A 288,358-nucleotide genomic window follows, 5' to 3' on the forward strand; every position below is an offset into this window, starting at 1 on the left:
TCTCAATTAAAGAAAAGATACTGTAACATATTCACATCTAATGAAGCGCATTCAGCGCTGCCCACAGGATTGTTTTGTGTGTTTAGTTGCAAAATATGCACAGCAAAATCCATTTTGTTGTTGTTTTATGTCAGTGTGAATGCCAGGCAAACCAGGACCACATTCATGGGGTCTGGCAGAACTGCACTACAAGTGTGAACACAAAACACATTAGCAGCCACATACCAGTGCATCAAAAACCCTCCGAACATCTTGGCAACCATTTAATAATACGATGGCATTCTGGGATTGAGGTAAGTATGAGGTACGTTTTTTTTTTTTTTCAACTCTGATGAAAATTTAGTTTGATGACATGCAAGTGATCACACACTACCCTGTTTCTGTGTCTCAGACTGAAGAAGAGGAGAGTGATTGTGTCACGCTGGCTGCAGATTTCCAGCCCTGCCTTCTCTTGCTCTCTAACGGTTCCAATTGTTTATTTGTGTTTATTCTTTCCAGGCTCTGTGCAAACAGATGAGATAAGAGAAATCTGTGTGTGAATGTTTGTGTTTATGTGTGTGCAATTGTAATGAAGGCCAACTAGTGAAGTACTGTGCAAGTCTAATTTCACTCCCCTGACTGTCAAAAGGAGCTTTGGTGACATACGCTAGGGATAGACATGGACCGGTATAAGACTCTGATGGTATGATAACCTTGGATAAAAATATCACAGTATTGTGATTAGTGCTCTAAAATAAGTTATTTTTAAATGTCTGGGTAAAAAAAACATAAGCGTTTTTCCCCTTTGAACACAATATATATATATATATATATATATATATATATATATATATATATATATATATATATATATATATATTTTTTTTTTTTTTTTTTTTTTTAAAGATTTATAATATTTTGGAAGAGTAAACAAGTCAGGCTAAACAATTCAAATGAATCATTGACCTTTGCTGTCTTCATTAAAACGGCATCTTTGGATATATTTTTTCTTCTGGAGATACTGTTGTCCTAAAAAAATGTAACAAAAAATCTTACATGTACCTTAGGAACGGTATTTAAAACCTTGACTTTTCCAAACCTTGAAAATAGGTATTGTCCCATGCCTAGCTAGAGATCGCAGTCTTTGTGTAGGACCGGCAGGTTGTATTGGTGCCGTGACCCTGATGGGAGTGAGGTTTAGACGGATAAGTCTAGCAACATACACTTGGGACCGCAGTCTTTTTGTTGGACCTGCGGGTTGCATTCATGCCGTGACCCGGATAGGAGTGAGGTTTAGAGGTCTGAGTGTAGCAACATATGCTAGGGGCCGTGGCATTTGTGTAGGACTAGCAAGTTGCATTGGTGCCATGACCTGGATGGGAGTGAGGTTTAGATGGGTGAATGCAGCAACATACGTTAGGAGCTGCTGTCTTTGTGTAGTACTAACATATTACATTGGTGCCGTGACCCGGATGGGAGTAAGGCATAGAGGGGTGAGTGTAGTGACATATGCTAGGGGCAGCGGTCTTTATGTAGGAAAGGTGGGTTGCATTGATGTTGTGACCCTGATGCAAGTAAGGCTTAGAGGGGTGAGTCTAGCAACATAAGTTAGGAACTGCGGCCTTTGTGTAGGACCGACGAGTTACATTGGTGGCATGACCCGGGTGGATGTGAGGTTTAGAGGGGTGAGTGTAGCAACACAGGTCGCGGTCCTTGTGTAGGACTGGCGGGTTGCATTGGTGCCATGACCCAGATGGAAGTAAGGCTTAGAGGGGTAAGTCTAGCAACATAAGTTAGGGGCTGCGGTCTTTGTGTAGGACCGGTGGGTTTTCCAAACCTTGAAAATGGATATTGTCCCATGACTAGCTAGAGATCGCAGTCTTTGTGTAGGACCGGCGGGTTGCATTGGTGCCGTGACCCGGATGGAAGTAAGGCTTAGAGGGGTGAGTCTAGCAGCATAAGTTAGGGGCTGCGGTCTTTGTGTAGGACCAGTGGGGTACATTGGTGCCATGACCTGGATGGATGTGAGGTTTAGAGGGGTGAGTGTAACAACACAAGTCAAGGTCTTTGTGTTCGGACCTGCGGGTTGCATTGGTGCCGTGACCCGGATAGGAGTGAGGTTTAGAGGGGTTAGAGTAGCAACATACGTTAGGGTCTTTAGCCTCCTCATTAGAGCAACTAACTCCCATCCGCAGGTTTGATCCCAGCTCACAGTGAGGGCTGGTGTAGGACCCCGTGGTTTCACGAGCTTCAGGTATTTATGACATTGAAGGACAAATGTCCCCACAAGTATAGAAGTACCTTGTGGGGACACTCATTGATTTTCTTTTGAAAAGGGCTTTTAAATCCATCCAGGATTGTGTGTGTGTGTGTGTGTGTGTGTGTGTGTGTGTGTGTGTGTGTGTGTGTGTGTGTGTGTGTGTGCGCACCTGATATGCATTACATTGCGAGCACCAAATGTCTCCACAAGCATTAAAATATCCAGTTATTTGACCTTATGGGGGACACTTTTTTTAAGGAATGTTGCTCATAAATCATACAGGGTGAAGCATTTTTACAAACAGATGAGATAAGGGAGCTTTCTTTTTCTCTCTGTGTATTTACATGCAAGAAAAATACAAAATGTCGGTAGAGTAGTACCAGTAATTTCAGACCTTGTGTGAACATTTAGGATGAAGTATTTGTAAAAAGTAAAACTGCTGAATGTTTTTTGTGAGGCTGGGTTGAGGGAACAGAATATACAGTCATTACAGTATAGAAATAATTATATCTATGATAAGTCTCCGTAAGGCATGAATACTCAGTGCATGTGTCTGACTGTGTGCATGTTCTAAGAGTCTGAAAAATTCGGACCGAGTATTAATGTGATCCCTGTCACATTCCGAAGTGTTGGGCTGGAATCTGTGTATTCGGGAGGACAGGCTTGTGTTTGTGAATAGGAATGCATTGGTGGTCTTAATGAATGGCAGAAAAGCTTTAAGAGTGACACACATGAGTGAGGGATTGTGAGGGAGCGCTGGCGAGGGGAATGTGGGATGAAGTGTTTGAGATGTTTTGAGTGAGCGGATATTTGTGCAGGCAGAAACAAGGGCAGTCTGAATGATTTGTGTGTGTGTGTGTCTCTCTCTCTCTGTATGCTTGTGTGTGTGTGTGCGTGCATGTGTGCCTGTCTGTCTCTTTGAGTTTGTATCTGTGTCTGTCTGTGAGTTTGTCTGTAACTGTGTGTGTCTGTCTGCGTTTGAGTGTGTGTTTGTGTGTATCTTTATCTGTGAGTGCGTGTCTGTGAGATTGTCTATGACTGCGTCTGCGTGTCTGTCATTGTGCATCTATTGTAGTGTGTATCTGTGTGTGTATGACCGTGAGATTGTGTCTCTGTGTGGTTGTATGTGTGAGTGTGTTTGTAAAACTTTTTGAGTTTGTGTCTGTCTGTGAGTTTGTCTTTGTGTGTTTGTGTTCACATCTGATTTTGTCAGTGATTTTGTGTCTGTGTGTGTATGCATCTTTGTATCTGTGTGTTTATGTGTGAGCGTATGTGTTTGTGTGTATGTCTGTGAGCTTGTGTCTGTGTCTAAGTTTGTCTCTGAGTGCAGGCGTGTGCGTGGGCTGTGTGAGCTCTGTGTGTGTGTGTGTGTGTGTGTGTGTGTGTGTGTGTGTGTGTGTGTGTGTGTGTGTGTGTGTGTGACTGAGTTTTGTCAGTGAGCGTGTGTGTGTTTGTATCTCTCTCTCTCTCGGTGTGTCTGTCTGTCAGTGATTTTGTGTCTGTATGAGTGTACTCATCTATGTATCTGTGCGCGTTTTAGTGTATGTGTCTGTGTGTATGACTATGAGCTTTGTAATTGTGTTTGTGTGTGTCTGTGTGTACGTTTAAGTATGTGTCTGTGTGTATCTCTGTGTGTGTGTGCCTGTCTTTGAGCTTCTGTATGTGTTTGTCTGTCAGTAACTTAATGTTTGAGTGTCTGTGTGTGTGTCCAAGTTTGTGAGTGGATTTGTTTGTGTGTATGTGGGTTTGTGTGTATGTGTGTGTGTGTCTGTGTGTATCTCTCTCTCTCTCTCTCTCTCTCTCTCTCTCTCTCTCTCTCTCTCTCTCTCTCTCTGTGTGTAAGTGCATGTGTGTATGTCTGTGAGCTTGTGTATGTGTGTGAGTGTACTATAAGCATCTGCATATTGTGTGACTGTGTCTGTCTACGAATGTGTGTGTGTGTGGTCACATCTAAAGCTAAACTGACTGCTGTGTGGTCAACTCTTGAGTTGGTCAGATGTTGTATAAATGTGTGTGTGTGTGTGTGTGTGTGTGTGTGTGTGTGTGTGTGTGTGTGTGTGTGTGTGTGTGTGTGTGTGTGTGTGTGTGTGTGTGTGTGTGTGTGTGTGTGTGTGTGTGTGTATGTGTGTGGCCCTGAGTGTGTTTTGTTTGTGCGTGTGTGGGACTGGGCAGAAGTGAGAATGGTGGTGACTCACGGCGAGCTGTCTGGAAGACGTATGAGAGCTGGGCCTTTAAGTGTGTTCGCTTGTGTGTGCTTTTGTCTGACAAATTCCCCCTTCAGGGACGTCCTTAAAGGTAATAAGCAGAGAAGTAGCAGTGTGATATTATGTATTAGCTGCTTTGTTTATCTTGGCCATAGTGCACAGGAAGAATGTAACTATCCATGTGAAATGACAGAGACGTCTGCTAACTATCTGGAAACGGGTAATTCAATCTGATTAGTGGATGAAATTTAGACCTACACTCCTGATTTTATGTCAGATTTGTTGTTTGAAAATGTTACATTTGCATACTACATTGATAAATAAATATGTAAATAAATAATAATTGTTTTAATTAGGGTGGCACAGTGGCTCAGTTGTTAGCTCGGTCACCTCACAGCAATAAGGTCGCTGGTTTGAGCCTCAGCTGTGTCGGTTACCATTTCTGTGTGGAGTTTGCATGTTCTCCCTGTGTTCGCGTGGGTTTTTCCCACAGTCCAAAGATATGTGCTATAGGTGAATTGAATAAGCTAAATTGCTCATAGAGTATGTGTGTGAATGTGAGCGTATGGGTGTTTCCCAGTAATGGGTTGCAGCTGGAAGGGCATCCGCTGTGTAAAACATATGCTGGATAAGTTGGTGGTTCATTCCACTGTGGCGACCCCAGATAAACAAGGAACTAAACTGAAGAAAAATGAATTGATCTTGAATTAATTAATGGTTTATACAGCTATGGAAAAAATAAGACCACTTAAAAATTCTCTAGAATTTAAGTATAGTGTCAGTATATTTTCTTTATATAGTTAGATTATTGTGTCAGTGTTAGTATGTTTTCTATATATTAGTATATTGTGTCAGTGTCAATATTTGTTCTATTATATAAAGAAAATGTATTATTTATTTAAATAATTTCTATTATATATTATATTCTGCTATTCTGCTCATTTTATTTTCGAAATTTCAAATGATTATATGGTCATTTAGAGGATTTTTCCACTAAGTGAAGTTTCACAAACTCATTTCAAGAGGTGCATGTGATATGATTGATCGCAGCTGGTCCCTCATCTGTAATCAACAATAATCTAATCAGATTTGATCAAAGCCTACAATAAATAGACAGATTTTGCCCTACTACCTTATTTTTGTTTTGGAAAAATCACCCCTTCCACACCATCTCCACCTTTTCCTCCTTTACCAGGGGTAGCTCTCGAGAAATACCTGATCTCGGACCCCCTTACATGCTAATTGACCAGGCAGGAGCCCTGGGCTCAATCGGCTCTATGCACAGCTAGTGTTTTCCAGCCAATGAAACTTCCAGTGAAAGCTTAATAAGACTATTTTCAATTTCATAAGTTTGATTTTACAGCATCAATGTTGAATACATTCAGCTAAGTAAACTTAAGCATTTATTTAGTTGTTCAAGCATAAAACAAGATAAAAGACCATATAACCACTAGCGCCGTTAAAATGATCTCAGCTAGCGAATTAAAATATGCTGTAAAAAGTGTAGGCTGATAACTATTATATTTTGACATGATTTGTCTAACCAGAGGAGAACTGCACAATGTAAAGCTGCAATTGATGCAGTAACCTTGTATAAGTTGATTTTTAAGAGTTGATTCCGGAGTTGATTCCACAGGCTTCGAAATTTGAAGTCAGAATTATTGACTCCCCTGTTTAGTTTTTCCCCCATTTCTGTTTAACTGAGAGATTTTTTTTTCAACACATTTCTAAACTTAATAAAAGTTAAACTTAATTTCTCATTTCTAATAAATTTATTCATTTTATTTTTGCCATGAGGACAGTAAATAATATTTTACTAGATATTTTTCAAGACACTTCTATACAGCATAAAGTGACATTTAAAGGCTTAACTAGGTTAATTAGGTTAACTATATAGGCAAGTTAGGGTAATTAGGCAAGTTATTGTATAACAATGGGTTATTCTGTAGACTATCGAAAAATACATATCTTAAAGGGGCTAATAATTTTGCCCTTAAAATTAAAAAGAATAATAAATCTGCTTTTGTTCTAGCCAAAATTTAACAAAAGACTTTATCCAGAAGAAAACATATTATCAGACATACTGTGAAAACTCCCTTGCCTTTATGAACATAATTTGGGAAATATATAAAAAAAAAAAAAAAAAAAATATATATATATATATATATATATATATATATATATATATATATATATATATATATATATACATGGCTTCTATAATATTATAATGGCTTTAATAATGTAAAACCACCAAAACATAGTATTAAACAATAGAAGTCAATGGGAAGTCCCCACCACAGTAGAAATGCAAATATTTATGTGTGTGCGCGAACATCTTTTGTGCAAAAGCTCCATGTGGGTGGCTTAGTTGTGGTATTGTGTGCAAGCCTGGCAAAAAAAAAGGAGAACAAATGATGTAGAAATCATGATTGAAGTCTTCCAACAACAGAAAAAAGATGCTCAAGTTAGCAAGGAAATGATGAACCACACTGCGACTCATTGTTCAAAAAAGGCACTTTAATTGTTGAAAATGACACCTCAGACTTACATTTCAACGTCACGGATCAGACACTGTGTAAAATTATACCATAAAGAGGGAGAGTGTGACCGATATCAGTACATTCTTACCAAAGATGCAGAAGTAACATTGGTAAACAGTGCATAATATCTTTCTGTAAATGGAAAAAAGCCCCTTAGATTGGTGGTCTGACAATTTAACAAACCCTTGGAAAAAGAAAAAAACCTCTCTCTGGAAAAGGAAACACAATAGTCTTTTTGTTTCTTTTGACAGTTCATGTTGCTCACTGTATTTCACCCTGTTCTGCCTCCCTCCAGTTTTCACAGCAGTCCTGTAAAGTCTCCGCACTGATTTAAAAAGTACAGGCAAACCATCACATTCACTGCTTTACAAAGCAGTCTTAATTTAAAAAACACACTCTTGTATACGGACACCTAGCAAACATTGGTCTCCCATGTTCACATTGTGGTTCAGAGGGCAAGTCCTGCTGCAATCGGTCTGGATCTGCTGGAATTCCGCCATATTTCTCCTTCTTGTCCACCCCTCACCCCACCACGACCTCTGCGCCATGCAGATTGGTACATATTTCAACTTGTATACACATGTGCACATCTCACACAAGACCCTGGATGGGGTCTTTTTGACAGATTGACTGGGATAATGAGCTCAGTTAGTGTGAATTGCTCGGATTATGCAGACTCCTTTGGGAAACGTTGTTTCAGACTTGTAGGACTGTGTTTTTTTCTGTGGAACGCAAACGTGGAAGGCTGTGTTAATATTTTCATGTGCTAATCGCTCTTTTATTGGCAGTGTGTGAATAGCTTGTGGAGAATTCGAAAAACGAGACCTTTAAAGACTCTTCACGAGTTTTATAGGAAGGATTGAGACGTTATTGTTGGGGAAATCTGAAAGATTTGACGTTTATGGGTTTTCAAGAGCCTCTCTTTTGTTTTGACATATGAAACGGATGTGTTTAATGTATAGGGTATTGCTGAAAGGGCTATTTTGTGCTGTAACGTCATCATGTGATGCGGCAGATTAATGCAGTTCTAATTTGACAGTAAATTTTGATTCAGTTTTAGCCTTAGTCTAATTTGTCTAAATTTCCCTCCATAAATATTTTCATGGAGGCACGGTGGCTCAGTGGTTATCACTGTGGCCTCACAGCAAGAATGTCACAGGTTCGAGTCACAGCTGAGCCAGTTGGCATTTCTCTGTTGAGCTTGTATGTTCTTGTGTATGGGTGTTTCCCAGTACTGGGTTGTGGCTGGAAGGGTATCTGCTGCGTAAAACATGTGCAGGAATAGTTAATAGATAAATACTAAGCTGAAGGTAAATAAATGAATAAATTTCATTTTGTCTGTATTCATTTTTGTCATTTAAATCTGTTTTATATTAAATTTTTGTCTAGTTTTAGTAAATAAAAATGTATAGTTACTGTAGTTATTGGTTGAAAAACTATAGTTATCATTAACATTATCAGCTTGAAAAGAAAATATATTTTCTGCTAATAAATTATGACATGATTTCTGTTTGTTGATCTTCGGATAGATCCACTCCTGATTTGTGGGCATTTTATTTTTTTAATGAGGCTCAGAAAAATTCACATCAAGATCAGCCAAAATTGCAGATGTACCATCATTTCAGGGTTTTTAATCTTTAATAAATAGAACAGTTCAGAGTATTGACAGGAAATTTGAGGGTAAAGGCTCTTGAGCTGTGAATTGAACTCGGGTCACTGTGAGCACCTCAGTACTAATTATGTGTCAATTAGGCATGGGAATACAATTCTGACGGTATAATATTCTTGTACAAAAACTTCACGATTTGAGAGTATTGGGATTACTGCTCTAATATAAGTTCTTTTTTTATTTCAGGGTAGAAAACAAAGACTTTTTTAAACATGTCAGGCTGAAAGATTCAAACGAATCATTGACTTTGCTGTCTTCTTTTGTTTCAAAAACACAGATTTCATTCTTTCTTCTGGAGATAATGTCCTAAAAAAATGTAAAAAAATAAAATAAAAAAATCACACACATACCTTAGGAACGGTATAGCAGAAAATTTTGACTGTTCTAAACCGTGGTAAACCTTGAAAATGGTTATCGTCCCATGCCTAATGTCGACACACTTAACTACTAGGCTGTTGGCGCCAACGTATGATGCTTACTTAACTGTTTCATGAGTGTGAGCATCAGTTAACTTCGGGTTGCAGTTCATTAAATGACCACCAGTGTCACTAATGCTGGGTTTACACCAAACACAAAGAATTTGCCTCTATTTGTGTGTAATTTCCTCACGCCGCAAATATTTAGGGTGCGTAGGCCTTATTGGAATTGCTCTCTTCCTTACTATTCTTCTTCTCTAGGATGAATCGTATTTTTGAGGGTCTAAACATGCCCGAAAACTCACAAACCTTTGCACACATACTAAAAGTGGAACTAGAACATTTACGCTTGTTATAGGTTTCGGAAGTGGGTGTGACAGCGCCACCTATGCACATTTAACAAAGTAGCCCCTGAGCAACATTTCATGCACAAACACCAAAACTGGCACACATGTCAGTTGACACACGGCACACAGGTTTGATAACAGTCCTGACCTGAACACGTTTACATGCCAATGTCCAGTTAAAGTTATAGCGCCACCTGCTGGCAACAGGAATGGACGTTTTACACTGTAACAAACTCCTCCTACAAATTTTATCCTATCGAATTCATGTTCCGTTTCATCCAAAGGCCTTTTTGGTGTTAAATTGTGAAGATCTAGAGTTTTCGCCAAATGGCGTGTCCGTGGCGCACTGACAAACTGCAGTGCTTCGCAATGGAAGAGGAAGTACTTATACCTCAACCACACAATTTCTGATCTGCCTGAAAATTCACAGGTTCAATGAGATTCCTCTCCTGAAGACATCTATATGCTAAAATTAAGTCACAGTCATAGCGCCACCTGCAGGCAGAAGAAAGTTTGGCATAAATCAGTGATTTTTCTCCGTTTTTTTTTTTTTTTTTGGTAGATATTAGGTTAAATTATTATTGTCCATTGTTCTCATTCTAAGCCCACTGGGGGCAATGAGCCTGAGTGCGAGGTCCCTTTCATCGCTGCTTGCAGCTTTAATTAAATTCACATTTAATGTGAACCCAGCAAAATAACAACAGTTTTTAATTTCTACATAAACAAATGTTTTTTCCACACAATAATAAAGACAGTCCTACAAGTTTGAAATGACATGAGTGCATCTTTTTTTTTTTTTTTTCGTGAAAGGATGATGATGTACAGTGTCTCAGTGGGCTGCGAAATAATGCGGTTAATGTCAGATGCTAAGCACTAATGAGATCATACATGACTTCAGCGGCAATCGCTTTGAACCTCCCTTAACACATGATAAAAGTTAGCGTTTAGATTGAGATCAGTGCATAACGACCAAAGGCACTTTACATGTAGTGGTATCTGACATCACATTCCCTTAAACGTAAAAAAAAAGCACCCTGTATGGGGAATTTTTGGCTTGGCGGCACATCATACCACTTGCAGCAAAAGCATTAACCTGCTGAAGCATAACTCGCTCTCCCTTTCTGGATTAAATCAATGTCCACGCTTTTTTAATCCAGACAAATTGCAGATGAGAGTCAGACGGAGTGAAGTTTTGTAACTAACATTATAGCTAGCCCGTAGCTAAATGCCACAGAGAGCATTGGCTTGGCTCGATCGCTCTCGCAGTATAATGTGATTTAAGGCAACATCTTGGCAGCGGCCCTTCAGCTCGCTGACTTTATCAGTAAAAACTGGGGCAGAGTCCAGCGAGAAGAAAACACGCTTGTGCTCCACAATGAAACCCAAGCGAGTGTTTGTGCTCGCTCTCAGAAACACCATTGTGACAACACTTGATCATTTACAGTGGAAAGAAATCACCCCCGCCCTCTCCTCCTTCAAACAAACCATTTTTCCACAGAAAATCAGACTCTCAGCGCCGCTTCATTTGGACAACGTCATGGGGTTTACCTTTACAGCGGGAGGCTCGGTTTTGTGGGATTTTTATTAGGAGAACAACAAAACGCTCGTACATTCAATTCCAAACCTCATCTATTTTCAATTAAATACAATATATACACAGGTTGAACCACACACACAACACACACACAAAACAGATGGATGTACAAGCATGAAGCGCCACTTATCAGAAAAGTGTGTCGCTCAAGACAAAGCATTATATGGGCGCGACGTTTCAACAAACCGTTTAGCGTAGTGTTTGTTTAACCTTTTGTATGACCAGGACCGCGTGAGCTCCAGAGCACGTGTCTCTTCCTGCCGGGCCTGACAGCAGAGGGAGACCTGTAAAAGTGATTTGTGTCGTATGTGTTTTAATCTTATCGCCATGTTGTGGAAGCCATAAATATGCAAGAGCATGAGTATCAATGCAGCAGCCTGAATTCCTCTTTGTTTATGTGTGCCTGTTTTGTTTTTTAGGTCCTTTTCATGTCAGGGCATGTTGCTCCGCAGGTCCGACAGGATGGGTTGAATTCTGTAGCCTGCCAGGATGCTCCTTTGAGGCTGGTAGAGCCACATATTTCCCATCTCATCTTTCTTTCCTCCACATTCCCGCTGTCATCATTTTCTTCTCATATCTCTGCTTTTAAGCCATTTAAGATCCGCGGCGCACGAAAAATATTCCCTTCAAGCAAGTGGAGTTCGCACGTCAAAACCACCATTGGCACAGATTCACTTTCTGTCTCTCCTGTTTTGTTTTTGCTACCGTTTCCAAGATTCACATCTTTGATGTGATTTGTAGAAATATACATACATTCCTCTGTCTTTAAAAAGAAATAACCGAAATGTCTCTTGCATCCTTCACATATTCACATATTCAGTCTTAAAGAAAGGAAAGTTGATGGATGTTGAACGAAACTTTTTCTCTGCCAAAATGATACTCCCGCTCTATTTTCTCTCTTACAGATCCAATCGGAAAGCTCCGAAGTAGCTAGAAGAGTCCTCGCCGTAGACCATTGTGGGAGATGAGACGGACACGAAGACCTCATCGCCTGCTCGGAGCTCGAACAGGCCGCCCTGGTACACCGAGTGCAGGGCGTATTCTGCGTCCGGAGCCCAGCATTTGGTGCCCACTCCCTTTAGCAGCTGGATGGGGTTCAGGTAGGAGGTTTTCTTGTAGATGCACTGGACAAGCTGGTGGCTCACGCTGGACTGGTCGCTGTCGCTGGGAGAAGGGTAGCGGAAGTACACCTGTGAGTACAGGTAGTAGCGGCCGTCCTGGGGCACACGCAGGCGTCCGTTGGTCAGAGTCATGTTGTAGAGGTGGGCACCGAAACTCTTGTTGGCCCAGGTATGCACAGGGTGACGGCAGGACTGGTGCAGATCGAACGGAGGCTGATGCATATCTGACTGAGGCCTGGAGTTGTCTGAGGCACCTGAGGAAAAAGGCAGACTTCAGGTTAGCATTAAAATGCAACTTGTTTTATATTGATATGTTTAGATACAAATACATAAAAGTGTGCAGGCTAAGTTCCCCAATTTTTACATTTGGATCACCTAAGCTTACTGAAAGTTAATTTTCAAGAACATTATTAATTTGATAACATTGTTTATACATTATGCCATATTAACAAATTTTAAAGTGTACATTGATAATTTCATGACAATTTGTAGTTTATCAGTTATCAGTCATATATATATTAGTGGTGGGCCGTTATCGGTGCGTTAACATGAGACTCTTATGGCGTGATTAAAAAACATTTCGCTGTTAATCTATTCTCAAAGTTGGGTTGCGAGCTGGGTCTGTTCTACGCAAGTTATGATGACCTTTAGATTGATAGTTTAGCGCGGATGTATACCTGACCGGTGAGCCGTCCGACAAATAAGTGCCCTTCTGAATCAAATCAACAGGATGCCTGACTTTAACTGCAGTTCGGCAGTTTCACTTTAACTCAAGAACATTTAATTCATGCCCGTGACAAACTGGGGCATTAGACGCAAATAAGGAGTAAGGACTGGTGAGAGTGTTACAGAATTTAATAATGCACGCCAAATGGAAAGAAAAAAAACTTCCGCGTTTTGTGATGTGTGTGTATCTTGTCAGATAATATGGCGAAAAGTCCTACATAACGGTAATAGTTTGATTGCGGTGTTTACTTCAATAATCTCACTAATATCTGCATACTCCACATGTCTTAATTTCATTTCTGTTTAGTTTAGTTGTGACTTTAGTAGAATTAGGGGGATCAAAAATCGCTGTTTGGAGCTTATGTAGGCTTACAGTTCAAAATTCATGTTAAAGTGAATAAACAGTTAGTAAACACAAGTACATCGTGTTGAACATCATTTATTTTCATCACTAATTATCATACTAGAACAGTTTCTCAAGCAGTTTCTGATCCATTTTGGAAACCGAAGATGAGCCCCTGGTGCAATGCGCCATCTGGCTTGAGAAACCCGCTCTCAAAGACTTATCATTTGGGTAGCACACAAATTCTGAATGCCTTTGGCACAATTCTAATGACCCATTTTAATCTAGAATAATCTAGATTAAAATAATTAATCTATGCCCACCAATAATATATATTCACATTCATTCATTCATTCATTCATTCATTCATTTTCTTTTCGCCTTAGTCCCTTTATTAATCAGGGGTCACCACAGCGGAATAAACAGCAAACTTATCCAGCATTTGTTTTACGCAGCCGATGCCCTTCCAGCTGCAACCCAACACTGGGAAACACTCATACACACATTCTTATTAACTCTTAATAAACAGCAAATCACTAATTCATTGAGCTAAAATTTTCAGGTATCCGTTTAATAATGTGGATTTTACATTTAAAATAGAGTGTGACCTAAGAAAAATGTGAAACAAAAACAGACATTTTTCAATTTTCCAAATGCTAATATAGTGTACACTAGGTGGTATGGTAGCTCAGTGCTTAGCACTCTTGTCCCACAGCAAGAAGGTCGCTGCTGAACCAGTTGGCATTTCAATGTGGAGTTTGCATGTTCTCCCCGTGTTCATGTGGGTTTCCTCCAGTCCAAAGACATGCACTATAGGTGAATTGAATAAACTAAATTGGCCGTAGGGTTAATGAGTTTGTATGGGTGTTTCCCAGTACTGGGTTGTGGTTGGAAGGGCATTCACTGCATAAAACATATGCTGGAATAGTTAGCGGTTCATTCCGTTGTGGCGACCCCTGATAAATAAGGAACTTAGCCGAAGGTAAGTAAAAGAATGAATGAATAATATACACTAATACACTCCCATAGTTTGCTGTAATACTATATATATCCATGCAAAGATCTCCTAAGCTCATCCAGTGATTAATGTTTTATAAATCATTACAACCTATCCTGTGGAACTTAGACCTGGGTACAAATCTATAAATATACAAAATCATAACTTATGATAAGATATCGATAAATCACGCATTGTGCATGAAGTAAAAGCACAGCTTTGATTTCATGTTGACTTAAACCATATACAGTATGAGCTCCAATAATTCAAGACGAAGCCCATGAAAGCAGTAGTAAAAAAAGAAGATGTGAAAGACGAGGAGCAGGTGGCGATTTGAGGCTCGGCGCATAATTCACAAGGCAAAGGGAGGAATGAAGGATTGGCTGGATTGTGCTAAGAGTACAAGAGAGATCTGAACAGGAAGGTACGGCTGCGCAGGAGAGGAAATCACGGACAGACTGAAAAATCGAAGAATGAAGGAGAAGGCGGCGTGTTCCTCCAAACACAATGAGCCACATTCCTCACAGCAGATCAATAAACGCGCCAGGCTCGCTCTCTGATTTACTGCTGAGCAAAACTTTTAAGAGCGCCCTTTTGTCTGAGAAACATTGATAAAGAGATCGAAAAATGCATATGAAGTACAGATGTGTGTGTGTGTGTGTGTGTGTGTGTGTGTGTGTGTGTGTGTGTGTGTGTGTGTGTGTGTGTGTGTGTGTGTGTGTGTGTGTGTGTGTGTGTGTGTGTGTGTGTGTGTGTGTGTGTGTGTGTGTGTGTGTGTGTGTGTGTGTGTGTGTGTGTGTGTGTGTGTGTGTGTGTGTGTGTGTGTGTGTGTGTGTGTGTGTGTGTGTGTGTGTGTGTGTGTGTGTGTGTGTGTGTGTGTGTGTGTGTGTGTGTGTGTGTGTGTGTGTGTGTGTGTGTGTGTGTGTGTGTGTGTGTGTGTGTGTGTGTGTGTGTGTGTGTGTGTGTGTGTGTGTGTGTGTGTGTGTGTGTGTGTGTGTGTGTGTGTGTGTGTGTGTGTGTGTGTGTGTGTGTATAAAAGGTTAATATAGATGTTAGTCGAAAGGCAGACTTTTAGAAGTGAACCGTTTTTGCAGCGTGTGTATGTGATCCATCATTAAGCGCTCTGCAGACAGGTTTGTGAATAATGGGTGAATAACAACAAAAAAAACTTCTCCCTTGCAGATTACGGATTAGCCTCACCACTTATTCCCCTGAAACAAAGCTGGTTTGACTCGGTTTCATTTCCTTTAGAGATGCGTGACTAAATATGTTTCTTTTTTTTATGTTTCCTGGCATGCATGAAATGAATAGGACTTTGATCCGAGCAGCTATAGTGGAACTTCAAAGGAGCAGACAAGATTTGAGGATGTTTGGTGATATTTATTTTTTCTGCTCCTGCTAAATAACTCGATCATTTCAGGCTGTTTTATAATCCGTTTCTTCTTTGCAGCTGTCTGCCAGACATACTGTGGCAGGATGGATGGCTCATTTATGTGCATGATAGGTGATTGGATTGGTTACAGTACTGACACTAAATATGTTTTAAAATCTGAAGTGAATTTAAAATTGTATGTATCTGACTCTTGCTGGCTTTGGGAAACGGACACCATACATTCAATGACTTGTAGACACACTTTACTTTTATGTTCCAAAAACACCTGCGTATCATTATAGGAGACAGATGAAAAATGTGTGTTATATCGACTTAACATGTTAAACATGTTTAATACCCTCAGACTACAGGAAATCATAGCGTGAAGTGGAAAAAACGTCAGAACCCATTTTACACTATGTAGTTTTTTTTGTTTAACTGGCGCTGAATTTTATCAGCTAGCGTTGATTCCTCAAGCCTGGGCTGAAGCCATGAAGTATAGCGCAGGCTGAAATATTTTGTTTTATTATTTATTTACTGCTTTGATGATTCAGTGCTTAAACATTTTGCGGGTATTCAGGTTATTTGACTCTATTTGTTCTATTAGTTTTGAATATTTGTCATATATATAGTATATTTTTTGTTATTATTTTAACAAATATAAATACAAAAATATTTTAAAACAGCAACAAACTCAGGTTTGCAATAACAATAATAATACACATATGTATTATCAACTTGTTATTTGTTTATTGCTCTTAAGTTTATGGATAAATGATCTATAAATGTAAAAAATATTATATTATTATTATTGCATTCTTTTAATGTTTTTAGATATTATTATTATTATTATTATTATTATTATCATCATTATTTTTAACACACAAATACTTTCCAAAACAACAAAGATTCCAATTATTATTATTTTTATTTTAATTGCTCTTAAGCTTTGATTAAATGCTCAACAATTAAGCAATTGTTGTTATTATTGTATTTATTTTATTAATATTTTAGTTATTATTATTTTAGCAAATATAAATATAAAGCATCTAACTCAGTTTTGAAATAACAACACAAACCCAATAACAATAATATTATTATTATTATTATTATTATTATTATTACGATTTTATTCTATTAATATTTTTAGTTATTAATATTATTATTATTATTATTATTGTCGTTTTTATTATTATTTTAACACACAAATATTTTCTACAACAACAACAATGACCAATAATAATGGCTTCATGATGGATTTTTTGTTATTAAAATATTTTTTTATTTTAAGTATATTTATTGCTCATAGACTTTTTTTTGCAATTGTTACCATGTTATTATATTTATTTTTTAAATATTTATTATTATTATTATTATTATTATTATTATTTTAGCAAATAAAAATATAAAGCACTGAGTTTTGAAATAACACCACAACCAATAATAATAATAATAATAAATAATAAAATTTATTTGTATTATTATTGTAATTATTATTATCATCATCATAATCATCATCATTATATATTTATATATATATATATATATATATATATATATAATTACTGTTGTCATTTATTATTATGATTATGATTATGATTATTATTATTATCATTATCATTGCTATTTGTTATCAACATTTCTTGCCAAATTTACTCATGCTAATGTTTGCTGAAAAAGTTAATGACAGTAAACTTGATATATTGATAAAACATAAAAACAGACATAAACAGGCACACACACACACACACACACACACACACACACACACACATGGCCATACATACAAACAGACTCACTGCTGAGGGTCAGGTGGGCTGATGGCCGCTGCATCACTGTGGTCATAAACTTTGACCCTGTTGTATTATATGAATGAGTTTGTGTTCTTGCTGCTGAAGGACAGACAGACAGAAAACAGTCAGCACATTCAAAATACACCATAAAAATGAATTGCTATTGCACAAGAGATTTTAATGACTTCTTTGAACTGTGTTGAATTGTGTTTTTCTGTCTGATGGTTCCGGGTATTTCCAGCACGGTACATTCTGCAGTCGTAGTGATAAAAGCAATTGTTAAAAATAACAATGACTGACTGACTACTCACCATGTAAAGTTTGTTTAGAGATGATACTGTCCGTAACCTGTGACAAAAAAAACAAACAAAAACACTTCCATCAGTCCAGAAACTGAACAATCTGATGACTCTTCAAATTTGAAAACGTGAAACTGGATGATTCAGATTCATCAAGTCTTTCCTCTTTTTTTTGTTTTGCTCAGGCGTATGACTGTGGTTAAAGTTTACCTCAAGTTACAAAACAGCAAGTTAACCATCTGTTTTATACTGAAAGGTTTCGCTATAAAAGTTTTTAATTAATGAAATGTTTAGGTCCAGCCATGATGTTAAATGACTAAAAATTGTTTTTAAAGGAACACTAAACTTCAGTTTTCACAACCATTCAGTCAATATCCAGGTATGCCAGAAGAACTTTTACATTGTTTAGCATATATAAGTACACCCCTAACAAATCTCTCTTTTAAATGAATATTTTCTATAGGAAGCTATTATATTTGTGCATAATATACATTAGATTAGTGTAAGCCAAATCTGGAGCTTATTTAACAAAATAACTTATAATAACAGTCTAAAAACTAGTACAACCAATTTTATGTTATAGAAAAAAAATCAATACAAATTTTTAAAAATAGGAAAAATCAAGAGAAGCAAAAAAAAAGGAAAAATTGAGTTGAAATTTTGTAGATTGTGATTTTTTTGCAATATTTTGCTTGAATTTAATTGTATTATCTTTCAATTTTTAAATATGTTTGATGACTAAAATATTATTTTAATAAATATATTTGTTTTAAAAATCTGTTTTGTTTAAATGCACCAAAATACATTGCCTATATTCACTGAGAAATGGAGAAAAATATTCATTTTCAAAACAGGGTGTACTCAATTATGCTGAGCACTGTAACTTCAATTTATTCAATTAGCAGACACTTTTATTTTGAGCTACTTACAAGTGAGAATAAAAGAAGCACCTCAAATAATAGTTGCAGTATATAAACGCCTGCAATATATGACACCTAGCTTAGCATAGGTCATTAAATCTTATTAGACCATTAGCATCTTGCTTAAAAATGACCAAAGAGAAAACAATCCTACTTAAATCTTGACTCTTGTATTTACATTATGTATTAAGAACGGCTGGAAATGAAAAGTTGCTCTTTTCTAGGTCAATTTAAACCTAGAACACTATACCCAAATTCTGATGTAACAATCAAGGAACTTTGCTGCCTTACCATGGGTGCAGACGGCACAGTGATATTACACAACACATGAAAATTGGCTAAATTCCACCATTATGAACAATTTGACCACTTGCTTGCACAGGGATTATAACAGTCAGTGGTGTAGAGCAACAAATTACAAATACTCAAATTACTCTAACGGAGTAGTTTGTCTCAGGAGTTGTAATTTACTAAGTAGTTTTAAGTTTCTTCTACCAGTGATCACTGCTTTATTTTCTTGTCTGTGGTGATTGGCTAAAGTAGAATGTAAATCACATCATACAGAACAACCGCAAGACACTGGCTCCTCATAAATGCAACAAACCGTTTGGAAGCATTAAAAATGTCCAAGAAGATGTCCAAAATCTTTACAAGCAATAATCGAGAGACTTTATCGACTGCATGTCACTGATGAGAAGATGGATATTTACTGTATGAGGAAATGAAACCACCAAATGCCCTTAAATGATTACAAATGCACTACAGAATGTTACATTTACACATCCATGCATGAATTGCATGTAAACGCATGAGCCGTTCACATCGTAATACTCACTACTCTTGAGTACTTTTAAAAGGGCTACTTTGTACTCCTACTTTGAGTAATATTTATAACAGATACTGTTACTCTATTTGCACTACATTTTTTGGTGAGTAATGGTACTTTTACTTGGGTATGATTTTTCAGTACTCTTTCCACTAATGTGCACAATATATTGCAAAATTATTGTTAGTGCAATAGTAATATATGCAATTTACATATCGCAGAAGTGTGATCAATTACATTTATTTCATCCATTGGTTGTTTATCAAAAATTGACCAATCAGATGGGGCCTTACTATCTTTATCCCCACCTCCCCAGTAGTAGCTGTTTTTCTATTAGCTGGAGCAGCTCAAAAGTCAACCAAGAGCTGAAAATAAACACTAATGACAGGTTTCGAGACGAGGAAAGTCTGAGTCAGAATATCTGCAAAGGTTTTCACTTATTCATTGTATTTTAATGACTAAATCTTTGCACCTTGACAGTTTTTAGTCTGAATTAGAATTATTTTATTTATTTTATTATCATTAAATAAATTATTTAAAAATATAACTAATAAAAATGGCAGTTTTCGAGGAAAATTTATATTGTAAGAAATATCAGTAACGAAATGTCACATTTTTCCAGTTTCGTGCAGCCCTAACAGGGAGCATGCCTTACAACCATAGGGACATTTGCAGGAACCTGAAGAGCAGGGGTGCTCAACCCTGTTCCTGGAGATCCCCCTTCCTGCAGATTTCAGTTGCTACCCATATCAAACACACCTGCCTGTAATTATCAAGTGGTGTTCAGGTGCCAATTAATTGGTTCAGATGTGTTTGATATGGGTAGCAACTGAAATCTGCAGGAAGGTGGATCTCCAGGAACAGGATTGAGCACCCCTGCTGTAGAGTAACCTATAGCTGGGGACTATTTTCAATTCAGTTCATGTTTATTTCTATAGCACTTTTACTATGTAGATGGTGTTAAAGCAGCTTAACATAGAAGTTCTAGTAAAATGAAACCATGTAAGTTCAGTTTAGTTCAGTTCAGTGTGGTTTAAATTTCACAGCTAAAAGTTCAAACTCTGAAGAGCAAATCCATTGATGCACAGCTTCATAAGTCCCAAACCAAGCAAGCCAGTTTTTTAATACAACATAACTCTGAAAGAGTCGAGCTTTAAAGAGGAAAATTGCCAATACTCTTTGATTTCTTCAGCGTGATGCTAATGGTCTAATCCAATTCAATGCTCTATGCTAAGCTAAGCTAAAAGTGCTCCCGCCAGACTCAGAGAATAATGGTATGGTGAAACAGCAGTTTAACTCTAGGGGAGTTGTAAAATGAGCCCTTTTTTTAAGTGGAGTGTTCACCTTTGTCAAGGTCAGTTTTTCAGTAGTCTGTGACGGCCATATTTCAAGCAGTCAAAAGCCAGTATCCAGATCATTAGTCCCACTGGCTGGGTCTTGAACTGAAAACACTCTGATTACTGGCTCTTTTCCACCGCCTCAGGCCAGCGCTCAGCTTATGGTCAGTCTGATCCAAACATCTGAATCAACTAAATGAAACTAATTGAAAACTCTTGATGATTTGTGAAAAATGAAGTCACCAATTTAAAACCATTCAGCAAAAAACAGAGAACATCGTCAAGAAAGCGGTGGAAAAATACATCCCATATAGTCCATAAAGTTGTTCAGATTTCAGAAAATGTACGAAGTTTCGAGCCTGAACTCCCTCAGGATTGGTTCTGACCTCTCCACACATTTTCTTTCCACTCTCTTGAACGCTTCTTGGATGAGGGTTAACACTACTTAAACACCCAGAGTTACGACAAATATAAAGTTGGCCGTCTACAATATTTTAGTCTTTAAAATGTATTTCCATACATGATGTTGCGCTCAGTCACTGTGTGTTCCTGTCTGTGTTAAAATATGAATGGCTTTTTAAAGCAAACACCTTAATTTAAGCTTTCTGACATGTTTTCTGTGTTCTTTAGCAGGTTATTCGCTCTGTCGCTGCAGTCTGGCATCATCCATGAGTGAGTGTGTGATGGAGTCTCTGTTGTTTTTGGCTCTGTCTTTCTCTCTCTCTCTCACTTTCTGTCCATTCATCAGACAGCCGAGCGCCGGCAGGCTTTATAACGTGACATAATCTCACACAGGCCACAGCAGAGATGCATTTCTGACCAAGACTTTTTTTTTTTCCCCCTTTTTCACCATACTTTCTGGTAAATGAGCCTGAAATCAGTTCCACATTTCACATATGGAGCAGATAAAGACTCATATGTTCTTGTACTGTACATGCAGCATGTCGTACAGAAAACACAGAACAAGATGGACAGACTGAAATATCATATAATCATAATTATTATGATATTTACAGACAGACAGATAGACAGACAGACAGACAGATTTTTAAACCATATGAGTTTATTTTTATGATATCGATGACTATAAAGTGACTACATGGTATATATACAGTGTAGGGGTAATGAAAGCTGATGTCCACATGGTTAAATACGCTGTATTTGTTTTTATAGTCTTGAATTACTGTGTTTTATTGGACAAAATTGGGCAGGATGTAAAGAAAATTCAAAGCAAATACTGATTTTTTTTTTTTTTATCCAAACATAAAAACAAGAGAAAATACAGTTCAGCCAAAAAATACAGAGGTTTAATTATTTGTCTTTGTTTTTTGTTTGTTTTGTTTTTGCCACAGCCATATCACCCTGCAGCCTAAGAGTGGTTACTCATTGAAGATAAGTAGGGATAAGCCTGATCCGTACCTGGATATGGGGGACCACATGGAAAAACTTGGTTGCTGTTGGAAGTGGTGTCAGAGAGGCCAGCAGGGGGGAGCTCAAACTGCGGAGTGTGTGAGTCCTAATGCCCCCAGTATAATAAAGGGGACACATTACTGTAAGTGATCGCCGTCTTTTCAATGAGACGTTAAACCAATATCCTGACTCTCTGTAGTCATTAAAAATCCCATGGCACTTCTTGTAAAGAATAGGAGAGTAATACATCGCCCTTACATCATGGCCTCCCAATCATCCTCAACCACCGAATTGTCTCTATCACTGTCTCTCCACTCCTCCTATAGTAAACTGTTGTCCTGCGGCTGATGTCGCATCATCCAAGTGGATGCTGCACACTGGTGGTGGTGAGGAGAGACCCCCCTCATGATTGTGATGTACTTTGGATGTATGGCCATACATGCTAAATGCACTTTATAAATACACACATTCTGTTACATATAGCACAACCCTACAAGCTATGTGGTGCTCTGTGGGCACAATTGCCTTGTTGATGTCAGAGGTTAGAGGAGAATGGCTGGACTGGTTCCAGCTGATAGAGAGGCAACAGTAACTCAAATAACCACTCGTTACAACCAAGGTATCCAGAAGAGCATCTCTAAACGCACAACTTGACCAACCTCGAGGCGGATGGGCTACAGCAGCAGAAGACAACTCCGGGGGCCACTCCTGTCACCTAAGAACAGGAAACTTAGGCTATTCGCTCAGGCTTTTTCTGCTGCAACATTCAGATTATAGGGTCAGAATTTGGCATCAACAACTTAAAGGCATGGATCCATCCTGCCTTGTATCAACAGTTCAGGCTGGTGTTGGTGGTGTAATGGTGTGAAGGAAATTTTCTTGGCACCCTTTGGGCCCATTAGTACCAATTGAGCATTGTGGCAACAACACATCCTACCTGAGTATTGTTGCTGACCCTGTCCATGCCTTTATGACTACAGCGTACTCGTGTTCTGATGGCTACTTCCAGCAAGAATGCAACATGTCATAAAGCGCGAATCATCTCAGACTGGTTTCTTTAACATTGACAATCATGGCCTCAAATGGCCTCCACCATCACCAGACCTCAATCCAATAGAGCACCTTTGGGATGGGGTGGAACGGGAGATTGGCATCATGGATGTGCGGCTGACAAATCTGCAGCAACTGCGTGATGCTGTCATGTTCAATATGGACCAAAGTCTCTGAGGAATATTTCCAGTACCTTGTTGAATCTATGCCATGAAGGATTAAAGGCAGTTCTTAGGGCAAAAGGGGTCCAACCCGGTACTAGTAAGGTGTACATAATAAAGTGACCAGTGAGTGTATATTAATGTGTATATTAACAAAATGACCTATTCTTTGCCATAGGAGTAAAATGACTGAAGATATATGAAAAAGTCTAAGAAAAATGCTAATTTTAGATGAAAATCTCTAATGGCACTAAGAGGTTTTTCCATCTGAACTCTTCAGTTTTTCATCTTAATACTTCTTTTCCTCTTATTGCAATTTCAGTCTGTTTCTTCACAATTTCCTACAAGACCTTAAGAATTCAATAAAGTACTATATTTTTGATTTATCCACTATGATCTTATTGGATTCTCAGCTAATCCCATTAGGATCCTTTCGAATTCTCCAAAATTCCAATAAGCATCTATCACACGGGGCCAGGGAGACAGTAAGGCCCAGTGTTTGTGCAATCTGCTTTTTGAAAAACATAACAAGAGTTCAGGAGGTGGAGGGCAGAGAACAGACCCATACAAAGACCTCAACAATAACAATAAACACACCCAGCATTAAACCTTTGGCCCCTCGTACCCGTGTGCCAGAAGAGGCGTGCGGCTCCGGAAGATTTTCCCTCAGACGAAAGAGCAGGAAGAGAATGAGAGTGCATACATGCAGCGTGTGGAGAAAGCCATTAGCCATCTCTCCAGCTGAGCTTATAGTCGAGACGGCAATCCAATACTTTAATACAGCCAGAGCTTTCTCTGAGACGCAGTGTGTTCCTGTACTCCAGGAAGATTATTAATAAATAACTGTTGCTTTCCTCGAGGCGTAGAGCATCACAAACAATAAATCTCACAGCGCTAGACTCGGCTCGGTGTGACTCAGGTAAATGGCTAATAACCCACAGTACTGATACGCACGCACACACATAGACTATACTGTACACACACACACACACAATCTCTGCTGGATAAAATCAGTGCTCGCCTGTTATGGGCTTTTGAATGAATGGGGTGTGTGTGTATGCTTACAAGTTGTTTCCTGCCATTCTTGGCTGCCGTCTGAGGTCGGCCCCATTCCTCTGTTCCCGGGCCCCTTCAGCAGAGCCCTGGCCATTCCACTACAGAGCTCAACGTCTCCTGGATCTGACCTTAAGCCCTGTGAGAATTCATCTCTCTCTCTCTTTCTTTCCCTCCCCCTCACCTGGGGCTGCTCGCACCAGGTGTGTGCAAGTTACAATTTCTAGGCTGTGTAGTTGTAATAGAAATGAAAGCTTACCACTGAACTGTTACACTTAAATCAAACTTAATCCTTTGGGTAACCTAAATATTTATGAAATACTACAAGCAGGGGTATGTTATCTAGACGGCCTGCCAGTGATATGCGAGCGAGAGTGTGATATACTGTACGTTCATTCGCTATTTATAAACACTGTTTATTTTTAGAAACATGATGGACTTTTGTAGGTGCATTATCTCAAATGTTTCAAGAAATGTGCAAATCTAGAGAAATAAGCTATTTTAAGTAGTGAAATGGACTGTGTTCTCCTGTGTTGCCTTGCTAATGTCATTACATAGCACTGATTTTTCAATTTATAGAAAACCAGAACACACCAAAGACGCTTTAATATGTTGTGTGTTCACAGAGCTTCACAGACGCTTTAAAGAGCAGCATTATAGCAGAAACCTTAAATGTATTTAGTATGATAACAAAGAGCCATACCTGTCAACATTGGGATGTAAAAATAAGGCATATTATGTATTTATATGTAAAAGCAATTGCATGTGAAGTAAAAAAAAAAAACAAATTGATTAAATTTAAGTATTTTCAATGCTGGGAAATGAATAAATTATAAGCAGTTATTTAATGTAAGTAATTATAACAAAGGCAAATTATTGAATTATCATTGTTGATTGAATGTACATCAATGGGATGTGTTTAAACTATCAATATAGGTTTCATATATGCGCATATATCCTCATATAGTTTCTTTTCATGTGGGTATGTCCTGTAGGATGTAATGAAGATGACAACTTCCATGATTCTACACATCATCAAAATGCAACTTTGTTTGTTATGAATATATGCACCCCCTAGCGTCAAAATTTCCTACGCTGCCTTTAAATCTACATTCATTTAATAAGATGTAATCCAAACCAGAATGAGAGCGAGCAAATTAGAATTGACTTGCACCAGGATATTTGATACCTAAATGAATACCCCCAGCCCTAATGTTTCTCATCTATGGAAAAAAATAAAAGATTATTTGGAGATTGTCAATTTCAATGGATTTATGACTTATGGTTATGTGTTTAAGTGTGTTTGTTTTTGTATTTCAATACAATATTTTTTTTAGACGTGTAAATCAATTTCTTTACACGGTTTATACATATTTACACATATTTATATATACACTGTGTATTTTATTTTATGTGATGACAAGAATGGATTTTTAGCAGTTGTCACTTGTTTGTGGCTTATTTATGCAAGCCAAATAATTTTTTTAAACAATAAATTACTGTCGATTTGGTCAGCTTAGGGCGAGGCAGTGGCACAGTAGGTAGTGCTGTCACCTCACAGCAAGAATGTTGCTGGGTCGCTGGTTCGAACCTCGGCTCAGTTGGCGTTTCTGTGTGGAGTTTGCATGTTCTCCCTGCCTTCGCGTGGGTTTCCTCCAGGTGCTCCGGTTTCCCCAACAGTCCAAAGACATGCAGTACAGGTGAATTGGGTAGGCTAAATTGTCCGTAGTGTATGAGTGTGTGTGTGGATGTTTCCCAGAGATGGGTTTTGGCGGGCAGGGCATCCGCTGCATAAAAACTTGCTGGATAAGTTGGCAGTTCATTCCGCTGTGGTGACCCCGGATTAATAAAGGGACTAAGCCAACAAGAAAATGAATAAATGAATGGTCAGCTTATTGTGTCCTTCAAAGGGATAGTTAGTAGGAAAAAGTTTAAAGGGAAAGTTCACCCATTAATGAAAGCCCTGTCATTATGTACATTGTTGTTTCAACTATGTATTTGAATGGCTGCTGGTTTCTAATGTTCTCCAAATGATTTTCTCTTGTGTTCAAGGGAGAAAATAAATTCATAAAGTTTAAAACCACTTAAGTGTAAGTAAACGGTGAGGAAATTATCATTTTTAAGCGAAATGTCTCTTTAATGTCGATCAAAACCATAACACTTGTGTTCATATAGATTCAGGTGCCAATGCTTTGAAACAACTAAAAATAATGGTACATACAAAAATAAAAAGACTGTTAATATCTAGCTAGAAGCCACAAGACCCCTAGTGTGAACTTTATGTTCGCATTTAGATCTCAAGACTTACAAACAGCCGGTGCAACCCAACCCTACACGTCTGGGTTAGTTGTGTGTGTATTTGTGTCTCATCAGGGCTCTGTGCCACAGTGACACTTAATGGGGTGTTAAAAACCTGACAGTCGGTCTCTCTTTTACTGTGGCGAATGGGCTTGAAGACTTCCGAGGCTTTAAACCCGACTTAATCTCTCTTCTTTTCCTCCCTCTCTCTTTTTCAGACGGAAGGTCGCTGCGGAGCGCTCGCTGAAATTCGACTCTAAGTAATACCAGCTTTGAGAGCTCAGCACATATTTGGCAGGAGGCGAGCCATCGTGTATTCCACGCAGCGCAACATGAGAACACCAACTGGACCGGCCTTCATTACTTTATTAACTTTCCCCCCCCTTTCACCCCAGCAAATCTTGTGTTCGTTATTACCAAACCAACCAAGCTAGTAGTTTCCTGTAGACTTCTGGAACAAAACAATATACATATTTATCCAGACAAAAACCGCATGTAGTAAAAGCAACCGCACCATCTCATAACAACACAGTGATCATGAGGAAGATAAAGGTTGGAGGGCAGACAGAGATGGTCTTTGTGTTTGTTCTGAGGTTGGCGGAAAATCTGGCTGCTGGCGAAATGCCTCGAGTATGATCACTGCTTTCATCGTAAATCTGTTTCAGACGCCGGTGGTGATGCAGCGCTGCGGATGTGAGGCCCGAAGACGAGATGCTTCCTCATCTAATGAGTCATTAGGAGAATCCGAGACAAGCGGAGAACGGGGACAAAACCTCCCATTTAGCTCTGCGGGAAACTGAGGAGGGATTTGGGGATATTGAGAGGACTCGAGTGGCTGCTGCAGGGTCCTGTTCAGGTGCAGTCTGAGCATATTATATTCCTTGGAATGCTGATATTATTTCTGGGTTGGATCGTGTTCACTCTGGCCGAGATGTTGTAGCGTCTTTTGATTTGTTGACTTGTGTTTGGTTTCTATATGCGGGATTCTCTGCGGATGTTGGACATCTGTTGGATGAATTAACCCAACTCTTGCAGGGTTCGGCTTTTGTTAGCTGTGTAGTCATTTTGCATTATGCATCACATTAAAGCCAAAATGCCTTTCGTGGAAGGTTTGCTTCCTCTGTGGCCATATTTGCAAAGGTTCAGGTCAGCTGTTTCTTGCATACAAAGCCAAGTCCTACCTAGATGAATGGGGCAATCTTTAAGTTTCATAAAAAGAGATACACTCTCTACTACATTACTCTCCCCATGAAATCAAAATGTTGAGGCATTTCATATGAATATGTTAGGCTGGTATCTTTAATCTAGTGAGCTGACAAAATTAGCATCTAAACAAATATTTGAATTTAAAACCTAAGTTGCGTTCCAAATGAGACACCATGCACTTATACACTCACTAGTGTTCGAGTTTAGAGCAGGGGTGTCCAAACCTTTTCGTATGAAGGGCCAAAAACCAAATATCACAGAGAGCAGTGGGCCAATGTTAAATCTATCAAACTAGTTTACAGGACTTTTGACATGGGTAATTTCCTTATTTATTTTATAATATTTCAAAATAAATGGAAGATATTACTTTAAATTGTATTTTCTAATGCAGTTATAACTTTTAAAATGATAACTTGTAGCAATAAAAACATAAACAATCACAGTGGAGTTCAATGATGAATACAGTCAAGCAGAATCTGCCTTAAGTTGCTCAGCAAAGTCTCTGGATTGTCGGGTGACAGCGTGTCCATTTAAACAAAATCTGAATAATTTACACTGTTTAATTGAAACATTTAATTTCAGTTAGCTTATAGCAATAAAACAAGCAAACAAAGGGTTACATTAAATTTGAATTGACAATCTCTATACCATACCAAATTAAACACTTTTATTACAAAGCAGAAATTCAAACAAATTTAAATGTCCCTTGAAAATTAAGATGATTTTTTAGATGTTAGTTTCAGTCTGTTCGTTTCAGATATCTATAAGCTACACTCTCAAAAATAAATGTACAAATTCTGTCACTGGGGCAGTACCTTTTCAAAACATTATTGTTCTTAACAGATCCTTAAAGGTCTATATTAATACCTAAAAGCACAAATACGTACCTCACATATCCTAAAAGGTAAAAAATTTAAACCTGAAAGGTACAATTGTGTAGCCTAAAGGTACTTGTGTACCGTCTCATACCTTGTGTACCCTATATTGTGTACTCCTAAGGTACCTGTTTGGTACAAATGTGTACCTTTTGAAAAGGTACCACCCCAGTGACAGATTTTGTACCTTTATTTCTAAATGTAGTGTGCTCCCAAATATGTAGATTTAAAACAAATATAAACATGTAAAGCTTAAAGTTTTTCACATGTTTTCACCAAGCTTTTTTTTCCACCTCACCACATCCTACATTTTCTTATCAAATCTTGACCAATTAAATAGCATCTGACAAGTCCCGTCCCCTTTAAGACACTTTTCATTTGATGTGCTTGAGCTCAACAGCTCTCACTAGCAGTGCTGTGATAAAACAAAATGCTACTGGCTGTTTTCATCTCCCATCTTCTCTACATTTTTCAGTTGAGATTATGTCAAACATCGAAAAAAAAGGACATTTCAAAGCGCTTCACAGGACTTTTACATTTAAATTCAAAACAGCAACAACAAAATGTCAAGACAATATTTAACACTTTGTAAATCACTATTCATTCAACTTCCTTCGGCTTAGTCCCTTATTTATCAGCGGTTGCCACATCGGTATAAATCGCCAACTATTCTGGCATATGTTTTACTGACTTGCAAGTGAGGGTAAAAGAAGCACTTCAAGTCATCAGAGTTCCCGCAGTTAAATTCTATGACAAGTCAAAATCTCTGTGTTTTGTCGACTCCACTCATCTGTGGAGCGCACTCAGAATTGCACAATGTTTTCCAAGAAGCATGGGGTGCATATTAAAAGGAAAAGAGTGTGTACTACAGGTGATTTGTCTAGCCCACTCGCCTGTGTGAAGCACACTAAGACTTGCAAGATGTTTTTCCTGGAATATAGAATGCTGTAAGAAATGTGTCTGGTGCATACAGAGAGGACAGTCTGTGCCCTACAGGTGGTTTGACAAGCCCACTCGTGTGTGGAAGACACCCGAAATTGCACAGTGGTTTCTAAGAAGTATGGGGTGCTTAATAAAAGGAAAAGAGTGTGTACTACAGGTGATTTATCAAGCCCACTCACCTGCGTGAAGCACATTAAAGAATTGCAAGATGTTTTTCCAGGAACATAGAACGTTTATAAGAAAGTGTCTGATGCATACAGAGAGAAGAGAGTCATAAATACAACCCTAAACACAATCAGGAGGAGACATAATCAATTAGTGCAACACAAATAAAAAACAAATACAGTAATCCAACTTTTGTGCCAGAAAGCCCCTCCCATTCTGATAAGAAATGCAAATATTTGGTGTGAATGCACTACTTTTACTATTTATACAACTCAGTAGCATAGAATAGTGTATAGGTTTACGATTTGGGATCCACCTACAGTTTTGATGACTTCATTCTGCACTCCTTGTTGTCCAATTAAATGATCTCATGTATCCGAAGAGACTCGTCTCCCACAGCTGCTAGAGCTGCGGTTTAAATTGGTCACTTGCTAAACAACCATTGTTTGCTACAGCGCACACAGTGCACAATTTGTAGGCTAAACAAAGGCTGTGTAAATATGGTGTCCACTGGGGTGAATGAATTCTGAGTTCATGTTATTAGTGTCATAACTGCAGCGTGTAAAGACACTAGAGCACATTATCAATTATATGTGTGGACAAAACAGAATGTCAACACAAATAACAGTCTATGTAACGCTCTGTGTACCTCTAATTTACATATTTCATATCGGCAGCAATATCCAGCATGAACTGTGCCTTAAATAGACCTGCTGATAACCTGCATTTCAGTGGATCTTCTCGTGCAGTTTTCTAAAACCAGATGTAAATAGGGTCTGAAACTAGGCCCCTTTCCACCTCTTTCAGGCCAACAGCTTTCATACAGCTGGCACCCATGTGGTTCAATAGGCTTTGGGCCACTAAATCATCCCATACTGGACTGATTGTTAAATATATGTTACTATTTTCCATATGATATCCGTTCATTCAAATAAAATGTTTTGCTACAACTTAATACTATTTTTTGTTTATTTGAGAAACTGTGGTTTTGAATTAAATAAAATGAAAATAAAAGTGACAATAATAAAGTAGGACATGTTAAAGTAATGATGCAATAGTACAGTCAGAACTGACACACTTAAATGCTTGTTTTTTAGTATGGCATTTCATGCATGAAAAACTGCAATACAGAATCAAGCACGGTGCCTAAATTCATGTGTTAAAAGCATGTTTACATTAAAGATACAATGCAAAAGCAGTCAGGCGGAATGTAAAATCCTGTAATCAGCTATTCTTGTGTTTGATATTTTAAGTTTGCAGTGTGGTGACAGGCTGAAAGGAGCTGTAGTTGTCCGTTTTTACAGAACATTTACTGTTAATAATAGCCTGCTGCTGGTGTTATTCTTTCAGTCTTTTTGAATTGGAAATGCCTTGACTTTTTGGGTCAGCCTGAACAAACATTTCATCAATTGATCATTTTGCTCATATTATTTCTAGTCACGTTTGTGCAGTATTGCGTTCATATGTCATGCAACTTTTACTCTGAGATATTTGTTTTTGTGTTTACTCTGTTGGATACTTCATGTGGGCTGCACCATTGTTTAGCTGCATTCATAGACTTTTCACCCCACAGACTTCCATTCATATGCACGCGAATGCATCAGACTGGAAACGCAAGCTCCTGCGACAAGTTTCGCAGTTCTCTGACCAGCAAAATCGCATCACTTGACTGCGTGAGAACAATCGAAGATCAAAACATGACCTCTCATGACCTTTAAATTATGGACCAATCGCTCGCTTTCTAAATGTCCAATCATCTACATTGTAAATTGGTCAAATGGTGAATTTGATCATATAAAACTATATGATTTTATTTTTTTCATATTGCCAAGCCTTACACGGCATATTGTTGAAGTGCATTGGCCAGACAGGATTTATACCTGAGTTTGTTTTGAAAGGTGAATTTTCTCATTTTCCTGAAAACTGCTGATGGTTTGTAAGAAGTTTTACAGATGAGCTCTGCTTCGAGGCTGAAAAATGACACACATTCACACTAAAATTAAAGCAAGACATTAACATTTTACATCACTGTTGTCTAAGTTTATATAAATAATTAATAATAATAGTTCCTTACATTTATATAGCTTTTCTGGACACTCAAAGCGCTTTACACAATTTTATGGGGTGTGAATCTCCTCATTCTCCACCAGTGCACAGCATCTACATGGATGATGCGACAGCAGCCATATTGCGCCAGACAGCACACCACACACCAGCTGATTGGTGTAGAGACAAAGTGATGAAGCCAATTATGATATGGAGATAGTTGGGAGGCCATGATGGACAGAGTCTAGTGGGCAAATTTTGCCAGGATGCCTGGGTTACACCGGAGGGCATCCTGGGATTTTTAACGACCACAAAAAGTCAGGACCTTGGTTTAACATCTCATCCAAAAGACGGCGTCCACTGGCTGTGTAGTGTCCTCTTCACCATACTGGGGCACTAGGACCAACACAGACTGAAGGTTGAGTGCCCCCTACTGGTCTCACTAACACCATTTTCAGCAGCAACCTTGCTTTCCCATGTGGTCTCCCATCCAGGTACTCACTGGGCGCAGCCCTGCTTAGCTTCAGTGGGCAACCATGCGAGAGAGAAAACATGAAAACCTCTAACCATTGACTTCGATAGTAGGAAAAACAAATTCTATGGAAGTCGACAGTAATAGGTTTCCAACATATTTCTAAATATCGTCTCTTGTGTTCGATAGAAGAACAAAAACATTAAATGTTTTCTAACAAGTGAGTTAATTGTACTTTTTGGATGAACTATCCCTTTAAAAATGAAAAGTTTTTGTCACCTGAATGAGTTATGTATATTTAAAATATTATCTTGTCATATAGGCAGTTTATTCCGCTGTGGCGACCCCAGATTAATAAAGAAACTAAGCCGAAAAGAAAATGAATGAATGAATCTTATCATATAATCAAATAATCAGTGGCATAAAATGGTCTTAAAATGACAATAACATCACATATGGCAATCATTTCTGTGACTATATAGCAAAACAAAACAATCAGACCTATAAATGACAGGACTTATTTCACAATATTGTGCATTAAACTATCTCCATCCGACAGATAGCGTATCTTAATATATCTAAAACCCACGTTAAAGCCTTTTTAAAGTCAGGAAATGGTCAAGGGTTTGCGCATCCGCGCTCATACACCATTTGTGTGCTGAGTCCAGCTAAAGTCGAGAATCTGGAGGACGTAAGACTTTTTTTTTCTTTTTTTTTTTTTTTTTGGAGTCCTCCATAATAACTTCCAGGTGTTCTGGCATTCTCTGGATTCTGAAGGCCTTCGCTACAGAAACATGCATTTCCTTCATCTCTCACTGCTCCTTCACTGCGAACACACTCTGTATCCTTCTTATACGCTCTACCCTTGTGCTGACATGAATCTGGAAAAAAGCCTGAGGCCTCGGCGTGTGCTTGTCCGACTTGTTTCTTTCTCGGTGTGTAATCATCCAAATCTGAATTCGCGTCAACTTATTTGTATTGACGCGTGAACATGCATGCAAAAAAAGCATGCACACAGACATTATTGTGTCTCTTTTTCGCATATTACGGGACCAGTGTATGATCTGCCCCATGCTTTCAGGCAAAACTCTCCATTATTTGTTTATCCACTGACCTATCCCCAAGCATGTTCAGGGAATTCTTTAGCGCACCATAATTGCATCTCTCAGAAGTGGTGCATGTGTTTTTAATTATGAAGCAAATGCCTCTGTCTCTGAGTGCCAATAAATTGTTTGCAGCCTTACTCAATTAGTAGTGAAAGATTTGACGGTACGCACGGGCTGTTGTGCATAGCGATAGGAGGGGGGCAGGACGGGGTAGTAGACATGCTCCATAAAATCCGATAACGTATATTCCCAGAGCCGAGGGACTTGGGTAAACAAAGAGGTGGCACGGAAAATGAATACAAAATAAAAAACGCACTGGAAATTGCAACATTTCACTTCCAACGAAGGGAAAACGCACACTATTTGCTTTGTAAATGAATGTTTCCTGGTCCTTTTGTGAATGATTCATTGGCTAGGTTGCTTCAAAGAAAGAACTTCTGATTGCTTTTCTGCTGATGCCGCTTAATCTGTGTGAGCTGTTATGTTAATCAGCACCCAGATGGTTGTTTATTTAGTCTGACATTATGTAGGTATGCAAGTTTTATTAGTGGATGGTGGATTCATTTAGACAAAATAAATTTTAATTGTTATTGTTAATTTTGGTGGTAATCTGCCTTAAAATGTATATATACAGTTCAGCATATATAAGTACACCCCTCACAAATCTCTCTTTTAAATTCATATTTTTAATAGGAAGCTATACGATATTATATTTGTGCATATACATTAGGTTCGTTAGTACTGAAGACGAAATCTGGAGCTTATATAACAGAATAACTTACAATAATGGTCAAAAAAACTAGCAAACCCAGATTTATGTTATAGAAAAATATTAAATACTAATTTTAAAAAGAGAAAAAAATAAGTTTGGTGACTAAAATATTATTTGAATAAATATATCTGTTTAATAAATCGGTTTTGTTTAAATGCACCAAAATACATAGCCTATATTCACTGAGAAATGGATACAAATATTAATTTTAACAATGGGGTGTACTCATTCATGCGGAGCACTGTAGCTAGGAAATATATTAAGAGACCACTTGAAAATTCTCAGTTCCACTGGATTTACTGTATTTATTAGGAATGGGTTTGAGTTCAACATATTTGTTTTATTCTACAATGTTTTGATAATAATACTTCCAAATTTTTTTATTAAAATGTTATTTAGAGAGGGTATGTATGTGTATATGTAGGTATGTATTGATTTATCGATTGACTGATTGAAAATGGCAGTTGCTCATAATAAAATGGCAGTTGCTCATAATAATAAAATCTTTTGTTTTGATTAAATAGCAGGGTTAAAGCATTTCTAATGCTGAGACCTTGGTATTGCATTGTCTAAAAATAATTATTAACTAAAAATCTCACCTTTTTATTTTATATAAAGGATGCTCTAAATGATTATTATTACAAATTTAGGGGAATATGTCATTAGCAGTTTACAGAATTAAACAAATACTATGGTTTACTCAAGCGGCAACATCCTGCTCTCCTTCGAGAAAGCTAATGCGGAAGAAACTGAAATTGCAATTAATTTAAATCCCTTTAGTCCTGGCTCCAAAATAAAGCACATTTCTATTGACCCCAATGTTAAAATGATCAACTTTACAGCAGAAAGAAAGATGTTTACAGCCTGGGGCAAAAAAAAAAAAAACGATTTTGGTGTATACAGCTAATATTACCCTTCATGACAACTGTGAGGGGGTGAATTTTTTTTATAACTCATCCGTTTTGTTTTTGTTAAGTTATATTAAGTCTGCATAATTGTCACTTGAGTGACAGCTAGGTCTCGCTGGTTGCCGTAACGTCACCTCAGCTGATTCCGGCTGATTAGCTGCTGAACTCGGCATATACATTGTATTTTTGTTTTGTTTCATGTGGCTTTAGTCAGTCAATTGCCTTTTGGAATTATTTCCTACAATTATCAGATAATATAGCATGCTGTGTGCACTTAATTGTGCTCACAAACCATTCAAGTGGCTCAGTGTATTACAACAATGTTAACACTTTATTGATATAGTGTACAACCAAGCAGATGTGGTCAGAACAGAAAGGATTCACAGGTAATGAAGTATTAGGCATTTCTCCTAAAGAAAAGCAGTCTACGCAGAATGCTAGCAGGCATCTGTAGCTCTGCTCAAGCTCCACCTCTTTGCCCTTTTCCGGTTACCCCTAGTCGGCGCAATCAAAATGGTGATGGTTGGCCACGTCTACTAGTAGCTACATTTGTGCTTTTCAGGAACCTATGGGTGACTTCACGGATACTGCGTCCATATCTTTTACAGTCTATAGTTTTACTCAAACACATAACTATAAGTAATAAATCCAGAGAATATAAATTAATAAAAATAAATGTTACCACCAATGGAAAAAGTAATATTTATAAAAACGAAAAATACATTTAAAAAGTATAACAAAACATAATAAATTAGAAAATGTGTTTTTAACTGAAAGTAATTTACAATATAACATTTTACTGTTTTATTAGTGCAACCTTGGTCAGCATAAGCACAAACATAAAACAAAGCGATTTTAAGACGTTGTGTATTTCTTGTGAAGAAGTTTTTGACTTTGGCTTACAGAGCATCAAGCAGTAATCACACCTTTAAAACAAGACTTGTTTTAAAACCAAGCCTGAGGCTTCCAAGCATGTCGTTTTTATTAACGCCACAACCACTTGAAGGCTGTGAAGGGAAAAAGCTGGAATCTGAAGGGATAACCAGCCACGCCAGGGGAAAACCAAGCCATTTCCTTCAAATCTGAGCTCTGACTTCTAGACTGGTTCATGATCGGGACAAGAGGGTGAGTCACCCTCCACAATGCTGCATATACAAGCACAAATGCCTGAAAAACACTCCCATGACTCAACCATCCACTTTTCTTCCCTGAGGAGATCGCAATCACTTGCCAGGACACATTTATGGTAACAGCAAGTTTCTTCATGCTGTGAGGAACCTTCACTAGCAACTGTTGCCTCCAAAAATTGATGATGTGTGTTTTTAAAAGATGTTATTAAGAGACAGCTTGCCTCGACAGATATCCCAACAAAAAGAAGGCAGAGTGTTGTGTGACAAACCAAAACATGTACTGAACTCACCTTTGAAATATACGCCTTGATACCCTCGGCCAGCTTCATGCAAGGCTCTCCGAACAGTTGGGCCAGGTCTTCGGGAATGTCCTGATCTTTACCCAGAACGTTGAGCAAGCCCAGGCACCGCAGCTCTTCTGTAACCCCCTGACTCTTCACCTGCCAAAAGAATAGAAGTTAGAACCCAAATCACATGCTCGATCCCTATATTAAAATGTGGTTTCATTCCGTCATTCCAAAGAAACAATGAGAACTGCACTTTGATTTAGGAGGTGAACTGCGGACTCAATGAGGAAACAGTCCGAAACACATCAAAATGAGGGCACGTGTCCCTCTTGACCCTTGCCGGGAAAGTAGATGAGGACATCAGCAATGAGGCTTGCTATGGAAAGCCAATGGGGTACAAGTTCAGCTTGAGCCAGCTGGAGAGGTATGTCCGACATAATGAGGTACTTTCGAATGACCTTGCTCTAAACCTCTTGCACTGATTTTTTTTTTTTCTGTCTCTTTCTCTCCACGCTCAGAAACCCTGCAGCCTCTCCAAGAAATATATATGTCGCCAGTTAAGGATCTCTGTGTGCAATTTCGGAGTCTTGAGTCACGGTCCGCCAAAGCTCTTAATGACTCTCCAGTCGCCTGCGGAGCGTGGCAGCAGAAGGTGTGTTTCGTTAACTCTCGCCGCCTTACGGTTTTCAAAGCGAGTTGGGCAGGTAATGAGGGTCCCCCATGTTGAGCAGAGCTTGTGCTCACAGGAAGAGCTTAATACTGATCTGAGATCAGCGGTGTTAGTCCTGGAAGCACTTACTTTATATGTGGTGAAGGAAAACCCGTTTTGGTTTTGTCTCATGGGTCAATGTATAGTTGAAGTCAAAATTATTAGCCCTCCTGAATTATTAGCCCCCTTGTTTATTTTTTACCCAATTTCTGTTTAACAGAGAGAAGATTTTTTTAAACACATTTCTAACCATAATAGATTTAATAACTCATTTCTAATAACTGATTTATTTTATCTTTGCCATGATGACAGTAAATCATATTTTACTAGATATTTTTCAAGACATAAAGTGTCTTTTAAAGGCTTAACTGGGTTAATTAAGCAAGTTATTGTACATCGATGGTTTGTTCTGTAGACTATTGAAAAAAGCTTAAAGGGGCTAATAATTTTGACATTTAAATGTTTTTTTTTAATTAAAAACTGCTTTTATTCTAGCTAAAATAAAACAAACAAGACTTTCTCCAGAAGAAAAAATATTATCAGACATACTGTGAAAATTTCCTTGCTCTGTTGAACATCATTTGGGAAATATTTAAAAAAGAAGAAAGAATTTGAAGGGGGCTAATAATTCAACTTCAACTGTACATGAAGTATAAGGGTTTAGTTTGGTAACACTTTACGATGCAGATTCATTTGTATTATTTCCTGCATTAGGTTTAATGAACTAACAATATCTCGATATTGTCAACATTTTTACGATATTCAATATATATATCTCTATGTTTGAATTTGCTTTTCAACAACAGACAACATGATTTTCTTGTGCCCCCAATAAACAAACATTTACAACAGCTACTGTTGCAGAGTAAATACAAACTAAATGTTTAGTGCAGTTATGCATAAAAACAAGACCAAGTGTTCACTCACTGTAGGGCACCAGCACAATAGAACAGTACCTAAAAGGTTGGGACAAGATGCGCAGCTGAAAGTTATGGGTTTAAAGAGAATAATTTCCAAGACTTTTCACCTTCTTGTGGCAAACAGCCACATGACAAGAAGAAAAACATAATCTGCTGTTTGTTAACCTAGTTAAGCCTTTAAAAGTCACTTTGTCTCTTGGAAAAGATCTAGTAAAATATTATTTACTGTCATCATGGCAAAGATAAAATTAATCAGTTATTAGAAATGAGTTATTAAAACTATTATGGTTAGAAATGTGTTGAAAAAAATCTCTCCGTTAAACCGAAATTGGGTAAAAAAAGGGGGGGGGGGCTAAAAATTAGTCCTTTATTGTTCTTTATGAGGCTGTTTAAAGCCTATGTACACTGCAAGTGGTTTCGCTTTATTCAAGCATTCTCATCTGCTAGCCACGCGTCTATATTTGAAATTAACTAACTACGGCCTCGTAAAGATTTTTTTTCTTTCGGCCTCATAATTTTTTTTTCCCGATATATTGACTCATATATTCTACTTGGGCTCATATACATTATAAGGATGCACAATATATCGGTGGCCATATTATTATCAGCCAATAAATGCTATTTTTAATTCGGTTTGATATCAAAATTAGGTTGATATCTTTAAGCAGATAGATTATGTCATTGTACAGAATTGTCTGCCACTCAGTTTGTTATTTAAGCTATTATTTATATGCAACAGTCAAGTTGCATGTTAATTTGCTATGCAAAGTAAAGGAAGTAATCTATTTTGAATTATATATATATATATATATATATATATATATATATATATATATATATATATATATATATATATATATATATATATATATTCTATTGTGAATATAGGTCTACATAATCACCTTGCAATTTTGAAATTATTACTTTTTTTTCTTTGAGTAGGCTATTCTAAAATCAGTTTAAACTTTTATACATTGTTAAAATAAAATCAGTAGTTCACTGTATAAAAATATAACATTTTGAATTATTTATCGACTAATCTATTGGTTATCTGCCTCCAAATCTAAAGAGTTATCGGTTATCAATATCAGCCCAAAAATCCATATCAGTGCATCCTTAATAAGTTATTTATAACATGTCCTCCAACCTATACTGCACCAAGTTTCTCTGTATTCTTAGTGTGGTGTGTGAATAATTATAGCTCAAATGTGGGTACCTACTAAAACCTTATGAGTTATCTCATTAAACAAAATGCTTAAACGTTAAATTGAGTTTTTAGAAACATAAAAAATATATAAGTTTATATTGTCTGTCAGGGCTATGTAGGAGATACACACTTATGAAACAAATGTGTGAGAGAAATGAACAAATGAAATTTGCTGCGGATATTGCCCATTTATTCATTTTTATAACCACTACGAACAGCAGAAACTGGGACCTAATCTATTTTGAGTGTAAACGAAGTATTTCAACAGTGTTTTGTGACCACTCTAAAATTGCAGTATGTGTGTTTTTTGGGGACTAATTCATCATCTCCTCCCTTGACTTTTTCTACTGTGTTGTTTGTCGTCTTCATTCTGTTATTTGGAAATGTTTAGCCTAAAATAAGACCCTCCATCACTTCACGTCTCTTTTGCGCATGGTAATGCTTAAGGGGAACGTAATATTGGACGCATTCTTTTTGGGAAAGTATATGCTTGAATTTAAAATATTCCATATAATCGATATTTCTAAATTTTACATTGTTGACAAAATTATTCTGATATTATCGCTAATATTCAATGCATCGCCCACTCCTAAAGCAAGTTACTTTTTAGTTTATTTAACTGTATTAATAAATAAATTGCTGAACTAAAGTAGTCACAATGAACCACGCAGTCAATGAGAGAATGTGTTCATTATTTTGAATGCATCTAAGAAAAGAAAAAGGGGATTGTCTCAATGGACAGTGATTTTACAGTGATTGTGCTATAAGTAATACAAAAGTAGCAAACACATTGCTTTAAACTTTTAACCAACTGTATATACGGCATCTATAGCTCTGGGGTCAGGAAGTTCTCAGACAACATCCTAAAATATTATTTTTGGAAGTTCTGAAAGTGATCAAGCCTCAGCCAGGTCATTAAAAGCAATGCAAAAGTAACTCAAAAGTGACGTAATGTATTACCAAAGTAACTAAGTAACACAAGTTCCTTTTTTAGGGATTAACTCAATATTGTAATGCATTACCTTTAAATGTAACTTTCCCCAACACTGGTTTCTATAGATTTACTGGCTTTTGTTAGGTATGGGTTTGAGCAATATATGTTAATGTTATTTAATACAAAACAATAAATAAATACTAGATAAAAAATTGGGAAGAAATGTCATCAGTAGTTTGCCAAATAAAAAAAAAAAATTATGTTTTACCAAAACCCATAACTTCAATCATAAATAATGATTAAACCGGGTCTAAAACATTGTGAGCTTGTCCGCTTTCATCTTTTTCAGAGACAGTTGTAGACGCGTTCAGTCAGATTGCTTTCATAAGGTTAAATTCATTTGAGTCTGCAGTCACAAAAGGAAACCACTTTTGGTATATAATATTATGTTTTTAATATTATGTTTTAAACATTTACTGATTCAGAAGGCCTATCACCAATATAATGTTATGTGACTAGAACAGATAGCATACTCTTTGTTGCGAAAATAACTTGTGATAGTTTTAAAAGGTCATTGGAACAATAATTATTGTAAAAAAGTGCTATTTAAATAAACCTGCAAGGCATCAAACCACAGTTTGATGTTCTACATTTTGTGCCATCAGTTAATGTCATGTCATAATAACAATAGGCCTATCATACACCCGCCGCATTAAGGCGCAAGACGGCAACATTAATTTTCATGTTTTGCGCCACACTGTTTAAATAGCAAATCCATTTGCACCACTTTGTGGACTCATGGGTGTGCTGGTCTATAAGGAGGTGTGCTATGGTGTATTGTTGGTACATTGCTATTCTAAGAAGCTGAAATAGACCTCGTTGTTGACCAAGTAAAAGCAAGTCTAAAGTTAAGCGCTGAGTGTGTTAGTTATGCTTAACACACACAGAATGTACAGCAATACACAAATATTTCTACATATAAAAAGAATTGTCGGCACCAATAGCCTAGTGGTTAGTGCGTCGACACATAGCACCGAGGTGCTTGCAGCGACCCGAGTTTGATTCCTGTCTCGAGGTCCTTTGCTGATCCTTTCCCTATCTCTGCTCCCCACACTTTCCTGTCTCTATATCTCCACTGTCCTATCAATAAAGGTGAAAACCCCTAAAAAATAATTGTAAAAAAAAATTAATGGAATAAAACGTTACAAAAATTATTATTTATTACCTAAATATAAAAACCACTGCATTCATGCCTTCTACGTGTAGGAGGTTTTTTCAGTCTATTTTTGACAAGTTGCTTTTGTATATTATTATTATTATCAGTATTATTTATTATTTGCATATTTATGTTTGTTTTAATAAGGACAAGTTTAGATTTTTCCACCTGTCGGGTTTTGGAAACGTATGCATCACCATATGGGGCATAAGAATAGGACATGTGTTTGGATATAACTCCGTTTTTTTACCACATTTTGTTATTATTGTTTATTTATTCATTTGCTGGAAATTAGCACTGAATTTAGAAATAGTTTTGTAACAAATGTTTGCACTTAACAAACAAAATTAAATATGTAGGCTAATGTATGACTTTAGTGGAGTGCGTACAAGACTGTTTCCTTATCTCCATGAAAGTAAAGGAGTAAAGAGTAAAAGTAAAGTAAAGAGGCTGAATGGAGTAGGCTGATTCTTTATCCTTGCGCTGCAGATGGTCTGTTTATCTGTGTTCTCGCCAGTAAAGCAATAAGTTTTTCCACTTACAAAGTCCACCATGTAAATAGCAAATGCGCCATGGCACGACGCAAGTGACTCTTAAAGGGAATGGGAGATGAGAGCCTGATTGGTTTAATGCACATTATTCTCAAAACACACCCATAACTCATTAATTGAAAAAGTACAACCCTGTTAGACCATGCGCCATAGGGCAGAGCGTATTTTTCCATCCTTAAAATAGTAAAAGTGGATTCGGACATGGATTTAATGTTTTTGCGCTGTGCACTTTAGACTTTGTGCCTAGATCATTAAAATAGAGCCCAATATCTGAAGCAAATTTCATTTTTCCCCATTCATATTTCCATACATTTTTTCACATGAACAAATGGATTTTGCACAAAACCATGCGTTTTACTTGTGCTTCACATATTTCAGGTTATTTTAACATATAACGCACAAGCGATGGTCATGAAGTTTGTTCCTCGCCACAGTCACCACTGGCTTTCTTGGTTTGGTACTTGTGGAGCTGTGCATCGATGGATTTGCTCTTCAGTATTTGGACTTTCAGCAGTGAAAATAAAACCACACTGAACTGAACTAAACTGAACTTCAACTCTGAAAACTGGACTGACACAATTTCAGTTACTAGAATTCCTATTTTAAACTGCTTTGACACAATCTACAATGTAAACGCAATATATAAACACACATGGATTGAATTGAATTTCCTGTAAGAGCTTCTAAAAAAATAAAAGACTATCTGAAACAGGTAAATAAATAAATCCTGTTAAAGTACTGTTGATTTAAGGTTCACACCATGCTTTAATTATTGCTAACCAATTAAGTCTTCCTGTAAAGTGTTTTAAGTGCTGCAATTTACAGCCACCATCTCTGATAATGGATATATTTACCACCCAAGCTACTTTTAACAGGAAAACAGAAACACCCACTGACAGCTTACAGATAGATCACTATTATCTGATGCGTCATACATCTCGTGCTTGCATGTACACGTTCAAAATCTCCTTACTGTAAACAACGTCTTGCTCAGTAAGTGCCTATTTCCTGCCATTTCTCGATTAGAAATGGGTCAGTTGCTCATGACCTGGAATCTGAAGTATACTGTCCAGGGTGTGGAGAAGTGTGAGCCAGGAACTGATCATTTGTCATTGTGAGTTACACCAAATAAATGAAACGACTCCGGGTCAATGCCGCTACGCCCTAATACATGTAAACTACAACAGCATTGCTATTTGTAATGGTTCACAGATGGGTCGACTCACAGAAAAACAAGAGAAATAATGTAGCTCTAATCCTGGTGAAAGAAGCCAAATCGACATAAATTGAGTCACTGGTGGCACTCCGGAGGGTTTCTGATCCCAGCGAGGTTAGCAGGAAGTGGGGAACAATGCTTCAGTGTTAGCCCTGATTTCTCTAGCTGGGGAATAGAAGCCACCACTGAACTTTCTGCTTCACTCCACATCCATTGCTTTTTTGGGAAAGGATTAAATAAGAGAAACCAGGCGTGTAACTTAAATCCATGCCAGGGGCTCTCTGTCTCTGCATCTCACTATAACGTCTCACCCTTCCTCTCTTTTTTTGGCTGTCCCTGATCCATGTGTATGTTTTTTCTAGGTCCCCCCTCCCAACCACCACCACCACTGTGGTCTCAAAGAAAGGAAAGCTGCCTGAAAGTTGGTGGTGATCTAAATGATCTGCGAGAGCTCTGCATCTCCGGACGAGTTCCCAGAGGGCAACAGGTTTGTCTAAGCAGGTCTTCAAAGCAAATTCCTGCTAAATATTCAATTTGCGCATTTGGCAAAGGGCGAACTTTTGAGGAGATTGCTCTCTCGCTTCTTTTCCTTCTCAGGGAGACCACACAGAAGTCAAAACCTGTCTTGGCAATAAGCAAGCAATGTCATGGCCTTGTCTTTTTAAGCAATATATCAAGTCATGCTATGAAGGGAAAGCCCTATTTTCAGCAAACTCTTGAGTTTTTATTTAGACTCAGACAATGAAAAGTATGCAAACAAGTTCAGTGGGTGCTTTCCCTCCAATGACAAGTTTCTCTAAAATTAGCACATGTCTGAAAGTGAACCTTGATCTAGGCGTGTGACACAAACAATGCAATATGGGACACATAGTTAATGTGTTTACTAACATGGGCTAATAATGACCAATGCTTGTACAGCATTTATCAACTATATTTTGACATTTACTAATGCATTATTAAAATCCAAAACTATGATTGTATTTTCATTACTGAAAGTTAACAAACATGAATATATACTTTAATACATTGTATTGTAGGTATTGTTCATTATTTGTTCATGTTAGTAACTACAATGGTAACGCTTTACAACAAGGTTGTATTAGTTAATGCTACTTAATGCATTTACTAACATAAACAAACAATGAACAATACATTTGTTCATGTTTATTAACGTTAGTTAATGGAAATAAAGTTGTTCATTGTTAGTTCATGTTACCTCAGTGCATTACTAATCTGAAAAAGCATGATTTTGGATGTTAATAATGCATTAGTAAATGTTGAACTTTGATAAATAAATGCTGTACATGTAATTTTCATTATTAGGTCATGTAATTAAATACATTAACTAACATTAACTAAAGAAACCTTATTGTAAAGTGTGACCAATAGAGCTAACTAAGGCTTTATGGGTGCCTCAGTGTTGTGCTCTACAGTTGATGATAGTAATTGTAAAACAAACAAACAAACTTGCTATACACTTTTTATACACATATACACTTTTTTAACAAGATACTTTACATGCCAAATTGCACATAACAGCTGCACATACGGTTGAAGTCAGAATTATTAGCCCTCGCTTATTTTTCCCCTATTTTCTGTTTACTGGAGAGAAGATTTCTACAACACATTTCTAAACATAATAGTTTTAATATCTCATCTCTAATAACTGATTTATTTTATCTTTGCCATGACGACAGTAAATAATATTTGACTAGATCTTTTTCAAGACTCTTTTATACAGCTTAAAGTGACATTTAAAGGCTTAACTAGTTTAATTAGGTTAACTAGGCAGGTTAGGGTAATTAGGCAAGTTATTGTATAATGATGGTTTGTTCTGTAGACTATCAAAAAAAGGGGCTAATAATTTTGTCCTTAAAATGGTGTCTAAAAAATTAAAAACTGCATTTATTCTAGCTGAAATAAAACAAATAAGACTTTCTCCAGAAGATAAAATATTATCAGATATACTGTGAAAATTTCCTCGCTCTGTTAAACATAATTTGGGAAATATTTAAAAAGAGAAAAAAAATCAAAGGGGGCTAATAATTCTGACTTCAACTGTATAATACTATATATAGTAATATCCCTGTATATACACCTGTCAATTTGTATTTTTGCATTTGCTACTTATTTCTATTTTTAAAATATATTTATTATCTGCTTTCTGTCCTGTCTCTGAAATTCTGTCGTACTGCTGAAGCTCTGTCACGAAAACAAATTCCTCGTATGTGTGAACATACCTGGCAATAAAGCTTTCCTTTTTTTTAGAATCATATCGCAATGTGCAAATCTGCGATAGTCGCATCACAGGATCTGCAATGTTGAGTTGGGATCATAATAACAAGGAATCACATTTCAGAATGTAATTTGGGAAGTCATTGCAAAGTTTAACCCTAATAGAGTGAAAGATTAAACCAAGAAATTCATAAGTTTACAGATTTAACAAAGACTTATTGTATTTCATCATTTATACAATGAAGACTAGAGAGTTATTTTACATTTGATTACTATTGAACTTCCAAGTTCTCCTCCAGTTGCTCCGGTTTCCCCCATATAAATATTGAATTTCTGTTCATCAGTGCTGTTCAGAATCAGAATGGCATAAAACACCAAACAATTGATTTATTTTATTAATCTAAGCTTGCAACATTTTTTTCATACAGATATACTGTAAGTATAATTATGTAAAATAATGAATTCTGGGCGGCGCAGTAGGTAGTGCTATAGCCTCACAGCAAGAATGTCGCTGGATCGAGCCTCGGCTGGGTCAGTTGGCGTTTCTGTGTGGAGTTTGCATGTTGTCCCTGCGTTCGCGTGGGTTTCCTCTGGGTGCTCCGGTTTCCCCCACAGTCCAAATACATGCGGTACAGGTGTATTGGGTTGGCTAAATTGTCCGTAGTGTACAAGTGTGAATGAGTGTGTATGGATGTTTCCCAGAGATGGGTTGCAGCAGGAAGTGCATCCGCTGCGTAAAACTTATGCTGGATAAGTTGGCGGTTCATTCCGCTGAGGCGACCCCAGAGTAATAAAGAAACTAAGCCGAAAAGAAAATGAATGAATGAATGAATGATAATGAATTCTTTCCAAGTAGAGTTATTTAGGTCCTCGTTAATGAACTTGTAGTGGATGTAGCAGAAAAACTATAGATTGCAATGTTTTTTCCAATATCAGGCAGAGCCCTACAACTAACATTAGCTTTGTTTCCATCCCGAAATGTGAATTAGTTTCATGTGCAAAACTGGAATGTCACATAAAAGACGTGCAAATAAAGCAGCGTTTCCATCCAAAGAGGCAAAGTGAACAAAATCATCACTTCCTGATAAACTGGTGCCAAATATCACCAGTAAAAACGGAATTTGCTGCAGTAGGAGAAGCTGTGTGAGTCTTTTCTTTCTTTAATAAATGAGTTGCGCCTCAGAAGATGATGCCAACACAACAATGAATGCATGGAGGTGTTTAAAGCCATAAGACGCAGAATCTTTTGACAGTTCTGGAGGTCATTAATAATATAATAACACTAATACTGAAACGGTTAAGGTGTTTTATCATCACACGATCTCTTATAACAAAATCCCAAGACTTTTTTAAATGCGGATACTGGAATTTGTTCAGTAAAAGTGTTTCCATCGTAGTGCTCATCTTTTCTTATTGAATAAAAAGTTTGACATCTTGGCATTTCCATCAACTGATTTTTTTTATCTCCAAGATAGGTGGATGGAAACATAGCTACAGAATTAACTACAGTATGTGTTCTGTATTGTATACTGATATCGGTGCAATAAATAAACAGTGTTACTAACGGCAATATTTTTTTCAGTAGTTAAATAAATGACCGGTTTGACAATGTTGTTATCGTTACTGACAATAAAAGCTGTGCGTTACTATAATTGAGAACACTGAAGCTGTTTTCATGCGAGCAGCATCTCTCTCAGCCATAGGACCTCTCTTTCTCTAGGGTGGGTGTGTGTGTTCGGGGCTGGGGCGGGACACATAACCAACCAGTGATAATGATTGGTGTGTCTGTAAACGTGGTGTAACTGAGAACGTGATGATTGGCTTAGATAGAGTACATTTCCATTGTGTGGGTGTTCACACACAAGCACACATCAACGACCAGGAGTCAGAATGATGGCAGATCCAACAAGTTCAAAGGTAGCTTTTACAAACTGGAAATATAAGCATTACTTTCCCCTCGTTGAGTTGAAAGGCAAAAATATTTATGTATCTGGCAACTTATATCAAGAAAAAAGAGTCTCTCTGATTCGGTGACATGTAATTCTAATCTAATTTGACAAAGTAGGAGCAACTCAGTAGTTACTTTCCCTGGTAATAAGTTATTTTTATAAATATGCATAACTTACTAACTCAGTTACTATTTGTGAGAAGTAACTAGTAAATCTAACTAATTCCTCTTTTAAAGGAGCATAGCCAACACTGATACTAATACAGTGCATACTCTGCATGCCATCAGTCCTCTAGTACGCACCTGTACATACAAACATTCGCCTTTACAATGACCGGTTCCATTGTGTTCAGCAAAAATCTCCCAGTTGCCATGGGTAACAACTGTTCCCCTTCGGGGGGAACTTCAGCACTATAAGTGGATTTGATTGTAAAATCCACGCATTGGGGAGGTTCGGTTCAGAAGCTACTCGTCTGAAAGAGTATTGAACGGGCCAATTAAGAATGAATTGGCAGCGCAAGCCTGCGCAGGTGAGCGGCATAAGCAATCAACTGAGTATATAAGCTCACCTGGCGCAGCAGACGCCATCCTTTTCGCTTCAGAGACTTTCTGATCGAGTCGATGAGGGTTCCTCCTGCTGTGACCAGCGATTCTGAGCGAACGAGAGCATTCTCCCGGTCCAGAGTGTGTACACGCAGTGGCAGACGGTCGAGCTGGGTTTCTCCCTTGCCTGGCGTTCTTTGGGTCCGGTCCTTCAGAGCGGTGCGTATAAAGTTGCAAACTTCACAGAAAGAGCAACACAGTCGTGCAGCACGTCCTTATCAGGACGGCGCTCCGACTGTGCGTTTCTGGATGCGGTGGTTTCCTGTCCTCGGATGATGGGCGCGGGCACTGTGTTACATGTCTGGGGGTCCAGCATGTTAATGCGCTGCTCGCGGGCAGTTCATGTCGTCATCGCGATGCCATGACTGTTGCGCAAGATCGCGGTTAGCCTTTGCAAAAAGGCGAACCACCCCAGTTGTCCCCTGCTCTGCAGCGGGCACTCGGGCAGATCTGAGGGTTTCAGCGAGAGATAATCCGTCGCCCACGGGCCCGCGGACCTCCCGCTCCTCTAAGCGCTCCATCCAAGCTTCGGGCGGAGGAAGCGATCCGTCTAACAGATGGTAGCCCTTACGCCCGATGACACCGGAGACCAGATGTCCACCGCGGCATCGGAGGGTGGGCTTTCATTGTCCGATGATGATCCAGACCCGCTCGCCCCCTTCGGGCTGGTGAGCGCTGTCACTACGGATCCTGAAACGGACATGTTAGCCGTGCTTTCCCGGGCTGCTTCGGCCGTGGGTTGGAGATGGTTTATCCCCCAGCTCCGCGGCCGGACCGACTAGAGGGGCGTTCCCTTCTTCCCGGAGGTGCACAGTAGGCTCACGCGGTCTTGTAAAGCACTTTTTTCTGCTCGTGCTGCGTGTTCCTCCACCCTAACCACTCTTGACGGTGAAACAGCCAGGGGGTATGTGGCGATTCCTCAGGTTGAGTGCGCGATGGCGGTAAATCCGCGCGGCGCCTCTTCTTGGCGGGGTCCGCCTCGTCTCCCATCCAAAGCCTGTAAGTTATCTACCTCCCTCGGAGCTAGAGCTTACATAGCTGCGGGCCAGGCTGCTTCCGCCTTGCATGCGATAGCCACCTACCAGCGCTACCAAGCGCAGGCGCTGGCCGAGCTGCACGAGGGTGGGTCCAACCCAGGCTTACGAGCTTCGCACCGCCGCCGACTTAGCTCTTCGGACTACTGAGTCCGCTGCGTGTGCGTTGGGGAGGACGATGTCCACATTAGTGGTCCAGGAGCGCCACCCCTGGCTGATATGCGCAAAGTCGACAAAGTCCGCTTTCTTGACTTCCCCATATCCCCAGCCAGGTTCGGCGACACTGTCTGTGAATTCACCCAGGAATTCAAGGCGGTGAGAGAGCAGTTGGTGGGTGATGTCTTATCGGCGGTCCGTAGCCCGCTCCGCCCGCCGTGCCATTCATACCTGCTCCTCGCCGAAGGCGCCCGCCTACGAGAGCTGCTCCGCCCCCGCACACGCCTAAGGCGAAGCGAGCGCGTCGGGCACCTCGGAAGCAGGCAGCCCCCCTGCCCAGAACGCCGCTAAGTCCGGCAACGGACCGCGAAGCGCCCCTGGGACAGGCCATCTGGAGAAGAGGGAACTTGCTCTTTCCCCGCTGGAGGGCGGGGCCCCATTTCCAACGGCACTTTTTACTGCCATGAAAACATTATGAAAGGGCACTTTTCACTTCCCCAGATGTGACAGCCCGAAATCTGCCAGTCTGGGACGCTATGCTTTCTAGCTTGCAGATTCGGTGCGTTTCGCCAGTGGCTCACGAGCGCTGGGAGGACGGTCTCCTTTCTCCCACCCCTCGAGCCTCCCCTCCGGAGCTCGGGTTTGGAGTGAGAGCAAATATCTCACCTCCAGCTTTTCCGTGGGACCCGCGAGCTTCCCGGATCAGCACACCCACTCCGCGCTGCCCCACTGCTGGTACGTCAGCGATTGTAGCGATGAGTCCATTAGCGAGAGCTCTGCCTGCCTGGTTAGCGCGGGCCAGCTCTTCGCGGTGGCTCATACGCACAATCAGACTCGGCTATGCGATTCAGTTCGCGAAACGGCCCCCCAAGTCACGGGTGTGTATTCACCAGGGTCAGCCCCCTGTCCGCCCCTGTCTTGCGAGAGGAGATTGCTGTCCTCCTGGCGAAGGATGCAATCGAGCCGCTCCCTCCAGCCGAGATGGAGAGCGGGTTTTACAGCCCACGCTTCATCGTGCCCAAAAAGAGCGGTGGGTCACGGCCAATCCTAGATCTGCGCGTTTTGAACCGCTGCCTGCACAAGCTGCCGTTCAGAATGCTCACGCAGAAGCGCATCCTCCGGTGCGTTCGTCCTCTGGGTTGGTCTGCAGCATTAGACCTGATGGACGCGTATTTCCATGTCTCCACTCTTCCTCGCCACCGACAGTTTCTGCGGTTTGCGTTTGAAGGTCGAGCTTGGCAATACAAAGCCCTCCCCTTCGGGCTCTCTCTGTCTCCGCGGGTCCTCACCAAGCCCGCGGAGGGTGCCTCAGCGCCCCTTCGGCTCGCGGGCATCTGCATACTCAATTTCTTTACGACTGGCTGAATTGCCCTCTCTTTTGATTATGCACAGAGTTGATTATGCACAGAGACAAAGTGCTCTGGCACTTCCACCTGTGGGGGTTTCAGGTCAACCGAGAAAAGAGCAAACTCGCCCCCGTGCAGAGGATCTCTTCTCTCGGGCTGGAGCTGGACTCGGTCACCATGGCAGCGCGCCTCTCCGGAGAGCGCGCTCAGCTGATGCTGTACTGTCTGAGAGAGCTCGACAGTAAAATAGTGGTCCCACTGAAACAATTTCAGAGGCTCCTGGGGCATATGGCATCCGCAGCCGCTTCATGCCGCTCGGATTATTCTATATGAGACCACTTCAGCACTGGCTTCACGATCGAGTCCCCAGACGCGCATGGCACGCGCGCGCACACCGAGTCTCTGTTACTGCGCTGTGTCGCCGCGCCCTCAGCCCTTGGAGCGACCCCTCGTTCCTACAGGCCTGGGTGTCTCTAGAACAGGCGTCCAGTCTTGTTGTCGTTTCAGCAGACGCTTCCAACACGGGCTGGGGGGCTGTGCGTTGCGGGCATGCGGCTGCGGACCTGTGGAAAGGTACCCAGTTGCATTGGCATATCGCCTGGAGCTGTTGGCAGTGTTCCCCGCTCTCCACCGTTTTTTTCCGGTGTTGGAGCGGCAACACGTGCTGGTCAGGACGGACAGTACGGCGGCGGTGGCGTATATCAGCCGTATAGGGGGTATGCGCTCTCGCCGCATGTCTCAGCTCGCCCGCCGTCTGCTCCTCTGGAGTCATCCGCGGCTGAAATCGCTGCACGCCATTCATATTCAGGCAAGCTCAACCGTGCAGCCGATGCGCTCTCACGGCAGCCTTGCGTCCTGGAGAATGGAGACTCCACCCCGAGTCTGTTCAGCTGATATGGGCGCGATTCGGGGAAGCCCAGATCGATCTGTTGCTTCCCCCGAGATCGCTCATTGCCAGTTGTTCTTTCCCTGACCGAGTGCTCTCGGCACGGATGCACTGGCTTACAGCTGGCCTCGGGGCACGCGCAATACGCGTTTCCCCCAGTGAGCCTGCTCGCGCAGTTACTGTGCATGGTCAGGGAGGACGAGGAACAGGTTGCTGGTTGCGCCCCTCTGGCTCAACCGGACCTGGATGTCAGAGCTCTCCCTCGCGATAGCCCTCCCCTGGCAGTCCCTTCGAGAGAGCACCTACTCTCTCAGGGACAGGGCACCACCTGGCACCCTCGCCGATCTTTGAAGAGATTTTTAGACGCGAGGAAGACTTAGGTAACCTCCGATTGCGGTGGCTAATACCGTCACTCGGGCTAGAGCCCCCTCCCCGAGCGCGCCTATGCCCTGACGTGAAGTCTATTCACTGAATGGTGTGTCTCTCGCTGAGAAGACCCCCGTAATTTGCCAGATCAGCGTTGTGCTTTCTTTACGCCGAGAGAAGTTGGAGAGCAGGCTGTCGCCCTCCACACTCAAGGTTACGTGGCTGCCATCTCCGCTCTCATAACGCGGTGGCTGGCAGCACCGTGGGAACGCATAACCTCATCATCCGGTTCCTCAGGGGCGTTAAGCGAATTAATCCACCCCGCCCCCTCTCATGCCCTCTTAGGATCTCGCCCTCGCTACACAAGCCGCGTCAGATCCCTTCGATCCTCGACTCAGTATTTTCTGTCCCTGAAGACAGCTCTGCTGGTCGCGTTGATATCGATTAGAGGGTCGGGGACCCGGAGGCATTTTTCGGTCAGTGACTCGTGCCTGTAATTGGGCTGGCTTCTCTCACGTATGAGACCCCGCCCGCGATATGTGCCCAAGGTTCCTACCACTCCGTTTTAATACGAGGTAGTGAGCCTGCAAGCGCTGCCCTCGGAGGAGGCAGACCCAGCCCTTATTTATTGTCCAGTTCGCGTTTGCGTATTATCCGGACCGCACTCAGAGTTTAGATCATCTGAGCAGCTCTTCGTCTGTTATAGCGGTCGGCAGCAGGGAAGTGCCGTACCGAAATAAGTTCCCACTAGATTGTGGATGCCTTTCTTTCACTATCAGAGCCGAGATGAGCCGCGTCCCCCGAGAGCGCGTGCGCACTCCACTCGGAGCTTCGCATCCTCTCGAGCGCGCGCACGCGGCGCCCCTCTAACAGACATCTGTAGAGCTGCGGGCTGGGTGACACCCAACACATTTGCAAGGTTTTACAATCTGCGAGTGGAGCCGGTTTCCTCAAGGGTATTAGGTAACCCTTGGTGATTGAGGAAACAATTCGGTAGGGTGTTGAAACACGCTTGCTGCGCCATTCTCCCTAACACGGAGATACGTGCGCCTTTTTATCTGTCAGTAAAGTTCCCCGTCAGGTGAGCCCTGCAGATTCCTCCGTGGCCCCCAGCACTGACTCAGCGGAGGAGTCACTTGCTGGCCCACTACGTTGTAGGTCTGCCCGCTGGTCAGCCCGCGTTTTGGGTAAAGGTGCCTGCTATGCGTGGTCCCCACTAGGCGATCCCATATGCTTATTCAGCCACGGTTAAGTCCCCCCCCCCCTGGGCGGACCCGTGTCTTCCCTCCCCGCTAACCACTCTTTTGCTATGCGTACTCCCCCTTTTTAGGGCTAGTCCATATGTAAATTCTGCCATCTATCCCCCCTTGGGTAACGGATGGCCTCCGCAGCGTCCTCCCTATCGGGATTGCACGCTTCCCAACGTACTGTCGTATTTTCCTAGAATTATCTAGATGCTCACGACTTCCCAAAAAATATATATAAATCCGTAAAACTTCTGTTGAAGTAGGATAAATTAGGGCCAGGGACACGTTGGAGGACCGCGCCCCCCATGATGTGGGTGCGTCACGCTTGCTTGACTATCTCCTCATCGGGGGTGTTGGTAAGGTGCAGTCATTATGGCGCTTTCAATGGGCTCCCAATGCGTGGATTTTACAATCAAATCCACTTATAGTGCTGAAGTTCCCCCCGAAGGGGAACGTTCGAGGTTACTAAAGTAACCCTTCGTTCCCCGAGGAGGGGAACGGAAGCACTATACTCCGTCGCCATAATGACTGTCCCTTAGCTGTTGAAAGTCTCTTCAGCTTAAAAAGGATAGCGTCTGCTGCGCCAGGTGAGCTTATATACTCAGTTGATTGCTTATGCCGCTCACCTGCGCAGGCTTGCGCTGCCAATTCATTCTTAATTGGCCCGTTCAATACTCTTTCAGACGAGTAGCTTCTGAACCGAACCTCCCCAATGCGTGGATTTTACAATCAAATCCACTTATAGTGCTTCCGTTCCCCTCCTCGGGGAACGAAGGGTTACTTTAGTAACCTCGAACGTTTTTTCCCCTTATAATCACCTTTGTCTTGGCTCCCTCATTGGTTCATAAATCTCTGGTAAATAGCCAATGAAGACAGGCCTTATTAAGAGTCCATTGTGATGCGTTTTTAAAGCCCTCTGGGTGTTCTATGAAGTCTCGGGCCATCACCGTCCCGTTCTGCTCTGTCTGACTGAATGTTACACTCCTAGAATACTAACTACGTGCCTGTCAGTGCACCCCAGCTTCTTTCCCCAATCCAACTGGGGCCCCAACAGCCTAGAATATATAAGCACCCCTCAAGAAGTGCTTTTTTTCTTCTTCGTCTTCGGTGCACATAATTAATACAAACATTAAACATGACATGGACAGATTGGAGTAATTATGAACTTATTTTAACTCGAGTTACTTCACCGAATAGCCGTTTTTGGAGGTAATCGCATTAGAAAAGTACTTTATCATGTTCAGTTTGATCGTCATCAAGTACATTCGCTTCGCATAGTTTTCATTACAGCGCTAATGGCGCTAAATGAGGGGAGTAGCACTGTTTGTTAGCACTCCTTTTGGTGTAAACCAGGGCTTTGTTTGTCCCTGTAGACTCTGATAATAGTGTAAAACGGAGGTGTTTACTCATCTTTTAGGACAACACTGTTTGAGCATCCCATCTGGCCGGTGCACCAAGAGTGAGCACAGGATATTTATGTTAGTCTTGAAGAATGTTCATTAGGCAACAGCTGTGTGTGTGTGAGAAAGAGAGATAGATATATAGAGAGAGAGAATGTGAGTGTATATATGTATCTATTTTCAGTGCATTCACACTCAATATCTCTCAATTAAATGTCTTTCATTGATAGCCGTCCCTCTGGAAATCTGAAAGTCTTTAATCCTTCAGCAAACACCATGGTGATGTTTAATCCTTGAAAATATTTTCCTGAGGCTTTTATTCTTGTACAACAGAAACCTCCTCACAACTTGAGTCTCAAAAAAAACCCCAAAAAGCCTGGAGATGTTTCAAGACGTTTTCAGATTTATTATTAAAGCCTGCGTCTTGTGTGCTACACACAATTTACACAGAGAAATGAATTACTGTACTGGTGGCTCGGCCTAGTTTGATTTATTTAGGAAAGACAAAAACTAAAAAGCTCCACTGTGATCCCTAATCAAATTCAGCGCAGGCCGACAAATTATACAAACGTCTTAAATGGCTCAAAGTCACTGTCGTTTATCAAAGGCTTTGTCCTCATGTCAGTTTGTTTTGTGTTTAAGCTTTAATTTAAGGTCTGTGTAACGTTTGGAAGCTCTCCATGCCTTCTTCGGGCCTGGCAAATGTAACGTAACTTGAATCCGCAAAGAATTATCAGAGAAAAGCAACCACAATTAGCTGTAATTATATGTTCGGAATGACAAAAAAGCATGGGATTAAAGTCAGAACCAAAAAGGAAAGACAGAGGAAAGTTCAATATGAATAAAGATTGAGTTTGAAGGAGAGGGGGAAAACAAGAGGGTGAAAGAGTGAGACGTTGTGGATCTTGGCAGTGGAAAATGTCACAGGAGGTTTACCATGGGGAGCCCGAGAGGAGACAAACATTAGCTCGCAGGGTATTGCTTTACAATGAATTTCTGTTATCGTTGATGAGGACACTGTCTAGAACTACATGTATAGCATGTCAGACTGAGAGAATATGGCTGATTTAAAGGGATAGTCAACCCAAAAATGAACATTTACTCACTATTTAGCCTACTTATCCTTGAGTCGTTCCAAACATTTATGAGTTTCTTTCTTCTGTTGAAGATTAAAGAAGATATTCGCCTGAAAACCTGTAACCATTGACTTCCATGGTAGGAAATGTCAATGGTTACAGGTTTTCAGCTTTCTTCAAAATATCTTCTTTTCTGTTTAACAGATGAAAGAAACTCATCCATGTTTAAAAGAAGTAATGGGTGAGTAAATGATGACAGATTAAAAATTTTGGAGTGAACTGTCTCTTTAAATCTCCTATCCTAAAAGTAAACAGCAGCACCACCTTCCAGCTCAATTCGACGACTAATCCAAAAGCATTTTGTCAATCGCAGTTACTTATAAATAGGTCAGCCGGAACTCTGAACGGTGATGGCTTGTGTGGGAGCTTCTGCCGCCGTCCTCTCTTTTTTGTGTTTACAGTCTCGCAGTGTGACCGTGAATTAACCTCACTTTCTTTTTCCCTTCAGAGGTAGAGCGTTTATTTGAAACAATCTGTCTTATCTCACCAAGCCGTATCGTTTTACAGGCTTTGCTGATCGAAGGGCAGGTTTATAATTAGATTATTACAGCCCTATTAGTAAACGCAGAGCTTTCTGTTTCTTGTATTCGACCTTAAACAGATGCGGTTCAGAGTTTAATGTTCAACAGTGCCTACAGAATCCTAACTTAATCTTTCTTCTTAAAGAGATAGTTCACCCAAACCGAAACATTCTGTTATCGTTAACTCATCTTTCATTGGTCACAATCCTGTTTGAAATTCTTTCTTCTTTTGAACTCAAAAAAAGACGTTTTGAAAAATGCTGAAAACATGTAACCACTGACCTACATATTAATTGTTTTTCCAACTATGTAAGTCAATGGTTACAGGTTTTAAACGTTTTGTAGATTATCTTATTCTGTGTTCAACAGACAAGAGAAACTCAAAAAGGTGTAGAACCACTAGATGAAGAGTACACTAGAAAATGTTCATTTCAACTATTTCTTTTAGCATTTCGACGTGATTAGCCTTCAAATATACTGATGAAGGTTTGACTGTCTATTATTCAGTCATTTAATAAAAGCTAGAACATGACTGATATGCACTACATAACGACTTGTTACTGTTCAAATAACGTTTATTCGAAGATCTCAACTTTATGATTTTGATTCATAGAGTACTTTTGTTGTTGTTTTCTATGTAATGTTATCATAAACACCTGTTGTTATCTTTCTATTACCCTAAAACTTCATCGAGACGAGGCAGTAAACAGGACCTTTCGTGTTTCTAACAATGCAATGTTGCAAAACAAGTGCATTACTTCCTTGTCTGATTGTTTTGATTGGGAAATCGTGTTTTTGTTGGGTTCATGTGTGGTTTTGCAAACTTTTAATCTGCCAGCTTGCACACATTAAAAATAAGTTTGTAATAGTTATTATTATTGTTATTGTATTATCATTATTATTATTATTATTATTATTATTATTGCAATAGCAATTGATAATAATAATAATAATAATAATAATAATAATAACTATAATAAGTATTATTATTATTATAAAATAATAATAATAATAATAATAATAATAATAATAATAATAATAATTATTATTATTATTATTATTATTATACATTTATTTAAAATTGCAAAACCAAAACAAAATATTAAATATTTATAATAATAAGGTAACACTTTAGGTCACAATCCATGCGTATTGCCTGCCTATTATTAAGATATTAATTGTTCATTAGTAGTTATAAAGTACAACCTTATTCACCTAAACCCAACTACTACCTTACTAACTATTAATAAACAGCTAATTAGTAGTTTATTAAGCTGGAATTGTTGGATAATGGTTTATTAATACCTTGAATTGTGACCTGAACTAAAGTGTTAATAATAATAATAAATATAAAAAATCATTTTAAAAGTTATTATTATTATTATTATTATTATTATTATTATTATTGCTAAATGCACATTTCAAACGTGATTCAGTTACTGTAAACAGTCTGATGTGAATCATTGTGCTTGTTATTTGTAAATGAAAACCATTTAAAGCATCAATCCTCACAGAAAGACAATCAAGTAATCACATTAGGTGACAAGAAATGACCCATTTTCCAGTTCCAATGCATACTTCGCTTCCCCTTACAGTGTTTAATTCATCCTGGTGCAATTTATCTAGTCATATTAACTGATTTATCACCAGTCTGCAACTTTGCAAAAGTTCTCCTCGTTTGCAGGCAGGACTGTATCCCACAGCATAGTGAGCTGCCTACACTGATATCATTTTAGGGGAATATTAGCGAGTAAACATTGCTGTCTAATCAGCGTACGCGCCTGTGGTGCTCAAAAATACTCACTCACAAACTTTTAAAGTTCACCCAAAGATATAATAAGAGTGCAAACTTTGGCTCACCTGCGATAAAGACATGTTTAAGTAGACAAAGAGCCCCGTGGTGGACGCGATCTGCAGGACGACCACCACGATCACGACCATCGCGATCCATAACTTTGACGGCGAGTCTCGCCCGCGGCTGTTCGCCGGGACCATCATGTATGTGGTGGACTCGCTGCTGACCGACCTGTAGTAATCCTGGTTGTTCTGAGTGGCCATGGCATTCCTAAGACGTGGGTAGATACGCGGTTAGTGACAAACAAATTGAAATCAGCGACGGGACGCTGAATAAACTCCTTCTTGTTGGCTCAGCGCGCGGCCGTGGGAGGGTAGAGTCTGTCCCACACACACATGCAGCCACTAGTGCTGCTGGAAGACTGAAGTGTGTGTGTGTGTGTGTAGACGCTGAGGGGTTGAGTCTTAAGAGTTTCTCAAGGTAAGGCAACACGAGCTACAAAGTCTTCATGACTTCCTTAATCCTTTTCCTCATGCAAGATATCCCACTGATATCCTGTTATATTATATCCTGATAGGCTATATAGATGCGATATTGCAATATTATTTTAAAACATCATTAATATATATTTAATTCATTTTTTGTCTTATAATGAATAGCTGAATCTTTCAGCTGAGAACACAATTAGTCAGTAAAGCCCAGATGTGAGATTTGGTCCTTTTAAAATGAGATATTCTTCACCCCTTTGACTCCTCCTTGTCTGCCTGTTGACAGTATTATTCAAAAGCCTCGTGACTTTTCTGCTTGTTCATGATTTATTGAAAGAAAATTAAGTATAGTTGTACATTATTAAGATCTTTTCATCATACATATATTTGTAAATATAGTTTAAAATTTATAATGATTTATCTATCAAACTAGTTATACATTTTTATGAAGTTTTAAAATTGTATGATCTTTCAAAGAAATCCTCCGGCCCATAATTATAAAATCTTTACAAAAGTTTACATATATATAAATATAAGTAATTAGATTTATAAAAAATGTATATAAAAATTATATTATAAAAAATTTAATAAAATTGTATTATTGTTTTATTTATTCATTTATTCTTTTTCTTTTCGGCTTACACCAAAATACCCTTCCAGCTGCAACCCATCACTGGGAAACATCCATACACACTCATTCACACACATACACTTTTGACAATTTAACTTACCCAATCCATCCGTACTGCATGTTTTTGGACTCGTGGGGGAAACTGGAAGACCAGGAGGAAACCCACGCAAACACGAGGAGAATATGCAAACTCCACACTGAAATGCCAACTGACCCAGCCGGAGCTCGAACCAGCAACCTTCTTGCTGTGAGACGATTGTGCTTTCCACTGCACCACTGTGATGCCCTAATATTTTATATTATTTTATTTAATTTTATATTATATAAAAAAAATTCTATGGTAATTATTTTTTATAATATATAAAAGTGGGCATCATGGGGGCACAGTGGGCAGCACGATCGCCTCACAGTAAAAAGTTTGCTAGTTCAAGCCTTGGATGGAAGTTCTCCCGCTGTTCATGTGGGCTTCCTCCAGGTGCTCTGGTTTCCCCCACAAGTCCAAAGACATGTGGTATAGGTGAATTGGGTAAGCTAAAAATTGTCCATAGTGTATGTGTGTGAATTAGTGTGTATGGATGTTTCCCAATGATTGCAGCTGTAAGGGCATCCACTGTGTAAAGCATATGCTGGATAAATTGGCAGTTCATTCAGCTGTGGTGAACCCAGATAAATAAAGGGACTAAGATGAAAAAAAATTTTATGAATGAATATAAGTTAAGAGGGTGAATTAAAATAAAGATTTTAGATTTTTTGTTGAGTGGACCTCAGCCCTCTGGTTGAAAAGTGGAGGTTTAAAACCTCTCCAAAACTATATGTGACCATGTTTGGAGAACAGTTAGTACACCAAACCACATAAAGATGATTTAAGATGTTATTTTGAACATACAATCTCTAAAGACACAACTGCATGGGGCCAGATTCACAAAACATAAAAAAGGGAATATTTTGCATTCCTAAAAACCTTCTTAAGAATGTCCTCATCTTAAGATTGTTCTAAAGAAAAAGCTTAAAAAGAATTCCCAATCTTGAAAAGAACATTCTTAAAAATCATCTAAAAATAGGATGACTGTTGACTAGTTGTGTAGATCCCCAAATGTTTTATTCACATAGTAAACTTATTTAAACTAGCATACTTGGCTTATTATTTGTGTTCCAGATAGAAACACTATGGTGGTCAACAGCATTTGCCTTGTGACATCTCCATTTTCCTTGTCATCCAACCATGTCTAATTATTCAGGTAGTTCACTTTACCTGCAAGTAAATTCTCTTTATATATATATATATATATATATATATATATATATATATATATATATATATATATATATATATATATATATATATATTATATATATATATATATATATTTCTTTCTTTTTCCTTTTTTAATAAATGTTCAAATGTAACAATTCACAGACCCTATAACCCTTACCATAACAAAACTGCTGTCTATTACTTTGTCAATTACCTTAAACTGACATATCGACCATTTGATAGAGGCTGATATTTTCAAAATTATGGGATGTGCCTACAGAAAAAAAAACAGCTTAAACCAGCTTAGGCTGGTTGGCTGGTTTTAGCTGGTTGACCACCCTGGTTTTAGAGGGGTTTTGGCCATTTCCAGCCTGGTGTCCAGCCATTTCCAGCCTGGTCTTAGCTGGTCAGGCAGGGAGGTGACCTGCTAAAACTAGCTTGACCAGCCTAGACAGGCTGGGAGCCTAGCCAAAACCAGCTACCTTAAACCAGGCTGGTCAAGTTGGTTTCAGCTGGATTTAGCTGGTCATTTTCCAGCCCGGACAGCTAAGACCAGGCTGGAAATGGCTGAAAACAAGCCTGGAAATGGCCAAAAGACCTCTGAAAACATTTTGGTCAACCAGCTAAAACCATCCAACCAGCCTAGGCTGGTTTAAGCAGTTTTTTCAGCAGGGGTGTTGAAAAAATGCATTTAAGTGTTAATAGTGTTAACTAGTGATATTAGCCAAAAAAAAAAAAAAAAATTAAAGTTAAAGGGAAAATTCTTACAAACTTTTCATAAGAAACTTCTTAGGAAGATATTCTTGAGAAATCCATTGGAAATCTTCCCAAGTAATAATATTCCTTTTGTTTAATCTTCCTCCCTCACTTTTGAAAGGTTTTTTTCTCAAGAGCATCACGTCATCCTTGACATGAAAATCACAGGCTTTGTTATTATGTGTAATCTTATTGTATGGTTCTTGTCTAAGAGTTAAACATGCAGAGACATGTAGGCTATTAAATATTCAGGAAGGGAAAAAAACAGACACATACACACACCTCAAACTGATCAGTTTGTGTATTTCGAGCAGCTGTTTGTGTGACTGAAAGTCAAGATATCAAGGTTTGATGACCTTTACCCCACTGTGCCATATTGTGCAAATGTAAAATATATAACGTCAACAAAATAAGACTGATCAGACTAAAACAACGACATTCGAAAGACTTTTAACTGTGTCTAATAAATTACGTTGATCACTTCTACTCTTCAGCTGACATAAACATTCCTGTCGTCTTGAGATAAACGGTCCACAGTAAAACTGAAGGGACTCGAAGCTTCACTCCTCTCCTCACTCTGTAAATATATCTGTACCCTTTCCGTCTGTTTTAGCCATAAACAGCAGGAGACGAGCATCGTGTGTGAGCCCCGATGTATGTTTGTCTGTACGAGGGTCTGCTGGAGATGGAACACAGATGTCTGGTGGGTTTCTCCTGGTCCAGGCCTGTGGTTAGATGGTCAGAAATGGAGCAGAGCGATGTTCGCACCGCAGCTACGGATCATCTCTGGAAGTGCACCGGAAGGGGTAAGAAATGAATGGGCATGCAAGACAGTTCCTCAGGGCTTGATCGCTCGTGTCTGCTACTGATTGCCTGTCAGATGATTTCTAACGAGGGTGTTTAGTGCTGTCAACAGGGAGAAGAGCTATGCAAGATTACGTGCAGACAGTTGTCTTGCTTTACAAGCTTTTTCCAAATGAAGGGTTCATCTAAAACTGAAAATTCTGTCATTTTTTTTACTCGACCTTACTTTTTTCAAACCCACTTGAATTTCTTTCTTTTGTTGAACACATATGTTTTGAAAAATGCTGGAAAACTGTTAAACCATTGGTTTTTGTTTTTCCAACTAGTGATTTCAATGGTTACCGGTTTTCAGCTTTCTTCAAACTATCTTCTTTTTTATTGAACTGAATAAAGAAACCCATAAATGTTTGGAACCACTTTAGGTAAATAAAGTGTAATTCATTTCTATTTTGGGGTGAACTATCCCTTTAAATCTGAACAAATAGATTATTAGTGTACAGTACATTACCTGACAAAAGTCTTGTCACTTATCCAAGTTTTAGGAACAACAAATGATAACTTGACTTCTAGTTGATCATTTTGGTATCAGAAGTGGCTTATGTGAGAGGCAAAGGCCTCTAGATTAGGCTTATTTTACCAAAATAAAATATGATCATGCCTTGATTTTTAATAATTTAATTAGGAGGTCAGTAAGGTTTGCTTAAAAAAGTCTTGTCATCTAACAGAAATAATGTACAGTATAGAATATAAAGTCATGGTGCAGTGGAAAAAGAATTAATATTGTGTATGACTTAGGGTTGCACGGTTTGCCGGTACTATGGTAGTATCAATATACTATGGCTCCAAAATACTGCCAATGCCACTGTAGTTTATAAACGGTAGTATCGTCAATAATGGTTTATTTACAATAGAAAATGTTGCATGTGGAAAAGTCACGAAATGCTCACACATTTGTGCAAAAGTAAACCATTTCATTTGAATAGTCTGCGGAGCCTTTTAGGGTTGCAAAACTTTGTAGAATTGGCACCTTCTATGGTAGCCTATTGCACGTTTTCTAGCACTTCAGTTCGAACGCACATTTGAATCAGTTTATTTCTCTTCCTGTTAATATAAGTAGTTACAACAACCACGGCAATCTTTTAAAAAGAGTGACTTACAAAGTGATATTTTGAATTACTTTGGATTCTTACCTGATAAGACTGAATAAAAAAATAGATGAAAAACCCAAAATAGCAACAGGAAACATCAAAATTTTTGATTCATATAGCCTAGTTTTGTTGGAAAAATGCTTTTTTGTAAATAAATTTTGCTCTGTATAATTTGTATCTTTAATTTAATGTATTTTTGTTGGTCAGTTATTTACAAAATAAACAAAAAGAATGAATACATTTTAGGTGAGGTTGGGTGCAAATAATACTTTTTGGCCTTAAGGGGATTATAAATTAAATTTAAGTAGGCCTATTATAACATCAAATACAGTATTTCTGACAATTTTCTTTATTATTTGAGTTATGAATTACAGTATCGCAATACTACTTGGTATCGTGATACTTCAGCTGGTATAGTATCATAAGATTAATTAATGGTATCGACAAAAACCATAGGATTACTCACATGAGCTTGGACGACTGCATCTATAAATTTCTGTAATGACTCAAATAACTTATTAATAAAGTCATCAGCAATGGCAAAGAAATAGTTTTTTCAGGACTCCCAGAGTTCATCAAGATTATTTGGATTCATCTTCAATGCCTCCTCTATTATCTTACACCGGACATGCTCAATATTGTTCATGTCTGGTGACTGGTCTGGCCAATCCTAGAGCACCTTGACCTTATTTGCTTTCAGTTACTTAGATGTGGAGGCTGCAGTATGAAAAAAAGCGCTATCCTGCTGAAGAATTTGATACTGATTGTACCCCCAAACCATGAGTTTTCCTTCACCAAACTTGACGGATTTCAGTGAGAATCTTGGGTCAATGTGGTATTGAAGTTCCAATAAGTATTCATTGCTCTTACGATTGACATTGACAACAAGGCTTTTGTAAGGTAGTGTTTTTTTATAATACATTTCAGGAAAAGAAATAACACAATCTGACAAAATCAGATTTTTTATTTAGCACTGCCATATTAGAGTGGAGGGGATTTTCAAAATAAACTAATTAACAAAAAATTAATTTGACCAATTTTTAAGGAATTAATTGTGAAATATAGCAAGTGAATGATATATGAGCAGACTGTATAAAATTGTCACAATGTAGACTGGGGAAAAGTTTGGTGTATCATCAGTGCCTGAGAAATAAGACTTATTTTGGGAAAAAAAAAAACAAGTGGAAATTTAATAAAAAATTATTCACATATTCTCTCTATAGGGCGAAGCGGTGGCTCAGGGGTTAGCGATGTTAACTGGTTCAAGTCTCAGCTGGGTTAGTTGGCATCTCTGTGTGGAGTTTGCATGTTCTCCCCGTGTTAGTGTGGGTTTCCTCTGGGTGCTCTGCGCTATTGGTAAATTGGGTAAGCTAGTGTATGTGTGTGAATGCAAATGTGTGTGGGTGTTTCCTAGTGATGGGTTGCAGCTGGAAGGGCATCTGGGCGTAAAACATATGCTGGATAAGTTGGCGGTTCATTCCTCTGTGGCGACCCCTGATGGACTAAGCCGAAAAGAAAATGAATGAATGAATTCTCTCTATACACTTCTGTGAAATTTAGATTTTTATTTTCAGTAGTCTGAAAGAAACATTTAGCTGAAAAATTCAATATGATTAGTGTATGTGCATACACACACATACACACACACTTGTTCCTATATTCCAGTGGGGATAGATGTAATGATGTTTTTCTACTGTACAAACCATATATTCTATCCCCCTACCCAAACCCTAAACCCAACCCTCACATGAAACGATTAACATTTTTATACTTAAAAAAAAAACAAATGTCATTCTGTGCGATTGATAAGCATGTTTACTCATGAGGACGTCAATGTTGGTCCCCACAGTGAAACAAGTCCCCATGAGTTTGTGTGCATTCAAATTTAAGTTCCCACTAGGGTATAAGAACAAGTACACACACACTTACATTGAACTTGTTGGTTTATAAGGACTCTCCATAGCATGTATTTTATACTGTAAAACTGCTTATTTTTTCAGAGGAAACTGCATTTTTATATATTTTAAATAACATCATTCTGTGTGATTTTATAAGCGTGTTTACCTATGGGAACCTCAATTCTGGTCCCTACAGTGACACACTTTCTCATAACTCTGTGTGCATTCAAGTTTAAGTCCTTGCTAAGATATAAAGGCTAGGGAGAAAATATATATATAGGATATAAGGCCGCATTTATTTCATCCAAAAAAATATATATAAATATAAAAAAAATAACTGTTCAAAAGTAGTTTATCATTTAATTTAATCATTTGATTTTAAAGATGAATTTTCAGCTTCACTACTCTTTAACATTTAACATTAGTCTTCAGAGTCACATGATCCTTCAGAAATCACTCTAATATTCATTATTATTATTATTATTATGATTAATGGTAATAATAGTAAAAGCAATAATGACTGGACTGCTGATTTCATTTGAAAATACATACAATAAGTAATATATAAATATTTAACAATTTAACAGTTGTTTTTACATGGAATAAAGGCCGTCTTGATGAACAGAATAAAAATAATAATAATAAAATGACCCCAAACTTTTGACCGGTAGTGTAAATTTCTACACATTTACACAAGTAAATACACAGACCCAATGATCTGCTAAAAATCTGCGGATTTCTGTGTGAGCAGATTTTGTGTGGACCAAGCTATAGCTTATTCTAATATTTAGAAAATTGTCTCAATTTTCAAAACAATAAAGGTCAGTTGTCTAGTTTTGTTTTTGATTTACATTTTGGTTTACATTTACTTTATTTGTATAGGCAAAACAAACAAACACTAATAATATTAATAATAAAATACAGTTCAGACGATTTTCTAAATATCTTTTTTGTATGTGTACTTTTTATTTGTTTGTGGCTGTTTTTAACTTATTGTCTGCATGTTTTGTCTAATTTGAAGTTATCTTGACTCTGCATTGGAAGTTTGTTGGAGCCCTCAAGTGGATCCGGGCAATCCCGGTTTTCAGGTTGAGAATTATTAATTTAGTGTCCATAAACCCTATAAAACCAGCCAACAGACCTGTTTGACCAGGTTGGGAGATGGTTAGCCAAACCACAAGAAGTTATTTTTGCAGCAGAGCATGTAAAATGTTTTATATTTCTATAAAGTTTTCGGTTTTATTGATGTAGTCGTTTATAAATTACTGGCCAGACACATCTGGAGCTTGATTCACAAAAATCTCCATCCCGCAAAAAAGTTCACCCTAGAGATGAAAACTGATACTTCAAATAAATAAATAAATAAATTAAAATGCTTTTTGACCATGCTGACAAGAAGAAAAAAAAACACTGTTGAGACAATTCTCGTCTTTTGAAATGACATGATAGAGAGCAAATGATGACAGAATTATTATTTCCGAGTGAGCTATCCCTTTAATATAGTCTGACACACATCGAATCACATTACTGGGTGCAAAGAAAATGTCATGTTTTCCACACACTGACCTTATCTCCAAGATAGATGCGGCCTACAAAGAAGAAAATGTTCTTTGAAAACGCCGAACACATCCCTATTCTCCAGAGCCAGCATGTTAAATGTTCTGCGCTCATTTTATTTGAATTTATTTAATCTTTAATGCAGGTTTCCCCCTTCTCCGTCGGCCCGTTTGATCACATAAATACGAAGGATTGCTCGCCGTCCCTTTTGACTTTAGTCATGGGCGCTTCAATGCTTCACTGGGCTTGAGTGTTACGAATAGAAAATATATGAGTACTTTAAGTCTACCAGGCCTGTTTAGTGTAAGGAATTCCTTTACATGTGTCTGGCTCTCATTGTGGAGAATAAATCGATGCGTCATAGCTTGGGGGAAAAGATTGGGTGGGGGGTGTTGGGATATTTTCCAGAACCACCATGATCCATTTGACTCTATATGTGTCAGCTCTGTTGCAATCACTTCATCCCTTCTCTCTCTTTTTTCTTCCCTGCTATCTTTTTTTCCTCATGCATACTTTTTTTCGTCGTCTGATTTTTGGCAGCGATGGTTCCTCAGACATTGGAACAAACACTTCTCCAGATGTGTGTAACGGGGCTGGACTGAAAGCCATTGTGTGTCTTCACTGACACTGCAGCTGTGAAGTCAGTTCCCGTTGTGTGTGAGAATGTGTGTGTGCTTGGTTATGTGATTTATTAGGACACAGATTTGTGTAATGACATGGGTATGACCTAGGTATTAGTATGTTGAAGTAGTTTATGAGAACATGTCTTGTGTCCTGGGGGTGGGCGATATATAAAACCCATACTTGCACATCACAATTCACATTTACACAATCCAATTTGATAATTGGCAAACACAATGAATTGGATGTCAAATGAATTGAATTTGTGTATTTTTGAATCGTGTTTTGAATTTATGAATTGGATTTGTGTATTTATGAATCGTGTTCTGAATTTATGAATTGGATTTGTGTATTTATGAATTGTGGTTTGAATTTACGAATTGGATTTGCATATTTATGAATTGTTTTGAGCATACAAATTGGTTTGTGTATTTATGAATTGAGTTTTAAACTTGCAAATTGGATTTGCGTATTTCTGAATTGTGTTTTGAATTTACGAATTGGATTTGGGTATTTTTGAAGCGCGTTTTTAATTTTCGAATTGGGTTTGTGTATTTTTGAATTATGTTTTAAATTTACGAAGTTGATTTGCATATTTATGAATCGTGTTTTGAAATTACGAATTGGATTTGTGTATTTTTTAATCGTGTTTTGAATTTACGATTTGGATTTGCGTATTTATGTATTTTGGTTTGAATTTAGGAATTGGATTTGCATATTTATGAATTGTTTTGAGCATACAAATTGGTTTGTGTATTTATGAAATGAGTTTTAAACTTGCAAATTGGATTTGCATATTTATGAATCATGTTTTGAATTTACAAATTGGATTTGGGTATTTATGAAGCGCGTTTTTAATTTTCGAATTGGGTTTGTGTATTTTTGAATCATGTTTTAAATTTACGAAGTTGATTTGCATATATATGAATCGTGCTTTGAAGTTACAAATTATATTTGAATATTTTTGAATCATGTTTTGAATTTACGAATTATATTTGCGCATTTGAACTAACAAATTGGTTTGTGTATTTATGAATTGTGTTTTAAACTTGTGAATTGGATTTGTGTATTTTTGAGTTGTGTTTTGACTTTACAAATTTGATTTGCATATTTTTGAATCGTTATTTGAATTTACAAATTTGATCTGTGTATTTATGAATCGTGTTTTGAACTTACAAACTGAATTTGTGTATTTTTGAATCATGTTTTGACTTTTACGAGTTGAAAGTGCATATTTTTTATAGCTTTTTAAATTCATGAATTGGATTTTGAAAATTTGAATAGTGTATGTATGAATTTTTTTTTTTCATACAACAAAGGTTATACAGTGTGCTGTTTATTACAGAGCTCCTCTATTAAAAAAAGAAAAAACCCTGCAAGTTCTGAAAGAGTTTCCCAGAGATGGGTTGCGGCTGGAAGGGCATCCGCTGTGTAAAAAAACTTGCTGGATAAGTTGGTGGTTCATTCCGCTGTGGCGACCCCGGATTAATAAAGGGACTAAGCCGACAAGAAAATGAATGAGTTCTGAAAGAGATCAAGCCCTAGCCATGTAAGAGAAAGTTATGCATAAGTAACTTAAAATAATGCATTACTTACTCTACCACAAAAAGTAACATTGTTACCATAAACAATGCATTTTGTAAAACCACAATATAAATGATAGCGCATAACATGAAATTCTATACTTTAATTTTGTCCATATTATATATGATATCATGATATTGCACACCTCTATATGCATAGTAATTTAAAACTGTTTAAAATCAGTTAACATTTTTTTCATGGTTTCCTGGGACTGTTGGGTAAGGCCATAAATGTGCTTTTTACCATGTTTGTACAGTATAAAATAGGCCTACATTACGCGCCCACACTGAAAAAAAAGATTTGCTGCTTGTTTGAACTACTTCTTTAAAATGAGTCGAAACAACAGAAATTTTTAAATTTGAGATTTATGAAACAACTTAACTGTTTTATGTTTATTCCACTAAAATTTGTTAAGTTATTTAATCCATTTGTGTTGGAGCAACAGCATTTACAGTATATACTGTAAAAATACTGTTCCACACAAATACTTTTTTTTTTTTTTACTAAAAACATAACACTAAACTTAACACTTGTTTTTTACTAAAACAACACAATTTTTTTTTTTTGCAAGAACTTATTTGTTTTAAGTTCAATCCACTTAAATTTGTTAAGTTAACTTAATCGATTTGTGTTGGCACAACTGCATTGTTTACAATGTACACTGTAAACATGCTGGGTATTAAGGTATTATTCATTCATTTTCTTTTTGGCTTAGTCCCTTTATCAATCTGGGGTCGCCACAGCCGAATGAACCGCCAACTTATCCAGCATACTTTATATGCAGTGGATGCCCTTCCAGCTGTAACCCATCACTGGGGAACATCCATACACACTCATTCACACACATACAGTACGGACAATTTAGCCTACCCAATTCACCTATACCTCATGCTTTTGGACTTGTGGGGGAAACCGGAGCACCCAAAGGAAACCCACATGAAGCGAAGTTCTCTTTGTGAGGCGATCGTGCTACCCACTGGGCCGTCGTGCAGCCCATTAAAGTTATTATATTAACTTATTATTTTTTACAAATTAAAGTGGATTGAACATAAAACTTTTAAGTTCTCACAGAAAAAAAACAACAACGGAGGAATTGTGTTGTTTCAGCTCATTAGATAAGTAGTTTGAAAATCTTTTTATTTTTTTTAAGTGTTTGGAAAGTGCCCATAAATAACAAAAAACCAACCTGTGTGTTTTTGTGTAGGAGACCGAATGAGAATGTCTGGGAGACTAATAGAGCAAGGTGGAGGGTCAAACAATGAGCATGTGTGTAAGTTTGTGTGTGTCGCTGATTGTAAAGCCGTTGGTCGCCAAGAGTGGGAGTGCGAGTGGGATGCAGGTTTTCGCTAAAACGCATTCCTGCCATGTTAGGTATCACTGCTCGGGGAGTATTAATGGGATGCAGTAAAAAGTCCTGCTTTCTACACACACCCCGCAAAGCCTTAAAGAGCCCATATTATGGGTTTCTGAAAATTCCCCTCCATGTAGTGTGTAACACAGCTCTAAGTGAAGCGAAGTATCCAGCTAAGGCTTAAATCTGTAAGAATACAGTGTTTAAAACGGTTGATTCATCTATAAAAGAGTCGACTCATAGTGCTTCAAACGAGTCGCCTTGATACCGACTCATTAGGTGTTTCGCCATGACGTACGAACGAAACCAAGTTATTCACGTGCACGCGCAAACCCGGGAGATTTCAAACCTGAGGCCCCGCCCTCTGACGCAGAAACCCAGACACACACACACACCCACAAACACACGCACACCCACAAACACAGGCACACAAACATGCCGGTCGATTGAAGTAACACTGCAGATGGACATTATATTGAGTCTCTACCCAAAGATGAAACAACAGCATTATAACCAAGCAGTTGGAAACTTCTGGAAGCTACATGCTACAAAGAATACTTCATCTGAGTTTGTTAAAGGAAGGATCAGTAAAGAGTAACTGATGGACGTCAGGATGGGTTTCTTCCATTTCTCAAGTGTAAGTACGTGCGGTTAAAGTTGTTGCCTCGTTTACTCTAGCTTGCAAATGTATTTAGTTGTGATTTGTTACTTGTAACCGCGTGTACTGTATCAGGTTAACTGGATATATTATCTTATCGCGTGCAAAGTCACGTTAAAAACGCGACGCGTGCTGTTTGTTTATGGAGCTTCGTGCTAGAGTTGTGCTCCCGCGATTTATTCGGAAATTTATTCCCGCGCTGTAACGGGTTTAATTTGGGACGGGAGCGGGCTGTCTAGCAATATCACGGATATTGCTATGCGAATTAGAAAGAGAGAGTCTGCGTGGTGCTTGTGTGTGTGTTAGTGCGCACGCGCGCGTATGAGAGAGAGAGAGAGAGAGAGAGAGAGAGAGAGAGAGAGAGAGAGAGAGAGCGAACGAACGAACGAGCTTTGTGCTGTGTGTGTGTGTTTATTCAGACAGCTTGGCTGTCTGGACTGTATACTGGGTGATTTTTGGTTGTGTTCTTAGCTCTAGCGGGACCGGGCGCGGCGGGCAGAAAACGGAGCGGGTTCTCAGGCTAAAACCTGGCGGGTGCGGGCGGAAGCGGGAGCGTTGTCATCCGGAGGTGTGTGTGTGTTTTTGTGTGTGTGTGGTATGGCGAGTACACGACTGTCTCCTTCGTTCGGTTATCCGTGGCACTATCCACTCGCCATAGTGTGGCAGCTAAAATCGTGTATGAACTGTGATTACTTTTTAAATTGCTGATTAGCTATTGGCCATTTCCCTCTCTGACTGAAGGCAGTCGACCAATCGCGACAGACTGTCATCGGTCCAATCAGCGCAGATTAGCTTCGCGCTAAGGAGGGGTTTGGGAACAAATGAATCACTGGACGATTCATACAGAAGTCGCTGGGATAATTAGCTAAAAATAAATGCAGATTATAAGACCATGAAAGTGTTTTTTGACCTTGCATGCATATTAGACTGTTGTTGGAGACCCTTACAACCAGGATATGACCCTATTTCATGTATAATATGGGCTCTTTAAGCACCGCACCATTAAACAGCTCCAACAATACAATATTGGCTGTTTATCATTATTCAGACGCACTTTATTATTGGCAGTGACATATAAAAACACAGACGTTAAGAATAAAGGATCTTTGGTCAAGAAAGTGTCAGTGTGTTTTGGGTGGTGGTAACATCTAGAGCTGATTTGTAGTCTGATTTCTGCTTACCTAATAATATCTGTGGTTTAGCCTTTGGTTCGGATGTCTGATTATTGTGAGGAGGCAGCGCACGCACAGCTGTTTCGTTTTTAAGGGCTCGTTTTCAATGAAATCGATTATAACTGAGCATAGTTTGTTAGGACTCTGTCTGCTTTTATTAGCGCTCGGGACGTTGAAGAGTGTGTAGAGGAAGATTGATGCCTGCTGTGTTCTGTCTTCATTTCAGGAGGGGTGGTGCATGGTTCTGCAAGGGTGAAGCTGGCCTGAGTTCAGTTTAAACATGCGTTGTCAGTCAGGTGCTGCAGATGCTCCAGGAGAGATTCAGAGCTCTCGTAGCGCCCTCTGCTGGCTTCTTGCTGCGTGTCGCAAAACTCATGGAGGGAAGCCATTAAAGAGGCCACTGTCCAGCCATTCAGACCAGCACTTCGAGAGAGTCTGCAGAGCTGAGGGGGAAAGAGTGAGGAAAATAAGAAGAAATACAGGTGTCTTATAATGAGTATTATGGACTTCTTTCTTTGCATAACAAGAACAATTATAGATTTGAGAAAAGTAGAGGAATTAATTACTTATTAATTACTTTAACAATAACATCAAAGGAACTAACAAACCTTTTTTACAGGGTTTTCAAAAACTTTCAATGCAGAGTCAAGAAAACTTCAATATAATATAATGCAAAACATGCAGACAATAAGTTGTAAACATCCACAAATCCTTGTCTCGGTTTTCTAACCTCAAAACCAGCTTGCAGCCTGTTGTTGTTTCAATATGATTAATTTAAATAGCAAACTGGCCAGCACGTTCAACTTTTCTCAGTCACACTGAACCGACAGCCAACACAAGATTTTACTTGATGTTAAAACCTTTTTCGATAGATTAATTTCAAAATTTATTATGCCACAAGCAGTCAAAATAGGACAAATTAACTTATGTTTGGGACAAATTCTGGTCCTTTGTCAGTGAGAGGTGGGTCTTTCGAACCTCCTGTACTCCTCCTGACTACATGCCTAAAAATAAACATACATACATACATACAAACAAACATATACACACACACACACATATATATATATATATATATATATATATATATATATATATATATATATATATATATTTCTTCACTCCCATCAGGTGAAGTTTTTTTTTTCCCTCTCTGCTGTCGCCACTGCCTCGCATGGTTCAGGATTGGTAGAGCTGCGCATCGATGAATTTGCTCTTCAGTGTTTGAACTCTCAGTAATGATTAAATCACACTGAACTGAGCTAAACTGAACTGAACTGAACTTAAACACTAAAACCTGAACCACACTGTTCCAGTTACTATGACCATTTATGTGAAGCTGCTTTGACACAATCTACATTGTAAAAGCGCTATACAAATAAAGCTGAATTGAAAAAAAAGCTGAATATATATATATATATATATATATATATATATATATATATATATATATATATATAAATATATATATATTTTTTTTTCTGAAAATTGTTTTTGAAAACAGTGTTTTATTATTATTATTTATACTTGTTTATGTATTTTGTCTATACAATGAAAGTAACAATTGTATACATCCTTATTGCTATTTTACTATTTTATCCATTTTAAATAAAGTAAAAGTTAAGTTTATCATTAGACCATTTTTGTTTGTGTATATGTTATTTCCTCATACACAATTATTAAATTAGTAATAAAATTTTGCTCCAAAGTATTATTACTATTATTATTATTATTATTATTATTATTATTATTATTATTACATAGCAAAAACATTTTACATGTAAATATCAAACCAAAACATTTGTGTATATACGCATTCAAAATAACAGTTTTTTTATGGATTCTCATTCTAATTAACAAAATGTGCATTAGGGCTGCATGATACTAGAGAAATATGCAATATACTATATTGAGTATTGCAATAATGATATTTCTTACAATATAACTAACTTTAAAAAACACACAATTTTATCAACAGTTAATAAAAATAATTTATTTATGTAATGGTCAAACTAAAAATAAACATTCAATAGAGATTTTTAGAGCTTATTAATTCTAAAAAAAAAAAACAAAAAAAAAAAACAATTAGACTTGAAAAACGCCATGAATGAATGAACACCACACTGGAAATTCTGATTCTTATTGGCTGTTGTCTTTTTCCTCTTTTGTCTCCCGACATTAGCATTTCATTTTAGCTAACAACACCTACTGGAGAGGTGGGGATGAATTTAGTCAGATTTGGCTAATCTATGCATGCAGCACGCAAAAGCTTTATAAATAAATTTGAATTTAATTTATTGCACTTCTCTGCGATATGGATATTGTGTATACTATTATCGCGATAACGATAATTTCCGATACATTGTGCAGCCCTAAAATGTTTAATGTATAAGTTATTAAATATATTGTTTATCATTTTTACATCAAATTAGTATGTAAAAGATTAGATTCAGGGGATTTATTACCAGATAAAAGCTGAACGATTCAATTTAATTCATGTTTATTTATATAGCCCTTTTACAATGTAGATTGTGTCGAAGCTGCTTAACCTAGAAGCTCTAGTAAAGTCAAGATTTCAGAGTTGAATTTAAGTTTAGTTCAGTACAGTTTGGTTTGAATTTCACTGCTTAAGATTCAAACACTGAAGAGCAAATCAAGGCCAATAGGAATTCATATACTATTGCAGGAATTCACTGTTTAATTAAACCAATGAATATACAATGAATAACATCAAATAATTATAGTGCTTTTACTTTTGTGAAAACTTTTAAGAGAAAATTTCTGAATTTTCAATGTGATCAAAACAAAAGCCTTTTCAGGGAGAAAAAAATCTAATCAATTAATGTCTGTCTTTCACTTTTTTGCAGGTAAGGTTTTTAATATTACACATTGAAATTCATCTTTTAAAAAAAAAAAAGAGTTTATTTCTGGTTCACACCACTGGCAATAACTATGCAATGCACTCTGAATATTAATTCAAATTCTCTGAGTATAGTAAAGTCGCAGCTATAATGATAGTGAGGAACAATATCAATCAAATGGCTTCTCAGAACAATTTCTTTTATTCCGGCTGATGAAAGACAGTAAGAATCAACTTCAAAGAATACGAGAAAATTGCAGTGCACACTTATAATAACAGACACAATGTTAGCATCTGTGTGAATGCTAAAACAATTTCCAATATTGGTCAAAATGGGTACAGGTTTTAAAGGGATAGTTCACCCAAAAATATAAATGTACTCACTATTTACTTACCCCAAATTTGTTTTCAAACCAATATAATTTCATTTTTCTGTTGAACACTAAAGAAGTAATTTAAAAGAATGTTTTAAACCTGCAACCATTTATTTCAATAGTAAAACAAAATACTATAGAATTCAATGGTTGCAGTTTTTTCAACATTTCTCAAAATAACTTATTAACAAAGTTGGCACCAGCGGCACTCATGGCGACTTGAGGTCGATTTCCACCTCATGATTCTTACCGATTATTCCCCTCTCTCTGCTCCCCATGCTATCCTGTCAATACTCTCTACTGTGCTATCCATTAAAGATAAAAAAAGAGGTTTGTAACTAATGAAGGATAAGTAAATGATGACAGGAATTTCAGTTTTGGGTAAACTATCCCTTTAAGGCCTGTTTAAACCTTACCATATAGATTTCTGTATTAGAATCAACATATGAAATTCTGTTTTCCTTTACAATTTGGTGGATTCTCATTGACTGTTTTCATTGTTTATCACAATGATTCCAACAACAGTTTTGTATAAATGCTGCATTCAACTGCTCCAGACATGTTGACGTATCCGCCATCTTGAAATGATCAACATGTTGTCACTCGCAGTAAAAATCAATGAGTTTTCCTTGATGCCAAAACTGTGCTGTGCAGCATCTGCGTGTAATAACCACAGATATTTAAATTCCCAAACAAATGTGTTAACCTTGTTTTGGTTTTTATTTTTATATGCGTTAACTTTCTATTGTAAACTTTAATGTTGTGTCTATGGATGCTCATAATAACCGATTCACCGTTAACCGAAAGGATGCGTTTTTAACCGATTAATGAAATCAGTTAAATAAATTATAAAAAATATTATTATATATATTTTAAACGTTTGGCTGCATAAGGGGCAGATCACAGAAAATGCATTAAAAGGGGCATCTTTTGTATGGTTTACTAATGCCCGCGAGCGTTTTGCGGCTCCCTGCTGTGCCTCGCGTTTTTTGACGTTGTGCGCTGTGTACCCGCAATAAAAAAAAATTAAAAATCAACCCAGAACGAAAAAAAGCGTGTTGCGTCAGTCTGAAGAATACTTTGAAAAATACGTAGTATTCTTCAATCAAATGAAAGCAGAGTTGGGGTTTCCATTGATTTAATGCATATTTTGTGTGTTAAGATAGATTTGAGGTAGCCTATCTTTATTTGACGAAAGAAAAAAAAATATGATTGGACAAACAGCATATGCAGGTTTTAAAAAGGATTCAGTCAGTATTGTTGTTTTGTCATCTAAATTTGTCATTTAAGTGAAAAATATCGAGGGCAGGACTGTTTATTTTATTATTTTATTTAGTTTATTAATTTTTTCTATGCGGGTGGAATCACTGCAGGTGCTTGAAGATGTGCTGTTGTTCTAATGTTCTGTATGCTGTTGTTCACATGTTAAAATAAATCAGTATTTTAAAATTCAATATTTATTGTGTCAGACACAAAGTAGACACCTCAATTATTATTTTAAATTAAATATTAATTTAATATTAATCTGACCAGTTAACGCTTAATATTCAGTAAACAAGCAGCGTTTGTCGATTGGCAAAACTAACCAAAATGAGCATGCCTAGTTGTGTCATTTTGGGTTATTGTGCTACTGTTACACCAACACGTGAGATCTCTTTGCTCTAAGGATCAACATTTGCAACTTCCATGATCACACTTGAAATGTCGAGGTGATAGAGTTTTTTTAACAGCAGCTCAAAGACTTTGGAACGGTTTTCCACTCTCCATAAGAACATCTCAAACTTCAGAGTCTTTTCAGAGGTCACAGAAAACACACTTAATTTCTTTAGCTTTTAATCATGTGTTGTGAGTTTTTGTACTTTGGTTCCTTGCATGTATTTATGTGTTTTTATGTACAGCACTTTGGTACCCATTGTAGTTGATAGAAAGTGCTTTAGAAATAAATTGAGTTGAGTGTTAGTCTGGCAAAAATCATCTCCTGAATTATATTACAGATATTGAAATCTACTGTTTATCCATATAACTACAGCTAAATGTGCACTGTAAACTTGCTTTCTGGTTTGACTGTACCAATATGGCGGACAGCTCATAGAAACAGCCACTAATGAACCATCTATGTATATAATTACAATAGCTCTGCTATCCTTGTGAAATTAGACCTTCTAGATTTAGCTCATTATGTAGGGTTTCTACAACCCTCTCTGGTCTTCTTTACTATATTAAGTTTGGTCTGTGAAGACAGTAACAATCTGTACCTGCTGTTGAAGCCTTGTGTCTGGCAGATCAAACTGAAGTGCTGAAGTTCCTGTCAGAGAGGCTGCAGCCCAGAGTAGAACACACTGCAGTTCCTGGATCTGATGGCTTTCCTCAGTGCGTATCTTGATTATTTTTATGTTTTTGTTTTTTTGTGAGACCATGTCACTTCTGTCAGATTGCTTACAGCTAAAACGCAAGCTGGAAGCATCAAATATTGATTGCTGGAGCACGACTTCTGCAAAGTCGTTGGCAAATCTTTGTACCAATGATGGCATTTTTGTGTCATCAGCTGAAATGGTGTTCAATTCTGATTTACCGAAGGCTTTGTGGGAGTTGATTGAGTCTTTACATAGTGTGTTTGAATGTCTATCTTCTTCCCATGGCTGTGGTTCCATCGCTCTGCCTGAAAGATATGGCTGGGTTTCATGTTCAACCTCATCCTGTCTTAGCTTTGCAAAAGCTTGAACTATAGCATTAATGATTAGCTCACTAGCTAACACTTTTACCCTGTCTGCTGCAGAGACTGGCATGCTAGATCTTTTAGCTGAAGGCACATCTACCTTATCCTTCCTTTCTCTGCTTAACATCACATCTGCTAAATACCCTGAGACGATTTCACCAGCTAGCTGGTCAGCAATTTCCATTACACATTTAAGATAATCTTCATCCTTGACCTCATTGGTGGTGATAAAATTCAGGATATCAGCAGATAGTTGAGCTGCATAGTCAGTCAGCATGCTATTTTGACCATCCTCAGGTTCTGTGTACTCTTTTTCTTGTCCGCCATTTTGATAGCACTCTAGCGAAAGTGAGCGCATTAGTCTGACCACAAAGTCAGCAGGCGTATCTGTCGTTTGGTTCTCCATTAAGGGTTGCATGTGGTCTTTGGGGGTTGGCGGAGGGGGTGAGGGAAGAAACTCCTTGGCCAATCCTCCCTTCAGCTTCCTTGTGAAACTGGCTCGACTCCTTATCATCTCTGGAAGTAAAGGGGTGCTTGGAGGAGCATCAGGGTATTCAATAGAGCCAAAGCTAGTCATGCTCTTTAAGGATGTAGCATAGGCTACAGTATATGCGTCATCGTATTCTTCCATCTTGCAGTCTATTTCCATTTCAGATGTGTTTTTGTGACAGCCCGTGGAACACAGGACCGGTGTGTTTTCGTAAGTCGCCACCATTACCCCATCATATATATTTTTGGATGATGGATCATCAGAGTAATGATGCCTCTCCATCTCTTCCAATGCTTTGCAACAGACCTGTAATGTTAGCTCTTCTGCTAGCATCTCAACTTCGTCCTGTCTCACTTTGACAGATTTACTTGGATCTCTGAGCCTCAATGTGGAATCTATAATAGTTTGGGCTGTCATCTCTGCAAAACGTTGAATGGGCTCTCTATTGTGTTGTAATGTTGCATCCAGCAATCGGCTGTATGTTTCCAAAGCATGCTGGATTGATGATGGGTTAAAAGCAGGTTGTGGGGATGAATCACTGATGATTACTACCTGTGCAGAGTCCTGAAAAGGTCATAACAGAGATGAGAAACATGTCATTATGTATGGTTGTGAATACTTTTAGGGTTGCTAACACAACTTTTTATGGTTTATGATGTTTATTTAAGTCTGTGTGAAGTCAAACATGATGTTTATTTTGCTAACTCACGTTGTTATTCTTAAGGTATTATAATGGATCTATGCAAGTTAATCCAATGAAAGTTTGTTTTGGTATTTTTTAATCAAAGTCTGATCATTTGCTTCTGTGTTTGGAGTATATCATTCCATCTGTTGACTTCAACTTGATGGCTTCCATAGCAACTGCATAGCAATATTCATTTTACTAGTTTTCTATGAGGGAATGATGCTCAAAAAATGCCCTACCCCTATTCATTATTCAAAATAGGTCTAAGCAACTTCACTTTTATGCAGACCATTGGTCCCCAACCCCTGTGCTGTAGACAGGAACCAGTCCGTAGATCAACCGTAGAGTCCGTAGAGTCTTAACGATTTTTTATTTTGAAAAATCTTTTATCTTGAGAAATTATCGTATTCTGTTGGTTACATAAGCAGCACAGTGGCATAGTGGGTAGCGCTCTTGCCTCACAACAAGAAGGTCGCTGGTTCGAGCCCTAACTGGGTCAGTTGGCATATCTGTGTGGAGTTTGCATGTTCTCCTCGTGTTGGTGTGGATTTCCTCCTGCTGCTCAAGTTACCCCACAAGTCTAAAAATTGTCCGTAGTGTATGTGTGTAAATGAGTGTGTATAGATGTTTCCCAGTGATGGGTTGCAGCTGGAAGGGCATCCACTACGTTAAACATATGCTGGATAAGTTGGTGGTTCATTCCGCTGTGGCGACCCCAGATAAATAAAGAGACTAAGCCGAAAAGAAAATGAATGAATGAATGTTGGTTATATTTCGATTACTTGAGCACCAAAATTTAACCCATGCACAAGCAGTCCAGTAAGAAACATATGTCTTTGGCAAGTTTTTTTGCGAAGGGGTAAAGGCCCAGTGAAAGACCCACAAACTGCCAAGGAATGGATCCGCAACCCATTTGTCAACAAATCAGGTGAATCCAGCATTTTTGCAAGAAGACCAAATGCCGGAGATCGCAAATGATGGCAGCCAATCACACATCACGTTTTTCCTGTGTGCGAGTTTGTTATTTCCAATGGAAGCTCGCTCATATTGGGGAGACAGTCCTTGCTGCAGCCCACAGCTTGATGACATAGTTGACCACGTTAACTACATAGCTGACGATAGCCTATACCTCCCCCTACCCTAAACTCAACTGTCATAGTAGCATGGGCGCTACCTTAGTTGGCGGAACAAGGCCCACTAAGTAGTTGACGATAACCTACACCTCCCCTACCCAAAACCCAACTGCCACAGTAGCATGGGCACTACCTTAGTGGGCGGAACAAGTTGACGATCACCTACACCTCCCCCAACGCTAAACCCAACTGTCACACACAGTAGCATGGGTGTTACCTTAGTGGGCAATACAAAGTCCGCTACATAGTTGATGATCGCCTACGTCATCAAGCATGCAGCGAGGACATTTTGATATTTGGAGCCCTGTGTACAAGTAGGGTAACTCGCTCGCGCGTTCCAGGCATACTTGGTGGAAAACATCTTCAGAATGAAGCAATCGCACCGCGAAGCACATGACAAGAACTGACTGATCAGCTTCATATTTTGTATGAAATAAACATTTCGGTGAACTAATAACCTCAGACAAACAATGCAGTGCTTTATAATTTTCTCCATAAATGAAACTTGCATCAGAGTTGCAGCAATGTTTTGTCAACTTGTCATCCTCTGAGAAAATGGTTGATGGTCGCCTAGCACCCACCCCGAACTTTGAAAAAAATAGTCAATCGCTGAGCGGTCCATGGTGATAATAAGGTTGGGGACCACTAATGCAGACCACTTATTAACTGCTTTTTGTATAGTCTACACCTGAGATTGCCAGACCTGGGCCCGTGGGCCAAAGTTGACCCTTGCTAACCTTAATTTGGCCCACCAGAAGAGAGAGAAAATGCTAGTGAAGGGGTTGGGATGAATATCTTTGACTGAGATTGTCATTTCGAATTTAATGTAACTTTGTGTTTCTTTCTTTTGTAATTAGTTTTGTTTTGTAAATAAGTCTGATCTTTTAAATATTTAAATACTGTCACTAAATGGACAGAGGGAAATGTACATAGGCGAGCAAATGAAGGCAAAGGCAGGTGCAGCTTAGTGTATTCAGCACTTAACTCCATTTTGTTATTAAAGGAATTGTTTGTATTTTTACTGTAATAAGTTAATTCTAAAAAAAAAAATGTAAATATGTACTGCATTATTTCATATGATTTTAAACAATGTATTCTCATTATTTTTAAATACTAGGAAACAACACATAGAAACTTTAATGTAATAAAGTTTGGTATATTTATCTTTGGCCAACAGCTCTTAATTAAGTTTGGTCTTTGGCCCTTCATAAGAAAAAGTCTGGGCACCCCTGGTCTATATTAAATGTGTGAGTATTCCATACTGTGCTTATTATAAATACCTGCACAGTAAAGCACAGTTCTAAGTGTTTTAACATCTCCGAGTAGAAAGTCACGTCGTCATCTAAAAATTAGATAACATAGAATGAATGTAAAAAATATCAGTACTTACATGACCAGATTCTGAAGTGTTGACTAGATCACACAGTTTAAATGAACTGCACAGCTCTTCATTAATCATCTGAAAACAAAAAGAGTAAGATCTATTTCAGGAATTTGCAATATATTGCTACCATATTGGTTATTATCAGGTTTGGATGCATTTCATTTAATATTTTTTATTTCTGAATTTATTTGCATACATATTTTTACATCTTAATTACCTTTGCAGCATTTAACATTGTATATTTTGATAATAAACATTACTTTGTATCTCAGAACAAAAAGTTGACAGAAATACATTGATATTCCAGTTCAGAGTTTCCAAATAATGCTCCTGATGGAAACATAACAACCTGCAATTTCGTTCTAGCTCTTTTGCAACACCCCTGCCAATGATTTTCAAGTGAATTTAACGACTGTAATTATTTGGAAGTAAATCTCAAAGAGCATGATTGAGCAATACTTTTGGGGTACTTGCTATTATGACACACTATTATGAAATAATCATTGTGGACAAAAGTAGTCCTTTGTGATTTTCTGAAATACAAAATGTGGTAGTTTGATTGGTCTCCATCATACCTTATTAAAGGGATAGTTCACCTAAAAAATGACTATTTACTCACCCTGAAGTGGTTCCAAAACTTATACGAGTTTCTTTCTTCTGTTGAACACTGAAGAAGATATATTGAAGATTTCTATAACCATTGGCTTCCATAACAGGACAAACAATTACTATGGAAGTCAATGGTTACAGGTTGCAGCTTTCTTCAAGATTTCTTCTGTGTTCAACAGCTCATAAAACATTTGAAGATGCAGAAGATGATTAAATGATAACAGAATCTTCATTTTTGGGTGAACTTTCCCTTTAACAACCTATTTTCTGGCTATCAGATTCAATGATTTAGTTGAAAAGGGTTTGACTAATGCATCCTGAATGCAGAAAACTTGATCCTGGTGAAATTACAGGCCAAAAATGAAAAACACAGGTACATTATATCCAAGACAGACAGTGATGTCAAATGAGCAAAAATAGACCTAGAAAACCACAAGCGATTATCAGATGAATTGCTCTTACAGGAACTAAGTCACGTGACTGACAGGAAACGATGGTGGGTAAAATGTTTCCATTTACATTCTACTGCAGACTTTCAGTTTAAAAATTAAGGCAAGATCACATTTTTTATATAAAAAAAGGCTTGTAAGGAAGGGTGTCTGTTTAATCTCTGACAGACATCGGCTCAGACTAACACGTGTAAAGAACGTTGTGTTCACGCATTTATTTAATTTGGCAATGAACGCTAAAACACATGCATAACCTGTTAGCTGCAGTCAGTTCTTGTTAGATTAAGAATACATTTAAAGAGAATTGAAAATAAAAGGTCTCCTGAGCAGTGTGGTGGAGGACATCACCTTGAAAAGCCTTTGGTTTTAATTACAAACTATTGTTTGTGTATGATCATACTTTGACATTTTTAATAAAGACATTACACTTAAAGAAGATTCTATGATAAAGCACAGATGATGGAGATTTTTTAAAAGATCAATAAAATGTGTGTGATTGTATTGGTTCAAGGAAATGCAGAGCTGTTTGATATCAAACGTCCCATAAAACAAAGTTTTAGAGTGTGTGATGTGGTATTAAATTAAATTTCCTTGTATTTCTATAACATACTGGAAAAACGTTAAAGCACATGAGAAGCAACTTTTGGTTGACACCAGTGGTTTAAAGTAACATATTACATATTATAGGAATTGTAATTTACTAAGTAGTTTTAAAAAAGTTTACTTTTACTTTCCATTGAGTACATTTTTAGTGCTGTATCGGTACTTTTACTCCATTATTTTCCTTCAACCTGCAGTCACTACTTTATTTTATTCTTGTCTATGGGGATTGTCTAAGTGAAAAAATCAGTCCTGTGATTCTCGTCCAATCAAATCACACATAGAAAGTAACAACCTCAAGACAATGCAGCAAAGTGTTTGTAAGCATTATTATAATTGTTCAAGAAGATGTCCAAATTCTTTACACACACTAACTCAGAGACTGTTTAGACACTGATGAGAAGATGAAAAATGTTTACAGTATGTGGACTAAAAACATGGCTAAAAGACCTTTAACTAAATCCACTAATGTTACGTTTACACATACCTGCACAAATTTTATGCAAACTTAATGGGCGATATTGCAAAAACCATTATCAAAATATCATGTTTCATATCATTCGATATGGATAATTATTGAATATTTTTAACAATCCATTTAGGAAAATTTGGATTTTTTTTTATTCAACAATTTTATTAAAATTTACCAACAAAAACACAAATATATTTATAAGGGAAATAGTTTTAATAGTCAAAAACAAAAATATTGATATTCTGTCAAAGTCGATAAAACATTTTGGTCAATTAATATTGATACCGATTTTATCATCTAGCCTTACTACTCACTACTCTTGAGTACTTTTAAAAGGGCTACTTTTTTACGCATATTTTTAGTAATATTTACAATAATATTTACAAGATACTTTTACTCTACTTTTACTACATTTTTGGGCAATTAATGGTAGTTTTACATAAGTATGATTTTTCAGTACTCTTTCCACCACTGGTTGACACTGCATCCTGCAAAAAACTTTGCTAATAAAATGAAAGATATTAAACACTATATATATATATATATATATATATATATATATATATATATATATATATATATATATATATATATATATATATATATATATATATATATATATAATCTTTAACTTATATGATTTCATCAAGCTATAAAACACAGACTGTCAAAAACATTTATAAAAAGTTATAATTTTTGTACTTTTTAAAGCATAACACCTATTTAAAATAGTGGAAAAACAAAAAGGAAACAGTAATGCAAAAGGGTACATTAATAAGAAACACAACTAATTATAAATAATAATTAAAATGAATTATTAAATAAACTTTCCTCTTCGTAAATCTAGACAAATGTCTGTTTTTCATACCTTGTGTGATTTCAGTCAAACAAGTTCAGCTTGATAGACTTGATGGAAGTAAAGGGACGACTTTGATGATTTCCTGTTTAAAACAAATGCATTGCGTGAGTGTGTGGGTGGCTGAGCTGAGAGGTGTGGCTTAATTGTAAAAAACAATAATATAACGTTATATCATAGCCTTGTGGACATAAGCGAAGTATTTAACGTCGTAACAGTTATTTATCTAATAAGAAAGCCCTCAGCCAGTGTAATCAACGATATTACAAAGCGCATTTTTTTCAACGTCAAAACTATGCGAGCTCTTTTCCTATTGGTTGCTATGGTGTTTTTGAAAATTCTTTTGTCCCGCCCCTTAACAACGGCATCCTAAGCACGGCGGTTATTGGCTTAGAGGGTGGTGCAGATAGCCAATCAGATCGCCGCGTGTAGATTTGGACGCATGCAGACTGTTGTGCAGTGTTTCTGTTTCAGCCTGGGCAGCGGTTCATTGTGCTTTTCGTGAATGTATTGCACATTAGTTTTCAAAATATTTCTTCTGCTTTCATTGAGGTTGTGCAGCGTGTCGTGGAAAGGTAAGACCGCTTTAATGGAGTTTTGTAGTTTATCGTAAAACTAAACATCCGCGCGCATGCTATTGTCGTTTAAATAACTTGATGCTTCCTGCGATCAAAACAATTTTCCCTACCCTTCTTTGAATGTTTACGTTAGCATCTTAGTCTGTGATCTGATTGAGCTGTCTAACTGAAATTATGATTTTTGCACGTGATTATTGCTTTGATGCTCATTCATTCTATGTGTTTTTACATTTAAACAGGGTAAAACTGTGAAAGATCAGTAAAATGCCGTTTTCAAAAGGAAAAAAGCCCACCACCAGTAAAATCCCAAAGCTTAACTCTAAAAAGCTGGAGAACCAGGTACACTGTGATATTATGTAAAAACCTGTATTTTGATTTTTGCTTATTTATGGTTGTTGATCTTATCAATTCTTATCTCTGATCAGGATGGACTCCAGACCAAGCGTTCATCTTCTTCTCCTCAAGGGGCCCCTAAGAAAAGAACAGCCTTTGTGGACATCACTAATGTAAGGATTGCATTTCAGACGTTGATTTACACACACATTTTATTTAACAAGCAGCTATCTTTATTGCTCTCATGTCGCCTGACTAGGCTGTCACTCAGTGTTTTTTGGCCCCTCGGTTTGATGTCAAACCAGTAAGTGTTCAGCATCTGATTTGTAACTCCACTAACACCAGGAGTGTGCTCAAATTACGGAAATCAGCACAGATTTTTGCATGTCTCGATTTTGATCTTTTTGAAATCTAGGTATGGGCCGGTATAAGATTCTGGCGGTATGATAACCTTGGGTAAAAATATCACGGTTTCACGGTATTGTGATTACTGCTATGTAATAAGTTTTTTTTTCACATGTCTGGGAAATAAACAAAAAAAATTCCCCCTTTGAACACAATATGTTTTATTTTAAGAAACTTGGAAAGTATTTTGAACAGTAAACATGTCAGGCTGAATAATTTAAATGCATATTTGACTTCTGCTGTCTTCATCACTTTCAAAAACACAAATTTCTTTACAATTTAAAACGGCATGTTTGGATATCTTTTTCTGCTGGAGATACTGTTGTCCTAAAAAACACAAAAAAAGCATTAATAAAAAAAATCTTACACATACCTTATGAACGGTATAGCAGAACATTTGTAAAACCTTGATTTCTTTTTCCCCCCCCAAACCACAGTATACCTTGAAAACAGTTATCGTCCCATACCTATTGACATCTTATTCATGTCAGAACAGTAAATCACAGTGCACACAAAAGCAGGGCATCTTATCTTTTATTAACTCAGTCGGGCTCTTCAGTGGGTCTAAGTTTCCAGGTGAGGTGTTCTCACATGCAAATTGCAATGATGGCTCTATTCATCATCTAACACCTTAAATTCATTCTCTTTGAATCTCAGATTAAACTTAAAGGTGCAGTAGGTGATTGTCTTCTGAAACATTTTTAGTTGTGCTGGTTAAAAGTCTCTTCTCGTAAAACAAATGCTGAATCAAAACTTTATAAAAAATTGTAATCATGCAAAGCTTATATAGATTTTGTTGTAAAAAATGGGCTATATGAAAAGAAGTGTTGTTCAACCACTGAAATGGCTATTTTCAGTTTCATAATGTCCATTTTACAGCATCGATAATGTAGATTTTTATTTAGTTGAACAGCAAAACATCAGTAAGCATTCCGCCTAGCCTGCTTTACTGGGGTGAAGTTTGATTTGTTTTTACATTTGTTCATTTTTGAACAATGGTGACCTGTGACGTGCTCCCTATGTTGTTTACCATGCTACTCTTAATATTCGACCTGAAATGGCATGCAAGTATGGCTTCGTAAAAAGTGTAATTCCTGCCTGTTACCGGCCAACCACTAAGCATACAGTAGTCGCTTTAGGACAAATCGTGTGAGAGAGTGAGACCAGTGATCCTTGCGTGGATGAACTGTTGCACAATATGACAAGCTTTGCTTGCTAACTACACAACTGAAGCATGCTATATTTAATACAGCTTTTCGTTCAGAATTGTAGTATTATAAAGTACTATAAAGTTTTCTAACTGGCTAATGACATGATCTAGTGGGTCTCTGTCATCTTTAATGTGCGTGTTCGTGATTTCAGGAGGCATGGCTTGGGAAGACTGGGCAGGGATTATGTGTTTGAAAGATATGCTAACCGGTTAGCATTTAGGCAGATCACCTACTGCACCTTTAATTAAATGAGTCAGTGTGATTTATACTTGTTTTAACCCAGTAAATCTTAAGTACAGTGTTGTTTTTAACTGACACATAGGAAGAATTGTGATATTTCGTTGATGAAAATAACCCTTAAAATGCACTTTTGTTACAGGCGCACAAGATTGAGCTGTGCAACCCCATTAAAAAGAAAGATCCTGCCAAGAAGGTGCAGAAGACCTCAGTACTTTTGAAGAATGATGTCAACTTGAAGTAAATCATACTTTACTACTGTTTTATATTTACTGCACCTTACGTTGTGATGTTTAGAGAGTATGCTATAAATTGATTGGACCTGAATGTACAGATTGCTCATCTTTTATTCCTTTAGATCTATAGTCAGTCCAGAGGAGAAGTTGGAGGAGCTGAAGAATGTGGAGTCAGATATTGAGGAAACTTCTTGCAAAGATCCAATTCCTCCACATCTACTGCCTCCAGAGGTAAAGCCTTGAGGGCCAGTCACACCGAATGTGCTTTTTAGTTCTGAACACGCAAGGCACACTGCATTGCCTTCTTGTTGACTTTTAGAAAAGCAGTGTGTTGCAAATTTTTATTTGTATTTTTAAATACTTATTTTGTTGTTGTTGCCAGGCAACTATTGTATCAATGATCTGGTTGCTTTTGCACTAGGGCTGCACAATATATCCTTTCAGCATCGATATCACAATGTGCCTATCTGCAACAGTCACATTGTAGGATATACAATGTTGAGTTAGCATTATAGTTTATTGATAATGTGTTTTACCAGGAACTACAGGTCACATGCGATTTGTTGAGTCACTGCAGACTTGAACCATACTAGAGTGATGTTTTGCCATTTGTATGTGTTTTTTTTTTTGGGCTGTGAATGTGTGAGCATTTCAACAGTTTAAAGCATTCAGGCACAAGACATTTTTTAATCCATAATAAAGATTATAGCACTATTATTTTACATTTAATTATTTTATCTATTTACCTCAATACTGTTGAGGGTAGTTTATACTTCTGTGTCAAGCGATCACTGTTACTCACAGCGCATGTCTTGTGTGCATTTATACTTCTGCATGCTGTTTGTTTTGCTCTGCAATAGCACTTCCAAAGTTCTAGCTGGCAGTAGGTTATGTTATGTTCCTGTGTATCGAGTTTCTTCGTGGGGGTTCTGTTTTTTTTTAATGCTACTAGTAACTAAAACTCGCTCTTTCTGAGGCGGGAACCGACAGACATGCAAAAACTTGAATCATCAGGTAAACACAAAACACGTTTCCATCTGGAGCTCCTTCACGTGACTCCTGACTTGTAAACACTCGCTCTATTGGTCTGCGCTCTCAGCACAGTCCACACTCGTCACAGCTACAAAGCTAACCAATCACAGAGCTTTCGCTATGCGTCGTTGCGACGTGTAGTTACATTTTTTGAGAGGTGCACGTCAGCATCCGCATCAGCCACGATAGTATGTGACCATGCGAAGGCTGCGCTAGACCATACGGGTGCACTTGAGGCAGAAATAAAAAAATCAGCCTTTAGAACCATGAAGCACTGTTTATTTCACTTTAATCTTTGCTCCATTGTTTATTTATAACTGTAGTTTGTTAAATCTTTTTTACAAATTATATAAAAATATATTTACATAAAATAATTTATAGGCCTATAGATGATTAACTCAACATAACAACTCAGTCAGTCTAAACTAACGACTTTCCAAATGCTATTTACCTCATCTGATAAAACTATTTATATCGCAGAGAAATAAAAACATTGCAATGACAAATATTTCCAATATTTTTCAGACCTACTGGTCAGTAGAATATCATTTTAGAAAGATGTCTCCCACCGCAAAAAAAATGTCTGCTTATTGTGATCTGGACATTGTATATGTTCACATGATGCCACATTTGGAGAGCAAAATTAGGCCTTCCTACACTGCTTAATAGTTTATTCTTACCACAGACTAATAGGATGGTTCACCCAAAAATAAATTGTCATCATTAACTAAAGCTGATGTCACTCCAAACTCTTATGACAGCAGAACAAAAAATATGGTAGGAAGTGGCTCAATCTTCTTGGGGACATCATGCTTTTTTACAAGATGTAAATGTAACTCGGGTATCCAAAGAATGTGTTTGTGAGGTTTCAGCTCAGAACACCTCACAGATCATTTGTTAAACCATACTGCAAATGCCCCATTTTAGGTGGAGACAAAACATTTATGTTTTCCTGTCTTTTTAAATTCAAATGAGCGTTTTATCCAGAAGAGGGCAGCGCCTTTACAGCTTGAGCCTCGGTTGCTCTAACAGCAACAAAAAACATCTATATACAGTACATATTTAATTCTTGTCAGTTTAAACTTCTTATGTATGATTTTTCTTTCTCATCCCCTTGGGCAGGAAAATCTTGAATTTGCGATATTGTGAAGTGTATCTTCTATGGAATAAAACTCAACATGGTCTAGGCCACAGGTGTCAAACTCGATTCCAAAAGGGCCGCAACTCCGCACAGTTTACTTCCAACCCTAATTAAACACACCTGATCAAACTAATTGAGTCCTTCAGGCTTGTTTGAAACCTACAGGTAAGTGTGTTGGAGCAGGGTTGGAACGAAACTGTGCAGGGCTTCGGCCCTCCAGGAATCGAGTTTGACACCCCTGCTCTAGGCCCTGACTGATATAGAGGATGACTAACTTTAGAGTTGACTTTGGGCTTTATAATTTTATAATATATATTTTAATGCTTTCTCATTTTCAAACTGCTAAATGACTCCCTAAAGGGGGTTAAAATTGTAAAGCATATTAAAAGCCAGTTCACTGCCAAAAAGAGAACTTTTTTTACTCTCAATTAATACTAATTTAATTGAGGATCACAGTTTAAATCCTGCCTGCCGGGGCGCATTATTCTATTCTTTAATACTTGTGGGGTTATCAGCGCTCAGCGGGATTTCTCTCTTTGTTTACGGATTTAAAACCACCAATATCTTTGTATCCGCCATCTTTTAGATCCCTCCAGAGTTTGACATCGATTCAGAGCACCTCAGCGACTCCAGCCATACATCAGAGTATGCCAAAGAGATTTTTGACTACCTCAAGAACAGAGAGGTTAGTTCAGCAATGGGTTCATCGATGATCTTGCATGCAGAAGAACAGAAAATGTGAAAATAATGCTTCTTATTTTCTTTTATTTGCAGGAGAAATTTGTCTTGTGTGACTATATGGTTGATCAGCCAAATTTGAACACTAATATGAGAGCGATTCTGGTGGACTGGCTGGTTGAGGTCCAGGTAAGTAGATGTTTGACAGCTTCCAGGCATGCTGTTGTAGTCTAAAAAAATGTTGTTGACGTTTAGTGGCCAAAGCACTTATATATCTGTATTCTTGTTCTTTATATTCTGCAGGAGAATTTTGAGCTGAATCATGAGACGCTGTACCTGGCTGTGAAAGTGACGGATCATTATCTGGCCGTGAGCCAGACCAAACGAGAGGCTTTACAGCTCATTGGTTCCACTGCCATGCTCATTGCTTCTAAATTTGAGGTAAGACATATGCTCGCTTGTGATGCCTGAAAGTCACTCTTTTTGACTGACACTATTCTGGGCTTAGCTGTACTTACTGAATGACCTGGTTTATCGCATTCACACTTGAGCAACTTGACAAATGAATTGCTTTTTAATGTCCAAATCCTGGTATGAATATGTATATTTTCCGGAATATTTTATCAGCTCTGGTTTTTTTGTGCTGAGTATAGATACACAATATATTTATAATAATGATCTTGCACTTAATGCATATTATTCTTTTTTTGTAAATAAATTATTCATATATTATGCATAATTAGTAATTACAAGGTAAACTCTCTTTAATTTTCTGCTATACTTTTAGAAATTGTTATTATTCTTTTTTATTTCTCTCTAATTTTGTGCAACAATTTTTTTTTGGCAGTTTTGTCAAATAAATCAACTTTGAAAACAACAATCTTCTTCTGCAAAATACTACACCAAGTTGTATAAGTGTAGAAGATGCATTTTATTATTACATTCATAAAAGAATGCAGACTTTCTTAGAGATCAACTCTGTGATTTTTCCACATCCTTTTTCTTTGTAGGAACAGTTTTTAAGCGAATTGTATTTTTGGTTTTAATGCCAAATACTTGCATTTTAGTCATGAATGAATCAGTCTGATGTCAAAATACTGTAACATGGTGTCTGTGGGGTCTAGTAGTAGAAATTTGATCAATTTTTTAAAAGAAATGTAAAGGCCTTAAACTATGAACTATTAATGCTATTTTACAAGGTATTAACTTTTATATAATTTTTACTTATACAATTTATAATTGTATGCTGAATTTAATCTGCGATTATAAAATGTAATCGATAAAAATTGATGTTACGCTTACAGAGGTAACCAAGGAAACACCATTATTGCTGCTGTGCTGTTGTATTTGCACCACCTGCTGGAAGAGAGTGAGTTAGCATTGTATGCAAAATCCTGTGTGGATCTTGATGAAAGCGCAGTTGTTGCTTTTAGTTTTAAACCACTTCAGATAGTTCAGCCTTTGGTAGTGCTGATAAAATTGCCTGTTTTGTATTTCTCTTTCATCTGAAGCTTTATTCTGAGGTAGTCAGGTGAATAATTATCTTGTTCTTCCTTCCCACCCTTCTAAACACTTAGTATTTAGTAAATATTCTGTAAAATGTTAACAGTGTTACTGACTAAATCCTTAAGTGACGATAAAGTCTTAAAATGTATAGAAAAAGTCTTCAATTTAGCTCTGATTCCTGTATATGCCATCTATAAACTATTACTAATACCAGCAAGCTGTTTAAAATTGTGTTTATGTACATTTATAAAAATGTAAAAAATCTTACTCATACCTTAGGAACGGTATATAGCTAAAATTTTGACGATTTTAAAATCTTGACCTTTTCCAAATTGCGGTTTACCTTGAACACGGTGATCGTCCCATGCCTAGTTCTGTTATATAACTGGGCAATAAAAGTAAGTTTGACTGCGTTGTCTTGTGGGTTGGGGTTGGAGTTGGGCTGGGTGATAAAATCGGTATCTATATAAGTTGACCGAACACCATTGTCAATAACAATACAAAAAAAAGTTTGGTATAAACTTTTGGTAATAAAGCTATAGTTTAAATTAAAATGTACTTGCTGAGCACACTCCTTGGAAAAAATGCCAATAAGTTTAAAGAGTGAGTTGGTCATTTCCAATGGAGGCATGTGACTTGCACAACTCGCACATGGTGTGCAAGGGGCAGACACGTGACGTGCAGATTTTCCTGGTACACCTAGTTAAAAAACATCTGAACTTTTCTGAATGCCGCATGCGCCCCGTGATTCATGCAAGTAGAGCTAATCAATCTGCTTCACAGTTTGTGTGGAATAAACACGTTTCAGTAAAGGCAGACGAATTACCTCAGACAAACACAGCACATCTAAACACTGCAGTGCTTTTACTTTTCTCCATAAACTTGCATCTAAGCTGAATCAATGGTTTATCTGTTTGTCATCCTCTGAGAAAACGGATGATGGTCGTCTATTTACAAGAGACAGCATAGAAAATGATGAAGGAAACCACGCACTCGCGCTTACTTAAGGTCAGAATAACAACACATGCTAAAATGAGTGCCGTGTAGCAGCAGTGAGAAGATTTTAAATAAAAAGGACGTAAGGATGTCGCCAGAGTGGCTTTTTGGTTTCTTTTCTTGTGCAACCCAGCCACTAGCTCCCCACCTGAAAGAGGTTTTTTTTTTAGCATAGTGGGTAATGTAGTCATTCAACCTTACAATTTGTAATGTTGCAGTATGTATTTGAATAATGACGGCTGGTTCATTTACTTAAGCTCAGATTTGATTATCATACTTTGTTTTGTTTATAGAGGTTTACTGTATCATTATTAGTGACAGCTTACAGATGCTGATCTACCTTTACCATTGCACACACTTTAGCATTTATTTTATCAAGTTTAAGAGTCTCTTTACCACTTGTTTATTTTATTATAAAGAGATCAGATCTTGTCTTTTAAATATTTTAGATTTTTACTATTAAAACTATTTGCCTTAGTAATGTTGGTAAATAAAAATAAAGAGGTTAATTAAAAAAAAACATCTTAATATTCCTAAATGTATTGTTAATAAATATTCAGTAATTATCGATATTGAATGATATTAAAAAGTGATATTGTGAAAATTCTTTTTTGCAATATCGCCCAGCCCTAGGTTGGAGTAATTGCTCTAAACTGTATTTTACATACCATGCACAATATACAGTACATGCTGTGAAGAGAATTCTGATTTGCCAGCTGTTACCCATAATCTCTGTGGTGTATCCTCACAGGAACGGGCTCCACCTTGTGTAGATGATTTCCTATATATTTGCGACGATGCCTACAAGCGATCCCAGCTCATCTCGATGGAGATCAGCATCCTGCAGGCGCTGAACTTTGACATCAATATTCCAGTTCCATACCGTTTCCTTCGCCGCTATGCCAAGGTGAGAGACAACACACACACACACACACACACACACACACACACACACATATATACACACTCACTGCAGGGACAGGTGGAGCTCTGACACACACCAGGATGAACATCAAGTGTATGTGTGTGTCAAAGTCAGAGAGAAAGACCATGCAGGGAAGCATGCTTTGAATGTCTTTGCTTGTGTCAGGTGTGACCTGTTTGTTTCCTCTGTATTCCCTGAGGTGTGTGTGTGTGTGTCTGTGTGTGTGTGTGTGTGTGTGTGTGTATGACCGACCGGCTGTTACTGTTTGTTGCTGCTTACTGCTGTCAGATCCATTCTCATTTTTAACAGCTGAATTAATTGAGGTTTATTCAAAGCGCTATGATTTAACAATGTTTTAATTTGTAGGCAGAATGGCTAGCTTTACTAATCGCTCTGTTTTGCAAAGAAATTAGCATCTCAAGTGCGCATTGACAAATAAAAGCATTATATTCAATTAGAAGAACAGTAATTAAGAACACACAATTCAAATCCTATTTAAATAGTTGCTTGGTTTTCTGAAGAAAAGCAATTACAGCATGCGCATGACTGATCATTTTCTCTTTTTCTTTTCTTTTTTGTCGTTTATTATTGTTAACAAAGCTTACAGGCTGAAAAAGCAATGAAATGAAATATATCAATTCAACTACCCCCTCCCCCCCTCCCCTGTGGTCTCTTTAAACGGGGTATCCAACAGATAAAAGTTAACAGAAAAAAACAAAAACCGAAACAAAGTACAGTATTAATTCTACAAAATAAGGCAATCATTCTGGATCCTGATCATTGTTTTGCGCAATAAACATGGAGATTTTGTCAGCGGCTGAAGACCCGATCTTTAATGTACTCATTTGTACCAAGTTCACTCGAGCTGTGGATAATTCCAACATTATAAAGTTCTGAAGTTATACCAACCACTTGTATGATACCAAATTTTGTGGAGCCAATGTTGGGCTGGTAGTTTTTTTGCAGAAGTTAAGCCAGCCAGCCAAACAGCTTTTTTTAGCTTGGTAAGATTCAATGTAGAATCATCGCTCAATAATAGAATTGAAGGATTTAACAGAACAGGATACACACCTCATTCCAATATGTTTGTACTTTTCCACATTCCCATCATATGAAAAAAAGATTCATGTTCCTTGTCAGGACATTTATCACAGAGAGGACTAAAGGAGGCGTTGATACGATGTCTTTGTGTGAGTATGAGTGGGTTCCAAAAGTTATAGTAAATGAGTTTGTGATTGGAATTTTTCGATGAAGTAAAATGTTCTGCCATACTCTTTCCCAGTCTTACACCCTCTTCTAGTTGACAGTCAGTTTCCCAACTGTGCCTTAAAGCTAAATGCCTTGCTGTAGCTTCTAAGGCCTTTCTGTACATCCTTAAGGTAAAATGATTAGTAGAGGACAGATCAAACCAAGCAATAATCATTGGGGAAGATTGTTCCACTTAGGAATCCCAAAGGCCTTCATGGCTGCTCTTAATTGCAAATATAAAAAGAGAGAAGAAGGTTCCGTTTCATACCTCTTACAAAGAAGATATACCTGAAATATCTTTTATGTATAAATGCCTTTCTGCATCCAATTCCTTGAAAAACATGGTGCACCACCAGATAGGAAAGCATTATTATTCTAAATAGTTGTATGCATGTGCCATTTATGTGAATGATGAATGTCTTTTTCCATCAACCTAAAAATTACTATCATATTGTTAAGATCATTTTCTCTTTTTTATGCTGATGTTTTTATTTATGGACTTGTTCATGGACTTTCAAGGGATCAAGACTTACTTTAAACGCGGTTGCTGATACATTGCTGTCTTTAATGTATATATTTCTAAACTTTTTAGATATATCTATATCTATCTTATATCTTTTCTGCATTTGGGATCAGTAAGATTAAAAAAACAATTAATCAAGGTATCCACTGGGTCTTAAAAAGTTAAAAAATGTCTTGAATCTAAAAAAGTAAAATTTTAAGGCTTAGATCTACTAGATCTTAGATCTACTGTTGTAGGTCTTAAATCTTTTTTAAACAGGTCTTAATTTTCCGTTGTTCATGTATCCACCCAATCTGGCTATTAACACCCACACAATCACCAACAATCTATCTCAAAAAAACTTTTTATTTAATAATAATAATTTATTAATTTAATAATAATTAAATAGTATTTAATTACTTTCCTTACAGTAACATTTGCTTAAAAGTTCTCCATTTATTTACTGCTGAGGATCCTGACCTGACCTATATTTTTATTATTAAATTATTAATATTGTAGACTGAAGTAATTGACAGCTTTTTGTTCTATTCTTGGTAAGGGTTATAGGGTTTTTGAATGAGTGTATTTGAAAATTAATAAAATAATTCAAACACAATTTTTATTATTGTTGTTTTAAATGTATTAAATTTTAATAAAAATTTTTTAAAGGGCAAGTGAAAATCTTTTCTTACTGGCATATTTAAAAAAAACATCTTTAGCATTTAGCCCTGTATAAGTCTAAAATTTCATTCATAAGGGTCTTAAAAATGTCTTAAATTTTACTTTGTAAAAAACTTCTAGAAACCCTGATTAATTCATTGGATACAACATTAATACTGGGTTGTTGCTGGAAGGGCATTCGCTGTGTAAAACATATGCTGGATAAGTTGGCGGCTCATTCCGCTGTGGTGACTCCTGATGAAAAAAGGGACTAAGCCGAAGGAAAATTAATTAATGAATAAAAGTTCTGTGTTGAGCAAAAAGATGCCTTTCAAAACATTAAAAAAAACGTAAGCACCCTAACGCACTATTCACACGGAACAACTTTTTAAGCGCCAACGGAAGCGTCAGCCAATCAAATCACTTTATGCAAATACCCTAGCTCAGACGGTAGCAGTGTCTCATTTCAGAGGCTGCATCGTAGTGATGAAGGATGTCTCATTTAAAAAAAAAATGAAGGCTCCTTCAAATGCAGCCTCAAATTGCGTTCTTCGTTTCCCAGGTAATCCTTTGTTGCCTCAAACATCCCAAGATTCATTGCGTGCTGATAACAGTAGAACATATTCAAAAGAAAACTCTGAATTAAAAGCATGAATTAGATTTTATTTTGCATCAATATCTATCTAAACATGTCTTACTAACAAGTGATTTTTTTATAGACTGTTTACATTTTTATTTGAACATGTATGGATTAAAGGAAATATATTTTCAGCTTCTGTAAACTTTGCTTTGCCTTCAGATCGCTTAAAAGAAGTTTTAAAATTACTTAATAAAAAAAGGTCATTACAAATTTTATTGCCGCTTGTTAACGGCAACTGTTACGGTTGCAAGGTGACGAGATCTGTCCTCTGGAGGCTAGATCGTCTAATTTCAAAATGCTCGGTTCGGCTTGTGTGGACTTCGAAGGACTCGCCTTTGAAGTCTGCATCCTTAAGAGGATGCAGTCTCTGAAATGAGACACAACTTAGCCAATTGCGATCTAATTTCATTAGCTGATGCTGCTATGACGATCGCGTCAGCCCCAACTTCAGACACGCCCTCCATCAAGTGTTGATGCTAATAGTGTACAATTTTATTTTTTGCATAAAATAAAAAAAACAAGATGCAATATTTTCATGTTTTTTTATTCATTGTTTGAAACCAATTTATTCAATACCATTTTTTTTTTACTAAAGAAGAATTATGAATTATATAGTTAGTAGAATAATACAGATTTTTAAATCCCAAAAAATATAACATCTTGTATTTTTAGTAAACTAATCAAACTTATTTAATAAACCATAAAATTTTACTCAAACCCACACTTAAAATAAATTTCAAATGGTCACTTAAATTGACTTCTTTAACAGTATTTAAGGTAGTATGTTTTAGTCTGACTCTCATTTTACACTCCAGAAGATGTTTACATTTTAAACACTTTCCCGCTGTGGCTCACTGGAGCATTCCTTCAGTAATTGTGCACTGAATTTGCCAAGGACAAAAACCTGCTAAATCCTGTAGGGTTGAATGAGCTGTGTGTCTGTTTTCTGTAGGCAGTAACTCTGTTACCGACTGGTTTTTATTTTTATTTTTTTCTGTACACAGATACAACTTTGCCTCTTCTCTATGCACTTCATTGTATTGACGTTTATTCTGGCTTCTGTGTGTGTGTGTGTGTGCGTGTGTGTGCGTGTGTGTGCGTGTGTGTGCGTGTGTGTGCGTGTGTGTGCGTGTGTGTGCGTGCGTGTGTGTGTGTGTGTGCGCGTGTGTGTGCGCGTGTGTGTGCGCGTGTGTGTGCGCGTGTGTGTGCGCGTGTGTGTGCGCGTGTGTGTGCGCGTGTGTGTGTGCGCGTGTGTGTGTGCGCGTGTGTGTGTGCGCGTGTGTGTGTGCGTGTGTGTGTGTGTGTGTGTGTGTGTGTGTGTGTGTGTGTGTGTGTGTGTGTGTGTGTGTGTTTGAGATGTGATGATTAATGTGTTCTTGTTTCCTGGCAGTGTGTGAATGCAGGTATGGACACACTGACTCTGGCGCGCTTCATTTGTGAGCTGAGTTTGCTGGAGATGGAGTTTGTGCCTGTAAGAGCGTCTTTACTGGCCTCTGCTTGTCTGCTCATCGCTCTGGTTACGAAGGATCTGGGAGGATGGGTATGTGTGTTTACCTTTCGGCTTTTTTTTTATATACGCACAAGCACAGAGCTGCTAAATTATGTAGTTTATTTTCACAAAATACCACTGTTTCTCGGTGATGCACAGTGAGTTGAGCGTTCCTGTGTGGTTTTCTGATAATGTTAAGAGAGCTAAAGCTGAGCGACAGGTTTGTTATGAGCTACTGACTTATAATTATAGATGCAAGTTTCACATTCTGACATTCACACTGCATCCAAGTACTGGGTTGAATTGTTGTTTAAAGGGATTATTCACCCAAAAATGAATATTTGCTGCCTAAAGGCTGGTTTATACTTCTGCGTCGAGTGATTCCAGTGATCCACGGCGCCTGCCTTGCGCATAGTCGTGCATTTATACTTTGTGTTGCTCTGCAATAACACTTCTGAAATGCTAGCTGGCAGTAGGTTTTTACGTTCCTTTGTGTCGAGTTTCTTTACAGGTATATTATTTTTTCTGAACTTTCAACCAAATTGTACAGTTTTGGTTGCTTTAAATTCAAATGAGATTTAAAAGAGGGCGGTGCTACAAGCTTCTATGGTTCATTTTAGAAGCAGATTCAAGACAGGATTAATGTTTCCGCTACATTCATTCTTCCATGGCCGGCGCCACACCAAAATTCATTCCCGCCACGGATACATTACAGCTTCTCGTTCAAAACCTTCAGTTGTTGCAGTTTCATTCTTTTTTTTTTTTTTTTTTTTTTTTTTTTTTTTAAATATAGCGGGTTACAATTGCACCAAAACGTATTAAAATGTAAGTGAATTATAATGCAGCAAACTTTTCTGTAATCGTAGTATTGCTGTGCGTTATTTGTTTAAACCTTTAAGGTTACATGATGGTGTGTGATGCAACAGGCCAGCAAACACAATGTAGCTTTCGGTTATGATGAACCCTGTTTCCATAATTATACTTTATTTATAGATAAAGTTCTATGATTCTGCATACAATGACTATCTTGCTGGACTTTATGTCATTTTCACTTTACTTTAGAACACATCAATGCCGTTCTATAGGTCTATTTAAGACATCCATAAAATATTACCAGCAAATCTAATAAATGTTGGAGACATACTCTTTAAATAAAGGCACTTAATCTCAGGAAAATCTGCACTTGAGCAGTGTATATTTGAGGGCTTGCAGGAAATTTTGTGCATGAATGGAGAAAATCGGTGCGCAAGCAAAGAGATTTGCATTTTCTTTTGTATAAATGTGATCTTGACATGTAATACTGCACTCACAACATTTGTTATTGAAATAATGCCATAGGTAGTTGGGAGATCTGTGTAAAAGACCTGCCACCACAGCTGGAAAAAAAATCTATGAGGAAATGCTGCATCTATAATGCTTCTTACAAACTGGCATTATATTCAGTAGGTAATGTGTGAAAACTAATGGTGGACGGCTGCTTCTCACTCAGGGCTGTCGATGCTAATGGGGGAGATTTCTCATTATCACTTTTAGACACATACAAAAGGAGAATAACAATCAAAGTATTTCTGTTTTAAAGAAGTGTAATTATAAAAATTAATATATTTTTACTATTAGAGGGTGGCATAATTTGATTCGAATGAGTTCTCGGAGTCATGGTTTAATTAGAAATAGGTTCTTGCTTTGGGAAAGGTTTAAACTTTTTTCCAGGTTACTGTTTATTTTCACTTTTTATGTATGATTATAGTTGCCAGGTCATGAAACATTCAAAAGGTTCTAAAGGTGCCGTGAAGCGCTTTGAAATGTGAATTTTTTAATTAGATGTTTGATGTAATCTCAACTGAAAATGAAGAGGGGTCAACATATAGGTTAGCTCTTCCCTGTTTAATAAAAAAAAAAAAAGCCAATATTGTTTTCGTTTTTATGACAGATCTCCCGGTGAGTGTTTGAGCTCAATCACATCAAACACAAAAGAAAATGAGAAGCGTCTTGAAGTGGCGAAGGGTATTTTAGATTAGCATTTAATTGGTCAAGATTTGATGAACAACTGAATTGTTAGGTTAAGTTTTAAAAAAATGTTGATCGATTTAGGCGGAAGTGACAACCTACAGTTTTATTTTTTAATCTCTGTTTTGGAGCACACTAGCTAATAAATCTCCTTGAAACTAACATAATAAATGTATATTTTGATTTCACAGGACCTTTAAGGCCATGACAACAGTATTTTTTGACGCTGTTTAAACATCTAATTTTTCAAGCAAAAACTGAAAAGGTTTTATAAACTTACATTAAAACAGCAATTTAAGGCTCTGGAAATGGCACCATTGTCATGTCCACTTAAACACCCGAAAACGTTAATCTCTGAAAAAATGTGATGTTATGCACATATACATTAAAACGTGTTAAATTAAAGGCAATTGCGAACAAACACAACAATGGCAGAATACATTGTAGTGCTTTTGTTGCTTAAGCAAAGGGTGGATTTACTTCACATTACAACCAACAGCAGAGAAGCATGATATTAATTTTCCTATAAGGCAGGCAAGTTATTTCACTCGGCGGATATCTTTGAAACACCTCTCGACCAGTATGCTCGAGCATTCTGTTTTAGTAGGAAAACATCAAATTCTTCAAAATAGCTGGCCAAACTTATGATTTTCATTTAAGGAATTTCATATTAGGAATCACCAGTAAAATTAAACAACAGCTGCCTCTTTACTTTCATTTCTAAATGTTCAAATCACACAAAATCTCAGAGCCCAACCCCCAGAGAATCATCATTCTATAGCAATCAGTCATTGGCTCCTGTACTAAAACTTTGTTTGCCATATTGACACTTTTCCCCATTTAAAACTATACGAGTGACATGTCTTGTGTATTCTATATTCTTTGATGCCAACAAAGACACGCAATGAATTGTAAAGAAACATCAGTGCAGAATCGCAATCACAAACATGTCTAGACTTACTAGTATTATTTACAAAAAAGGTGTCAGCACCAAACACTGACCTAGCATACATAATACTGAATTTTTGGCTGTTTTGCAGATATGTAAAATTAATTTTGAAAATTTTGTGTGAAATGAATGTATAAACATTAGTGCACTTACATATCACATAAAAGAGCAGTGGCCATCCCAAGTTCAAGTCCCGGCGTGTATAACTTTTCCTTTCTCAATCCCCCTTATCTCTTACATTCTGTCAATATGTCTACTGTCATGTCAAAATTAAGGTAAAAATAGCTAAATATAAATCTTTGAGAGAAAAAAAAAAACGCTTAAACATTCATTTACATTATCTCCAGATGTCGTTTCTTTATACTCTATTATTGACAGCTTAAAGGCTTTTTCTTCTCACATCTTGAAATATTGGCAAGCATCTTAAAGTTACACACTGGCTGGCCAACACTCATTAGAATCCTCTGAGCTTCACTGAAATCTATGTGTGAAGTTATTGACTGAAGTTTCTGTTGTTTCCAGACGCAGTGTTTACAGTTTCATTCGGGATACAGTGCAGAGGATCTGGCGCCCGTGGTCAGAAAACTCCATCACATGCTCAGCAGCCCGGCGGACAGTAAACTCGCCGTCATCAGGAGCAAGTATGCACACAAGTAAGTCATCAATGCACTTTAATATTGCATATTTTCTTCAGAACAGCAGGTTCTTCATGTCCGCAGGTATGTTGTGCTCATCCCTAATTACCTCAGGATTATTAAAGTATTGTGACGCATCACTTGTTAAAATAGTAAAATAAATTAGAGGGTGGATTTTTTTTTTTCTGTACTCTACTCCTCCTTGCCATATTTCTCTTGTAGCAAACTAATGATCGAAGAGAGTGGTTGATAGCCAAGCTGTCAAACTGACATTATCAGAGAATGAACGCATGTCATAGCGTTGGAAATTTTTCATATTTTGATTAAAGACAACAAAGACCGACTATATATATATATTTTTTTTGTGAATTAACTTGCACTGACTAATACCTCATCTCAAAAATAGCAGAATGAGCTAACAAAACAAATAGTGTTGAGTTTAATTCCATGGTGACTTAAAGTATCCAGATGAACCATACTAAACCCTAAAAACGGAAAGCTTTTCAAATCTAAAAAGGTCAATATATACAGATTGCTATACATTTTTTTTTTGTCTAGAAAATAATTTATCAAAACCATTAAAATACACTTTGAACTATAGATCTCTTGCTGAGTGTTTATAGTCTAATATAGTTATAATGATATTTATACATGATCAAAATAATGTGCAACCTGTAGTGCAAACTAATTATGTATTTACAACGAATTATTTGGTTTTGTAGTTCTGATCCAAAAAAATATTTGTTGCATTTTTTAAAATCGTTTTAAGTTGATTTGATTTACTATATAAAAACCAGTGGATATTAACAATGCAATGATTGGGTAAAATTACTGCTTTTTTGATTCAATGTGTTTTTGGTCCTTATCAATGCACTGTCACTTTAAATGAGCGTGAGCAGTGCCGGCAAAAATAGACCCAGCACAGAAATGATTGCGGCACTGCCGCTTACACTCCGCACTGACATGCTACTTCTGTGTGTGATGTGAAAGCTCTAATCTGTTAACATGGATGCTGGAAAAAACATGTGCTGCTCACGCTCGCTCATTCTGTTTCTGTTTGTGTCTGTTTGTTTACCGAAGTTACATCATATGTTTTAATGTTTTGTTTTCTAAAATAATTTACTTTAAAGTTAGCTGGCAAGCCTTCCAAGAATTTTAGTTTTTTTATTTTGTACATATAATAAAAAAATTTATCCAAATTTTCTAGGGGTGTAACAGATCACGGTTTATCTAAACCATGGGTTGTGATTCGTATGAATCACGGAACACATGTGGATTAAAACTTTTTTTTATATATACTGGTAGACTGCTAAATTTTTAACAATCACAGAGAGATCGAATCTTGCGTCATTCAAATCACATGCATTTAGACGTGTTGAAAAGCATTTAGGCTTTCCAGTAAAATTTGATCACGGGATGTGTTGGGTTTCATTAAAGGTCTTTTCTGGCACTACTTGTTTAGCCTGCATTAATGCACTCAGTGTAAGCTGCACAATTAATCATTAAAAGATCTGGATTTTAACACCCACGCAACATAAATTATAAATGATGGTGATTTGCATATGTTTATTAATCCTTCGAATCGCTGCATTCAAATCTGAAAATGCAAAAAACAAGAACGAGATTTAGTCTTTAATCTTTTAAGTTAGTTATGAAGTTACAAACGGACGAGGCAGTGGCACAGTAGGTAGTGCTGTCGCCTCACAGCAAGAAGGTCGCTGGGTCACTGGTTCGAACCTCAGTTGGCGTTTCTGTGTGGAGTTTGCATGTTCTCCCTGCCTTCGCGTGGGTTTCCTCCGGGTGTTCCGGTTTCCCCCACAGTCCAAAGACATGCGGTACAGGTGAATTGGGTAGGCTAAATTGTCCGTAGTATATGAGTGTGTTTGTGAAAGTGTGTGTGGATGTTTCCCAGAGATGGGTTGCGGCTGGAAGGGCATGCGCTGCGTAAAAACTTGCTGGATAAGTTGGCGGTTCATTCCGCTGTGGCGACCCCGGATTAATAAAGGGACTAAGCTGACAAGAAAATGAATGAATGAATGAATGAAGTTACAAACAGTCAAATATGACAGAAGTATTGGAGAACAGTGTATAGTTTTGATAAAACCACTAATATTTAAGGTAAAAATTTAAATCATCGCCATATGCATTTAACCTGACGCTTATAAATTAAAATTGTAGGCAGCAATTACATTAGTTAACCAGTAGGTGGCGACAACCAGCCATCAAAAATATTCCACTGATTAATTCTTCCAAAATGATCCATCTAGCGATGAAGCATGATGTTTTATGAGTGAATAACTGAATCATTTATTGAAAATGAGACTTAAAATAAATATGTAAAAAAATTATAATGTTAGGATTTATACATTTTAGCACCATCAGGAACAGTAATAGTAGTGAATTTTTCACAGTACTGAATTTACCTGAATTTGTTTGTTTAAACCAAAAGTGTCTTGCAATACTGTTTTTGTAATAAATGGAAAGCAAATTACATTTGTCTCCTTCCCTTTTTGGCTGATCCGAAAAATGGTCTTATCCATGACTAAAAAAACCATAAGATGATCCAAACCGTGAGATTTGCGATCGTTAAACCTCTAATATTTTCACATTTTGTTGCTTTTATTTAGCTAAAAAAGGGTAAAGCATGGGTAACAAGACATTTTATTGTTCGGAATTTTCTAAAATCTGTTTCTTTTAACTGGCCTTATTAAAAAAATAAAATAAACATAATATTTATGTGTGTATCTGTGGTTGTGTTTTTAATAAATTATATTAGAAAAGTTTTACAAACACTGTTAACTATATGGTTCCTGTTGTGTTAATTGTTTTTAACATTTTTCAGACCTTAAAAAAAAAAGATACAGATACTTTTGAGTTTTAGTTTTAATAAAATGGCATTTGTTTTAAAAGTTGGCAGTCAATGAAGGTCATTGGCTGGTAAAAAAATATGCCAGAGTAATTGTCGGTTCATTCTGCTGTGGTAACCCATGATAAAACATGGAATAAGCCGAAAGAAAGTGAATGAAAGGTGGAACAGTATAATTATGTATACAATTTTAATAGCTCTATTTTTTTGTCTCAAATGCTATACAGCAATCTTTACGGAAATTTCTTTTTTTCTAATAAGTAGGGCCAGACAGAATCTTCTGACATTTTTTGCTATATCTGTGCAGAATTTTGTAAAAAAAATCTGCAAATTTATGCTGAATGATTTTGGTAGTATCGTAACTAAAACCTTAATATATGAAATAAAAAGTAATACCTTTTCAACTTGTATTTAATGTTTACAATGCAAATCCAATTAGATCTACTTTATTTGGTAAACAAATCAAGTCTTCTATATAATATCTACTAAAAGACAGAATATATTACTTTACAAAGTGTATTGTAAATGAATGATAGATTGTAAATAGATGATTCTTCCCGCGGATTCTGTGTGGACCTACTAATAAGTCTTTTAAATAGATTTAAACTGTACGACTTCTGCTGTGTTGGTTTATGGTCTCAACATTACCATCTTCTGTTTTTAAAGTTTACACCACATTTGACTGTTTTGATATATAAATCATGTGTATTTAAAGTTCCGGGGCTTTGCGGAAAAAGCATTTGTGGCAAATTATACTTTGGTTGAAAGGTTTAGTGAAATTCATGTGGAAAATAAATTGCTTATCAGAGTCGTAGCATGTCTGCCGTGTTGTTTTGAAGCTTTTCCCAAACCTGATTGGCATTTTGACGTGTTATTTAATGTTATGCCTGCCTGAAGCAGATTGAAAGCGTTTGACTAATGAAGCAGTTTGATTATATTCAACTTTTTGTAGATTATGTTGTTTAAGTTTATTTATATTTTTTCTGGCTTATTTTTTACAGGGTTTTCTTTGAAGTTGCATTGATCCCCACAGTGAATCTGGAGAAGCTAGAAGGGTTTTTGAAGTGAGCTGAAGAAAATGTCGTTTTTCAGACAATGTAAATAATTCTATTTAACTTTATATTTTAATCTTTTGAAATAAAGTGTTTATGCGTGTAAATTTACTTAAGGTATATGCATGTTTTTCACTGTAAATTTGTTTGCTTTTACAAACCATGTAATTCTACTTGTAAATGTAAAAAAAAAATCAGCTGACCAAAAAACACAAGCCAGTCGTTTTAATAATATATTAGGTCATTTAGATTTGTTTTGTTATTGAAGGTTGTTACTAAAATGGCATTTTAATGCTTAATCTTGTAAATATGTTTTGTCTACTTTGTATATTTCGATGTACCGCTTCAATTACTGTGTTTTTTAAAACACTATGGTTGATTAAAAAAGTTATTTTGCATATTTTCCTGATTCTTGTATTTCATTTAGTTGCCTTCATATTTAATAGTTAGATCACCTCATTTATTCTCAAGCTTATTCACATTTTTCCAAATGAAATTTGTTCATTTTCACAATTAAAAATATCCAACAAGTACATTAAGGAGATTAGAATTCTGTAAATAATGTTCAACAAAAACCCGTGAAGTTTTAGTGGGTGCCAAATAATTAAAATTCACCCAAAACTTTATTTTTAAGATGTTTATTGCATAAATTTTGACATTTATTACCTTTACTCAGAGCTTCTTTTTTATATTTGGATATACACTACCTGGAAAGTCCTGTTGTCGATCACAGTTGTAAAAGCAACAAATAATATCTTCTAGTTGATCATTTGAAAAAGTGGCAGAAGGTCGATTTTTTTAGATGAGTCATCTGTTGAACAGCATCTCAATCATTACAAGAACTGCAGAAGACCTATGTATGATGGTGGCGTGCGAGAGATCTGCAAAGTGGATGACAACATCAACATCCTGACATATCGAGACATTTGTGCTGCCCATTACATTACAAACCACAGTAGTGGGCAAATTCTTCTGCAGGATAGTGCTCCTTCTCATACTTCAGCATCCACATCACACAAGTTCCTGAAATTAAAGAAGATCATGGTGCTCCAGCATTGGCCAGCCCAGTCACCAGAAATGAACATTATTGAGCATGTCTGGGGTAAGATGTAGGAGACATTGAAGATGAATCTAAAGAATCTTGATGAACTCTGGAAGTCCCGCAAGAACTCTCTTTGCCATTCCAGATGACTCTATAAATAAGTTATTTAAGTCATTGCAGAGATGTATGGATGCAGTCGTCAAACTCATGGGAGTCAGACACAATATTTATTCTTTTTCCACCTAAGCATGAATTTATATTCTATACTGTTAAATGACTAGACTTTTTTTTCTTGACCTTACTGTTCTGTTCAAATCATTAAAAATCAAAGCATGATCATATTTTATTTTGAAAAGTAAGCATCATCTGGCCTTTGCCTTTCGTATAAGCCACTTCTGATGCCAAATGATCAACTAGAAGTCAAGTTATTATTTGTTGTTCCTAAAACTTGGGTAGGTGACGAGAGTTTTGTCAGGTAGTGTACAAAACAATTAAATATGAGAATCCAGAAAATGTAGGAATTAATAAGTAAATAACATTAGTGACTCAAATATATTAAGAATGTTTTTTAAACTTATACAATTCATTTTTGTTTTTAATCAAAGTAAAATCTGATAATACAGATTTGTTGCTTTTTAATTTCTAATCTAGCTGGGTATTTATTTCTTAGCCCATAATGTGGTACCCAATCCCAAACCCACTTGTTTTTTTACTCCCCATAAATATACAAATGAATTTGTGAGGATGGTACATTTGACAGCTTTTCTATGTTAATATTTATATTTTTCAATTTACAGTTTTCTATTTTCACTATTGTTCTCTCATAAAAAATATTCTGCTTTTTCTGACTATACTAGACTATATTAAGTTGGCCTTAATGGAAAATAAATATTTTACCCGTTTACTCCAGGTCTCATTAAATTCCTCAGAATTCCTCAGACTTCAGAGGGTTCAATGTTTGCCTTTCCATCATGTAGATTTCCTAAAAACTACTTTAAACCAGTCACTATTTTGAGGTATGTTGAGTTGTAATCATTTTCTGGTTACAGGCTGGTAAAAATCTGTTTTTCTTTAAACATAGGATTTGTGAGGCTCAAATGTGAATTCAGTGGGGATATGGAACATATTCTCTAATCACTTATGAATTTTTTGACCAATACACCTAAATGTTTAAACATTTCCATAATGTATTTGTATGCTTTGCTTTATTAAAGCCACACATTTTCCAACAGATTTTTGTTTTAAAACTTGAAAATTTCATCATTTACTCTCCCTTCACTTGTTCCTAACCTGTTTGACTTTCTTCACTTGAACACAAAAGAAGATATTTTGAAAAATGTTGGATACCTGTAACCAGACTTCCATCGTATTTGTTTTTCCAATCAATTTTTACAGGTTTTCAGCTTCCTTTAGAATTTATATTTTAATGTTCAACAAATACTTTTAAAAAGGGTTTGGAACCGCATCAGATGGAGCACATTTTTATTTGGGGGTGAAATATCTCTTTAAGCTTTTGTTTATGTTCATAAAAGAGCATAAAAAGGGATAGTTCACCCAAAAATTACAATTTACTCTCCAAACCTTTACCTTGGTTCCAAATCTTTATTATTTTCTTTCTTCTGTCAAACCCAAAAGATGTGTTAAGGGAAAACTAAAAACATTGTCTTCCATAGCAGTAAACTCGGTGCTATCAGTGTTACAGGTTTCTATCATTTTTATAAAATATCTTCTTTTGAGTTTAAATAGTGAGTTAATGATGACATAATTTTCTTTTTTGGGGGTGAATTCTCTCTTTAAATGAATCTGTTCATAATATGAAGTGGTTGTCTCTTTAATACACTGATTAAACCACTTGATTCATGTAGATAGGCCTACATTTTTTAAAGCATCAGAGTTTTGCGTAGTTAAACTTTAATCAGAGAAACCGAAACCTCAGATTTGCCCAAAAACTGTTTCATGTCGAGTACACAAGGAAAGAATGTTCATTTTGGGTGAACTAACCTCAACATTTCACAGTTTAACCAGTAGGAGGCATCGTGTTGCCAGATCCTCCATCATCGTCACCATCGATCATGTGCGTCTGCATTCAACCGCATGTCTTTCCAACCTCACTCAATCATAGCGCCTTTAAAAAATAACAAATAACCTCGATCGCACTCATCCCCGGTGATTATTGAATGTAGAAAACCACTCTTGTTTATCTGAAGAGATTGTCTGGCGATTCTGATGTCCAAACATCCTCTGTGACGTCTGCTGGTCGTTTTTGGATGCAGCTCGAGTCACAGCTGTGAGTCTGGCCAATCCATCACGGCCAACGGCGAATAACAAACCTCTCGGACCTGCTTCTGTTTGCTCTTTTTTTTTTCTTCCTGCGAGTTTGTCACGTGTGCGTCAGAAGTGGATTGAAAGGGGGAAAGACTGCCTTTGATTAGCATAAGTCTTCTTGACTCGCTCATTGGGATGGCAGAATGCTGATTGCTTGTCCTCAAGGCTTTAAAGGCTGATGTTTCTAATCCTTGTTGTTATATTCCACTCATTGATGTTTGTGCGTTAAGGTCCCAAATGGCATGTTTCTGTGCACATTGCTATCAGCGGTCAGCACACTTTGATCACTGACCGATTGGAAGCTGGGGGTTCTGCCTTCAAATGTTTTGGTCTGAATCCAGGAACAATGTGGAAATCTTGATTAGAAGTGGCAACTGATTTGTTTACAGCTAAATAATTGCCATTTGTAATCAGGATGCTTAAATATTTGTGGATAAAAATGTGACTTTATTAATTGGGATTAGAGGGCCAACACATGAAAATCTGGCAGAGTGAAAATGGAGGAGCCATCTGTTGAATAATGTATCATATTTATGTGATATTCTGTCCTAAAACACATTTTGGTTTAAATTAAAGATAATATCTGTGTTCTTCTTGAGGCTAATTGGAAAAAAAAGTTAAAAGGGGAGGGAACAACGAGAGCTGTCAGAATAGAGCTAATTAATATTCACGACCAGTCCAAATATGGTCAATATGGAGCTACTGATTATAGGGGTAATTTGTGGAGTAATAAATAAACATATAATGCCATTTCTGGAGATGTTTTGAAGATGCATACTAAGTAGATATCAGAGAACAATTTAATTTATTCAGACATTTACATTTTCGTTTAAAAACACAATTTTTTTCTCTCTGTTTTATTCCTTCCGTCCACACAGACTTTTGAAGAAAATTTAAAATCGCTGTTTTCATGTTGCAGTGTGGACTGTGAAAACGGAGGCTTTCAAAAACAATGACGCATTTTAGTCATGTGACACAGTCATGTGACTAGTTCAGGTATCAATAGGTGCGTTCGACTTCATGCAGCGCTGCGCAGATCGATCGAAATCTGTCTTAAAGCGGTGCATTCTGGTTAGAAATCTTGTCCGGATTGATGCTGCGCCGACGCCACGTGACTGTCACATGTGGCATCAAAGTACCGCGACAGCGCTCCGAGATCAGACGGCAAACTCAGACCGTGCAGCTTCTGAAGAGTGACTGCAGGAGCTTTGATGACGACACCAATATTACACGATTGGCCGAGTTTACCACATGACAACAAACACGTGTATTTCAGGTTTATAATTGGACAAATTCCGATTCAAAAGTTTCAAAACAAACAATTCACTTTTCACACCCTCTCTATCCTGCACACATCTTGCTTATTAAAAGACTACAAATATTTTACTGCAGTAATCATCTTTTGTTAAATAATCTGGTTATAAAGGTTAGCTTGTTTGCGCAGGTTTATTTTTAACTTTTTTATACAGACTATTTACTGCATTCATCCCCATGAACTATTTTATTAAATAATTATAAAATGGTTTTATTATTATAATATAAATATCTATTTTATTTCCTGTCTAGCAGTTTAAAGGCTACCTGCTCTTTCTTGGAAACTTCTACATAGCTCACTTATTTTACCTTTTGTTGTTTTCAACACAATCTTTTTTAATTAAAATGCTTTTTTGAAATTTCATTCATTATCCAAAATGATGTCATTTATTAAGACCTAATCAAAACACCTTGTTTTGCTTTTTACATTGGAAATTTTTCTATCTATAAATGTACATATATGTAAACCCTTTTTTAGCATATTCAAACAAGAAGTATTAGCCTAAAGGTTGATGTTTAACTCCTAGAATTTATGCTTATTGCTTTGTATTTAATAGACCTGTTCGTTTTTATGTTTATATTAACCTCTCATTTCCTCTTATTTCTCTCATGCATTTGTTATATCTTTTATTCATAATTCTCTCTTATTGTTTAAAAAGGAACTACAGTTTGTAGAAACTGTATTCTGTTTTATTTGTAAATGTTTTGTTGTTATAAATAAAAATAACAAAAAAATATGATGACGCCATGTAATCGGTCATCATGACTGCAGCAACTTTGAGTCCCGAAGTGTCCAGCTGTCCGTCTTGACGGCTCCGTTTTCAACTCCGCCCCGCCTGCGCTCGGCTAATCTCGTTGATCACCGGCTGCAGCTGAGCTTCATGTCGAACGCACCTATTAGGTGCGTTCGACTTCATGCAGCGCTGCGCAGATCGATCGAAATCTGTCTTAAAGCGGTGCATTCTGGTTAGAAATCTTGTCCGGATTGATGCTGCGCCGACGCCACGTGACTGTCACATGTGGCATCAAAGTACCGCGACAGCGCTCCGAGATCAGACGGCAAACTCAGACCGTGCAGCTTCTGAAGAGCGACTGCAGGAGCTTTGATGACGACACCGATATTACACGATTGGCCGAGTTCACCACATGACAACAAACACGTGTATTTCGGGTTTATAATTGGACAAATTCCGATTCAGAAGTTTTAAAACAAACAATTCACTTTTCACACCCTCTCTATCCTGTACACATCTTGCTTATTAAAAGACTACCAATATTTTACTGCAGTAATCATCTTTTGTTAAATAATCTGGTTATAAAGGTTAGCTTGTTTGCACAGGTTTATTTTTAACTTTTTTATAAAGACTATTTACTGCATTCATCTCCATGAACGATTTAAAGGATATATTTTAGTGTATATTTTAGTGAATAACCTAAATATGAACTCAAATAAGTCTTACAGACTTGAAATAAAATAATCATCATCATTGATCCTGCCACGTTAAAGCTCTCTTAACAAATTAAAGTAAAGAACTATTTTATTAAATTATTATAAAATGGTTTTATTATTATAATATAAATATATATTTTATTTCCTGTCTAGCAGTTTAAAGGCTACCTGCTCTTTCTGGGAAACTTCTACATAGCTCACTTATTTTACCTTTTGTTCTGTTCAACACAATCTTTTTGGATTAAAATGCTTTTTTGAAAATTCATTCATCATCCAAAATAATGTCATTTATTAAGACCTAATCAAAACACCTTGTTTTGCTTTTTACATGGGAAATTTTTATATCTATAAATGTACATATAGGCCTATGTAAACCCTTTTTTAGCAGATTCAAAGATTGATGTTTAACTCCTAGAATTTATGCTTATTGCTTTGTATTTAATAGACCTGTTCGTTTTTATGTTTATATTAACCTCTCATTTCCTCTTATTTCTCTCATGCATTTGTTATATATTTTATTCATAATTCTCTCTTATTGTTTAAAAAGGAACTACAGTTCGTAGAGACTGTATTCTGTTTTATTTGTAAATGTTTTGTTGTTATAAATAAAAATAACAAAAAAATAAATAAATATGATGACGCCATGTGATCGGTCATCATGACTGCAGCAACTTTGAGTCCCGAAGTGTCCAGCTGTCCGTCTTGACGGCTCCGTTTTCAACTCCGCCCCGCCTGCGCTCGGCTAATCTCGTTGATCACCGGCTGCAGCTGAGCTTCATGTCGAACGCACCTTTTGTAAAGCAGATGTTTTGACAGCTTTAATAATGTCAGTTTGTACATGATCCACATTGCTGCAACATTTCAAACAGACAGAAGTAAATGAACTGAGTGTTTAAATGAGTTTTATAGGTGTTTTCATTCATTTTATTCTGGATGACAGAAAGAATTGAAAACAATAATGTGAACAAGTAGTTTTTTCAAATTTATCCAGATTAGTGTAGACAGAGTAGCCTATAGAACATTAACAAAGACTTTTAGCTGAAATTGTGGTCTTTTGTGATTCAAAAATTGGCCATTTATCAATGGCCACTTTAAGAGACAAAAAAAACAAGGAAATACGGTAACGCTTTCTTTTACAACCCGCAAAGTACCGCGTAAGTACAGTGAAATTACAGTGTACTTTTCTGTACGTACTGTGTAAGTATAATGAACGTATGTGTAGGTATAAGGGAACAAACCGTAATGCTTGGGTAAAAAGGGGGTAACAACCAGATGTTCATCACGAAAATTACCGCGTAAGTACAGTGAAATAACGGTGTACTTTTCTGTACCTATAGTGTAAGTATAAATAATGTTTACGTAAGTATAAGGGAACAAACTGTAATGCTCGGGTAATAAGGGGGTAACAACCAGATATTTAGCATGAAAGGTACCGCGTAAGTACAGTGAAATAAGGTTGTACTTTTCTTTAAATTGCAAAAGAACAAACCATAATGTTTGCGTAAAAGGGGAGTAACAATAAGATATCCATCACGCAAAGAAGTATATTAAGTTTACGATGTACATTTCTTCAAGTATTGTATACATATAAAGAATTATGCAAGGATGGTGACAACCTATTGCTATCTGCGAATGTACTGTATATGCACCTGCGTGAGTACATTAGTACTCTTATTCAGTGCTTGGGTTTTATATGGGGTGTTTAATGAATAAAAGGTTTACAACCTGTGAAATTTTGAACCCTTATTGTATACTGTATGTATTTTAAATCTGCAATTCAATATAAAATATATTTCCATACACTACTTACCTTGTTTACTTGTCGTTCTCACCAAAGCCATCAATGTCTCCATAACTCACTATCAACAAATAACTTTGCATGATATAGGCCTACCGTCAGGGTTCAATGCAGATTAAAACAGGCTCGCATCTTTACTGCTGTTGCACAGGGGGGCTAACTGTTGCATTTCAGTAAATGTATAGCTGATGCTTTATAGAAAAATCTAGTAATTTGGTCTTCAATCAATAAAAACTGCTGCTGTAGTTTACTCTGTTCTTAGTGTTCAAGTATACACTAGTATGTTAAAGTTCAGCTTCTTCCCTCTTTGTTCCCTGTAGTTAAAGGGTAAATACAGTATTTGTTCCCTCCTTGTTCCCTGTACTTACAGGGTAAATACCACATTTGAGGGTTGTAAATTAAAGTGAAGCTTTGTTCCTCCCTTGTTACCTGTACTTACAGGGTAAATACCACATTTGAGGGTTGTAAATTAAAGTGAAGCTTTGTTCCTCTCTTGTTACCTCCTTGTTCCCTGTACTTACAGGGTAAATACCAAATTTAAGGGTTGTAAATTAAAGTGAAGCTTTGTTCCTCCCTTGTTCCCTGTACTTACAGGGTAAATACCAAATTTAAGGGTTGTAAATTAAAGTGAAGCTTTGTTCCTCTCTTGTTACCTCCTTGTTCCCTATACTTACAGGGTAAATACCACATTTGAGGGTTGTAAATTAAAGTGAAGCTTTGTTCCTCTCTTGTTACCTCCTTGTTCCCTGTACTTACAGGGTAAATACCAAATTTGAGGGTTGTAAATTAAAGTGAAGCTTTGTTCCTCTCTTGTTACCTCCTTGTTCCCTATACTTACAGGGTAAATACCACATTTGAGGGTTGTAAATTAAAGTGAAGCTTTGTTCCTCTCTTGTTACCTCCTTGTTACCTGTACTTACAGGGTAAATACCACATTTGAGGGTTGTAAATTAAAGTGAAGCTTTGTTCCTCTCTTGTTACCTGTAGTTAAAGGGTAAATACAACATTTGTTCCCCCCTTGTTCCCTTTAGTTTACAATGTAAAATCTTAAAGGCAGTGAAATAAATATACAAACACACAATATATTTCTTCTTTACTTTGTAACCTTTATTTTAATAAATAAGCATTTTAAAAGACTTCATATTAATCAAACATTGTCTTGTCTATCATTGCCTATACTCATTCATTTTCTCTTCAGCTTTGTCCTTTTGTTAATCTGGGGTCGCCACAGTGGAATAAACCACCATCTTATCCAGCATATGTTTTACGCAGTGGATGCCCTTCCAGCTGCAACCCATCTCTGGGAAACATCCATACACACTCACTCACACGCATTCACTACGGACAATTTAGTCTACCCAATTCACCTGTACCGCATGTCTTTGGACTGTGAGGGAAACCGGAGCACCCGGAGGAAACCCACGCGAACGCAGGGAGAACTCCATGCAGAAACCTTCTTGATGTGAGGAAACAGCACTACCTACTGTGCCACCCAGCTGCAACCCATCACTGGGAAACATCCATACATACTCATTCACACACATACACTACGGACAATTTTACCTTACCCAATGTCACCACATATTTTTGGACTTTTGGGAGCACCCGGAGGAAACCCACGCCAACATGGGGAGAACATGCAAACTCCACACAGAAATGCCAACTGACCCAGCCGAGGCTCGAACCAGCGACCTTCTTGCTGTGAGGCGATTGTGCTACCCACTGCACCTGCCTATACTCAGACAGCAAAATAACACATTATTTCCTTCCCCCTTTTTTTCTGGCATCTCTTGCTTGGCTTCCTCTTCTGCTCTTCTCAGCTTCCACTGAGGACTCTGATGGTATGTGGCTGATGAAATCCTATGGGTCTTGCTGCTCTGCATTTATATAAAATATATAAACAGACAGAAAGGCTTTTAGTAAGCTATAGACATGTTTATTTTCCTGTTTAATGTGTGTGTAGTGGTTGTCCAACAATTTCACACACTAAACATTTACAGATACCATACAGACACTATACATTACTATCAAACAAAAGTACTATCATCAGATCATATGGGAGATTGTGATCATTTATAGCGATAATAATTAAAGCGCAGAGGGGAAAAGGCTTAAATATATGTGCAGGCAGTATAGACTTTGAAGTAAAGATTATTTGCAGTTCAGTGTACATATTTAAATTCTGTGTCACTCATTAAATGGTAAGTAAATGTAACGTTTGGGTTAACTACCCCTAAGGTTAGTTTTTGATTAAAGTACATGTCTTAACCCATCATTAGTCCTCTTTGCTCAAATAAAATGAAAACTTTACGATGGTGTTGTCTCGACAATTAGAAAAATAAAAAAATAGTGTGAAACTGATAACGCCAGCAAGAACAGAGAATAACTTCTAATTTACTCATGACCATAGACACTGTTTGAAACACCTCGCACATGTAATCATATTATATAATGCATACGTAAATACAAATAAATGTTATTTTATAAAAAAATCATATAAAAAACTCAAGGATTTTAGATTCTGATGATCGTTAAACGCGTCATAACAGTGTTGTGAAAAGGGTGTAATTGTTAAAAATAGGTACAAACATCAGATATAAACAAAAACCTAAACAAACACTTCTATGTACATAACGTCATAAAAATACTTGTTTTATTTACCTCGCGCTGCCGTCCTTGTACTGCCGTGAACAGGAAATTCTGGGAATGGAGGACGGAGAGTTGAATCGATTCGTCTTCAACAAACCGATCAGTGTGACATCAAAACATCGCGAGAACAACAGACAGCTCCGTGTGCATTTGAATCCATCTCGCGATATTGTATCACTTCAGGTACGCGCCTACTGATTCGTTGATTCAAACGAGTTGTGAATCAAGAAGCCTCTAAAGATCCGAATCAAACTGCAGCAGCACGCCACGAGGTTTTGCTCAGACTTTTGGGACGTTTGGAATTGCTCCGTCTTGTCACCATGTAACACATGTGAGTAAATCGTTGTCAGTAAATAAGGCGATTGTTACGATTAGAAATTGTGCATTAACCAGATTATATTTATTTTGTTTCATTTGTTTTTAGCGTAACATTAACGTTAGTTCATGGCCGAATCTAAACGGCCAGCAGCGAATATTTACCAATGTTTACTGTCGTTTACTTTGCACATCTTAGAAATGTTGCCAAAGTTCCTATGGATTTAGTTTCTTCATGTCATTCCAGAAAGACTGGATGATGATCAGGTCAGATCTCTGTGGCTGTTGTCATACTGACTGTGCAGACGATTTTCTCCCTTTATACGTTAATTACAGCAAAGTTAATGACAAAATTAATGTTTGGAAATGTAAATTGATATTTTCTGTAGCATGCCAGTTTGATATATCAATATATCAGTTTGATATCCCCCCCACCCAATTACTAGTAACGTTTGCCTAGGACTTTAGCACAGTAGCCTACTATTTAAGCCTTTTCCCCTCTGCGCTTTAATTATTATCGCTATAAATGATCACAATCTCCCATATGATCTGATGATAGTACTTTTGTTTGATAGTAATGTATAGTGTCTGTATGGTATCTGTAAATGTTTAGTGTGTGAAATTGTTGGACAACCACTACACACACATTAAACAGGAAAATAAACATGTCTATAGCTTACTAAAAGCCTTTCTGTCTGTTTATATATTTTATATAAATGCAGAGCAGCAAGACCCATAGGATTTCATCAGCCACATACCATCAGAGTCCTCAGTGGAAGCTGAGAAGAGCAGAAGAGGAAGCCAAGCAAGAGATGCCAGAAAAAAAGGGGGAAGGAAATAATGTGTTATTTTGCTGTCTGAGTATAGGCAGGTGCAGTGGGTAGCACAATCGCCTCACAGCAAGAAGGTCGCTGGTTCGAGCCTCGGCTGGGTCAGTTGGCATTTCTGTGTGGAGTTTGCATGTTCTCCCCATGTTGGCGTGGGTTTCCTCCGGGTGCTCCCAAAAGTCCAAAAATATGTGGTGACATTGGGTAAGGTAAAATTGTCCGTAGTGTATGTGTGTGAATGAGTATGTATGGATGTTTCCCAGTGATGGGTTGCAGCTGGGTGGCACAGTAGGTAGTGCTGTTTCCTCACATCAAGAAGGTTTCTGCATGGAGTTCTCCCTGCGTTCGCGTGGGTTTCCTCCGGGTGCTCCGGTTTCCCTCACAGTCCAAAGACATGCGGTACAGGTGAATTGGGTAGACTAAATTGTCCGTAGTGAATGCGTGTGAGTGAGTGTGTATGGATGTTTCCCAGAGATGGGTTGCAGCTGGAAGGGCATCCACTGCGTAAAACATATGCTGGATAAGATGGTGGTTTATTCCACTGTGGCGACCCCAGATTAACAAAAGGACAAAGCTGAAGAGAAAATGAATGAGTATAGGCAATGATAGACAAGACAATGTTTGATTAATATGAAGTCTTTTAAAATGCTTATTTATTAAAATAAAGGTTACAAAGTAAAGAAGAAATATATTGTGTGTTTGTATATTTATTTCACTGCCTTTAAGATTTTACATTGTAAACTAAAGGGAACAAGGGGGGAACAAATGTTGTATTTACCCTTTAACTACAGGTAACAAGAGAGGAACAAAGCTTCACTTTAATTTACAACCCTCAAATGTGGTATTTACCCTGTAAGTACAGGTAACAAGGAGGTAACAAGAGAGGAACAAAGCTTCACTTTAATTTACAACCCTCAAATGTGGTATTTACCCTGTAAGTATAGGGAACAAGGAGGTAACAAGAGAGGAACAAAGCTTCACTTTAATTTACAACCCTCAAATTTGGTATTTACCCTGTAAGTACAGGGAACAAGGAGGTAACAAGAGAGGAACAAAGCTTCACTTTAATTTACAACCCTCAAATGTGGTATTTACCCTGTAAGTATAGGGAACAAGGAGGTAACAAGAGAGGAACAAAGCTTCACTTTAATTTACAACCCTTAAATTTGGTATTTACCCTGTAAGTACAGGGAACAAGGGAGGAACAAAGCTTCACTTTAATTTACAACCCTTAAATTTGGTATTTACCCTGTAAGTACAGGGAACAAGGAGGTAACAAGAGAGGAACAAAGCTTCACTTTAATTTACAACCCTCAAATGTGGTATTTACCCTGTAAGTACAGGTAACAAGGGAGGAACAAAGCTTCACTTTAATTTACAACCCTCAAATGTGGTATTTACCCTGTAAGTACAGGGAACAAGGAGGGAACAAATACTGTATTTACCCTTTAACTACAGGGAACAAAGAGGGAAGAAGCTGAACTTTAACATACTAGTGTATACTTGAACACTAAGAACAGAGTAAACTACAGCAGCAGTTTTTATTGATTGAAGACCAAATTACTAGATTTTTCTATAAAGCATCAGCTATACATTTACTGAAATGCAACAGTTAGCCCCCCTGTGCAACAGCAGTAAAGATGCGAGCCTGTTTTAATCTGCATTGAACCCTGACGGTAGGCCTATATCATGCAAAGTTATTTGTTGATAGTGAGTTATGGAGACATTGATGGCTTTGGTGAGATCGACGAGTAAACATAAGGTAAGTAGTGTATGGAAATATATTTTATATTGAATTGCAGATTTAAAATACATACAGTATACAATAAGGGTTCAAAATTTCACAGGTTGTAAACCTTTTATTCATTAAACACCCCATATAAAACCCAAGCACTGAATAAGAGTACTAATGTACTCACGCAGGTGCATATACAGTACATTCGCAGATAGCAATAGGTTGTCACCATCCTTGCATAATTCTTTATATGTATACAATACTTGAAGAAATGTACATCGTAAACTTAATATACTTCTTTGCGTGATGGATATCTTATTGTTACTCCCCTTTTACGCAAACATTATGGTTTGTTCTTTTGCAATTTAAAGAAAAGTACAACCTTATTTCACTGTACTTACGCGGTACCTTTCATGCTGAATATCTGGTTGTTACCCCCTTATTACCCGAGCATTACAGTTTGTTCCCTTATACTTACGTAAACATTATTTATACTTACACTATAGGTACAGAAAAGTACACCGTTATTTCACTGTACTTACGCGGTAATTTTCGTGATGAACATCTGGTTGTTACCCCCTTTTTACCCAAGCATTACGGTTTGTTCCCTTATACCTACACATACGTTCATTATACTTACACAGTACGTACAGAAAAGTACACTGTAATTTCACTGTACTTACGCGGTACTTTGCGGGTTGTAAAAGAAAGCGTTACCGGAAATACCAGCCTGATCTCACGAGGAAACGTAAGTATTTTACGTTTTGTTAGTTTAGTGGATTCGTACGAGTTCAGTCGTTCGAAAATGTATAATTTTAAAAAGGAGGCGTGTCACCCAACCCCACCCCTAACCCCAACCATCATTGGGTGATAAGCAAATCGTACTAAATTTTACGAATTAAATTCATTCGAATTAGCCACTAAATCAAAAAGTTACGAATTGCAGTGAGATTGCGTCATAAATACCCATGGATACTGACAATGCTTTGAGATATGAAACTGAAAATTATTTACAATATAATTAACAAATTAATGGTTCATGAAAAAAACTTGTAAACTTACATTCAAGTGGTTCTAAATTTTTACAAACTCGTCTTCTGTTGAAAACAAAAATATATAAAATACCATATAAAATAATAGTAAAAACAAAATACTTTCTTCTTCATCTGACCACAGTACATGTTTCCACTGTGTGATGGTCCATCCCAGATGCCTCCGAGCCCAGAGAAGTCGACGGTATTTGTGGATGTAACTAACTATTGTGGTATTTAAAGGTTTGCCAAAGTAGTCCTGAGCCCATGTATTGATATCACATTCTTGATGAAGTGCTGCCTGAGGGATTGGCGATCACAGTAGTTCAGTTTAGGCTTGCTCTCTTGTCTGTTATGCAACTGAATTTCCTCAAGATTCTGTAAATCTCTTAATTATGTTGAAGGTGAAATATCCAATTTCTTCCTATCTTTCTTTGATGAACATTGGTTTTGAACATGTCGATATTTTTCTCACATATTTGTTGACAATCGATCTTCTGCCCATCTTTGCTCCTAACAGACTAGACTTTTCTTGGATCCTACTTTTGTACTAAATCATAATGACAATCCCCTGTTTACATCACCAGTCATCGCAAACTAATTTACCTGATTACTTGCCCTAAATTGCTCCTGTCCCAACATTTTTTGAAATGTGTTGCAAGAACAAAAATTGGAAATTGTTTTTATTTTAAAAGAACAACAAACAAAGAATAAAAATCATGAGGAACACATTAAACATTGTTTGCTGTATTGTCTGCAATAAAAAACAAGACCAGGTAAACTTTGATTTTTATTTGCATTTTCATACTGTGCCAACTATGTGCCAAATAAAAAAAGCTACCTATTAACCTACCTAGATACCTAAAGCCAGAGGGTGAATAAATTAACAGCAAGTTTTCATTTTGGCATGTACTATCCCTTTAAGCGCAGACATTTATTCCATAATGTATTCTGTGAAAAATTCAAGAGCATGAGACTGCCTGTTAAAACATTGGAATATCAAATATTTGCAGTTTAGCTGACATCAATTTAAACACGACAACCTCATGCTTTTTAGCTTGTTTTTGAACCAATTACTCTTGTGCGGCACATTGGTTTTCACCTCACACATGTTCAGCATGCAACCTCTTGTTTATCTGTGTTGAAACAGACTTTCAATATTTGAATATCATTTTTTAAACGGTTTTCCTGCCATTTTCTCACAGACTCCCGGGGCAATTGGGTCGCATCCACGATCGTTCCTCCCAAAAAAATAAAAGCAAGAGCGTTGAGCCGGATATGCTGTTGAGTCAAACGCTCTACGAAACAAATTACCTCAAAAACAGAGCAGAAGTGTTTACCTTAGCCAGCTAACTACAATCGAAAAATTATTAATCAAGTTATGAGAGGCTATGCAGCTCTGATGGGACACGTAAACATGGCAGTTACATAACAGCAGGCAGCAGCTGCGTCAGTTAGAGGTGAAAAAGATCAACCAAGAGCATAATGAGACTGTGACTTGCTGCCGAGCTTACTAATGGCTCTATCATACATGCATGAATCCGTTTAATGGACATGTAAAATACGTGAATGAGGTCAATGATGTGTACCCAACATCATCTGGTCTGCACATCTGTCTCGGTGACTAATCACCAGAGCCCGTGACTAATTCCCCTGTGCCTCATCAGTGTCTTTTCTTTGCTGACATAAATGATGACATTACTAACCATTTCAAATAAACTTCTAATTAAAATCATTCAGGGCATTTAGGGTCTCAAGCGTTTCCCCTTCAGAAGAGTTAAGAAATTAATATTTGATGGAATATGATCTCACGAGCAAAAGTAAGTGTTTTACGTTTTGCCAGTTTAGTGGCTAATTTGTACAGTTCAGTTGTAGAAAATGCATGATTTTGAAAAGGAGGGATGGCACCCAACCCCACTGTAAACCCAACCGTCATTGGGGGATGAGCAAATCATACAAAATTGTCTAAATGATATCATTAATTCATACAAATTAGCCACTTAATAAAAAAGTTACAAATTGCCATGAGATTGTGTTGGAAATACCCAATTTCATTAACAAACAAATACAAATATTTGATATTCTGACCAGTTGTCATTTTCATGTTATTAGACCTTTATAGAATAAAACACACATTAACATTTCACTTGAGCATATATCAATTAAACCCAGAGAAGCTGAGAATTTTTTTGTGATCTTTGAATTTGTTTTCATAGCTATATTTTATATATATTTCCCTGCATTTATATATTTCTCTGCAACTTAGGCCTATGTCAGTTAGTAAAGGTCTATGGAGGATGAGGGAGCTCTCGGATGTCATCTAAAATATCTTACTGTGTATTCTGAAGATGAATGAGGGTCTCAGGGGTTTCAGACGAGATGAGTAATTTAAAGAGCATTATAAATTATCATATTTTGGTTTCAGGGGTCTGCAACAACAGGCTGATATGCATGCAAGGTCAAAAAACATATGATTTGTTCAACGATTCATTTGTTCTCAAACCCCTCCTTTGAGTGATGCGCTGATTGGTCCAATGACCCAGTCTGTTGTGATTGGTTGACTGAGTTCAGCACGAGACGTAGAGCAATGTCCAACAAGGTGATGAAGTAGTAGAGTATCTGAGAGCTCAATGCAGGAATGCATTAAAGCAATGTGGTTAAACACCAGCATATCACACTACTCTTAACTCTAAACCCACACAGTGGCAAAAGTTTAACTCTTTTGAAAATTCCCCATGCCACGTGTGTTGGAACAGCTGATGGTGGCCATAGCAAAGACAAACGGCAGAGGATCGCGAGTTTATAAATGCATTTAAAAAATAGGTAAAGGAAGAAGCACGTGTCACGTTTTCAACGTGATTTTGGAGGCAATATATGAACAGCCCAAAAAGATTTAACCTGAGAAATACAGTACAAGCTCTGATCTATAATAGATAAGTCATTGCAAGCCACACAGCATGATTACAAGTTACGACACACAATTAAGTGCATATTTTGCAAACTACACAAAATGAGGCAATAATTTAAATTACATTTACATGTTATGATCTGGAGGAAGAAGAAACTGGTCCATATGAACTATAACAGTTACTGACAAAGTTTCTGTCAAAGTCTGACAAAGTCCCATACATAATAGTCTCTGCTGCTCCTGCCTTTAAAATCAAATAGACAGCGAATCCTGTTTTGCAGCATAGAATACTGTATAAATCATCAGAGAAATAACAGGAACAAACACAGCAGGTTGGATCGCCTGTGCTCTGCTAGTATCTGAAGGGAAAGGCATGTTCACATTTGACCAAATCCGGTACTACATAATTGATGATGTACCGTATCGACACTGATGCATTCAGGCAAAAGATCCAAACACAAAATACTTCATTCATTCAACTCTGAGTCGACTATTTTGTTAGATAATCAATAGTTTTAAACACGGTGCACTTTCAGATTTAAACCTCAGCTGGATGTTTCTATTAATTTTTTTTTTTTTAATTTTTGGGTGAACTAACCCTTTAAAACCAGTTCTCCCTCTGACACAATGAGGGATGGCTTTTATAAGGACATAAATCATTGTTGTGAGTAAATAATCTAGGTTTATGGTGCTTAAGGTGTTTTGCAGCCTTCTTTGACTATTTTCTATATTTTTCTCTGTATCTGAACAAACAACTTAGGCCCATGTCAGTTAATGAAGGTCTATAGAGGATGAGGGAGTTCTTGGATTTCATCTAAAATATCTTACTTTGCGTTCTGAAGATAAATGAGTGTCTCAGGGGTTTGGAAAAAGGTGAAAATCATTTAAAATAGACAAGCCCAAATTTTTTGGAAGAACTTTAACGCTCTAAAACCAGTCCTTCCTCTGACCATTATTGCATTCTGGCATGGGCTCAATGCTTTTATAAGGATATAAATTATTGTGAGCGAATAATCAAGGTTTATGGTGCTTTCAGTTCTGTTTGCATATTATGTTTTATGTTTAATTTCATATTATGCATTTTATGTTTTTGTTTATTATGTTTTTTGCATATTAACCCAAATAACCTATGTTTTGTAACTATAAGCAAATGTTTAGCATACATTTAATATCTGTTAGAAGAACTTCACAAAAGTGTGGATCTGAAATGATGTGACGTGCATAAATAGCTATTCAACTTATTAAAATCAATACGACGTGATAAAAAGTAGCCTAATTAAACTAATTAAACTTACAATATAAATAAAAACATAGCAGTTAATTATGCTGTGAGCTTTTTATGCCATACAAATCTTATACCCTGTCTTGAGATGTCAGGCTGGTCTTTGACAGCACAGCAGTTTTCTCTGTAAAAAGCAAAATAAAACGATTCTTTATTTAGCCAATTTGTTCTCTTTTTGTCAATCATTTTGTGCAATCAAAGCTTCTATTTCTTATTTGGTGAATCAGCAACTGATGAACTTTTGGTCACGTGTTTGTAGACTGTGGTCTCCTCTCCACTGCAGCCGCAACGTGTCTGCAAAACTATCGTGATATTTGTAGTTACACGTGCAAAATAAGCTGTCACACGCAGTTCAGAAATTAAAATCAAGATGACGGACATTTGGGAACGTTTGCATTTCGTCACTGTTGGGAGCTGGAATCTTCAAACGACGCCTTGTGTGCTTTCTATCTGCTTTAAAAGGTAAATATGAACATATAATTGCACAGTCACCCGGCAGCGCTAGAGGTAACTTAGGTGTTAAAGTTGAGTTTGGTTAAAGGCCCGTTTAAACCTGTGGTTCAAACACGTTTGCATAATGGCAACAGTTTAACGATAAATATGACGGCAACAATTAGCATGTTGTTTTGTATTGCTGTCATACGTCACCTAATCTACTCTCTAAATTTACATTTTGATTGACTGTCAGTGCTTTGATGTCGAACATGTGCTTTGATGCTGTACATGATTTCAGTTAACCTTAGTCTACATTATTTCTCTCAATACTGGCAGGCAGGTTACTCTCAATATTAAAACTGGTCAGTTATCATTAGTTGGTTTCTTGAATAAATGAAATCTTGCTTTTTCTAGTGAGATTGATTTTTAAGTGAGCTCAGTTGGTTTTTATGCTTTTGTTGAACGAATCCGTTTACATTAAGTCAATGTATGATTTAAATAATTATGTGTTGAGGGTAACGCATTACAAGTAGCGCAATAATACTTTTCTAAATAAGTAATGCATTACTTTTAAAATTAAGTAATAATATTTGGGTTACATTTTAACATTTTTAATGATTTTTAGTGTAATTAATTCACTTATAAAAAATAAATAGCTGATTTAAAATGAATGTAACTAAGACGGCAGAGCCTTACATTTTTGTGATGGAAGCTTCCTCCTTGTTCTGAACAGATCAAAGAAAGGGAACAGGGTTTATCTCAATGGCCAGTGATTTTACTTCAATAAGACACAAAAGTACAAAACTAGTAAACTCATTGATTTACACTTTCATTAATCTATATGGTTTCTAACTTGTGGGTTAGGAGGTAAGATTATCCTTTGCTATTTTTTTTTAAGGTAAATGAAGTTCTAGGCCAGGGGTGTCCAAACTCAGTCCTGGAGGGCCGATGTCCTGCAAAGTTTAGTTCCAACCTCAATCAGACACACCTGGGCGAGCTAATTAGCCTCTTACTAGGCTTTCTAGAAACTTCTATGCAGGTATGTTTAAGCAAGTTGGAGCTAAAATCTGCAGGACACCGGCCCTCTTGGACTGACTTTGGACACCACTGGTCTAGGGTATACTTGTTAATTGCAGAGCTTCTTTATTTTTTTTTTAAAAAGAATGAAAAAATCCTTCAAGTTAGGAAACAGATCAAGCCTCTGCCAGGTCTCAAAAAGTAACACAAAAGTAACTTAATAGTAGTGTAATGCATTACTTATCATAAACATTAACTAAGTAATGCAACTAGTTACTTTTTTGGGGAGTAACTCAATATTGTAATGCATTACTTTCAAAAGAAACTTTCACCAACACTCATAATCATGTATAGTTAGTGGAACTCCTGGAAAAAAAAAAACTAGATTACCTGTGATGGTTTATGGGAAATTTTGCCAAACAGACAGCACAAATCTAACATATATAAGTATTTGTGTATATACGTTTTAAACCTAGAAAATACTATCTCTATAGATGCATAGATTCAAATAGTCTTACGGTCCTGTCATATGTTATTGTGGCTATTAACTGCAACAATAGATTAAAAAAGTTTATAATGTTCTAATTCTCCCTGTAGATGGTTTGGTTCATGGCTTAAATTACAACTTGTCAAACACTTTTTAAAATTCCGATGAATGAAGAAAATGCTTCCTGACCAGAACCACATTGCAAAAAATGCTTTTCTTAGATTTTTTGTCTTGTTTTTTAGTCCAAATATCTACAAATAAATAATCTTGTTTTTCGATTTGTGATAAGATTACTTTGCTTACCCCATTGGCAGATTATTTCGCTTGATTTAAGGAAAAACTCGCTTCATTTTTGGCATATTATTTCTTAAAACAAGACAATATGTTTTGCTTGTCTAGAAAATGCTTCTTGATTTAAGACATTTTAGATATTTGGACTAGAAACAAGACAAAAAATCTAAGTAAGAAAAGCATTTTTTGCAGTGCAGAAGTGCTGAAATGTGGCTGGGCACTAATATATCTAATGGTTACTCCTCTTGGAGTGAACAGTAACCATTAAAACTCTTCTATCATTTATTCATCTTGTCCCAGAAGACATATTATATTTTTCTACTGTTGAATCAATTGTAAAATAAGTTTAAAGTAAAAGTATTTTTGCACACATGCTACAGTTTCACCAAAGAGCATAGAATCACCAAGAGGTGACACTTTGTTGCTATTTGGTAAACAGCCACTAGATGTCGCTAGTGTCAAGCGGCAGCCATTTTGGAATGAAAATTCCAATACAACTGCACGGATAATAGGGGGGTCAAAATAAATTTTTTCGGTGCAACGCCATGCAGACACGGACAATTCGGTATCGGTTCAGTAATAATCAAAACCGGTTATTATGTACTGATATATTTTATCTCACATGCTCTATGTCTCCGTAGCTTACTGTGGCGAGGGAGGCGAAGGCGAGTATTTACAATGCTCCAACTACTTAAAAATGCAGAAACTGTGCACAATTTCACTGCATGTGTGTTTTCTGGACTGTCTTTCACTGACACTTATGCCCCATTCACACAGGGATTTAGCGTCAATGCTTGACTAAAGGCATGTATGAAGTTGGGGCTGAAGCGATCGTCATAGCAGTGTCAACCAATGAAATTTAGTCAGCAATAGGCCACTGTCTAGCTGGTTCATTTGCATACAGCGATCTGATTGGCTGACGCTTCTGTCGACGCTTGAAAAGTTGAGCCAGTCCCAACTTTTGCAGCGAGCAACACCTCTGAAGTGGCGTTGACGGATCCACAATGCAGTTCGGCAACGCCTGATGTCACCCATTCAAAGTGAATGGGAAGCATTGACGCTGACGCCCCGTGTGAATGGGGCGTTACAGCAGAAGCTCCTATTTCACTGCGACTGAGAGAATAAAAGTAAACTCCATTTCTTTCTCTCTCTCTCTCTCTCTCTCTCTCTCTCTCTCTCTCTCTCTCTCTCTCTCTCTTCCCCCCCTCCTACAGGTTGTAGTTCAGCTTTGATGCACTTATTAAATAAATAAATTTTAAAGCAGTTGCTTGCCATCGTAATAAGACAGCAATGCTCATTGCTCCTGCTTGACAGCTATAAGACCCAGTGGACGGCTGCTCACTTTTCCTCCAAAATGGCAGAATCGTGGGACCGTTGCTGGGCACTGCTGTTGCAATAGAACTTTCTATTGAGTGTCGCCTCTTGGTGATTTTAAGCTCTTTGGTTTCACTTCAGTAGACATTTCTTTCTTTCTTTCTTTCTTTCTTTCTTTCTTTCTTTCTTTCTTTCTTTCTTTCTTTCTTTCTTTCTTTCTTTCTTACTTTCTTACTTTCTTTCTTTCTGGAGGATGGAAGGAATATTCATATGCATTCAGTTGTGCACACAAATTAAATATTGATCAGTGGTTTTTGAGGGTGTCCATTTCCAATCTGAATTTTGCTGCAACCGATGCACAACTGTCAGACCCTTCCTCAGTCTTACTGGCTGCTTCTGATTTCCTCTCAGATTCAAGATGAATAAGTTTCTTATTGGGGAGAAAGTGTTTCGAGCACTGAGCTTGATGATTAAGATGAGATGAAGTGGAATTGTGGAGTGTTTTTGGTCTGCTCCAGGCTACGCAGACTAAGAGGATAGAGATGAGCGCTGAGATTAACCTCTTCATTTATCTGTGACAGACGCTCGGTGAACACAGAACATAGACAGTTCACATGAAACAAAACACAGGTCACAGCGAAAGCTATTTTTCTATCGATTGTGCGCATTAAATGGACCAACTGACATCGAGAAGCTGATCATTTTGCATTCATTACACACTGAGAAGCTTCATGACAGCAGAGCCGGTCTAATCTCAGTGCGATGTTTGCTTGCTGCAGGTGTCATGCTGGCATTCATATGAAACTGATTACTTGGCAGACTGTGAGCGGTGCATTTGGGGTGACTGTTAATCAGTACACTCTCGTTCACTGTCTCTCAGGAATGGGTGGCCAACTAAAAAAAAAAAAAAAAACAACAACAACAACAACAAAACAGTCAGTGTTCCCACAGGTCATGGGATTTCTGGTATATAATGGAATTTTAAAAATTTACTTTCCATTAATTCATTTATTTTCTTTCAGTTTAGTTCGTTTATTAAGGGTTCAGGACACCCTGGAGAACTTTTTAAAAAAAAAATTAACAGATTTGTGTGTTGAGCATCAGTTAAGACAATGTTAGCACCTGTCAGCTTTAATTGTGGGGAAAACTGGATAATTTTGAGCTTTTGTCAGCTAATTTCAGCTTCCGGGTTTAAAATGATTTTTGTGGCGGGCTCAAAATCGGCGACGCAGCGCAGTACTGCAAGTGCAATGATGACGCGTCGGTTTCTCATTATTATTCATAGCGGAGTTTTCTTATCCTATGAGAAGAGCCGGCTGCTTAATTATTCATCAGACCTGCCAGAGTCACGGGCACACAGTATTTAGCCGTTCATGAAGGCTCATATGCATTTGTTTCCATGATCCACGGGGTTTGTTGCATGTTTTCCCCCGTGATCTTGTCAGGGCCGATCATACAGCAAAGCTGTGTGTGTGCTGCTAGCATTTTTGTCGGGACAGCAGCACGAGAATGAGAGAATGGCGGACGCTGTCTTTTATCAGGAGTTCGTTCACATTCAGACACATCACTGTGCTGCTGTGTTTGCCTAAATCCTCCAGATTACCAGCAGGGTTAATGGTTAAAATGAACAGGCCAGGAGACCTGCTGCACTGAGTCTGCTGGATACGGGGATTGAGGGAGAAGTCCTCATTTATAGTGTTTACATGAACACACTTATCTTTATAATGATATAAATTGTGGTTATGTGTTTATGAAATTACGAATAACAAATGTAGCAGGGCATTAAATCACTGTTCATTTCTTTGCATTTTAACTTTGTAAACTATAAACTCATGCGTCTCCTCACGGTTTGTCTCATTTTGTGAGCTAGCTTCGTTCGCTCATGTTCTCCCCTGCTGGCCACGCCCACTTCTGCCCGATGCTTGCGGAGCTCCACGCCCATTAATCATGCATCTTTTGAAAAAATTCTGAAGTAGACTTTAACCGAAAGTGGGGGGGTGTCATGGCCCTTTAATCAGTGGTTGCTACAGCGGAATGAACCACCAACTTATCCAGCATATGTTTTACATTGCCAGATTAGTTGGCAGTTCATTCCGCTGTGTTGACCAAGCCGAAAATGAATGAATGCTAGCTATAATAATGAACTATTTTTTACAGTATAGCCTAGGAGTGCTCAACCCTGCTCTTGGAGATCTATCTTCCTGCAGAATTTAGCTCCAACCCTAATCAAACACAACAGGTGTTTCCCAAATCACATACTTATGCACTATTCTATGCCATTTTGTGCATTAAAACTGAATACTCTAAAAAGAATAAGTGCTCTTTAAATACCCAGATGATGCACTTATTCAACTGGTAAAATGAAGTGTGGATTGTTGGATACCTTACATACTCAACAGAGTATCCATTTGGGATGACACTACATTCATATATAAAGTACATAGTGTATAGTGTGCATTTTGAGACACAGTTAATCTAACTTGAAGGAGCACATGTTTATTGTTCCAAAATATTTTAAATGTTTTCCAAATTAAAAAATATTGTGTACAAAAAGGACTTTTTTTTTTTTTACCTAGACATTTACAAAGAGCATATATTGGAGCAGTAATATTAATACCATGATACTGTGAAACAGTGATATTTATATCCAAGGTTATTATACTGTCAAAATCTTTTACCGGCCCATGCCTACCCATGGTATAGCCTCTATTAGATAGCATACTCTGTGGTCACTGAGAAATTGAAAATGTAGCTATAAGTAGGTTGCGTGACTCATTAATTTAAGTTTTAAAGCAATTTCGCCTCTGCAAATGGTATTTAGTCATATTTAAACTCTTGCATTTGTGTAAGTTGATCATTATTTAATGTTCAATGTTGTATTTATGTATTTAGTCTAACTAAAATATGGACAAGGCCTTTGAATCAGATAAAGCAGTTAAATAAAACTTCCAATCCGGCTTAGTTTCATGCTTTAGCATCATATCAGAAAGATATGTGATGTGACAACATGTGATTTAAAACATACATATTCCTGTTTCTCTGGTCATTACAGCAAATTTAACTTTTTTAGCCGGCAAAACTATGGCAAAAGTCTGGGAATTTGACATTTGGCTTAGAGAGGGAACCCTGAAGTGTAGCACTGAAATACAAGTATTTGAGTTTGACTATAATAATCACTTCCTGCTGCTAAAAAAAAGCTCAATTGTCATTTAGATGAGTATGCTTGAGTTTGTTTTGTTGGAAAAAATTGACACTCATTGAAGTCCATAATATATTGTTATTTAAACACGCTTGCTCGTTTCACCAGACAAATTCTGCGCATAATGTCTCGTAAAGGGATGTTATTTATTTTCCTAAAACAACCTTCTGAGACTCCGTCCCTTGGAGATAAGGGATAATTATTTTGTGTACTGTCATCACTCGTCGTTCTCGTCTCTCTCCCGCCCCTTCTCTTGGGGATGGGAGGACAAATGACAAATAAACAAAGTTATAATTACTGTGCTGTTGCAGGGAGTTCGAAGCGACTAATAAGGCAGACTCCTATACAAACACGTTCACATGGAGGTACACCTGATTCTCAGGCACACCTCTTGCTGATTTCCTGACACGCTTAACATTCTGGCCTGCCTTTCTTTCTGATAAAGAAGCAATCATCATCTTTTTCCCCCGTCCACAATCTGTCTATTTCTTCCTCTTGATCCCTCTCTACTCGCACACAGTGGGCTTGTCTCATGATTGCATCACTGCTCATTTGCTTCCCCTCACAGTAAACGCTCAGAGCTCCTTTGAGCTTGTCATCCACGTATGGATGCAATCTGTTATCATGACTGCCGGGGGAAGCCACCGAGCTGCTAGCGTGACCGCCTGCAGTCTGCCACCAAACCACCGGCTGAGGATATTGTGCGTCGAAGGGGTGGTTCATCCAAGAATGAACATTTCGACATGGTGTTTTTGAACAAATGACTCTCATTCTTGTCATTGCAACTAGTGAGGATAATGAAATGGGGTCTGGATCTGACAGGTATTAAAAAAGTAGCACACAAGAAGAGTTTTCTGAAGCTGCATGATTCATTCATGAGACGAACAGGCCAAATGAATGTTACTCTTTTGATTGACAGGCCATGGTCTCTATTCACTTATCGTATACAGTGCTTGAACTTTTCCTGATGAAAGAAGTCTAGGTTTGGAATTGTCTTGAGCTGAGTAAATGATGTCAGAATTTGCACTGTTTGGTGAAATATGTCTTAAATAAAGACTGCTTGAGAGTTTTGATTCACTTAGCGCTGGAAGCAGTTTCAGTTGTACCTGATGGCACCTAAAGAACTTTGCAACTTTATGCCACTCTGAGTGAGTGAGTCCTGTTTGAACTGATTTAGGACAAGCTGTCCGTTTTCAAGATTTCTCGGTGGATAGTGTAAGTGTTGAGACATCGTAGATCTGTGTAAAAGCTTTTACTGACAGTCGCAGTGTGTTTTACCGTGCTGTCAGTCACGATGATGAAATTTTTGGTTATGATGTTGTTTAAAAGAAACTTTTCGAGCTGTCTTTCACTGTCTTCCAATTCCCAAAATACTCTGTCTGTCTGTCTGTCTGTCTGTCTGTCTGTCACAATCTCACAGCAATTTGTAACTTTTTGATTTAGTGGCTAATTCGTATAAACTCATACAATCTATTAATGCAATTTAGTACGATTTGCTCATGAGCCAATGATGGTTGGGTTTAGGGGTGTGGTTGGGTGCTATGCCTCCTTTTTAAGATCGTGTCTTTTTACATTATATTGCTCTGTCTGTCTGTTTACATCTTTATCTACATCTCATTGTCTCTTTATCTGTCCGTCTGACTGTTTGGCTACACTTTTGTTGCTCTGCCTGTCTGTCTGTTGCTTTATCTATATCAATTCAATTAAATTCACAATTGCTTTATTGGCATGACTGTAAATGATACAATATTGTTAAAGCTTAAAATGTGTGGACAAATATTAAAATACAATAAAATATCAAAATAAAGGATAGAAACAAAATATCAGAATTTAAAGTTAATGTATGAATTAAGAACATGTGAACATTTCAAACCACAGTGTTTAACTTATAAACCCACACGTAAGAATGGGTCACTGTGGTAGACAGTAGGGATGCTTACAGTAATGCATACATGACACACACGCAAAATTGAGTTTGTCTGCTGTCTCTCAGGCTGTGGCACATCCACACATATCTGGCAGCCAGTGCTGCTGTCTGTCCCTCCGCTAGAATAATTTTCATTTGTTACTCTTCAGTCATGTTTAAGAAGTACTTTATGTAGTTTGTGAGTTTGTAGAAATGTGTTTCTACAACACATACTCTTTATTCTGTGGGTCTCGATGGCCAGACTGTTCACTGACCTGTATTTGGTCACGATCTGCCTCTGCTTTCACTGTGAAGATATTCTTCCAATTCATAGTTTGATTTTACTGTCTGTTATTTTGTGTTTTAGTTTCTTCAACCCAATCTGGGGTGTGTTTCCCAAACAATGACATAACTCACGGCTAAACTATCATAGTACGATGCATTATTTAGGAAAAGAACGAAGTAGTTATGAGTGTTTCCTAAAACCGTTTCTCTGTCACAATCCATCATTTAAACTATAATCGTTTTAACGTAAAACATCTGTAATGATGCTCTAAATGGGATGGATTAACTAATTCTTCAGAGAAAAACCTACTTAAGGATAATAATAATAATATGAATTATTATGATTTATTATTATTATTATTATTAAGTAGATTATTTATTATTTGTTTTTTGAAAATCATGAGAAAAATCATGAGCCACGGCTGTGGTCAAAATGGTATAAATGTTTTCAAAGTGCACTATGAAGGGAACGCATTTGTCAATATGAAGATCGTTAAAACTGAACTGTAAATTACACCTAAGAGAGATGACTTTCATGTTTTTTTTTTTAATCATTCCAAATTTAAATGTTAGAATGTTCTAAATTATTAGGGTATAGGAGGGATAACTGGGAATAGAACACAACCAGGAACTATTCTCTATGCTTCTAACTACAGCTGTAGAGGTGTAGTTGCAAGTATACAAGTTTGCAATGCCGTTTCTTTGTCTGTCTTGTCTTTCTGTCTAATCTAAAAACACCTGCAGTTCTGACTTTCTGTATTCATTTCTTACTGCACTCAGTTCAGTTCTACTTTGACTGACTGTAAAGTGTCTCTTTTTATTACAGACATTCATGTCTCATCAGTCCAGATGCTTCTGAGGTGGACAGAAATAGAAGGATTTGCCACCTAGAGCCGAGGGACTTCACTTACATTTACAGAAGGAAGAAGCAAGAGGAGGATTAAGAGGTAAAATGGGAAGTAAGCAGGAGGAAGTGATAACCGAAGAGGCTGAATGCAGAGTGAACTTGCAGTGAGAGGAAGATGAATGGAATAGGAAACTGATGACTACAAGGGATACATGTTTTTTAAGCCTCTTTTTACATAACCCTAAGAGCTTGAGCTTTTATACTGTAGTCCATTATAATTACAGGCCCTGAAATAATCTTTTCTGCTAAAATTGTTTATACTGGCACTTTAGACTTTTAAAATTATTATTATTTTTTGGAGTCAATTCAAAGTCGAGATTTATTGCCGTTCCGCTACATGTGTGGACATACAGAGGAACGAGATGCTGTGTCTCGCAGGACAACGGTGCTACATAAATTAATAATAATACAAACACAACACTGGACATAAGAGCTGTTTTAAAAAACCTATGCATAACTAACAAATACTATAAGACACTTAATTATACACATAAGACAGGCAATACAAGTACTTTTACATGAGACTGAATAATGTTATGCAGGATATTATGCATGGGAGGTATTAAAGGTGAATATTGTGCAAAAGAGGGATTTAAAGTTTAATATTGTGCAAGAGTTATTCAAGGTTGAAGCAAGTTGTACAACATGATTGTGGTACATTTATAGTAAACATTAGGGGTGTAAACATTAACGGATTAATCGTGATCACAAACCACAGTTCAGAAAGCACGTGACCCGCGGATTAAAAACTTTTTTTCGAACTTTTAGGTTAATCCAACATTTATAACAATTGCAGAGAGATTGCCTCCCGCATCAATGAAATCACGTGTATCAAAGCATTTTGGCTTCCCTGTAAAATATAATGATGACAAAGTTGTGGTGGGACCTAAAGGCTTTCTTGGGTTATTAATTAAAGGTGTTTTCTGTTACTGTTTAGCCTACGTTAATGCATTGTGTAAAGCTGCACAATTAAACATTAAAAGATTGTGATCTCAATTCAAACTTTTGAAACATGAATGATAAATGATAGTGATTTGCATATGTTTATTAATCCTTTAAAGTACTGCATTCAAATCTGCGTTTGATCGAGAGAGATTCAGTTTTTACACTTTTTTTTGTTAGTTACAAACAATTAAATAACAAAGGAGTACTAAGAGAACAGTTTATAGTTCAGATATAAACACTGATATTTATGGTAAAGATTAAAATCACAGTTTAATGGCACTTGACGCTGGGGAATGTTGTAGCAATTGCATTGTTTAACCAATAAATGGCGACAAACAACCATCATTATGTGACCGAATAGATTTTCAAAAATGATCCACCTATAATGAAACATGAAGATTTATGTGTAAATTGTTGAATCATCAATTGAAAATAAATATGATCCGATGTTCGATTTCAATGTTTAGTTTTATCAGCAACAGTGGCAAAAATATTTTTCCTATAGAATATTTTCCTTTTTTTCCAGCTGGTTCTTTCTTGTATTTTATTTTTAGTAAAATTACAGGTTCTAACTTCTGTTTGTTAAAACCAATGGTTTTTGCAGTAATATTTTTGTATAAATGGAAAGCAAATGACATCTGTCTCCTTTCTTTTTTTGCTGCTCTGGAAAATGGTCCGATTCGTGACTCAAAATCTTAAGTGAGTCCTTGTAAGATGGAGTTTAAATCAAGTGTCAGGTGCAGAAGCGAGAACAGTGTATTTTAGTGCATCTACAGGTGGTTTATCAAGATCACTTATTCGTATGAAGCACAATTTGAAATGCACAATGTTTCCAAGAGACATGGAGTGATTAAGAAAGTGTCTGTACTGCAAATGTGCAACCTGGTGCAAGAGGCAGGGAGATGAGAGGGTGTTTTGTCTACAGGTGGTTTGTTGGGCTTACTCACCTGTATAGGACATACTCAGGAATGCATGGGAGGGGGGAGGGGGTAGGGGTTGGATGAGATTTAAGAGGGGGGTAAATTATATAATATATTATTACGTATTACATAGTGCAGGGCAAGGTTATAATAGTTTTGGATTTTTCATTGGTTTTAGTTTCTATTTAGTTTTGACTTTTTATTTTCAAATTCAGTTAGTTTTTATTAGTTTTAGAGGTAGATTTCTTAGTTTTTATTAGTTTCTATATTTTAAGAATATCTTAAGTTTACTTTAGTTTACCCTGCGCGATAACCCCCTCTAAGCCATGATTTCCTGCCCCCCACTGAATGTAATTTCTGTGCACGTCACAACCCCTCCCCCCACTGAGCGTGATTTCCATGAACGTCATAACTCCCCCACCACCACCCAACCCCCCCACCAGCTCCTCGAGCTTGATTTCCGGGGGGCCCCGTCAATAATCCATGCAGGGGGGCCCCCGCATTTTGCGCTACGCCACTTATTTTTGCCTATTGTCAAACATATACCTGAGCAACTTAAGACTGCTTTTGTGGTCCAAGGTCACATTTGGGTGCTTCCAAGTCATATAGTTATGGATTGCTCTTCAAAACTTGGAAAATGAGATGAACTTAAGATAAACTTAAAAAGACTTGAGATAAGCACGGGCCTTTTAGAGATTAAGAGATTCTCCCTGTTCTTGAACACAAACATCATATTCAAGGCTTTACTTTTGGGACACCAAAGGATGCGCATCGGCTCTCCTGTATAAATTGTCTCTCTAATAGGCTTTGAGAACGTTTGAACTCCCTGCCATTTCAACAGCAGCAATCAATAAATCCTGGACCAGAGCTCATGTGCTCAACACAAGCCTATTGTCGTGTCCAAATACCAGTTTAGAGACAAGATAATAAAAAAAAAAAAATAAAAAATAAAATATATATATATATATTTTATATATATATATATATATATATATATATATATATATATATATATATATATATATATATATATATATGTATGTGTGTGAAATGTGAGAAATGTTTGCTCTGGAAAAAAAAGTTAGTATTTATTCAACCACTGCTAACTGCTAATGGGTTGGTTCACTAAAATACCATATTTTAAACTTTTATGAGGAATGTAGCTGTGTGAACATAAACAACATCTCTACATGCGCTCAAAGTTTAATGCATAGGGAGACATTGACATTGACAGAATTAGCTTAGCAAAGCCTACAGCGAACAAAGTTTGGGGTATACAAAAAAATACATCCGGGCTAGTGAGATCACAAATGTTTCAGGTTATGTGAATTGAGTAATGTTAGTATGAAAGCTAAAATGCTGTCTAAATGTTGCTATTTCCACAGAGCTCATTCTGGTTCTTTATTTAGGCTTCCAAAGGACACTACACAAAGAGAAAAGTGCTTACAGTTTAGTTTTAATGATGTCCCAGAGAATTATAAAAAAGATATAGCTCTTGCATTTGACAATGGACAGCTTCCAGAATCTTCTTCAGTTCAGTGCTGGATTCGGCTAAAAACTCCTTAAAGAAAGAGCAGCTCCAATCATAAAAGACGAAGCTGAGAATTGTGAGCCACAACCTGTATTTATTTTTATTTGGTAAAATTTGCCTAGTACATGTGTAGTGTCTACCGTTAACGGTATGTTGTAGCAAGGACGTAAACAACAGGAAATGCTGTGTGGCACCGCTAACAACTTAGCAACAAATTCCCATTTATCCGTCAAACCCCTATAAACAGCCACAATCTTTACCAGCGCTGCAGTGTCTCTCCATGCAGTCACTTTCCATGCATTATACATCTCGAATAACAAACTCGCAAAACATATGTGAATGTTTCATTACTTGCACATGCTCATAGCACAAATATATGTGAAAGACACTTGACATTTTATTTTAGAGAGCAGGCTTGAGGTTCAGCTGTGTCCTCTTCATTTTCTGTCTGGTTCAGACTCAAACTGATACGGCTAACATCTACTCTGACTGACAGTGTGACGCTTTTCCTGATGACGTGCAGCCGATTCGCGAATCACAGCACATTATGTTAGCTGACCAATGAGCGCCTCTTGAGGGTGGGTTTTCGGAAGAACTAGGAAATATGTTTTTACATTAGCTGAGTAGCTGTGTATAATTAAAGTATAAAAAAAAATTGTTAGCTGTATGCCTATTACATATCCACAAAACTGTGGTAATATACTGTAATAAACTGTGATATAGCCGGGCTCGGATCTTATTGCTTTCTCGCTACAATCCATCCGCTCCAGAGTTTGTTTCAGTCAAGCCGAGACCACCTCATTCAAGCGATCACGGAACGACTGTTTTGGCGCGGATACGAACGCGATTGCTGGATTCACATATGCCAAACGAACCACAGTAACTGGGCAAACGAGACAGGTTCCGAAACAAAAGTCTAGGTGTGAAAGCTCCCTTATGAACCCAACCAAGCCTTAAATCTACCTTAAATCTACACTCACACCCCTTTAAAATTGGCATGAAATCAAAATGTGAGAAGTATTTTTTTTTTCTAGCAGACATGGTTACTCTTTAGGTGGACAGTTAAGCAAGTTAAGCCACTAAACTAAAAAATGTGGTTTTTTACCAAAAAAGATTTTGGTAATCTTCAAAGTCTATTTTTCCTCTGCATTTGAAGTGAGACAATAAAGCCCCACCCACTACTCAATATTCCATTTTGGTTTGAAGTACATCAGCAAACTGAAATAAAAGCCTCATCAACTTCTAGTTCCAGAGAATTTTAAGAAACTCTACTTATTCATTTTATAAGAAAAAAAAAAAACAGTTTTGGAACAACACGAGGGCAAGTCATGATGGAGGTTTTATATAGTGGTGAACTTTTCTTTTAGCTCTCTTTATTCACTTTTACAGCTTCACTACAGTGATTTATGATGATCTTACTGTGTTTTTGTCTCTGTGTGACATTGTGGTGGCATCTTGCTTTGCAGCTACGAAAGAATAGAAAAGATGAGAACATTTTTAACAAACTGTGCCCACCGATACCATTGCTTATTTGCATTTGTTGTCAGCATTGTTTTAATGCTGATTCACTCAAGCTATTATGGAAATTTGGAAATGTTCTACATTTGACCACAAAATCTGGGCTGATTTCTGTGTAATCTGTGCATTTTAAGGTCAGTTCATACTGTTTCGACAGATGTGTATGTTAGGTTTTGTCAGATCAGTGTCTGTTGGCATTGGTCAGCGAGCTTTCATCTGAGTGAGCGTTCAGTCGGTGTTTGTCTGTTCTTGGAATGTCTGAGAAATGTGAGGCTTTTTTTTGTAACAAACTCTTGCATAATCTGACCTGCCCATGAACTGCTGCCAGGATGACCAAATAAAAACCTTTCTCAGAGAAAAGGAATACATTTTGAATGAATAAATCAAAAGCAGTTTTGCGAAATAAAACTGTTTTGTTTTATTTGAAGAAATTGTGACAACAAAAATATATTGCTATTTTACAGTAAAATATACTTTTATATAATATTGATAGCAGTACTAATAAAAAATTAAAGAATACAATTTTTTTTTCTCAAAATCTGAGAAAAAAACTATTTCAAATGTTTCCTAAAGAATAAATTAACTAAGTTTTAGGATTTTAATAATTGATTTTAAATATTACTAAAATTTCTGACCAGGATTCTGACCAGAACTAGATACTCAGAGCATGTTACACCTGTCCTTAGGTCTTTACACTGGCTCCCAGTTCCATTCAGAATAGATTTTAAAGTATTTCTACCTTTCTTTAAACCACTAAATGGCCTAGGACCTCAATACATTACAGATATGCTCACTGAATAGAAACCTAAAAGATCACTCAGATCTTTTAAATCCAAGTGTTCAGTCAAAGTAGGGTGAATCGGCTTTCAGCTATACAGTACTTCCCCCACTGCTGGAATCAGCTTCCTGAAATAATCATAGGTGCTCCAACATATAGGCACGTTCAAATCCAGACTTAAAACACATCTGTTTAGCTGTGTGTTTACTGAATGAGCACTGTGCTACGCCGACAGATCATACTAATATGTCTTTCTTTTTTTCATTCCTTTATAACCTGTTTTAACATATTACAATCTGTTTTTTAATCATTTAAAATTTATTGTTGTTTTTATTTTCTTGATTCTTTTATTCTTGTTTATGTAAAGCACTTTGATTTACCATTGTGTATGAAATGTGCTATATAAATAAACTTGCCTTGCCTAAAACACTATATTAAAGGAATGCAGACAAAGAAAATAAATGGAAAAAAGAGAATTACGAAATAAAAACAGATATATGGGAAAATAAAACTAATTGTAATTATATACTGTTATAGAATTTTTTAATCTTTTAGTAGTTTTGGGGCTGTTGTTAGTTTTAAAACAGGGTGTCTGCAGGGTCTTAAAGTATTGAAAAGTTTATTTTGAGTAATTTAAAGCCTTTAAAAGTATTTAAAAGTCCTAAATGCTGTTTTACAAGGTGTTAATATTTGTATCAATATGCTAAAGTTGGCCTGGGGTCTGTTCTTCGTACGTGGATTACTCAGTTAGCTGGATTTGGTTATTGACGATTTGACATGATCCAGAATCGTTTCGTTCTTCAAAGCTGATCCGAGAGTTGTTGTCATAGCAACAGTTCGCCGTCAGCCAATCGTTGCATTGCTGATCATGATTTCGAGCATCGATAGATCAGTCCTTCACAACACACACAGCGGTCTCAGATCAGTTCATCCAGACATTTTAATCCGATTCACGAACTTGTTTGAAGAACCAAATTAGCCAGAGATCAGTTATTAAGGTTAAAAGATCCAGGATCTGCCAAATCATCTTAGATCATTTAAGCGAGGTACGAAGAACAGACCCCTGAATTTAATTGGTGTGTTATGAGGTCTTTAGCAGTTGGCGAAAGTGAAGAGGGGGGATCATTTTGAGTGTATGTGTAATTGCATTTTTATCCAGTGTATAGATAATCTTTTAGCAATAAGACACAAGACATGTTTTCCACGATGTGTTGCTATTTTCATACCAGTGCAACCAAAACTAATTTTTCGCCTTGTTGTTTAAATAGCAAATCCATTTGCGCCACTTTGAGGACTCATGGGTGTGCTGGTCTAAAAAAGAGGTATGTTAAGGCGCAGTGTTGGCACGTTGCTGTTTTGAGGAACTAAAATAGACTGTGCAATAGACCAGCTGAAAGCAGATCCAAAGTCCAGCACAGAGCACGTTAGTTGTGCGCCTCTCTTACACATTGCTCATTAAGAGAATAAGAACAAACCTGTTAGACCATGCGCCGTGGCAGACTATATTCTTCTTTCCTTAAAATGAAATAGCAAAAGTGGATTCGGACATGCTTTTAATGCTTTAAACTTTGTGGCTAGATCATTGTAATTGTAACCTGAAATGGGGAGAAGGGCTTAAATAAAGTCTTAAAAAAGGTCTTAAAAGATTTTGAAGTTAATTTTCTGATTCCTGTATATACTCTGTACAAATGTATGTGTGTAAATACACTTTTTACAAATGTTTAACCAATTCACCTATAGCGCATGTCTTTGGACTGTGTGGGAAACCGGAGCACCTGGAGGAAACCCTCACGAACACGAGGAGAACATGCAAACTCCACACAGATATGGCAACGGACCCAGCCAGGGCTTGAACCAGCGACCTTGCTGTGAGGTGTCAGTGCCAACCACTGAGCCATCGTGCCGCTTTAAAGACAAACACATTTGAGAACATTTTCAGTACCCCTATTTGTAGTCAACAATTGCTTAATGATAGTGATGTAAAGTTTTTAACATTAACTTGGACAAGCAGACTACACTTATTTTCTCTTGGACACAAGTACTAACAGTAATGCAACGGTTCATTGAACTAAGCTTTTAATGTTGCAGCTTTTACAAGCAATATACAAGATTTCATGTCACATACACAGAAAACAATGGGGAGGGGGGCTGTCAAATCTAAGGTGAAATCGTTTCAGCGAAGACCGCTCTCAACCTTGAGCTGCTCTTAGCATCCTGTCAATTTTTGATGGCCTGTGGAGGCGAAGAGTGAGAAGAGAAAAAGCTAGCCTGAGCTTTTGTATTATTTCTGTGCAGATCGCGAGGACGAGTAAGGTGAAAAGAGAGAAAGGCATCTTTGAATGGCCACCAGAAGGGAGGATTGGCTTTGAAAATTTCCAGCTCTTATCAGGAGAAAAGTTCACAAACAAAAGACCATCGCTGGCGTGCTAAATGTGCGCACACACTTCAGAATCATTGCGTGTGTGTGTGTGTGTGTGTGTTTGCCCACAGGTGGTGTGATGTATATGTGAGCATTTGCCTTGAGGTCTCGCCACAGGCACTGACAGATGGACCAACCAGTCAGCCAGACCATTTTTACTGGACACGAGGGGGGGAAAAACAATTTCTTTATTTACTTACAGGCTACATAAGGAAATGCCATGGAATTATTATAATCAAACCTGCTAGCTTTCCAAACTGCTTGGACAAATCCAATCCACTGACCCTGAACTGACTAAATCTAAAAAATGACTTCAAGTCAAAGGATATTTTTTCTTACTTCCACTCAGTACTTTGAGGCACGTCCACTTAGGGATTTTATTTTTTTGCATTTCCTTTCCCTCTTCAGTGATTCAGCTTTGACTTGTGCAGCGTTCTGGCAGTTCTTGGGGCTGAAATGTCACTTCATGTCTCGCTCTTCTTCCCCCTTTGCTTCCTTCCAGTAACCTCCCACACTCCAGGCTGTCCGACGTCCTGAGTTTCTCCATTCACCATCCCTCCATCTGCCCACTCCATCTACATCTCCATACTGATGAAAACCACTGCAAACATCCATCCTGCTGAAACCATTCGTTTTTTTTTTTTTTTTTTGGTAGCTGCGGTGTTTCCAAGGGGTCAATTGTTTACAGTGTGAGGTTTTTCAAATTTCTCCAATAGTCTGAAATCTGGGAATTGAGACATCAGGGTGCATTTTACTGAAAGCTCAGCGGAGAGTAATGGTTGCGTTTGTTGAAAATGGAAGAATGTTGCATTTGAGACGGGGTGTCAGTGTGGGTTAGACTTCCCTCATCTCTGTCCATGTATTATTCAGTCTGTGTGTGTGGTTGGATACCAAGTCTGCGCTGAATTTGTAGGCTCATTAAAGTTAGGTCAGAAAATTGTTTGGCCCCTGTAGGTAGTCAAAAGCAGCGCTCACATCAGTTTTACAAAACACAACTGATCTGAAATCAAAAATCCATACTGTTGAGATGAAATTCCTTGTTATTAAGATAAAAATCTATCTCTCGCTGCTGTCAGAAATATCAATCTCCACATGTATTTTTAATAACTTTTGTTCAATACAAATCAGAATTATCTCTGATATTTGTATTTCTCCATAAAACATACTTTTTATCTTGGGTTTTACCTTGCAAACATCATACTCGCTGGTTTGGCAAGAGAATGTAGAGTTGCATGTGGCCATGTCCCTGATAGGTTTGTGCTGTTGCATTACTCTTATGAATTAGTATGAGAGTAAAGTAGATGATGATGATAAGCACCACCAGCTGTTGCACTGGCATAAATAACATCTTTCAAAACCCCTGTTGAGATCACATTTTGTGAAATGGAAGTCTATTTAATGGACTGATATAGCTCTGCAAAATCTTAATTTACAATTAAACTTTAATATTTGCAGATAAATGTTTACATGACATAAATAATTACACTTTTTATACATTGTCGGCTGCACACCCATGATGCGAATCTCCCGTTCCACCACATCCCAAAGGCGCTCTATTGGATTGAGTTCTGGTGACTGTGGAGTCCATTTCAGTATAGTGAACATATTTTCATGTTCAAGAAACCAGTTTGAGCGGACTTTATGAAATGGACCATTATCCTGCTGGAAGTAGCCATTAGAAGATTTATACACTCGGGTCATAAAGGGATGGGCATGGTCGGCAACAATACTCAGGTATTTTGTGGAATTGGTACTATTGTGCCCAAAGTGGGCCAAGAAAATATCCTCCACACCATTACACCACCACCACTACCACCATCCTAAACCACTGATACAAGGCAGGATGGATCCATGCTTTTATATTGTTAATACCAAATTCTGACCCTAACCATCTGAATGTCGCAGCAGAAATCGAGACTCATCAGACCAGGCAATGTTTTTCTGAGCCTGTGTGAATTGTAGCCTCAGTTTCCTGTTCTTAGCTGACAAGAGTGGCACCCGGTGTGGTCTTCTGCTGCTGTAGCCTATCGGCTTCAAGGTTGGATGTGTTTTGCATTCAGAGATGCTCTTCTGCATACCTTGATTGTAATGAGTGGTTATTTGAGTTACTGTTGCCTTTCTATCAGATGGAACCAGCCTAGCTATTGTCCTCTGACCTCTGGCATCAACATTTGCACCCACAGAATTGCCACTCACTGGATTTTCTTTTTCAGATCATTCTCTGTAAACCCTAGAGATGGTTGTGCATGAAAATCACAGTAGATCAGTAGTTTCTGAAATACTCAGACCAGCCCATCTGGCACAAACAACCATGCCACATTCAAAGTCACTTAAATCACCTTTCTTTCCCATTCTGATGCTTGGTTTGAACTGCAGCAGATCGTCTTGACCATGTCTACATGCCTGCACTGAGTTGCTGCCATGTGATTGGCTGATTAGAAGTGTTAGTGTTAGCAAGCAGTTGTACACCTATTTACCTATTAAAGTGGCCAGTGAGTGTTTATAAATATTATTCAGCAACAATGTATTAAATTTTTTACAAATCCAAAATATCAAATGTGTGCAGAAGTGGCCGACATATACTGAAATATTTTATATAGTTATATGGTGCATGCTCTCCAGCTGTTTGCGTGGGTTTCCTCCCATGCTCCGGTTTCCCCCACAAGTCCAAAAACATGTAGTATAGGTGAATTGGGTTGGCTAAATTGTCCATGTGTGCATGTATGGGTATTTATAAACCATTGGTGAATGAATCTGTGTCTTTATATACATCAGGGCAGCATTTATTTGACATTTATGAAAGTCTATGACATGTAAGATTAATTTAATATATTGTTGCCGAATAAACTTGTTAATTTCTGTAACAAAAAAATCATACTTTCATCAAGCTTCTTCATAGACATATTAAACTTTATCTGTTTGTGCTTCTAGTAGTTAGTAAACGCTCAAAATGTTCTTCTATATATTAGTTCAACTTAAAGGGATAGTCCACCCACAAATGAAAATTTGTCATCATTTACTGATCCTTTACTCATTTCAGAACTTTATGAGTTTCTTTATTCTGTTGAACACAGAAAAATGTAACCATTAACCATAGAAGAAAATAATAATATCATGGCAGTCAGTGGTTACAGATTTTTGGCTTTCTTAAAATACCTTATTTTAAAATACTAAGAAAGAAACTCCTAAGGTTTGCATTCACATGAGTGCAAGTAAGTCATGAGATAATTTACAGTTTTGTGTAAACTATCCCTTTAAGCTTGCCATACTATAGTGTACTGTTATTGATTGGTTTGCTATAATAGATTAGTGGTGAAAAGAAAATCTTATTGATACTGTACACAAAATAATTGTTAAGGAGTCCCATTTGGATGAACTTATGTAGTCCAATACATAATAGTCAAATACTAAATGCAGTCCATTACAGGAGATGCCCTACAATGAAGTACAAAAGCTGTAGTTAACAAAACCAATCAAGTATCCATGTTTTAATATAATCAGTAAGGGCTTGTAATAAAACGTTTTTGTGCTATCAATCTTTTCAAATCTCAGACTATTGGATAGTTAGTCACTCTGCATGCATCCACATACTACACGCGCTTTTGTCTTCTTGTGAAATAACCTGCATGACACAGAGATTTGTTGTCTTTTCAGGAGGGAGAATTAAATCAGCGGAGAGTGCAGATGTTCTCTACAGCTGCCTAGAGGTAAAAACTAGAGAATGTGAATCACTTGTATCTTAGCTGTGCTGTTTGCTTGTCCTGATCTGTAATTACGATACGAAAAAATCATAATGCAGACTTGTGTTAATTTAATGGCTAAGCTTGTAAGATGTTCTCAGCTGTCTGATTTTGTCAGGTAAACAATAGATGCATCATAACTTTGCTGTGAAATATATATTTTTTAAATATGTTGGATCAACTTACAATGCAGTTTGAAAAAAAACTTAAGTAGGTTCCTGAAAAAAATACTTCCATTTTTCATATCTTTAATCAGTGCTGCCAAATGTAGTCTAATCAGACGCAGACTCAACTTTATTATCTCTTTTAGGGAAACTAAAATTGCAGCAAGGTGCCATAGCACAAATGAAGTTTCATGTTCACATTACCAAAATATTACCACAAAACAACTGCTCATTTAATGACCTAATGGCCACCATTATAAAATAGTTTCTAATTCTGTTTGTCCTGAAAATAGGAACTCTAATGCCCCATTTACACTAATATGTTTTAGTTTTAAAACACTTAAATTTTGCTACAGTTAAGCCTTCTGTCCACACTACACCAGAGTTTTCGAGCCCTGAAAACAGAGTTGAAGAGGCCAGTTTTATTTTAAAACGCTGCTGCTCCGTTTCAGTAGGAAAACGGAGACATCTGAAAACGGAGGCATGGCTGCAGACATTCGCCTGAATCTGAAAAATCTGATTGGGGCTTTTTTTTCAATATTAAGTGCACAAAGTTCTGTCTTGCACCCTTTCCTTAGGTTCAGACTTCGCAAGTTTGATATGGAAAACAAACTCCTAAGGACACATCGGGTAAAAACAGTGTACTTTATAACGCCATTCACATCACCCTGGCTACATTGTTTCACTATCTTAACAATAAAATGAAAGCATGGTATAAGGAACTGCTTATTTTATTTTTGATGTTAACAACTTATCAGACACTAAAATATTAAGGCATTTATATATTTATATGACTGTCATCTTCACTGTATACATATTTATAACAAAACTGCCTTTTATTTTTCTCCGAAAAATATCCAACAGTTCAGACGTCCTGCCTGGAGCCCATCCATGTGTGTGGGCACGTGATGTGCGTTTTTTAGCTGTGTAGTGTGGATGGAGAGCTGTTCAGAAATGCTAGATAAAACTCCAGTGTGAACGTGGATCGTTTTCATTCTAAAACGCCATTTTAAAACTAAAACATATTAGTGTAAACAGGGCCTAAAACGATGTCCTGATGGCAGCATTTGAAACACAGAGTACTATGGGTGATATGGGGTAATACGATTCCCTGAGCTCTCTTTAAAACATAAACATGGTAAATTACCATTGGACCAGTTTGGTTTAAACTGATGATCTTGCCTGCCACCTTTAGAAGGCTACTCAACCTGTTCTGATTTGACAGACTCAGATTGCCGTACCAAGCTACAATGCCGAAAGATAAAACAGATTCAATAAATTGCTTATAAAACAGTGTCATCATAGTGGCACAAACCCAAAATGATCAAAGATGGATCGTCAACATGTTGTTGATAACGACCCCTAGATATTTATGCGTGTTAACAATTTCAATGTCCAAACCTTTGATAGTTGTTATGCTGGGGCTAGGAGAAGCCTTCCTGTAATCTATCACCATGTCTTTTGTTTTATTTACATTCAACTGGAGAGAGGATCTATCAAACTAGGGGTCCATTTTTCGTACCTCGCTTAAATGATATAAGATGATTTGGCAGATCCTGGATCTTTTAATCTTGCTAACTGATCTCCGTCTAATTTGGTTCTTCAAGTTCGTGAATCAGATTAAAATGTTTTGATGAACTGATCTGAGATTGCTGTGTGTGTTGTGAAGGACAGATCTGTCGATCCACTAAATCAGGGGTCACCAATCTCGGTCCTGGAGTGCCAGTGTTCCTGCAGGATTTAGCTCCAACTTGCCTCAACAAACCTGCCTGGATGTTTCAAGTACACCAAGTAAGACCTTGATTAGCTGGTTCAGGTGTGTTTGATTAGGGTTTGAGCTAAAATCTCCAGGACACCGACCCTCCAGGAACAAGTTTGGTGACCACTGGACTAAATCATGATCAGCAATGCAACGATTGGCTAATGGCACAGCAGCGTAATGACATCATCTAATTAATATTCAATAATCCATGAATTACATAAAATACATATTTAATTATAGTTTGTTAAATATGATATACAATAATTTTCCACCTTTATTGTGAGCCACAGGCTTTACACTTTCCGGTGTCTAGAGAATTTAGCAATTTATTTAGTTTTACAGTTAGAGCAGATTTTCTTTATCATAGTAGCAGGTTTCCTAATCAGTGTAAAGAATAACTGGATGTTTAAGTTAAATTCTCATCACAAAAGTATATTGATGTTGGTAAAACTGTCTGTAACTTTTGTGAAGCATCAAACCACTCTCATATTAGCTGTCAAAACATGTGCATGACTGCATAAATGTATTATTCCTTAAAAAAAAAGTTGAATATTTTGCATTTCTTTTATTATACACAAACTTTACTAAAGCGTTTATACGTGTTTGTATTCAAAAAGTCACCCCCCCCCCACACACACAAAAAAAAAAAAGCGGGTGATAGTCTTTGTACTTTTATTTTGCAGTGCAGATTGCGTAAGTGTTATTAATATATATTTTTAAACTTTATATATATATAATTCATTCAGCAACAATGAATGAATGAATTAATTCATTTATTCATTTACTATTTTCCCAAGTGTATATAACTACTACTATAAGAAAATATCACCATTTATCAAGCTTCTTCTATGTTAACTTACCATTGTAAGATACCACAGCCTTATCGCTGATCGTATTACCCATTACTGTAGTCACTCTATTTATATATGTATTTATTATTATTTTATTCATGTATGTATTTATTTATTTATTTTATTTTTTTATTTTAAAAAGATTTGGCAGCCCTTTTTTACAATTTTTTTTATAATTACTTTTCCTTTAATTTTAATTTTAATTTTTTTATTTATTTATTATTTATTTATTTGTATCGTTCTTTAGGCAGTGTATTTAGGGTTTGTTAAAGTGGGTTTTATATGAGTAAAAAATTATAATTTTCTGTATAAATAATGTAATTTGTTCTTGGCATAAAAAAAGAAGAAGAAAAAAAAGAAAATATCAGCATTTGGTACATACTTTCAGTATTATTATTGCTATGACAACAACTCTCGGATGAGTTTTGAAGAACTAAACAATCCTGGATAGTGTCAAATCGCAATAATCAAACCCAGCTAATTGAGTAATCCATATACAAAGAACAGACCCCAGGAAGCAAATTCTTCCACAACAGGCCAATGCCCCAAATCCTGACGGTAAAGGAGACTCACAATCATTGAAATATCAGCATATTTTATGATATGACAATTAAAGTCTGACATTTGTTTCCAGGTGTTCAGTTTATAGTCCTACAACCCAAAGATATTTGGCATTTTTGAGCCATTCCTCGGTTTTAAATGGTGTTTTAGAAAAATGGTTTTCCATTTACGAGTGAAGTTTGTGGTTCTCTTTACTGGAAGAAACAGCATAAATTATACAAATAATGCTATAATGTGAAGTTTAAAAGTGCTGTGTGTGTTTTAAGAAACATTATAGGACTACTCCTGTGTGTTAAAATGACCACTAGGATGTGGTGCAGATAAATATTGCTCTTACATTGATTGCTTGACTTTATGCTTGATGTATATTTCTAGGGGCTTTCACATAGGAGGATAGTTTGCTTATTTCTTACAACAACTGGTAAATTTAACCACTTTTTGGCATGTTTGTACTGCAGTAATTGAAAGTGATTTTAGCTCTAGAAAAGTTTTTTTTGGGTAAACTACAGATGAACAACAAATTTGCAAGAAAAACTGAGCTTTTGTTTTATGCCATCGCTTTGGAGAGCCAATGATGCAGAGTCTACCAGAGTCTAATGGTAAAACATTGTTCACAGGTCTCTTTATGCAATTTATAAAACCCCAGAAGGAAAAACTTGCAAAATGATGACATTATTGAACAGTTCTCTACTGTCCTGTCAATTAAATTTCTAATTTAGATTGTCTTTACACTTATAGATTGGTTCTCTTTGTTCATTTGGACCAAATATGTAGTGGGTGCTTTCACACATGGCTAGTTGTTTTAGATCATGGCACATTTTCACCCTTTGCTTGAACTTGAAGTGTAATGGCCAACATTGCGACTTGAAAAAACAACAGCAGTGTTTCTTGAGCATTTGTCTATAAGGTTGCATCATGACATGTCCCATTTTTTTTTCATATATCTTTGGTCAGTGTTGCGTTCATATACACAAAATAGTTTGTTTGGAAGTGGAATGTGTTGGTTTTGGCACGGACTTCCATAGAGGTACGTTACTAAACCAAACCTTATACACCACCACCACCACAGATAAAATTAAAAATGTCTAAACCACAAGGTGACCATCCTATTACTCAGTCAGAGGCCTCTACTTGGGCATTTACAGTACATTAACAGTTCTTTTACATGGAAAACACACATAGAGTGAGTTTGCGCTCGTTTACACCAGAAATTGTATTTTTTATGGAGGTTACGTCCTTTTGGAGTTAACAAGATGCTTATGATGTTTTATAAAGTTGCTCTTGAAAGCATTGTCGAGTATGGTATTACAGTGTGGTTTGGCAGCCTATCTGTACAGTGTAAAAAATAAATATAAAAAAAAGTTGATGCATCTCAAAGATGGTAAATAGTTGGGCAGTATGAATATTTTAATCCTCAAATTTAAATGAGATTTGTGTCCTTAACAGGTGAAAATGATTCTGAATGATTCAACACATTTTTTTATTTCCACATTATGATCTGCTTCCCTCTGGTATAGGAGATAAAGTGTCCCTAAGTGTAGGTTGAACCGATATAAGAAATCTTTTGTACCCATTTCAGTGGGTTTATTTAACAATAGTTTATCTTAATTATCATTATAAATTTTGTAACTGCTGCATTTTGTATTGGTTTTTAATTGTTTGTTTTTATGGAATGTCTGCAGCAATATGGGGATGCCCATAACAAATGTCCTGTCAAGGACAACAAAGTTTACAACAACTACTACTACTACTAAGGTTTTCAGAATTTTCTGAACATGTAACAAGGTATTCTGAAGGACGTTGGTCAAAAAAAAAAAAAAAAAAAGTAGTCATTGACATCCATGGTTAAAAATACTATGAAAGTCAATGGCTGTTTTTGTTACAACATTTTTTACAATATCTTGCTTTGTGTTAAAAATAAAAAAGTGACTCCAAAATAGGTTTGGAACAAGTGGACGATGAGTAAATAATGACAGCATTTAAATTTTTTGGCAGAACTATTCCTTTAAATGAATAAATGTATTTAACATTTCTCATTTAGTTGATCCAAATGGCCTCAAACAAAACTCCTAAATAGGTTTCAAAGATTCAGTGGCATAAACCGTTCAAACTTTGACATGTGCAGTGACTGGTTCTTTTTCTGTGAGGGCAGTCTGGCAGTGATGTTAGCAACAACATATTTTATTGTCAGCAAGTACTGTGGCATGCTGTGAATTTGACAAATAAATCTTGGAGGTTAAAATTTGAGGGTATTATTTTAAGTGTTCTACAGTTTCTGATAAAGCTGCGACAGCATATATTGTAGGGAATGAAAATGTAAACTATGCAGAATTCATTAAAATAACCACCATATTTAGCTTTGTAATGTAACTACATAATTTTATATATAATAATATTTAAAAATCATACAAACATATTCACAAATATCTAAAATGTATAAAAAATGTATCTATAAATTTAAAATAATATATAATGTTTTTACCCACACGCTGATTTTTAAAATTTTTTATTTGACATCTGGTTACGATGGTTAAGGATTGAATTAAGACTGCACATTTGACAGTAATGCTGTTGCAGGACTAACAGAAGATGCAAATCCAGGAGCATGTCTTTCCTGACAAAAGCGTAGTGATTTAAAAATGAGAGGATGATGGTTTTGCGATCACCTTGAGAGGAATATGTTGGCTGAGATGAATGGGTGGGCGTAACGGTTCGCCCACTTGTGTGCACCATTAAACAGACTGATGCATTGATGTGATCGAACTCCTGTGGAGGAACGACAGCAATGGAAGAGGAAAAGAGAGTCAGCCTTTAGAATTGCACTCATTCATTTTCTCTCTCTCTCTCTCTCTCTCTCTCTCTAAAAGGTTTAATATGTAACAAAACGAATAGCACTTTGAACAATAAGCTTACAATTGTGTACACCCACACAAGAGGTAGACTGCTGTCATATCATTAGTTTTATAAAAGCGGTTTCATTTTATGTGGAGATACTACTCATCTGCTATCTTATTGCACACTTCAGCGCATGGAATAAATGATTCATGACAGGCTGTGAATGGTGTATTTTGAGAGTCAATTACTGAATCTCTTTGCTGTTACGCTTGATAAAGGTGCTGTAAGTTTTTTACTCTTCTAAATCATAACATACTGCAATATTTGTAGATATTTAGGAAACATGCTAAGTGAGTACTTGTTTTTCTGACTAAAGAACATGCTAAAGACTTAAACTATGCTAAAGGCAGTTACACTCCCCAGAAAATGTGTATTGTGTGTCAGAATGTGTCTTCATTTTGGTCTTTGTAACTCGGCCCACTGCCCGTTTAACCAATTACATATTTTTAAGAAACTGTATTTCATTTCAGTCATGAAGGCTGCCTCTATATATATATATATATTAGGGATGTGCGGAGCAGCCGGTATTTGTATTTGTTGAGGGGGGAAAAGTATTTGTATTTGTATTCGAGTAAAATTCAAAATGGCACAAAAATATATATTTTTTCTATTACACTTCTAATTTACGTTATAGTGAAAGTATTGTTTAATTATACCCATTATATAAATTATAGACATGCAATATTGGTTGTTGTTTTTAAACATGTGACAAGAAATGTCATTGAAAAGAAAATAACATAGCAGCCATTATCTCATCCATAGTTAAACCAACAACTAATAAAATACCATTGTGAATATTATGAACCCCACCACCACTGTTCTTGTTGAAGGACACTAAATAGACAGAATAAAAACAAATAATATTTCAAAAAACTGTACTTCTTCTGAAAGAACTTCTTTCCAATGCACAGAATTCCAAAAACTAAAATTAGCTAAATAAATTTAAATAAAACCCTGCCTGGGAGATCTGGCAGAACAAAAGTATTCTATATAATACTAAAAGATACAGCCCTGCTATTGTCATCTGCCTGCCACAAAACAGACACAAAGTTTTTTTTTTTTTTTTTAAACTTTTTTATGTTTGAAACTGACTTGCTGGGGCAGAATGTGGCTGTGTTGATGGTTTGGTGCTTGTGGAGGATTTATCAGAACATAGCTGTGCTGATTGAGGGGATTGATGCTTGTGGGGGTTCACAGACAGTATCAGGAGAGGATGCTTTTAGTGCATGTGATAATACATTACATAGAAGGTTGCACGGTGGCACAGTGAGTAGCACTGTCGCCTCACAGCAAGAAGGTTGCTGGTTCGAGCCCTGACTGGGTTCTCCCCATGTTGGCGTGGGTTTCCTCTGGGTGCTCAGGTTTCCCCCACAGTCTAAACACATGCAATACAGCTGAATTGGGTAAGCTAAATTGTCCCTATTGTATGTGTGTGAAAGAGTGTATGGATGTTTCCCAGTGCTGGGTCGCAGCTGGAAGGGCAGCCACTGCGTAAAACATATGCTGGATAAATTGGTGGTTCATTCCACCGTGGCAACCCCAGATTGATAAAGGGACTAAGCCGAAAAGAAAATAAATGATTATGCATAGAAGATGTTGACAGATGTTTAATATCTCTGCCTCTGCTGATTTCACTTTTGCACACATTATACAGTATCACTTTGTTTTACACCACCACTTTTGTTCAGCACCACTGAATGTAAAATGCTTCCACAAAGAACATGAAGTTTTTTTTTTTTTTACTGGTGGAGGACCAAGAAATGGCTCAGAAGCAGTCTCACTCTTTTTCTGGGTGCCCAAATGTATTTGAGGAGTTTCAAGTTAATAAAAAGTGACGGGAAGCTATGCTAAGGTTAACTAGCCTATAGCATATATCTTGCTGTCTGCAAAAGACAGTTATTTAGACGTACCATATAACTCCCATAAGTGGATACTATTTGACACAACTGCACAAGCATCATTTTAACCTTTATAAACGAACGTTAACGTTACTCTATCAACAGTCTATTGTCTAAATTACCGCGCTAACAGAGCTAACGTTGCGTAAACAGAGAGCACCCGATTGCAAACTTCAAAAATGCAGCGTAATGGAAAATCCCGAACAAACTCCGCTACAAGTTTATAAACTGCATCTGGAACCCAATTAAGGTACAAAAATCTATTTAACAAAAATAGTGATGCAGAGAAGTATTTTTTTCGCTCAGCCGAGCCTTCTCTGTCTGCTGCTGTGGAGAAGCTTGCGCCAGAGATCTTTCACCTCCGCCCTGCCCTCCGACTGAGAGTCTCTCTGTCTCTCTCTCTCTCTCTCTCTCTCTCTCTCTCTCTCTCTCTCTCTCTCTCTCTCTCTCTCTCTCTCTCTCTCTCTCTCTCTCTCTCTCTCTCTCTCTCTCTCTTTCTCGCTCTCTCTCTCACTCATGCACTGTGGTCTCAGGAGGAAATGCAGCTTTTTGATATAATGTTTTTCTTGCTCCCGAATACAAATAATTTTTAAAGTATTTGTTCGAAAATAAGTATTCGTAAAAACACGCTATTCATGCCATTCCGAGTACCGTATTTGGGTTCGGGTTTGGGTTATATATATATATATATATATATATTAGGGCTGTCAAAATTAATTAAATTAAATATTTAAGTGCGTAAAAATTAAAAATAACACAGTTGCAGTTTTTTTTATTTCCTGTTGTGGCCGACGTGTGTTCAGGGATGGCGCGTGCATAGAGGCGACTTAGGCGGCTGCCTTGGGCAGCAGAATAGTGAGCGAACCCCCCGGTCCTAACTTTCATCCGCGAACCGGTCACTTTCAGGTTGAGGGCGGTGTGATTGCTATTTGCCTTGAGCGCCAGTTCAGCTTGCTCTAGTCCTTCGTGTGTTTAACGTGCCAAGAAATTTGGACCAAGGACGTGCTTTTAGAAGGAAAGTTTCAATATAAAACATCTAATGTCGCATTACCAGGCTATCCTGCGTTTCCTTCAGAGTTTCATGCAATTTTGGGTGTTTCATTTTTAATCTTTAGACTGCAGTTCAGCAGTTCACTCTCATTCAGCATATTTTCATTCAGGATGTTTTAATGGAATTTGTTGCCTCATGGCGAACTGAAAGAAAAACCTCCGCATTTCGGGACTCGCGTGATCCTTTAAGGTAATCATAAAAATTGCTGCTTACATGATACACTCTTAATCAGTATTATCTTAATCATAAAAGCAGAGTATTGGTGTCCATGTAAATGTACTGTAGTGAAAGTGGCAAATGAAGTCGCAAGCTGTCACAGCCACAGCCCTATTTTCTGCCTTTAAGCTAAGTTACTACCATAAGCCCTCACATTTCAAGTTTGACGTGTTTCCCCCTTTTTGTAAAGCATCTGCTTTACGTTGCTGTGTCAGAATCTTTGCTTGTAAAATACAGCCATACTTTAAAACGCTTAGTTTAAGCAAATTTGATGAACTCGATTGTGGGTGTCGATGAATCTAAAGGGATCCCTCCCTCGCTCACCGGGTCCGCTGTACTGTGCGCATTGTCTGTGTGTGCGTGTGTGTTTGTAGTCCAATTAGAATCCAACATGGAGAAAAAAAAAAAAAAAAAACTATATATATATATATATATATATATATATATATATATATATATATATATATATATATATATATATATATATATATATATATATAATTTTTTTTTTTTTGTTGCTGTTGGCATTGATTGTTTTGAAATTCAAATGGCACTTACGTGCCTGTGTTTTTATTTCTGTAATAAAAACGTTGTTTTATGATTAATCATGATTAATTACAAAAAAGTGTGATTATTTACATTAATTACATTGACAGACCTACTGTATATTTACAATACATTACATTTACAAAAAAAGATACATCCACAACACAATTCACATTTACAAAATCCAATTTATTAGTTTAAAACACAATTCATAAATACACAAATCCAATTCATAAATTCAAAACACAATTCATAAATACACAAATTCAATTCGTAAATTCAAAACACGATTCGTAAGTACACAAATTTATTTTGTAAATTCAAAACACAATTCATAAATGCACAAATTAAATTTGTAAATTCAAATCCCAATACATAAATACCCAAATTTAATTAGTAAGTTCAAAACATAATCGTAAATGCACAAATTTGTACATTCAAAACCCAATTCGTAAATGCACAAAATATATTTTTAAATTCAAAACACAATTCATAAATGTACAAATTAAACTTAATTTAAAACCTAATTCGTAGATACACAAATTCAATTCATAAACTCAAAACGCAATCGTAAATACACAATTTCACTTTGTAAAATAAAAATACAATTAGTAAATTCACAAATTAAATCCGTAAATTCAAAACACAATCAAAAATACAAATCCAATTTGTAAATTCAAAACATGATTCATAAATACACATCCAAATAATCTGAATTCACACATTGTATGTTGTTTATGAATTGTTTTCATTTATTTTTTTTACATCTGAATTGCTTTGTAAAATGCATGTATGAACTTTATTGTGTAAATGTGTTATTTTTGAGACTGATCTGGCTCCATAATATAACTTCTCTCCAATATTTGTAATTTAAAGCACAATACCTAGTTCAACCACTAGGTGTCTTGCATAAATTTTCCATACATAAACCTTTACATTGTGTCATTTAAGTGTGTGCTAATTAAAAGTTTGACATGGCAGGATAATGCAACACAAACACAGAAAGACACAAACAACAAATACTTTTTTTCTTTTTAGCAACACAGCCAGAAATGCCTCAAACATCATAATGCCACATAAAAGTCATTAATAAAACAATTTAAAAGCACAATGAATAAGAGAAAGATGTGTTTGTGTTTTGCTTTTGTGTACAGCATAATCCGTTCAGTGAAGTGAATTGGTTTATACTGAAGTCATAATCAAAAATCTGTTCTGTTATATAAAAAGCCATTCATGAGAACTATTTGCTCGAATCATGGATTTCAGCTTTTCAAAACCTCACAATGTACACTGTAGCGTCTGCTTTCATGGCATTCATAGAAGATCGATGATTGTCTGTCTATCTGAAATTTGGTGTGGATATGAAGATACTGTTTGTTTATATAGTAATATAATGTTTTTATTTTTATTTTTGATTACAGTGAACATTAGCCTTGTATATTGTTTTGCATTTGCGTCTCATACATACAGTAGAAGCTGTGCATCTTTAAACTTTTTAAACCTACTAGAAAATGTGATTTATGACATCAGGTTCGTCAAGTGAATTCATGGAGTATAAACCAAAAACATTACGAAAATAAAAGGAGCTGTAGTTTGGCTTGTTAGCGAGGAAAGTTAGCACATTTCAAATTTGAGGTCAGTAAAGTTAAAAAGAAATACGCCTTTTTAGCATTAATTTATTGAAATAATTGAAAAATGGAAGACATTCATCATGATGCAGAAGACTTTTAGCTCAAAGAAATTGTTTTTCTGGACTTTTCATTCATCAAAGATTACTGGAAAATTACCAATTGTTTCAACAAATATTAAACAGGACAACTGATTTCAACATTGATGATATTAAGCAATATTGTTGTAAGGATTTTTAAAGGAGCATGTGACACTAAAGACTGGAGTAACAACTGGTTTTTCATCAATAGCAATGGGGTATTAGCACATAGTTTAATTTTCAGCCAGCCAGCCTGATGGCTTCCGGTGAACTCACTTTCCATTACAAAATCGCCATGTTTAAGATCTGTTTTCTTTAAAAATAAGTGGTCTTTACTGCCTCTTAAATATACGATATATAGTGGGTCTCAGACTGGACAAGAAGCACTGCATGTAATTCCAGTTCCCTGCCATCTCTTTAAGATATGAACATTTATTTTACCTCAGTATTTTGAATAGAGATTCTGCATTCACCTGCTGCTCCTGACTGTCTTTCATCTTGTTTTATGCATGAACAACTAAATGAATGATTGTTTATTTAACTGATACCGTTAGCTGAAAAACACCAGCTGTGCATGTAGCATGTATTTTCCATTGCATGTAATTTATCTCAATGTTACTGTTTTACTGTATTTTAAAAATGTATGTTTTTTCAAATTGTAAAATTTTTTTTATGTGCAACAAAACTTTAAATACTAGTGCATTAATTGCAAAATCAATATATTTTGTATATTTTATATAGAATTCTGGAAAAAATTAAAAGACCACAATGAAATATATATATATATATATATATATATATATATATATATATATATATATATATATATATATATATATATATATGTAATTGGTTGTCTAGATTTGCCTTGAATAGGTATGTCTATAGGACGGTGGCATGGTGGCTCAGTGGTTAGCCCTGTCGCATCAAAACAAGAAGGTCGCTGTTCAAGTCCCGGCTGGGCCAGTTGTCAGAAAATTTTGATGGTTTTAAAACCTTGACTTTTCCAAACCACAGTATACCTTGAAAACAGTTATCGTTCCATGCCTAGTCCAAAGACAGTGCAAGTGAATTAGGTAAAAAAAAATTGGCCGTAGAGTATGAGTGTGAATGTGATGTGTATGGGTATTTCTCAGTACTGGGTTGCAGCTAGAAGGGCGTTCGTTGCGTAAAACACATATGCTAGAATAGTTACCGGTTCCTTTCGCTGTGGCAACCCAATGTAGGTGTATCATTTTAATTATATGCATTGTATGTTATAAACCAGTGATTCCCAAAGTGGGGGTCAGGACCCTTGGGGGGAGGACGCGGCACAATGATGGGGGGTCGCTTGGTGATTTCCAAAACTCTAACTTTATTCAACTATTAGAATTACCATATTTTATCCATAACCCTCAAAAGATAATTCATAGTTACATTAAAAAAAACAACAACATACAATTTAAATTCCATCAGCCTTTCCATTTTCTTTTTCATTGGATTACGATCCCTGGGGTGTTTAGATTAACCACACATCAATTTTCTGACAACCTTTATGGCACTCTAAAACATTAAAATTAAGAGGTTAATATAAAATAAAGCAAAATTAATAAGTGACTATAAAAAATATATGGTTGTTAAACTATAGCACTTTTTTGAGGTGCAAGTATGCTCATGTTTATATAGGTCTATTGTTGTGTGTGAAACGTTTGCTAATTTTAACCACCTTCAAGAAAAATGGAGGTTGCGAGTCATTGACTTTGTTATTTTCGGGGTTGTGGGCTTAAAAGTTTGGGGAACCCTGTTATAAACTAATATTCTTGTTTGTACCAGTATCAGTAAAAACAATATAAATAGGTAAAAAATAATGATTTCAAGTATTAAGAAACTACATATTGACAAAAAAGTTTTTAAATAACAGTATGTTATAAAATATATTAAACAAATACAAATTGTAAATATATACTGTATATCTCAGTTATTTAATTTAGTTTTGCAAATTTGTATTTGCATATATTTTCTCCTGTCTGTTTTCTCTCACAGCTCAGGATGGACAGCTTTTCATATTCTTTTGATGCCATCATAATCAGTGTTGACATGGCGTCATTTTCCCTTGGTGCCTGAGTGTTGGCTGCCTGACATTTCAGAGCTCATGCAATAGATACTAATTGACTATTTTTTTCTGAGACACATTAGCTGCCATTGAGATAAATGCAAATGCTAATGATCGCCTCTCTCCAAGTCAACTCAAAAGCATTGACTTGCTGGCTCAGCCGTGTTCGATTAGTATCAGAAACCGAAATCTGCATACAGACAGATCTCTTTTAAACGGTACTCTATGCCAAGTCAACTTTGCTGCTACTCTGTATCGCCAATCAAATGCAAGCTCAGGATGTGCCCACTCACATCCTGTTGGCTGCCTCTCTGTCCGACATGTGTAACAGGTCCCGCAGTCCCAGAGTGTAAACATTAGCATTAGTGCCATGGCTCAGTTACTTTTTATATTCCCTTGAGAAGTTTTGTTGCCACTATGTATTCCACATCTGATGCCCCCGTCCATCCCCCTGCTTGATATCAGATGACTGGCAGAGTGAGTTAAGCCCCTCTAATGGCATTTTGGAGCCGAGCGTCCAGTGAGCACCATGATGGATTCCACTCCCGCCCATCTGAACTCAATTTGGAGGCAATCCAAAAACACTGGGCTTGTTTTTATAGTTGATGATGTTCTATCGGACCTCTGCCTCCGTGTGCCGCTCACTGAATTTGATAGCCCTAACGCGGAAAATGAGATTTCCACTCTGGTCATCTGTTTTTCAGCGGAGGCTGTTCTGCAGCGCTAATGTTCCTGATTAGATGTCCCTCACTATCTCTCCTGCTTATACACTTGCCCGGATTACTTGATGGAATGGGCCGGAATCTACAGGAAGATTCTCTAGTGAGAAATATCTGTCATAGGTTTGGCTTATGTTGAGGTTCAGGAGGAGTTTTTGTCATAGATTGTTGGTTAGTTTCTGGCTGGCTCTGCCTTGATTACGTTTGATTGTCTCTGAGGGTTTCTCCTTCCTCTGTGATTGAGGTGAAACTACCACTCTTTTAAAGTATCATCTCACTTTTTACTTTTCTGTGTGTCTGTACACCAAGAAGGCAGATTTGGAAGTTCTGAAATACGTTTTAATATAGCAATGAAAGGACTTTTATTTGGCAAGGATGCTTTAATTATTAGCATTAGCAGTGAAGTAATATATAGTACTACCAAATATATACTGTATGCAGCTGAAGTCAAAATTATTAGCCCTCCTGTGAAATTTTATATCTTTAAAAGTATTATATAAGTGGTGTTGAAAGGAGAGATTTTTTTCCAACACATTTTAAAACAGTTTTTGTAATATTGTATTATTGTAATATAATAATAAGTATAAATTATTGTTAGAGTTTGTAATAATAGTTTAATATTTAATTTCTAGCGGTACAAGGCTGGTGGCGTGAGTGTTAACGACTGTCACCTGTGTGCTCCACCTGTCTCAAGTCTCGCGTTGGAGATCTGAAAACTTAAAAGGAGGAGATACTGCAGTGGAAGATGAGAGAGGACTTTAGTCTGGACAGTATATTTGCTTTCAGTTTGAGGGACTGTCGCCACCTGTTTATTTAATTTTCAATAATACAATTATTTAAAGTTTGCCAGTTCTCCCGCCTTTTTCTTCCCAAAGGCCAGGTATCCATTAAACTTTATTACTTTGAAATTAAAAGACTCATCAAGGTTAGGTTATTTAGGCAAGTTATTGGATAACAGTGGTTTGTTTTGCATAAAATCAAAGAAGAAGAATATTTCTCAAGGGCAATTTTATAATAGGGGGTAAAACAAGACTGTTAAATGGTTTGTATATACGGTTTGTAAAAAAAGTTATTGTTTCATATGAGATGACACTAAATTCAAATACAATGCCATTGAATATGCACTACCTGACAAAAGTCTTGTCATTGATCCCAGTTGTAAGAAAAACAAATAATAACTTTATGATAATTTGAAAAAGTGGCAGAAGAAAGTTTTTTTTCAGATGAATCATCTGTTGAACTGCATCTGCAAGAAGGCTTTCTTTGACATTCCAGATGACTTTATTAATAAGTTATTCGGGTGATTGCAGAGATGTTTGGATGCAGTCCTCCAAGCTCATGGGAGTCATACACAATATTCATTCTTTTCCCACTGCGCCATGACTTGCATGATCATATTTTATTTTGGTAAAATGAGCATAATCTAGAGGCCTTTGCCTTTATAAGCTACCTCTTATACCAAATGGTCAACTAGAAGGCTGACCAGGAGCCACAAGTCAAAACAAATGAGAATGAAGGAGTCATTGGCTGTAGAGTTTAACTATAATGCAATGAAAGTTTATCATCGGCATTTGTTTTTAAGGCCTGTGACTGTGAGCATTTCAGGAGTTTAAAGCATCCAGACACAAGAGATTTTAGCATTTGTAATTTTAATAAACATTTATTTAATTAGATTATTACAAATAATTGTGTACAGTTTTATTTTACATGTGATTATTCAATTTTTGTGCTTAAATACTTAACTATCCACAGTGACTCTGCAGAAAATCATAGAGCGCTATTTATTTCACTTTTCTATTCTAAATTGTATTGATCTGTTATTGTAATTTGTTTATTATTATTTTTTAACGCATGTTTGACTCCCCTACAGAATCATCTTACTCAAAATGATTGAATTCTTTCCAATTCAAGCCATCTGGTGAAATTGTATTCAAATCGCAATATTTATAGCAGAAAAACAAATATATTATTGCATTTTTAGATTTTCCCAATACTGCACAGCCCTTTAGTGCACAAGTACTTAGTGTTTAGTGCGTTATTTGGTACACAGCTAATGTCTGTTCTTTGCGTGGCACATTGTCATTACAGTACAGAATAGCTATATTTGACGTATTTCTGACCACTGTAAGGATTATTTTCATGTATTATAAAACCTATAAAGTCTTGTAGGTTCTTGCATTGCAAGTTTCATTGCACAAATTGGCAAAAAAGCAGCTCATGCATAAAATGTCCATGTAGCCGCTTTAAAATACATTAAGATCTTGTCGTTTCTTAAAATTACTTCATTGAAGGAATGGTTTCTCCACCTGTACTTGAACTACATGTTCCGTCTCAAGCACCATTGCTCGACTTATTAATTTTCTCCACTTTCATGGCAAGAGCTTCTCTAATAGTGATGCAGTGAAGCTTCTTTGAATGGCAATTTGTTTCTGCTCCTCCCTCCAGCTTTCCAATTAAGCCATGTGATAAAATATGACAGCTGCCAAGCGTGATTTGCGCAGTTCCACTGTATTGTTAAACAAGCATCTTTTTTTTTTGTCCATGATGTGGGTGGGCTATCAAAATCTGAGCACGTATAACGTGGCCCACGAATCCTTAAACGGCATCATAATGAGTCTTCATTTGAATAACAGCCGTGAGAAGATGAAGAGATGCAAGCGCTCCAACAAAGGCTGGTAATTAAGCACACCATTAAGTGGCGGATGTGGATTTAAATGGGGTCTAAGTAAAACACCCAACCTGCTTATTTCATCCCTGATGGATTACAAGAGTTTAGTCAGCGTGCTTTCATTTTCTTTGCCAGCTTTTCTGTCTTTTGTTGTTTTGTTATGGACAGAAAACATATATTTTTAATGCCAAATACGCCATTCGTAATTACCTGGATTGTATAATCAGTTGTTGGTTACATTTTTCAGTAAACTGGTGACACTCACCAGCCACTTTATTAGGTACACCTTACTAGTACCGGGTTGGACCGACTTTTGCCTTCAGAACTCGCTTAATGCTTCATGGCATAGATTCAACAAGGTACTGGAAATATTCCTTAGAGATTTTGGTCCATATTCACATGATAGCATTATGCAGTTGCTCCACATCCATTATGTGAATCTCCTGTTCCCGCTGGATTGAGATTTGGTACTCAATTGGTACTAATGGACCCAAAGTGTGAAACAAGGCAGGATGGATCCATGCTTTCATGTTGTTGACGTCAAATTGTAGCCCTACCATCTGAATGTCACAGCAGAAATTGAGATTCATCAGACCAGGCAATGTTGTGATCGGCCTATTCGAAGTTTGCAGGTGTACCTAATAAAGTGGCCAGTGGTCTCAAGTGTGTTGTTAGCGTTCTCCGTCTGTAGCGCTCTTTGTGTTTTGTGATATCCACCTCATGACTCTTTACAGACCTGACAACTCAAATGTTTGTGTATTGTTCTTACCCTCCCTTAACTGATTTCTCAATGTGACAGCTCTGCTAAGGACCAATGACTAATTGATGAACACATAATTTATGGGACGTTTGGCGCAAGCTGTAACCTGGCACTTCAGAGACTTGTTTTGACACAGAGGTGAACATGAAGAGATGATAGCTTTGGGAGGAACATTGGTAAACATTCAGTTGTCAATGTCTACCGCATGGCAGATTCAGTGTGAGGTGCAAATCAACTGCATGGCCACTTCAGTACAGGGGTGTAGCCAGAATCTTGGGCCCTAAGCAAAGACAGTAGGTGCGTCCCTAATCGCATACTTATGCACTATTTTATGCCATTTTTTTAGCATAAATATTGTAGATAGTGTGTTCACACTGAAAACTCTAAAAATAATAAGTTAAATACTTAAAATACTCAGATGATGCACTTATTCAACCGGTAAAAGAAAGTGTGGAATGTTGGACACTTCACACACTCATCGGTCACAGCTTTGCTCACGTAGCGGAAGGGGCGGAGCTATCGCGTGCACATGTTAAATTACTTTATTTATTTTGTATTGTAAAAAGAAAATTCTCTTAAAATAGTGATTATAGCGCCCCCCCTATGGTGAATGCACTTATATTTATAGCAGGTATCATTTTAGTAGTATCTGGTACAGCCTTTATGATGCAAGCTGAGCGATGCAATGTCAGATACAATGCACTCAATAGAGCGACTGACGTCACTGAGACGGGTAGGGTTAGGGGTGGGGTTAGGTGAGCACATTGAAAAGCATTGGATGCAGCTCAGATTGCACTGCACCAGGTCTGCATCCAGACCCCTCTCTATCATTTGGTAGTCTGGCCAGTTGTTTCACTCATTTGGCAACTGTCAAACATCATCAGGGAATTTATTTGATTTCCGCTAAATAAATAAAACATTAGTGTTCCATTTGGGACGACACTACATTCATTTACTATGCTGTTGAGTAAGTGCAAGTGCAAAGGTACATATAGATAAGTGCATTGTGTATAGTGTGCTATTCGGGATGCAGCTAGTGTATTCTCAATAGTATGTAAGTAAAACTCATCCCTTTTCCCGTTATACATAATCAATTCTATCATTTATTGAATTAAATAATTTCAATTACTCAGTAATTGCTGGCTAATCACTGTTTTGAACTGTGTTAAAAAGATCGACCAACAGCCAACATTATTAAATGATGAATGTAATTTAAAAGAAAGCTGGTTTGCAATATTTTGAATATTTTGTGTCTACATTTTGCTATACTAGAAATTATACTTAATATTTGATGCTATAAATCAGTGTTTCCTAACCCTGTTCCTGGTGGCACACCGACAATACGTATATTGGATGTCTCCCTTATCTGATCCATTCATTTCAGGGATCTAAGTGTGCACGTTTCATGCACAAACACACCTTTTAAATGGGATGACAACTTTCAACAGCTAAAAGTTACTGGCTGCTGTTTTAATGCGGCTTGCTGCTTAAATTTTAATCCCGCTCCCGCTAGTATATGGAGCTTTTGTTAACCTGCTACCCGACCCGCAACGTTTTCTACTCGACTCGACCATTTAATTTAAATCTGGTTTTCAAAATCTCACGTTTAAATTTTGCACTGCCAAAAGAGAGAGAGAGAACAGATAAAAGTGTAGGTTGTGCAATGATTGTAGGCTAATTGTCAGTTTTGTTTGCCCCTTTGTGATGAGACATGACTGCTGCGTGACGTGCGGTGAGGTTTGTGGATGCTCCAAAGTCAGATTTACTAATATATCCACTCAATATATTTGACAACTACCGATTGTGTTTCATTTATCATATCAGTATTATTTCAATATTGGGTATAGAAGAATGTATAGTTATTAAATAGGCCTACCAAAAAACACCCATCTGGATGTTAGGTGCAGAGTCCAGTCAGCCTATTACAAGTGACACACAGTACAGCGGATGACTGCGCTCTCTCTCATACACACACACAGCACCACGGCGGATACGCGCGCTCACATTCAAATTAAGGTGCCTTATTGACATGACAAATTCGTATTGCCGTAAGCAATGCAGTGTTGCTGCGTACTATTAAGACTCAGCAAAAAGGGCAGTAGTGGTCTCTTTCTCTCCTGGGAGCACGCGCTCTTTCTCTAAGCGCTATATTGTTAAAGCACCCACTCCCATTAAAATTACACCAGATTACAACCGCTACTGTGTTTTAATCAGAAATTTATTTGTTTTATTTGGAATGTAGACCTCTACTGCTGTGTCTTTAATGTGGTGTAAAGATTATCATGCATTATAGAAACATCGAGGGTGAAGCAAAGAAATTTCACTTATTAAATTAAAACTACTTTATTATTTTATGCAACACCTTTAAATTTAAAAGGGAAAAATAAGGGGGATCTTAAGCAAAAAAAGACCCCTAGCCCTGGGCAGTTTGTTTAAACTGGGGGGCATTTGATCGCACTGGCCCAAAAATGGAAAAGCAGTTGTTCCGTGCACCACCTGGTGTATATTGCGTAAAGTACAAAAAGGTTTTTTTTTTTTTTTTTTTTTTTTAATAAAAAGGTGGCCTTTGCTTCTGCAGCACTGCCAGTAACAAATTGCAGTGTTAAAGAACGCACGTTCTCAGTGGCCATATCTGTAGAGCAGCTCCGGTATCATTTTGTGCAAGATCCATACAATCTGTCATGGTTTTCATATTGTTTTCATATTTCCTTAAAAATTATCTCCGGTCCACACAATGTACATGTTTAGAATGAGATAAGACTGTAAATCCTCTGCTTTGGAACATATTGTATCTTTTATTTTTCTCTTTGGGACTTGTGGAGCTGCGATTCGGTGGATTTGCTCTTCAGTGTTTGGACTTTCAGCAGTGAAAATTAAACCACACTGAACTGAACTAAACTGAACTTCAACTCTGAAAACTGGACTAACACAGTTTTTATTTACTAGAACGTTTATGTGAGGCTACTTTGACAAGGAGTAAAAACGCTATAGAAGTAAACAGGAATTAAATTATCAGTTTTTGGTAGGCAAATGCTTGACTACCTGATTCAGTTAAGATGCTAGCACACAACTGCAGCATTGCCCTGTTCTCACCTGCTCTCTTAGGGGGAAAACTTGTTTTTCTTTATCTTGCTTTCTCTCTTTTTTTTTTGCAACCAGTTTTATAACATTTTTGGATTTGTTTCGATGTCACCTCCAGCTCAACACACTTGACTTTCTAGCTCCTCTCCGCTGAGAGAGCTTTCAATCACAGCAGATTAGCATTTAGCATTCTTTCTAAATAACCAATACAATCATTCAAATTTGCATTAAATTGGCATTGATGCAGATATATAGGTGTGTGTCCGTGTCGATTCCCAAAGCTTGTTAGCTAGGAGCAAATATTAAGTATGTGCTTGGGTAAGGGCAATGTTGCTTTTGTGCTTTTTCAGTTTGCTTAATTTGAGCAATTTAAGACAAGACAGTTCTTGAATGTATTGTCACAACACATTTTTGTGGCATGTTTAAATATGTAAAAATGGAGAAAAGAAAATCTTTCACAGTACATGAAAATGTAATCCATTTGTGTTACAACTACATGAATAATTTTGTCTGGCATTAACCAAAATTGGGCAGGGGATTTCTCCCAGCATGCTTTTCACAGGATTGGAAGGAGCATAAAATGTTTGTAAAAATGTTTTTTTTTTTCCTGATTTTTTTTGAGAAAGATGACAAAAGGGGAATACTTGTTAGCACTTAATGTTCTATTAGATTGGAATGTTGAATAATTACTGTTATTCTGGATTAATTGGATTTCTGGATTCCTTTTGCAAAAGAAAGCAGGTGAAAACACCATGTGCAATAATGAAAGGGTGATCATGTAAAAGGTCAAAGCGGAAGCAATTTGCTGCCTTCAAAAAGACTTTAAAAAAAAAAACAGGAGCTCTTGAAAGCAGCAGGACTGTGGGTGCACGAGCGTTGCTATTTGTCTAGTCTATTTAAACTAATCACAACACTTACGTTTCTATGGATGCTTTGTGTTTCTTTTTTGTTTTTCTTTTTTTTGGTTTTTAAAAGCTTTTTTTTTTAAATCCGCCTTGACACTAAAGCCATTGTCATTGCATCAGGATCGCCTGTGTTTCACTTTGCAAATGAGAGATCATCCTCTCATTCACTATTCACCTGCTTTCTTTTGCTCACGCGAACACAGTTGTTATTGTCATTTCTCCTGCTGGCACCTGACTGGGCAATCCTTATTGTTGAACTCTGCTTTTTAGAAAACTACAATTTAAAAATGATCTTCAACCAGCCAAAGTGGCTACTGGAAGCGGCTGCCAACCCACCACAGCCTGGCCTATAACTAACGATATTTGATGATTACACTTTATTTATCAGTAATATGAACAAAAATTTACTGTGGGACATTTCTGAAGTTATTGTAATTTTAAAGTTGCATTATGAAAATTAATGCATATTCTACAGTAAAGACATACTATACTGTAAATACAAATACAGCAAGATAAATGGTGCTGTAAATGTAAATACTGTATTTTTGCTGTAATTGATTTACAGTAACTTACTGGCGAACTGTCAGGAAGTTACTGTAAACTCTACAGGAGAATGCATACTCATTTTGGCATAATATTTAGGAACTTTGCTGATGTATCATGACTTGAAAATAGGTGACATGGCTAACTTCAAAGATGACCATATGCTTGCACCGTAAGCGTGTGCCAGTTGTGCTGCATAATATCATTGCACATCCTGCATTCATGGTCAGGTTGGGAAACCCGGTTCCATTATGACACGTTCTGTAGTTCACGATGTAACTACAGAAGAGTCAAGCTTTAAATAAGACAAATATTAAAACTATTTGGTTATTTTTGAGTGAGATGCTACTGGTCTAATCCGATTCAATGATCTATCCTAAGCTAGATATGCTAAAAGTTTTCCCACCAAACCCAGAGATTGGCAATGGAGCCAGATCAATCTCAAAAATAATACATATATTAAAACCCTTACATGCACAGCACAATACACATTTTCAAAATCCAATTTGTAAATTTATAAGCACACAACTTGTGAAAAAGTAGAAGTTAAGTAGAAGTAAAAATCATAAATATTTCGCCAAATCAATAGGATTTGTGTATTTTTGGATTATGTTTTGAACTTCCGAATTGGATTTGTGTCTTTTTTTAAACGCGTTTTAAACCTCCTAATTGGATTTGTGTAATTTTGAATCGTGTTTTAAATTTACAAATTGGATTTGTGCATTTTAGGATTTTTAGTTTGGAACCTACAAATTGGATTTGTGTATTTATAAATCATGTAAAGAATTTACAAAATAGATGTGCATATTTTTTAATCGTTTTTTGAATTTACAAATTGCATTTTGTAAATGTGAATTGTGTATGTATTAATTTTACTTTGTAAATGTAATTTTTTAGACTGATCTGGCTTTATAATTGGCTGAACGGGTTAAAAAGTAGTAAAATGAGTCTATTTTCAAAACAAGTGGATTGTTCTTTTAATAAACAGTGGATGCAAATTAACAATGCTATCCGTGGCCCTTGTTTGTTGTCAGGATTGGTCAATCATGCTGTCTGTTTGATCATCTCATTTGGACTGCTCCGCTTTAAGTATCTTAAACATGATGTGTGTGGTTGTTGACCAGCTGAGGCTTCAATGACAGAAAGGACAGTGGCGATCCCTTTGGCTGATGCCTCTCTCTATCTCTTTCTCTCTCTCTCTCTCTTTCTCTCTCTCTGTCTCTCTCTTTCTCTTTCTCTCTCTCTCTCTCTCTCTATCTCTTTGTGACTGGCACAGTCAATTAGATGTACTTTAGAGCAGTGCACTGATCAGTCTTTCTCTTTTCGTCCACAGCTCTCCGGCAGCTTTAACAGTTTGACTTTCCCAGAGGTTTAAGTCTGTTCGGTTACTACAGACTAGCCCTTAATTAAACACATATCAGAATCAGCTTGAAGGGCCAGTGCAAAATGATGGCACTGTATAAAAGAAAATAGCTTCAGAGAACACAAAGAGGAAGTATAACCCCCAGCGTAGACAGTTTTCAGTGACAGTGCAATTTATCATATTTTTTTGAGGGCTATGAATTAACCGATGTGACATGACAACATGCGCTCTAGTGCAGATATATGGAAGCACGCTTTGTGCATGTAGTGACATACTGCAGTACTTCATTAGCTTGTGGGGGTTTCTGCTGGGGTCCGTCATATTGACTATATACAGGAATGTGATTGCTTTTCTTATGCATGTGTTCATGTAAAAATCATTGCTGGTCATATAGATGACATGCAGTATATCATGCATGTATTTCTATATACTGGATTTATGTTTTTTTTTGGCAAAACATATCTATGCAGTTTTCAGAATCTAATGAATTGTATTTATGGATAGTAAAATATATATTTTATTCTTCTAATGTAAAAGTTGTGACGTGTTTTATCCCACACCATACAACAGATATTTTTTTCTTACTGTATCCCTTGGTTCCTTTTTAAAAAAAATGTGTAGCTTTGAAATATGAATAATTCTAATTTGATTAAAAGTAATTTTTTTAATTAAATTTTTTCAAATTTCTTTGTTTCTGATTTATTTCTATATTTCTTGTTTTTTTGCAATCCTGCACACAAAGTAGATATTATCAAAACATCTCTAGTATTTCCAAAATTCAGTAGCTACAATCACTGGCCACTTTATTAGATACTGCTGTTCAACTGCTTGTTAACACAATTTTCTAATCAGCCAATCACATGGCAGCAACTTAATGTATTTAGGCATGTAGACGTGGTCAAGATGAACTGCTGCAGTTCAAACCAAGCATCAGAATGGGCAAGAGAGAATGGCCAGACAGGTTGTAGCTTATAGAAAAGCAACAGTAACTCAAATAACCACTCGTTACAATCGACGTATGCAGAAGAGCATCTTTGAACACTCAACATGTCCAAGCTTGAGGCTGATGGGACCACACAGCAGAAGACCACACTGGGTACCACTTCTGTCAGCTATGAACAGGAAACTGAGGCTACAATTCACACATGCTCACCAAAATTGGACAATAGAAGATTGGAAAAACGTTGCCTGGTCTGATGAGTCTCGATTTCTGCTGTGACGTTCGGATAGTAGGATCAGAATTTGGCATCAACAACATGAAAGCATGGATCCATCCTGCATTGTATCAACAGTTCAGGCTGGTGGTGGTGAAATAATGGTGTGGGGGATATTTTCTTGGCCAATTGAGCACCTTTGGGATGTGGTGGAACGGTAGATTCACATCATGGATGCGCAGATGACAAATCTGCGTGAAGCTATCATGTCAATATGGACCAAAATCTCTGATGAATATTTCCAGTACCTTGTTGAATCAATGCCACAAATGATAAAGGCAGTTGTGAATGCAAAAGGGGGTCCAACCTAGCTGGAACTAGTAAGGGGTACCTAATAAAGTAAAACTAATTCTATAAAGCATTTAGGGACTTTTTAATATTGAGCTTGACGGGCTTAAGGCATGATTGAATGTTAAATATGTTACATATGACAAAATATGTCAACACAAAATTACCAGCTATTTAGGAATGATGAGACTTAAAATGTCAAATCCAATCTGGTGATTTGTGGTTTTATTGGTCACCATTATATATAGAGTGCCTTACAGGTGATATGCTAGAAATGATCTCAGGTTAAAACTATGGCCATTTGCATGTCAGAGATGAAAGTCCTAAAGCTATCGGAGGAGTCAATGGAGATGTTAAATGGGAGTGAGGCTTTAGCCACTGTTGTTTTGGTTCAGTCAGTATACTTTTCATTTGTATGTCGGTAATCAAGAATATTTTACTGCACCAATATTGAATATGCGGATAGATATATGCTCTTGAACCAATGACAGAAAAGCCAAGCCACCAATAAAATGTCAAAATGTCTCCGCTGGTTTGACAGAAAGTGATGCAAGAATGATGTTTTACATCAGCCTGAGCATGTAAATGAAGACCGTTCTGTTCATCCCACTCCTCAGGATGATTCCTCAATTCAGTGTGCCTCCATGACACATATATTAGTTGAAGACAAAATTATTAGCCCTTCTGTGAAGTTTGTATTCTTTCAAATATTTCCCAAGTTATAGTTATTAAAGCAAGGAATTAATTACTGTTGTATAATATAATATAATATAATATAATATAATATAATATAATATAATATAATATAATATAATATAATATAATATAATATAATATAACTATGGTTCATTATTTACTGATTTTGCAGTAGCTGTTTAACTGGCCACATTTTCACATAAATTTCCTCTTTAATAATCAACTAATTATTGTAATAGACTGAGATGAACAGAATAAAGTTTAATAGGTGTGCCACTCTTTTTGTTAAACGTCTGTTGTTTTTTTTTTATAGGTTTAAGATTACATTATTGGCTCAGGACATATACTTAACTGACTGGAAAAAGCAGTGACTAGAAAGGTTTAATACTGAATTGTGAATCATACAAGACCTTGGCATTCAGGGAACATTAACTTTAGTAGGGACCAGTTCTCTGTTAACTTGTTACCTACTAGAATGCCTAATATTACCATATTGGTTGTTTATTAGTACTTGTAAGTAGATCCACATGGAATCTGTGCATGCAGAATTCTGCAGATTTCTGCAGATTTTTAGCTGATCATTGAGTCTTTTTTTTACTTGTGTAAATGTAAATTCAGTTTTGTAATTAATTTCAGTAATATTATTGACTAATATGAAAATATTCACATGATTTATTTACAATAAATAATAATAATAATAGTACAATAATAAGTCTTTTAGTAGATGTTAAATGAGAGATTGTTTTATTTACCAAATGAAGTGGATCTAATTGTATTTGCATTGTAAACATTAAAAGGTAAAAAGGTAATATTTTTTTTCATTTCATATATTACGTTTTTAGTTATGATACTCCCAAAATAATTCTGCATAAATCCGCAGATTTTTAACAAAATTTTCCACAGAAATAGCAAAAAATGTCTGCATATTCTTTCTGGCCCTACTTATAAGGCATGTATTCTACATTCTAATCCTACCCAGTATCTAAATTTATTTAACCACTACCTTACTAGCTATTAAGAAGCAGTACATTAGTTTGAGGCAAAAGTCATTGATGTTTGCTAACACAATAATTAAAATTTAAAAACAACCTTTTATGCATTGATACGGATTTAAAAGGTTCTTCATGGAACCATAGATACCAAAAAGCATTTTATTACTGGAATATGACTCGGAAAAGTACAATATTGATTCTTTACAAGAACACACAAAAGGGCACAACCAAAAAAAGACAACCCAGACACCCAGACTCGTTGGAATGAGGAAATGCATGCCCCAGTCTACATTTTTGCAAATATGTTGCTCCCAATGACTGTAAAAAATATGGACGACGCGACAGCCCTTTTTCCCATTGAACGCCTTGAGGGCAAAACGCCTGCTTGACGGGCACAAACTGTCGCAAAAGACTGCTGAAATTGGAGCCAGACATGCGCAGAAGGATTGTCTGATGGAGCCAGAGGAGGAGCCGCGAAAATGAGCAGAGTCGAGCTTCCAATCAAACGCTTTATGTAAAATCAACTACGCCCCCCGAACTTCTCAGCATGCGTTTGCTGTCATATCAACACAAACGGATGTAATAACGTTAACAAATATGAGGGTTTTATATATTCAATCGCGCCAGCTCCAGGCCGCAGCGCATAACTTACTTGCGGCGTCGCGGGCTGATTCCGGCTCGCATGCGGCAGCGCCTGCTCGCTCGGCCGCCGCATCTGGCTCGATTGACTCGGACTGGAATCGGGCAGTGAGTCCAGGCATCCGGAGTAGGTCCAGCAGAGGTAACGTTAGTCAGTCTGAGCTCTAAGAGATAAGTCTCCGGCAGGCGAGAATCTAGCCGGAACTGTGTTTTGCTATCTGGGTGGCTAGGCGTGTAACAGCAAACTAATAAAGCCCGAAAAAAGCCCTGAACTTAGCGAATAAACAGTGTTCCACCAGGATCATGTATGTCAGAAACTATAGTTTACTGCTGAACTCATTTTGTCATGGTAAAATAACACAGAAATCGAATAATAACATTTCAGTCTACTTCAGTCTCCTGCCGAAGCTCAGACGCCGCGCTTTGAGAAACTGTCAATCACAGCTGTCAACCACGATGACACGCCCAGCATTAAATTACTGCTAAAAACAAACTGTTTACAAAAATGAAGATCTGCACCTATTTCAGCACAATAACCAGTGCCTTAATCGACCAGAACTATCTTTCGGGACATTTTATTGCAAGTGTAATATTTTTTTTTATTTGGGCTCAAGTCTCCTTCATTAACACGGAGGAGGCGGGCTTTATGACTTGTACTGCAGCCAGCCCCCAGGGGGCGATCTAACGGCCGAGACCTTCACTCAAACGTAGGCTTGCGGCACACTTGGTTGCTCCAGGTATGTCTCTGTGCATGTTTCAGATGACAAATCCAATAGAGGGTTTGCATTCTTGCAAACCTAAAATACATTACTTAGGGTGTTTGTTGTACAATTCAGATACACATCCTTGTACATGTCCACAAGAAGATGGGGTTTGTTATACTGATCACATATAGCGGAACACTGACTTAAACCCTTCCCTGAATCCAACCAATTATGTTTTCAAAAGCAAACGTAATAGAAAACTGCACTTTAACCACATAGTTTTACCTTTATTTTACATTGCTTTTATGAAACTGTGTTTTACTTGGACCCGAGTGCTATGCATCACACACACAACAATGTACAAAGTGAGCTAAAGAGTAAACAGACCCTGCCAAAAAAATCTGTTCAAATTGAGATATATAGATGAGGTAATCATTTTTGGGGTAGTTATTTGGTGTTTTGCAAAGAACTGCAGGTACTATAATCCTGTATTTGTAGATATGTTCCTGTTACTATCATTAGTGTGAAAAGGAAAAAAAGTTAGCATTTATTTTACCCAGAAATTTTCCACAAACATGTAATTCAATGGGTCTGTGTTAAAAAACAAACAAATAAAAATCGATACAGTTCTTTCCAGAACATGTAGCTGTTGTTTGTTATTAATTATCAGGTGGGAAAACACAAAAGATAATTTATCACCTAAATTGATTTGAACGTATAAAGTTACCCTTATTTTTCTCCATCATCTTTTTCCAAGCCACATTTTTTTTGTCCGTCACAATATCAGAGAGCAAGCGTGGCCATATTTTCTGACTGCTGTTTGTTGAATTTCCTCGGAACAAAAGTGAGGCTGACAAATCACCAAATGTTTTTCCACCTGTGATGTGCTAATAAACTCATCCATGCGTTGCAATCCATTTTCCTCAAACGCAGGAAACGCGAGCGCTCGTTCGGCTTTGCAGAGAGGTGACTCAGTTGTGCTGATGTGCGAAGAGGATCTGTAATTGATGTTAACCACGCTGGGCATTCAGCCAGGCATTCCACACAGATGCCCACAGGTGATTGGCCAGTGTGAGCTGGCAGCTCGGATCCAACCAAAGGGGATGCTGTGAGTGACCTTGGCAGATGGTCAGAGCCAAAACCGTACCCGTCGCTTCAGGCAATTTTCAATGCATTTCCCCATTTATTCACTCCTTCGTTTTCTCTGTCTCTCTGTCATCCTCCTTCACTCTCTCTGTCTGTTTGGTGGTTTATTTAAAGAGATGATATTGCTTCTGACTGTAATATCTTCTGAGGAAGACTGTTTCTTTTTTTGTCTATCATAAAGGGGTTTCTCATATTGAAATATTAACCTAAATTCAACTACAAAGAAAAAAAAAGTTACTTCAGAATGAAACAGGACAAGCTTGCATGTATGGAGTGTTGTTTTTTTTTGTACACTCATTGGCCATTTTATTAGGTTCACCTTACTAGTACCGGGTTTAACCCACTTTTGCCTTCAGAACTGCCTTAATCTTTTGTGGCATAGATTCAACAGGGTACTGGAGATTTTGCTCCATATTGACATAATAGCATCACACAGTTGCTCAAGATTTGTAAGCTGCACATCCATGATGTAAATCTCCCGTTCCACCACATCCCAGAAGGGCTCTATTGGATTGTGGTCATAAAGCGATGGACATGGTAAGCAACAATACTCAGGTAGGCTGTTACATTGACACAATGCCTAATTGGTACTAATGTGCCAAAAGTGTGCCAAGAAAATATCCCCCACACCATTACACCACCACCACCACCCCCAGCCTGAACCGTTAATACAATGCAGGATGGATCCATGCTTCTCTGGCATCAACAAGGAATTTGCGTCCACCGAACTACCGCTCGCTGGATATTTTCTCGTTTTCAGAAGACCATTCTTTGTAAATGCTAGAGATAGTTGTGTGTGAAAATCCCAGTATATCAGCAGTTTCTGACATACTTAGATCAGCACGTCTGGCACAAACAACCATTCCATGTTCAAAGTCACTTAAATTACCTTTCTTTCTCAATGTGATGCTCTGTCCAAACTGTAGCAGATCGTCTTGACCATGTCTATGCCTAAATGCTTCGAGTTGCTGCCATGTAATTGACTGATTAGAAATTTACATTAAGAAGCAGTTGGACAGGTGTACCTAATAAAGTGGCTGGTGAGCTTGATAACAAATACCTGCACTTTTTTAAATTCAGAATTATTTTATATTCAGAAAATATCTCTCTTGTTCAGTTCATTAAAATGAGCTAATGCAACAATTCCCCCCCCCCGTTGTATTGCTCTGAAATTATTACAAATATAAACAGATGTTTTTTAAAATTCTTTTGTGTTGGGACTACGTGAATGGGTTTGTTGCCATTATCTGAAACTGGCAAGGTATTTTTAGTTCCCAGCATGCTTTAAATATGAGCTAAATGATGAAATTAGGTGCTGTTGTATGCGTTTTCTTTGAGAATATGAGAAGGAGAAGGCCTATTACTGTTTAAGGTTCTGTTATTTTGTTGGGATTTAGACAAAATTGGGTTGTTTTAGGGTTTCTGGTGTAAAGAATGGTGTTTGTTCTCTGACTGAGGATTATTTCATTATGTTGTTGAGAAGCAATTAATATGCAAATGCTATTCTAGAGGCCAGATTTTCCTCTTTAAAGTTGCCATCACAGTATATTATTGATAATAAGTTTGTTTAGAACTATTGTCTGCAACAATACAGTGTTTTAGAACGGTTATTGTCATTAAATAATTATATTATGTATGTGTGCAATCTTTCCGTCTTTCCTTTTATTGAGTATTTTAATCAATAATGTGCTGAAGCTACATATAAGCTGCCTCCTTTTTTCCATCTTGCAGACTGAAAAGTGAAAAGAAATCCAAAAAATAAATGCGAATAAATCTGAAAATAAATGAATATGGAAATAAATACTGAAATAAATGCAGTAATTAATACAAAAAATAAAATAAATAAACACTTAAATATTGTTTTGCATAAATGTTAAAAATAAATGAAAAAAAAAACAATTAAAAATAAGGTTTAAATTAATAAAACATAAATAAATTGAAGGAAAAACTCTAAATTAATTTAATTGAATTAATTAAAAATTTAAAATATTTTTACATGCATCCATGTGTCCATCCATCCATCCATCTATTTGTACATCTATCCATCCATCCATTTGTACATTCTTCTAGCATTCATTCATACATCCATTTGTACATCCATACATTATCCATTTACACATCCCTTTGTACATCCATCCATCTGTATATTCATCTGTACATCTACCCATTTGTACATCCATCCATTCATACATCCATCCACCCGTACATCCGTCCTTCCATCCATTTGTACATCCATCCATTTGTGCATTCATCCATCCATCCGTCCAGTCATTTGTCCATCGGTCGGTTTGTACATCCACTTGTACATCCATCCATTCATACATCAATCTGTTTGTACTTCCATCCATCCATTTGTACGTCCATCAGTCCGTACATCCATCTGTCCATCCATCCATTTGTACATCCATGCATCCATCTATTCGTACATCCATCCATCATATATTTGTACATCCATCCATCCATCCATCCATCCGTCCATCCATTCGTTTATTCATCTGTACATCTTTTCACCTGTAAATCCATCCATTCATCCATCTGTACATCCATCCGTCCACTCGTACATCCATCCATTTGATCATCCATCCATCTATCTATTTCTGTCCATCCATCCATTTGTACATCCATGCATCCATCTATTCGTACATCCATCCATCATATATTTGTACATCCATCCATCCATCCATCCGTCCATCCATTCGTTCATTCATCTGTACATCTTTTCATCTGTAAATCCATCCATTCATCCATCTGTACATCCATCTGTCCACTCGTACATCCATCCATTTGATCATTCATCCATCTATCTATTTCTGTCCATCAATCCATTTGTACATCCATGCATCCATCTATTCGTACATCCATCCATCATATATTTGTACATCCATCCATCCGTCCATCCATTCATTCATTCATCTATACATCTTTTCATCTGTAAATCCATCCATTCATCCATCTGTACATACATCCGTCCACTCGTACATCCATCCATTTGATCATCCATCCATCTATCTATTTGTACATCTATCCGTCCGTCCATTTGTACATCCATCCCTCCATTTGTCTATTCATCCATCTGTCCATTCATCCATTTGTACATCCATCCGTCCATCCACCCATTTGCACACCCTACTGTCCATCCATCCATTCGTACATCCATTCGTCTATCTGTTGTCCATCCACAATCTTTTTTTTTTATTCATTTGTTTGCAGGCTCGCTCCTCCATATGTTCAAGGTTCTTTTGGGGAAACATTCATTAAATATTTTAATGAAACATTTTTTCATAACACTGATGACCTTCAGCTGAATACCATTTGGTCTTTTGAAACATGTGGCATGATGACAACACGCTTAATCATAACCATTTCACTCAAATTAAATCCGCATCATATCATGAAAGCCAGGAGGAAAAACAGAAAACCATTCATAAGCACTAAATAAGACGCACCATATAAAAGGCTGATGAAAAGCAGACGACAGACTAAACGCTAATTGACATCCATCAGCGTCGTCTAGCTCTGCTTCGAATGACTGTCCATTACCCACACCAATACGAGTCCGTGATGATAAGAGAGAGACAAATGGAGCCAGTGCCCAGCGGAGCTTTGCTATTAAATTAAGCAAAAGCTCCATCATAGGAGCCTCGCACACAAATGGACGCACACACACTGTAATTACTGTCCAGATAGAGGTGTGTTTGTTGTGATGCTGGAGGTGGAGTGTGCATGAGGTGAGCTGGAAATCATCAAAGTGCAGTGTGTAATTATTTCTGGCTTGCGGACTCCTGTCTCATCTGAGGAGTGAGGAGCAGGTAAACCTGCGAGGCAACAATTACATCTCTGCTTCTCTGACTGACAGCAAGAGGAGCTCAGATGTGCGTTTGAGTGAATCTTAATCTGAAAACTGCTCTCGCTCTCAGTTTGCTTTTGACTCGGTTCTTTAGCTCTTCTCTGATCATGACTTAAAGGGGTAGTTCACTCAAAAATTAATTTGTACTTGGTGTTTACACTCTGGCGAAAGGTTCAAAACCTAAGCGAGTTTCTTTCTTCTGTTAAACACCCATGAAGATATTTTGAAGAATACTTAAAACCTGTAACCTTTGAATTCTATTGTAGGCATTGGCCATTATAAGTTTCTGACAGTATGAAAACCTTGGAAAAAAACATAATGGTTTCACAGAATTGTTTTTACTGCTCTAAAGTATGTTCTTTTTAAATGTCTAGGTAAACGATTCAACACAATATATTTCATTTTAAGAAGCATTTATGATATTTTGGAACTGTAAACATGTCAGGCGAAATAATTAAACTAAATAATTGACATCTGCTCTCTTCATTTGTTTTAAAAACACTGGTTTCTTTACAACTTGAAAAGGCATCTTTGGATATCTTTCTTTTCTTTGGATGTAAAGTAAGCTACAGAGATGGAGTATTAAAGAGTATTAAAGTTCAAATACTGTTTTTTACTGTACTTTAAGGTGCAATATGCCCAGTATATTGCATATTATACCTACATACACCCAGTTACTACTACATGTATTATACCTACATATACCCATACACACCTACTTACACCCAGTTGTTGAAGTAGGTACTGCACACCTGATTTAAAATCAGCATTAGTTAAATGCTAATAATGTGAATTCCAATGCAACTTAACATGACATTTATTGCCATGAACTGAAAGCTGCAGCAGATAGTTCACCTCAGACTTTGAAAATAAAATAAACCTTTTCAAACTGAACTTCAGAACTCAAAACCAGCACACATGAGTGATTCTGCATGTACATTTAATAATGTCAAAGAGGTTTAATATGTATTAACTGCATTATAAACCTTACCATTTTGCTGTAGTGCAGTGAGTGCACTATTCTGTGCTTCTGAATGGCTGTATTTAACGTTCTAAAAAATTAAAAGAAAACTGGCACACTGCCACTTTAGCTCTTAACTTTTTTCTTATGTCACAGCATTTTGACCTACAGGGTCTTCATCAGGTTAAACAATACAATTGGAGAACTAAAGAAATAGTAGTACAGCTCACAACTGCAAACATTTACCCCAATCAACCAACAAGCCAGTAAACACACACACACACACACACACACACACACACACACACACACACACACACACACACACACACACACACACACACACACACACACACACACACACTTATATACAACAATATACATATGACAATATGCCTTTACTGGCTTGTTGGTTGATTGGGGTGATTGTTTACAGGTGTGATGTGTAGAGCTGTACTACTATTGAGTTATAAAGACCATGTAGGTCGAAACGTTGTAACATTAAAACATTTTTTTGAGAGCAAAGGTGGCAGTATGTCCCTTTTCTTTTGATCTTTTGCAACTGTGTTTGTTTTTGATCGTGCACCTGAGATTCATGTTTAGTCTGGTGCAAACAGCCAAATTGCCTATCACTGCGTATCTAGGCACGTAGCGTTTTGTTAGGACACAGAGCTAAAATGTAACCTGCTCACCTATTGTTTACGTTCGTAATATTTATATTATTTGCTAATTAATAACCTCCTCATGTGGAACTCTGCATCTGCTTCTCATTTCAGAGTCTGCTACTATCCACTGCAGGTCGCACACTTTGCGAGCCTTCCTGACTGAATGAATGAAATGCATGGTTGTCCACTAAGGCAACCCAGGGTGCTGAAATATAATTGGATAAAATGGCAGTAGGCGAGTTAAAAGACAGCGTTCCAGCATGTAACAGACATTTTCAAAGCAGAATATCTGACTTTACAATTGTTTTTCAGATAAACAAGAATGTTCACTTGGCATGTGTTTTAAATATCTGCACACATATTATGGTATTTTTGCCACTTCCAGGTATTGTATTCTAACAAACTTCTCTTAGGGATTTTATTAGATCAACACCACAATTGGGTATTGTCATCTAAAGACCTTGGCGATGTTAAATTGCGAAGATCTAGAGTGTAAGTGTCGTCCCCTCAAACTTTGATGTTTCAACAAAGACAGGAAGTTGTTATAACTCAGGCATGCATTTTCTGATCTGTTTGTTCTGACATGAACACATTTCCATGCCAATATGCAGTTACAGTAATAGTGCCACCTACAGTGTGTTTTACAGTGCAACAAACTCATCCTACAAATTTGATTGTATCAGCACCAAATTTGGGTGGTGTTATCTGAAAGCTTTAGCGATGATAGATATATTGTGGAAAGTCTAGAGTTTTCTTCAGAAGTCATGTTTGTGACGGCCTGACAAACGATTCGCCTTGGAAGAGGAAGTACTTATAACTCAGCCAAAAAATGTCAGATCTGCTTGAAAATTCACATGGTTGAAAAAAACTTCTTTCCTTAAGACATCTACATGCCAGTATTGCATCACAGTCATAGCGCCACCTGCTGACAGGAGAAGTTTGGCATAAATGTGAGATTTTCTCAGGTTTTTTATATATATCAGCTCAGATTTTTATTGTTCACTGTTCTCTGTCATCATAAGGCCACCAAGGAGCGGTGAGCCCAGGTGCGAGGTCCTTTCCATCACTGCTTGCAGCTTTAACGTTACAAATATTATTTGTACTAAGGCAACATTTAATACAGTTTGCCTCAGAAAAGAATAAAAGAAAAGAATATGTGAGTGCTTCATGGTGTGTCCATTCGAAACGTTTTGATAAGAAAGATTCTGACTTCATTATTGCGCCACATCCACTTCACTGCATCCAACAGATCTCTGTGCTGTGTTTCTCTGTCTCCTCAGCAGGCTTTTTAATCAGTCATCTGCAAGATTTTGACAGGCACCCTGAGTGAGTATCACAAGAATTATTTCTTAAAAACTGCAGGAAAAAAAAACCCTGTCGTTCTGTTTTTACACGACACCTCAAAAATAAACCTGCTGATTCTGCATAACACTGCTCCCAGCAGGTGTTTATTCTGAGAGTGATTGTCTTGAAATTCATTACTAAAGGTGGTGAATTTGTTACAAAGGCAGAGCAGGCAGATGAATTACGGCACTAAACTTCATAGGGAGCTGATATTTTGCAAGAATAAGAATACTATAATATATGAAGTGTTCAGATGCAAAACCCTCTAAATCCATTAGACCTTTTTTTGTAAATGAGCATTTTCTATCAGGCTCCTCTGATTAGGTTCAGAAGTTTCATTTTATAGATAATGAATAGGTTATTAGCTAGTAAATGAAATAACTGTTTTTCATAAAGTTTTTTTTAGGTTGATTTTCTTGATTTTCTTGATTTTAGGTTGATGTCAAAACCATCTAAATTAACTTTTTTTTTTTTAATCCACCTGTTGGGACAAGACGTTAGACGTTAGTTGAAAAATCCCTAAACATGCAATTAGAAATTATTTTTTACCAAACATAAAACACATTACACAAACCACCTAAAATTAAAAAGATATAAATCTGTCAAGTAGGGGCGGTCCATTCCACTGTGGTAAACCCTAATGAACCATGGACTAAGCAGAAGGAAAATGAATGAATGAAATCTGTCAAGTAAGTGCATTAATCAATAACATTAAAACTGACATTCATTAAATCTTAACTATCTGTTGTCATTTCTGATATTTGGTATTTCGATTCAATGTTAGTAGAGCAATGTAAACATTGTAAACTAAGCTTGTTACATTCAAATAATGTAGTGTAAAAACACTGTGACACATCAATATCTGTGCACTGTCCTTGAATACAAAAAGTAATATAATTTATTGAAGTAATATAAATATTGTATAGTTTTATACAATGTAAAAAAAAATGTTTAAATTAGCAAAAAAAAACACAAGGTAGGCCTACTGGGCGAAAAGGGGATGCCTCTCAGGCACTTTTAAAAACAGTCCTTCATTCATTCTCACCATACTCACAGTCTTGGTTTCTTGTTCGTCTAATGTTTATCCTCAGCATCCATGTGGGATAAAAGAACGGCATCTTAACTTCCTCTTTTGTGAAACGGAGTTGCTGTTTAATGTATAGTAAATCAGACTCATTCAAAGTAGCGTTACAGCACACAAAAAAACAAAAAAACGTTTTGAGTGCATGTTACACTTCCGACTGTACAGCGTGTTTTCATTTTTTTAAAAAATGCACAGAGTTTTGAGTCCTCGACGTACAGTATCAGCGCACAGTTAAATTGAAAACATTTGTTTCGATTTGTGCCTTCTGATGGGTTCTCGGGACATAGTGGCTTTTGCTGTCAAGTGGCGTTTAGAGGCTCTTGCAAACAAACCGTTATTTCTGAATGTGCTGATGCTGGGATTTAGATGATTTGATGCAAAAATATTGGTTGAACGTGTACTATGTGTGTAAAGCTCATTTTTGGCGGAAGTGGCGTTTGGCGGCTTTTGTATCTGAACGCTTCATATATAAGTACAGTTGAAGTCAAAATCAATAGCCCTCCTGTAAAAATGTTCTTCTTTTAAAATGATTTCCCTGATTTTTAAAATGATTAGCTGTTTTAAGGAGTGATTTATTTTTAAAAAATAACTAATTTATAATAACTCGTTTATTTTGTTTTTTGCCATGATGACAGTACATAATATTTTTTTACTTCTTTTGCAAGATACTAGTATTTAGGTAGTAGTCATATCACGTACAATTTAAAGACTAGGTTAATTAGGTTTGCTAGGTGAATTTGGCTAATTGTGAAAGTCATTGGGCAACAGTGGTTTATAAAATCCAATAGTGGTCATAAAATCCATATAAAATATATCTATTAATATATAATAAAAATAACATTGTCCTTCAAGCTGTTTTAACAAATATTTAAAAACAGCCTTTTACTTTAGCCAAACTTAAAAAAACTGAATAGAAAAAAAAAATGTTGTAGCAAATGCTGTGAAAAATGTCCTTTCTCAGTTCAAAAAGGACAAAAAATGTGCGGGAGGGTGAAACATTTTGACGTCAACCATATATGAGCAGTTGTATCAATTATTATGCAGTCAGCTGAGAAAATGCAACCATTTTGGAGCATTTATAATGACTCTATTTCAAGGATTCACCAGGAGTTCTGACCTGGATTAATTAATAGTCTGAATATAATTGAAATGATATGGGAGTTGAAGGATCCTAACAGTGAAGAATGCTGTTTCTAACATAGTCGTATAACAGAATTAACCCCTCCCTTAAAAGGTCTAAAATGTCTGCATCTCTCTCTCTCTCTTTTTTCCCTGCTCTCTCTCTCTCTCTCTCTCTCTCTCTCTCGATCAGTGACTCAAAAAGTGATGTGACCGCTTGAACAAATGAAATTTAACAGTAGGTAAGTTAAGTATATGCAAGTGGAAAACAAGGGCGTCTTGCACCTGTTTTCTTTAAGGGGTCACTAGAGGCGGCGGAGCTGACTCACTTGGTGCCAGAGGCAATACGACAAACTCATTTTGAGCTAATTAGTAGCTAATTATGTACTTAAGACATGTCCGTGGTCAATGATTGTAAACAATAGAACTAGTAAGCTCACAACAACTCTCTCTGTCTATTTGAAATCTACTCTTTGGACGGTTTGATAATAAAGAATTTGAGCCACTTGTCAGAAACCATTTTTTCCAAGAAATATAAAAGCTATTTTTAAAAAAATCCTCATTTGCATATCACTGATGTTTCTTGGTGTCAAAAAACATAATGAAAATATCTCCAGCTTATGTTGATCAGGAATTAATAAGACTAATGGTTTGAAAATTACACACACAGCACTTGACTTACAAATTCAAATTTTATCTATAGTCATACACACTACACACTATGATATGCTGTAAAGTGCTTACACAACTGCTCATGACCTAAAAACAACAACAGCAACAAAATAATATCAACTACAATAAGAATCTAAATGTGGAGAAATAAAAGTTATATAAAAGAAAATAAAAGCAAATATAAACTATTTAAAGGTCCTGTGAAGTTCAATTTTATTCGTTGTTTGACATAATCTCAACCGAAACATGAAAAGATGCTGGGACATAGTGTAGTCCCTCCCCTTAAAAAAAAAAAAAAACAGTCAATATCAATTTTGTTTTATCACAGCTCTGCCAGTGAGAGTGTTGACCTCAAGTGCATCAAATGAAAGCAAATGAGAAGCGTCTTGAAGAGGGCGGGGCATGTCAGACACTTGAGAGCATTTGATTGGTCACGATTTGGTAAGAAACTGAAGTATGACATAGGAAAATTGACAGTTGATTGACAAACTACAAGCTTTATATGTTTTTGTCATTGTTTGGAAGCACAATTGCTAATAGATATCTTAAAAACTAACAATATTAATACTAACATCTAACAGACTTTATTTTAATTTCATGGGACCTTTAAAGACTTTCTGTATAGAGTAAGTGGTTGTAGAAAAAAAACTAAAAAATGATGACCAAGCTTATTGTACAAGCAGAAATGTAGAAGGGTTTCTTACAAAGTGCCTGGTGCATAAGAAAGAATCGTATCCTATAGGATCTTTCCCTGTATCCTATAGTAACTTAAGTGCTTTTATACCATTGATTGTTTTGTTCCGAAACAGGGATTAAAATTGTTACAATGTTGTAAAGTTTCTAAACAGACCAAGACAGCTAAAACAAGTCACGTGCGAGTACACTCTCCTCACATTAGTCAGAGTTTCAGGCTTTATTTTTCAGTCGTGCCCAGTCAGCTGTCATTCAGCCTTATTTTCAATTATGACGTAGAGCAATAAGACATTATAAGCAAAAAGCTGTGCTTTAAGTTTATATAGTGACACCCACAGACATAATCACTAAATATAAATCAGAGGTAAGACTTCTCATACATAGCCGTTGGCTAGAACTATATGCATTATAGGCTTTACATTACAAAGAAAAATAACAGATGAAACAAGACTGCAGTTCGGTCAATTTTCCGCATAAACAGCTCTCGTTAATAGTTAACATGCTTTAATTTTCGTATTTGACTTGATACGCAGATTTACTGGTTGGAATGACATCCTGCCTTAATTCTCTTATCATATAGCCACATATAGTTGAAGTCAGAATTATTAGCCCTCCTGTTTATTTTTTTCCCCAATTTTTGTTTAACGGAGAGATTTTTTTTCAACACATTTCTAAACATAATAGTTTTAATAAGTCATCTAATAACTGAATTATTTTATCTTTGCCATAATGACAGTAAATCATATTTTCTAGATATTTTTAAGACACTTCTATACAGCTTAAAGTTACATTTAAAGGCTTAACTAGGCTAATAAGGGTAACTAGACAGGTTACGGTAATTAGGCAAGTTATTGTATAATGATGGTTTGTTCAATAGACAATCAAAAAAATCTTGCTTAAAGGGGCTAATAATATTGACCTTTAAATGATTTTTAAAAATTAAAAAATGAATAAGACTTTCTCCAGAAGAAAAAATATTATCAGACATACAGTGAAAATTTCCTTGCTCTGTTAAACATAATTTGGAAAATATTTAAAAAAGAAAAACATTAAAAGGGGGGCTTATAATTCTCACTTCAACTGTGTATTACATATATTACAAAGACTACATATCTATAATACACTGTAATATAGCCTGGTTCGGATCATATTGCTCTCTCACTACAATCAGTCTGCTCCAGAGTTCATTTCAATCAAGCCGAGACAACCTCATTCAGGCCATTTTGGGCCAATTGTGTTGGTGCGGATCAGAGCACAATTGCTGGATTCACATATGCTGAATGAAATGCGCTTACTGGGGAAACGCTCCAGGTTCCGAAACATAGGTCTAGGTGGGAAAGCACCCTAAGTAGTTTATCTGTTTTCCTTGCTATTGTTTGAAGTAAACTTGAAGGAAAATACTTATTAGTGGATACGACGAGTGAGACAGTCACCAAAGGAAGTGATGTCATATTTCTTGTCCTTCCTCTTTTAGAAGGACTCCTGACTTTGTTTTTGTCTTTGTCATTTGACATTTGATGTAATTGATCTGTAATTGTGTAGTAATATCTGTACAGTGTCTGTACGAGGCCTAATAAAACAATGACATGTTGCGTGATTTAGAAAGATTACTGTAATTACGCAAGTAACCGTGGGAATGATTTTGAAAGCACACAATTATGATTCAGACAATTGATCATTATGAAAAATACAATTAATGGCTTTAGTGGTGATGAAGGGAGAAAAGGACAAACAAACAAATGCAATATTAGGCGGATATAACCTACTTAATAATTGGATGATCGTTGTAAATGATTTAGCACATTACGCACACTCTGTCTCTGAGCATTTTTCTTTCCATCCGTCCTGCTCGATTTCCATTTTGTGCATTTGTTGACAAGGGTGGTGAGGTCGTTCCTTTACCTGCTGGGTTCAGTGGATCTCTGTCTCTCTGATACAAGTAAACATGACAGGAGACTTGGACTGTGTGTGCAGTCCTCAGAGGAAATGACAGAGCGCTTTGTGTCAAGCACTTAGCAGTTTATTTTGCTGGATGGAGGATAATGCAAATGATAAATATTAAAGATAATAAATATAAAAGCAGCTTACAGCAGACTCGTTTTTGGGAAGACCTGTATACTGTGGGGGCAGTAGAGAGGCTAATGCTGCTGTAGTTAGAAAGACATGTCTCAGTTTATATTATATTATTCATTCATTCATTCGTTCATTTATTTTCTTTTTGGGCTTAGTCCTTTTATCAATTAGACCACAGCACAATGAACGGCCAACTTATCCAGTGTATGTTTTACGGAGCGGATGCCCTTCCAGCCAAAACCCAACATTGGGAAACACCCATACACACTCAATCATACACAAACACTATGGCGAATTTAGTTTATTCAATCCATTGCATGTATTTGGACTGTAGGGGAATTGGGAGCACCCAGAGGAAACCCACACAACATGGGGAGAACATGCAGACTCCACACAGAAATACCAACTGGCTTAGCCGGGGCTCAAACCAGGGACCTTCTTGCTGAAAGGCAATCGTGCTACCCACTGCGCCACCGTGATGCCCACAATATATTGTTTATTTCAATATGGTTCTTGAGTTTTTATCAAAGCATGAAATGCAAAAATTCACTTTGTATGCTCTGTTTGAAGTCACAGCTCATATTTGTATTTTGTTTGGAATGTTAGTATCGATTCTTGTGGCGTTTTCTGACAATATTTGTTTTTTGTCTCATAAACACACTTTCAAAAATGAAAGGTCTTAGTCATTAATGGTTCTATGAGGAGATGTTTTAATGCCAGTGGAACTATAAACATTTTTTTACACTCAGGAAAAAATAAATATACGTGCTGATTCAGTTGCAAAGATATTATCCAGCTTGATTGTATGAGGAAACATAATTTAATTAATTTTTGTCAGGTTAGTAATTTCGTAAGGATCCATACTACACTGTAAAAAAAGTTGACTCAACTTAATTTTAAGGCAGCAAACTTTTGAGTTTTTGAGTTAACTCAAATTGAGTCACGTGCAGTAAGGTTTGAAAGTTGAGTCCACTCAAAAATTTCCTGAAGTTTGTTGCTTTAATTTTTAGTTGAGTCAACTTCGTTTTCTTTTTACAATGTTCCGTTGTACGAAAATGTATGATTCATTTCTTCAGTTTTTATTTATTATTACTATTATTAACCAAACCCCACTCAGTAACTCAATTGTCATTGGGGGATGAGCAAATCATACTAAAACGTACATATGAGATTCCTACGAACTAGCCACTAAAAGTAACTATCAAAGAGGTACGAATTAGTGCACTGAAAATAGTTATGTCTGCACCTTTGCTGCAAACAATTTATGTGTGAATTTAAACAATCAAATTAAATTTTGTGATGTTCAACTTAATTTGGTTATTTAAATAAACCCAACAAAATTGCTTACAACCACTTAGCTTAAAGAAATAGTGAATCCAAGAAATCATCTCTGAATCATTTTTTTCAGTGTGTAAGATAATGTTGATTGTCACATGACTTATTTTTTGATCCACATTTTTTTGCATATAGCATGACACTGCATCTTAAAATGTGCAAAAAACATGTGCACGTTTAAAGAAATACTTTATACCAAAGTAGATTAACCCTCATTAATTTTATTGTTTAGTAATCATTATAGTAGATATATTTATTTTTATTATTGTTTATTTAGCTTATTCTATTTCAAATTTCTTTTATAAAGTGTTTTTTGATGATATTGATAACACTTTCCTCCCTCAACAGCCTATCGCATCCCGTAAAATATTAAGAATATAATCATAATAATAATAATAAACAATAACAAGTAAATAAATAAATAAATAAAAATTGAAAATGAATAATAAATGTGTATTCATATATTATTGCTTAGCTTAAGAATCAAGAGAGTTAGCCAGCAGAAAATCTAAAAAGAAGCACCACAACTTGTCAAAGGTCTTTAAGGAACCAGTAAGTGATACTCAAACTTTTCCAATTTAATGCTAGTTAACACTTTTATTCATGCATCAAAAATGGACGTAGAGACGCGTTTTCACTCTGAGGATGAGATGTCCTGCTATTAAGTAGTAAAAGCTGAAGCATTTCGGACCATTACTGAAAGGCTAGCATCTACTTCCAACCATATTGAAAATGTGTGAGCTCAAGAATATGTTCCCGGTGTTCATCAGATAACTCAAACCTTTAGTTCTCAAGTTCCTAAGCACCTCTGGCTTTATTTGCAAGGCCTAGATTAATATTGAGAATCAGATTATAAATGACTGAGATGCAATTTTTTGAGTGCGGTTCAAGCTTTAATAAGTGATCCAGTGGAGATTTAGGAGGAGGATTTGGAAAATAAGAAAGTATTTTGTGCCTGACTTGAAAAAAAAAACAGAAATATATGTGAATTAGGTAGGTCAAATCTTTAAAAAGGTTATTAAAGGAAAAACCACTCTTGTAGAGGTCATCAGGTGCAAAACAGTGGTTTTGAATACTGGAGAAAGAATATGCAAACCAGTGTGTTTTTTAAATTGAGTCCATATTGTAGGGATAATTTACAGTTTTAACCCAAAGAATGAGCAGTCTGTCAGATGAAGAAGAGCCGGAGTCAGAGATTTAAATAAATAAATAAAGTTTGCTGAAGATAGTTTGCAGTTTCATCAGCAGAAGCTGGTTTTAACACTCAATGGGTTCGTTGGCCGCTCTGCTTACAATCACTAAATCAACAACAATTGGCGACAGGAAGTTTGGGATAAGTCGCCTGTAGGCAATTAAGAGCTGGTCTCAGACCTGTAGAACTTACCCATTGGACACACATACTCAGGCAAGAAACAATCTGTTATAAAAACCCAAGGTTGTTTCTTCAGACTCTAAGCTGTCTTATCAAACTAGTTCAAAACTGATATAAACAGTATTCAGGCTGCCATATTCTTACTACACACAAGGTCTATGTTGCATAAAAAGGAAATCACTTTAAAAGAATTAATCATAAAAATAGCAAAATCCACTCAAATGGTCTCCATGACCTATGACCTGGTTTCGTGGCTCCTGAAAAATAAAGTTAAAATAGACGGACAAAGAGAGGAGCAAGGAAACTGAACATTCTTATAATAAGCATTGTGTTGACTTTGTTCATTATTCAAATAATCATATTAATGAGAAAAAGGATAAATGTTGATCCATGTTGGGACGGATTGGAAGGCAGAAATCCGAATCCATCAATATCTTAACTGATTGGGATACTACTAATTAGCCCGTTCTGCAGTAAAGACTGCAGAAACGCACCCTCTTCATTGATCTGTCTCACATCTATGTCATTGTCTCACTTAAATGTTATGGTCTCATCCATTTAAGATCAAAATTTGTAATAACCTTAAACATTTTTGGCTGAAAAAATGGCTTTTGGAGACTTCAGCACTTATAATAAAAAAATGTAATACCTGTGGCTTCTCACAATATATTATGGTCTTAAGAAGCACAGCGTTCTGTGCAAGAAGCCAAAATGTATTAAATGTATAGTCTCAGCCTGAGTGTGTTGATGACAGTTTGGAGCATGAGCTTTCTGTCACATTATAACGCATGCAGAAATGCACATATATGGTGGCTGTTAGTAAAGTAGTTTGCTAGTTCATAACTGTTGTTGACAAGGTCTTCAAAATGAATGCAGCATCGCAAGATGTCATAACAGCATTGGGGTTGTTGTTGTGTGGTGTCTGTGCTCTCTCTGAGGTGCAAGGCAGTTCATTTGTAAGCAGAAAAACAGCGGTTTCACAGTGGGAGCTGCTGTCATTTTTATTTTTAATAATTTGCAGCAGTTCCCCATGAAGTGAAGATGTTCTTCTCTTGCACACATGGGTTCACAGCTGTTTGTGTTTTTTGTTTTTTCAAATTTGCAACATTGAATGGAAGTTGGAATGTAAATATTAATGCAATTTCCAACAAAGAATGACTTGCTTTTAAAAACACTTTTAGCCATTCAGGTTTATCGACTCTACATTCTCTTTGTGGATAATGGTCTTGATGGAAGCAGAATAAAAGCATTCCTTTTGCTTTTGGAACAAAGAAGAACTCAATGCGTCAAAGCTGAAAAGTAGAACTACGAGTCAAAGACTTTGAATGACGCTCAAGGTCAAATCCCCATTCCTTAATTTGTCAGAGTGGAGTCATCGCCCTCTCGTACACCGCACAAACACACTTAGCGCTCAGAGCAGGGCTGTCTTAATACAGCTCGATTATCCCAGTCCCTTTTCAAAAACTCTTTCATTAATGCATGTCTCAGGTGGCCGTGCATAAAAGCGAGGATCTCTAAAATCACTCACCCTGGGGAAGGAGAGAGCATGTCGGCAGAAAGAGCGCTCTGTTAAAGTTTTACAGCAGGACTGAAGGTAGGCCACAGGGTGATGTTCTGCATGTTTCTTTTGTTAAAGGTAGAAGAGATGCTTAGTTAAAAATACTCCACTCTTCAAGCTCAATGCTCTGGTTTCAGGGTTTTGTTGTTGTAAGATTGAAGCTATGATGAAGACCCTGCTGTATTTTACAGGGCTGTACCAGGGTAATGAATGATATCAATTAATCCCAGGTTCAGAGTATAGGCTCATTCCTAAACCAGTCACTCACTCAGCCCAGTCATCAACAAAAGGATAAACTCTAATCTAGGGCTGGGCCGATAAATGATATCATATAGAATCGCAATAAAATTTATGTCGATAACGATGATAAGCTATGGATATTTTTACTTTATATTGATCAGTGCAAAGAGCCAACCACACAGCAGACATATGCAGCAACAGGAATCTTTAGTTATGTTGATATTAGAGATATGCTGTGTCACCCAGTATTGTTTAGCGAGCTTGATTATCTTTCCCGCCCTATGCCTATGATGAAAATCATCTTTTGTAAGCTATTTGGACAGAACTGTGTGTAGGTAAAATCATCTTGGGGTGATAGAAACCCAATAAGTCTCTTTTTTTTTATTTATTTCCTGACGTTAAAAAAAAAATCTTAATCCCTTCCAATTTTGAGGCTCACTGCATCATGATTATCGTCATCATATGGGATCAAGAATTAGTTTTACAAGTTTAAAACATTTCAATTTCTGTTTTTGACAATCATTGCACACCTAACATAGTAGGCTACCTAATCTGGTAAATAAGATATTTCGCAAACTTCTGAGAATTACAAGCACATAATCAGTCTGTTTTTATTTGCATAAAATCACAAAAAAAATTGTGAAAAACTAGAGGGTCTGGCTTATGGCGTATGGGTTCATTTGAGAATAAATGTGTGTGCTTTTTTTGGAAGCTTCAAAATAAAAGCCATTATCCAATATCATTATGGAATACCCAGTACAAATCATTACGTTTAGGTATACTGAAGTACAACATTTTAAACGGATCCTAAATGTTTATTAAAATTGTCCTAGGGGAGGAATGGGTGTGTCTGATAGTTTTAGGACAACTTTAATGAAATTTTTTGATCTACTATAAATGTTGAATACTGAAGTAGGTACATACACTCATGTGCATACACATATATATTCACACACATTCAAATACATGCATTAACAAACCAAGGACTTAATTTCCCAGCATCTCGTTCGACTCGCACCTGCACCTGTTCCTAATCAAAGCACCTGCCACCATTCGCCTCATTATATGCCCTATGTAATCAGCCTCCCTTACTTTCTCTCTTCATCTGGTCTTGTCATTGGTTTTTCCTGCATGTGTGACTCCTTTGCTGCTTCCCAATTGGCATACTATACATTCTAAACAGTATTCGAAAATAAGAATTAGTATATCCTGAAGGATTTACTATTTGTGGTAAAAGTTTGAAGTGTAGAACTGTCCATACTTTAAACACTGATATTTCCAACAAAACATTGCACATTGGATGTGAATTTGATTTGAACTACAGATGCAGGAAATAATTGTAAATAAACTACAAACATGGCGGAAACGCGAAAACCAATCGGCAAGTAGAGAGGCTTCGGTAAAGATGTTTGAATGACTGTTAATTATTATCTATTATTATGTAGCCAACTGTCCAAAGACCTGAGGAGATTTATCTGCATGAAAGACTCACAAATGGCAGATTATCCTGCTGCAGCTTTACCAATAAAGGAAGTAATTAAATATGAAAGAAATTTGGATGATGTGTGGACGATTGAGAGTGGACGTAACTAAACAACAATATAATCTGTTAATGAGAAAGTAGTATGTCCCAAAGCTTGCATACTTTTCTGATACACACTCAAATATATACACTTTTCCTTCACAAAAAAGGACATACTTTTATGGCGTAGTATAGGTATTTGAATTGGGATGCAGCAGATATCTTCTCTGCCCATCTTCAACCCTTCATCACATCACTTCTCCAGCCCTCAAACCTCCAAAGGATAAAATGCATTGTGCTAACATGCCTAACTTCTTACCTGGATCATCATGTCCAGATCTTCTTTCATATGTTTTTTCAGTCTGTTCTCTCTCCTCCGCCAGCCTGTAATGAAAAAGAGAAACGAGTTACTTTCAAGATAAGTCCATTAAATTTTACTAAAGGCTTTTTGATGACCTGATGCCTGCATCGCTAGTTTCATTTCAAGGATCCTGTGCTTAAAGAAAAAAAACTGTGAAGTTTCCCTTTCAGCTATATTTTGAAAGATAATGATTTTTAATGTGTGGACAGAGTGTGAATAAACCTGTTAATCTTTACTTAACTGTGCCATCTTGACTATATTCTGACATTTGCATTCAGGGCAGGTTCAGAGTAGGTAAAACTGCACTCTTGAAAAATTATAATCTTGTCATTAATGTGATTTAATAGTTCACCGTTTACACTGTAAAAAAAGCAGTTAATAAAATTTTGGAAGAGCAGAAATGTTAAAGCTGAACTTGGGCTTACTTAAGACATTTCAAGTCAAGGCATGTTGGCTTTATTGTCATTACAACAACATACAGTGCAGTACAAAGTGAAACAAAACAATGTTCCTCCAGGACATAGGTGCTACATCAAACAGCATAAATTGACAATATAACACAGGACTACACACTATTATATAAAAAAGTAAAAGAATAAAATAAAATAAGATAAACTCAAATAAAATAAGAATAACAGAGCAATGTGCGGTTTGTGCAACATTTAGGTCAAATAAGACAGGACAGACAAGAAACGGTAACAGTAATGCCGACCAGTACACTATGGATGTTGTGCAAATATTTGATCAAATATAAATACTGTACAGGTAAACATTTGTCATTTAGGTAGACATGTTGTACAGAGCAGTGTAAAAAAGCAGTTGTGCAAATAGTCCTGATAGTTGTCTGTTAATTTTTGCGTGTGTGTGTATCAGTCCAGTTTCTTCATGTTTAGAAGTCTGATGGCTTGTGAAAGAAGCTGTTGCACAGTCTGGATGTGAGAGCTCGAATGCTTCTGTTTCTCTGTCCAGACGGCAGCAGAGTGAAGAGTTTGTGTCAGGGGTGTGTGTGGTCAACCACAATGCTGGTGGCTTTTCGAATGCTGTGTGTGTGGGGTAAATGTCCATTACAGAGGGTAAAGCGACTCGACCAACAATGGACAACAGCGATTTCATATTAACAAAAAAAAAAAAAAAAAAACTAAAAAATTTTATATGAAGAATTATTTTCTAATATTAACAACATTTCAATATTTACATTTATTAAACAATATATAAGTTTTAGTGAGGTTTGAGACAACCCTTAGAGCAGTACAGTCCCACATGCGGTCCAACATTATTTTGTGCCACTGGGAAAAACGATTCACATTTTGTAAAAATGTACAAAATTCAGAAAGTATGTCACATAACTGCCAAAACTTCAAACCAAAATTTGAAATCTGCCACGCTTCTTAAAGGAAACTTGATGGAAACTATAGTTAAATACACTGTAAGGTTTTAAAGCTGTTAAACTCACTCTATTGGGAGATTTACCAGTGAAAAGGTAAAAAAATTTACAGGCAGTATTTTGAAAAATGCAATTGCTGATGGCAAAGCTCTTTGGGTTTATATTGATTGTTTTTTTTTCCTGTTACTTTCAGGACTGGACTGTACTCTGCATCCCTGCAAGTTGCAGCAGCAAGAGAATCTGAATTTCTCTTAGTTTATATGGCGGTTACCTGTTGTTCTTCGACTCGGTTTCCATTACTGGTAAGTACAGTATGTTCTATTTTTATTAAAAATTTTTGCTGTTGTGTGCTGAAGAGGCCGCTGTGCCTCAAAGGTACTTTTTCTGCTTATATGTATTTGCTGTTGAAAGTAGCATGAGAGTTCACAATGTAAATTTAATAGTTAAATTTGTAAAAAAATTACTGAAAGCTTCAGTTTAAAATTTGGGATGCACCAAGTCAACAGCTTGGTTTTGGGCAGTGTTGGGCCAATGGTTTTTGGTGTGTTCCACTCGTTGCCTCTCATCAGGTTTAGAGAGAGAGTGGTTACCTGATTCAGCATGTAAAATTAGTGTCAGCAATCGGTTAAAGAGAGTGCTCTGATTGGCTGATCAGCTACGGATCAGAGAGCAAGAACACAAACAATGCAGGTCAACAAGAAGTTTCAATGCATTTCTTAAATACTTGCAACTGATGTGTATAATCAGATCATCCGACAAATTTACATGAGCGAATCTCTCTGTAGTGAGCGAGAAGTACTGTGAAAATGGTATGTAAATGCAGATATTTTTTACAGTTTGTATCTATGCAGTCCTAGTTCCAGTTTCCCTTTGTAGAACGACGATACAAACTACTGCCACCTGCAGGTATTAAAAGAAACATCCTCTTATGCAGGTGAAGAAAGTATATTCTCATTCCAGTTTGCTGTCATTTGTTTGGTGTGTTCTGGTGCAGCTTTTTGGTCCAGACAGGACCAGACGCAGACAGCACCATTTGCTTTTGTCACTGCTGGTTTTTTGACATTGGCTTGGTGTATCCAGAGCTTAAAGTCAATGCAGACACCTCTAGTACACAATATATTGGCAGTTTATATTGTGTTTTTATGTTTGCTACATGAAAGTTTCACAAAATATGTCTAACTACAGTATGTGTTGATACTGACCAATCATCGCTTGTTTTTAACAATGACTGACAAAAGTGTAAAGAAGTAAGGGAATATTATAAATGCTCCACAACCTTTCCTCTGAACTAGATTCTTTAAACAGCAGGAATGCTATCGTCTCATTAAGTCATGTTTGATAAGTGTGTACAACATCACAGATGTGGTGGAACCCATCATAAAGGTTTGCATCTGAAACAACACTAGGAAACACTGTAGGGACACTATTAAAGACTTTTATTGCCTGGTGGTGTTGGTTTGATTAAAATATATATATTTTATATTCTATAAAAATCTGGTAACATTTCTTTTTATTTTTAAATGAAACTTTTGTCATTTAGAATGACAGTTGGTCAAAAAACAAAACAAAAACTAATGTTTGTTGTTGTTGAAAATAATGTAAAAGTATTATAATCATATTTGAATACTTGACAAATTTTTATTATTGGAAAAATAGCTTTTTAAATGGCTTTAAAAAATAAAATACTAAATTAAACAAAACGCATAACTAATTTTTTCCCCAATTCAAGTTGAATTTTGTCTCATTACAGTATAATTCTTTTGAAAATGTATTTTGGAGAGATATTTTCTGCATCGGTTTGCTGTCTGTATTGCGAAGAAGAACAATTAACCTCAGACTTCAGACTTCAAATGAATTAAGTCCGAATGAAATTGCATATCCACGGATGCATGTCCACACTTGATTTCTTCCCAGTAGTTCAAAGTCAAAGGGCTTCAACAGGAAATTCATCCACTCTAATCTTGAATCCTGCTTTGTCCTGTTCTTTCATTTTTGTATTCTCTCTTTTTCTCCTTCTTACATTAATTCAATTCAGATCCCTTTAGTAAAACTGGATCTGTATGATGTTCGGCTAAACCGGCAGATGTACAGAATGTGAACAGGCAATTTAAGAAATCAGAGAGTATGCAGTACATTTATTATATTTAGAAACACATATTTTAAATAATATTATTATAAAACCATCACAAAATATGAACTGCTGCCACTCCGACTCCACTTTTCACAACTTCAAGGTGAGACATTGAATAAACAAACATGCTTATTAAGCTTTTTGCATTAAGTTAAGATTTTCTTAGAAGAATGAGATGTCTGCAGTTGAACTAATATAATTTAATTCATTCATTCTGCGGGTCATTCAGCTGTGGTGATAAATCAGAGACTAAGCCAAAGAAAAATTAATGAACGACTTATTCTGTATATCGTTGTGATCATGCACCAGCGATGTTGTCTCTGCAGGAGATCACTTCCAGTCTCTGTTGTAATTGTCAGCCATGGCTTCTGATGTGGGTAGTTTACATCACATGATCATGACAAAATGGCGAATGTAGTACTTCCAAGTTTCATTCATACTGCTCACACTCAGCCGTTAGAAAAGTGCATTTTATACAGTATGAGTAGTACATTTAAATTCAAATGCTGTGCTTACTGAGTAGTAGGCATGGACGATAACCCTTCTCAAGGTAAACCGCAGTTTGGAAAAGTCAAGATTTTAAAGTTGCCAAATATTTCTGCTATACCGTTCCTAAAGTATTTGTAAGATTTTTTATTCACGTTTTTTTTTTTTTTTTTGGTAGGACAACAGTATCTCCAGCAGAAAAAAAAATATCCAAATACGCCATTTTAAATTCAGTATTTTAGAAACAAATATAGACAGTAGAGTTCAATAATGCATTTGAATTATTTGGGCTGACATGCTTCCTGCTCCAAAATATTAAAAGTTTCTCAAAATAAAATATATGTGTTCAAAGGGGAAAAAATTTGTTTTTTACCTAGACATTTAAAAATAATATATTTTAAAGCAGTAATCACAATTCAGTGAAACCGTGATATTTTTTTTTTCAAATTTATCATACCGTCAGAATCTTATACTGGCCCATGCCTACTGAGTAGTAGACTATTTCTGATGCAACCATTGTTTTCTCCACTAGAGATTGCTCCTTGTATTCCTGCAGAACTACAAGTCCCAGAAATCATAGCACCAATCACTTCTGCCACAGCTGACAGTCATTTGGAAACACAGCTAAAACTCATCTTCATTGATTACCTGGACTGTTTAAACCCCTTGATTTCACACACTCGTTGTTGAGTATTATTAAGCTGTTGCATTCAATTCAAAACGTTTTTTTCTTGTTTCCTGTGTTTTTGACCTTGTACTGATTATTGTGTTTTGATTCTTTGCCCCCTGCCCTGAACCTTTTGCCTGTTTTTGGATTATGCTCTTGCACTGTTTACAGGGGTGCCCAAACTCGGTCCTGGAGGGCCGGTGTCCTGCAGAGTTACCTCCAACTTGCCTCAACACACTTCCGCAGCTGTTTCTTGAAAGCCCAGTAAGAACTTGATTTTGCAGGATACCGGCCCTCCAGGGCCAAGTGTGAACACCCCTGGTCTTCTACATTGCATATGGTGGTTTTCAACCCCTGCCTCCCTGACCATTGTAAAATAAATCTGCATTTGGAACTACCCCTGTCTGCACGTCTACCAATCACAACATAAACTTACCGGCTAGTTAACCTGACGTTAACGCAAATTTCTAATCAGCCAATCACATAACAGCAACTCAATGCATTTGGGCATGTAGACATGGTCAAGATGATCTGCTGAAATTTAAATCGAGCATCAAAATGGGGAAGAAAGCTGCTTTAAGTGACTTTGAACTTGACATGGTTGTTGGTGCCAGACAGGCTGGTCTGAGTATTTCAGAATTCATATGTTCATGCACAACCATCTCTAGGGTTTTCAGAGAATGGTCCGAAAACAAAAAAATATCCAGTGAGCGGCAGTTCTGTGGGCGCTAATGCCTGGTTAATGCCAAAGGTCAGAGGAGAATGGCAAGACTGGTTCGAGCTGATAGAAAGACAACAGTAACTCAAATAACCACTCGTTACAACCAAGGTATTGTGCATCTCTGAATGCACAATACGTCCAACCTTGAGGCAGATGGGCTACAGCAGCAGAAGACCACACTGGGTGACACTCCTGTCAGCTAAGAACAGGAAACTGAGGCTACAATTCACATAGGAATTCACTCAGCAAAATTGAAAAGTAGAAGATTGGAAAAATGTTGATTGGTCTGAGTCAATATGATAAAATGTAATACAAAAAAAATGCATGCAATAATAGCAGAGAAGCTTGAATATTTTTGAAAACACTTTAATTTAAGCAGTTTATTATTTAATTGGATTTAGATTTATGCAAGTCACTTTGGTGGCACATTGGGACTAGATCTGTTGTTTATTTTTTTCTTTATCTCTGTCTTTGAGAGAGACAAATCAGATAATCAGAGTTAATCTGATTTAATTCTTTCAGTGATTATAGGGTTCTCTAAACTTTGTGCATAAATTAACAAAAATAATCTCTCGTGTAGTGTTTGGAGTCCAAAAAAACTTTTTCAAATGGTCTTGTGAATAATTTGGTATTTAGACAAAAGATACATTTTAGAAGTTCTAGTTCAATACTTTGACTTTAAATTTAGTAAAACTTTGTCACAGTACCCAAACTTATGCAGTCATTTTTACACCCCCATTGCTTTTATAACAGCTGATTTTATTCATCCTGTCTACACAATGTGTTTTCTTAAGCTTATTTTTTTGAGCATTTGAATAAAGATCAGCGTGGATTTTGAATCCATGCCTGCATACATATGGCTCATTATCTCTGCAGCCCTCTTCCATTTACATTTTTTGGGTTTTCTTTTAAAAAAAACTCTTGCATTAGTGGTAAATGTGGCCTATAGGACAATGACCGATTCCATTTGCTTTGAGAGTATGAGTATGTTTACTGTTTACTGTAAGATTAAGACAGAGATGTGATATAATTGTTGTCAGATTATACTCTTGATTTGAAATATGCTATTGAATTATACATTATAATATGTTTAGATTGTTGTTGTATCGGTTTATGTCTTTATCAATTTAAACAGGTGTACTTATTTCTTTCTAATCTAATGTTTCAAATGCTTATGTGGTAAATTTAAAGAATATAAATATCTTATTACAACTAATATACCATTATAACTATATGTTATAACTAATGTATACCAACATATAACTAAACTAGCACTAACTTCCTTAGGCCCCGCTTACACTAACACGTTTTAGTTTCAAAACTATATGTTTTGCCTTCCGTCCACACTACCCCGAAGTTTTACTCGCGTAAATATAGCTTTTTTTGTGACACTGTACAACAAATAACATTTTCAAATTACTGTGTGGGTTGGGTTTAAGGTTGAGGTAGGGGTAGATGCTAATAAAATAAAATGAATGCGTAATTTAATAAATAATATAAATACTTCTCGTTAACTTCCCATCGCAGCTGTATCCCTTCCAGCAGCAACATCAGGATAGATCTGAGCTGCTGTATTTACGTTATGTTTATTCATATATTCTTAAGAAATACTTGTAGGATTAGCAACTGTTTATCTAGGAGAGGAATAGAGGAAATATTCTAGTAACATAAACTGTGTGTAACTTGGTGAACAAGCACATCGTCCAGTTACATAAAAAAAAAATATTATTGCCATCTCCATAGACATCCGTGTGTATTTTACCAACCCCAAGTGCTATGTTTTGCTTGTAGTTATTTGTATTTGAATGTCTGAAACCTAAAATGAATGTTGATTATTTGAAAGCACAGATAAATTGTGATTTATGACAAGAGCTGCGCATCTCTTTCTGTGCCTCAGCGCGCTCCATCAGATTTGAATTTAAGCAGTTGATGGTGTGCGCTCTGAACGTTCAAATCACACCAGTGTGATTGTACGCTTCAGGGATGAGCCAAGGCTGATCACACAGGTGTAATCGTATGCATGAAAGGGTTAAAATATAGGCCATTAAATATAGTCTATATTGATGTAAAATATAGCCTATTAATATAGCATTTTTTTAAATCAACTACTTTCTGCGTCTCCGATTTTACTTGAAACCACAGGCACGTAAGTTGTACCAACATTCTGATTCCGTCCAAATACATACCAGTTATTTTGGTTCTGAGCCACACTTAATTAGTATTACCAATAGCTGATATCAATTTTACTTCAGTTGACTTTTAGGATTTTGACAACTTCAGATTGGGGAAGTTGTTGTGCATTGTGTCAGTTAATCATCCAACTAATTAGCATGAAATCATGAATGGTGTCATCTAAGATAATTAGAAGGTATTTTGATAAATATGCTAATTGTTTCTAGAACAAAGTCTTTCTAGGAAAAATGTGTAAAATCAGTGAAGGAACAAAATGGTTTTTCCATTAAAAGCATTCATCACTTTTGGCTCTCACAGCAGTAATCTGATGAGCAAATGCGCTCAACGAGAAAATAAAACCCATCTCAAATGACATTCTCAAATATTCTAGACTTCTAGATTAAAGTAGAAAATAAAGGTTTTCTACTGGCATACGAATGCTCTTTCTATATTTCAGATATGCAGCTGAGCCTGTAAAAGTGTCAGAAAAAATATTTAAAGGGAAATTCCTGCTATTAAAGCGCTGTGTGTGAAGCCGCTTGGGAAACCATACTATAATAAACAGGGAGCCCTTTATATAAAGGACACAAATGGCTCCTAATAGCAATTCGCCGGTGTCAGACAGGCATCTGTGTGTAAACAGACAAACACGTTAACTGAACCAACATCACAGACAAAGTGTAGTCAGGAGGAATTATCCGATGAATTTGTCACTCTAACTGGAATCCAGAGCCACAATATTACAAGGAATTATTACCAATTTATCTTCATCAGCACCAAAGTCGGCCATGAATGTCAAAGCCGGTTGCAAAGCAGAATGATGGCGTGCATTCCCTCTGGATATTTGCCTTGTCACGGTTAATAAGGACACTTTTTATTCACACTTCCTCACTAGCGATATTAATAAAAATGACCTTGACCTCGGACCTAGCATTTCTCACGAATGCGCGATGTTTGAGGTTGCGTGACTTAGGAAAGGAGCTTTGTTTTTCCATATTAGCACGTCATCTTCTTGTATAAACGTCTTCTAGTCATCTGCTGAGCTCACTTGGCCCTGTGGGTGTTGCTTTGTGCAGATGGGGTTTGATGACCAACATGACGGTGGCTCCTCAGAATAGCACTTTGTGTTTAGAGATCGGCGACAAATAGCAGATCAGAGAGCAGCTTGTCTTATGTGTGGCCCCTGAATCAGCGTGCTGACCTCAGATCGGTTAAAGATTCACTTTCAGCTATATTGCTGCGTCTGTCAATGTTGCTGACATTTTCTGACCCTTACGATGCCTGAGGGGCCTGGGTGGAAAGCGTGGCCTTCTTGAATGTCAGCATTGACATCTTAAGTTGGCGCTGATTTTTGTGAGGAAACGTGTTTCATGGGTGAAAGGCGCTGGCCAGAAGTGGTAATCGAGGGTGGAGAGTCTAAGGGGAAAGGTTTTAAATGTGAAAAATGACAATCTAGGTGGTTTAGTTATGGATTGTGATGCTTGCTTTTAACTGGCTAGTGAAGTATGGCCAAAACTGCAGCAGTTTAACAAATGTCCATTTTTTGCTTGCATTTTGAGAACTGTGGCACATTTTTTAAATTTTAGTACTGATTTGTGCCAAAGTCGGTACTTTAACATCCCTACTTTGTAGCAATTTATATGTAATCTATTTAAAAATGTGTAAAAGTGTATTTTTTATGCTTTTACGTAGGGCTGGGCGATATTGCGAAAAAACACTTTAGCACGATATCATGTTTTATATCATTCAATATAGATAATTATTGAATATTTTTTTAACAATGCATTTAGGAATATTAGGATTTTTTATCCACTTTATTTTAATTTACCAACATTATTAAGGCAAATAGTTTTATTAGTCAAAAACTATTTCGTTAACAAAAATATTTAATCTCTTTATAATAATATAAACATAAGTGTTAAAGAGATTCAAAACCTCCTAGGGCTTAGTGGCCACATATGTGGACAGCACATTTTAGCTCTTAAGTGGTTATTTAAAATATTTAGTTTTTTATTTTGTTACTGTAGCGTACAGTCCACAGATAAAATTACTTATTGATTTTATCACGGTCTGGCTTTAGTCGACAGGAGGGTTTTACGACTCCTGGCTCCAAAAAGTCTGGGTACCCCCGACAGACTTTATCTCTCCAGTGTCCCTGGATTACTAAGACTAGAGCTTAGGTACCGATGGGTTTCTGCTGACATTTTACAACACATGATGCATAGAGCAAGACCATAACTCGCATTGCTTTATTCTTTAAAGCCCTGTATTAAATGCCTGTCCGCATGCTTTAGGCGGACACTCAAATTTGCATACGAGCAGCCTCGAGACAAAGGAAGGTTCGCGTGCAAACTTTCCCCGGAAATCATTGGTCAGAATGCTGTACGGGTTGTCACGTGACCCGCAGGTATAAGCAGACTTCTCCCTAAACATCCCGGAGATCGTCCGAACAAAGAACTCACAAAGAGGTGGCCTTCGGGTAACGCTTTCTTTATTTTCCGGCAAAGTAAACTCAGTTTAAAGTTTGCGATCGTGTTCGTCCGAACTGCATTACAAACTCCACGCATCAAGAAGGACATCAAAAGGAGTTTTCATCACGACGGAAGAGAGACGCATAAGAGAGACCTCCAGACATGAAAGACCAGGTGATTTTAGTTATGCGATTAAGCTGTGCCCCTTTTATCAAAAAGGTGTTTTTTATAATCTTGGTGGCCCTTAATGGTGCGTGTGGAACTGAAAGTTTTGTCACTCTTTTACCTGAAATCTCTATTTCCTCGCTTTACTATTTCTGTTTGTTGTAGGGCTGCCCCCAAATAGTCGACTAAACTTTAGTCGATATGAAGAGGGCTTGGTCGAATACATTTTCATTAGTCGGTTAGTTGCAAAAAAAAAAAAAAATCACGTGAAATTACGCAATCAAGGGCTGCGCAATCAGTGTATGACATCAGCAACGAGAGATCAACGCCTAACGCCTAAACGCCTCCACTGTATCCCTTCCACATCCACTCCATCAGAGCGCATCTTTTCAAAGGCCGGCTTCATTGTGAACACGTCGAGAAGCTCCCTTCTTCCCAGCAATGTGGACAAGCTGGTGTTCCTCTCACATAATATGAAAAAAATTAAATCGAATTGAAAGCTTAGGTAAGAATGCTTAATTTCTTTTTTGTAGTGTTTCTGTTTGCTATCCGTTAGGCTATATATATATATATATATATATATATATATATATATATATATATATATATAAAAACGGGTATTTTATTTTTATATCGGGTAGGCTATACAAATAAATAAATACATATTATTTTATTTTTTCGTTTTTATATAATGCAGAAGTTGTTTTTTATTCTGTTAGAAAAATTTGTCTGATGTTTTTAATTTGTTGTTTCAGGTCAAGACTCATCCGTCGTCTTAATGGCAGTTTGTGGCTTTGCTCTGATATTTTTGATTTGTATTAGTGTTCTTTAAATTATTTGTTCCACATTTTGTCGTAAATATAGTTGTTCTAAGCAATTCAATCATAATTAGGCTGTTAATTTGTTTGCTGCCTTCTTTTTTTATTCTAAGTTTTGGCGTTGTGCGATGTGCATTTATTAAGTTGTTCGTTTTTGTTAATTTTCCTTTTGAACAATATAAAAATTACATAAATTTTAATTTTCCACTGTATTTAAAAAAAATGTATTTTAAAAACAGTGTATTTTAAAAAAACTGCGTTTTTGCTACAGTATTTATTTATTTATTTATTTTTATTTTTTGCCTAGTTTTGTACTAGGCCTAAGTTGCTAATAAGTTTATTTGATTTATTTTGAAGAACGAATTTTAGTTTATTTTATTAAAAACTGTTTTTTTTTTTTGTTTGTTTGTTTGTTTGACATGTAACTGTTACAGTTTGTATTTTTGATAATAAATTATTAAAATGCACAGGCAGTCTGATTGCTGTTTTTATGTCATAATTAGCCTATAACGTTCTGGTCACTGATTTTTGTGTGTAAGCACTGTATTTAAACGCTTTACTATTTCGTTTTAAGCGCTTAATTTTCGTTTTGAACGCGCTAATATCATGCTTTAGCATTTTCTGTCACGTGGAAGTGTTAAACTTCAACTTGGACTATATTCCTAGTATATACGCAAGTTATTATATTAATATCATAAATGAACGATTATTTGATTAATCGCTAAAATGCAGGAATGTTAGTTGACTAGGAATATCTTTAGTCGGGGGCAGCCCTACTTTGTTGTTACACGTTCTATAGACCCGATATCTCCACGTGGTTTACCTTTTGTTCTGTGTTTAATGTATGTTTGTGCGTTTGTTCGTTATCCGTCTGACTAGTCAATAAATTCCATTATAATCAAATGAATTGTATTGTTTGCCTCACGAGAAATTGTCACTGAAATACAGATTCCCCTGCCTAGCTATTATAAGTTGTTTAAAACTTTTGAATGATTAATCTACTTCACAAGAAGTAGCAATTAAATTCCCTTTTTCTAAATGAATAGATTACCGTGTCCGCTCTGAAGAGCGGCGGCTCTGCTTGCGTTTGTTTGGTCAAATTAACAATAAATTGATCCGGAATATTAATGAATAATAATAATTTGTTATTGTTGATAAATAATATTCATAATCTGGGAATTCGCTCGGTCGCGCGAGCATGATCATTTACAATCATATGTTTGTTTGACCAAACTGACTGGAGCTTAAGCCGGAATATTAATAATTAAGAATAAACCGTTATTGTTGATTATTAATATTCATAAAATGAGCTAATTTCTGGTTACATTACAGACAAACAGTGTCATCCTGGAACTGTTTAGGAGCATATGAAATGTCCCAAATACTATTTTTAACTGTCCAAAATGGATAATTTTATTTTATTTTTTTTTTTGTTTTTACTCTCTAATAGTCAAAACATGTTTAAAAAAAATGTATATGGTATATATGCATTAGAAAACAGTCAGGATAAGGTGTGTTATGTAAATTCGGACTACGGTTCCACATTTATGGACATTTTTCTTTGAAAGTACATCATATCAAAAGGTGATACTTGGGTTTTATTCTAATTAGGTTCCAATAAGCCCAAATAGCAAAGAAAAAAAAATAATGCATGTAAAAAAACACCTTGGGCCTTAAGAAGTTGAACTTGATAAATAAAATTTTGCAAAGTGTGTGCAATAGTAAAGTGTAAACATTGAACAATCAAAGCAAACTTTAAGGTAGATCAACATCTGTAAGGTGTGAATAAAAATGATACAGTAAAGCTCAAACTCTGTAAACAAAACAAATTCTGATAATCAAATCTGAGTTTTTAAGTTAACAAACCAGCTATCATTATTTAAATACATATTCCAACATTACAAATTGTGACTTGTTGAAAAAGTTGAATGACTATATAATCCCTATGCTAAAACTCATATGGGGTGCTAGTGGCAGGGATGCACAAGAAAAGAAACCTTCCTTACTGGTGAGTGAGGACATCATTGCATAATTTTTTTATTTACAATCTCCTCACTGCTGCTAACCATGGCACTCATTTTGCTTGTGTTGCTATTCTGACTCGAAGTGAAAAACGCGAGTGTGTGATTTCCTTCACTGTTGGTGTCTCTCGAAACGCATAACTAATCATGCAAGTCCTCCGCCTCTATTGGAAATGACAAACTTACACCCTAAGCTTACTGCCTATTCTTCCAAGGTGCGCGCTCAGCAGCCTAATTTTAATAAAACTATAGCTTTCCTATCTAAACTTCATACCAAACTTTTTTTAATCGTTATTGACAGTGGTATTTAGTTAGTAAATATCGATACCAATGTTATCGCCCAGCCATTCTGTATTTTACATGCAAAAGTGGTTAGCACTGTTGCCTTACAGCAAGAAGGTTACTGGTTTAAGTCCTGGTTAGGCCAGTTAGCATTTCTGTGTGGAGTTTGCCTGGGTTTTCTCCAGGTGCTCTGGTTTCCCCCACATTCCAAAGACATGCGCTATAGGTGAATTGGATGAACAAAATTTATCATAAAAATTGTTTGTAAATATCAAACAATAGCAAACTTTTATTTTATAGGTTGACTTAGTGAAAATATTGCCATAGCAAAATGTAAACTGACCTGCTAGCCCAAGCAGCAGAAAAAAAAAAAATCTACAGCTGAATGAAATATTTTACCTACAGGGCACATTTCAAAGCCTCTTCAAGGCTAGCCTTAGGGCTGTTTTTTATACCTTTGCATTGGGATTAAATTCCTCTCCTCGTAAACCTAGTTCAGTCATAAAAAGCTGTATTTTGCTTCTTAAATAATTCATGGTGGCCAGCAAGGGACTAGAAAGCCATTTAGACTGCCTTATCCATCAAAAAAATATCATTTTAGCAGATGCTGACATTTGGTTAAAGATTTCGTTGAGCCGACACGTATGTAGCTGAAGGGGTTAACAGGGGACAGTGATAGTATGAGCGTTCTCAGGTTTGCGGCAGGTCTTGAAAATGGAGCATGAGCAGCCGCGTGCCCAGTGTCAAAATATCCATTAGTAGAAGCTAATGGAGTGTGTCTATCTATTTTTCATCTAGCTTTTGCTTCTGACTATATGGACTGTATTGTACATCGCTCTTGTCTGCTTCAACCCATAAGGCCTTTTGATTTTGTTTTGCTTTTTTTTTTTTAGAGAGTGCAACTTGTACTCAGTGATTCTTGGCTCATGTCAGGGTCAAATATTTTTGCATGCAAAGAAGCTGGAATCATCAGCTGAGTGCTTTAGGGGGAAAAAAATGCTGATCAAGGATCATTTTTTTAAAATACAGATACAGATTGAGTATGTGGGTGTCTTTTTTTTTTTACTAACTCCGACTGTTTAAAGGCTTAACCAAAGTGCAGTTGTGGTATTTCTACAACTATCTACACTTTTTCAGAGCTCAACTGGACCAGGGGCCAAAATCAGTCTTGCATCATTTGTCCAGTGATGAAATGTGTTGTAAACACATGGCCTTGGTCTGAAAAATGGGATTTGCAGTGATTAATGTAATCTGACAGAGATTTATTTGTCTAGGAGCGATAGTTAAACACTGTGTTTGTCTGCAGGAAGCTTTTGAGTTGTTTCTGGTGACATAATTAAAAGCATTGCTTGTACAGTTGCTTGCTTTTTATGTCAGTCTCATTAGGTCTAATTTAATATACAGGTATATGCAAAAAATTATGCGCTAAATTGGTGTACAAACATTTTCAGAAATCATGATTCACCAAAACTTTCAAAAGTTTTTTTTTTTCATTTTTTTTTCCTTGTCTGCTTTATAATCAGTATTGAAAAAGTTTCAGTTTAAAAGTTGTAATGGCCACCTATTTTATCCCCTTTTTAAGATTTCAGATAAGTCTTAAAAAGTCTTAAGGTGTGTCTCTAGAATGTGTCCATTCACCTTATTTTTTGCTGACGAGCGGGCGCAGCCATTTGAATCTTTTTGGCTCGAGACTTCCAGTCTCATTCACTTCCATTCATTTTTAGACATTAAAAACTGCTCGTTTTGCTGTTTGATGTTGCAAACTGATATTTTCTTATTATAATATTCTACTTGGTCTGTATAGTCATGCAAACATTTGTTTGTAGAGCAAGTAGTTTAACCGTTTTCTGTCTTTTATTATTTCTAGTCATTTCTCCCATAGACGACTGAATCGGAAGTTCTAAAACAATCGCGAAAACAGGCGCACTTCCGCATTTTAGAATAAGGTCAATAGTTTCAGCTCAAAATACCCATCAGATGATGCTGTTTTTGTTGCCTGTGCCTTTAATGCAAACGAGCTAGTTCTTGCCGCCCAACATTCCCACGTGCATACAGAGCTCTGTAGTGCTCTGATGCATGTATCCTTCATGTAGATAGACAGCACAGTGACAGACAAGAATAAAGCAGATCTCCCTTACCTCAGTAACAACTTTCCCAACGATGTAGGGATGGTATAAAGTTTAACCCAAAGAATGAGCAGTCTGTCAAGTTTACTAAAGATAGTTTGCAGTTTCATCAGCAGAAGTTTCATCAACACTCGCAATGAGTTCCTAGGCCGCTCTGCTTACAATCACCAATCAGTAACAATTATACTCTCACATTGCGTCATTAACTGTGTCATACATATAGGTGTTCTAACCTGATTGGTTAAAACGCAGATAGACAAGAAAAATTTCCATGTGGGGTTATTGCGTACAATTCTGAACAATATCTTAAGCATAAACGTCAGACATCCAATAGACTGTTTGGAGCTGACTCCAGACCTGTGAAACGGATCCACAATCGAATAGAACACACACACTTAAAGTATAATCTGTTTCTTACCCAAGGCTGAGTGTACTCTCAGCCGTCTTTATTAAAACTGCTTAAGAACTGGTATAATCTACATTCAGGCAGTTATAATATCCTTACTACACAAAGACTATCTTGAATAAAAAGTAGAATCACTTTAAAAGAATTAACGTGAAAATAGTAAAATCACTTTAGACATTTTAGATTATTATTAACTCAGAGAAATACCAATAGAAACAGTTGCTTCCAGTCTTCAGCCCTCAGTTCCACTCAAGGTCTCCGTGACCTTTGACCTAGTTTGGTTTTTCCCGAAAAAGTTACACGACAGGCAAATGCACTGAACATTCCTACATAAAGCCGTGTGTGTGTTACTTATTCATTGGTTTAAATCAATTCCAAAGTTAAATACTCATTCAAATAATCAAATAATTATATTTAATAAAAGTAATGAGAAACAGGATGATGAGAGTAGGATAAAAATTGATTTACGTTGAAATATATTTGAAGGTAGAAATCCGAATCCTTCAACTTATTTGATGTGTTTGTTGTGGAGTTATTTCAAGCCTTTCTGCACTGATGAGCAGGGCCTGACGGAATCTGCAGAATTTTTTTTGCTATTTCTGCGGAGAATTTTGGTAAAAATCTGTGGATTTCTGCGGAATTATTTTGGGAGCATCCAGCGGAGTATCATAACTAAAACCTTAATATATGAAATAAAAAGTAATAAATTACTGAATAAAAACTGAATAAATTCAGATTTACACATTTACTTAAATAAACAGAATTAATGATGGGCTAAAAATCTGCAGAAATCTGCGGAATTCTGCGGAAAATCTGCGGAATTCTGCGTACGCAGATTTCGTGTGGGCCTACCGATGAGTCACACACAATGTCGTTATAAAGTTTGCGCACACACGTTGCAGTGGGCCTCAAAATGGGAGGGATTTGAATCCTATTTTAACATCAAGAAATTTGAAAACAGGAGACTTGTTTTTTATCACTTCATGTGGACACACTATACCTAAACAGTTCTGTCCAAACTGCTTGATGATTTTCATCATAGGTGCAATTTAATGTTTAGGTTTTCAGGTTAAAATTGTAATGTATAATGAGCTTAAATATTATAGTTAATTGATGTAGTTATAGTTATGGATTGTACTATAATTTACAGTTGAAAGCAAAATTACTAGCCCTCCTTTGAATTTTGTTTTTTAAATATTTGGATAATTTTTTCAAACCATTTTTACATTATATTTTACTTGTTATTTTGCAAGATACTAATGTTCATTTTAAAGTGCAAATTAGGTAAATTAGGATTACTATGCAATTTGGTTACCTAGGCAAGTCATTGGACAACAGTGGTTTGTTCTTAAGGGGCTAATAATGCGGACCATAAAAATATTTGTACAAAAAATCTAAAAACTGCTTTTAAAAGAAATAAGATTTTCTCTAAACACATGACTTGGTAAATATTTGAAGACGAATTCATATTTCATTAGGGCTAATAATTTTACAGTGAACTGTAATTTATATTATAAAATAGAAACTTTCTCAGTGATGGGTTGCAGCTGAAAGGGCATCCGCTGCGTGAAACATATGCTGGATAAGTTGGCGGTTCATTCCCCTGTGGCGACCCCAGATTAATAAAATGTCTAAGCCGAAAAGAAAATGAACAAATGAAAAATGTGAAATTATTTAATCTTTACATACTGTATTTATTCATATTATATAATCTATATAATGTATTTATTTAGTTTGAAATAAGTTTGAGATGCCACACATGGACAGGATGGTAACACGTCTTCAGAGCTAGCAGACGTTTAACGAAACTGATGAAGGGCTTAAGCCCCGGTCAGATCACACCATTTTGGCACGATTTCCTTGATGTAGGGTGATGTAGGGATTTATAAACAACAAATAGGCATTGTGACACAAGATTCAATTATTTCTTCTCATGTAATGTGGCATAGTTCAAGACAACCGATACCCTGTCTGCAACGCCTCATGAAATCATCGCAGAAAGTCTAGCATGTTTAATTTTTTTTCTCGTTCTTCATGATGAGTTCTTTCACGTGAGTGACAAATGTGCAGTGAGGTAGATAAGTTCAATAATTGGTTATGCAAACTTTAATTATTTTTTTTAAATATTAAGCAATTTAAGCAATGTTTTCAGCAATTTTATCTGACAGACTGTGTCACGTTAGCGTGATCAAAACAATATCAAAACGGGAACAAAAGATTGTGGATTCAAGTGCAGATTTAATAGATTTTAAGTGCAGAAAACAGTGACAAAAAATACAAAATCTCAAAAATACAAAGTAACAAATCAACAACAAAACAAGACGGATAACACGAACTAGACTTTGGCAAACTACAAGGCAAGATCAGGAACAAACTTACTAGGAGCAGGAAGACAAGGAAGACAACGACGCAATGACAAACATAGGTGGAATGGTAGCATATATAGTCCAGATAATCAACGGTAACACAAAACAGATGTGATGACAGGTCAGTGTAGGTGTTCCGGTGTGTGCGCGGGGCATGTATGAAAATGTAGTTTTTCCTGGGGCACTGTAGCGCCTACAAAGTCCTAGAGCACTACAGCGCCCTCAGGTGGTCACAGACGGATGTGACATTACCCCCCCCTCTAAAGAGCGGCTTCCAGACGCTCCCAGACTGGTTCCAAGAGGGGGGGCGGAGCGGAGCAGGAACAAAGGGAGGGATGGGAGGGTCATATCAGGGTCAGTCTGTGGGTCAGGCACCCCAGCAGGAAGCCAGGGTGCGGCCGGTGAATCCGTCCCAAGTAGTGGGAAGGACCACCAGGGAGGGTCGGGAGGGATGACCCATGGATGATCCCTTAGGGGAGGGTCATATCAGGGTCAGTCTGTGGGTCAGGCACCCCAGCAGGAAGCCAGGGTGCGGCCGGTGAATCCGTCCCAAGTAGTGGGAAGGACCACCAGGGTGGGTCGGGAGGGATGACCCATGGATGATCCCTTAGGGGACACAAGGCAGGGGTCTTTAGGAGGGCCGGCGGGACAGGAGGCAGCTGGGCTGGAGCCGGCCGGACAGGAGGCAGCTGGGCTGGAGCCGGCGGGACAGGAGGCAGCTGGACTGGAGCCGGCGGGACAGGAGGCAGCTGGACTGGAGCCAGCGGGACTGGAGGCAGCTGGACTGGAGCCGGCGGGACTGGAGGCAGCTGGACTGGAGCCGGCGGGACAGGAGGCAGCTGGACTGGAGCCGGCGGGACTGGAGGCAGCTTGACTGGAGCCGGCGAGACTGGAGGCAGCTGGACTGGAGCCGGCGGGACTGGAGGCAGCTGGACTGGAGCCGGCAGGGCATGGAGCCGGACTGGGGCCGGCAGGGCAAGACGTCTGGGAGGTGCCGGCAGGGCAAGACGTCTGGATGGCGTTGGTAATGCCAGGAGCGGGGCTGGGGCCGGCAGGGCGAGGAGCCGGGCTGGGGCCGGCAGGGCAAGACGTCTGGGAGGTGCCGGCAGGGCAAGACGTCTGGATGGCATTGGTAATACCAGGAGCCGGGCTGGGGCCGGCAGGGCGAGGAGCCTGGGTGAGGCCGGTAAAGCCAGGGACCGGACTGGAACTGGCATTGTACTGCGCTCTGGGGCTGGAGCCGACACTGTCGGCCGCTCTGGGGCTGGAGCCGACACTGGCGGCCGCTCTGGGGCTGGAGCCGACACTGGCGGGCGCTCTGGGGCTGGAGCCGACACTGGCGGGCGCTCTGGGGCTGGAGCCGACACTGGCGGGCGCTCTGGGGCTGGAGCCGACACTGGCGGGCGCTCTGGGGCTGGAGCCGACACTGGCGGGTGCTCTGGGGCTGGAGCCGACACTGGCGGGCGCTCTGGGGCTGGAGCCGACACTGGCGGGCGCTCTGGGGCTGGAGCCGACACTGGCGGGCGCTCTGGGGCTGGGGCCATCCTCTTCCTGCGCCTCCCTCGTCTGGTGGTTTTAGACGTGAGAGCAGTGTCATCTGGAGAAGGAGCTTGCTCTGGAACTGGAGCTGACACTGGCGGGCTTTGTGGGACTAGGATGGACACTGGTTTATCACACAAATCCAGAAGGCTCTCCAGAGGCTCCGAAAAGGGTGGTCTCCGAACAGCCCGACGCGGATAAGCCCGCAACTCCAGTCCAGCCTCTCTCCTCCCTCCCTTAGACAAATCCGCTGGCCCCGAAAATATCCCTCTCTGTTGCCCTCCACTCAGGCCTCCCTCCTGAGGGTTCTCCTCTTTCAGGGCAACAGAGAGAAGGGAGCCAGAGATCATTAAAGCTGCCTCAATGAACAGATACAGGTTCCAGTCTTCCTCATATGGTGGCATTTGGGATCGTACTGGTTCCAATAGTCCTCCCCGAAAGAACATCATGAGCAAGAGGTCACTGTGAGAGCTCTTTGGGGCTAGCTCCAAAAATTCCTTAATGTAACGCTCTATGGAGCGGTTACCTTGCTTTAAAAGCATAATTAAACTATCTGCTGAATCCATCTGGTGATCGCGTCGTTCTGTCACGTTAGCGTGATCAAAGCAATATCAAAACGGGAACAAAAGATTGTGGATTCAAGTGCAGATTTAATAGATTTTAAGTGCAGAAAACAGTGACAAAAAATACAAAATCTCAAAAATACAAAGTAACAAATCAACAACAAAACAAGACGGATAACACGAACTAGACTTTGGCAAACTACAAGGCAAGATCAGGAACAAACTTACTAGGAGCAGGAAGACAAGGAAGACAACGACGCGATGACAAACATAGGTGGAATGGTAGCATATATAGTCCAGATAATCAACGGTAACACAAAACAGATGTGATGACAGGTCAAGGTAGGTGTTCCGGTGTGTGCGCGGGGCATGTATGAAAATGTAGTTTTTCCTGGGGCACTGTAGCGCCTACAAAGTCCTAGAGCACTACAGCGCCCTCAGGTGGTCACAGACGGATGTGACAGACTGGCACAAAAACGCAGACATCTGTAATCTCACAATGAGTTTCTGAGTTCTCTTATCCTTCTAACAGAGTTTGTTCTTCCGAGGTAATCTGGGAACGAACTGGGAACGTCCAGTGCTGCGAATACATTGTAAAAGCATTTCCTGCTTATTTAAATTTGTCATTAATAGTAAAAACAGTTTAATACATGTAGGTTTCTTTAAAACTGTGAATATTTCACTTTAATTTTATATATAAAATTAAATATATATATATATATATTCAGGATTTTAAAAATGACTGAGTAAATGAACTGAAGATTGAAGTTAGAGCCTACAGGTCACAGAACAAACCTGAACCACCACCACATCACCTGGCCAATGAGACTGAGGATATTATCAGCTGATTTCCCAGATGTCAAAGATGATTGATAGATTTATGACTTATATGATTGATAGATGACATGCTTGAAATGGAAGAGCATGTTGGCATGTTCACTTGCGTTTGTGAATAACAGCAGAAATAGCATCAAATGCTCTGTCATACTGATTAGAGTAAACTGTGATCCCCCTACTGAAAAGCCACATGAGGTTCATGTGTGTAATGTAAAATGACACATGAAACGTGTGAAAGGCATGTCAACTCATGGAAAACCTGTTGTTTTGGATTTCACATGTTAAATTATGATTGTTGTATACTCACACAAACAAAATCTGTTGCTTTTGTACAATGAAAACAAGCAGAGTGCATTGTTTGTCATTATGGTCATGGTGAACATTATGAATTTTTTTTTTTTTATTAGAGCAGACATGAATTTTGTATAGTGCCCTGTTCTGTGCTATGCACTTCTATAAAATGCATTACTGTATATACTTACTTTTATAAAGTTTGTTTTAGGATTATTTTATTTAAATCAAAGGAAATTTATCTTGAGCACAAGGGCTCCTGCATACAAAAATATTACAAAACACAAAGAAATACATAGAATTCAACATATAATAAAAAAGACACAGTAAGTGCTTCGCTTCCAACACCTGCAACAGTTAAGGAGATTCACTGATAAAGGAATTATATGATTTTTTATACCTATTCAGGTATCTTCCTATATTTAATCTGAACCCTATAATGCCTTCCCGAGGAAAAACATAGAGTTTAGATGCAAAAAACATCTAGAATTTTCTTCTACAATGTGCATTTTTCTCTGCCTCTTATGTCTATGTTCAGTTATTTAATGTTAAAATTGAAAAAAAAAAAAAAAAAAAAAAATTTTTTTTAAAAAAATAATAATAAAAAGGTCCCCTTTTGTACTTAAAGGGTTCATACTGGTATCTTAGAGGTATGTTAGTATTTGTTTTATAGTTTGTCTATAAATTATAGTCTGTGGAATAATCACTGTTTCACGGTCATCACGAGTATTATGCATGCTTTAATTTTAAAACACTACTAGTTTAGAAAAATCACATGAATATTCCTTGTATTTTAAAGTGTTATTGCTGCTTAGTAGCCTAATACAGCACAAAATGATAATAATAAAACAAACAATAGTCCATTTCTATTTGTACTTTTTAATTTTCAAACATTTAAACATAACCTAAGTAATAATTTTACACTGAAAATAAATAACAGAACAATGAATAAATAAATAAACAAAAAAAATAAAAAATAAATAAATAAATAAATAAATGAAAAAAAAAAATTTGTTTGTTGTATGTAAATCTAAGCATCATATTAGTAAAGTATTTCCCCTTTGATCAACTTTATTATGAACTTGTTTGGTATTTTCATTTTGTGTTTTTTTTTCTCTTTGAAGTAGAAATGTGTTTATTCTATACAAAGTATGAAGTTCATTGGTCACTTCTTTTCACGTGACTCACAGTGCACTTGCGGCATTCTATTTACAACTAGGTGTGCCTGGGAAGGGTTATTGCTTTCTGCCGCTTGTGCACTGCAAGCACGTCTTCACCAATATGCGTGCAAGAAAACAAATAACAAACTTGCGCATGCAAAAGATGCAATATGTGAACCGCCCTTATTTAATCATAGTTAAGCCATAGTTAATTCAGTGTGCATGTGTATTAGCCTCTGTGTACAAACTGGGAATTTTAAACCAGCGCACAGTTGGCGTAACTTTGTTTAGTTGCAGCAGTTTTTTCCATGCAGAAACAGGGTGTTGAGAAGCCTTTATGATTAATTAACCATGACAAATTAAAGCGTGGTTATTGAATATTTTTCTCTATTTCTCAGTGAATATAGGCAATGTATTTTGGTGCATTTGAACTTCACAGATTTATTAAACATTTATTAAACAAAATAATATTTTAGTCATCAAACATATTTTAAAATTGAACCATAATAGAATTAAATTCAAGCAAAATATTGCAAAAATAAATTACAACCTACACAATTTCAACTTGTATTTAATTTACTTTGTATTTAATATTTTTCTATAACAAATACATTTGAGTGTACTATTTTTTGGACCGAATGCGCTCTGTATTGTTTACATTGGGTGGGTTGCACCAATCAAGGATGATTTGATCAGGGTTTTATTTCAAATTGAGCTGTGATGCACAGTTTAATTTTCAACGCAGAGTTATTTTGTTAGATAAGCTCCGGATTTGGCTTCAGTACTTACTAATCTAATGTATATGCACAAATATAATATTGTATAGCTTCCTATTAAAACTATGAATTTAAAAGAGAGATTTGTGAGGGCTGTTCTTGTAAATGCTGAGCACTACATTACTGTTTTGTAAAGATTCTGAAGCCTAATTCTCACTAAGACTACAATTGTACTACACTAAATACAACAAATAAAAATAATACTGTAAAAAAATATTAATAATGGCTTTAAAAAACAGAACACGATCAATCACCCAAAGTTTTTATGCAATTAATCACACACTTAACACAATTTTTCCATACCTATTTTTTTTTTTTAAATAATCTAAATGAATATCCAGCTCAAGCATACTCTGGCATGCAAATACAGTCACTCAAAGCTGTCTCTTTCTCCATCTCTTTAGCGTTTTCTTCTCTGTTTCTCTTTCCCCTCCCCAGCTGTCAAGCAACTGTGGCACTAAGCAGTTTTAAAATATCATTAAATATCCCTCACTGTGGGCTTTAGGGACTGACACAGCCACATAATGCCTATGTATGTGTCTGCTGTCATGTTCCTCCACAGGGACAACGTCACAAAATATACAACGTCTCTGTATCTTCATTCATTTGAAATTCTAGCAAACACCACGTCTACACCTATGCAAAACACCGCTCTGTTCGGAGGCAGAATAATCCAAAGCAATGGCATCGCAGATGTTTAACACTTCCCACCATGCTGGCTGTTGTTTTCAACTACAGGGCAGGCCAGAAATGTGGACCTAAAAATAAAAATTACATAAGCGTTACTCTTCTTTTTCCCTCTTGTCCTTAATTTTAGACATTCTGTTCCTCAGACAGGACAGATGGCGAGGCATATTAAGAAGAAGAGGAAGGTTTAAACACCCAAACATCACATTTATTTGATTTTCCGTGGCTCACAGCTCATCTGGTGCTAGTGGTCTCTGAATGGAAGGAATGAGACTCTGATGAAAATAAATGGCCTGAGAGGGACAGATTAGCTGCTTTATTTTCATTATGGACTCTTTATTCTCAACCTGTTTGGCTGTGCAAAGGAAAGCAGATTTGGTTACGACACCGTACAGAAGTACTCCTTTCAGTTCTGTAGAAGCGTGTCTGCGAGTTTTATCATTTGATAATCAGCTTTGCCCTTGAGCCGCCCACATTCCCTCCGCTAATAAACAGTGTTCTGCTGATAGCATATGCACCTCTGTGGGTCTGACTCATACATCTATTGCTAACAGAATTCTCTTGCTTTTTTTATGCCGTCATGCTGACAGATATTTGAATGCGCTCTGTATTGTTTACATTGGGTGGGTTGCACCAATCAAGGATGATTTGATCAGGGTTTTATTTCAAATTAAGCTGTGATGCACCGTTTAATTTTCAACGCAGATTAATAAATCTGTGATTAAAAAACAATCAACTGGGATTTGAAGCTTTCACCTCATTATGATGGTGTGACATTTACGCAGTGTTTATTACATTCACTTTTATACACTACTGAATAATATAACATGTGGAATGAAACGGTTCTGTTTAAAATAAATGTATAGTATATTGCAGAGGGGGTCACCTTTATAAATCCTTTATTTAATAATTATTTACACACAATTTAATTTAATTTATTTCTATAGCGCTTTTACAATGTAGAATGTGTCAAAACAGCTTAACATAGAAGTTCTAGTAAATTGAAACAGTGTCAGTCCAGTTTTCAGTGTTGAAGTTCAGTTTAAATTTCACTGCTGAAAGTCCAAACACTAAAGAGCATATCCATCGATGTGCAGCTCCACCAGTCCTAGCAAGCCAGTGGTGACAACAGCGAAGAGAAAACTTCACCAGTTGGCGAAAATTAAGGAAAAAAAAAACTCCAGAGAAACTAGGGTCAGTTGGGCACGACCATTTCTCCTCTGGCCAAACTTTTTGTGAAGAGTTTAAAGTGCTCATTTTCAGTTTATTTGGACCCAAGAATTGGAGGAAAACTAGTGTAAATTTGACAGGAGCACCTGTGTCTGTTTGACGTGTCATCTGAGCAATAACACAACTGGTCGATAAAGAAAAAAATTGAGGAGAAATTGCTAATTGCATTTAAACACAGGTGAGCAAAATAAGTACATTTTCTGCCCCACTAAAGGCTTCTTTAACAATATGTAGTTAATAACAAAAGATATACTATGTGACCTTGCGTTGTTTCCATGTCACTTCTTGCATGTTTGGTTGTGAGATATAGTTCGAACGAAGTTGTTGGAGATTCTTTTTTTTTTTTTTTAAAGTCATGCAATGTGAATCCCTGTGTCGCCGATCCATACTGCAGTGTAAACAAGACAGTGATGAAACGCTAGCCTAGATAGTCATGCAGTATGAAAACATCTGTGAAACCACTTCTTTGAAAATCCTGCAGTCTGAACTCGACATGAGCGGTTAAAATGCAACCGCTTTGACACTAATGTCGCAGAATTTGGCACATTTTGAATGAAGAAATAAAAAGTAGAACTTGTGCAGTGCACATAATTAAATCATAGTACTGTATTTTTTAGGTCATTTAATACAGTTACTTATAAAGTACTTTTCTTAAATATATGTATTTAGCAAAAATGATTCTATTTTTCAACTAAAGAAGGTTTCATTTATCAAAATGACTGAAGATGCTTCAGGAAATATGCATTGAGTCAGAAATTGATGTCAGTATATGGGGATTCTGAAATCTTGTGTCATTGTTTTGATTTTTGTGTGCTTTTTGATATGTGTAATGTTTCTTATTCTCTAAGTGTTCAAAAAGGGTCTTGTTTGGCTAAGATTTAAGAAAATTAAGTTAATTTCTTTTGTCAATATGAATCGAGATTTTTAGGGATTTTAAGAAGTGTTAAGTAATTAAATTTGAGTAAATAAATTATGTAAAAAAGCAATTTTAATTAAGTAATTTGTAATTAGAAATGACTTTCAAGTTTCGTTAAAAGAAATCTAACTGACATAAAGTCTACCTGTTCTCCAAGTCACTTCAAGTGCAATTTACCAAATTAGTTTAAAAGAAAGTAGTCATAAGGGTGCAACAACACAGACGTATCATGTTTCGGTTCGTTTTTCAGTGTAGCAAAGATAATACTAAAATAAACAGTGCTTTCAGTGTTTTTATGTACCTAACAGTTTTCAGTTACATAATCTGAAACATATAATCAAATAACACTGCATATTGTATATATTCCTAACTGTATAAATTAAATCAAGCTTAACCATTACTGAGCTGGCTATTCAGAAATGAAATGAGCAGAATGAAGTCATTCTTTATCGATTTCTTTATCTTTAATCTTGAAGATGCAGACAGCAGTAATATGATGTTTTACTTTAAGACGCTGCAAAGAAAGTTACAGACAACATAACTTCCTGAATGCTTAAATTCCAAGGCATAACCGATTGATTGCTCGTCAGGTATCGGACTTAATTAAAGGTCATAATAAAAGTTTTACGGTGGAGAAGCAAGACTTTTGTTTCGTGTCGTGATTTTCATTCAGTTGTTCAGAGTCAGATGAGCACTTCTCAGTATCTTAGTCCCAAAAAGTGCTCACGCTCTGACATGCGGCTCATGTCACTTTCATTTTCACATGAAATCGTCTCCTACTTTAATGCTGGGAAATTTACTCAGTCTTGTTTTAGCACATGAACATACATAATAACATGCACTGAGCCAGTTCACAGAGTAATTAAAGGAGCGCAAGAAATGCAAAATAGCCTACTATTTTTAAATTTGAATGCAAAACTAAAAACCCCAATATCCATATGCATATTGAATCGTGGAGGTCATACACAGTATTGGTGCATATAGTATACAAAAATACAGTTGAAGTCTGAATTATTAGCCCCCCCACCCCCCCCCCCCCTGTATATTTTTTTCCCCCAATTTCGGTATAACAGAAATAATTTTTTAAAACTCATTTCTAAACAGAATAATTTTAATAATGCATTTCTAATAACTGATTTATATCTTTGCCATGATGACAGTAAATAATATTTAACTAGATATTTTTAGGATACTATTATTCAGCTTAAAGTGCAATTTTAAGGCTTACTTAGGTTAATTAGGTTAACTAGGCAAGTTAGGGTAATTAAATTAATACATCATTGTATAATGATGGTTTGTTATGTAGACAATCAAAAAATAATGCTTAAGTGGGCTAATAATATTGACCTTAAAATAGAAAAAAAATGGTAACTGCTTTTATTTTAGCCAAATAAAACAAATAAAATTCTGACTTACCTCAGAATAAAAAAATATTATAGGAAATACTGTAAAAGAATTCCTGCAGTGTATCTAAAAAGACATGAATGACACTTTTCTAGCCTGTATATTTTGTAAAATAAAAACTTTCATGTTAAGGAAACAAGGCGAAAATTGCCACAGGCCTTGGTGCAGATGAAAAGTAAAAATTAAAAGTGTGTTTAGATAGATATAATAGACTGAGAGATTGATCTGTGCTACAGCCGCCGATCAGCTGTTCGCTGCAGATGCAGCTGACTTTAAGAGGTAAACGCCTGCACGCTCCTGCTCTCATACGTGCTATACATGTGCTTCTGCTGCTCTGCTTTAGCGTGCGGTAATTCATCTATCGCAATCTGGATCATTCCATGTGCACGCTGCTTTATTTCTACGTTCAAGTAATAATCGTTATATGGTGGATCAAGTATAGTCGCAATGAAATGAAGAGGATCCGAATAGACACACCACACACGTGTTGCTTTAGGCAAATACGAGCAAGCCTCGGTTTCTGTTTGCGTCATCACAACATATTGTTTCGGCCGTGTTGCTTCAGTAAAAAAAAAATCTTTAAGCCAAAAATTTCAGTGTATCTAATAATCTTGACTTCAACTGTATATCACAACACCAACTTTAACCCATTGCATCTTACAATTAAACACCTCTCGTTTGATTGTGTTTTCATATACAGTAAATACGTTTATATGTTTTTAATTGTGGCTGTTGATAAACCAAGGCAACAGAACAATCTAGTCAAAGGTGTTAGGATTTAACAGTATTAAGACTGTCTCTTCATGGTGAGCACAAATAGCCAGAAGCAGTTGAGTGTTTTCATTCAGAGCGGAGCGAGAGAGGGATAAAGCTGCCCCATGAGGCTTTTACTGTGAATCCAACACAGTACTAGAGTTCTTAACCATCTGTGGGAAGAATATGTGACAGAAGGACTACACTGTGTCACGAGGGGTGAGATTCTCCTCAGTGGGATACTTAAAAACACAGTCGTCCCGTAGAGAGGACCACCTCTTGAGATGAAAATAAACACACACATATACACACACACAAACAGAGCGAGAGAGAGACACACACACACACACACACAAACAGACATATTTGATTTGGACAGAGAAAAGATTTGGTGCCCAAGGCTTTTCATCAAAACTAAGAGAATGAATGGAGTAAAATGCATTTGAAATGACCTCAGAACAGTTCTATGGTAATATTGAACAATATGTTAAAATAAAAGGGAATAAGATTTAAAATGTAAGGCCCTCAAGGTTGGAGCAACAATAACATAATAACAACTGAAAGGTCAGGCGTCTGCAAAGGCACTGGAAGTTAAGTGCATAAAATGATTAGACTTTGTTGACTTATCTCCGATTGGAAAAGGAAGTGAGGACAGGCCTAGTTGCAGTGACAACCGTTCGTCCGTCCGTCCCTGATACAAGAGTCATGGTTCGGTTCACATGGTTCCACAACAAATAAAACCAGTCTAGATATGCAGAAAAGACCACAGCAGAGCCACAACTGAGGAGCCATTCATAAAGACAGCATCTTTATGTCTGAACACGAGACATTGCTCAGGAGATGAATTCTGACCAATCGATATGCAGTTTAGGAAATACGTTTAACAACATCTGGCCAATGAGTAATTTGGATTTTGTCAGATGACTGCATTTTGTTTTGTTTTTTTCAACTGGCTCAGACCAAAGCAATCAGTGTGGTGTGAAAAGGACCCAAAACGGCAAAAAATGCTACAATGTATCATTTGTTGCCCTTGGGCCGAACCAAATAAACCGAACTACAGGTGTGAAAGCACCCTAACTCTGCCTGCAACTTCGAGCCAACGCATGCCTCCCTCACAGTGCCAGTATACAGCCATATCACACTGCTACGAGTGTAAAATTGTTCATATATTGAGCTTCCTATATAGCCAGTTTAGAATTATAAAAAAAACTACAGTGTGAGCACAACAGTGATATTTGCTACCTTAAACATAAAACATTAAAAAATATTTAATATGGCACATTTGCGAAAAAGTTGGCATACAGATTTTGCTCATCCTTAAGTTGGGCTAATTAATTTTCTACACTGACCAATAGGGATGTAACAATATTGTAAATACCGTCATACCGCAATAGCAATTTCTTTCAATATTACCTTGGTTGTGACTCAATAAAATCATAGGTCTTTTGGTGAAAAGTTTGCTCAGGTGAATGGGAGGTAGCGGAAACTAAAATTTTCATCAGCCCAGGCGTGGCCATCATCCTTTGCGCTACAGATCCAGTAATGCAGAAATGGAGGGTGCTGCTAGTAGCGGCAAAGAAATAGAGCTTAAAATGGTCAAACCTAAAGCGGGTTTTAAATCAGATGTGTGGAAGCATTTCAGTTTCTCTCTTAAAAGAAACAAGAAAGAAGAAAAGGTGACAGAAAAAAGGGTATGCAGGCACTGCCAGACTGTGCTGAAATACATGTTGGGGAATACGACTAACATGATGGGGATTCTTTTAGTCAAGGGGACAGCAGAACACAGCACACTGCTCAGATTGATGGAGACATTGACTTGTACCACCAAGAGACCTCTATCTCACTCTCATGGCTTGTCCTTTTGAGTGGTGTTTTTTTTTTACACGGTTTAATAGTTTTTTGTTATTAAAATTGAATAATTTAAGTTCCTGTTTGAAAGTTTACAAATAGATCATTTGTATGTCATTGATCTGTTCAGTGTTGAGGTAACCTGAACATTCTGGCACTTTTTTGAGTCTCTTCAATAGTTTTGTTTTTCCTTTAAAGGATTCAATAAATACCGTACCGTGCCATTCATACCGAGGTATTACCTTATCGTGAAATTTTGATACCGTTACATCCCCACTGACCAATAGAAAAGCTGCTTGATTCTGAAAGTGACTTCTTTGTGAACATTTCTTTGTACATCTTAACATTATAAACAATTGGATTTTTTAAAATCATTTTATCCATTTGGACACACCTAATGCTACAACATGAACTTTCATTCCATCAGCTCTTTAGACTTGGTTTGTTCTCTATATAATGCAAACTAGTATTTATATATGGAATAAATGTATTTATATATGTAATAAACTATAATCGATATCTACTGCTGGGTGTTCAGATTATTTATTGATTCAATAGCTTTATTCAGTCTTAAAGAAGCCAGCTCAATTTTCCTAGAGCAACTTGAGGTTAAGTGCTTTTCTCAAGGGCACGATTGGGAAGGGTCATGACTCTCTCCTTGAAGAGCAATCTTCCCCATACCAGAAATAAGCTTTACCCATTATGCCACCATCTACCTATAGATAAATCATCTGACTGTGCGTTTATAATAGATATTACTACACAAATCAACCAACCATCTTGAGAACTAGCCATAGCACATTTCTAGCTAAAGCACAAGTGGCTGTTATATGCATTTACCTAGCTTGTGCTTTAAAGAGATTGTCAATCTAAAAAGTATGTGCTGTCAACTTATGATCATTTTGCCGTGACTGGAGATTAAAGGGATTTTAAACCAAGAGATAAATGTTTTCTTGATCTTTTGACATTCTGTAAGTTTCAACTCTGTCAGATTTATTCATAGACGCTCTGTAAATATTTTGTTGTCATATTCAAATTAAGGTTTGAACATAAAGGCTGTGAAGAAATAAGTGAAGTGTGAGTGAAGAATTGCTTTCGAAATACTGTTTCTGTTTTACTGTTTTGACATTAAAGATTTTCTTCAATGTAACAAATTAATTAGATTTATCATCAAAGCTTTTAATTTTTGTTTACTGAACACATTATAGCTTAAATAATTTGGTATTTGTATGTATCTTAAAATATTTATTACTGTATGGGAATAACTTTGCAATTAAGATGATACTTTGTTAAAAGCTCATCATTAGGATAGTTTGTAGTTTACTCTGTGACTTCAAGAGTCCTCTTCACTACACTGTTAACAATTCTTTGTAATTTACACAGTATGTAACTAATATGAAGTGAATTTCCCTGTAGGACAGTTATGCAGTATGTTACTGTATTTCACAGTCGCAATGTGAAAATTACTGTATTTTACAGTAAATATTTAAAATACTATAAATACATATACAGCAAGATAAATGGTGCTGTAAATGTAAATACAATATTTTTGTTCTAATAGATTTACAGTACGTTACTGGTGAACTGAAATGTAAAATGAGTTGAATTTTACTGGAAAGTTATGCAGTTTGTTGCTGTATTTTAAAAATGCATTGTGAAAATGACTGAACATTTTACAGTAAAAACATACAATACTTTAAAATAGAGCTGCACGATTCTGGCTAAAATAAGAATTTTGCTTAAAATAAAGATCACGATTTTTCTCACGATTCTATATATGTAAAAGGTAAATATCAGTGGGATGTTATTTTGTTATTTTCTCAAACATATGGTAAAACAATTATAATATTAGGTCTACTGTTGGTTAAAATGCTAAATTTTGAATAGACTGTAGTGGACTTGAACAGACTTTAAATTTGTTCTACAATAATGCACAGTAAAGTGATGACATCAGATTACAACCGTTAATAATTCTGATGTTGAATTATTGTGTTTGAGACATATGCTTGCAATCTGTCATTGTCAACATTATTAGACCATTTCATTTTTTTTTCACTGGTTAAATCTCTTATTATCAGATTCTCTCTTGTATATTCAGCACTACATAGGCTAGTTATACTGACACTGTAAACATTTATTTTCGTGCACAACGATTTGTTTACTATGAAAGAAAAACATTAAATTCTTGCCGCAATCATTACTCTATAATGCAGTATGATTATTTGAATGATGTGCACACTTTCGGTTTAATTTTCACTGCTAAGTGCGGTTCATACTTCCTGCAAGGCTCCCAAACGATCACTCTGTGCCACAAACTGAATGTCATTTACAACTCTATTACCTGTCATTCACAGCCTATGCAGGTTCTGTTCACTAAAGTAGACTTCATTCACAGTTGCGTGCCAAACCTCTTTGTGGTAACAGCTTACGATCAGCACATGTCACATGTGATTTCGCAGCTGCGAATACATCATTACATAAAGAAAGAAATGACAATTTTGGGTGAATTATATCTTATTAATTCAGTATGTGACTCTTTCAACACCATTTGGAGGTGTCCACTTTGCTAGGCTTTGCTTCTACTCCTGAACTTGAAAATATGATTGGCAGAATCGTAGAAATGCTGGATTAAGATTGTCTAGAACAGGCATGTCTAAACTCGTTCCTGGAGGGCCGGTCTCCTGCAAAGTTTAGTTCCAACCCCAATCAGACACACCTGGGCTAGCTAATCAAGCTCTTACTAGGCTTTCTAGAAACATCCTTGCAGGTGTGTTGAAGCAAGTTGGAGCTAAAATCTGCAGGACACCGGCCCTGATGTCTTTGTAATACAAACCCAGAACTCTTAAACTGTCTCATTTGTATAGAAACAACTTGAATTTAAGTCAGTTTGCCAAAATGACAGCTTGTGAAATGTAATGTGGCTCTTTATTATGTATTAGTGTCACTAAACTCCGCCTCCACTTCACTGCCTGTTTAGTCCCGCCTACTGATTTATGCTGCAGCAAATAACAACAGAGGCATATGCAGGTCTCATCTTCTATTGAAAAAAGATTGAAAGATGATATTGTCACACATGTAGGTTATGATTGTAAGCATAATAATGATTTTAAATAATGTTTCTTGCAAATCTTCAATGATATCATTTTTAATGCAGCAAATGTCACCGGTATTACTTTTATATTGCCTGCAGTATATTGTTTTTTAGGCTCTAAAAGTGCCAGCAGCCATTGATTTGCGTTTTATGAATTACTAAGGACTACAGTTTCAGTTAAAATCTACTTTAATAATGTACTGAAGAACAAAGTCACCTACATCTTGGATGGCCTGAGGGTGAGCAAATTACCAGCAACTGTTCATTTTTGGGTGATCTTCCACATTAACGCAGTCCATTTGAAGTTTTGGAATGTTAAAAAGTGACCAAAATTAGACGCAAGGCCCATGGGGATATCATTTTATTACTTAAAAGGTTTCCGGTGTGCTCTTGATGACTGTGTGTAATTTTGATTGATTTGTATAATGTGATTATTTAATTAGCCAATTTGTGTATTAGCTGTTGGACGTGCTGAACTGTGCTGTCCTTCTCGGTTGTGGTATGCTGCTTCTGCAATAGAAAGTCTCGCAGTTCTTGGCAGAGCGTGGTAAATGCGTGGGTTTGAACTGATGCATTTTAACCGGCTGTATATTTAATGGCAACATTATACTGAACTCGTTTAGAGATGTCATGCAGCATTCGCTATGCTGTCAATTAGTTCTTCAACTTTTTAATTGCAAATGCATCTTGTCATGCTGTTGAACTTTGCTGGTTGTACAGGGAAATATGAATATATTTGATTTGTGTTGAAGTTTATCATATTTAATGCTTTTTACACATGTACTTAAGTAGGTAGTTGTTTTAGTATATTTTTATGCACTTTATCACATGGAACCTCTAGAATATAAAAGGGATTTCAATTATGAATTATTAGTTGTTGTTTTTTTTAATCCAAAAATGGGTATGTTTGCTTTCAGGACTGTTTAGGTTAATGCTAAGGTCAATACTCTTTGTCATACATTGTTTAATAAACTAGCATGATGCAACATTTACTAATCTAATTATAATTCCTGTTGTTTTACATAATTTCACAAAGTGTTTCACTGGACGACGTTACTGGAATTATATGCTCAGCTCTTTAGATTTTGGCACCTTTTCTCTCCACACTTTGTGTTTGGATTTGTCAACTTTAAAACAAGTTTGCTAAGCCTCAGGACTTTATTTATTTTTGTGTAAATGTAAGCTTAATTCAGGGTTTCTGTGGATTTTTAAAGTTTACATTTGCCTTTTTACAGCATTTGGAATTCAAAGTTGAAAATTATAATAAATGATATGCAGGGCTTGACATTAACTTTTTTAGTCACCAGCCACTGTGGCTATAGTTTACTAGCCACTCGTCATTTTCACTAGCCACAATTTTGTTGTTGGGAAAATATATTTTATATGCATAAATTTGACTTTTGGCAACCTAAAATGAGATTTAAATATATTTAAAATTTGTATTATGTCCACATGCCTTCTCATTAATTAATTTCTTTTGTGTATTGTGATATTGCTTAATGAACATGAACAAATGGGTTGTGCTTTCATAGTGTCACATTGCAATTAGTTTTATTTCAAATGAAAAGCAGGAAAGGATTTTCCCATTCCTATTTTTATTTAAAACATTAAATAATACTTTAAAACATTTGCAGTATATTCCACAAAAAAAACACCTCAGTTTATTGTAGTAAAACAAAGTACAGTATTTACTACAGTGTTTATTACAGTTTATTACAGCTAACACTACAGTAGCATTTATTAACAATGTCAGAAAATGTAACATATGTGTAATATATGCAGCAGTGGGCAGTGCGGTAAAGCAGTGGGTAGCACTGTTGCCTCACAGCAAGAAGGTCGCTGGTTCAGGCCTCACGTTCTCCCTGTATTTGAGTGGGTTTCCTCCACGTGCTCTGGGTTCTCACAAAAGACCAAAGACATGGCATATAGGTGAATTGGGTTAGCTAAATTGTCCGTAGTGTGTGAGGGTTTTCCAGTGATGCATTGCAGATGGACTGGCATCCGCTGCATAAAACATATGCTGATTAAGTTGGCGGTACATTCCGCTGTGGCGCCCCAGATTAATAAAGAGACTAAGCCCGAAAAGAAAATGAATGAAAGAATGAATGAATGAATGAATATACAGCAGTATACACTTTACTCGTATGGTTCAATAACACTTTACTATGAATTATTATAGCATTTTTTTCCCTATGTGGGTATAAATTTGCATTTGGAGAATATTTTGTTTATTTTGTTCCCTTGAAATGATTCATTGCATTTTAACAAAACTTAATAGAAACCTTAATAATTTGTTATCGCCTCTGCCTGCAGTGGAATATGAATATCCGGGTTGAGGACTATTGAACCGCATTCCCAGTTGCTGCCAGTGGCATCATGTCTTTATTTTTACCTCCCTGCAGAAACTCCATTGGGTCTAACTGAGTTAAGCGACAGCGGCAGCACCTCTGCGCCTCTCAGAGACTCACCGTCATCCCATTCAGGTTGGGAAATAGCTGTTGTGACATTTCTCCCTGGTACATTTTAAATGTAATTTCCTGAATTAAAAGCACTCCATCACCGCTAACTCGAAGAAGCACTTTTCATTAATAGTCCGACAGAGAGAGGGAGGACCGAATGTTTGTGCCAGTGGGAGATGAGTAGGTGTTTGTTTGCATAAAAAGCTTTAGATTGCTATACTGAGAGCGATGACCTTTACTTTGCTTCTATATTAACATGTGAGCACCATTGCCTTTTCCAACACCTCTGTCTCTCTTACACACACACACACTTTTCCTCCTTTTTGTCTCTCTCTTTCAAATAGTAGCAGCTGAAATTGTCGTTTTGCCTTTGGCAGTTAAATACTACTATTGCGCACCAGTGCAATGGCTCATGGGGAGTGTTTGAGCCTATTGAGATGCTTTTTGGTGTGTGTGAAGTTAAAAAGTACTAACACTTTATTAATGCCAATGAATGAGGAAAAACAACAACATGTTAACAGTTTCTCTTTCTCTCTCGTTCTCTCCAACTGCATTATAGCTCTGCCTAACAAACGTATAACTGAGCACATTGCTCAAACACAGTTATCCATGTGATGAACCTGTAATCATAATTTCTGAATAGTGTGTGAACAAAATAGGACATGTGAGAAAATAGTCATTTGATGCAAATCCCATTCTGGTTTCTCAGCCCTGCTGGCCCACCGCTGAATAGTTACGAGCATGGAAAGTTTAGCATAAGCTGAGCCATTGACTTTAAAGAGCTCATTGAAATTTTCACAGCTTGACACATCTAGTGCGACAGAAACTGGATGAGTTTTTGTCTTTCCTGCTGTTGTGATGGTTAGAAAAAGATACAGCCTTTTTATGTTTTGTGAATAGTAGTGACCTATGATTCTGCAGTGTTAAAAAATGTAGATGAGCACCTAGAATAAAAGTAGACTATGTATGTGACTCATAGGTATGTTTCTAGTATTTTTCCATTTGTTTCCGTTAACCTAGAATGACATAAAACTAATGTATCATTTACTGTAGTCTGAATCCATTATTAATGGGAAATGCTTTACTGTGATAAGGAACATTTGATTCTGTTATCATAACTTTTTAAAAATCTGGACAATAGCAAAGTTTTTCACCATTTCGTGCTTTAACTCAAGATGCTAACCTCCAATATACCGGTACATTGCTTGTATAAAACTGTATATTATGTATTTTCATGATATTGTTTTGAAAAAGTACATGAGAAATTCATGTAAAAAAGTCATAACAGAGTTGATAACATTTTGTACTAAGGAGAGAAGAATAATGATAGCTTAAAGATGCTGCATGTAAGTTTTTGACTCGTCTAAAGCATAAAAATACCATACTTTGTTTGCAGATATTTAAACATGTCAAGTAAACATTCTTGTTTATCTGAAAATCAATGCTGAAGTTAGATATTCTGCTTTAAAAAATGTGAGTTACGTGCTGGAACGCTGCCATTGTTTTGTTTCTTTTAACTTGCCCAATGCCAGTTTAACCAATTATATTTCAGCTTCTTGAAAAAAACAAATATTTCATTCCTTCAGTCAGGAAGACTGTCAAAGCATGCATCCGTGACTGAATTATGACATCCGGTGGACAGTAGCAGACTCCGAAATGAGACTCAGATTCAGAGTTCCACATGAGGTTATTAATTAGCAAATAATATAAATATTACGAACATAAACATTAAGTGGAGCAGGTTACATTGTAACCCCGTGTACTAACAACACGCTACTTGACGAGACTTGTAGTGATAAGAAATTTGGATTTTTCCACCAGACGAAACATGGCCAAAACTTAAATACAGCCATTCAGAAGCACTCAATATGCACTCACTCACAAAATTGTAAGGTTTATGAAATGTAGATGCTGAATCACTGATATGTGTTGTTTTGCACTGAGTAACAGTTCTTAAGTTCAATTTTAAAAAGTTTTTTTTTTCAAGATCTGAGGTGAACTATCTGCTGCTGCTTTCAGTAGTATAATAATAAATGTGATGTAAAATGGCATTCAAACTCACATTATTATCATGTAACACTGAATTGAGCACATGAGGTGTACCTGAGGAATCATTCTTTCTAAAATATCAATTCTAGTTGTTGGTTAGAACAAAAACTCCTTTTAATTTAACCCCTTTTCTTAAAATATTCCTGTTATCACTTCCTGTTGCTTTTATTTAGAACACGATATAAATCAGCCTTAAGCCTCGATAGTCACACTCGTTGTTGGTTGTCAATCTGACAACCTGCGCTTGCGTTTGTTTAGATCCAGGAATGCATTATCCTTTTTAACCACTGGGTGTCAAACTTATCCACTGCAACTTTAATGCCTCAGAATTTTCCGCCAGAGGAAATTACATCATTTGAGCATGTCACATTCTTTATCTAATAGCTTTTGGAAAAAATGTAACAGAGCTGACAATATGTAAACACACCAAAAGATTATTTTTTACCTAAATATTTATAAGTGAAGCTGAACGTTTGACTCAGGGGCAGAGACAGAGTCAAAAATGGGTCAAGTTGTTGTGTTTAAGTTAAAATGTCCTTAAATACACATACAAACATATTATTTTTTAGAGAGAACTTGATATTTTGTGTTATTATTCCAAATGGTTTCTTTAAAGTACAAATGAAAATGTTACAAATGTTTCTATGTGGAGTTTGCATGTTCTCCCCATATTCGCATGGCTTTCCTCTGGGTGCTCTGGTTTCCCCCACAAGTCCGAAGACATGCGGTACAGGTGAATTGGGTGAGCTAAAAAATTGTCTGTAGTGTATGTGTGTGAATGGAAGCGCACAGGTGTTTCCCAGTGATAGGTTGCTGGAACAGTTGGCAGTTCATTCTGCTGTAGCGACCCTAGATTATTAAGGGACTGAGCTGAAAAGAAAGTGAATAAATAAATGTATGAATAAACAAATATATTAGGGCCCCAGATTTGTGTTATTTTCTTATAAGTTTCTTCCATTATAATGAGTAAATATTTCAAAGTAATATATTCACTATTTTAAATAAATAGACATTATTTTTTTTAACCTTTTTAGTTTGCACAAACTTACGGATGTTTAAATATAATCTTGTCTGAACTACCTAGACAAATTAGCAACAATCTAAGAAAGTCCTTCATTGCAGTTATGTTAGCTTTATCTCTTACAAGCTTATTCAGTCCATCTGTACAAACATACATGAAACTTCCTTCCTTTTTGAAGTCTTTTAGAAACCAGAGCCTCAGTAATAGAGCAGAACAGCTTTAATAAGGAAGTGTACACAACTGTGTTTTCCCCCTAATGAGTTGAATTAACTCTTGAAGATAAAAGCCTATATGATTTATCAGCAAAATATGCTGAGTTCAGCCGGATCTCACAGCTCTTTAGTGGCAAATTTGTGTGAGTTTATGAGTTCAGTCCTACAAAAGTGTATGATTTTAAAAAGGAGGCGTAGCACCCAAGAAACCCAACCATCATTGGGGGAAACGCAAATAGCAATAAATTGTAAGAATGAGATCGTATGAAATCATTTAAATTAGCCACTAAATCAAAAAAGTTACGAATTGCCGTGAAATTGTGTTGGCTGAATCCCAGTCCAAAACTTTTGCAGGATCATGCTGAATAGACAATGTGTTACATGATGCATGTTTTGATAGCACATAGAGTAACTAACTACTTTTTAAAAGCACCTGTAGGTTATTTTTGTCTACTTTAAATAAGAGTCTTGTACCTTAGAAAGCTAATTTGGAAAGCAGCTTCTCCAGCACTTATGTCCATGACCTTGTTCTTGCAGAGGTTACTCTTGCATTGCTCTACAGAGAGGAACACAGACGGCAGATGCTAACGTGCAATTTACATGAGTGTGTGTGTGTCTGTGTGTGTGTGAGGCAGATCCACACCGACAGTTCAGTGATGCTGCTGAGTCACCTGTCTCTCACACTCATTCACTTTGAATGGGAAATATGCTCAACAGCCTAACATCGCTCTCTTTTGATTCTTTGAACTGACTGGAGATCATTCGTAGCCGAGCCCCCGGCATCTATTTCATCCAGTTTGCCTGCGAGCAGAGTTATATTTCGGGCTTCTCGTTTGGTCTCCTGCTGCTGAGATGAGCTTTTCCTAGACACCCAGTCGTGTCAAGTTACCTTTGAGAATGAAAAAAAAATTATATATAAATCTGCTTTGGGGCTTTTTATAGATATACTCAAGCTATTTTTTAAATATTCTAATCTGTGGTTAATTCAGTTTTTTTGTTAACTGGGTCTACATATGATAAATAGTATTAAAAGGTTTAAATAACATATACACTCACTGGCCACTTTATTAGGTACACCTATCCAACTGCTTTTTAATGGACATTTCTGATCAGCCATTCACATGGCAGCAACTCAATGCATTTAGGCATGTAGACATAGTCAAGATGATCTGCTGCAGTTCAAGCCGAGCATTAGAATGGGGAAGATGTGGCATGTTTGCTGGTGGCAGACAGGCTGGTCTGAGTATATCAGAAACTGCTGATCCACAGGGATTTTCATGACAAACCATCTCTAGGGTTTACAGGGAAAGGTCCGAAAAAGAGAAAATATCCAGTGAGTGTCAGTTCTATGCAGAAGAGCATCTCTGAATGCACAATACATCCAACCACCGAGTGCCACTGCTGTCAGCTAACAAGAGGAAACTGAGGCTACAATTTGCACAGGCCCACCAAAACTATACAATAGAAGATTGAAAAAAAATGTGTCAATGCCACAGCCCACCTAAGCATTGTTGCTGACCATGTTCATCCCTTTATGACCACAGTGTACCCATCTTTTGATGGCTACTTCCAGCAGACTAACACCCCCAGTCATAAATCACCAGTCACCAGTTCTCAAACCAACAGAGCACATTTGGGATGTGGTGGAACGGGAGATTTGCATCATGGATGTGTAGCTGCAGCAACTGCATGATGCTATCATGTCAAAATAGACCAAAATCTCTGAAGAATTTTCCATTTGCTACGAAAGGTTAAGGCAGTTCTGAAGGCAAAAGGGGGTCCAACCCGGTACTAGTAATGTGTACCTAATAAAGTGGCCAGTTTTATTGAATTGTTTCTGCTTTTGATTTCTAACAAAAGGGTTCAAGTGAGGCACAACACTCTTGTAATTAGTAAACTGCTCTTTTTACTGCATCTACTCAGTGTTTACTGGTTTTGGCATTGCACTCCAGTGCCTTTTGGCAAATTAAAACAAGAATGCAATGTTATCTTTTCCACAGATTTACAATACAAAACACTTTTAAATATATATATATTTAACTTTAATGGCCTTGCCTCAGCCAAATAATTCATGATTAATCTGTCTGTATAAAATAATAAAGCTTGATTACTGTGTAGAATACCGACCAGTTAAACGCATAAATAAAGTGGATCTGTCTCTTTTGTTTTCCTGTATAAAGTGTGGACTGATTTTCCTTGTTGTTTTCTTATAGAGGACCATCAGGCGACTGTAGTAGAGCTGCAATATTAATCCTTATTACAGTATCAATTCACACACCCATCCCTGTCCATTCACATCTTTATCCCTAAATGACCACCATTTGGCAGTGTCTGTTAAACCTTTGAAAAGTCTAGTCCCAGCAGACATTCTCGTCTAATCCTGATGCTGCTGACAGAGAAATCCGTTGTCATGTATTTTTGTGAAACCGCTTGGGTCTATAGTGTTTCAACCTCACAGTGGCGTTATTTCCTTGCTATAAAATGTTCACTTATCATTGGGGTATAGTTGAGATGAAAACACTGACATCTGCACAATTGTATTAGTTAGGCTACATTTTCACTTCCAATAGGTGGCGACTAGTAAGTGTTAAAAGATTAATTGTCATTGAATTGTACAAGACATTTAAAAAAAAAAGATTCATCAAGCAGGCCTAATTAAACAAATTTCTGAGTCAATAACTCACTCATTAATTAGACAAAACGAAACTCTAGTAAATTACATATGAGCAACTCCAGCTTTATGGATGTGACATTTGCAGAAAAACATAAATTCACATCGAAGGCATATGTTAACATTATATTGAAACTTATGTTTATATTTTCTAGAACAACTGACCACAGAGTTAAGGAACCAGACAAATATCAATCTGTAAACATGTTTAATACTTTAAATGAGGAAAATAAACATGCATTATGGATGTGACAAAAAACACATACACAAGTTTACAGTATACAACATACTTTGTAGAAATTCTGTGAATTAAACAGCACAACCCAAAAGAAACGATGCTAATCAAAAAGATAAGAGTTGGCTTACTATAAAACAAAAATAATTGGTTTTATTTTATATTTTCACATTTATGAGGAAAAAATGTGACAGATGTGAAATTGCCGCTTGTGTGACTTTGGTACATCAAATAGAATAGTTTGAAAACAATGACAGGTGCATTTTTGAGCATCTCTAAAGTACTGTAAAATACTCGCACAAAAAACCCAGAAATGCTTTCCGTATTTTGGTGAAAACTTAATTTTTTTCATGACAAAGTTGACCATTCAGTATTTTGGAACCATCTTGATCTAGATTTTAAACTTACAAACAAACAATAATAAAAAAATAAAAAATAAATAATAGTTGTAAGGGTAGTGGGTAGTGATGTTGCTTCACAGCAAGACAGTCGCTGGTTCGAGCCTTGGCTGGGTCAGTTGGCATTTCTGTGTGCATATTCTCCTTGTGTTGACGTGGGTTACCTCCAAGTCCTCCGGTTTCCCCCACAAGTCCAAAGACGTGCGCTATAGGTGAATTGGGTAAGCTAAATTGTCCGCAGTGTATGTGTGTGAATAAGAGAGTATTGATGTTTCCCAGTGATGGGTTGCAGCTGGAAGGGTATCTGATGCATAAAAGATATGCTGAATAAGTTAGTGGTTCATTCTGCTTTGCCGACCCCTGATTAATAAAGGGACTAAGCCGAAAAGAAAATGAATGAATAATAATTGTAATTTTCAATTGATTCAGAATTATTCAGCTATGGAATCAACAGGGGTGCGTTCAATGCACAATACTAATGTGAGAAATGATCACAATGTAATGGCGTGTTGATCAAATGATCATTTTTGCATCCTAGGGTGGCTCAAATATGGCTTGAGTAAGAACACATGCTATTGAGGAAAAGAATAGGCTTACATGAAGATGTGGAGAGTGTCAAAATAAAAGTTCACGCTAAAAATATGAAATGAGTTTCATTCGCAGGATATAAATCTGTTTTTTCAATTGGACTCTTCATATGCATTGACAGCTGGTATCGATATTTTACACACAGCATTGATGCATCATTTTGCTTGTCTCCTCGAAGGTGCAAAAACTTTAGGATTCTGTGCTGGATATTTTATTTAAAGTGGGAAAAATAAGTTTCCTCAAAGATCCTGTATTGTTATTAATGAATATAAATTACGATTTACTAAAAATGTGAAGGGCCGTAAACTTTGGTTAGCTGCTTCAACTGCTACAAATAAATAAATAAATAAATAAATAATAATAATAATTGGTACAGAGGTGAACCCTCCCCCCTCCCCTCACTAGCTACGCCCTTGCCTTGAACTGTCATCAGCACAAATCAAACATGCTAAGCTGGACATTTTGACGTTCTAGATATGTCTAAATATGTGACATCAAAGAAATCTTAACCCTCATATGATAATATGAAAGTCAAGTTATCCTGTGTTTCCTGATGTGCACATAACAGGGCGGGGGGATGGGGGATATATACAGGGTAATAGCTGTTAAAATATATTTCTGACTGATTTTAAAAATTGTAGATTTTTATTTTTGGAAATAAAATCTGAATAACAAAAAATATTGCCTCTTGATGCCTGTATACCAATGCTTGTACACTCTAACAAGCTTTTTTCATCTGTTTAAAACAGAGAGAGGAATTTTTAAAAAAGCATCCTAAACCTTAATAACCTTAATAAGTACATATTAGATATCCTTTAGCATGTTTAGCTGGTGTTCAGCTGGCTTATCTGGTTAGCCAGACAAGCAAATTAGCTGCTTTTTGTTCACAAAACAGCTAGCAGCATAAACAATGAGCCTCTTAAATCCCTATTAGTTGTGTTTGGAGAGGCGTTCTGTTTCCTCTTGACTTGGTGTCACTGAGTGGGATATTCCCTCTTAATACGCCGATTGCTGGTAGCAGGCTGAGCTAATCAGACAGATCGATGACCTGTTAGCCAAACTCAGCGTAGCATGAGAAGTTTCTTTGAGGTTGTTAGTGCAGAGCACAGATAATGAAGGGGCCGTGTTTTGCTAGAGGGACCATTTTAAATTAATACTATCAGCTTAGTGGCCGAACCATGGTTATTTGTGTTCATAAATGGACAGAGCAGGGTCTTGCTCCAACAAAATAAGCAAAATGTCAAAACTAATCTGTGAGCCAGCTTAACAAATTAGTGTGTGTTTGGTTGGTAATGAGATACTATGGGAAAAGGAGAGGCATGTTGCCAGACCCAATGCTCTGTGGGCCGTTTACTGTTGAAAAATACCTGCAGTAGTTTCTTTGCAAACTACAAAAAGAGAATCAATTTTTTTCAGTATACATTAAACATTGCAAGCTATATGCAAGCTAAAACAGATCTAATGAATTGTGTACTGTTAGTGTACTTCTTTTAAACACAAAATATGGAAGTATACACTACCTGACAAAAGTCTTGTCGCCTATCTAAGTTTTTTGGAACAACAAATAGTAATCTGACTTTGCTTACATCTCTGCAATGACTCGAATAACTTATTAATAAAGTCATCTGGAATGGCAAAGACAGCGTTCTTGCAGGACTCCCAGAGTTCATCTAGATTCTTTGAATTCATCTTTAGTGCCTCCTCCTTCATCTTACCCCAGACATGCTTAATAATGTTTATGTGTGGTGTCTGGGCTGGCCAATCATTGACCTTCTTTGCTTTCAGGAACTTTGATGTAGAGGCTGAAGTATGAGAAGGAGAGTTATCCTGCTGATGAATTTGCCTTCACCTGTGGTTTGTAATGTAATGGGCAGCACAAATGTCTTGATACCTCAGGCTGTTGCTGTTGCTATCCACTCTGCAGATCTCTCGCACAACCCCATACTGAATGGAACCCCAAACCATGATTTGTTCTTCACCAAACTTGACTGATTTCTGTCAGAATCTTGGGTCCATGTGGGTTCTAATAGGTCTTCTGCAATATTTGTGTTGATTGGGATGCAGTTCAACGCATGATTCATCAAAAAAATCTACCTTCTGCTACTGTTCCTAATGATATAACTAGAAGCCAAGTTCTCATTTGTTGCTCTTACAACTGGGATCAACGACAAGACTTTTGTCAGGTAGTGTACTCTGTTCCAAATCTAATATTGTTTTTAACCCCTACCCTTTCATCTTCCCCTTGGACCCTTGAAACAGACTTGAAACTACTACACCCACATAGGTCAGCCTATGTCATCTGCATCATGCCAGAAGGTACAAGTACAGTGACGTTTAACACTTGCAAAGTTGTTTTGCACTGTATTTGAACTTTAGAAAATGTTGTTGGTTTCAGCTTAAAGATGTAATATAAGTGTCTGATGTCCTTAGAGTGTGAAGTTTCAGCTCAAAATACCCCACAAAGAAAGTTTTATAACTATTTGATTCAGCCCCTTTTAAGCTTTGATCCTAATTGTGCCATTTTGGGGACTGGCACTTTGTATTCTAATGAAATCATGCTCTTTTCAAAAGAAGACAAGGCTATAAATGCCATAGTGGCAGATTAAAAAAATAAGGCTAACATTCTATGCTAATGAGGAAGAGACTAATGAGCGGGGCTTTCCCCTTCTGATGACATGAACAAAGGGAGAACCTCAATAAAAGTGTTTCTGCAGATTATTTCATAAAGTGTGATTATAAAAAAATAATAATGCATTTTTATCATTAGAAGCTGGCTATTTTCACAGACTGTTGCCACACAACTGTGTTTAAACCCTCTACAAAAGTGATTTTTGCGTAATAGGTCCCTTTTAAAACATGAGCCTCTGGGTTTCCTGAGGCTTCCCTCTACTTATGGATGGATCATGTTGCAGGAAGCCTGGAACTGTACTGTTTTTACAAAGTGCTCATATTCATGATGTAACCACAAGAAAACATCATTGTTATACCACACATCCTGTAAAATGCAAAGTGCCTACCACCAGACTTTTCTGACTGGTTTTCTATCCAATCATCAGGTATCTTTTCTGTATAGTACATGCAAGGTTGCTAACATTCATTGCAACTTTAAGTGCATTTCCCCAAAATGCACATAACATAATGGAGAAAGAACACTTTTTAAGTGCTACTTTAGTCGCTGTCCATTTCAAAAGTGCTTAAATGTAACATTTTATGGAGTTATATCTCAAGCGTTTAACCAAATAATTGTCATCTCTTGTGGATTTGCAATCAATATAAGCACTTACATGCCGACTGGGGCATAAAATGGCAAAAAAAAAAAAATTATAATTGTAGAACAAAGAACATAAGGTTATCAGTATGAAATGCCCAGTACATGGACGGGTTTTGTGCATGTCAGTGCAAGTTGTTGAAAGGTCTTTTTTTATAGAGTTTATCCCTATTTTCCTGTTTTAATTCATTTGCTTATCATTATTCATTTTTGTTTAGTCATTTAATTTAGATGTATTTTTAAATTTGTGTTAGGTGTTATTTGTGTTGTGCATTACATTTTCTTTTAATTTAATTTAATTTAATTTTTATTTTAAATTTTATTTGTAATTATTTAACTACATTTTATTGTATTTTATTTATAAATTCACAAAAAAGTAATTGTTTAGAAAAATGTAAAAAACTAATTATAATCACACCCAATATAAAAATATATACATTGACATAAATAAAATATAAATATAAATTTTGTGTTTAATATAAACATATATGCTGGCATCACATGGCGCAGTGGGTAGCACAATCGCCGTACAGGAAGAAGGTCGCTGGTTCAAGCCCTGGCTGGGTCAGTTGGCATTTTTGTGTGGAGTGCTCCGGTTTACGCAACAGTCCGAAGACGTGGTATACAGTAGGTGAATTAAATAAGCTAAATTGTCCGTAGTGTATGTGTCTGAATGCAAGAGTGTATGGGTGTTTCTAAGTGTTGGGTTACGGCTGGAAGGGCATCCGCTGTGTAAAACATGCTGCACAAGTTGGCGGTTTATTCTGCTATGGCGACCCTTGATTAATAAAGGGACTAAGCCGAAAAGAAAATAAATGAATGAAAAATGTATGCCATGCAATTACTGCCAATACATTCCTTTACTTAATAAAATAATACTGTAAGTAAAACCCTTTTGACCATGTGCTAGGGTGCACAGAACATTATTACCATTGTTGAACTAGCAAAAGTGGATTTGGACATGGCAAGTGCAGTGTAATTGGATGGTTAAATTAGGGAAGTGTTTGTGGCCTGTTCAGTATTTTGACCAAGTAGTAATTAGAAGAAGCATAATTTATAGGGAAGGCATTATTTCAACTATAAAACTTAATACATAAATATAAATAAGGTAAAGTGCAAAAATAATATGTAAATGGTAAACTGTAAGTAAAGACAGTTTCAGATCGTTTCAGATTTATGCAAAAAAAAAGTTCATCTCATGCATTTTTACAGCAGTTAAATGTAGTGGAAGTTATTATTCTGAACATAACAAAAGGTAGTCATTTGAACAGTGCACAAGTGGTAAATCTGTAGTAATCTAAAATCTCTCAAACTAAGTGTACCTCACACAGGTGAGTGGGCTTCACAGACCACCTAGAAAACATTATTTCTTTTATCTGACACTTAAACAGACACTTGCACTAGTTTTGCACATTTGCACCAGATACATTCTTACAAAAATAACAAATAAAAATACAATATACAATTATAAAGTGTTTCTCTCTCTAAAAAAACAAGAAAACACTTAGAGTTCAGACCACTGCACTTGCAAGTGAACAACTACTATAATGATAAATTTAATACATAAAGTATATGATTATATATACAGCAATTATATATTTAAACTGTACCTAAATTAACTTTAAACATATTATTTGTAGGGCACACTTAGAACATAAATGCTATAAAGTGAAAAGAAGAAAGAGGATTCACGTTCAGTGATCTGATTTTCCACCACTTCTGTTATTAATATTTGAGATATCCCAGGATATTCTTCCCTCTTGCCACCACAACATAATACAAAATGTCTTCATAACCGCTTTTATCCACATGGGGTTGAAGACTTAGCTACAGCTGGTTTTAATTATGTTCATTAGCAACCAATTACAACCTTTAAAGTGATAATGAGATTTACAGTATAATAGTTCTGTGTCTGATGTATTGAGGTGCTGCAAAACAAACACATGATTATAGTCATAATAAATGTTTACTGTGCAGCAAACTATGTTATTTTTCTTTTGCAAGTGTGGATATAGACATCGCTGTCAATAATTCATTAGTGCATTTGTGAATGACGTTTTACATAGAAATTGAATCTGCACTGCAAAAAATATATATACTTTCCTACTTAGAGTTTCATCCTGTTTCTAGTCTAAAAATCAAACAATTCTGAAATCAATGAGCATTTTCTAGACAAGTAAAACTTGTGGTCCTGTTTTCAGAAATAAAAGAAGTCAAAGTTTAGTGATATTTTCCCTTAAAAACAAGCGAAATAATCAAACTACTACTTCGTAAGCAAACTACTTTTCTTACTCATAGATTTTGTCTTGTTTTTTTAGTCCAAATATTTTTTTTTAAATCAAAAAGCCTTTTCAAGATAAGCAATATTGTCTTTTTATAAAAAAATTGTGTCAAGTTTTTACTTAAAACAAGTCAAATAATCTGCTCACTTAATTTTTACTTATTGTTTCTTAATACAAGTAAAATTAAGTGAGTTTTCATTTAAAACAAGCAAATAATCTGCCAATAGGGTAAGCAAAATAATCTTGTTTATTGTTTTACTATAATATTATTTTACTTACTCTATTGACAGATTATTTGACTTGATTTAAGTAAAAACATTCAACATTATTTTTAAATCAAGACAATATTGCTTGTCTAGAAAAGGCTTCTTGATGTAAGAACGTTTAGATATTTGGACTACACAATAAAAACTAATAAAACATTTTTGAGGGCAGTAGGGTTAGTAAAGTAATCTTGTTTTTGGTTTGAATTTCTTTTTGCTTACCGCAACGGCAGTTTATTTAGCTTTTTTTTAGGGAAAAACTATTAATTTTGACTTATTAAAAAAAAAGACAATACTTTTTGTCTAGAAAATGCATCTGGATTTAAATTCATTTAGATAATTGGACTATAGAAACGAAAAAAAAAAACAAGTAAGAAAAGCATTTTTTTGCAGTGTGATACAGGGATTATAGCAGTTTTAAATTGAATAATGCATGTATTGTGTCAATTTAGTGTGCTAAATAGTTACAAAACAAAAGCAATTCTACCATTTATTGTACCGTACCCTCACTTGCCACTTTATTAGGTTCACCCGTCCAACTGTTCGGTAACGCATATTTTTAATAAGCCAATCACATGGCAGCAAATCGATGCATTTAGGCATAAAGACATGGTGAAGACGATCTGCTGCAGTTCAAACCGAGCATCAGAATGAGGAAGAAAGGTGATTTAGGTGACTTTGAATGTGGCATGGTTGTTTGTGCCAGACGGGCTGGTCTGAGTATTTCATAAACTGCTGATCTACTGGGATTTTCACACACAACCATAAATTTACCGAGAATGGTCAGAAAAAGAGAAAATGTCCAGTGAGTGGCAGTTCTGTGGGTGCAAATGCCTTGCCAAGAGGTCAGAGGACAATGGTCAGAGTGGTTCGAGCTGATAGAAAGACAACAGTTACTCTTACTCAAATAACCACTCGTTACAATCGAGGTATGCAAAAGAGCATCTCTGAATGAACAACACGTCCAACCTTGTGACAGATGAGCTACAGCAGCAGAAGACCACACCGGATGCCACTCCTGTCAGCTAAGAACAGGAACCAGGCTCACCAAAATTGGACAACAGAAGATTGTAAAAACTTTGCCTGGTCTGATGAGTCTTGATTTCTAGTGCAAAGTTCGGATGGTAGGGTCAGAATTTGTCATCAACACCATGAAAGCATGGATCAATCCTGCCTTGTATCAATAGTTCAGACTGGTGATGCTGGTATAATGGTGTGGAGGATATTTTCTTGCCACACTTTTGACCCATTAATACCAATTGATCATTGTGTCAATGCCACAGCCTGAGTATTGTTACTGACCATGTCAATCCCTTTATGACCACAGTGTACCTATCTTCTGATGGCTACTTCCAGCAGGATAAGGTACCATGTTATAAAGCGCTAATCATCTCAGACTGGTCTCTTGAACATAACAATGTGTTCACTGTACTCAAATGGCCTCCACAGTCACCAGACTCAATCCAATAAAGCACCTTTGGGATGTGGTGGAATGGGACATTCACATCATGGATGTGCAGCCAACATATACTGTATGCAGCAAATGCATGCTATCATCTCAATGTGGACCAAAATCTCTGTGGAATATTTGGAATACCTTGTTGAATCTATGCCAGCAGTATAACCCGGTACCAGTAAGGTGTACCTAATAAAGTGGCCGGTATATCACAACAGAATGTCAAAACAGCCTTCCAGATTTCCAGTGTACCAATTTCTGACTATGGCTTTAGAGTTGATATTTTATGATCAGTTTTTGATGTTTCATTTTGCATTGCAAAATGGAAAAGGCAATCATTTCCTCCATTCTTTCACCAGGGTCTCAAGTGGCATAAAAGTTTCCATTCATAGTCCCTTTATTTGTTTGTCAGGGAACTTGACAGGATTGGGGCACATAAATCCCCCTTTCATAATGCTTGCTTGAAACCAGCTTTTTTTGGAGTGCTGAGTGATGTTTTCGATCATACGAGTGGTGCTGGTATCAGCGGCCCAGTGCTGATTAATTGTTCGCAGGACCCAGGTGGAGAAGAAGCAAGGAACAATTGTGCTCTTAATCTCCCTCTTACTCTCTGCCTCTCTCTTTTTCTTTCTCTTTCCCAGGTCTGACAACAGGGCTGAAGGAGGTTTTCATCGCATGAATATTAATGGCGCCATGTTTCAACAAGATGCTCACTAATCTTTCTCTCTCTCTCTCTCTCTCTCTCTCTCTAAAGTAGAGTCCTATCTTAGAGCTGTCATCTTGCAGAACAGGAGCTGCTCTGGAAGAGTTTGCTGGGACTTGTGTTTGGCTGTTTTTGTGTTTCGATTAGTCTTTGGTGTTTTGAAATGTAAGTGTATCATCCTATTTGCCATCAAACTAAGTGCTATTATTGCTTTCATACTTTTAATTAGGCTGAGCGGCATGACAAAATATCTCATATCATGATACAACTCCTTTATACAAGTCCTTGATACATTATTTATTTATTTAGTACAATTTCTGTCATTCATTAATTTTCTTTTCAGCTTAGTCCCTTTATTAATCTGGGGTCACCTCAGCGGAATGAACCGCCAACTTATTCAGAAGTTTTACGCAGCTGCAACCCATCCCTGGGAAACATCCATACCCACTCATTTACATACATACACTACGGACAATTTAGCTTACCCAATTCACCTATACCACATGTTTTTGGACTTGTGGGGAAAACCGGAGCACCATTTCTGTCATTTCAATCATTTAATAGTTTAATTATATTGACCACATGAAAGTTTACTCAAACTTCATTTAAAACATCAAGGCAACTGTTTGATTAAAAATGTAGAAATAAAAAAATAAATTTTAATGAAACATAAAACACTTTTCAAAAACGGTTGATTACAGGTCCAACATAAAAATACAATTTTATGATAAAAATAAAATATTAGTAATATAAAAAATATATTAAAATAAAATGCAGAATGTAGTTTCAAGATTGCAACTTTTTCACGATGCTGTTATTCACGTTTCTGTCTTCATTCCTACAGTGAGTACGTAAAGTATTCATAACCCCCTAAATTTTCCACTCTTTGATATATTCCAGCCATTTGCTAAAATCAAGTTTTTCCCCTCATTATGTACACACAGCACCCCATATTGACAGAAAAAACACTGAATTGTTGACATTTTTGCAGATGTATTTATAAAAGAAAAACTGAAATGTCTCATGGTTATAAGTATTCAGACCCTTTGCTGTGACACTCATATTTATCTCAGGTGCTGTCCATTTCTTCTGGTCATCCTTGAGATGGGCTGAGAGAACGGACTTGCGTTCTTGTGGAGACTGGTCTTGCCAGGTGTCCTGGGAAGAACGAACTCAGGAGCGCGCGAGGGCAGAGAACGCGTCCTTTGAGAAATGAGATGCTGCGTTCTTCCTTATGGTCACATGACCTTCACGTGTTTTAAATGGTAAATTATTTAAACATTACAGCCTTCATACAACGATTTATTGTTTTTCCCCTTTTCAAAATTGCCTAAAAACATTATAAATATATGCTGCACAATATAAATAACACTGATTTTAATACAAATTTCAGCAAACAAACACCCTTAATGTGTTTATTTCTTTATTAAGATGTCCATGGTAATGTTTACTTTCACCGTTTCATTTAGGGAAACTCCTGAGGTAAATAAGTGATATCTCTGAACTTTAATAATAAATCTAAATAAAATGCTGCGCTTCCCACCTCCAGTCGCAATGACTTCTGGGACTTCCAGAGCGAGTTCGGTGCTCAAGTTTGCATGGTTGCGTCCTCGATATCAAGAACAAATCCGGGAAGTTTGACGCGTCCTCCGTACTTGCGGTCTTGAGTATTGGAACTGAACTTAGGCAGTTGATGATGACGTTGCACGAGAACACGAGGACGTAAGACCGCTGAAGAACGCATATTGAGAAACAGCCATTGTTCTACACCTTCATTTGAGTCCAGCTGTGTTAATTATACTAATTGAACTTGATTAGGAGAGCCACACACCTGTCTTCATAAGACCTTACAGCTCACAATGCCACAGAATTGTGATAGGCACAGATGGCCATGGTTACAAACAAATTTCTGCTACACTTAAGGTTCCTAATAGCACATTGGCCTCCCGAATCCTTAAATAGAAGACATTTGGGATGACCAGAACCCAGGTTGTAGAAAAATGTAGAAAGTCAAACACCAATTTAGCCTTCCACCAGTTGAGGCTTAATGGCAGTGTGGCCCGACTCAAAAAAAAAAAAAATAATAATAATAAAAATGTAAATAAAATAAAAAATAAAAAAACACCTGAACGACTCCAAGATTGTGAAAAGTAAGATTCCCTAGTCTGATGAGATCAAGATAGAAATTTTTGTCCTTAATTCTAAGCAGAATGTGTGGAGAAAACCAGACACTGCTCATCATCTGTCCAATACAGTCCCAACAGTGAAGCATGGTGGTGGCAGCTTTATGCTGTGGCGGTGTTTTTCACCTGTAGGGACAGGACGACTGGTTACAATCGTGGGAAGGATGAGTGTGGCCAAGTACAGGGGTATCTGGGACAAAAACCTTCTCCTGAGCATTTAGGACCTTAGACTGGGCCGAAGGTTTACCTTCCAACAAGACAATGACCCTAAGCACACAGGTAAAATAACAAAGAAGTGACTTCACAACAAATCTGTAACTGTTTTTGAATGGCCCAGCCAGTGCCCTGACTTAAACCCAATTAAGCATCTGGCTGTTTACCAACGTTTACTGTACCATCCAACCTCACAAAACTGGATAGGATCTGCAAGGAGTAAAAGCATGCATCGTTCCCAAAAAGACTCATGGGTGTATTAGATCAAAAGGGTGCATCTACTAAACACTGAGCAAAGGGTCTGAATACTTAAGACCATGTGATAATAAAGTTTTTCTTTTTCATTAAATCTGCAAAAATGTCAACAGTTCTGTCTGTCAGTATGGGGTGCTGTGTGTACATTAATGATGAAAAAAATTAACTTAAAATTTGATTTTAACGGGGTCTGAATACTTTTCGTACCCTCTGTAATACTGCGCACATATAATTATGAAAAAAGTATTGCCATAAAGTATTTTCTGACACCCTAAACACCATAAAATAACTGATAGACTTTTTATATTTATATATGTCATCATGTTTCACAACCCTACTTTCATTATTTGCTTTTGTTTTGGTTTTAGTAACCAACACTTCAGAAGTCATCCTTTGACAAAACTAAGTGCTAATGACCTCATTAGGCCGCAAATTACAGAAGGTAAACTTAAAAATAAATAAAGTGAAGCTGACTTTTGAGGTTATGACAGGGCAGAAATGCATCTTATACAAAGAACTCTAGCAGCATGCGATTGTAATTTTTGGTGAATGGTGCGTGTCAACACACTGACATGAAATAAGCGTCATTTTTACAGAGATAAACAAAGACATGAAAGATAGGTTTTAAAAAAAGGCTGTGAAGGTTTTCTGTAAAAAGCTGAATACTAGCTGTTGGTTATCCAGCTTATTCCAAATCTTGATGGGTGTCCAAACAGGTGTCCTGACCCAAATGGCTCCGCAGTCTTCAACATTGGATTCTCACAGTGCATGAATTCAACCTCAGAGTGTACAGGATTGACTTTTTGGAATTACTTTTTAGAGTTCCGAAATGGGTTTTTGATGGTGCGCCATTTATTTGTGAAGATCTATACGAGGCAGCACATTTGCTGACTAATTTGACAACAGGATATAAAATGGTCTGAGGATATACGAGAAACTGCACTGGCATATAAGAATGCCCTTAAATAGAAGCCACTATAAAGTATTGAAATAAGTGGTGGTTTTTAGTACTAAAGTTTTGTTAAGATACACAATTTTGAGGTTTAGATTTTGTTTTAAAGAGGTGGGTGGACCATGCAATTTCTGCATTATACAATAATAACAATGATTGTTGCTGCTTGTTCAAACTAATTTTAAAATGAACTTAAAAAAATTCCGGAGATTTTAAGGAGGAAGTTTAAGTTGATTTTGCTCAATCTACTTATATTAGTTGCATTAACTTAACAGATTTGTGTTGGGATGGCATGAATGAATTGTGTGCAACCCTGCATTTTTTTTGCAGTGTACAATGGTAAAGATTTGGGATGCTCATGCAAATACTAGACCTCCTAAACTTTTTTAGCACTCTATTGACACCATTAGGGGTGGAACTCTTTGTATGGCCGGTTTTGATGGTAGAGTTTGTAGGCACATATAACATAGAACAGATCATCAATGTATATCACTCAGGAAAAGGAAGTCATTATAGAAAATTATTACTGGAAAATGGCTCCAAACAGAGGTTTTCCTAGGCTCTCTGGGCCCCTGAGAGAAGATTACCACAGTGATCGGTATTGAAGAGAGCATCTTACGTAGTCCACATATAAGGTGGATTGGTACTGGCTCCAAAGAAGTGTGCTTTTGGTTGTAAATGGAAGTTGACCTTGTTCAAACATAATTCATTATAGATTACCACATTTTTATTTACAGTTATGTCACAGGTTGTAGTTGATTGCTAATTGGAAGATATGCTGCTCTTGCACACTGTAGTCTTAGTATATCCATCAGTCCACCTACCCACTTCAGAGTTGCAAAGAATAGCAAAGATGTCTTTCTCTTAAAAAACTTAATACTTTGCAGTATTTGTATAAAAAAAGATGAAAGATGACCTACTACTCTTTATGTATTCAAGATTAACACTTTGTTATACCATAATTTGTAACTATTAAATGGCCATAAAGCCGTCTTTTTGATCATTCATATTAAGACTTAAATTTGAGTTACGTCATATTAACATTCAAAGCTTCTATTGAGATGGTCGTTAAACTAAAACTATAATTTGTTTTTTATATATATAGCATATAACTGTGTAGAAGTTACAGTTCCCTGAAGGTGCAAAATGTTTTCCACTGCAGTAAAAATGTAGTTTTTGAAAGCTTGACAAAAGCTTTAGTCTGAAATAAAGTTGCAACATATGCAATTTCAATGGCAGAGGAAAATGAAACGGATGCTGAAATGCATTCATCAATTTCACCATTATGGCCATTCAAGATTAAAACACTCTGTCTTCTTTTGTGTTTTGTAATTTGAATAAAATGAAAATTTTATCATGAAATATACAAACTATAACATAGGGGGTCAGGGTACAACAGAGGTGAAGGTCAAAATGCAGTTTATTTACAGCTTAAGCAGGCAATGGTCAAAGCAGGAGCAAACAATATAATGAGGGTAATCAAAAAAAGTGAAATCTTAGTCACTGGCAAAAAGGTCATTACAGGTGGCTAAACAAAACAAGGGTCAAAAAACACAGCAAGGCTTGATAATAGAACAATTTGAAATATTACAAAAAACAAGACTCAGCAATGGATGTGAGAAAGTGAGGTGTATACATATAGTCCATATAGTCAGTCTTCATAAGCTACTGCTGTGTGGAAGTAATCAGAAGTGATCCGGAACTGGTGTGTGAGTGAGGTGCCTGATGGGAAACGTAGTGCAGTTAGGCGGCAGAATTGTCGGGTGATAGTGAGTGTTTTCCAGTGATCTGCAAGGCCTAGATCAATGGTGATTGTGACACATTTACTGTAGTTACTAAAGTTATATTTGTTTTATTAAAAAAAAAATAAAATAGGGTTAAGATCACTGCCTCTGTAGTGTTAATTTGAGATTGTCAAAATGAGCGTGATACCCCTTTTAACTATAGAAGAACTATTTCATCCATGGCTTCATCTTCATTTTAGGACTATATTAAGTGGATGTACATCAAACTCTGTTTGATGGTGACTTTATCAAAGAAATTCAAACTTTCATTTAATAAGAATGCATTCAATTTATCATGACCACTACAAGAAACAAACATTACAAATGATTTCTATATTAAATAAATGCTGTTCTTTTGACCATCCTAATCATTGAAGAGTGATTTTCAGAAGCATACTAACAATCTGTTTTCAAAAATCGATATATAATGTTTCTGAGCAACAAATAGGCATGTTATGATGATTTCAGAATTATCATGTACTGTAATGTAATAGCTGCTTAAAATCTACCACTACCGCTGCAATAATAAATTACTAAGATATACCATATGTGCCATATGCTCAAAGTAAAATAAATGCAGTAAAAGCATATACATGACACTATAGTGGGATTTAAATCCCCAGTGCTTCACATATTATACTCTAATAATGAGCACATTCCAAATATGAGCTCCAAATAAATCACAATTACTGTCTAAAAAATGGTGCATGCGAACTTAGCCAGTTGTAACAGATGAAGCAAGTAATCATGCAAAGTAGTCAGTAGCCCTGATGTCTTGCACTCATTTGCTCTTTCAGTCTTGTACCAAAAAATAATTCCAAGATAGTTATTAATAATTTACAGAAAATGTGGGAGTCAACTAAGATCAACATAACTTATAATAGATTATAAAAAAAAATATCTGATAATAAGACCAATGCCTTTGTGATAAGGAAAACTGCATGTTTTTCAGTATATCGAGTAGCACCTTCGGGTCGACAGGGACATGTTCAAGCTTGGTCATTGAAATTCTAGTAGTAGCTCATGCCACAATTGGGTCATTGCTTTTTAGTGCCACCCTTCAACCTCTGGGGCAGATTTTTTGGTCGTGGAAATAGCTGGTGGATTGGTTGGCTAAGAAGGTCTGGACCTTTTCCATCACATTCCTTGTGACTGTGCATTTTAAAAGCAACACCACCGATTCGTCTAATTCGTTATGAGACTCTACCATGAGGGAGAGACTTAGCATGAATATAGGTTTACCCAGTTTCCCTGCCGTTTTTGTATTTCCTCTTTGCCCCCCAAGTTCTTTTCTTTTCTTTGAATCATTTCCCACTCAATTCTTAGTCGACTCACAGGTTTGTTTACCCCTTGTAGAGCTGAATGAAACAAACGACTGGGTCTCCAATATTGAGTGGGATACACAAAAGCAAACAGTAATCAGGCAAATGAACAAACAATGCTTCCTCCTACATGATTTTCTGGAGCTCTCAACAATCTGGCCCAATAAAGGAGCGCGCGCACACACACATCAACACACACACACACACACACACACACACACACACACACACACACACACACACACACACTCACACACGTGCACACACAATTAGCTGAGACCAACAGCTTCTGTTCAGCTCATGCCTCTTAGTCTTGTTACCCAAAAAAAGAGTGTGCGCATTGCACCCTGGGCATTTTACCCCATTGCGATGTGACCAGACGTTGTTTTTTAATTTAGAAAAACAAGGTGGCAGGTTCAAAAATCATGATCAGCATGAGCAAATACGTTCTGCCTGAAGCTCACTCTGACTCATGTTTGAGATGATTTTGGCAGCTTTCTTTGCCCTGTTGTATTTATTTTGAGCTGGCTTATGGTCAAACCAGTGCTATTTTTTTTGTCTGTAGAGCAGGTGCCAGATTGATGTCTCCAATAAATGTCATGATGGGAACATAACTATCGTTCAACCTGTTAAAGAGCGTTTTCTTTTCTTTTAGTTTTGTCGTTTCAGCTGTCTTATTTGTCTGCATTTTAAAGAATTTGTTGACAAGCTTAGAAGATTCTTTTCTTTCAGGTTTCATGGTGACTTTATCAAAGAAATTAAAACTTTCATCCAATAAGAATGCATTCAATTTATCATGACCACTACAAGAAACAAACATTACAAATGATTTCTATATTAAATAAATGCTGTTCTTTTGACCATCCTAATCATTGAAGAGTGATTTTCAGAAGCATACTAACAATCTGTTTTCAAAAATTGGTATATAATGTTTCTGAGCAACAAATAGGCATGTTATGATGATTTCAGAATTATCATGTACTGTAATGTAATAGCTGTTTAAAATCTACCACTACCGCTGCAATAATAAATTACTAAGATATACCATATGTGCCATATGCTCAAAGTAAAATAAATGCAGTTAAAGCATATACATGACATGATTTTGGCAGCTTTCTTTGCCATGTTGTTCCCCCATTTTAAAGAATTTGTTGACAAGCTTAGAAGATTCTTTTCTTTCAGCTGTTACCTCGATGACTGTACTAACACAGTTTTTGTCAGTTTTAATTTGTTCTTTTACTAACTGCAATACGTTTAAAGGTCATTGCAAGCTAAGTCTGAAATGATCGCACAATAAAAAATAAATATGACCTCATGATGTGTCAATCACAATGTAAACACTTCCTTTAAAAAAATTGTCATTCATAAAATTATTTAGTTCAAGTTCAGTGTATTTTTTTTTGTTCTTCATTTCGTAGCAGGCCTTTTGAGAGTTGTTTTGACAATTTAGAGCTCCAGTGCAAGCAAAAGCTCTTGAATGGTATCTGACAAATTAATCCAATTCATCATACGGCACAGAGCACTTTGACAAACAAAGTGTGGAATATATAAAGATTGTGATGAAAAGTTGAGAACCACTGCTGTTGCGTACTGTATGCTGGTTTCAATGATGCACATCATTTAGACTTAAGTGCATTATTGGGACGTTCATATATTGTGTCTATAACCAATGTGGACAACCAAGAAGAGCTGCTTCCTTCACCAATTTTAATGGGGTTCTGAGCTCACTTGTGTGGTGTCTGTCATTGCTAAGCAACCATCAGCAGGACTCAAAGGCTGTGTGCAAAATTGCTTAGTACTCACTAGGTTCTACATTTGAATTTGAATTTTCTACATGACTGTTAGTAAAGTATGTTCTATTTAGTATAAATATAAGTAACAAGAATGGAACCTGGGCATACTACATCCACCATTTATCATTATCACATGACCTACCCATGTCAGTTTCTTTGCTTCAGTCCCATTTATGAATTTTCTCTCATTGGATTATGGGATAGTGTAGCACACTTCACAATTTTGCCAAAAGTAGGTCATCCGCGTTATTCTCGCAGTGTAATTGCGATTCTTTTACAAATATAATTTTTAGATGAAAAAGCTGCTTCTTTTAGATAACATTTTCCACTGCAATTTCAGCTAATACGCATGTGCTTTTTAAATTGTAGAAGAATGCGAGCTGAGTGTTTGCTGCTTCAAGAGTGTTTGCTGCTTTAAGTGAAAATATAGACATTACATTTTCATTAAGCGTAAAACAAAAATATTGCTGTGAAAATGCAGTCTATGTCCACTCTATAGAACCTTCAATTGATTTTAACTCGACCAGCAACTTTGTTCAAGCACTTGAATAGAAAGCATACTAGGACAATACTGTCACCAAGGAGGACATCAGCGCCCAAAAATACGGCAGTCCAACTCAACCCAAACAGGCTAAATTGACTTTTTGTGCAGGATCGGCAGTGAAGGAATCTTCTGGATGTTATGAGAAGCTTAGCTGCTTATAGAGCCATTCACATGTCTCATCTTTTGCATGTGCAAGTTCGTTATTTCCAATAAAGGCCCGCGGTTTGCTCACACATATTCGGAGTGCATTTTGTGCGCACTCACATTTTCCAGGCACACCAGATGAAAACTGCAAGTCACGTGACAAGAACTGACGGATCAGCTTCATACTTTGTAAGAAATATACACATACAGGTAGACTAATTACCTCAGACAAACAGAACACCCAAACACTGCAGTGCTTTTGCATACTATTGATGACAAAGGCTACAGATATCCAGTTTTTGTCTAAATGTCTTCTTTTGTGTTAAAAAACAGGTTTAGAAAAGGTGAATGAAGTCTTTTGAATATGTCAAGCTGCTGTGATCAACCCATTTTAATATTTTTAGTAAATATTAAATTACGGAAAGAGCAGTTTATTATTTTCATAGGTATATTTTATATGTTTTAAAAGTAACTTTAAAGTAATTAGTAATCTGATTACCTTTTACATGAAGTAAGTAGTAATGAAATCAAATTTTCCAGGTAATTTTCCAGTAGTCAGTAACTTGTAATCTTACATTTTTAAAGTAACTTACCCAAAACTGGTATAGAAGTATGTGATTTCAGAAGCAGCCTCAGAGAAGCCACCACCAACAAACCCTTGCTGCAGTTAGCATGTAATGGCTGCGTTCCTCCCTATTTGCAAGTGTCTCCATTTGAAAATAACATACATGTAATATAATGCACTGCCCTTATTCAAATCAACAACGGATTTGTTGGTAAGCTCATTTTAATTATCTAACAAATTAAATAATTGTGTAGGACACTTAAGGGTCATGCAACACCATGAACATGTTGTCTCGCCTCTCAAAAATACACAAATGAAAACTCTTGTTTTTTTTATGTTCAAACGTCGGCATTGCACGAAAGGTAGTTGATAGACCCCTTCAAATTTTCAGCTATGCTTGACATGGTTGGGAATTCTGTTGGTCCGATGTGGGTGTCAAGAGTAGTCCAGACCATTTTTATAAACTGGAAAATAAGTGTATTTTGTATAGTCTGTGCCTGTGGGCTAAAGTGTTTTCACATTTTGGGTGGTAAGAGGAGACCAGCCATAAGAGGAGGACTCAGACGGGTGGTGAATTTGATGCATCTTCATCGTCTGTGCTTTGCATTGATTTTTCCTGCTTCATACACCTCCATCAATCTGTCTCACTCAATCTCTTTCTGTCATCCTTGTTAAAATTAATGTCTTACAGAAGTGCTTGTTTATCCTGCAGTCGTCCCATGCATGTTATTAATTTAGCTTCTATTTTCCGCCTTGTTTACAACCAACCCGCCCCCATAACAAAGCCAATGTGTCTCGTTCTTTTTCACCTTCTTTTCGCCCCTGGACACAATTGTGCAGATGACAACCATTTTCTCTACCTTAATTAGACAACTGATGCCTCCCGCAGACACCCCCTCTGTTCCACTGTCACAACCATTGCCGCTAACATATATCACCTCATCCTCCTCCCTCCCAGCAAGCCACAAAAATATGAAAAAAAAAGAAGTGTTTACCCATTTGGGTGCAAGTTGCACATCATATCGTATTTTCTTAATATCTGTTTGTATCATTGTAATGCTAATTCTTTAGCTCTTCCTGTCTGTCAGGAACTAATGTACCCAGCTCTCTTAAAACACACAATCTCACTCATCCTTCTGCTCTGCAATGAGGTAGTCAAGACTTAGTTGTCACTTCTAATTCCTTCGATCTGCTGTCAGCGGCTCTGAAATCTAATGCTGCTGATTTCATACCCTGGGAAAAGCCCCGCACAGCAAGCCGAGAGGAATAGGACTACCAGGAAGTTATCACAAGCATCTTAATTAAAGTCTTTCAGTGGCAGTAAGTGATAACAGCCGTGGTAACACGATCTTGAAATGCATAGGCACAGATTAATCAGACTTACAAGTTGTATATGTCTGATGCATCATTTTAACAATGATCTCTAGAAGTCATTAAAAGTAAATCCCACCATCTGAGTCTGGCGGAAGAAACTTTCATATTTCTGTACCTCGCCCTTTGCACATTCACAATTATCACATCTTCAGAAATCCTGTATTTAACCACTATATGGTTACCACAGCTGTTTTATTTTGCGAACTTACATTTGATGTTCGTAGTCGAGCAGCTGCACAATTATCCCCGTTTTAATTATCTGCGCCTGCAATATATTATCTCTTCTGTGCAAAGAAGCATTGACTGAAACATTAGTCACTCTCATGCATGTTTGGAATCATAATGTTCACCGTCTTATAAAACACTTGCCAATTATGTCATGAAAAGCCATTAGCGAAGTGCACCTCTTTCATTTTTTTTTTTCCGGTGAAGCTTTGTCCTTTGTGGCCTGAGGGTTTAATAGGATCCCTTAATGATATTGATTATGTCAAAACGCTGTGTTTTGGATTCAGTAGGAATGCCTTCAGATTGCCTTTGTTTCAGCTTTTTGTAGTTGACAGGAACTTGAGATGAACTCGGAGGACAAAGTCGGTGTGATGTCTTGTGTAGTCACCCTCAATCCTGATTATTATTTATGGCATTGGAACATATGGTAATCACAAAGCATGAGCGCTGAGGCGATAAGTGCTTTGAAAGGGATCCAGGATTACTCTATTATTCCAGCCGGTAACAAGAGTCAGTTAACCACACACACTTTTTCCCTTTGCCACTATTTACCTCACCTCTGTTTACTGTAGAGCATTAAATCGAATGGGTAAATATTTGATCTGATGGCTCTGATAACCTTGGCGGCATGACAAAGCTCTTTTTTCCCAACTAAATGATTATATTGGTAAAGCAAGCCCTGCACCCTCTTGGTATTTTCTAAAATAATGATAATAATGAGAAAAGGTGGGTTTTTTTTTTCTCTGGAGGGCGATGATTGTCAGCCAATGTTTTGATCAAATATATTGACCAATGAAATAACCAATGTATTTTATGTTCTCCTTTACAGCATCCCTTATTGCTTTTCTTAGTATTTTAGTATGTAGTATTGGTATGTTAGTATTTTCTTTTCTTTACCTTTTTCTTATTTAATTCCTTTAATTTTTGGCTTGTGTTGTTGTGTTCTATATTCTTTATCTTTTTCTCTCCAGCTTTCTTCTCTATTTTTAAAATTCTGTTTAGTCATGTAGTTATAAATATGTAGAGAGTGATGTGTAAAAGTTTTTCCTTCCTTACAAATGTCTTATTTTTTTGCATGTTTGTATTACTTTGTTTTAGAACATCACACTAATTTACATATTAGTCAAAGATAACACAAGTAAACACATCATACAGTTTTTAAATGGTTTTATTATTAGGGGGAAACAAAGTCCAACAATACGTAGCCCTGTGTGACCCTCGTAACTCTGGTTTTTTACACCCAAGTTCAAGTTATCTAGCCAAACCCAGACTTGATTACTGCCACAGCTGTTCTCGATCAAGAAATCACCTAAACAAATCACTTAAACAAACCAAAGTAGACCAAAAGATCCTCAAAAGCTAGACATGCCGAAATTTAAAGGAAATTCTAAATCAAATTTGAATATAATTGAGATCCTCAACTCAACTCAAAAAGGTTATGAAGCCATTTCTAAAACTTTGGGACTGCAGCAAACCAAAGTAAAAGCCATTATGTACAGATGACAACAACATGAAACAGTAGAGAACTTTATCAAGAGTGGCTGGCCAACCAAAATTACCCCAAGAGTGCAGTAACAATTAATTCAAGCGGTCACAAAAGACTCCACAACAACATCCAACTGCATGCCTCAGGTAAGGTGAGTGTTCATGACTCCACCATGAGATAGAGACTGCAAAACGTGGATTGTTTAGCAGGACAATGATCTAAAGCAGACCAGCAAATCCTGTTTTGAATGACTGAAGTAAAACAAAATTAATACATTGCAGTGGCCTAGTCAAAGTCCTGACCTGAATCTCAATGAGATGCTGTGGTATGAGCTGAAAAAGGTGGTCTTAAAAAGGCTGTTGTGCCTCATAGGGGTGCGAGACAACAATTAGTTTTTTTTTTTGACAATTATCAGTGCCCTAATTTGTCTTTGCATGTCTTGGTTGAGTTGAAGAGAATCCAGTAAGAAAATTATGTCAGGCAGAAATCACTGCTGAGAAAAAAGTCTTAGTTTTGGCTGAAAACATCTTGATGATCCTCAATACTTTTGGGAATATATTTTGTGGATTTATGAGACAAAGTTGATTTTATTGCAAGATGTGTGTCCCATTATGTGTGGTGTTAAAGTAACACCACATTTCAAAAACCATCAAACCAACAGTAAAATGTGGTGGTGGTAGTATGATGGTCAGGAGCTGTTTTGTTGCTTCAGGACCTGGAAGACTTGCTGTGATGAATAGAACAATGAATTTTGTTGTGTATCAAATTACCTTAAAGAAGAATGTCCTGCTATTCGTTAGTGACCTCAAGGTGAAGCAAACTTTGATTTTTCAGCTGGACAATGATCAAAAAGCATACCAGCATGTCCACTTCTGAATGGATGAAATAGGTCACCTTAAAAAGGCTGTTGTGCCCCATTGGGGTGCAGGACAACTATTTGTATTGTAGAGAAACGTCAGTGCCCTGATTTGTCTTGGCAAGGTTGAGTTTAAGGTAATCCAGTAAGAAATTTTTGTCAGGCATGCTGAGATGCAAGTAGCTGTTTTCAAGCCATCAGGCTAGAATAAGAGGTATAGTTGAGTGTCCTCAGAATAGCAATGATTTGAAAATTTTCTGACAGCTGACAGATTTTATTGATGCCATGTACTCAAGATAGAGAAGAAAAGTGGTCCAAGAATTGAGCCCTGAGGCACCCCAGAACACACCACCCTACTTCTGCCAATCTCTGAGCTACAACAACTAAAACAGAAAGGTCTGGGTTTTGATTTCCAATTCTGAAGCAAAACTTAACTTACTATCAAAGCGACTGTTCTTGGTGAGATAGGCAGATATGTAATGAATAGATAAAGGAATTCTGGTCAGTAAAAAAAAAAGCAAGATGATTGAGGCAGAAGTCCTTAACGGAGTGTTTAGGAGGATTTGAGTGTGTATGCGTTTGCTAGAAATATATGTTTGTCAGTTTGTGGTTTGGAGAATTGCGCTCTTAAGGATATTGTTTTATTAATGAAGAATGTGGCATGAGTTGATGTAGGGGGGAAATGGAGGACAAATGAGGAAGGAAATAGTTTTAAACAAGATTTAAACAAGTGGTTAATTGTGCTGCAGTAGTACATATGTCCTTTAGTAGTGGAAATAATATTGATGACATGGGAGAGGAATGCTTGCTATACACTGAGGTTAGAAGGGTTTGTTGACTTGTGTTATACTCTCTGTAGCCTTTAGTATACAACTCAGGTCTCAGTAAGGGCCATGAGGCTGAGCTTTAGGCAGCTTGTAATAGATGCAATGAAATGTGTTTTGTTTACCATTGACTAGGAATTCCAGATTTCCTATATGAAAAGAAAATATTATTCGATGTAGGCAAAATGTGGAGTTCTCTTCCTTTCTGTAGTTTTTTATTCATGATTTATTTTGTTTGTTTACTTTTCCTGTGGAAATTAAACTTAAAATTATGTATTATGGTGTACTTATGTTTAGTATTTAAAATGTTTGTTTTTTTGCTTGCCATTATATTAGGTGCACCGGTCCAATCACATGGCAGCAACTCAATCCATTTAGGCATGTAGACATGGTCAAGACGATCTGCTGCAGTTCAAACTGAGCATCAGAATGGGGAAGAAAAGTGATTGTAATGACTTTGAATGTGGCATGGTTGAGTAATTTAGAAGCTGCTGATCTACTGGGATTTCACGCACAACCATCTCTAGGGTTCACAGAAAAATATGCAGTGAGTGGCAGTTCTGTGGGTGTATATGCCTTGTTGATGCCAAGAGCTCAGAGGAGAATGGTCAGACTGGTTCAAGCTGATAGAAAGCCAACAGTAACTCAAATAAACACTCGTTACAATCAGAAGAGGTATGCAGAAGAGCATCTTTGAACGCACAACACGTTCAACGTTAGGAGTACAGGAAACTGAAGTTACAATTTGCACAGGCTCACCAGAATTGGACAAAAGATTGGAAAAATGTTGCCTGGTCTGATGAGTCTCAATTTCTGCTGCAACATACAGATGGTAGGGTCGAAATTTGGCATCAACAACATGAAAGCAGTGATCCACCCTGCCTTGCATCAACGGTTCAGCCTGTTGGTGGTGTAATGGTGTGGAGGATATTTTCTTGGCACACTTTCGGCCCATTAATAAAAATGGAGCATCGTATCAACACCACAGCCTACCTGAGTATTGTTGCTGACCATGGTTTTATGACCACAGTGTACGCATCTTCTGATGGCTACTTCCAGCAGGATAACGCGCCATGTCATAAAACACAAATCATCTCAGACTGGTTTCTTGAACATGACAATGTGTTCACAGTACTCAAATGGTCTTCACAGTCACCAGAGCTCAATCCAATAGAGCAACTTTGGAATGTGGTGGAACGAGAGTTTTGCATCATGGATATGCAGCCGACAAATCTGCAGCAACTGCGTGATGCTATCATGTCAATATGGGAATATTTGCTGTACCTTGTTAAATCTCAAGAAGGATTAAGGCAGTTCTGAAGGCAAAAGGGGGTCTAGTAAGGTGTACCTAAAAAGTTATATATATATATGTAAAGTATTTTATATACACTATGTATATTATATTAATATTGTGTATTTTCTTTGGATTTTGTTTTGGAGCTGCAGTAACTTTATTTCCTTTTGGGGATTTAACAAAGTATTTTTTCTTTTTCCCTTTATCTTTTTTGCTGTTTTATTTTTTTCTGTTATATTTCAGTATTCTCTTCTTATGCTTTGTGCTTTGCCTTGCTTCTTGATTTACTTTTTCGCATTTGCCTTTTTCTTGTAGGATTGAACAATCTTTAGATTGTATCTTGATGCAAATTTTAAAGAAAGCTGACTCCCATACACAGAAGACATCTCATTCAAAACCGCAAAATGCTCCAACCACTGCCTGGAATTTATCTGTGTGTTTCTGAGATAGATCAAAGACTAGCATCGCAGCAATAATTCAAACTGTGTTCTGAAAGTTTAATGCAGTCTGTTGAATCAGTCTCACTCGTGGCCCTCATGCTATTCTTAGAGGGGAAGGGACGAGAGCTATATATTGTTCTTTTGTATTGCAGAGGCATAGAAAAATCAGACATACAATTACCTTATAGCGCGATCACTCAGGCGGAGGTACAGCGAGAGAAAAACAAGCCACAGAGCTTCCTAGAAAATCAGACAGTAGATTATATCACCTCATGACACAGACCTCAAACACCTCAGATACAAAAAACATTCCCTGGATTCAGAAGACACTGTATGTGTCCACGTATAACCTTAAACATACAGAATAGCCCCTTAAGGGCTTTTTATGCTAACTAAAGTTATATTTGAAAGTTAAGGCAAATTAAAAAGTTTAGGTTTTATTTGATATGAAATGCTAAATGAATTTATTAAGAATTGCATTTTTTGGTTTTACACATGCTCTAAAATTTAGTTAGTTTGAATATACTAATAATGCATAATGCATTATTTATAGGTTACATTTATATAAATATATTAGTAAAATGCTATATATATATATATATATATATATATATATATATATATATATATATATGTATATGTGTGTGTGTGTGTGTGTGTGTGTATGTATATATATATATATATATGTGTGTGTGTGTGTGTGTGTGTGTGTGTGTGTGTATGTATGTATATATATATACATTTTTTTTGTAGAAAGATTTGTATAAGACCTTGTATAAAACCAGCAGATTAAATAAACCTAAACCTCTTTAAAAATCTTAAAATCCTAGATAATACAAATGTGTAGTCTATGAAAAAAATATTGTTAAAATAAATTTCAAAACAGTTTGACTAATCTTATATCAAGTACAATTAATTTGTCAATATCATTTAAATTGTACTTAAGTTTAACCTAACACTGCTAAATAAATGACTTTAAAATTATTTTATTAAATTTCATTTCGAATTAAGATTTATTAATATGAATCAAGACAAATTCAGTCTCTTTTTTAGCAAAAGGAACATTAATTTAATCTAATTTTATAAATCTTAGTCACAAGTATTGTTCCTGTAATGGTTTCTCTTACTTTTTAAACAATTAATTATAAACAGATGTTTTGCAGGTATTCTGGACAATGCCGACCAAATCAATACATTTTGAATAAAATTTACTTTACCTAACAAGGTTTATTTGCAATGATCATGAAACTTTGAAATATTACATGTAAATAAATACAAATATTACATTCTTTGCATTCAAATGTGTAAACACTTACATTTCTATAAAGGAAATTTTATTTATTCTTGACATTAAATATTACAATTTAAAAACAATGACAGTAAATTTATTTAATTAAAATCTACAGTCACATTGATCAAATGCTTTAAAAGAAACACCTAAAAGTGCATTTTGAATGTTTTCTTCCCTTTGACTTAAAATTAATAGTTGCAAAGAATAAATAAATTGCTTCTAATGTCTTGTCTCAGTTTAAAATGAGATATTAAGCAGTAAAAGCAGTTTTCTGCAACAATTGATAACATAAGCTGTGGTGGATTTAACCAATAAGCAAAGTAAGCAGGCGGTTAGGGGCCCAGGAAATCTTGAGTGCCCCCAAATAAATACCAATAAGTAAAAATGATGCCTATAATATATATATATACCTATAATATATATATATATATATATATATATATATATATATACATATATATACATACATACACACACACACACACACACACACACACACACACACACACACACACACACACACACATATATATATATATATATATATATATGTATATATATATATATATATATATATATATATATATATATATATTTAAATATAACAGAGTTTTCTATCATATTTTGTATGATGAGGAGCAAAAAAGAAAGTTTAATGTTTATTACATGTGCGCAAATGTGTCCCCCACCGCCAATCATGAATCAGTCCATTAGTCAAATTAGTTAAAAAACAAAATAGTTCATATGTCAGTTAGCTGTGAATTCATTTTAGGAAAACTAATCATTTAAAAAAGTTTTACAAGATGTTGTACATACTATTTTGCATTATGGTCAAAATGTAGAAAATTATAAAGATTAATTTATTTTGCTGTTTTATTTTTCTTACATCACTCAATTAAAAAATAAGTGAAAGTACAAAAGGTCTGAATTGCTTAGGGCCCCCAAATTACTAAATTCACCCCTGAAGATATTTTTTGCCTTTTCTTTAGGACTATTAGAACTGCTCTCTAACTTAATACATTTTAAATAGTTTTGGCAAAGCAGCCCTTAAACAGAATTTAGTTTTGTCATCTTTTTCTAACCTCCAGTTCTTTAAGCTTGGTTTCAAAAGAAGCATTGTCAAATATTTGTTTCCTCTGTTTTGCCTGCTACAAAACTGCAAACCATCACATGAATATGCTGGCCGCTGCATTAGCCCCCCCCCCCCCCCCCCCCCCAAGTTCTCTCACACTTGCACATAACATGACTTGAAATATGATATTAGCAGCACTGCGTGTTAAATGTGATGATGAAGTTGACTAAACCAGGCAACATTTTGGATTATATTAAAATATACAGCAACATGTCCTGAGAAAAGCCTGATTGTCACGCACAGCCTGACAAGATGAGGAAGTTGCGAGCGGGGTTTATGGATTATTAATGATGATATGTCCATAACGATGTGTCTTCAGCTCTCTACATTAATCAAGCGTTTCTTTCTGGTAGACAGACTAATGTTTCATGGATTTGCAGACTGAGTGTAGCGGCATACGACAGATTTATACCTCTCTGCACTAACCTTGTCATCTACTTATTCTGAACACAAAAACTTCATGATAATGGTAAGCAATTGTTGTATGAACATATACAGTAAATTATTTTTTTTCTCAGAATGCACAGGTGATATAGATGAGAACTGTATGAGTATAAAATAACTCCATCATTTAATCTAATGAGCCTTATCTCTGGGCCTAAAGCCATTTTTATCTTAAAGTAAATTAAATCATGTCAGCATCATTAGTCATATGCAGAACATTACACTCTTATGCTGGTTTTAAGAATTTATTTTTTATGTTTTAATCCTGGGCATTTTTAGCTGTTTGTTATCATTGTTATTTGACCGTGCAATGAGTTTTTCTATTACATTTTTTTTTTCAGCAGTGTGGGACAAAGGGGTAAAATGAACAAGGAGATGGCAAGTAACTGATTTAGGAATAAATTTTTTGAATGTATGTATTAATTTTTAATGTTGTTTATTCATTAATTAATTGTGTTATTTTATACAAATATTGTTATTATTTATAAGTATCAATTGTTTTTGAAAGCAGTTCTGCAGATAGGAGCACCAACACCTATGTATATAGCAATGCATATTTATATTATTAATAGTAATGCTTGTTTTGCCTTTTTGAAATGCACATTTTGAGGAAGACTGTATCCTAGGTGGCTTAGGTGATGCGAAAACAAATTCACTTAGACTTGGCTGTCTGAGTCACATAATGACTAGATCTTTCATTAGATTTTTTTCCCCCTGTTTTGTACAAAATGATTTGTTTTACATATATCGGAGTATTAAATTGTGGTTTATTCATTTATTGTTTTTTTACACAACAAACCTATTTTTTAATGCTTTTGTCGATTTCCACAGTTAAAACACTTCAATGTGGTAAAAAATAGGCTAAATTTGGAATAAATGAGCGTTATTATTTTAATGAGCCCCTATTATGCATTAAAAACGTCTCCAACAACAGTCTGATATGCATGCAGGGTCAAAAAACACTTTCATTGTCTTATAATATGCATTTTTTAAAATTATCCTAATTATACCAACAACTCTCATAGGATTTATTCAGCAATTCATTTGTTCCCAAACTCCTCCTCATCACGATGCTAATCTGCGCTGATTGGTCCGATGACCCAGTCTATTCCAATTGGTCTACTGTGTTCTGGGTGAGACAGAAAGAAATGCCCACCGCGGCTTATCAACATTGTTGAAGTAGTCAGAGTGCAGAGTGTATGTGTGAGCCCAATGCAGGAGTGCATTAAAACAACACAGTTTAACACCAGCATATTGCTCTATTCTTAACCATGACATGCATTCAGTAATAATCCACACAGTGGCAAAAGCAGAACAATTTTGAAACTTGACCACCACACATGTTTAGGAACAGCTGATGGTGGCCATAGCAACAAAAAAGGCAGTGGATCACAATCTCACAAACACATAAAAAATCCGTAAACAAAGCGGCATGCGGCACATTTTCAATGTAGTTTAACATGCGATTTGAGAATATAAAGAGTTAACCAGATACAGTACAAGCAGTTACAAATAACCAAACACAATTAAATACATTAGCAAGAGACAGCTAGAGAAAACAAGGTTGCATCCATTTTAATCGCACTTAAGTTAAACTTGTGATATGGAGGAAGAAACTGATCCATCAACTGTGTACTGTAAAGTTCCTGTCAAGCTCTGACAAAGTCCCATACATCAATAGTCTTTTCTAATCCTTCCTTTAACAAATGGCAGACGAATCCCCTGTTGTAAGCATGTAAATTGCTGAAGCACTTGTCAGAAAAATGACGGGAACACCGGGATCTGCTACAGTATTTATCATCTTCTTTATCATCGTCTTTCTACAGTGTTTGTGGGCGGGGCCGGGGGTTTCAATTGCGCTGCAAATGGGCGAGGCTTGAGTTCCATATCGACATCATGCCGACACGGCTAAAGACTCGTTACCTCCACGATTCATTTGAACCACTCTGAGTCGACTCTTTTATAGTTTTAAACACGGTGTACTTTCAGATTCAAGCCTGGATATTTCAACTCCACTTAGAGCTGTGTTATACACTGCATGGAAGGTCATTTTCAAAAACGCATAATAGCTGCTTTTTTAACTAAATATCATATTTTTAGTCATTTTAAAATAATATTAAATAATGATAATAAAAATGTATAGATAATAAAATAATAATAATAATAATAATATGTATAGATAATAAAATAAATAAATAAATAATAATAATAATAATAGCAATATTAATATATAATAATTCATAATTCATACCCCTGGCAAATTCTGACTGCCCCTTTTTGTTCAAATGTAAGTAAAAGGTGACAACTCTTTTTCAACTATGATTTCTCTTGTATATAGTCTTATTATGTTTTGGGGAAAGCCTGTGTCTTTTAGGGTGAAAAAGACTTGCTGGTTGAATAAAAGCAACTTTAAGCATGCATATAAACCTTTTTGCAGCATTTGCACTGTGAAAATAAATAAATAAATACAATTAATAAAAGTAATTCAGTATATAATAAGCTACAGTAGTAATACCTTTGACACTAAAGTTCATATGCTCTGAGGCTGATAATGTTTTTGGTAAATTGCAAAGAATTAAAGGGGTAAAGTTGGTAATTTGAGTATTGAAAAGCCTTATAATTTTATCCTCGTGGCACAGTATTTCTCCAGTTTTCCATGCCCATGCTCATATGTCAGGTTTTATCTCACGTTAGTCTTAGTCACAGATACATTTTTTGTTTGCATTGGAGAACAATGCTTAGTACCGTTTAGCAGCGGTTATATGAGAGAGATTGGTCACTTAATAAATGTGCAACCGTATGTAAGCCAGCAGTTTTCCTGCCACACTGGATTTATTTATGTAAGTAAATGAAAATGAAGCCTGTGGTTCAAGTTTTCTGTCAGCTGATTTGCAGTAGGAAAAAAAAAGAAAAGAGAGAATGGTAGATTGTTCTGTTGCAAGTCTATGACTCTTTCCCCTCCTTTTTCCTATCCCCAGTATGTCATTCTCCCTCATTGGCTATAATTTCTGTTCAAAACACATTTCACCTTGTATTCATAGATGGGTCCAGATGTTTAACATGCTAAATATCTCAAAGGCGTAATAATAAACACACAACACATGAGCAAGCACTTTCCACAATTTACATACAGTTTTGGCATTTGTCACAGATTTCCATAAAAAAAATAAATAAATAAAAAAAAACTGTCAAAAATTGTGCCTGTGTGTCTGGCATAAATCACACTGACAGGGAAAAGGGTTGCCATTAAATTGCAGTCAGAACCTGAATTTACAGTAAATAAATAAATAATAAATAAATATATTAAAGCTAACAATATATTTATAATGCTTAAATGACAGTTTTTTTTTAAATGATGGCCTGTTTTTTTATATATGTATATATTATGAGGCAAAAAATTTTATGAGAACAAACTTTTAAAGATGCATGTATGGACCTAGAAAAACATCTAAAAGCATCATATACAAATTTCACCACTATAGGCATGTAATCGCAACAAACAAAGGCTAGTTTTTTTTTTTTTTTTTAATGAAGTGAGTATGGGTCTGAAATTATGAGAGTTGTCATCTGCATTACATCCTACTGAAATCACCGAAATCCTTTTGGTGAGCTAAAGTATTCACAATTTCATTCATTCAAATCATAGAAGTATGAAGCAGAATATGAGGATGAAAGCAAAATGAGATTCCTGAAGCAATTGCTGATGAGTAGGCTCACATGGAATCTGTGCATGCAGAATTCCGCAGATTTTTAGCCCATCATTGAGACTGTTTATTTACTTGTGTAAATTCATATTTCAGTTTTTAAATTAATTCCAGTAATATTATTAATATTTGAACATTCTTTTAAACATTTGTGTTAATGCAAGTACACATACAGCAAACATAACACTGTGTTTTTGATATTTTAATGAAAAAAATCTTACATATTGTGTGATTCTTATGTTGCTAAAAGTATGCCTCTAATATTTAATGGTCAATGAAGCTGGTGTAGCAATAAACATAAGTACTACTACTACCCTGGAATGTATTAGTGTGTAGCATTGTTATAAATTAACATGGAGAACATGTCTTTAGGGCGGTTTCAGAGATTAATTTACATTTTGGATGTCATGCATTTTATTGAAGTTTCATTTATTGAGTATTTAGATTTACACACTATTTTTTTTGGCAGCATGTCTGACATCTTTTTTTTCTGTACAATGCTGGACTGGATGCATGTTAAATGAATGGTCAGGCCTGTGGCGTGGCTTCTAATGGATTCTAGGACAAACAAAATGTCCATTACAAGGTTGCGTGAAAACCTTTTGAGCTGTTGTTTGCTGTGAAATGTTTGATGAATCACCCAATAAAGGGTGATTTATTAAACTTCTGATGTTTTAGGCTAATGGAGATTGGCTTCAGGTTTTGCCATGATGGCTTCTGCAAGTCAGCCTGTTATTTATTTTAATGGAGAATAGAGCAAAAAAGTGCTGATAGAATAGTAAACAGCGCTGATATTAATTCTACGTCTAATGAAAGTCTCTCCTTTTGAAAAATAGACTGTATGCATTATTTCCCCATATCTCTGTCTGTCCATCTGTTTCTCTTGACCATTTCTCTCAATTTCATCATTAGATGATTACTGTTTAACCTCAGGTAAAGCATATGATATTAAAAAGGATGGACAAAAATCTCTGCTCTCATTCCTCTTATTATTATTTCAGCATTTCTATATATCTTTTAACACAACTTCAATTTGAAATGTATTGTTATTTTAAAATGTCTGCACTTTTCCCTCCTGTAATAGTAGTTGTCCCCTCAGGAATATGCTGTAAGCGCTAAGAAGCATTCTGATGATCTCCATAATTATAGACTAAGATCATTGCAGTGGTGGGAGCTTCCCTAGTCATGCCCAACTGTGAAGTATTATTGATCAGCCCATTCAGATATAGATATCTGCATTGATTAATCGCCTCTGCTGATTGGCCCGTCGAATCAGCAGCAAATGAAGCCACATTTAGAACAGGATGTACTCATTAGAAACGTTAGCAGCTGAGAGTCATTGAAGAAAACATTTTGAGGTGATTGTATTGCTAATTTTCTTTCATTTTTTCTTTCTCCGTTTTTCTCACTGGAAAACCGATTTGCATTGAATGTGTACTTTTTTGAATTTCGAACCTTTAGGGCTCTATTTTGACAGTCCATGCGCAAAGCGCAGGGCGCAATCGCTTTCAGGGTGTGTCAGAATGCATTTTCGCTAATTTAAGGACACGAAAATTTGCCTTGCGCATGGGTTGAGTTTATTTTCATAATGAGTTATAGGTGTGTTTTGAGAATAAACCAATCAGAGTCTCATCTCCCATTCCCTTTAAGAGCCAGCTGCGTCGCGCCATAAGCGCATTTGCTATTTACAGGACGTAAAGTAAGTGAAAGTGGAAAAACTGAGCATTTCACAAGCAAACAGTTAACTTTTTATTTTTATTTATTTATTTATTTTTTTACAGAAAACAGTTAAACAGAGCATCTACCGCGCAAGAATGAGAGATAATCAATCTACTTTCACTTTTGCTCTTGGATAGGGAAACCTTAACGCACAGATATCAATTAGCCTATAATTAATTCCGTTTGTTAAGCGCAAATATTTGTTTTAAAACTATTTCTAAATTCAGTTCTAATTTCCAGCAAACGAATAAATGAACTATAATAACGAAGTGTGCTCAAATACCTGAGTTATATCCTAAAACACATGCTGTGCCCCATATGGTCTAAAACCTGCAGGTAGGCATATAAAAATGGATATAATTAATAATACTGCTAATAATAATAACAATATACAAAAGGTTTTTCATATTTATGTAGGCTAAAAAATTATTTGTTTTGTAATATTTTAATCCTTTATATTTATATCCTATATATATTCTTATTATATCCTATATATTGGCCTATCCTTAATATTTAAATTTTTTGATATGTAAAGATATTTGCGTATTGCTCTACATCTTGTGTGTTGGCTATTAAGCAGTGTGTAAGCGAGGCGCAACTTTGCGCTGGAGTTTAGACCAGGTTTGTTTTGGTCTAATGAAAAATCTATTAAAGTTTCTCAAAATAGCAACGTGCCAGCAGTGCACCTCAGAACGCCTTCCTTTTTAGACCAGAATGCCTATGGGCGCACATATGAGCACAAATGCATTTGCTATTTAAAGAGCGTGGAGCAACACCTCAAAACGACTCTTGCGCCAAGCTGAAACTAGCAAACAAGTATTGCGCCGCGCCTTGCGCCTCATTGCGCCAGGTGTATGATAGGGCCCTTAAAGTATACTTTTAAAGGGGTACTTGCAGATAATTTAATATTTCAGACATTAAAAGCATTTTACGCATACTTGAACAGAGAATCACCCGTATTTTTGTTACACTGTAAAAAATGCTGAGTTCCACACAATTGATTTGTGTTGGGAGCACATGATGAAGATAACATTTTAATTTTTGCTTATTTAAGTTGACTGAACAAAAAACATTTTAAGTTTTCACACACAAAAAAAAAAAATCAACAACTGTGTTCATTTTAAGCTCTTTTTAAATAAGTTGTTTAAACAAACATTATAGTTATTTTTTGATGCTACACTTTTGGAATTTGGAATTTTATTTAAATGTTGTATCCAATAAATGTTGGATAAAATGTATCTTTACAAAAAAATAAGCTTTTGTAATGCTTTAGAGATGTATAGTTATGTTGACCTTGACTAATAAAAAATGTAAACTAGTATACAGTAATAGTAAATTTTAATATACAATTATTGATTCGTTTTTTTTTATTATGTTGTCCAAAATTACTCTTCTGAATGTAATATTCACAACGTATTTAATGTGTAATACAAAGTGTTTATACTAAAACGCAATAACTTATTGATTTTTGTCTTATAGCTAAACTTGTTTAAAAATAAAGTTGTTTTGAAGAAAACATTGAGTTAATAATAATGTTTAAGAGTTTTGGAATTTTATTGCATTTGGTGTTGGTTAGTCCATATTTGCTGACAGTATATTTCTTACTCATTTTTTTAAACATTATAGTTTTAATAACTCATCTCTAATAACAGATTTATTTTATCCTTGCCATGATGACAGTAAATAATATTTTACTGGATATTATTTAGGACACTTCTATACAGCTTAAAGTGACATTCAAAGGCTTAACTAGGTTAATTAGGTTAACTAGGCAGGTTAGGGTAGTTAGGAAAGTTATTGTATAACAATGGTTTGTTCTGTAGACTATCAAAAAAATATGTAGCTTAAAGGGGCTTATAATATTGACCTTAAAATGTTTAAAAATATAAAAACAGCTTTTATTCTAGCTGAAATAAAACAAATAAGACTTTGTCCAGAAGAAAAAAATATTATCAGACATACTGTGGAAATTTCTTGCTCTGTTAAACATAATTTGGGAAATATGTAAAAAAGAAAAATAATCAAAGGGGGGTTATTAATTCTGACTTCAATACAATTGAAATCAGAATTATAAAACCCCCTTTAATTTTTTTCATATGCATATAGGCTTACACAAGTTAAAAATCACTCTTAAGTTGCATTTAATACAGATTTAAACTGTGATACATTTGAAATAAATTATAAATATAATCGGTTTAGGTCTGTTCTTTTAAAGTACATTATTTGCATAACAAGCACACTTCATAAGGGCACAAATCCTTCTTTTTCACAAGGACAGAGTGAATATCCTTTCAGTCAAACTTAAAGCCTGCATTAAACGTGCTGATCTTAAAAGCGTCTTTAGATTCTGCAAATAAATCCACCCCATAACCTATAGGAAGGCTAAAGCTTGATCCAGGACTTTTGCATCTTTGGTTTCCTTCTGCATTAGTATTCTGTGTGTAAAGCACATAAGACAGAGCTGGCCTTGATTGTTCTGTGCCTGCTTACTCTTACTTGTCCCTGACTCTATGAAGCACTTTTAGCTGTAGAAGTGTTTAGCCTTGCTTCTCTCACTCTGTTTGTGCCTCTTTGCATTGATTCAGAGTGTGTGAAGTTATATGGAACATTTGCTTAAGGAGGCGTGTGGTCAAGAGCTTTCAACAGCTCTCAGTTCAGCTGCACAAAATATTCAACAGTGCTGTATGGAACTAGATCAGTCTAAAAAATAATACAGTTATAAAATAAAATTTATGCACGCACAATTCAGATTTACAAAATCCAATATGTAAATTCAAAAAGTAATTAAAAAAATATGCAAATCAAATTTGTGAGTTTAAAACATGGTTTATAAATACACAAATCCAAATCGTAAGTTAAAAACACAGTTCATAATTTCACAAGTCTAATTTGTAAATTTAAAACCTGATTTAAAGATGTGCAAATCCCAATTATAAGTTCAAAACATGATTCAATAATACACAAATCCAATTTGTAAATTTAAACAAGATTCAAAAGTGCACAAATCCAATTCGTAAGTTCAAAACACGATTCAAAAATACGCAAATCCAAATCGTAAGTTCAAAACATGATTCAAAAATACGCTAATTTAAGTTGTAAATTCAAAACACGATTCAAAACTATGCAAATCCAATTCATAAATTCAAAAAAAAGTTCATAAATACACAAATCTAATTTATAAATTTTAACACGATTCAAAAATGTGCAAATCCAATTTGTAAATTCAAAACACGATTCAAAAATATGCAAATTCAATTGGTAAATTTGAAATGCAATTAAAACATATGCAAATCCAATTTGCAAATTTAAAACACGATTAAAACATATGCAAATCCAATTTGCAAATTTAAAACACGATAAAAAAATATGCAAATCCAATTAGTAAAATGTAAAACATGATTAAAAATACACTAATCAAATTTGTAAATTCAAAACACAATTCAAAAATATGCAATCCAATTCGTAAATTCAAAACACGATTAAAAAAATACTAATCCAATTTGTAAATTCAAAACACGGTTCAAAAATATGCAAATCCAATTTGTAAATTTTGTAAATTCAAAACACGATTCACAAATACGCTAATCCAATTCGTAAATTCAAAACACGATTCAAAAATATGCAAATTCTATTTGTAGGTTCAAAACATGGTTCATAAATTCACAAGTCTATTTAGTAAGTTTAAAACACGATTCAAAAATGTGCAAATCCAAATTATAAGTTCAAAACACGATTCAATAATGCACAAATCCAATCTGTAAGCTTAAAACATGATTCAAAAATGCACAATTCCAATTCGTATGTTCAAAACACGATTCAAAAATACGCAAATCCAATTTATTTGGGGAAAAATATTTATGATTTATACTTGTGAGTTCACAAAATGTGTGTTTACAAATTGGATTTTGTAAATGTAAATATGCTCTGTGCTCTGTGTGTTTGAGTTTTCAATTTGTAAATGTATTATTTTTGAGACTGATCTGGCTCTATAGTGCAGAATCTTGCAGGAAACATATTGGGAGGTGTGTGTCGTGTTTGCACGTGAACAGGTCATCTGGGGTTTTACAAGGAATTAGATTTAAATCGTATTTAAAATCAGTGTTACCCTTTATAATCTAAGTGTACCCGAAAGACATGCTCTGACATTTAAAACAATGGATTAGAGCTGTGAGGGAACTGTTTTAGGAAAAAACATCTCAGCAATAAATGATTGATAAATGTACAATACTAGTCTGAAGTTTTGAAAAGATTTATTTATTTATTTTTTACTTTTTTTTTTTTTTAAATATGTCTTTTGTGCTTTTCCAGGCTATACAGATCATACATTTGTATAATAATAATACTAATAATTAATTATTATTATTAATTGAGCCTTCTATTGTAGTGTATTTTTGAATGAAAAATTATTATTGTGATTTGCAAAGTTATTTTCTAGGAGACATTCCCCAAGTGTCACATAATCCTTTAGAAATCATACGAGTATGGACAGTTGTTGCTTATAATGATTAATGTTGAAAACAGTGGTTCTTTTTTTATTTTCTATGGCTTTTTCAATAGCATAATTTAATAGAAAATTTAAGACTGTTTGTTTGTAATTGAATCTTTGTAGCAAGTGCCACACTGCTTTTTATTTTGAATATCATCTTTCTGTGTGGTGAAGCTTTTTGTGAATGTGAAAGTTTGAAAGGTCAAAGTGCATGATAAATAAAGCCATTGTGCCTTAAATAAGAAGTGATTCTGAACCCTTGAAAGTAGTCATTCCTATTTAAATAGAGACTTTTATTCAAGGCTGGGTAAATAAAAATGGTTATTTTATTTAAAATCTGTATTTATTGACCATACACTATTTATTACATCATTACTTGAAGCGCTACAGTTTTATTGAAATGTGGCTGCTGAGTGCGTGCCTTGGAAGCAATGCCAAAAGCTTAGGGTGTAAGTTTGTCATTTCCAATAGAGGCGCGATTTAAGTCGCACCTACTTGGAAAAACATCCGAACTTTCTAGAAGCTGCAAGCGCACCATGATTCACGTATGTAGAACTAACCAATCTGCTTCACACTTTGTATGGAATAAACACATTTCAGCAATGGTAGAACAATTACCTCAGACAAAGACAGCGCATCCAAACACTGCAGCGCTTTTTACTTTTCTCTATAAACTTCAGAAGTATTGGGGCTGCAGCAATGGCTTGTCCGTTTGTTATCCTCTAAGAAAACGGTTGATGGTCACCTAGTTATGGAAGACGCAGGGGAGCACAGAGAGAATTCAAACTCTTGCTCTATAACAGAGGTCTCCAAACTCGGCCATGGAGGGCTGGTGTCCTGCTGAGTTTAGCTCCAACTTGCTTTAACACACCTGCTAGGATATCTAGAGGCTTGATTAGCTGGTTCAGGTGTGTTTGATTAGGGTTGGAGCTAAACTCTATAGGACACCGGCCTCCCAGAACCGAGTTTGGACACCCCTGCTCTATAAGATATCATGATGTACCACAAACCAAATAAAAGCAATATTACAATATGTTGTTTGGGGTTGTTCAACTCGTTCTTTCAATGTTTCATCATTGTCTTTTAGCTTGAATTAATGTAATAAAATCACTGCAGTCTTACAAGACCTGAAAGAAGGAATTATGCTGTCACGTATAGTAATGGGTGGTATGTTAATCTGACCAATCGGAAAAGAGAAGGCTCCTGAAAGGAATCAAATGAACCTTTTGGGAAGTTCTGACAAATTTTATGATTTTTAATGTATATTATAAAAATAAAAATAAATTGACCTTGGATGAATTTAAACCAGGGGTATCCAAACTTTTTCGTATAAAGAGCCAAAAACCAAGTATCATTGATAGCTAAAGGACGAAGATAAATATTCTAAACTTTTTTACATTAAAGTTGGCATGGGTAATTTTCTAATTTATTTCCTAATATTTAAAAATACATAGAAAACCTTAATTTAAAGCAGTGTTGGAACAAGTTAAGGGAGAGTAAATGACTGATTTTTTGTTGTTGTTTGTTTTAGGTGAATTATCTGTTATAATACATCCTTTAAGTATCTTAAAGTTTTACATTTCATTTTGCAAGTTCCAAACCAGTGAAATTACACCAGAGAACCAGAGATCACATTTAAACAATCAACAAAGCTCATATAAAAATATATAGGAAATACTGTGACAAATTGCTTGCACTGTTGAACATCATTTGGGAAATATTCGAAACAAAAAATAACATGAGGGGGAATCCTGCGACAACTGTATATATAATATCGAAGCTGTTTTTTTGTTTGAGAGCAAACTTTTGCCTCAGCGACCCAGACCGACCTGAAATAATCTTTAAGCTTTATTTCCGCATACTTTAGCAATCACCAGTTCGTTGATTCGCAATCATTCTGTGATTTGTGAGGATTATTGCGCTTGTTGAGTGATGTAATAGCCGTTACCTGTGGCCTCTGTTGCCCTGCAGCTCTCCAGCTCACTCTGAGCCAGCGACCTTGAGATGTTAGACTCTTTAATAAGGCCCTGAGGCTCCACCAACAGGCGATTCTCTCTCTTCATCCTCTCAGTATTTCATTCTGACCCGTGTTTCAGAGCGATGCTGCCGTGTAGATCAAATCTCTGCGGTCAGCTGCTAATAACCGGTGAAATTTTCATTTCACGTACATCGTCACATTCATGCAGATCAATAGCTGCCATAACATCAAAAGGAAGGTGCTACTTTAAAAACTGGTTAACTTTGAGTATATCACTTAGTCAACACTTCTAAGCACTTCTAAGGCTTGGTTTGAAGGGCAGGTGGAACCATAGGGAAAGTGTGAGGTTATCCTTTTTATTTGGGTTTCTCTCTCTCTATCTCTCTCTCTCTCTCTCTCTGTAAATATGTTTTTTTAAACATCTGGTGTTAAAAAGAGTTTAATAGGATTCCCACTGGTCATGTAATTTCTGAATAATATCATGAAAGTTTTTAAAGGTCAATTCCAATTTAGTAAATGTTTATTTCTATAGCGCTTTTACAATGTAGATTGTGTCAAAGCAGTTTAGGATAGAAGTTCTAGTAAATTTAAACAGTGTCAGTTCAGTTTTCAGAGTTGAAGTTCAGTTTAGTTCAGTTCAGTGTCATTTAATTTACACTGCTTAAAGTCCAAACACTGAAGAGCAAATTCATCCATGCGTAGCTCCAAAAGTCTCTAACCAAGCAACCCATTGGCGACAGTCGCGAGGAACAAACTTCACCAATTGACGGAAGTGAAAGAAAAATCTTCAGAGAAACCAGGCTCAGTTGGGCACAACCATTTCTTCTTTAGCCAAACTTCTTGTACTGAGCTGCAGTCTGGGAGCCAGGGGTTGGAAAACACTAGATGTCCATCTTGGAGATACTGCAGGTGTGAGTAGTTCATCGGCGTTGTTTAGGCTGGCCCATGGGATCAATGCGAAGACTTGTCTGTCACTGGGATCTTTCATGCTCTTTGCTCTTCCATGACTGCCACAGCATCTACTCAGGCTACGGCCTGGTCCAAGATTATGGATATCTTGACATCATTTCTTGTCTTGGATCGCATCAATCAATTTCATTATTACAGACATTGAAAGTCATGGAAGTTATGGAATATCAAGAACTTTGTCACTTAAAATGTTTTTCATAATGTGGTTATGATTTTCTGCACAGTCAAATGCAATCATCAAGCAATCATCATCGTACCTCTTAACCAACACAAAATCTTAGGAACATATTGATTTCAACAGCTTTTTTGACAAAATGACCACTTTAGAGATTGGGATGATCTTTCAATGAGAATTTATTTCTTTTAATTGCTTTTACAAATTTGAGGTAAATGATCCATTACTCTCCTAATGGCTATTAAACTCATGACAAATTGTATTCAAGCTCAAACTATTTTGATATGAAAAGCACAACATCGCCTTGTTTTTCTGTTCATATTAAGCTATGCAAATTCAGCATTTTAGTCAGTGAAAGTGAGGGAATTTGACATTTGACTAAGAGTGGGAACCCGGTAGTCATAGTCAAAATAATTATAATTACTTCAGTAATTTTACTTTAGAGAAGTACTGTATATTTTAATATACTGAATGGATTTTTCACACTTAAAATGTATTACCATAGATCATTATAAACCCTAGGTAAACTAAGTCTTGGGTTTTCTTGCTTTTATGTTTCTCATTGCTCATAATTTACCTAGGGTTAACAGGTTTATAATATTTTGTACATGTTGTATATTTGTAGTGTCAGTGTTGGTGTTCCAATACCAAAATTATGACTGACCAAAATACCACAAAATTCAATACCATGACAAAATCCTGAAAAAAAGTAGAAAAGAGAGTTGAATAATGGACCAACCAATTCTTTGTTTTATGTAATAGTAAAATGAAACACTAAAGCAGGGGTCACCAATCACGGTCCTGGAGTGCCGGTGTCCCTGCAGGATTTAGCTCCAACTTGCCTCAACACACCTGCCTGGATGTTTCAAGTTTACCAAGTAAGACCTTGATTAGCTTGTCCAGGTGTGTTTGATTAGAGTTGGAGCTAAAATCTCCAGGACAGCGTCCCTCCAGGAACAAATTTGGTGACCACTGCACTAAAGCCTTTCCATTGACAACGTAACAAATAATATAAAAATCTGCAAAATGTTTTTTGTCACTAATTTAATAAGTTAATCAGGTTTCAATTAATTTTTTGAGTTATTGAACGTATATTTATGGATCCAGATAAACACAAATTTGTAAATTCACAAGTAAAAATCATTAATAATTTAACCAAATAAATGACATTTGCGTAATTGTAAATTGTGTTTTGAATTTATGAATTGAATTTGTGTATTTTTGAATCTTGTTTTAAATTTACTAATTGAATTTATGAATTGTGTTTTGAAATTACAAATTGGATTTGTGTAGTTATGAGTTGTCACCGACTCTGTCCCAGTCATTCCCCTCACTGGCCAGCAGTGGTCAACATCACCGGACTATTGACATTACATCATACCCACTGACTGATTGGCACATACACCTGCAGCACATTTCCCAATTACTCAGCTTACACATATAAGCAGCACACACACGCTGCTTCAGTGCAAAGTCTTGTTCTGCCCCGGCTAACACTACAGAGCGTTTCTGATCTTTGCCTGCTTTCCCGTTAATTACCTCGGACTGTATCTCGACCTTGTCTTGCCTGCCGCCTGCCCTGAACTCTAGCCTGTATACCGACTTTGATCCTCGCCTCCTGCCTTTGTCCCATGCCAGATTACTCACCTTGTGTTTGCCTGCCGCCAGCCCTTCGACTAACTACAACTGTGTTTGATGCGAGTTTGCACACGCTCAACATCTGTGTGCTTATTGTTGTTAAACTCTGTTTAATAAATATACTGCAAATGAATCCCTCTGTGTCAGACCCTTCGTTACATGAGTCATGTTTTGAATTTACAAATTGCATTTGCGTATTTATAATTTGTGTTTTAAACTTACGAATTGGAATTGTGTATTTTTAAATTGTGTTTTTAATTTACGAACTAGATTTGCATATTTTTAAATGTTTTTTAAATTTCTAAATTGGATTTGCGTATATTTAATTCGTGGTTTAAACTTACGAATTAGATTTGCATGTTTTTATGTATGTTTTTAAATATGCATATTTATGAAAATGTGTTTTGAATTTACAAATTGGATTTGCGTATTTTTCAAATTATGTTTTGAATTTCCAAATAGGTTTTGTGTACTTTAATTTATGAATTAAATTTGTGTGTTTATAAATTATATTTTGAATTTATGAATTGGATTTGCGATGGCACAGTGGGTAGCGTTGTCACCTCACAGCAAGAAGGTCAATGGTTTGAGCTCTGGCTGGGTCAGTTGTCATTTCTGTGTGAAGTTTGCTTGTTCTCCCCATATTCGTGTGGGTTTCCCCCACAAGTCCAAAGACATGCACTGGTGTGAATTGGATAAGCTAAATTGTCTGCAGTGTATGCGTGTGAAGTGTGTATGGATGTTTCCCAGTAATGGGTTGCAGCTGGTAGGGCATCCGCTGCGTAAAACGTATGTTGGATAAGTTGATGGTTCATGACCCCTGTTTAATAAAGGGACTAAGCCGTAAAGAGAATGAATGAATGAATGAATGAATTGGATTGGATTTGCATGTTTTTAAATAATTTTTGGAATTTATGAAATGGGTTTTGTAAATGTTAATTGTGTGTGTGTGTGTGTGTGTGTGTGTGTGTGTGTGTGTGTGTGTGTGTGTGTGTGTGTGTGTGTGTGTGTGTGTGTGTGTGTATATATCAATTTTATTTTTTAAATATATTTTTTTTAGACTGATTTGGCTCCATAATATTTTTGTCTATTTTATTGATGTAAGTTGAGATGACTAGAAAAGTTTAATTAATGGCAGCAAGATTTTTTCAGTGTAGGAATCCACATGTTTGGGAGTTTTATGCAAGATCGAAAAAAGTTCCCAGTGCAGATTTTGATCACGCTCGAGTTAGTCACATGAATTCGCCGCACTGACCAACAGAAAATTGCTTGGTTAGAAAAGGACGTCTGTGAGCAGTGCTTTATACATCGCTTCACTATTGACAATGGAGGAGCAAAAGAAAAACAGCAGAGGCAAAGGCAGAGGAAGGTTATTTTGGCTGTGAAATCATGTTTCAGGTTTTTGTCCAATGCATTTAAGATTTTTGGCCACAACCTTTGTGTCCTGTTCAATTACAAGCTACCATGTCAAGCTCCCAATACCCTGTGTGTGTGCACATTCCCAGCCGAAATGTATGTGTGTGTGTGCCCACTCCACAGCACACTTTGTTTTATTGGAGTGTAAATCTTGGCTACAAACTATAGACTTGTAAATCAGATTCCCATTATGTTAATGACATAGGTCTTATTCTGCTGTCCAGTGAGCATGTCATTGCTTTTGGCCTCTTTCCTTTTGGCAAGAGTCATTTTTTCCACCTTCAGTTTATTTGCAGAGATCCTGAAGAAACTTTGAATCGATATAAACACTGAAATCGCAAGACCACAAAAATACTCAAGCTTCCACACACCCTGAAGTCAATGCAGGTATACTTGCATTTCCCCGTTCGCACTGAACCGCATAATTAATGAATGACGGTCTGTAATCTGGAGACATTTTCTTGCATTTGGAGTCGCAGCGCTCTGACACAGGTGGCTCCAACGGCCTGCTGAAAATCACTGTAATGTGTTAGATTAGAAGAGTCCAACACTTTGGCTTGCTGCCGCTAGACACAGCTTTAATAGCTTCACTTTCACAGTGTTGTGAGGCAATATTACTGAATTCTTGAGGGGATGTGTGGGCAGATGTAGTTCCCGTAGCTAGATATTACATATTGCATCTCATCAGCCGTTAGACTTGCCTATTTTAGAAGCATAACCACTGACAGTGTTTGGCCACAATTTTGAGAATTATTACAAAATATGATATATTTGTTATAATAAAAAGTAAGGATGGTCTGATATGGAGAGTTTGTCCAGTATACTGATAACGGATGTCTTTATATGTGAAAGCTGCAGATGAAGTCAATTTTTTTTTTCCTTTTTCAAATATTTTACAAATGATTTTTAACAGAGCAAGGCATTTTTATTAGTATTTCCTGTTATATTTTTTCTTCTGGAGAAAGTCGTATTTGTTTTATTTCAGGTAGAATGAAAGTAGTTTTTTAATGTTTAAAAAGCCATTTTAAGGGCAATATTATAAGGCTCCCTTGAGTAATATTTTTTTCCGACTTGACTGATTACCCTAACTTGCCTAGTTAACCTAATTAACCTTGTTAAGTTTTTAAATTACACTTTAAGTTGTAAACTAGCATCTTGATGTACTGTCATCATTCAATCATTCATTTTCCTTCGGCTTAGTCCCTTTATTCATCAATATGCCACAGTGGAATGAACCGCCAACTTATCCAGCATATGTTTTACACAGCGGATGCCCTTCCAGCTGCTACCCAGTAATGGGAAACACCTAAGGCATGGGTCACCAACCCTGTTCCTGGAGATCTACCTTCCTGCACATTTCAGTTGCAACCCTGACCAAACACACCTGTTTGTAATTATCAAGTGCTGCTTTAGGTATTATTAATTGGTTCAGGTGTGTTTGATCAGGGTTGGGACTGAATTCTGCAGGAAGTTAGCTCTTCAGGAACAGGGTTGGTGACCCCTGACCTTACTGCTCCACACTTTAAGTAAGCGATAAAGTACACTCAGGCATTTGATATCATATAATAAAACCTGACAGGCTTATTGCCAGCTTGACACGAAGAGAATGGAGCATATACAGTTTATGGAAGCGCATGGAAGTCTGTGGAATAGAGCATACACTAACCTACATATTATTCACTCACAAAAAACACCAGGATTACAGACAAGCATATGCATTTGGATACAAACATAATCACTGATGGTCAAGATTAGCCTAGTTTTATTGCTAGATTAGTAAGCTCCCAGATGAGCCTGTGTTATTAGTTATCTAGGAATAACATTCCTTGGAATGTCATGACTGACCAATCAAAATCAAGTATTTCAGACAGCTGTGTAATATTAATACATAGAAATCTCCTTTACCTTAACTTACACAAAAGTTTTAGATACTTCTGCTGTTTTAGCTGTTATAGCTGTTTTCTATAAGTGTTGTTGTGAATATCTGCACCATTTCGTTGGCTTTCATTGAATACTTTAGAATTCACAGTCCTATTTAGTGGTCATGGAAAGAAGCAATATCAAATAAATGGTTTGTTCAGCACACAGTTCAAACAAATATCTCTGATTTTTTTCACTTTGTGTGTGTGTTCGGCAGTGTATCTCAAACACAACAGAACGTCATCATTTACCATTTGTTATCAAGCTCAACTTGCAATAAAATTTAGTTGCACTGGCAAGAATAAATTTGCTAAATAATAATAAAAATAAAATTATAATAAAAAATGTAGCAGTTTAGACAAACATATTAAATATTTTATTAATAAGTATCTAAATACAAATGTTGTGTGACTGACGAATACGATTGGTCTGTTCTGTTTATGTTGTTGGACAAAATCTAGATGTTTGTATCAGCTTTAATTTTTATTTTTTTATTATTTTTTTGGTTATCTATAAGCTAGTGTGTCCCAAAACAATGACAAAATTTGCATTTAGAAGATATAAAACTGATATAAACATGTAAAGCATGTGGTTTGTCACTTTCGCCCAAATGCACCAATCGTTTTATTTACGTCATCTCATACTACAGTTTCTCATTTCAAAAGTTAAGGTTATTCCCTACATGAAAATAGAAAATCTCCACTAAACCCTATTATAAGGAAACCAAAGGTGGATTATAGACTCAAATATAGATACAATGTACTGTACTGGTGAAAAACATTATGACAGATGAGCACCAGACTGATTTTATAGTACTTATAAAACAGTTGGTGAGAAGTACCCACATGACCCTTAAGTGCACATTTGAGGGATACTTTACTATCCCATGCTGCAAAAGGAGAGGATTTGTGCATGCAAGTAAAGGGACACAACTGACGCCAAAGATCACATGACAATTAGACACACTTAGGACTTCAGTATATTAAACGCATAACGAAACTTTCACATACTTTGGCAGGAATGTCTGAGCCACAGCCCCGTAGAGTTCAACTTTAATTAAACAAACCTAATTTAGCTGATCAGGTCCTTCAGGTTTTTTTTTTATTTGGAAAACCACAGGCATGTGTCTTTTTTCCAAAACAAAAAAAGTAGTTTGACAGCTCTTTGCGATTTATTTATTTATTTATTTTTTCATTTAAAATTACCAGTGAATTAAAATTATGATTAAATATTAAAATGTTAATTATTTACAAATTCCTGACATTAGCTTCTGGCTAGAGTTGTGTTGTGTCCTTGTGTTGATACACCTCACGAGAGCTATGAATTTGAGAGAAAACCCTCATACAGCATAGATACTCTCTGGAAAACCTCAGGCTGTTTTATGTTTTTTAACACACCAATAAAGATTCCCATGAACACCTGAGGGAAAGTAGACTGGAATTTTCTTGTTTTTTTTTTGTGTCTTTTTTTTTTCCCTTCTCCCGTCTCTCGTCCTCTCACTTCTGCATGCCATCATACAGGACGCCATGGGCTGTTTGAGGAAGGGGCTTTTGGGATGCTGTCCAGATGGACTGCAATGAATACTTAGCAAGACCGAGCGAGAAAGAGACAGACCGAAATTTGTTTGTGATAGTTGGGTCTGTTTTTGTTTATCTGTTTGCACTTCAATTTGATAAGCAGAGGCTGAAATCGATAAGGAGTCAAATTCTGGCTAAAGCCCAGACCGTTTTTTTTTTTTTTTTTGTAATCTGAAACTGACGAATAACTTCTGCTTGTTTATATATATATATATATATATATATATATATATATATATATATATATATATATATATATACATATATATATATATATATATATATATATATATATATATATATATATATATATATGTGTGTGTGTGTGTGTGTGTGTATATATATATATATATATATATATATATATATATATATATATATATATGTATGTATGTATGTATGTATGTATGTGTATATATATATATATATATATATATATATATATATATATATATTGTAGCGAGTCGTGTAGTACCACGTCGCCCTGGGCACAAATCCACACCAGCTGGATTTCTCATCAACCTCGGATCGCTCACAGCTGGACCTCATCAGCCGGGGAGAGATATAAGCCAGCCCCACACAGGAGGAAGTTGAGCTTCATTTCAGATGACTCCCTGCGCTAACGCTTGTCTCTCTCTGTCTCTCCCACAGCCGAATCCAGCTCGTGACCGATCCAACACCATCCCTCTCACCAGTCTTCACCTTCTCCCCGGAGCACCTGAGCACGCACCTCTAAGAAGAGCACTCATTCACCCCTTTATCACTTGTAAATAAAAGCACCCTCCGGGGCATTGTTTGTAACTTCATCTACGGTGTTTGTGTTTTCCCTCTGCCTCGCTACAACTGGTGGAGAATGCGGGCATTGCAGAGGGAAAAATTCAGAAGAAACACTCACCATTAAGTAGAAAATAACCGCTGAATTTTTCTCTGTGTTTGTTACAGACAGGCATCCGCTCTCTCTCTCTCCCACGCTTCCTCTTACTCGGCTGTCAACATCCCGTCGCCATGTCGGTGGAAGAGGTACTGCTCCACCTAGCGGAGATCTCCAGCAAACAGAATTCCATCTCTGAGCAACTTACAGCCAGACAGGATCGACTGGAACAGCAGCTCCGCCAGGTGGCCAGACACCATTCGACTCCCGAAGTGAGTGCGCATCATCATCTTACTAAACTCAGCGACCTGGATGATATTGATGCATATTTACATACATTTGAAGTTATTGCCGAGAGAGAAGGATGGCCAAAAGAAAACTGGGCGAGAATGTTGGCTCCGTTTCTCACAGGAGAAGCGCAACGAGCATACTTTTCACTAGAGACACCTAAAAATGAAGATTACAAAGCGTTAAAAAAGGAGATTTTAGCCAGAATGGGGCTATCCACAATCAGCGCAGCCCAACAGTTTTCCCAATGGTCTTATGACGAGAAACAACCAGTGAGAACTCAAGCAGCTCAACTTTCTCGCCTGGGGAGGCTATGGTTATTGGGAGGAGATCCCTCGGCGGTCCAGGTCGCTGAGAAGGTGATCATCGAGAAGATGATGCGTGCGTTACCCCGATGTTTGCGAACACTCACCAGCATGCGAAATCCTGAGTCACTGGCCACCCTGGTGGAGGCGATCGAGCTGGCTGAAGCTCACATCGCCAGAGATAATGGGGAGAGAGCGGCTCTGCCACCCCGGAGGGTAAGTGCACCTTGGCGACCGGTGGAGGGCACAGCGCGACCAGGCGGCAGACTAGCGGTCCCCAGCCCGATGGACGAGCCGATGCCTACCGAGCCGACGACGCACTCGACCCCGGCCTGGACAGCAGGGTGCGCGGTACACCGCAATATCCCTCCCGAAGCTCCCACCCATAAAGTCCAGCTAGAAGGGAAAACACAAACGGCCACTTTAGACACAGGAAGCGCCATCACCCTGGTTCACCCAAAAACTTTAAAATACCATCATGAAAGCAAAGGGCGAATTCCGATCACGTGTGTGCATGGTGATACCCGCCACGTACCCGCCCGAAGAGTGACCATCGCGGCGAAACCAGGCAGCTGGCGAATCGAAGTCGGGGTTGTTCCAGATCTTCCTGTGTCCCTCCTACTGGGCAGAGACTGGCCGGGGTTCGACGAACTCCTAACTCACCACCACGCTCCATCGGCTCGTTCAAAGAAGAAGAACAAGCCACGGGCTCATCGGGACCGCAAACCAGCGCTGATGACCACCGAGAGCGACAGAGGGGGTGAGTCATCTATATCTGCTAATCTATACTTTGATCTGTTTCAACAGATAACCGCAGGAGGTGACTTTGGCAGAGCACAGAGGGAAGATGAAACGCTCAAACACTGTTGGCCACAAGTACGGATCATCGACGGAAATGAGCGACTTCCCAGCCCTCACCCCCTCCCACATTTCATTGTGGAAAATGGTCTGCTGTACTGTGTCGCAGAGAGGCGGGGGGAAAAGAAGACACTACTGGTCGTTCCGAGGACCAAGAGGGAGACGGTCTTGGAACTGGCACATACCCACCCGATGGCTGGACATCTGGGAGCGGCCAACACGGTGAAAAGGATCCGCGATCGTTTCCATTGGCCGGGGCTAGACGGGGAAGTAAAAAGGTATTGCCAGGCATGTGACATCTGCCAGAGAACGTCTCCCCAACGACCACCCCCCAGCCCTCTAATACCACTACCGATCATCGACGTGCCCTTCACCCGAATTGGTATGGACTTGGTAGGGCCTTTGCCGAAGTCGGCCCGGGGACATGAGCACATCCTTGTTATCCTCGATTATGCCACCAGATACCCTGAAGCGATTCCCTTGAGGAAAGCCACGTCATCGGCCATCGCGAAGGAGCTGTTTCTGCTATGCAGTCGAGTGGGAATCCCAACAGAGATACTGACCGACCAGGGCACCCCCTTCATGTCCCGGTTGATGGCAGACCTCTGTCACCTCCTCAAGGTAAAACAACTAAAAACCTCAGTGTACCATCCACAGACTGACGGCCTTGTCGAGCGATTCAACAAAACTCTGAAACAGATGCTCCGACGGGTGGTGGCAGAGGACGGGCGCGACTGGGACCTCATGATCCCGTACGTGTTATTTGGTATCAGGGAAGTCCCCCAGGCCTCCACAGGATTTACCCCCTTCGAACTGCTGTTTGGCCGCCAACCCCGAGGCCTATTGGATGTGGCACGTCAAGCCTGGGAACAGGAACCAGCCCCCCAGCGGTCGGTGATTGAACACGTACGGGACATGAGAGAACGCATCGACAAAATCATGCCCATCGTCAAACAACACCTGACCGAAGCCCAGCGCGCCCAGCAGAGATTGTATAACCGGCCCGCCCAACCCAGAGAGTTCCACCCAGGGGACAAGGTGATGATACTCATACCTACCACAACGTCGAAGTTCCTCGCATCCTGGAAGGGACCATACACCGTGGTAGAAAGGGTAGGGCCGGTAAATTATCGAGTCCGTCAGCCGGGACGAAGACGGGAAGAACAACTTTACCACATTAATCTTATGAAGAAGTGGGTTGCAGCTCCAGGTCATCTCGTTGCCTTCGCTGAAGAAACTCTTCCCGTTGTCCACATTGGTGAGCAACTCTCACCAAACCAGAAGGCGGAGCTGCAAGCCTTGGTTGGTCAGTTCAAGGATGTGTTCTCGGAGAAACCGGGCCGAACCTCCATCATCCAACACAACATTATCACTCCTCCTGGCACCATCGTCCGGCAAAGGCCTTATCGAGTTCCAGAGGCTCGCAGGCTGGCTATCGACGAGGAGATCCAGAAGATGAGAAGGTTAGGCATCATCGAACCATCCCGTAGCCCGTGGTCCAGCCCAATAGTGATGGTCCCCAAACCCGATGGCACCCTCCGTTTCTGTAACGACTTCAGGAAACTCAACGAGATCTCCAAGTTCGACGGATACCCCATGCCTCGGGTGGACGAGCTGCTGGATAGGCTGGGTGGAGCCCGATTTATCTCCACCATCGACCTCACCAAAGGCTACTGGCAGTTACCACTCAGTGAAGACGCCAAGGAGAAAACCGCCTTCTCCACACCCGGTGGGCACTGGCAATACCGGGTTCTTCCCTTCGGGCTCCACGGGGCCCCAGCCACATTCCAAAGAATGATGGACATCCTGCT

The 288,358-nt window shown here is 36.8% G+C and overlaps 3 protein-coding genes and 4 long non-coding RNA genes across 14 annotated transcripts; 4 read left to right on the forward strand and 3 right to left on the reverse strand.

The window, feature by feature from the left end:
* Window positions 1-6,942: 6,942 nt before the first annotated feature.
* tnfsf10l (TNF superfamily member 10, like) lies at window positions 6,943-58,476 on the reverse strand. 2 transcript variants are annotated; one of them, XM_087258680.1, is made up of 5 exons: window positions 58,119-58,476; window positions 36,631-36,780; window positions 17,676-17,712; window positions 17,371-17,460; window positions 6,943-12,387 (listed from the first exon to the last, which is right to left on the reverse strand). In XM_087258680.1, the coding sequence occupies exons 1-5, from the start codon at window positions 58,314-58,316 to the stop codon at window positions 11,912-11,914; spliced, it is 951 nt and encodes a 316-aa protein (XP_087114806.1). In that variant the 5' UTR covers window positions 58,317-58,476; the 3' UTR covers window positions 6,943-11,911.
* On the forward strand, window positions 26,231-63,189 carry LOC141375353 (uncharacterized). Of its 3 annotated transcripts, none has more exons than XR_015495622.1 (5): window positions 26,231-27,574; window positions 36,116-37,051; window positions 37,146-37,279; window positions 43,743-43,867; window positions 61,797-61,989. It is a non-coding gene; the product is annotated as an uncharacterized LOC141375353 (long non-coding RNA). The 3 variants fall into 3 exon arrangements; XR_015495623.1 differs by lacking the exon at window positions 26,231-27,574 and adding an exon at window positions 60,329-60,410 and having other exon boundaries at window positions 34,174-37,051; window positions 61,797-63,189; XR_015495621.1 differs by lacking the exon at window positions 26,231-27,574 and having other exon boundaries at window positions 34,174-37,051.
* On the reverse strand, window positions 26,537-32,101 carry LOC147835975 (uncharacterized). Its single transcript, XR_015495625.1, has 2 exons — window positions 30,251-32,101; window positions 26,537-28,727 (listed from the first exon to the last, which is right to left on the reverse strand). It is a non-coding gene; the product is annotated as an uncharacterized LOC147835975 (long non-coding RNA).
* A 2,819-nt stretch (window positions 63,190-66,008) lies between the features above and the next one.
* Window positions 66,009-69,781, forward strand: LOC141375354 (uncharacterized). Its single transcript, XR_015495624.1, has 3 exons — window positions 66,009-67,939; window positions 68,059-68,667; window positions 68,734-69,781. It is a non-coding gene; the product is annotated as an uncharacterized LOC141375354 (long non-coding RNA).
* Window positions 69,782-71,830: 2,049 nt separating this feature from the next.
* On the reverse strand, window positions 71,831-84,866 carry si:dkey-171c9.3. Of its 2 annotated transcripts, none has more exons than XM_087260970.1 (4): window positions 84,617-84,866; window positions 81,625-81,693; window positions 77,466-78,980; window positions 71,831-72,419 (listed from the first exon to the last, which is right to left on the reverse strand). In XM_087260970.1, exons 2-4 carry the CDS (start codon window positions 81,691-81,693, stop codon window positions 72,246-72,248), a joined length of 1,758 nt encoding a protein of 585 aa, XP_087117096.1. In that variant the 5' UTR covers window positions 84,617-84,866; the 3' UTR covers window positions 71,831-72,245. The 2 variants fall into 2 exon arrangements, with proteins under 2 accessions (XP_087117096.1, XP_087117097.1); XM_087260971.1 differs by having other exon boundaries at window positions 71,831-72,980.
* A 199-nt stretch (window positions 84,867-85,065) lies between these two features.
* Window positions 85,066-106,328, forward strand: ccnb3 (cyclin B3). The gene is given in 12 exon segments (NM_001076719.1): window positions 85,066-85,179; window positions 85,422-85,521; window positions 85,608-85,688; window positions 87,511-87,608; window positions 87,727-87,835; window positions 90,364-90,462; window positions 90,552-90,644; window positions 90,759-90,896; window positions 93,709-93,864; window positions 98,323-98,472; window positions 101,900-102,030; window positions 105,880-106,328. Coding segments are annotated over 11 exon segments (1,197 nt in total). The 5' UTR covers window positions 85,066-85,179; window positions 85,422-85,446; the 3' UTR covers window positions 105,947-106,328.
* Window positions 106,329-124,823: 18,495 nt separating this feature from the next.
* LOC147843111 (uncharacterized) lies at window positions 124,824-199,671 on the forward strand. 4 transcript variants are annotated; one of them, XR_015495688.1, is made up of 5 exons: window positions 124,824-125,068; window positions 134,367-134,487; window positions 146,213-146,265; window positions 196,184-196,292; window positions 199,140-199,671. It is a non-coding gene; the product is annotated as an uncharacterized LOC147843111 (long non-coding RNA). The 4 variants fall into 4 exon arrangements; XR_015495689.1 differs by lacking the exon at window positions 146,213-146,265; XR_015495690.1 differs by lacking the exons at window positions 196,184-196,292; window positions 199,140-199,671 and adding an exon at window positions 148,132-148,806 and having other exon boundaries at window positions 146,213-146,281.
* The last annotated feature ends 88,687 nt before the right edge of the window (window positions 199,672-288,358 follow it).

Source organism: Danio rerio, chromosome 7 (genome assembly GCF_052040795.2).
Source record: "Danio rerio strain M-AB ecotype USA chromosome 7, GRCz13ab, whole genome shotgun sequence".
Lineage (NCBI taxonomy): Eukaryota > Metazoa > Chordata > Actinopteri > Cypriniformes > Danionidae > Danio > Danio rerio.

Bases quoted from the DNA above. Each gene is read 5' to 3' on its own strand.
- tnfsf10l (XM_087258680.1), bottom strand. From the start codon at position 58,316: ATGGCCACTCAGAACAACCAGGATTACTACAGGTCGGTCAGCAGCGAG. The intron at 17,713-36,630 runs GTGAGTTCAGTA...TTTTTGTCACAG, and splicing joins TCAAGGCGTATATTTCAAAG to GTTACGGACAGTATCATCTC. The intron at 17,461-17,675 runs GTGAGTAGTCAG...GTCCTTCAGCAG, and splicing joins CTCTAAACAAACTTTACATG to CAAGAACACAAACTCATTCA.
- si:dkey-171c9.3 (XM_087260970.1), bottom strand. From the start codon at position 81,693: ATGATTAATGAAGAGCTGTGCAGTTCATTTAAACTGTGTGATCTAGTC. The intron at 78,981-81,624 runs GTAAGTACTGAT...TGACCTTTTCAG, and splicing joins ACACTTCAGAATCTGGTCAT to GACTCTGCACAGGTAGTAAT. The intron at 72,420-77,465 runs GTACAGATTGTT...TTTCCCCCTCAG, and splicing joins ACACAAGGCTTCAACAGCAG to CTCTGCAGACTCTCTCGAAG.